General features: G+C 40.7%; 2 protein-coding genes across 6 annotated transcripts; one reads left to right on the top strand and one right to left on the bottom strand.

The window, feature by feature from the left end:
- Nucleotides 1–38,182: 38,182 nt before the first annotated feature.
- Nucleotides 38,183–263,286, bottom strand: FCHSD2 (FCH and double SH3 domains 2). 4 transcript variants are annotated; one of them, XM_073334756.2, is made up of 21 exons: nt 263,014–263,286; nt 259,412–259,509; nt 209,753–209,798; nt 138,653–138,729; nt 137,309–137,453; nt 131,188–131,321; nt 127,209–127,263; nt 126,685–126,813; nt 91,522–91,644; nt 83,935–84,030; nt 82,613–82,684; nt 71,037–71,153; nt 70,039–70,143; nt 53,806–53,967; nt 47,722–47,856; nt 46,952–47,029; nt 46,639–46,816; nt 46,109–46,329; nt 43,170–43,293; nt 42,939–43,021; nt 38,183–40,410 (listed from the first exon to the last, which is right to left on the bottom strand). In XM_073334756.2, the coding sequence occupies exons 1-21, from the start codon at nt 263,032–263,034 to the stop codon at nt 40,330–40,332; spliced, it is 2,280 nt and encodes a 759-aa protein (XP_073190857.1). In that variant the 5' UTR covers nt 263,035–263,286; the 3' UTR covers nt 38,183–40,329. The 4 variants fall into 4 exon arrangements, with proteins under 4 accessions (XP_073190857.1, XP_073190851.1, XP_073190867.1 ...); XM_073334750.2 differs by having other exon boundaries at nt 46,946–47,029; nt 263,014–263,284; XM_073334766.2 differs by lacking the exon at nt 82,613–82,684 and having other exon boundaries at nt 46,946–47,029; nt 263,014–263,281.
- On the top strand, nt 146,993–216,737 carry LOC144930406 (uncharacterized). Of its 2 annotated transcripts, XM_078852072.1 has the most exons (4): nt 147,013–147,076; nt 169,689–169,750; nt 200,984–201,052; nt 216,272–216,737. In XM_078852072.1, the coding sequence occupies exons 1-4, from the start codon at nt 147,025–147,027 to the stop codon at nt 216,392–216,394; spliced, it is 306 nt and encodes a 101-aa protein (XP_078708198.1). In that variant the 5' UTR covers nt 147,013–147,024; the 3' UTR covers nt 216,395–216,737. The 2 variants fall into 2 exon arrangements, 1 of the variants encoding a protein (XP_078708198.1); XR_013635536.1 differs by lacking the exon at nt 169,689–169,750 and having other exon boundaries at nt 146,993–147,076.
- Nucleotides 263,287–274,186: the final 10,900 nt, after the last annotated feature.

The raw sequence follows: 274,186 nt of genomic DNA, 5'->3' as shown, positions 1-274,186 counted from the left end.
GCCAGTGGGGCCAGGGACACTAAAGAGGACAGGGGAACACACAGGAGCTGATGGGGACGGAGTCCAGTACAGGGATAGATATTGCTTGGCAGAATAAGGAAGGCTAATGGGGAGCAGGGGGCAGAGAGGCCTACAACCTCCCTCCCCCTCCACACACACTCTTCTCCCCAAATGCTCCATTCTACAACATCTGAGTTCATGGGGGTCTCGATTCCAGCTCTCACGTCACCATCTCACTTCCACGCTTCGCACTGATTGGCAGCCACAGCGGAGGCACCAGGAACTGCTGGGGCACAGAGACTGAACAACCCTAGAGGAACTTCATAGGGCATGTTGCCAGGCCAGTGTGGGGGGAACCTTGCTCTGTAGATGAGCAGAGAGCATGTCCAGCACTAAATCCACCCAAACTTATGTCTATATGCAGATTAGCTTATTAAAAAGTTTGCATAAAATGTCACCCATAGAGCAGGATGGAACCTGGCTAATGCTTGCTTACCCGCCCATTGCTGCTCGAGCATGCAGGTCTGAGGCAGTAGGTTAGTTCCATACTGGAGATGGTCATGTCACGCAGTGAGTTCTCAAGGGACCCCCTGCCCCATTGGTGGATGCCCAGGGACCCCCCGCCCCCACTGGTAGGCGTGTGCAGTTGGCACAGGTGGGAGCTGCTCACACGCTGTGGAACTGACCCAGGCAGCCTAGGGGGTGGCGGCTGGAATGGGACATGGGGAAGGAGGATTTTGTGCTCTTGCCCAACGAGCCAGTGCCCCAGAAGGCTGAAAGTTCAGAGCCTGGGGAGGTCCAACCCATCTTTGTCCAGGAAGCCCAGGCTCAAGAGTGGGAACGGTGCGGCACACTCCGACAAGCAGAGTTACCAGGAAGTTGCTTTCCCTGCCTCCCCAGAGTGAAGCGAGGACTCCTGAATGGATGCCAGCCCCCAAGGGTGAAGCTCTCAGGTACGGCACCAGCTGTGCATGCTGCCTCCCTAGCACCCATCATTGTGTCTCATCCCACCTCAGTAAGGACCCACACAGCCCCTAGCCACTGCTGAAGCAGCCAGCAGGGGGGACTTGTAGCAATGGTGCGTTCTGTAAGCCAACCCAGCGGGAGATCTGGATCACTCATGCCCAGCGGCAGAGTTAGCTGCATCTTCTCCCCCAATGGCAGGAGGAGAATGTCTCTACTAGATCTTCAGCATTGCAGGGGGACAGTTAAGGGTTCACCTCCCCATCTCTCACCTGATCACAGCTCTCTGTAATGACAGATGCCAGCTTTGTCTAAGGGCAATAATTCTCCTTGTAGGGCTAGCGAGGAATGACACAGTGCCAATGCTACACCCCTGTGGCTGTCCTTGCACCACACAACCACAAGAGGGCATGGCCTGCCTGCTGAATGAGAAGCTGGTTCTTTGTACACAGGCAGAGTCCTGGCCAGGCCAAGCTGTGGATTCCAGCAGCAAAAGGCGGATGGGGGAGGAACCAAGATACTTCCCTGGCGGTGTTTTGGCACCCAGGCTGGCCTGGTGGAGAGCCCACTGCCAGGAAAGTCACAGGCCCTCAGAGGACATGGCAGTGGGTAGCAAGCAAACCACACGTCCCAAGGAAGGTTGAAGTTCTAGGCCTGAACCTGCTCCTGTTGTAGGCAAAGCTGCCACTGACTTCACTGGGGGGTCGGATCAGGCCCCAGTGCTGCTGGCCTCTGCTGCTCGCTCGGAAGTGGGGAAGGAAGCGCTGACCAGTGGAAGGACCGTTAACACAAATCTCACCCTTTCAGTCTGAGGAACCCTCCCCTGGGACAGAAGAACACCATCTTGCTCAGGCTACCAAGAAGCAGAACCGCTGGTTGGCCTTGTGGTTAAAGCACTGAGTTGGGACTCAGGACATCCAGGTTCAATTCCCAGCTCTGCCACTGACTCAGCCAAGTCCTTTCATGCTGCCGTTCCGCATCCATAAAATGGGGCAGATAGTCCTTCTGCTCTCCCTCGCTCAGCACATCCTGTATATTCAGATTATAAGCCCTTGGGGCAGGGGCTGTCCCTTCCTATGTATATGTGCAGCACCCACCTCAAAGAGGCCTTTAGGTGCTGCGAATAATAATTTAGTAGCCATCAAGCCCATTATAAGCCCCAGACACAGTATCTTGTCTGTGAAATGGAAGGATGCGAACAGCTGCCTTAACATACCCCCGCCGGATGCTTCCCCACCAGCATCTGTTACACCAAATCAATAATTTCTCCATTGTTAAGGTTGTAACGTGGGCCCAGTTGTTAATCCTGCTTATCATTTTCAGGAGTTTAAAGAAAAAATGCTACAGTGGAATTTCAGTTGGCAGTAAATTGATTTTAGTGGCATTTAAATATGCATCTTTTATGGTAGGGAGTTGGACCAAAACATCAAATTTTCCAAGCCCTTATTAAAGGCCAGATTCTGATAGCCGTATGGCGTGTAGCACTTTATTCCAGAAGTCGTCTCACTGATTTCAACGGGGCTACGCACAGACAACGGTGCTAACTCACATTAAGGTTACCAAAATCTGGCCCAAAATGATTCAGCTGAAGCATGGGCTGGTTAGAGAAGCCAGTGTTAAGGAAAATCAGAGCCTGTTGCTCAGTGTCTTTAAACACAGTGATACTCGACCATGTATCTGTCACACACAGAATAGGTAAAGCACATATGGTGGCAAGACCAGGTTTGTTCTGTGTTTATACAGCACCTAGCACAGTGGGGTGCTGGTCCATGACTGGGGCTTCTAGCCACTACCGTAATACAGCTAATCAGATTAAGTGGGGAGTTACTGTATTTAGTCTGCAGAAGAGAAGAATGAGGGGGGATTTGATAGCTGCTTTCAACTACCTGAAAGGGGGTTCCAGAGAGAATGGATCTAGACTGTTCTCAGTGGTAGCAGATGACAGAACAAGGAGAAATGGTCTCAAGTTGCAATGGGAGAGGGCTAGGTTGGATATTAGGAAAAACTTCTTCACTAGGAGGGTGGTGAAGCATTGGAATGGGTTACCTAGGGAGGTGGTGGAATCTTCTATGATTCTCCAACAGTGCCCTGTCACTGGCCCCAGTTCAGTAAACGCTTAAACTCATGTTGAAGTCTATCCCTATTCAGGACAATACTTAAGCACATGCTTAACTTTAATAACAGGCCTTAAGCACGTGCTTAGATTTTGTCCTGGGCAGGGATGCTGAGTAATGAGTAATGGTCAGAGAGTGGGGTTGAGTCCTTTGCATCTCAGCTGTAGCGGAGTCTGACACAGCCCCCAAGAACTGAACTGAGACCACCAGCGTATTCCAGTCCCTTCCATTGTCAGATGGCAATAAGCTCACATGACTGTCAGCATCAAGTAGATTTGAATCAGTGGACTGGACTTGAAAGACTTCTTATTAATCCCCACAAGCCATCTAGTCCCCCTGCTGAGAGGCATTTTAACAATGTCTCCTAGCTAGCAGCATTTAGGTCAGTTCAATTCTCTCATGTAATATACTAACATCAGACACACACATTCTATACACCAAGGGGAGGAAGGAATGTGGACCGATCTCATCTGAAGCCAATGTTTGGAACAGATGCAGAGAAAGGCTAATAGGATGATCTGAGGAATAAAAACCTACCTTGTGAGAGGAGACTCAGAGCTTCTTAGCTTGTTTAGCCTATCCAAAAGAAGGCTGAGGGGAGATTGAAATTTATAGATTGCTCTCTATAAATACATCAGAGGCATAAATACCAGGGAGGGAAGAAGAGTTATTTAAGTTAAATGCCAATGTGGACACAAGAAAAAATGGCTATAAACTGGCCATCAACAAGTTTATGCTTGAAATTAGGCAAAGGTTTCTAACCATCAGAGGAGTGAAGTTTTGGAACAGCTTTCCAACAGGAGCAGTGGGGGCAAAAAACCTAACTGGCTTAAAGACTGAGCTTGATCAGTTTATGGAGGAGATGATGTGATGGGACTGCCTACAATGGCATGTGGTCTATTGGCGACTGCCAGTAGCAAAAATCCCCAACAGCCAGAGACAGGACACTAGATGGGGATGGCTCTGAGTTACTACAGAGAATTCTTTCCCAGGTATCTGCCTGGTGGGTCTTGCCCACATGCTCAGGGTCCAACTGATCACCATATGTAGGGTTGGGAAGGAATTTTCCATCAGGTCAGATTGGCCAAGACCCTGGGGTTTTTCTGCCTTCTTCTGCAGCATGGGGCATGGGTCACTTGCAGGTTTAAACTGGGGTAAACGGTGAATTCTCTGTAACTTGACATCTTTAAACCATGATTTGAGGACTTCAGTAACTCAGTCAGAGGTTAGGGGTCTATTACAGGAGTGGGTAAGTGAGATTGTGGCCTGCAAAGTGCAGGGCATCAAACTAGATGATCATGATGGTCCCTTCTGACCTTAAAGTTTATGAGTCTTGACAGGGATGAATTTGGCTCAATATTTGCACAAATGGGGAAAGTCTAACTGAAGTACCAGGCATTTACACTAGTCCCAGTAGACAAATGGAAAACTCTTCCCTATGTTCCCGATAAAGTGGCATAATTTCTGGCAGCCAAAAGCCCATTAACAATAGAACAGAGCTGCTCAGCAAGCATGTGCCGATCTCCCAGTCCTCTCTCTGATTACATGGCTCACAGGATTGACTGGGGATGCAGGGCCTTTTCCCTATAGGTCACTGGCTCAGATCTGGCCAGCTTGAGAGTGAGCAGAAGTTACTCCATGAGCTCCCAGTGTGACGCTTTGGCCAAAAGTGCCCAGGCGCTCCTGGGATGCATAACCAAGGAGTCTCAGGTAGGAGCAGAGAGGCTATCGTACTGCTGGAATACTGTGTCCAATTCTGGTGCCCACATATCAAGACAGATGCTGATAAATTGAAGAGGGACCAGAGGAGAGCCACAAGACTGATTAAAGGGTTAGAAAACGTGCCTTAGAGTGGTAGACTCAGAGAGCTCAAATCTATTTAGTTTAACAAAACGAAGGTTAAAGGGGGACTTGATTACAATCTGTAAGTACCTACATGGGGGACAAATATTTAATAATGGGCTCTTCAATCTAGCAGAGAGAGGTCTAACGTGATCCAGTGGCTGGAAGTTGAAGCTAGACAAATTCAGACTGGAAAGAAGGTGTAAATTTTTACCAGGGAGAGTAATTAACCACTGGAACAATTTACCATGGTGGATGCTGACAATTTTTAAATCACAACTGGGTGTTTTTCTATAAGATCTGTTCCAGGAATTATTTGGGGCAGTTCTCTGGCCTGTGTTACACAGGAGATCAGACCCAGATGATCACAATGGTCCCTTCTGGCCCTGGAATCTACGAACCACTGTGCCATGGCTATTCGGTGAAATAAAGGGGTGTCTCAGGTCAGTGCCTAGCAGACAGGCGTCCACAATCACAATTTGCTTCCTGGTTGGTAGCCTCAGCAGAGAGGCAGGACTGACTGGGGTGTGCCACCCCGGAGGGCAATGTGGAGGAAGCTTGCGGCGCTGCTGCCCATACTGTACCTGTTCCCTGGATAAGTAGGATGTCAGACACCGGGCTGTCAAATCAGCCTCTTTCCCCAGCTCTGCATTGATGGATTGTTCTGTTTTTGACTCTGCTTTCCTCCCTCAGCCAGCCCACCCCAAACGGGAAGCGATATCTGCTGCTCCTTTCCATGGCTGGGATGTGGAACGATTCCATGGCAAATAGTGCAGCTTGGCAAAAATAACCCTTTTCCTAGGAACCTCACAGCAGCATTTCCAGCTTGTGGCAAGGAGCCCGTTCGACTGGGGGACTCGGGAGAGCAGTCAGTTGGGGAAGGGTCCTTACCCCCCACTCCCAGACTAGTTAAACGTTGGAGCGTAATTCTTTGGACTTCGACACTGTTGCAATCAGCTCAGTGGTGGTGATTCCACTGGACTTCAGCACTGCCCACCACAGCTGGGAGCAGGGATGCAGGAACAGCCAGACATTCCCCAGCTCTGGGATGGTGCAGACAGTCCAGATCTGCACCTGGCCAGCCTGCCGCCCTCTCTGCCCAACTTCATGCCTTGCATTCCTTGCCCAGGGAGGCACTGTGCTCTCTCTTCACATGACATGACGTTGTCACGGGTTGGCTCCCTGCTGTACTCGTGTTGGCACAGGCAACCTCCCCTCCCCCGCCCAGGCTGTGCATGCCCCCGAAAGCAGCTCTTGGCATGCTTTGCAATCCAGCTCCTCAGCCCAAGATTCTTCCTCTGCAAATGGTTTGTAGCCAAGACGCACTACACAGGGCAGAGCTTCGTGTAGCCTGGGGCAAAGATCCACAGCACAACCCCTTGAACTCCTCATTGAGAACTCATCTGTTGAGCAAGTCAGTTGTTCAGCCCCTGCAAGGAAGCAACTTTACATGGAGCCCATCAGCCTAAAACAGCTTTATCAGGCAGGGTCATGATTGGTACCATCCAACATTCAGGCAAGGCAGATGAACCGGACCCAGTGGGACACCAGCATCACACCAGGGGGCAGTCTAATCTCACACGCCTTGCTGCACTACTCAGGAGAGCCCGGTTCCAACAGGACAATGCAGGGATTGGCTAACAGAGCTGGAGATGAGGCAGAGAAGTACCCCGCTCTACCTTGCCAGGAGAGACTCATTGTAACCCAGGTTTCAGAGTAACAGCCGTGTTAGTCTGTATTCACAAAAAGAAAAGGAGTACTTGTGGCACCTTAGAGACTAACCAATTTATTTGAGCATAAGCTTTCGTGAGCTACAGCTCACTTTATCGGATGCATACTGTGGAAAGTCCAAAGATCTTTTTATACACACAAACCATGAAAAAATGGATGTTTACCACTACAAAAGGTTTTCTCTCCCCCCACCCCACTCTCCTGCTGGTAATAGCTTATGTAAAGTGATCACTCTCCTTACAATGTGTATGATAATCAAGGTGGGCCATTTCCAGCACAAATCCAGGGTTGAACAAGAATGTCTGGGGGGGGGGAAACAAGGGGAAATAGGTTACCTTGCATAATGACTTAGCCACTCCCAGTCTCTAGTCAAGCCTAAGTTAATTGTATCCAATTTGCAAATGAATTCCAATTCAACAGTCTCTCGCTGGAGTTTGGTTTGGAAGTTTTTCTGTTGTAATATCGCAACTTTCATGTCTGTAATCGCGTGACCAGAGAGATTGAAGTATTCTCCGACTGGTTTATGAATGTTATAGTTCTTGACATCTGATTTGTGTCCATTTACTCTTTTACGTAGAGACTGTCCAGTTTGACCAATGTACATGGCAGAGGGGCATTGCTGGCACATGATGGCATATATCACATTGGTGGATGTGCAGGTGAACGAGCCTCTGATAGTGTGGCTGATGTTATTAGGCCCTGTGATGGTGTCCCCTGAATAGATATGTGGGCACAGTTGGCAACAGGCTTTGTTGCAAGGATAGGTTCCTGGGTTAGTGGTTCTGTTGTGTGGTATGTGGTTGCTGGTGAGTATTTGCTTCAGGTTGGGGGGCTGTCTGTAGGCAAGGACTGGCCTGTCTCCCAAGATTTGTGAGAGTGTTGGGTCATCCTTCAGGATAGGTTGTAGATCCTTAATAATGCGTTGGAGGGGTTTTAGTTGGGGGCTGAAGGTGACGGCTAGTGACATTCTGTTATTTTCTTTGATGGGCCTGTCCTGTAGTAGGTGACTTCTGGGAACTCTTCTGGCTCTATCAATCCGTTTCTTCACTTCCGCAGGTGGGTATTGTAGTTGTAAGAATGCTTGATAGAGATCTTGTAGGTGTTTGTCTCTGTCTGAGGGGTTGGAGCAAATGCGGTTGTATTGCAGAGCTTGGCAGTAGACAATGGATCGTGTGGTGTGGTCAGGGTGAAAGCTGTAGGCATGTAGGTAGGAATAGCGGTCAGTAGGTTTCCGGTATAGGGTGGTGTTTATGTGACCATCGTTTATTAGCACTGTAGTGTCCAGGAAGTGGATCTCTTGTGTGGACTGGACCAGGCTGAGGTTGATGGTGGGATGAAAATTGTTGAAATCATGGTGGAATTCCTCAAGGGCTTCTTTTCCATGGGTCCAGATGATGAAGATGTCATCAATATAGTGCAAGTAGAGTAGGGGCGTTAGAGGACGAGAGCTGAGGAAGCATTATTCTAAGTCAGCCATAAAAATGTTGGCATATTGTGGGGCCATGCGGGTACCCATATCAGTGCCGCTGATTTGAAGGTATACATTGTCCCTAAATGTAAAATAGTTATGGGTAAGGACAAAGTCACAAAGTTCAGCCACCAGGTTAGCCGTGACATTATCGGGGATAGTATTCTTGACGGCTTGTAGTCCATCATTGTGTGGAATGTTGTGTAGAGGGCTTCTACATCCCTAGTGGCCAGGATGGTGTTATCAGGAAGATCACCGATGGATTGTAGTTTCCTCAGGAAGTCAGTGGTGTCTCGAAGGTAGCTGGGAGTGCTGGTAGCGTAGGGCCTGAGGAGGGAGTCTACATAGCCAGACAATCCTGCTGTCAGGGTGCCAATGCCTGAGATGATGGGGCACTCAGGATTTCCAGGTTTATGGATCTTGGGTAGTAGATAGAATATCCCAGGTTGGGGTTCCAGGGGTGTGTCTGTGCGGATTTGATCTTGTGCTTTTTCAGGGAGTTTCTTGAGCAAATGCTGTAGTTTCTTTTGGTAACTCTCAGTGGGATCAGAGGGTAATGGCTTGTAGAAAGTGGTGTTGGAGAGCTGCCGAGCAGCCTCTTGTTCATATTCCAGCCTATTCATGATGACAACAGCACCTCCTTTGTCAGCCTTTTTGATTATGATGTCAGAGTTGTTTCTGAGGCTGTGGATGGCATTGTGTTCCGCACGGCTGAGGTTGTGGGGCAAGTGATGCTGCTTTTCCACAATTTCAGCCTGTGCACGGCGGCGGAAGCACTCTATGTAGAAGTCCAGTCTGCTGTCTCAACCTTCAGGAGGAGTCCACCTAGAATCCTTCTTTTTGTAGTGTTGGTAGGGAGGTCTCTGTGGATTAGTATGTTGTTCAGAGGTGTGTTGGAAATATTCCTTGAGTCGGAGACATCGAAAATAGGATTCTAGGTCACCACAGAACTGTATCAGGTTCATGGGGGTGGAGGGGCAGAAGGAGAGGTCCCGAGATAGGACAGCTGCTTCTGCTGGGCTAGGAGTATAGTTGGATAGGTTAACAATATTGCTGGGTGGGTTGAGGGAACCATTGCTGTGGCCCCTTGTGGCATGTAGTAGTTTAGAAAGTTTAGTGTCCTTTTTCTTTTGTAGAGAAGCAAAGTGTGTGTTGTAAATGGCTTGTCTAGTTTTAGTAAAGTCCAGCCACGAGGAAGTTTGTGTGGAAGGTTGGTTTTTTATGAGAGTATCCATTTTTGAGAGCTCATTCTTTATCTTTCCCTGTTTGCTGTAGAGGATGTTGATCAGGTGGTTCCGCAGTTTCTTTGAGAGCGTGTGGCACAAGCTGTCAGCATAGTCTGTGTGGTATGTAGATTGTAATGGATTTTTTACCTTCAGTCCTTTTGGTACGATGTCACCTTCAGCCCCCAACTAAAACCACTCCAACGCATTATTAAGGATCTACAACCTATCCTGAAGGATGACCCAACACTCTCACAAATCTTGGGAGACAGGCCAGTCCTTGCCTACAGACAGCCCCCCAACCTGAAGCAAATACTCACCAGCAACCACATACCACACAACAGAACCACTAACCCAGGAACCTATCCTTGCAACAAAGCCTGTTGCCAACTGTGCCCACATATCTATTCAGGGGACACCATCACAGGGCCTAATAACATCAGCCACACTATCAGAGGCTCGTTCACCTGCACGCACATCCACCAATGTGATATATGCCATCATGTGCCAGCAATGCCCCTCTGCCATGTACATTGGTCAAACTGGACAGTCTCTACGTAAAAGAGTAAATGGACACAAATCAGATGTCAAGAATTATAACATTCATAAACCAGTCGGAGAACACTTCAATCTCTCTGGTCACGCGATTACAGACATGAAAGTTGCGATATTACAACAGAAAAACTTCAAAACCAGACTCCAGCGAGAGACTGTTGAATTGGAATTCATTTGCAAATTGGATACAATTAACTTAGGCTTGACTAGAGACTGGGAGTGGCTAAGTCATTATGCAAGGTAACCTATTTCCCCTTGATTTTTCCTACCCCACCCCTCCCCAGACATTCTTGTTAAACCCTGGATTTGTGCTAGAAATGGCCCACCTTGATTATCATACACACTGTAAGGAGAGTGATCACTTTAGATAAGCTATTACCAGCAGGAGAGTGGGGTGGGGGGAGAGAAAACCTTTTGTAGTGGTAAACACCCATTTTTTCATGCTTTGTGTGTATAAAAAGATCTTCTGTACTTTCCACAGTATGCATCCGATAAAGTGAGCTGTAGCTCACGAAAGCTTATGCTCAAATAAATTGGTTAGTCTCTAAGGTGCCACAAGTACTCCTTTTCTTATTGTAACACAGTGGCTGGTCAGGTTTTAAGAGAGAAGGTTAAAAAAAAAAGAAAAAAAAAAGGTGTGGCAAAACTTTTTCCAGCCCCCAAAAAGGCTATTTTTGCGAAAGTGGAAGTGTTTTGCGGAAATGTCTTGGTTTCGACAAAAATATTGTAGAGATGGGTGCACGTATGTGCACACCTCTCTAACCCAGTGATCAGGGCACCAGCCCTAATGCAGGTTCAAGTCCCTTTTCTGAATCACGGAGAATAGGGATGCTGTGTAAAGATGTAGGAACAAGAAGAAAAACACTGGATCTCCCATATCCCAGGCTGGCGCCCTCCCCAGCAGGCTACACTCAGAGATTCTCTCTCTCATCTCACAAAAGCGTTGGCAAGGTCCCCTTTTCATTCCCACGTGAAACAAGAAACAAGTGTCCAAACCTCAACATTTTCACAACAGAATTGGGCTCTGGGCCTGCTCTAGTTTTAACCCATCTGGGACTGTGAGGGTGGATGAGGCGCTAGGGGCTGCTGTGGTGAGGGAGGAAAGTACTTCTGGCAGGCAGCCACTGCAGACTAGGGCTGAATTCAGAAATGGACCAGGGAATAACTAAGGCGCTTTAAGAACATGCTGGGGCCCTACTATACAATTTTTAGCAACATTCCTGCATTAAGAAAAAACCTGAAGGATGATGAAACAAGGAACAAAGGTGTTTTGAGCACCTTTGTCCTAGAGCACGTAGGGTCAAATTCACAGCGGGCAGACTTGATTGAAGGTTGTGACAACTTATGCCAGTCTGGCCTATAAAATGTAATCTTGAAAGCTTTGATTCAGTATCGAAAGTTCAGTCTTTCCAATGGGACATTAAGCCAAGGTCCTGAGCTATTTGGGGCCATGGAAGAGCCCAAGATGGTCTTCTCAAGAGTGAGTATATCCGGGTTAAACACCCATATGGATAATTCCATCCCTCCTCCTCACATTCCCAAGTTGCTTTCATCAGACACAGCGTTTTTTCTTCTTGTCCTTAAACCACTGTCTAGCCTTACTAGCATGTTTATAATGGCTTCTATGCTCCGCCCCCGAGGGTGCTGAAATCCATGTACTATTACTTAGCACTTATAAAGCACTTTCCCAAAAGCGCTCTGTAAATATCAGCATTTGTGTGATTTATCCCCATTTTACACACAAAGAAATGGAGAATTTAAGTGATTTCCCTGATGTGAGCTTTGAAGGGGACGAGAACCCGGATCTGAGGGATGCAGACAGCCCTGCTACCCAACAGCTGTGAGAGGATCATATGGCATTATTACGCAGACCCTGTGAAGATAAACACCAGGAAGTACCATCTTGGAAAGCTGGACTCACAGCTTCCCTCATGGCCCCTGACTGGTCCAAGTGCCCTATTTAAGCCCAGGAGTCATTTGTGTGACAATATGGGACCTGCTTCTTGGCTTGCTCTTGGACACCTGACACTGGCTCTGACCCTTGACTCTGACCTTTAGCGCTGTTCCTGGCCTCTGATCGCGACTGCTCTGACCACTAGGCCTGAGCGCCCAAGCCCCAGTCGTGACACCCAAGGCCACAGGAGAAACAGGTGTCAGCATCGGGATTTAGGACCCGGTAGCCTCTGGCTCCCAGCCCTGCCCTCAGATCAGGAGCACATGCTGCCTCTAGTGTATTTCGTAAAGCACTTTGTGAAAGACTCTCTAACAATCAATACACTCTAATGATCATTTTTGCTCTGTGGCCCAGGGTTGCTGCATTTAAATGCAGGAAACTCACTCACCTTGTGAAGATTCTCATGGCCCTGAGGTTTCAGAGCCTCCAAAGAGTTATTTCCGGAGCCTCTAGACAGTCCCGCAGGAGCTGAAATGGAGAAGATGGTTAAAAACCAAAAGGATCAGTGAAGAGCTGGATGGATGCTTGTGCAGCACTTCAGACTTGTAAATCGCTACTTCCCAGCGAAAGCTGCGGCACCGCCTAATGTGTTCATTACAAATGTTTTGCTGTTTCCACTGAGACACCTTCTCTCAGATCTTCGGGGTCCTGAGACAGGAGTAAGAGCACTCAGATACTACAGGGATGGGTTGCAAGACAGATTAGAGGAGAATCAAGAGAGAATATGATCCCCCATTTCTGGACTTGTCATAAAAAGCTTAAATGTTTCCCCGCCCCCGCTCTAGTTTCCCCTAGTGCACAGTACCTCTTGGGAGGTTCTTTAACCACAGAGCATTCGATTTGCCTTTTTTCCCCCTAGCTAGCTGTGCTCTCAGGGGATGTGTGTCTGAGTGCATGATGTGCTTTGACTTTCTAGCTCCCCCGCTCCGGCTGAGGGATGGCTGCCTGGCATGCATAGCACAATGTGGGGTTTTTATGTTTCACTTGTCATTCTTTTCTTCTTTGGGGTTCCCTTCTTCCCCACCCTGCCCCTTTCCTTGCATGGGATTTGTGTCTGCTCTCCCAGGCGGTGTGACGAGGCCCTGCTAACACAGCCAGTGAGAGCACCCCGGATGTCCTTCCTGGGTGGCTGACTGGGCACAGCCTCCGATAATTCTCTGAGGAGGCAGTTTTCCTGCATTGCTTGGTGAGTCACTCTCTCCTGCCTGCGATGTCCTGATTCAGTCGCTTCCATGCTGTGCTCATGCCCAGCCCCAGGGGAGAAAAGCCATCTCTTCCGTCCAGTGTCTTATACTTCAGAACCTCCAGCTCCGCCCGCCTCCACAGGCTAGATCCAAAACCTGGAAAGGAAGCTCCTTTTTCTTGGCCAGTTTGGATACAGCCCCAAAATGGCACAAAGTCTCTCTCAAGCCCACTGATCTTGCCAGATCTCTACCGCTGGTGACTGCGCCTATCCCACAAGAACAAGCCGGGGGAGTGAGATTTCTGCCATTTGGGGCCACAGTCTGGTGAGACAAGCTCATGAGATTGTGGCCCCATCAGATCAGAACCTGCTCCGGGCAATGGGTGAGACCCTGGAACCTGAACTCCGGCTCCCCCCCGCCCAGCGAAATCACGCTCAAATCTGCCATCCTCTGCCCATTTAGCGCTGCTTATTTTTGTACACTTTGCTCCACACTCCAGCTGTTAAGAGGCAGCTTCTTCATCCCCACTCTGATGACAAGTGACTGCAGCTTGAATGCCAGCCACTGTTGCACGTTAGCCCCCACTTATATTCACCCTCATTAGACCCAATCAGACCCTGATTCCCGGGGGTGGCTGGTGTTGCTAGGGGCAGCATGGAAGTCCCCAGGTTCTGATGCTGAATTTGGTGTCATCATCTGGCGCCTCGATTACCGCAGCATCCTTCTCTCTGGCCTAGAGGAATGTGATCCTGTCCCCTCATAGCTGCTGCTGCTGCATTTCCTTCACCCATCGCTTTGCCCCCTCTTTGAGCCCCTCTGCGGGCTCCCCTTTCTCTGTCACATCGAACGTAAGCACCTTGTCTTCCCTTCCAAGGCCCTTCACAGTCAGTCCCCAACCTCCCCCATCAGATGTGGATGCTCACCTCTGATCAGCCCACCTCAACCTCCACTGCCCACTGATTATATTTGCAAACACACACCTTTGTGCTTTTCTCCCCTTCTGCCCCTCATGCTAGGGAGGAACTCCTTCCTGACAGCAACCAGTTTATGCCCTGAAGCATGAAGTTGATTGCCTTTATCTTAGCTTGAATAACTACTCACATTATTGGTCAGAAAGTTTCCCAATCCTGAGTGTCTAATTCCGACCACCTGCACTGGTGAATTATACACACCAATCACATACCAACGTGAGACTGAATTCCCTTTGAAGATTTCTCCAATTAAAAGAGCAAGGTCCAAACAGAGAACACCCATCCAGATCCATGTTTGCAGCTCAAACCTCTCTATTACAGATGGAATCTGAACAGCAAACCCAAAATGGGGGTTACTTCCCTGTAAACGGGGAGTTCTCAAGATGCGTGGTCCCTATCTGTATTCCACATGCGGGGTACGACGGTGCACCATGTGCCTGAATCCAGAGATTCTTAGTGAGCAACAGCACATGTGCGGGCCCATGGACGCTGCTCTCCCCATGCCCTTGGTGTGGAGCACAAGATGTACAGTTCCTCTTCTTACTGCGAATCAGGTCAGGCTTGACAAAGCCCTGGCTGGGATGATTTAGTTGGGGATTGGCCCTGCTTTGAGCAGGGGGTTGGGCTAGATGACCTCAGAGGTCCCCTCCAACCCTGAGATTCTAGGATTCTATGAATCAGATAAGATCCGAAGCAGAGGGGAAGGAGGGCAGGTAGTGGAATACAGAAAGTGATCACACATCTCAATGAACTTCCAGTTACAAGTAAGCAACCTCCATTTCTTCTTCGAGTGCTGGTCCGAGTGTGTGTTCCATGTGTGGGTGACTGACCACCAGTATTCAGACCGGAGGAGGGTGTGAGGATGTAGTCAGTAAAAATGACTGAAGCATGGTAATCCCTATGTATGCAGTGGAGTCCTGAACTAGCAATGTTTTGTGACTGGAGCTCCAGGTAGCTGCTCTGTGTATGTCCAGTACTGAGACCTCCTGGAGAGATGCTGTGGAAACAAGAGATGTGTGTTCTCGTAGAATGGGTCCTTACCCATTCCGGGAGAGGGATACGCACTAATTGGTAGCAAGTGATAATGCAATCAGACATCCCTTTAGAGATTTTCCGAGAAGATATTGCTCATCCTCATGACCTTTCTGCTATCACGACAAATCTTGGTAATTTTCCGATTGGTTTGGTCCTTTGCAGGTAGAATGCCAGGGCTCATCAGGGAATGAAGTCCTGTCTCGTCAGTGGAAGCATGAGGTTGCGGAAAGAGAACCAGTAAATGGATCGGTTGGTTGACGTGGAATTCAGAAATTTCTTAGGGAGCAATTTAGGATGAAGGCGAAGGGAGACCTTTTCCTTGTGAAAGATGGCATTTGGTGAGTTGGCCGTGAGTGCTCCCATCTTGCTCACCTTCCTGGGCAAAGTAATAGCAACTAAAAATATGACCTTCATGGAAAGGTGGGACATAGAGCAGGTGGCTAACGGTTCAAATGGTGGTCTGGTGAGTAGAAGAGTGGTTGGCATCATCAAAGGCAAGTGGTTCTTGACCAAGGCATCAAAAATAGCTCTTAGCAGATGGATAGCACTTGGTGGAGGTCGTGGCAGCAGAGGGGGCTGAAAATTGAGGTCTTTGAAGTCTGTTGCTTGGCTCTGGTGGTAGAATAGTTATGAAGTGGGTGGTCTTGGCCTGTGCACCTGCTCTGGTGTTTCCTCTTTGGGACCGGGGTGTAAATTCCCAGGGAGCGGAGGGTCGATCTCAAGTCTATGTCATGTCCAAGCCAGAACTGGCAGCCGTGTGGGCGTACATCAGGAAAGCCTGGCCAACGCCATCGTCTGGCACGCCACCTCCCCAGCAGGGGCTCCAGTTCTTTGCATTAAGAAAAGGACAGAATACTACACCTTGGCATAGACTATTGGGCCTGAAACCAGGTGACTGTTCGAAACCAGTGTGCCCTGCCCTTAATCTTGGGGGTTACAAGAGCGCGTGTGATTGGTCAGAATTTTCACCAAACTGGTGTGCTTCTAACCTATTGTGCATCAGGGCAGGAGACAAATGGAAGACCGCCTTTTGAACCCGCGATGGGCACTTTGAACATTTGGTAGCACTTGGATAACTGATGTACAGATCTGGTAACTTTGAATTCTGCTCCTTGTGGGACTGCATCTTTGTGTTTCTAGGAGTCTGTTGTTTTGTGATGCCGTGGCCATTTTGTGAGGTCAGAGCTGGGGCAGCACGTGAGATGCACACCTTGCTTTCTCCCGCAGACTTGACTGATGCGTCCCCTAATTAAGCTGATCGTACTTTCAAAATCATAAACTGGGACAATTTCTGTGGTGACATATTTAGGGGTGTGAAATGTTCATACAAGAGCCAAGAGTGCACTGTTTAAAAATTTCCAGTAACTCAGGCTTGGTCCACACCTAAAACACAGGTGCACCTGGCTACGGTGCTCAGAGCTGTGAAAAATTTTGTGCCCTCTGCAATGTAGTTAAGTTGACTGAACCCCATTCTTCTCTCGACCTAGCTACTCCCTTTCAAGGCAGTGGGTTTACTACAGCAATGGAAAAACCCCTTCTGGTGCTGTCGTAAGTGTCTACACTACAACGGTGTAGCTGCAGTGCTGTAGCTGTGCCCTGTATCCCCTGTAGTGTAGACATACCTCAGTGAGTCTATCATGAAAAACTGAACCAGGGTCATTAACACTCACTGCTCTGAGCAAAGGAACAGCTTTGACAGTGGGCTGGTCTACACTTGAAGCGCTACATCGGCGCAGCTGCACCGATGCCGCTTTGCCCCTGTAGTGCGTCTGGTGAAGATGCTCTATGCGGACAGGAGGGAGCTCTCCTGCTGGCATGATAAATCCACCTCCGCGAGAGAAGGGAGTGATGTCGGCAGGAGAAGCTCTCCCATCGACACAGCGCTCTGCATTTCTGCACTTAGGCTGCTGTAACTAACCTTGCTCAGGAGGGTGGCTTATTCACAGCCTTGAGCGACATAAGTTATACCGAAGTAGGCGGTACCAGAGACCTGGCCAGTCTCTCTGCTCGACTTCTCACTCTAGCAGACCAAATGCTCCTGCCTCCACTTGACTGTTCATTCCCCATAGTGTGTGGAACCCTTCTGCCACGTGCAGTCGGCAGCAGCAAGGGCCACGTTCAAGTTTAGGGCTTCCTCTTGACAACGCAGAACAAAACCAGCTGAAGCTCTCACCCAGCAACGGGAAATGTAACACTACCCTGGGTGCCGCTAAGGGGCCACATTACCCCACTCGCAAGCTGTGCATAACAAACGAGAACTTTTACTAAAAAAGGAACGGGAACCAACCACAACCATCTTTAAACGCATGGGAGCATAAGCAAACTCCACCTCCCCCCAGAGCACACTGGGCCGTGTCCTTCGCCTCAGTTTCTCCCCCTGCAGTGTCAAAATCCGACAAACAAGTGGCATTTTAACACACCCCTCCTCTCCTCCCCCTCCATTGCCCCCCACTCACAGCCGCTGCCCTTGGTCAGTGAAGGCCCAGAGTTCAGAGGTGCGTTCGTGTGAGTTCACCTCCCACCTCAGGGCCGGGGAGGGGGAAGGCATCGAACACTGCCTCAGCGGCTGCTTGCACTGCTGCAGCTGGCCCCCAGTGGTCGCTGTTCCCTCTTTCGCGGCCCCGGGCCGTTGCTCCATTGGTCACCTGCCGCCATTGCGCTGCTGTGTCTCTGCAGCCACCTGCGGCTTTGCTGTGGGTGCTGCAAGGCAACCCCTTGAGGTCCCACCACTGACCCAGCGCTCCGTGATTTCAGCAGAACCTCACTGCTAGGGCAGGCTGGGCAGCCTCCTCCGCTGAGACACACGGCAGGTCTAAGGCCTAGCACTGAGTGACGTAGTTACATTGATCTAACCCCCAGGTGCATACAGCACTATATTGGCGGGAGAGCTTCTGGGACATCCTGGAATAATCTGGTAACTCTCCTGGTAAACCCAGGATTTAGAGGCACTTCCCCCCTCAGCTGAAGTAAAAGCTCTTCACAGCTGAAAGTACATGGTTATCTCTTTACATGTGGAAAATCACCCCCACCACTAGGCCCCATGGCCTCCCTTTCAACTAGCGCTTATTTATTACAAGGGCCCTTCCCCTAAACCACTTTTATTGAATTATAAACAAACATTCTGATGATTTATTCCGACTGAAGGGCTGGACGAAGGAAAGTGGGAGAGTGAACTTCCTCGCTCGGGAAAGGGTAGAAGCGCATACTCTTCTGGCCGGCAAATGGGGCAGCTGCCTCAGCTTTATGGGATGAGGAGTTGCTCAAGTCTGCGTGTTTAAGTCAAGTATCAAATGAATTCCAGTTTCACTCATTGCCATTTATTCTGCTTGACTTTTATGACCGGCGCTTGCTTTCCTTTATCTGATTTCCACTGCAGACACTCAGGACTGGTCCAGTGGTTTAATGGATTCTAAGGGGAAGTGTTAATGTACCGAAAAATAGAGTGGAAGTGCGGGAGGACAACCACAGGACTGATAAACGCAGCACAGACCCTCAACTCCTGCGCGGTCGGCTGTTCAAATCCAGCCCAGGAGCTTAGAATGGGGCACCAGGCTGGCAATGCTTAGTCTAAGCCCTGATTCAGCACGTGCTTAAGTCCCATCGCTTAGACGGTTTGCTCTCTGGGGCAGAGACTGTCTTTTTGTTCTGTTTGTACAGCATCTAGCGCCACAGAGTCCTGGTTCATAACTAGGGCTCCGAGATGCTATCAGGGTACAAACAACAGGTGATAACTGAAGTTAATTCTTAAAGTTGAGCATGTGTTTAAGCGCTTTTGTGAATAGAGGCCCTAGGTTCTTAGTAGAAAAATGTCCAAATCAAAAAACCATCACAACTAACAATTTCAGCAGACACACCAAGTAGTGAATGATTTTTCCCAGTGAGTAGCTATGGAAAATACAACCAAGGGTATAGATGCATGAGATTAGAAAGAGTTTTGATTAAATATCTACAGGCATTTCTAGGCCCTCTCTGGAAATGTATACAGGAGAGACAATATCCAGGTGCTAATCAAGACCAGGTAACTGTCATTCAAGTGAAGGGAGTATCAAATGCAAATGCCACTTGTAAAGTCCGAGAGAAGTTGGACTCAGCCTTGAGTTTTATTGTTAGACTTGGAATATTATAGTTTGCTTTTTACTGCAGTTGGAGTTGGAGCAGCTGCTGCAGTTAGGGTTGAATTGCCACTTCTGTTATAAACCCCCTTGGTGAACTGCTGATAAAAACATTGACAAACTTTTGGAAAGTTTCCCCAAACTCCAGTCAGCTGCCTTTAATCTTGGTTTTTTTGAAAGGAGCCCAGCCCTTGGTACATATGCTCTGATTAGGCGTTTTATATACATAATGGATTAACCAATTTGTCAAGCTGGACTGGATTTGCAGAGCTCACTGAGATCTACAGGATGAGCCCTGTTTGAAGGAAATGGATTAATTAATTTTGCGTTTCTGTACATTTTGAAAACACGTAAAACATGGGGTGGAGGATCTGCTGTTCCTTTGCTCTATGGACTCGTAGAACATTGGGGAGATAAAGTCCAGCAGACACAAACAAGCGCTTTCAGAGGCTTGGGACAGTGCTATGCAACGCAAGGAGGTGGTGGTGGATCCCTACAGCTGCTAGACTTAGACTGGGAGCACACAACTCCTCAGTTCTGTCCCCAGCTCAGTCACTGACTATTAGTCTGTGGGTCAGATTCCGCTGTCAGTTATCAATAGGTGCAAGTCCAGGGTAACTCCCTCAGCTTCAATAGAAGCCATTTGCCGCTTAGCACCTCTGAGGTTGGCATTTCAAAGTGGCCTACGGGTGCCCAGCTGCCATGGAATGTCAGTGGGATACAGGCACCTCACTCCCTCTGAAAGTCCCTAGCCAGGCTTCATCTATTCAATGGACTCTCCATTCCCTGCCTATCCCCTAAACCAGGATGCTTCCCGGGCAAGTCACAACCACTCTGGGTCTCATTGTTCCTTTACAAATGGGGATAATCCTTCTGTCCCTTCCAGGGGCTCCCACCCTCTTCCCATCTTGTTCATCTCACAGCTGGTAATCCACGGACTGCCCCCCTCGCTGCTGTGCACAGAGCAGGGAGAAGGGCAGGAGATTCTCAGGGTACATAAGCTGAGAAGACAAGGAAGGACTGGGAGGGAGACTTTGGAGGGAGCTGCAAATTGAACTTACTTTTTAACCCTTTGGTATTGGCACACGTAGAACTCCTGCGTCAGTGCTGACTCACTGGGTCTTTAGCATGATGCCTCTGGAAACACCGATACATTAAGCCTAAGGCTGCGAGTCTGTCACGGAGCTCGCGGAAGTCACGGATTCTGTGATTTTCCGCGACCTGCGTGAAATTCCGCAGCTGCAGCGGCCCGTGTGGCTGACCCAGGGACCGCCCGAACAGTGGCTGGTGTCACTGACCCCGGGGGTCCCCCCAGAGCAGTGGGGGCCCCGGAGGCAGCTAAGATTTAGTCAGGGGTGTTTATGGGCAGGTCACGGGCTGTGAATTTTTGTTTATTGACCGTGACCTGTCCAGGACTTTTACTAAAAATACCCATGACTAAATCTTAGCCTTAAATGAAGGCCAATGCAAGTGCAAGTACAAATACAATTTGATGGCAGTGTATTGACCGTCCCTGCTCCAGAGCGGTCACAGGCTAACTAGGAGAGGGAGACGAAGCACGGTACGGGTAACTGCAATGGGGCGCACTCACATCTCACGAGCACCTCCTGTTGGCTGGGTGCGAACCTGCACTCTCTCTGCTCATGGTGCTTCCTGTCCACTGTTGTCCTCGTCAGGTGGGTCTTCTCTGGCTATGTCACACAGTTAATACGCAGGAAGGAACCCCTTCCACGGTAACACTGGCCAACGAACGGTTGGCCCTCTTTGGGGTCTTCGGCCCCGTCTCTAGGCCTGTTTAAATTCTAGCCCCTTTCTCGGGCTTTTAGTGCTGAGTCTTAGTCCCTCCTTGGAGCTTAGGCCCTTCCCTGGTGGCTGCCCATTACTCAGGGTCCCAGCTACTTGCTGCTTTCTTTAATATTTGCTTCTACTTTCCCTGGGCCACTTCCGACTTAGTCCCACCACCTCCTTGGGTTCTCCGTCTGTTCCTGTCTGAGCAGGGTCTCTCCCAGGCCTTGCCTGGAGCGTTTCTCTGTCTTCCACTTCTCCTTCCCCTTTTTGGTCTCAGCCAACTGCCCTGCTCATCAGACCGTGGAGCGCCTTTTAACTGAGCCAGCTGGACTCTGATTGGCTGCTTCCCTGCAGCCTTTCTAGGCAGGCCTGAAGGACCCACCTTTACTGCTCCTTTTCTGGGACTGGGAGGACCATGAGGCCTCCTGCAGGGGGCCTCAAATAGCCCAGTACTCCCTGGCACAGTAACACAGGCACACAGAGGTTAAGTATCTCTCTAAGGTCTGAGAATCCCATCACCATAGTATCCAGGCACCTCATAGTCTTTAATATACCTACCTTCGCCACAGTGGGGTGGGCAGTGCTGTTATCCCCATTGCACAGACAGGGAACTGAGGCCCAGGGATGAAGTGACTTGCCAAAGATCACACAGGAAGTCTCTGGTGGAGCAGGGACTTGAACCAGGGTTTTGCAAGCCCTAGGTTAGTGCCCTACCCTCTGGACCATCCTTCCTCTGCAGTGTGTCTTTCCCAAGGCCACTCAGTGGCCAAGCCAGGAAACAGACCACAGCATCCCTGACTGCGAGCCCAGTGCCCATCAGGCCGCCCTGCCACTCTCTCTTAATAACCAGGCCACCGAGTTAAGTGCTTAAATGTGACCCAGCCGCCTAACTGTAACCACCCAGTTTTTAAAACCTTCCCCTGTCAGATGTGTGAAAGCTGATGAGCTGCTGGGGATGCAGCACGAAACTGCTCACAAATGGGGTCATTAGACTCAGACACTTTTATTTTGGGTGGTTGTCCCTGTAAACAAGATTTCGCTTCCCAGCTGGGTTTCACTTAAGAAAGGATTTTAAATACACCAGTAAATAATTTAAACAGCTCCTCTCTGAACACAGGAAAGGGAAAAAGAAAGCTCCATGCACTATTTAGCTTGACACTGTTCAGCTGTTTACTCTTTAATGAGCCTACCGCATGTTAACCGCGGGCAATCCCAACAGCTCACGTTCAAACCTTACCGCTTCACCTGTCTTCATACAAAGGCCACAAAATGACACCTTGACAGGCAGTTCAAGGAGAGCAACTGCCTTGGTAACAGCATCTGTAACCACTCAGCTTAAGTGAACGACACAAGGCTAATCAACTTGCAAGCTTCAGGACATAAGCGGATCTTTGCAGGGGTCAGGAAGGAATTGTTTTCACCTATGTACAGTATTTTAGAATTGGTCAGGTGCATTGCCGGTTTCTGCCTTCCTCAGAAGCCTGAATCTGTGGCCACTCAAAAGCCTGGGGGCTCATCTGGCATGGCAGAAGGTAACGTACCAAACAATGGTCCGATCACTTGGGATCTAGAGGCCTGAACCAAGATCAGAGCTCCATCGTGCATACACATAATGCTAAACAGACTAGACAGACAAGGGCAGGAGGGGAAACAGAGACACACAGAGGGGCAAGTGACTGGCTCAAGGTCTCCGAGCGGGTCAGCGGCACAGCCAGGAACAGTGTCCCGACTCCCAGTCCAGATCACGTCACGAGACCTGCTTATGGCAGTCAGCCTGCCTGGCGTGCTCACGCGTGTCTCTCTTTTTCGCAGAAGAGCCTCAACGTGAATTTTTTTCTTTGGCTTTAAAATTTCTGACTTTTTTTGGGCCGTACATTTTACTTTTCAAATTAAAAAGCCCAGTGAAAACACCGAGCTCTGCGGCACGCGAGGCAGGTTCTTAACGATGCGAGGTTAAGCACTGTGGCTGGTGGAAAGGTGCCAGTTCGCTCATTAGCTGGACACCTGGACAAAGAGCCTCTGAAACTGACTGGCAGCCCTAGGATATGGTGACCAGACAGCAAGTGTGAAAAATTGGGACGGGGGTGGGGGGTAATAAGTGCCTATACAAGAAAAAGCCCCCAAAATCGGGACTGTCCCTATAAAATCGGGACATCTGGTCACTCCACCCTAGGATGATCAGGGTCCACCCCTATTGCCGCTTTCCTCCCCCCTAAACCACTAGCTGCCCATCTGCCACTTGATTTCCCTCTGGGAAACTAGCTCTTGAGGGAGGTAATTCTAATGCAACTAGCAAGGTGCAAAATACAGCCAGAAATCCCCGTGCACCATCTTCCCGCTGTGCAGAGCCCTGCAACTCAGAGCTGTCTCTGCTGTATTGCAGTAAGATGATTAAAAGCAATAATTATAGCAGCAAAAATACAGCCCAAGATAATTACACTCCAGGTCCGGGAGCTTCCTGTGCATTTCTTACAAAAGCGCTATGCTGCCTCTGTGACTTACTGCAACCTGGCAAGGAGAAGCAATTTCCTCCTGAGTGTTCCTGATGGCCCCTGCACCTAAACATTGCCCGAGGATGCCCAAGGACAGCCCAGAGAAGCCTGAACTTATCACAAGCCTGAAAGTGTGATGATCTGCAAATGAGAATGTGTGGGCACCTGCCCTGCTCAACAAGGGTGTAAGTGTGTCGGTTTTTGTGTTGCCAATGCCAGCGTTGTGCACATGGGCACCTGCATTCTTGTGTGTGTTCCTAGCAGCGTGTGTCCTCCCCTCCCCCTTCACAGTCTTCTGGTGCCTGCCCCAGTCCTAGCTAAATCAGATGCTCAGAGATTCAACGTTGAAGCCGAAATCCCCTGCAGAGCCGGCATCATTAGAGGACGCTGTCAGGCTGATTGGGACGTCAGGGTTCTGAGCACAGCACGCAGTGCCACACACCGTACGCTTGGCAACATCTCAGCAGGCATCGGAGGAGCGTTAGCCTGGATTTGCAGCCTTAGCTCTGAATCTCCCTGTTCTTGTGGGCTTGGCTTAAGGCATTAATGTTGCTTGATCGTGGCTTTTTTGTGGTTTAATCAGCACACGTGTGGGAAAAATTAGATGGAAAACTGGCCACAACCCCAGGCTCCTGGTGTCCCTAAGCCTCTGGCTTCCAGAAGCTGGGACTGGACAACTGGGGATGGATCACTTGATAATTGCCCTGTACTGTTCACTGGTGTGACCCAGTATGGCCGTTCTTAACCCTGAACGAGCAGCTATAGTTACTGGCCAGCATACTGGCCCAGCGGGGGGGAGGATAGGTCAGTGGTTTGAGCATTGGCCTGCTAAACCTAGGGTTGTGAGCTCAATCCTTGAGGAGGCCATTTAGGGATCTGGGGCAAAAACTGGGGATTGGTCCTGCTTTGAGCAGGGGGTTGGACTAGATGACCTCCTGAGGTCCCTTCCAACCCTGATATTCTAGGATACATGCAGCCCCATATTTCTGAGCAGACCTACGAACAACAGCAGTACAGGTGCTGCTAACGGCTCACAAGTAACCCTACAACAAACTGGTGCATGCTCTGCCCTGCACTCAGAAGCAACCCTACAATAACAAAGCCACGTGCACACAGTGTAGCATTGACTCCTCAATAAACAGCAAGAGGCCAACAGGTGGCAAACATGGTTGCTAATTCAAGCACAGGGTTATTTGACAGACAATATATCAAAGTTCTTAGAAGCTGGCTAGCAGGAGACCCATGAAGTCTGACTCATCAATGGCCAGTGGCCACTTGATCAGAGTTGAGAGAAACAGCCTCAAATTTTTAATCCTGAACTGCAGATTATCCCCCTTTTCAGTCTGAAAAATAACTGCAGAAAGGATGAGCCCTGCACAGTTTACTGTTCCGAGTGGCTGTTTTCTTTCGGAAACAAGCTATTTTGTTTCAGGAAAAACCTTGATTTGCAGAGCTTGTCACCCCCGAAGCACTTATTTCAATCTCACAGCCAGGCAATTCTCTAACTAAAATGTGAAAACTATAATCCTGCATAACTGAAATGCACCAGTCCTCATTTTACCAGATACATGGAAAGCATTTACCCCTCCTGTTTTGAGGGGATTAATACGTTTAGCACCCCAGAATTACTTTCATTGAGCCCTGTCTGGGCTTCATTTAACAATCAATTGTATCCCCAGAACTAGATTAGCCCATTCAGATGATTTCAGAAGAAACTATTGCAATTCTTATCTCCTCTGGATTAACTACCATGAAATCTCCTTTGTTATCTGAAAATAATCAAACTCCCTGTCAGGGCCCGTCTGTAAGAATCTGCACTGACCTTAACAGTGGGCTTCTGTTCCTCTGAGAGCCTGGTGTGAAGCTGGGCTCCTCTCCAGAAACATTAGCTGCGAGGCTTTTAGTTCTTTCTCTGCCTCTGCTGCTGTCTGTCGCAAAGGCTGGGGTTTCGGGTGGTCTCAGAGGAGTGAGGGGTTGCTGATTTAGACATTGCACAGCTCTCTTGCTTTGCAAAGCCAGTGGCAATTCAGGGCCAAGTAGCATGCAGACCTTGAGAGCTGTGTGCAGGATTTACGAAAGAAGAGGTCAGAGTTGTGCCATTTCTGATGGCAGCCATGGGAGCCGCTAGTTTCTAAATGCAACCGCCTCGCTCTCCAAATGAACACCAACAGCACAGTCCCTCTCAAAAGCAGCACTGACTTGGCCTTCAGCATCCCCTGCTTTGTCCCAGGCTCTCCTTCACTGGCTCCACGCGGGCTACATGCTGAAGTCTAAGGGTATGTCTACATTGCACAGTTAACCCAGGCTCTCACCCAGGTTTTAGCCTACCCCCTGGCCCCATCCACAAAGAAAAACCCTCTCACCTGAGTTTGGTGCTTTCAACAACCTGGGCAAAGTGGCCTGGCTGTGGGGGTGGGTTAGAGCTTGGGTCCCGCTTTCACTCAGGCTGATAGCCACCCAATTTGCAGTGAGGACGCAGGCTAAACTACCGCAGTGCTGATAGGCCTTCAAAGCCCAGAAGGACAGACAAGCTCACCCACAATTCACGGGGAAAGAATCAGAGCAGCTCAGCCACGTGCAGCCCAAAGCACATACCCCCAGAAGTCCTTGTGACATACAGGGGAGTGCAGTGTCAGTGAGGACACAGAAACTCAGGTAGGGTTTGCAGTGTAGCTGTTCACACCACAGCTATGTCAGGAGTGAGCTCCACCTCTGTCAAGGTTCCTCCCCCACTCTGAACTCTAGGGTACAGATGTGGGGACCTGCATGGAAAAACCTCCTAAGCTTATCTTTACCAGCTTAGGTCAAAACTTCCCCAAGGTACAAAATATTCCACCCGTCGTCCTTGGATTGGCCGCTACCACCACCAAACTAATACTGGTTACTGGGGAAGAGCTGTTTGGACGCGTCTTTCCCCCCAAAATACTTCCCAAAACCTTGCACCCCACTTCCTGGACAAGGTTTGGTAAAAAGCCTCACCAATTTGCCTAGGTGACTACAGACCCAGACCCTTGGATCTTAAGAACAATGAACAATCCTCCCAACACTTGCACCCCCCCTTTCCTGGGAAATATTGGATAAAAAGCCTCACCAATTTGCATAGGTGACCACAGACCCAAACCCTTGGATCTGAGAACAATGAAAAAGCATTCAGTTTTCTTACAAGAAGACTTTTAATAAAAATAGAAGTAAATAGAAATCAAGAAATCCCCCCTGTAAAATCAGGATGGTAGATATCTTACAGGGTAATTAGATTCAAAAACATAGAGAACCCCTCTAGGCAAAACCTTAAGTTACAAAAAAGATACACAGACAGAAATAGTTATTCTATTCAGCACAATTCTTTTCTCAGCCATTTAAAGAAATCATAATCTAACACATACCTAGCTACATTACTTACTAAAAGTTCTAAGACTCCATTCCTGGTCTATCCCCGGCAGAAAACCAGCATATAGACAGACACACAGACCCTTTTCAGAGGAACAGCCGTGTTAGTCTGTATTCGCAAAAAGAAAAGGAGTACTTGTGGCACCTTAGAGACTAACCAATTTATTTGAGCATGAGCTTTCGTGAGCTACAGCTCACTTCATCAGATGTTTACCGTGGAAACTGCAGCAGACTTTATATACACACAGAAATCATGAAACAATACCTCCTCCCACCCCACTGTCCTGCTGGTAATAGCTTATCTAAAGTGATCAACAGGTGGGACATTTCCAGCACAAATCCAGGTTTTCTCACCCTCCACCCCCCCACACAAATTCACTCTCCTGCTGGTGCTAGCCCATCCAAAGTGACAACTCTTTACATAATCAAGTCGGGCTATTTCCTGCATAGATCAAGGTTTTCTCACATCCCCCCCACCCCCATACACACACAAACTCACTCTCCTGCTGGTAATAGCTCATCTAAACTGACCATTCTCCAGGTTTAAATCCAAGTTAAACCAGAACATCTGGGGGGGGGGGGTAGGAAAAAACAAGAGGAAACAGGCTACCTTGCATAATGACTTAGCCACTCCCAGTCTCTATTTAAGCCTAAATTAATAGTATCCAATTTGCAAATGAATTCCAATTCAGCAGTTTCTCGCTGGAGTCTGGATTTGAAGTTTTTTTGTTTTAAGATAGCGACCTTCATGTCTGTGATTGCGTGACCAGAGAGATTGAAGTGTTCTCCGACTGGTTTATGAATGTTATAATTCTTGGTTTCAGAGGAACAGCCGTGTTAGTCTGTATTCGCAAAAAGAAAAGGAGTACTTGTGGCACCTTAGAGACTAACCAATTTATTTGAGCATGAGCTTTCGTGAGCTACAGCTCACTTCATCAAGTGAGCTGTAGCTCACGAAAGCTCATGCTCAAATAAATTGGTTAGTCTCTAAGGTGCCACAAGTACTCCTTTTCTTTTTGTTATAATTCTTGACATCTGATTTGTGTCCATTTATTCTTTTACGTAGAGACTGTCCAGTTTGACCAATGTACATGGCAGAGGGGCATTGCTGGCACATGATGGCATATATCACATTGGTGGATGTGCAGGTGAACGAGCCTCTGATAGTGTGGCTGATGTTATTAGGCCCTGTGATGGTGTCCCCTGAATAGATATGTGGGCACAATTGGCAACGGGCTTTGTTGCAAGGATAAGTTCCTGGGTTAGTGGTTCTGTTGTGTGGTATGTGGTTGTTGGTGAGTATTTGCTTCAGGTTGCGGGGCTGTCTGTAGGCAAGGACTGGCCTGTCTCCCAAGACTTGTGAGAGTGTTGGGTCATCCTTTAGGATAGGTTGTAGATCCTTAATAATGCGTTGGAGGGGTTTTAGTTGGGGGCTGAAGGTGACGGCTAGTGGCGTTCTGTTATTTTCTTTGTTAGGCCTGTCCTGTAGTAGGTAACTTCTGGGAACTCTTCTGGCTCTATCAATCTGTTTCTTTACTTCTGCAGGTGGGTATTGTAGTTGTAAGAAAGCTTGACAGAGATCTTGTAGGTGTTTGTCTCTGTCTGAGGGGTTGGAGCAAATGCGGTTGTATCGCAGAGCTAGGCTGTAGACGATGGATCGTGTGGTGTGGTCAGGGTGAAAGCTGGAGGCATGCAGGTAGGAATAGCGGTCAGTAGGTTTACGGTATAGGGTGGTGTTTATGTGGCCATTGTTTATTAGCACTGTAGTGTCCAGGAAGTGGATCTCTTGTGTGGACTGGACCAGGCTGAGGTTGGTGGTGGGATGGAAATTGTTGAAATCATGGTGGAATTCCTCAAGGGCTTCTTTTCCATGGGTCCAGATGATGAAGATGTCATCAATATAGCGCAAGTAGAGTAGGGGCTTTAGGGGACGAGAGCTGAGGAAGCGTTGTTCTAAATCAGCCATAAAAATGTTGGCATACTGTGGGGCCATGCGGGTACCCATAGCAGTGCCGCTGATCTGACCCTTTGTTTCTCTCCCTCTTCCCAGCTTTTGAAAGTATCTTGTCTCCTCATTGGTCATTTTGGTCAGGTGCCAACGAGGTTACCTTTAGCTTCTTAACCCTTTACAGGTGAGAGGAGCTTTCCCCTGGCCAGGAGGGATTTCAAAGGGGTTTACCCTTCCCTTTATATTTATGACAACCTCCTTCAGCTAAACCTGAACACTAGCCAGCCCAGCCTGTTAATGAGCTCAGCTGGCTTGGCCAGACTGCCTAATTAGCTGAGGTAGCCACAGATCTGCTTTTAAGCCCATAGCAGTTTGCTGGCTGCTCACAATGCTCATGCCCACAGCTGTGATTGCTCCTGTGTCTGCCTTGTTCCCAGCCAAGCCCCTGCCTTGTTTGTTCCCAACCATATTCCTGTCCTGCTTCAGTCCACTCCAGCCCTGCTTGCTCTGATTTATAGCTTCATTCCTGGTTCCTGACTGTGGCTCTGACCCTTGACTCCAGTTCCTGGCTCCTGCTCCAACCACTAGGCCTGACTGCTCATGCCCAGGTCATGACAGGCTAGGCTGACCCAGCTGCACAGACTCAGGTGCCAAGCATCTGAGTATAGCGAAGACAGACTGTAGAACAAGTCACACGGGAGTGGGAAGGAAATCCACATATGGTCAAATGTAGAATATCATCAACTTTATATAGACAATTAGACATCAATACAAATCCTTTCACTAACCATACTGCACACAAACCCCTTTAGAAGGGGCAACAAGATGAACTAGCGCTGGGTCCACGCCCTTAAACTGTTGACGTAATTGACTTCTGTCAGGCATTTGACTTGGTACCACATGACATTTTGATTAAAAAACTACAACCATGTAAAATTAACATGGCACACATTAAATGGATTAAAAACTGGCTAACTGATAGATCTCAAAATATGATTATAAATGGAGAATAGTCATCAAGCAGGTCTGTTTCCCTTGGGGTCCGCCACAAGATTTGGTTCTTGGCCCTACACTACTCAACATTTTTATCAATGACTTGGAAAAAAACAAAGTCATCACTGATAAAGTTTTCAGATGACACAAAAATTGGGAGAGTGGTAAATAAGGTCACTAATTCAGAGCAGTCTGGGTTGCTTGGTAAACTGGGCACAAGCAAACAATATATGTTTTATTGCAGCTAAATGTACACACATATATCTCGGAACAAAGAATGTAGCCATGCTTATAGGATAGGCATGGGGGACTCTATCCTGGGAAGCAGTGACTGAAAAAGATTAGGGGATTATGGTTAAGGCTACGGTTTTGTCACCGAGGTCATGGAAGTCACAGAATCCGTGACTTCAGCCTTGGCTGCTGGGAGCTGCAGGGTCCTGCCACCTCCCGCAGTAGCCGAGAGCGGAGAGGTACCCTGCAGCCTGAGGCAGCGGGCCCCCAAGCTCTCAGCCACCATAGTCAGTGGGGGTGCCCCACAGCTCCCAGCCACCGCTGCAAGTGGGGGGTGGATCTCCACAGTTTAACACCACCACCACGGCGGCAGGAGGACCCCTGCAGCTTCCCACTGCAGTGGTGGCAGGGGGATAACGGCAGCTCCCTGACGCTGGGGAGGGGACAAGGGACCCTGAAGCTCCCCTCCACTGCTCGTGGCTGGGAGGGACCCTGGAGCACTGAGCCCCAACCAGTGGTGGGGGCCCCAGAGCTCCCAGCTGCCCAGTCCCTTCCCATTTTGTCATGGATATTTTTAGTAAAAGTCAGGGACAGGTCACGGGCTTCCATGAACTTTTCTTTATTGCCAGTGACCTGTCCATGACTTTTAGTAAAAATATCCATGACAAAATGGTAGCCTTAATCATTGAGGATAATCAGCTGAACATGAGCTCCCAGGGAGATGCTGTGGCCAAGATGCTGTGGTTAATGTGATCCTGGGAGGAATAAACGGTAGAATCTTGAGTAGCAGTAAAGAGATTGTTTTACCACTGTATTTGGTGCTTAAGCACCTGCTGCTGGAATAATGCATCCAGTTCTGGTGCCCACAATTCAAGGAGGATGTTGATAAACTGGAGAGGGTTCAGAGAAGAGCCACAAGACAGATGAAAGGGTTAGAGAACATGCCTTATATTGATAGACTCAAAGACCTCTATCAATTTAGCTTAACAAAGAGAAGGTTAAGGGGTGACTTGATCACAGTCTGTAAGTACCTACATGAGGAACACAAATTTAATAATGGGCTCTTCAGTCTATCAGGGAAAGGTCTAACACGATCCAATGGCTGGAAGCTGAAGCTAGACAAATTCGGACTGGAAATAAAGCCTACATTTTTGACGGTGAGGTTAATTAACCATGGGAACAATTTACCAAGGGTCATGTGGATTCTCTATCACTGACTATATTTAAATCAAGATGGGATGTTGTTCTAAGAGAGAAGTTCTAAGAATTGTTTTGGGGGAAGTTCCATAGCCCATGTGATGCAGAAGGTCAGACTAGATCATCACAATGGCCCCTTCTGGCCTGGGAGTCTACGAACTGTTGTAAACTGAGAATGGAGTTGACTAGCACGGTGGCAGGTGTGGTGGTCTCAAAACAGCGCTGGGGATCGCAACCACCTGCCCTTCTGATACTGCTCAACGGAAGGGGGGTTCCAGTTAGATCACCCACAATGTCTGCTTCCTCCGCTCCTGTTCTTGTGAGGCAGAGCCTCTTTGAGGGAAATCCTATCATCAGGCCAACTTCCTCCACTACAGACTTGATCTCCCCTTCTTCAGTTCTGCCCCCTCCCTAGCTGAGCACCTCTCCCTCACCAACTTAACTGAATCTCCTGCCCACAGCCCCAGCTGCCTTTTCTCCACCTTTGACTTGTTTCCCGAACCCTCCCCTCACTTCTCTCTTCACAGGATTGCAACGTTTCTTCCAAGAGAAAACTGACAATAGGACAGAACCTTCCTCTACCCCCCACCGCTCCTTTCCTCCTCCCCTGACACAGAAGCGTCTTGTTTCCTATCCTCTGTCAACCCCACCACTTGTCCCAGTGACTGCATCCCTCCTCCTGATCTCCCTCATGCTCACTTTCACCCCGTCCCTTACTTGGTGTTTTTGTACAGTGCCTAGCACGATGGGATCCTGGTCCAGGACTCAGACTCCCAGACACTGCAGTAATACAAATATTAAAGGCCCGGTATGGGAGAAGTGAGCATCTCTGGTCTAGCCCAGTTATTTGCCTGCAATGTACTGATTTGGGGGATAGGGGGTTGCTCCAGGGATGACCCACTTTGCAGGATTCAGTTGAACACAAAAGGTACCAGCTGTGCCATGGGATTTACAACATCTGCAGCGAGTGTCCCTTCTGCAACTAGAGCTGGAGATTCATTCATCTTTCAGTGAACAAGGGAAAAGAGAGCAGCCGTTACAACAGATGAAACTAATTACCATGAAAACAGAACCATCCTTCATACTGATCATTCTTGTAACTACATTTTTTAAAATGTGCAGTTTTTCTGTAGCACTCCAGGCTGGAATGTAAATAATTTCACACTGGGATAGGGTTTCTCTCTCGGGCTCTTATCTAAACAGCTCTAATTATTTATGGATTTACCCTTGCAACTCCCCTGGGAGATGTTAGCCCCATTTTACAGACAGGGAAGTGAGGCAGACAGAGAGGAAGTTACTTACCTAGCATTGTACTGCAGGTCATTGGCAGAGCTGGAAGTTAAACTCAGGTCTCCTGAGTTGCACCCCAGTGCTTTAACCACAGGGCCATCCTTCCTCTGATCAGTCACATCGATTTGTTTACCTTACAACTTGATGTGTGTCCTGGCTCTGTGATAGCACCGGCCCATTTATTTTGCATTGCCAGTCAGAGCCCTGCAGCAGGACTGGGACCCACAGAACCTGCTGCCATAGAGGCAGGAGGGCTCTGTTGCCTGTTACAATTTAAATAGATACATATATTTATTATTATTCCTTAGCCAGCTACGTTGCTTTTCGAGTCTCACCTGGAGCTTTGAAATATCCAGTTAATCTCCGTATCCCTCTTGCTGTGAATTCTGAACACACAGCACAAGAACAGGCTGCTCTAATGGAAAGGGTAATTTGATGGCCTTAAATACTGGCTCATACTGGGGGGAGACTGGAGCAGATTTCTGGTTCAGTCCTGGGCCTTTCATTCATGCCAGAAGGTTATCATCATCCAGTGGCTTTTCAGGGCTCCTGTGTGCAAAATGAAGTGGCGAGCCAAGTTTAACTACCAACATCCATGGCATGACTAGCACACTCGTTGGCAACCTCAGAACAGAGACCAAGGATTGAATGGGGCAGGCTGAAAGAACTCATCTCTCTTCAGGCCAGGGTACCCACTGCCTTCTGCGGTACCTGCTCTGGGGAGTCACAAGCTTCTCCAACCGCCAGTGCTGTTGAGACGTCTCCCAAACCTCATCTGAGGGAGAGACGTTCCCAAGTACTTCTGAGCTCCCAACCCCCAGGCGAGCTCCAACAGCTGTTTCCCATTCCAGCCCAACCAGTTCTCTTCTCATCTAGGATGCCCACATTCGGCACCACTTTGTTTTCTTTAGACTGAAAAAGGAAACCTTGTTTATCTGCTTTCGCTCTTATAGCGCCTCTTGTTCTTTACCTCACCACCAAATACCGTATCTGCCTTCAGGAGGAAATTCCGGTTTAGATATTCACACAGTAACATTTAGCATGGAGGGTGAAACGATCAGAGCATTCAAAACCTTTTGTTAGGCCTGTCCAGCGCTTGGCCTCTCCTGAGGCTGTCAAGCAAGGGGGCCAAGCGAAGTGATGGTTTCTGGGACTTGGACGCTTGTTCAATAAGCTAGCAAGGAGACAACTTCCTCACCTGTCACTTGTAGGAGATTTAAGAGATGTTGAACAGCTGGAGCTCAACTGAAGCACCCCTGTAAACCAGAGACATCACTGGGGAAAGCTCAGTCCAGTTTCACTTCAGTAAGGTTTCTGGGTCCATTTAAAGACCTCTTCTTTAAAGAAATAAGCTCTGAGGAAGGAGTAGAGAATGGGATAAGAATCTAAATCAATCACGGATCAGCTCACTTCTCTCTTGTTCAGGCCAGGATCTCATTAGATCTCATACACAAAGCCGGGTCAAACTGTAGCACTTAGATGAAAAACCTCCCAGGAAAATCCAGGGTTCTGTATGCAGGAAGTAGTCCTAAGAAATACTCTTTTCCCGGAGACTGAGCCGCCCTGATTTTATGCTCCAAAGTGGCGTTAGGGGTGCTGTGCTGCTAGACATTGCAACACTCATAAGAGAGAAAACCAAGGCTCATACTGCTACCAATCGTTAAGATCCCAGAGTATTTTTGTAAGTGTTATCCCTCTGGGATTTTGACCAAATTTCAATGTGTTCAACGGTAGTATGGGTCCCCCTGCAGCTTCAACTGCAGACAGCATTCTTCACTTTCTGTACTAAACTGATGCTGCTGTCTACTGTCAAACACTCGTGTTCCACCCCAGGAGATAGATTTCAGTGGTGGGCTATTGTACTTGCACAGAGTGACCACTGCCATTTCATTGCCAAGTAGCACTGTGAAAAGAGAGAGGTGGTTGTTCACTGCAGATGCCAGTTGTCTATTCCAATCCAGCCTTGGTAATTGAAGACGGCAGATTTTACTTACCTTACCCGGTTCAGAGCTGGAATCACTGCAGCGCTTTTATCTTCCGGTAAAAATGACCTTCACTTCTGCAATGCAGAGGCTCACTCACTCCCATGAACCTTCAATCACATTTGCAATTCTCAGTCCCCCTGGGTAATGCTTTGAGTATGAAGCTACTTGCAATACTAAGCACGTCAACATTTTTCTAGCTGAATTTGCTTTAGTGGCTTGTTTGTGGCCCTGAATTCAGGTTGGGGATTTTTTTTAAACTCCAATCAATCTTTCTGCAACCTCCTTGCTCATCCCAGACTAAGGACAAAACACCTTCCCTGCCCCTCCCAGTTGAGTGGAGGGGAGCTGATACACAGGGGGCTAGCTGTGGGGCATGGAAGAGCAGAAACACATCTGGCTGGGGGCACAGAAGTGGGGGAAGAGCATGCTTCCTCTGTCTCCACAGTAGTCTTTCTTCAGGAAGCCAGACCTACAGATGGGGAGGGGGGAAGGGGGAAGTCCTGGGACTGACATTCTCCATAGCATCCTTCTCCCCCAGGCTTGCTGGCAACTCACTTAAGACTGAATAAGTCATCATCCTCTTATACAGATTCCTCTTGGTCCTGAGTAAGGGCCTCCATGTGGATAGCCTTGGCCTCCAGCACACCCACTGAGATCTGCAGGCCAATGCTGGGAGTGCCCACAGAGCATCCAGTCCCCAATGCAGGTTACTCACATGCAGAGAAGAGTGAGACCCCTAAGCCAGCCAGAGATCTAAGCTCTGAGGGAGGAGAGAACAGACCCATCTGTCCGGAGTTTTGTTAAGCAACACTTCCATGTTATGAAAACCAAGAATAAACCCCAGCACAATTCAACTCAGCGAGTTATGACGTTGTTTGCTACACAGCAACACCCAGGTCACTTATGGTCAGTAACAATCTCATGTAAGATTAGACCTGTCAGACTCATTGGGTAGAATCCTAGCCTTCCTGAAGCCAATGGGAGTTTTTGCCACTGACTTCAATGAGGCCAGATTTCGCCCTTCATCTTTACTAAATTCCATATTCTGCCTACCTACATTTCCCCAGCAGCATATTCCACAGTTGTTCCTTATTTAACCTGGTTTCGTCTCTTTCCACTCACCACACTGCTTGCTCTTGACTGTGGTGTGCCCTGAAACAGCAGCTGCTTCTCACTTTCATTTCCAAGAGCTAGAAATTCACTCTGTAAAGCACTTTGGGACGAAGAGATCTGTCTGAATGTAAATTAGTTACAAATTAAATGCACTATCAAAAAATTCAGTGCGCAAACAATCCTATTCACAAAGCAAAAGCTCTTGAGAAATATGCCTGTCTTGGGGAGAATGAAAGGAAATGAGGAATAAAGAAGGGAGATTTTATTTAGAAGTTACTGGTTTCAGAGTAACAGCCGTGTTCGTCTGTATTCGCAAAAAGAAAAGGAGGACTTGTGGCACTAAGGTGCCACAAGTCCTCCTTTTCTTTTTTTAGAAGTTACTGTTCATGAAGTCAATTAAAAATAACGTTTTTTTGTATTATGCTAATTCTTATGGTTCCCGGTCATGGCTCAGGGACTCATTGTGCTAGGCACTGTACAAACACAGAACACAAAGAGCTTGCACTCTGAGTAATGAGATGTAAGGTGGCTGCACGCAGATGGTGCCTCACTCTCAAGTTTTTTGTATGCACCATGACAGAGGAGAGCTTTGAGGAGGGACTTGAAGGACAATTATGTGGCTTTGCAGATGTTCAGGGGGAAGCTCTTTCCAGACATGAAGAGGCAGCACAAGACAAAGCATCAAAGTGCTGGTTAAAAATGTAACAAAAGGGGTTATTAAGGCGGGCATCATTGGTGATGCAGAGTCAGGAACTGACAGCTTAATAGCACCCAAGAGATGACAGGCCACGCAAAAGGGCCTTAAAAGTGAAGGTGAGTAGTTTGTGTTCGATACAGTGGGAAAGGGGGAGCCAATGGAGGGATGGAAAGGGAGGGTGACGTGGCCAATGAAATGATCTTTGCAACAGCGTTTTGAATGGATGTTAAGTGGGGCACGATGGGACTTGTCAAGGCCTGAGGAGGGGGAGGCTGCCACAGTTGAAAGGCCTGGATACGAGTGTTAGCTGTGTGGACAGAGAAGAAAGGCCAGATCTTCAATATTTAAACATTTATATTGCAGCAGTGTCTAGGGGCCAACCAGGTCAGAGCTCCATGGCACTAGGTGCTGTGCAATCCCAGCAAATGGCAGTCCGATCGTTGCTGTCAAAGAGCTTTAAAAAGCCAAGAATCAAATCAAAATGTGGTTTTCTTTGTATAATTTAGTTCCCAGTGCAACAAGGGTGCCATCTTTGAGAACAGTTGTACTTAGCAAAGCAAGACACTTGGAATGACTGCTTAATTCCATCAGAAAACATCACCAAGACTACCCGCATCCTGGCTAGCCAGGATGGGCAGGGATGCAAGCCCATGCTCTCAGTGTCCCTAGCCCCTCTGTTTGACAGAAGCTGGGAGTGTACGACAGGGGATGGACAGAGGATGGATCACTTGATGATTGCCTGTTCTGTTCATTCCCTCTGAAGCACCTGGCATTGGCCATTGTCAAAGACAGGACACTGGCCTAAATGGACCATTGGTCTGCCCAGTATGGCTGTTCTTATGGCATAGAGAAATCCAAAAGATGAGGACAGGGCTGTGGTAGAGAGGAATTTATACTGTTCTCACAAACATATACACCATGTCATTCTATTACAGGACAAATGTATTTGACAATAGTTGTAACACTTTCTCTCCTGATAAAGGACACCCAGCGATCATTTTAATAGAATTTTTTTTTACTGACTCACCACTCTTGGTACATTAATACTCTTTCAGAAGCTTGAAAGCAAACATAACATTTCTTAGCAGTTTTGTTCTTCAACACTTGGCAAATTGCTGATTTCTCCCACTATGTGTCTTATGGAATGAGCACCAGCTGAGCAAAGAATTGTTCACCTGCTTATTTATCTAAGGATCAGTGATATCAGTCTAGTTCTGGGAACAATGGCCTAGTTCTGGCAAAGTGCTCCATACCTGATGGGAATGGCGCCAGAATTTGTTAGTTGACAGGTGAACTGAAAGATATATTACTTCCTAAGATCCAGGCCCAATGTTTCACCTACAACAGTAGATGTTATCACTAACGCCCTGGGCTGGAAGGAGCAGCATTCTTTATGCTGCTTTAGGAACTAGCGATGCTATCAGCTGCTGCAGGGGTAAATAACCCAGGTATCAGGGCTTAGCAAGTAAGAATGGGAAGGGACGGGCTGATTTTTAATGGTTTTGGGCCAAGTCTGTCCAGAAGTGTGGCTATGCTATAAGGCCTTGATTAACTAAAGCACTTAAAAGTTACACATGTGCCTAAATCCATCCCTATTCAGCAAAGCACTTAAGCATATTCTTAAATCCCTATGAAGTCATTTAACCTTAAGCTTGTGTGTTCTGCTGAATGGAGATGGATTTAAGCACACATGCAAGTGCTTTGCTGAACCAGGACTTAAATGTCTTGGTAAGAGAGTGACAGATTAAAAATAAACCAAGAAACAAAATAATCCCTTGCATCAGAAGATGTTTCCCATCATATCATCAGTGAAATTCTGCTCTCAGTTACTGGTGTAAATCTGGAGTAAATCTTCTGTATGAGTTTGCCATTTTTGTAACAGAGCTGTGTACCAAGAAACACACATGGGTTTAATTTCACTTTTTTATTATTCAACATTTTATACATAATAAATACAAACTTTTTACAGCCAATATAAAGAAAGCATTTGCACCTATGCTTTCAGTGTATTGACACTGTACATGGTGATGCGTCGAATACATGCCCTGTATGAAGAAGTCATAGTTAAAAAGGAGGCATATTTTTACAACTTTTATTTTTTTTAAATAAAATTAGCAGCTCTTACAGAAAATATTTTAAAATACAACTAAAGATATTTAATATAACACTTTCTGAATTTTGAAAGTCCGGGTATGAAGGACACAGAAAAACTGGCCAAGAAAACTGAACATTAACATTATGGCAATACTTGCTTTTCTTCTGCATCTTGAAGCTTTTAAAATTTTTTGCCAACATTAACATTAATCTTTTAAAAATTTTTTTTTGTAAACTTAAGAATAAGTTTGATAAACACATAAAAAGACCTCAAACAGATCAACAGGACGAGAGATGCAAAAGAATGAAAAACATGGAAAAGAATCTTCAATGGACAGTCACAGATTTCATGACTGACCGATGACATTTTACTTCAAACAGCTCTGCTCTTAGCTAACATCCCACTGGGAGAAGAGATTGGCAAATACTAATGTTTCAGATACCCAGCTTGGGTTGTGATTTACAAGTATGTGCAAAGTTTATGATAAAATGTTGTAAAATGATTTCGTAAATGCAGCCTCAAAAACAAAAAAAAAGCCCTTGTAAGTTAACTTAATGTAGACAATTTACTGGCTTAGGAAAAATAGGAATACACAAAAGTGCATTCATTATAACCCATATAATAGCTCTTAAATGTTTTGTCGATGGTTTTTCACTGAAGTTTTGACCCTCTGGGTATTGCGATTTTCAAAACAGTTTAATTATCATATTTAGAGAAACAACCATTTCCCCCTGGGATGAAGGGTTCCCCTCCTCTCCTTAACCATTTTTATTCATGTTGCAACACAAACCACCCCATTTTTTCTAAAATATCAACAGTTCCTTTCTTAGAGAAACCTGGTGGGAAATTACCCTTGAAGTCCTTGTACTTCCTGTATCTTGTATAAAAGTTCTTAATCTCCTCTACTCCTTTCACCCCTAAAGATGGTTTCTGAAGGACTGGAGTAGGCCATGGATTTCCTGGTTCTCTGGTCTTGGCTAGTCAATGGGCTTTGCAGGGAGAAATACAATGGGACTATCCAAAGTGGACACTAAATAATGCATGTAAGTATTCTGAATGACAAAAACTTCTAATTCTAGCCAGATGTTTTGATGGCAAAGATATACTGATAATGCTGATAATAAAGTACACGGCAATAACTGGGATAAAAGTGACCCATCTACTAAAAAAAAATCTGCTAAGAAAAAAAATGAAGCTCAATTTCCAGATCTAGACAAAACGTCACTTTTCTACTGGTTGGTTTATGCTATAGAACAAGATGTTGCTACTAATTCAGCACCTCCAGATTAGATACGCGATTACTAAATGAAGTGCATAAATATTAATACAAAGACTATTTTGTTCTGTTTTTTAATTATCGAAGAGGTGTGCATTAATGCAATTAATGCCATATGATCTGCAGCACTTTTCCTTATCTGTAAGATTATTTTCCTTTTTTTTCCTTCTTTGTGGGGACGAAAGAGGAGCCAGCCTCTTCTTAAACCTATTCTTTTGTTCCCTTTTTTATTCCATAAAATCTGATTACTATTTAATCAGACACATAATGCTAGCTGAATTGAAAACCTTTAACATGTTCCTACAGCAACAGTAATATACTGTACTAATGCACATGGTATAAGTGTGCTGTGACTAAATTGCATGAATGAGGCTCTCTCCTAGTCCTCCATATAAAAACTGACCATCTGTAGCCAAAAGAGAAACCTGCTCCAACACATTCCTCTGCTCACCGTTTGGCCCATCTTGGTTTGTGCTAAGGGAGGAAGGATGATGTATATAAAAACAAAAAAGGCACAAAATATTCATGACTGAGGGAAGGAATCCACCATGTTACTGCCACCTATAATCCTCCCCACTTCTTGCTCTATGAAAAGTCTTCATCATGCAAAGGTGCCTAAAAAGAAGATTGACCAAACACCACATTTGGCCTTGATTGTAGCACCACCACTTCACTAGTCCAATCACTATACCAGAGTAATTTCCACATCCTCCATCTTCTCCGTCGTCCTGTGATGGTGTGTAGGGGGCGGAGGAGCAGCTCGTACCTGAAATAAGCAACACACACCTGTAACTATCAGAAGACTTATTATGAAGTTTTGTAAGGTGGGTGAGATACTATCTTTTATTGAATCAACTTCTGGGACCAACACGGCTACAACACTATATACGTGAAGTTCCATGGCTTATGTAGACTAAAAACAAACACTGGGCCAGACCCTCAAGCTGGTGTCAACAGGCGTACCTCTATTTAAGTCAATGAGGCTCCACCTATTTACACCAGCTGAGGATCTGGCCCATGCAATGAGGCCATCACTGATATCTGTCCTAGAACTGTTCCAGCTGTCACTGTTTTGATTATAAACTTTTATTATTCAAGAATGATTAACAGCCCCGATACCATAAACATGCAACGGGGAATAGTCACTCTGTACTACAGTGTGGTTCAGAGACAATAAATAAATCCAGTTTGAATAACAAACTTGTAATTCTATTGCAGGGATCAGGTGACACCACAGATCAAAAGAATGGAGCTTGCGTGGATCGTGAGATAACAGAACTTCTTGCTGCAATAAGCAGCTTACTTATATCTAGTCAGTTACTAGTTAAAATATAGATTTTTTTTGTTGTTTAATGAACTTTTGCTTTAACAGTAATTTTTTTAAAAGAAAAAATTGTATCTTTTCATTGATTTCATATTGTGTGTGAGCTTTTAGACTCAACAGACAGCTTATGAAACCATCCAGTTCTTTTAACTCCAACGACATGTCCTTTTGATTCTCTACCACATTAATAAACTTACTACAGCTCTTCTGAGAGCATTATGGTAAACGTTAATGCATTTTATCACATGCTCTCAAAATGGCTTCAATATCATTACCACCATGTGAAACAAGAACTGCAGAGAACACAAAATGGCTTCACAACGCTGGAGAGAAGTGGAAGATTACGACTGGCTGTCAGTAATATACCTCGCTTCAAATTTTGATTAAAAGAAGGGTATTTAAATTTTAATGCTGCTTCAAAACATTTGTTTACTGAGGCATTACACTACAATGCTGTCTCAGGCAGACTGCCAGCAGCAAAGATGCCGTGCATCAAAAGTACAGCCCACTAGTGTGATGCGGAAAATCTACAACATGGAATAGGAAAGACCCAGTAATTTTATCAGTGGGAGTGAGTTGATGTGAAGAAGCTGGTCAGAGAAGATCTGTTTCTTAAATACTGAAGTTCTTAATGAGACAGTGCTATTCTGATCCCGTGTCTCTAGTGGATAATGGCAAACCACTAAACTGTGCAACACATTTGGTTTATGCATATAACCCACTCACTTGGAATTGTGGGTGCTTGTTACCTTTGACAATATGGATTTAGGTACCCAATTTAGAAAATGCTGGCATAAAACCATAGTCAAGAAGCCACAATTCCATATGCTAAAAAGTTAAATTGTACAGAAGGGTGGAAATCCTAAAGACATTATTGTCTGTAACCTCACTGGTCATCAAAAATGCTATGAAAATATGACTGTCTAAACTTAACTGTGGCTTGATTTATAACTTTAAAACCCCCAAATCTCTTGATTTCAAAGTAATCCCAACATATGGATTTTGAATTTTTTAGTTAATAAATTCCCTCCTTCCTCGTTTGGCAAAATCTCTTTGTAGGTAGCACAGACGTCTCAAAACATATTAGATCTTAGTATGAGGAGCTCCTCATCAGAGGACCCATGGGGGGGTTACAAATAAGCTTAACCCTGATGTAAAGGTGCCAACAGGGCCACATGCTGAGACAGACTGCTGGCAAAGAGATTTTTCTGCCAAACACTTTTTGTGGTTTGCAACACAAAATCTCTGAAAAACGTGTACAAAGTACAGGACCGAGCTGCTCCTGCATCTATCCTTTTCAGTCTTTTAATGCTATTATTTATATATTACACTCTTATGCACAGACTCTAGGTTATTACTCGTGGAGAGAGAGTACTGGCTAAGGAAAAATGGAAACAGCCCTCCAGTGCTTGAAGTAGCAGTATAAGATTAACACTAGCATCTATTTTTTTTTATTATTATTATTGTAGATCTGAAAACCTCTGATTTTGGTTTCTATGATTCAAAGTCTAATTATCTAGGTGCACAGCTACTGAGTTTAGGAAGGCAGATATCAACACTCAGATAAGGCAGAAAGTGAATTATTAATAAGATCCAAGGTCATCGTTAAACACATAATGACCCATTGTGTAACTAGGTGCAGCTTTGTTTTATTGTGCTATTTACTTATCTAACTGGCTGTCATACACATCATGTAGCTTTTTGACACGTCTGTGTTCCACTCCACAACATGTGCACAAGCCTTCCTTTGGATATTTTTTTTCTGGGGATAATATGTTTGCATATTTATTAATCTGACAGACAGGATTTATAATAGGATGTGAAGAATATGGTGGCCCAGATTCTCAGCTGGGGTATCAACATAGTTCCACTGGCTTCAATGGCGCTATGCTGATTTGTATCGTCTGAGGATCTGGCCTGCTTTATATAATATTACCACACCGCTAAACCCAGCAACACTTGAAGCTTACAGGTCGCAGTTTGCCATATGAGGCTTCAGGAGCAGGTCGTGGAGGCTGTGAGAATCCAGGAGAATCTGAGCTGAAACTATTTTCTGAAAGAGTGAACAATAAAAACACATTGTGTGTGTTACTGAATGAGCTGAATATTGTGAAAAGAAAATGTTACCACTGCAATCTGAAATGTTAATTAAAACAAACATTTGGATATAACGTTTCTTGTACTAGCAAAAAATCTCTTACCGTTAGTTGATGGTGACCTAGGGAAGTACTGTGAGCCTCTCTTATCAGGACTATGGTAGGGACTAATCGGTGGCTGGTCATACAGCGGCAAGAGTGGAAGGGAATTGTGAGGCTTTGGGGATATCTGTGTTACAGAGAAAAAGAGATGCTGCAGAGATTCATTCTTCAGCAAGTTCAATGAATACACAGGTATATACTCACTAACTGATACACTGGTATCCCAATTGCTTTCATCTAGTGAAAAGTTGTATCTGTCAGATAAAAGTGCTTATCAGCTGTATTTGGGGAGAAGAGAGAGGATATAATACAGTGATAAAAAAAAAAAATCACAGGTGGCCATTCCGAGCAGATTTTTCCTCATTTCCCCAGCAGTTTTAATCTAGACAGGTTTTGTTTGAAGGTTGTTTTAAAAACATATCATCCTACTGAGCACATCTTGCCAAATACACCTCCACAAAATAATGTTCATGATCATGAATTTTATTATTGCTTGACAGCATGTAAGTCATTTAAATGCAGAGAGGAACAAAAAGTAGGAATAATGAAACTCACGCACTTTACTGCAATAAGGCATCAGTAAGAAGTAGAAGTTAGTTTTCTATAGCATTGTAATGGCATCCGATGCTTTACAACAGGTAGCTATGCTAAACCCTATCACACACTGCTTATAATTTGAAAGAACAGTGGGCACATTGCAGTGAACAAACACACTGGCATGTGCCCATTATTGCTGATATGCTTCTCGCAACAGGTGAGGAGGAGGAGGAGGAGGAGGAGGGGGGAGCTTTTTAATATTGGGAGACTGTTCCAAGCACAGGGGCTGGTATGGAGGAAAGCAGGATTTCATTACCCATTTGTCTAGAACGTATTACCGTTGTCTTTTTAATGACTATCACAAGCTAGGAAAAAAATTGCTTGTATAAAACCTGCAACTCCTACCAAATTGCAACACAGCCTGCATTTTGACATGTTTATGTCTGATTCTGCCAAGCTCTTGCATGGCTCCATCTGGAGAAATACGTCGTAGCTGACTCTAAGAGCATCCCTGTGCCAGAAGGCAAGGGGCTCCCAGGTACCTACCAGTGAATTTAGGCTGGATTGACCAACTCAGTATACCCCTACTCACTTATCCTTATAATCTGTATCTAAAAGATGTCATGTAATGTGTCACTGATCATCAATATTCTTGCATTATAGATGTATGGACAACCAAAAAAGGATTATACAGATATGTTGCAACTATGACTAAACTGTGTTTAAACCAGGAATGCCAAGGGGAGTTGATAAAATTTTTTTTCCAGACAAAGGACTATGGTTCTGTCCACTTGAATGTGTCTCCCATGTACATTGAGCAAGGTGTGACCAAAGACAAAGAAAAGCACATTTGTATGCCAGGCAAACAAAACCATCACAAGAGCAAGTGGGGAAAAAGTGATCACCTAATCTCAGCAGGAGAGGGAGACTGCACTCCCAGGAAGCCTTCCTGCCTCTTGAAGCAGGGTCAATGAACTTTTAGAGAAATATTTTTCAAAGGTTTACTGGACTATAAAGAGGGGGCAGAGAACCCCTAAATTATCCTTCATCTGAGCAGACAAGGAAAACCACAGCCTTGGACCCTGTGGTGCTCCTGAGTGAGAGCTAGTCAGCCATTGCTGGAAAAAGAAGATTGGTGAGGAAACTACTTTGAACAAAGACTGTAAAGCTTGTTAAGATAGATCCTAGCCATTAAAAAGCGTATTTTTACTTTTGTTTGTTTATAACCCTTTTGCCCTTTATCCCTTGTACTTGAACTCACTTAAAACAACTTTTTGTTTTACTTTTTATCTAAACAAACCCAGTGTGTTTTGATTGAACTGAAGTGATTGTTAACTCTGGTCAAGATAAACTGCTGTTTCTGTCTCATTAAGTTGGCAGCTCTTTTAAAATGTTCTGTGAATGTACACTCGTATGGGCTGTGCATTGCAGAGAGACATCTCTGAGGAACTCAGGGGCTGGAGTTCACTGGCTGTTACCTGCTAGGCAAGGTTTGGGCTGGGAGAGCCCTGAGGAGTTTGCTGCAAGGCAGACAAGCTGGTGTGTCAGGAGTTGTTGTCTCACTGCATAGCTGCAGCAAAGCTCCCACCTGCTGAGGCTGAGAGAGATAGCATGTGTCTCACAGCTCAGTGTATCCCCAGCAGCTTGTCACAACTTATTTCTCCTGTCAATTTATATGGTCACTTCTCAAAGAGAACCAATAAAAAGCACTAGATAAATTACCCTCTGGTGAAGGCACTGAATTCTGATTTCTAGCAACACTGTTTCTGTAAATAAGAGTGAATTCTTTATTATGATATAAATTGGTTAAATACAACATCAATTAGTGTCTATTTTTAGATCATAATATTGCACTAAGCTGAGGATGTACTTGTTAAAATCCTACAGCTGAATGTTTTGCCCTCTAAAACTTTGTGAAAGTATTGTACCGCTTTAGTTATGAAAGCATTAAAATATGATTGTCTGAGCTGATAAGATTGTTTTTGCCAGGGTCTGTTTGATCTCTCGATCTACTCCACAAATTAATTACAGGAAGGAGATTGAGAATTTCCTCCTTGGTTCATTTCCCTTCTCCTCAACCATCCCTTTATTCTGTGCACAGATCTCTTATGGTTGCCACAATACATCATTTGATGAATATTATATTGGGTCACACAATAAAGGAAAGCAGTTAATTTTTTTTTTTAAGGGAATGGGGAGGAGGGTCCCTGCAGCCCTCTGCCCTTTCCCTTGCTTTTAATCCCACGTCCTTATAGTAGCCACCATCCTCCAACAAGAAAGACACTGGAGCTTGTCAAAGCTCTTCACTAATGGAGAGAAGAGGATACTATACAGAAATGCTTGGGTCCCCTGTGTGGTAATGCAGAACACTAGCAAACCAAGGCCATGCTTCATTTTTCACATACCTGAATATCTCCAGTCCACTGCGTCTCTCCATTTTCTGAGGCTGTAAGTTCTTCCACTAACACAGAGGGGAAAACCCCAACACGACCATTGAATTCCCCCTCCCAGAAGCCATCATCATCCTGGTTCTCCTTGTTCAAGATACGGATGATTGCTCCTTCTGGGAAGGACAGCTCGTCATCCGTCTGGCTCTCATAATCATAAAGTGCTTTTACAAAACAGACTAGATTGGGAGATGAAAGGGATTGTAATCAGAATGAGCTACATTTTTTAAAAATGCACAGTATACATCTTTGCTAAACTGAAAAAGACTTTGTCAACATTAGTCACACTAAAGTAAAACTAATCAGAACCTTCAGAGACATAGCTAGACACATCTGGTAGATTCTAGACATGGACACGGGTACTATGCGAATGGTTGCCCTTGGGTAAGGAGATACCTGCCCCAATCCACGGGCATACCATTCATATAGAGCAAAAGAACATTATCAAGAATAAAACTGACAGGCATGTTTTATTTATTAGTATTTACCGCTGGAGTCTCCATTTAGGCTTCCTGAGACTAGCTCAGCTTCAGCTGAATTATTTGAGGTGTGTGACCGACTATCCAACGCCGCAAGTGATTGCAGCATACTCAACAGACTGTTGGATGTTGGGAACTGCAGATACTTCTCTGGCACATAACCCACTTGGCCTGCTTTATTTCGTGCCTGTAAGTAAAAAAATGTATTAAGTTTTTGCATGCTGCTGTAAAAGACCATAATGAGAAACAAAAACAGATCTTCCAGTCCCCTTTCAAAATGCTATAATGGAAGGAAAATGAGCAAGGAAAATTATACCTTTACCCAGTCTTCCATGTCTCCATCTTCAATCACTTCCAATACCTCATGTTCCTCAATGGTCAGTTCATCTGGCTGAGAAGCCTGGAATGTACAAAAGTCATATACAAATGAAGAATGTTACTTGCCAGGTATGTGCCCGTCACAGAAACCAGAAATTTAAAGGGAAACTGTCATCCTCAGTATTTTTTTACACTAATTTTTTAAAAAAATATAAAGTACGTCCTAGATTTTTCTTTTTTTTTAAAGCCTTTGAAAACATGTTAATAAGGGTTTTTCTATTCTCTTACTGATATTTATAAGTGAGTTTTTCAGTCAAGGAGAGCAAGTCTGTCCAAGACCACTACACCTACTGTGCTCATGCCTATTTAATTCTGTAAAATTTATTACTAAAACGTTTAGTGATTCATTGGTACAAAAGACACTATGTGAAAGACTGCATACATGTGTCTAACATCAAGCATGTGAGTAGGCCCAATGAAGTTAATGGGACTACCTACACACTTAAAGTTAGATGAATCTAAGTACCTTGCTGAACTGGAGCCTAGATGTGGTTAACAACTTTATTAAGCTTGCTAAAAGTTTATTAACTTTTACAGTAATACATTTATAGTATTGCTATGACTTTACTCATTTAATGTGTATTATTACTGGGCTAACTCTTGAGGTCCTTCCTCGGGCAAACTCCCACAGACATCATTATTATAAAGTTTATTATATGTTTCTGTGATAACTCACCTACTGACAAGATACTGAGATTTTAAAAAAATACAAACCTTATATGAATAAACAACTTTGCAGGTCAGTGGATAATTTCGTAGAGTTCCAGAAGGACTGGAACTACTATCATCAAAAACATCCATGCTGTCTTCAAATTCTTCCCCTTCCTCCCTTTCTGCATCAGCATTAAGCTATTAAGAGAAATTAATTTGTAACAGTATTGGATTATAAAAAGAAGATGAAAAAACAATAGTAAAATGAATGGTTTAGGTTCTATAGTAACTCCAACTACTTGAAATTCTAGATTCCAAATCTGCTGGTGACTGAGTAGTGCTACAATTTAAGTTTCTATCTTGGAAAAACACCAAAGGAGAAATGCCACCACTAGAAATCAATATACTTGTTCTCCAAATAATTTCAGGAAAGTAGTAATCTGTTTGAGCAAATATCCGGAAGCAAAGAATGCAAGTTATCAAATAACATTTATGTCGGACTCAACAGCATCTCTTAATTGAAGAGCAGTCACCTGTGTTTTAAACATACACTAAACCTTCACTGTAAGAACACTGGTGGAATGTAGGGCTCAAGCGTTTAGAAAAGAGTACTGATATGTGGAGGTGTTGAGGTAGTGACAAGTCCAAAGTACAGTAGCCATTCTTCAGATTACCATATACAGTTTAATGGAGAAAGAATAATGTACTGAAGAACCACATTGTTAAAAGAACGATGAGCCTATGACCTTAAGGTACAAAATGAAGCTGCACTAAGAATGAAGTGCTAAAACTTAAACAAAACCAGACAAAAACACCAGCTTTCCTTCAAGTGTATTGCTGACAAAGTAATCTCTTCAGTTTTTCAGTACAGTTTATATGAAAAAAGGTCGATGGGGAAGAAGAATTAAAATAAAAAGTATTTATAAAAAGCTAAATAAAGGCAGAAGGGGATAGGCTGGAAAAAATAAAAGTTTCTGTAAACATAGTTTGAGCAGTGATGACACGCACTGTACTTTGGTTTTGTGCCTGGACTAAACACTGGATAAACATTCTACCTCATGAAAAAAAACACCATCTTTCAAAACCAAAGGCAACACTGCTAGATTTTACAATTCTTAACTTTTTATTTATTCTTTTTAATTTGTTTAATTTAGTGAATTTTGTGCTCCCTCATGAAAGCAAGAAGGCAGGCCACACAGCAAAGAGCCAGGTGTAGGGCAGACAGCTACTGTGCAGACTTCCCAAATCAGTTCTGCCAAAACACTTCAGGCCACACCTGCAACATCCTTGCTATTCTAATCTTGGTCATGGCCTGAGCACAATGACATAGGATGTGGTGATTTTGTGATACAGACTGATGTTTTATGGCTTTGCCTGAGAGCAACCAACTCATTTTACCTCAGCCATATTTGAAGCAAGGTAGTGCACGAACTAAATCCACTGTATTAATTATTTTGACCGGATTATAGCTTCATAATTCATATGAATTTAGACTGGTCCTTTCCACTGAAGTCCAGTTTGCATCCATTCTGACTGAATGTTAACAGAGACTGCTGTAACAAAAAGTATTTAATATTCTATCTAGTTAACACATTGGCTTTTTTAATTTGACATTTTGTAGATTAAGGTAAATTCAAGCTCTTCACATTTCCTACAAATGTCACTTGTTAAGCCTGGTCTCCCTCAAAGCAGCCACTGCTGAACCTGCAACGGAGAGCCATATGAAACATCATGGAAAGTAGCATATCATGTTTAGAAATACTTGTTCATAAAACATCTGGTCCTGGTTTTCGAATATAAAGAAGAAAAATACATTTTAATGTTGACAGTGTGACTATTCAAAAATCCCTTGAATAGAATCTATTTGCAAAGTAGAGATCTAGAACACAAATAGGAGGAACAACATTCAAGATACAGAATCCCTAATGATTTGATTTATATAGCTTTTTGTTCTTTAAAAAATCTGCTAATGAATGACAATGTAAACACAGTAAATATGTCAGCAGCAGGAACACCAAAGGCACACAAACTGAACCCAACACAAGAATAAAATCAGATAAAAAAAGTAACAGGGCATCATTTACATGACAGTATGTTAGATAATTTAATTATCTTGTCTCAACTATATACACACATATATTTGGGCAGATTTAGTGCTGGTGACTTAATTACTATCTAGAAGTCTTTTATTTATCCTCAGAACAGACAGAGCTCCATCAGCAGCAGAAAAAGCTTTCACATCAATGCACCTCTATTCTGACTTGGATGAACAACTTCTAGGAGTGAGAGGAGTTGAGATTTCATATCCACTCACTCCTTTGACAACTCTGCTGAAACTGCAAAGGTGTCCATCAGTGGCAACTGTGATGTGGGCACCTCTGGCTTGAGACCATGACTCATTTCACACAGGCTGCTGAAAAACTATCAGATGATAACATGGGCTGAATTTGAACCTAAAAGGTGAAAGATACTATCCCATTACAATCATCCAAGCAATCACAGTTCCATGTTTACAGCTAACCGGACACCTGAAAAGTACACTCATGCTTGTTTGTTTGTTGGTTTTTATTTTCTGGTTTTGTTTTTTTTTAAACTGCACACTAGTTTTGATTATTATCCATCTCAGTGGAGTTGAGAGTCATGAGTGACTACCAAAACTGGGCATCATTCTCTTCCTCTTTCATAGGGTAAATAGACTGTATCATCCCAATTACACTAATACAGAACAGCAGTATCAAACCCATTTTCCAGGTGGCATTAAATCACTAAATTATGACAAAAGATTTAGCTGGCACCTAAGTAGAATAAATTTAGTATTCTATTTAGTATTTAGTATTCTGCCCCCAAACTGTGCATTTCTACATTACACAATACAGACAGCTGGCTATGTGAGGTGACATTGATTCCTTAGGCTTTTTACACTATTGTATCTTTTTAGCAGGTTAAATAAATATTGAGATATCAAGCTGTTTCAGCTATGCTATTTTCTTATTTATAACTTATTAAGAGACAATTCATTGAGAGTTCGGGCGAACAAATTATCTCATCACAAGACCAGACACAAAGAACACAAATTTTGCTCAGCTATGCATGACAAAGCACAGGTAGAAGGTTGAATCCTTAACATTAAAAACTGCCTGCTTCTAGGGAGTGAAGTGAAAGTGCATCTCGTATGAAAAGCAGAGCAGTAAACTTTTATAATTGTAAACAAAGTAATGTCTGTAACAGCTTTAAGAAATACCATCTATGGGCTGTCCTCATCCGGCCTGCCAAGGTCAATACAATCCTTTCTACACAAGGGTGCGTGTATGTGTAAAGGGGGAAAATGGAAATTACATTTTATCCTCCCACGCTGTAGCATGTGCCAGCTTGCAAGGGGCTGGCACTAGCTTTAGATGTGGAGCCAACTGTTTGTGTGTCTGATTGGATAGAGGAAGGGTACTGGGAAGAATCCAGTTTCTGTAACAGGAAGCTGAAGGAGGCGGGGTAGAAGGAGAAGAAAGGGAAAAAATACAGTTAAACATAGCAATGTAGCTATTCTCATCTATTATAGCTTGAAAGGGCCTAAACCAAAACCCGGATGAGAACGCTCCTGTGCCTTGGCAAGTCTAAAACCTGGCACTGAATTTTGTGAGACTCGAGTCTCTAATTGTAACACCATCCCTGGGAATCTCTGCCCCAGAGACAGAGTTGTGAGAACAAGGATTGTAAATAGCCTGTAGTATAAATAACTGTGAATAAAGTTTGGAGTATAAGTCCAATATTTTCTGGAAGACAAAGCACAATGCACAGAGAGTGAATTCAGAAGGCTTCCACTGGATTTCTGCTTCTTGTGCAGAAACTAGGTGGATACAGACACAACGTTCTGAATTTCCAACAAGAGACTCATCTGTGAGGGTTTGCTACCAGAATACTTGACCATTGACAAGAAAACGGTAAAGATACAACAGAGCCAGGAAAAGGTGGTAAGGAGATGGGTGTGTGTAAATGCTGCATCCTGGCGGAGCAGGCCCTGTTTCTTGTGGGCTGCCAGGGAAGGAAAGCCTGTCCTCAAAGGCATGAGGCCATACACTACAAATCCACCCTCCCACCACAAAAAGATTTTGTTTATACTCCAAGTAGTTGTCAAAAACATTAACATAAAGTGTGAATTTAACCATAAATAGCAAAGGCATTTGCCCACTGCAATTAACGCGCGCCCCCTCCCCCATTGAGACCAAGCTTGTAAAAGCCTTTGAACTTTATGTGCTTTGCCATATGCTAAGGGGATATATAAAATCTGACATTCTGTTTGAGGCAAACTAACTAAACTTACAGGAATTTTGTTTTTGCCTGCTTCCAATGAAGAGCAACAGACTGGCTAGTTTTACTGCCAATGGTGACATCTCAGCATTGCATGCCATGTAAGAAAAATAAGATTAAAAGCTCTTTTTGAGTTCTTTCTGTTTTTTTAAATAGGATTTCTTGGTTTAGGCAATTTTTATCAGTGTTTATTTTGAAGCACATTATTCTTTGGGCAGGGTGAGAGGGAAAAGACAATTATTAACTTTTCCTGCTTCTTGAATTAGATCAAAAAATTAATCTCTTCCAAAGTTGAACATCCAAGTAAGTGTTTTATGGCCTACTTTGCCTACTCTGTAAACAACTGTGGACAATAAAAAAATGGAAAGTTTGATGTATATTATAGCTAAGGCTAAGATTTTGTCATGATTATTTTTAGTAAAAGTCATGGACAGGACACGGGCAATAAACAAAAATTCACGGAAGCCATGACCTGTCTGTGAGTTTTGCTGCTACAGCTTCATGGTTTCCCCCAACACCATGGTGGCTGGGAGCTGTGGGATTCCCCCTCTGCCCACGGCGGCTAGGAGCTGCAGGGTGACCGTATTTCCCAAAGAGAAAATGGGACACCCCCAGCTGTTCGCCTGAGGTGTCCCCCTTACCCTTGGGCGAGGCTGTCAGGAGGGCCCCCTCAAGATTCTGTCACCTGTAGCTGGAACCCTGCCAGGGCCCCACTGGCTGTCAGCTCCAGAATCCTGCAGCCCCTGGGGCTGAAGCAGAGAATGTCAAGCAGATGGACATCCTACCAAAAGGACTATTACCAGCAGGAGAGTGGAGTGGGAGGAGGTATTGTTTCATGGTCTCTGTGCATATAATGTCTTCTGCAGTTTCCACGGTATGCATCCAATGAAGTGAGCTGTAGCTCACGAAAGCTTATGCTCAAATAAATTGGTTAGTCTCTAAGGTGCCACAAGTACTCCTTTTCTTTTTGCGAATACGGACTAACACGGCTGTTACTCTGAAAGGAGGTCTCTGGAAGTCATGGATTCTGTGACTTCCATGACCGCCGTGACATAAATGACAGGTTTCAGAGTAACAGCCGTGTTAGTCTGTATTCGCAAAAAGAAAAGGAGGACTTGTGGCACCTTAGAGACTAACCAATTTATTAGAGCATAAGCTTTCGTGAGCTACAGCTCACTTCTTCAGATGCAACTGAAGAAGTGAGCTGTAGCTCACGAAAGCTTATGCTCTAATAAATTGGTTAGTCTCTAAGGTGCCACAAGTCCTCCTTTTCTTTTCGTGACATAAATGTAGCCTTAATTATAGCCTATACAAACCTATTCTTGTATTTTTGGATTGGCCTGATTTAATTGCTTTGTAGCTAAACTATTGACATATGGTAAAATGTTCACAAGCATCTAATGACTTTGGAGCCCAACTCCCGCTTTCAAAAGGGACTTAAAGGCACTTAGGAGTTCAAGTCTTAGTGAAAGTCGGTGGAATTTAAGAGATTAAGTGCCTCAGTCATGTTTGAAAATAGGATTTTGGCTCTTAAATCATTTAGGTGTTTTCTAAATTTTATCAATGCTCCCTTTCATCCAATTATCCCAAAGAGTATCATACACCATTGATTAAACTTGAACACCCATGTGAGATGGGTATAAAACATCCAATAGGGAAATCAAGGTACATAGAAGTTACATTGAAGTTTTCTAGCGTTAGCTGTCAAACAGCTACACTTCCTCAAATTTCTCTCTTCCTGTTTTATCCCGCATTAATTGTGATCTATGTACCAGTGTCCAGGATGCACATTAGCTAAGGTTCAAAGGGAAACAAGAGATCAAGGTTACAAAATGGAGACAGTACCAGGTGTGAAGAGCCATTATTGTTCACCGCAGGAAGGCTTGCCCAGCGTTCATTTTCCAGTTCTTCCATCACTTGATTCATTGCACTCTTCAACCATGTATCAACAGACACCCCTATCTGCTTTAGCAGATCAAGACGAGCCTCTGCTTTGAGTTTAATTATCTGAAAAGACAAACACGGAAAACATTATCCAAATTGTTTCACGTCTAGATTTAATTTCTTCTCATAATTAAAATACACCCTTTTCTAGTCTACCAATTAGACTACACAGGAAGCTTAGAAATCAGTTCCACTTTAGAAACAAGTCCAGTTATTAATTTTTTTGCCCGCAGAGATGCAAAATACCAGCTTATCCAGATTCCACAAAATGGGATTTTCAACATCACGTCGATTCACTTATACAAACTTGCTCTTCGTATATTTTATGGGAAGTTTGTCATCTAAAAAAAAATCAAATTTTCAAACCAAATTTTTACATGCAAGATGTAGAATTACTGGAACTGAAAAATAGGAGAAAAAATATTTCTCTACTTTTTCTGTAAGTTTACTTTATGCATTTAGCAATACTAAATGAATACTAGACAATACTAAATACAGTTCCCTCTGTGCAGACTTTTTGCACTGGAACAGGGGAGAGAAAATGTTTATAAAAATAGGAAAATGTGATTGTAAAAATTGATGGACGAACTCAAACAATGGCAGTACCTGAAACTACTCCCTTTTTTTAACTGACAATTTCAAGTTGACCGCACCCCTTTCATAGTAACAAATTAAAAAGACAAAAAACAACCCCCCTATGGCCCTCCCCCTACAGTTCACTCATATCTAAAACTGGAAGAGTCTGTGGTTTCACCAGTACACCAGGAGAAATAGATAGCTCTCTGAATGAGTGCAGTTATCATGGGATATGGGGTTAAGGAGTTATTACAGCAAAAGCATATACTACTACTTAGCATTTAATGCTGTGGCTCCAAGTGCTTTAGAATTATTACTACTTGTTTACAGAGGTCTAGCGGTTCCACCTGAGATCAGGGCCCCATTGTAAAAAGGTAGGAAGGGAAACTGAGGCACAGAGATGAAGCGACTTGCCAACAGTCACACAGGTCACCTGACTTCCAGGCCAGTATTGTAGCTACCAGACTACCCTGTTTGCATTTCACAGTTGGGGAAGCTGTGAAACAAAGATTATGTGATTTACAAAAGGTTACAGAGTGGTTCAGTGACAGAGGTGGGAGTGGAAACCCATTTAACTATCTTGTAGTTTTTCCTGTATTTCCTTTCACAGCATTGTTAATTCTTAGCATGTTGCGCCTGAAAAAAGCGCTCTCTTTTCTCTCTTGCCTGGGTCTTCCACTGTGGTTCCAGACAATACATTTTGATAACACTGAATGAATCAGGAGGTAACCAGTCAGAAAGGAGAAAGTTTCTATTTCAAATACAATATGTTGGTAAATCACCAGTAATAATGGGAAGGGAAGCAGAGAACAAGAGTTGACGAACCAAAGTGGTCTAATGATTTGTTTCAATCTTCAGTTTACTAAAAATTCTCTGGATAACGATCCATTTTCTCCAGCTCAGTGTTCACTGTTTAGCCTAATTTGAAATGGGAATTGTACACTTTCATAAACAAACAGTCACCCTGTTTAACTGCTGATTCTCTAAAGTAATTCAGTGTACCCAGCTAAAATATTGTTGTGTCACCACTGACAGGAAAACTCCTAAATGACTCATTATGCAATGCTACTTCTATACGGTACAAACCAACTAGGCTGACCTATTGTTCCTTCTTCTTCCTTCCTTCTGTGGTGGAAGCACAGCTGAGTGTACCAAGCATCTGTATTACTCTGTGTTAGAACACTAGCTTACTCTACAAGATAGTAATAATTCTTGGATGTAAAATAATAGGCCTAGTAAGTATTAACAATGTTATGGGGATTTGGAATAATGTATCTTGATTTAGTGTGATGTTGGTCTGGATCCTCAATGATCCTACTTTTAATAAAGAGGATAAATCAGAAAACCTGCAGCATTACTAAGAGAAACTGTAGCTATAACATCTAGAAATCTGACTGAATGGAACTTTATGTTGCCTGGGTGTACATTCTTACCCTGATCAAAAAGAAGCAACAGTGGTAACTATAATTCTGTTTCAAATTACAGGACTATTTAAAAAAAATTCTTACTTTAAACATGAGTGCAGTCATCATGGGATATGGGGTTTTAAGGAGCTACTGGAGCAAAAGTATATACTCTACTACTTATCATTTAACGCTCTTTAAAGTAAAGGTAATTTTTTAACAGCACACAAATATAACAGGGGACCTGGAAGAAATTCTGAAGTTGTGTTCTCCAGAATTCTCCAGAATCTGCCAAGATGCTGTTAGATGCAGATACTGGAGGCTGGGGCAGGAGGAGTTCAGAACACATTTTCCATGGGAAAAGACCAAAGCCACTGAACCACGAAGAGTTTCTATTTCTCAGTTAAGCATGCTTAAAAAGTTAAAGATGGTTATCAGATAGCCATCAGTTGAATGATTAATGTATACTGTGGATATAGTTCTCATATGCAAACTTTACTACTGAGAAAACAGTAAATTAAAGTTGTTAACATGCACCACATGCACCATGTTATTAAACTTCAAAGAATACTGATTTGAATAGAAGAGGAAGGGAAAAGGAGCTCCCCTGACACACTCGAATTGAAGATGGAGCCGCATCTATTATTTTATGTTGTAAAATGGGGTCCTTCCAATTTACCACAGCATTAAGCATCTCTTAAAATGCCGACCAATCACTCACTGAAGCGCTTGTTTGTACTCTTGTTAATATTTAACAAGTTCTATAGCATAAACAACAGTAAAATGAGAGTAAATCTGGAATTCCCAGGACTGCCAGACAGATCTGGTGAATCTTGCAATTTTAAGGAACATGTCATACCTGTGCGTTTCTTTACGATTGCACCCAACGCTGCAAATCTGAGTATTCTAAAGTCTTGGGTGCAGACAGAAGAACTATTGATTTAACTAAAACAATAAATCCCCTTGTGGGGACGCTCTAATTTCAGTCAAAGATGTTTACATCCATGCATCTTAAATTGATTCCTTACCAAATTAGGCTAAATTGAGATAAGAGATTAACTGAAATCAGAGTGTTTGTACAAGAGGGCTGCACAAGCTTAACTAAACTGATGTAGAAACCAGTATACCTTTCTCATGTAAACAAGGTCTAAGACGAACACACTACAACACTTTCTAACCACACCTGACCCCAGGTCCCTACAGACACTGGGGGAAGGTGAGTTCTAGTCCATCAGAAGGGATTCTTTGGAATTCATCCATTCTTCTATTTGGAGCTGCCCATTCACTACCTGGTGCTACTCAAGCCAAACACATTTCTAATGACACCCCACAGTGTTGCCATTTTTCTTAGTTTGTGAGATGTGACAAACCCCTTCTTCAAGTCATTATGTTGCTGAGTTAAGATGGATTCTCACATGCATACAATTTTGGAGCAATTTTACCATACCATAATGCATTGCAACATTGTTGTACCAAATGCTACCACATTTTAATAGGGTATTACAGCATGAAGCCTTTTCCCATGCCCTGAAAAATGACACAAGATATGTTTAGACCATAATTTTTGTTGCAGTTTTAATTTAACTTATTCTCAATTAACTTGAGGTAACTACACAGTTATAAACATTAATCTAGGTACCCCACAAACATTTATGGTTTATACTACGCCTCAGACTATGGTAAACCACAAATGCTTATGTCCTTATGACTGTCTAGGCCAGGGGTTCTCACAACAAATTTTCTGGTGGCCTCAGAGTGTGGCCACCAACTCTGGCTGGTGGCCGTGCTGACAATTTTTCCTAAAATATTTCATTAACTTTAGGAAAAACAAAGAAATATGCACATATACATGTCCAAATCATTGTAATTTATTTATGTAGGGTTTTTTCAGACTCGGTAATAAAAATAATTTACAATTCTTTACTGGACATAAACAGAATAGAAATACAAATAAGGTGCTTCGCATGTTTTTGTCTTTTTCGTTGTTTCTTTTGCTTTTTCCATTGTGCTTTTTTTCCCTAAGACTTGCTAGCTTTTTTTCCCTAAGACTTGTATCACTTTTCACAGTAGACTTACTCAGCCCCAGCAAGCCCTGGGACAAATTAAGCCCTGGATGTGGAGCTGGGCATGGAAGCAGCAGGGCTAGGGACAATGGGGGGCGGGTGGGGGTGGTAGGGATGGTAAGTCTGGGGCCAAAGCCTGAATCAGAATCTGCCACTGTGTGGACGGAGCCCGAAGCCCCATGGCCAAAGCCTGCCTCCCCTACCCGCGGCGAAAGTGGGGAATTCACCAGCTGCCTGCACCCCCAGTGTTTCTGTCTCCAGAGGGGGGCAGGGCCCAACTGCTGCTAGCAGCCCTGGGAGAGAGGCCACTGCTTTGCACCTCCTCCACCCTCTCCCTCCGCCCGCCCCCATCACAGCCCAGGAGACTGTGGCTGCAAAAAAAGGCCCTGGTGGCCATATACGGCCATGGTGGCCGCATTTGAGAAACGCTGGTCTAGGCCAGTATTTACAAACCTATTAGCTAACACAAGTCACACTTTGAGTCCCATGACTGTCCCCAAAGTAGCCTGATCCTATAATAAATGCCAATTGGTAGTCAGCTAATGAGAGGAGTGTACTAAGGTTCTTGCCCAGAATCAAAATCGACAAGTTCAATATCTTGTAGGGAACCCCGGGGTATATGGCAAGGGCACTCACATGCAGAGCAAAACACAACCTTAACCTCCTTTATTAATATAATTAATAGAGACAAGAAAGCTCCAAACCACATAAGCAAAAATTCAAATAATAGAGTATTAGAGAAATCTTAAAGGCTATTCCTTGCATAGCATATGCTCATAGACTTACATACTCACACCCCTTTATTGGAGATCTGGTGGTAAAAGGTGAAGGGACAAAGGACCAGCCCATCTCTGGCATGCCAAATGGGTCCGATGGTCCAGATCCCCAATGTTTGAAGATAGGTGATAAATTATAGCATTAAAATATTGAAAGGCGGAGAACTAGCTCCTTCTTCATGTGGGTTCTTACTTATGTAGGGCCTGGAAATCACCACGAATATTCATACAAACACCCAGTCTCCACCATCCACATCCAAATTCCTCACCCTCATAATATTGGGGTGCCTTTACCTAATAGGATAGCATATTAATCCCTATTTACTCATTACCATATTGCAGAAGCAAATTTGTGATTAGACATCTGCCAACAATCCTAGCCGAAAATACCAAAGTTTAGTACAGGTTCAGTGTCCCTACAGTTGCCTAGTCTCATTTTATGCCAACTTTTCTCTTAAGCAAACTACTCCCAGTCCCCCAAAATCTAGGGTGAACATTAGGCCACTTTATCTATGCTAAAGGTCACAGACCTAAACTTTGCTTATGCTAATGTGCTTAAGCCAATGTTTTACAGGATGAAGAAAAAGCCTGTAAAATAAGGCTAAACTGGCCCTAAGGGCTATACCACAAAGGCTAAGTCTACACTAGAGTTTTTAATGCAAGTTAATTGGAAATCAATTAACTCAAGCTACCCAACAGATTTATGAATGTCTGAACACTCCACAAACTTTTGTTCCAGGACACAAACATCTGTTGCTTTCCCTAGCGTAGACAAACCTAAAGAATACTTGCAGGATTAGGCCTGCTTTACACTTGAAACTTGTACTGGTATGACTATGTTGGTTACAAGTGTGATTTTTTTTTTTTAACCTATACAGTTATATTGGCCCAAGACCTAGTGTGGACGTGTTCATACCAGTATAAAGGTGACTTATCAGTTTAGCTTAGGCCTGTTCTACAAGTAAAATTTAGGTTGAGATAGCTACAGTGCTGGGGAGGGTGGAGGATGAAAAATCCACACCCCTAAGCACCATAGCTATGCCAATCTAATCCCCAGCGTAAATGTAGCTAGGTCAACAGAAGAAGTCACTCACCTGGTTCCTTGAGATGTGTGTCCCCACGTGTGATGCAGTTATGCAGACATAAGCCCCCGTGTAGACACCGCTAGGTCAATGGAAGAATTTTTCCATTGACCGAGCTACTGCCTCTGAGGGAGGTGGCTTTACTACAGCGATGGAAGAACCTCTGTTGCGTTTCTAGTGTAGATATACCCAGTACTGATGGAGAACACTCCTCTGTCGCTGGAGGCTGTGTCTCATCTACGGGATTATGGCAAGATAACTACGTTGCCATAGCTAACACGGTATAGTTGCCACAGTGTAGACATGGCCTTATTTCCCCCTTCTCATACAGGAACAGCTTTTTCAGTAAGTGCATTTGATTTGAAAACTGAGTAAGAAGAAATATATGAAAAGGTAAAGAGAAGTGTTTTACTTCTTGATATGCACACAGTACCACATCTACTAAACCGCTGTTACCTAAGGGGGAGATCAAGATCAACTGTTAAAATAGTGATATAGTAGTTCTCAAACTTCCGCTACCTGCAGGAAACCAGACAGTTCTAGTCATGGAGTAACCATTGATTCTGTACTTTAACATTTCCCTTATGAATCCTCTCCCCAGGAGATGGATGTGGTATACTTCCGCTCTGGGTGAGTGGCCCCAAATGGCACCCTCTATGACAGACACTCATGCTGCTCATGTATTGGGAGTATCTTTTGTTTACCAAGTAGTTATCCATATTTCCTATGACCCTGAACAACCTTTGGGAGGCACCTCAGCTTTAATACCCCAGCATGCTAAACATGAGCATCTGAAACCTGGACATTACCCATATTTCAAAGTTTTAATTAAGCCTCAGTACAGAACATACAAGGACTTTTTTTTTTTTTTTTTTACAAGGACTGTTTAATAGCTCAGAATTAGAATGTTTTTATGCCAGTTTCAAAAGTCGTAAACTGTTCAAGCTGGCTAACAAATAGTGGTCTGCACAATGCCTATTTGTACAACCTATGTCTTCCTGATGAGGAGTTATGAAAATATAATAAAGAAATAAAGTTAAAATTAAGAAAAATAAGACTGAAGATAAAATATTGTTTTATTTATATTTCATGTGCTTCCCATGTTTGTATTGCATGGAAGAAGAAATCCTGTTGTGTATTTACTACTCCTGTGTGAATTAAAGATGAGTATCTGGATCTATAATTTGCAAAAAATGAGGATAAATTCCTGCTTCAAAACTAAAGAAATGAAAAGCAGCAACAATAAGTTTCACAGCTTCCTGTGAATAACCAGCCAAAATAATATATTTCTGAACAGTAATGTAACAATGTGTAGGTAATAAATAATGCAAGAAAAGGGCCTGAAGGAAACCAAGTGTTCATTTGCATCCCCAAAACACCTTAGTGACAAGTCTCTTTAAATAGTTTCTTTTGAAAGAATTAAAAAAAAAAAGCAACTACAGAATTCCAGAAAAGGTGACCTACTGTATGTGCTAAAAATCTGTTACAACTATAGTGTTTGATTAACTGTGAATAAGTTTCAGCCCTGTAAAATCACAAAAGCAAGAGAAAAATAAAGATTTTGCTTTTTGCACTTCATTTTTTGCTATGACAAAAGGAGGAAAGAACAAGATGGAAAAAAAATTTCTTCTCTGAATCGTACTATCCTCCCAGATGACATTTTGCCCCTCTTATGGGCCCTATTTTTCCCTTTTGAAAATACCTGAGTCCCTAGTGGGCTAGAGGGAGATAACTAGCAGCCTCCTGTGGCGTGTCTGCAATTCCAAGTCATTGCACCTTGAAGGAACGTTGTTATAAAATTGTAACACACACTGTTTAATTGAACTGAACTGCCATATTTTATTGCCGGATGCCCATTATTCATAAACAAAAGTTATTGTGTAAACAAAACAAAAAAAAGACATCCTGTGAGTCAGAACCAGGGGCTCTCTTAAAAGGAGGACAAATGGAAAGCCTTCTCTTTTCCTTTCCCAGCTGCAAACTCTAATATGCAGACTTCCCAAACACTTACTAAAACTGTACCTCTTTTAACTCTGCTCCCACAGGAGAAGGGTCCTGCTTTTTTAATCCTGAGAATCTAGTCACACTATAAATATTTTTTATTTTTAAGCAAATATATTTATTATTTACTCCCAGACATAAAAAACCCATTAAGATGAAGTTAAGATTGAGAGTCTATATCAGTAACGTAAGAGTAAAAAGCATTATGGGGTGTAATGTAATTATCTCAAAACCCAGCATATATACCCAGGACATTCAGAGTTCAGGTTACACTTAAAAGAAACTTAAAGACGTTAAGGTAAGGAATGCACAGTTAAGACACCCAAACAACTTTAACTCTGTCCTCTACTGATGTCATGAATCAAGTTTGTGGAACATACTTTGTATTTTTCATACAAAACAAAGAGGTAGAATCCCTGTTTTAAGAGCAAAATTGAACTCAACCATAAGTATGAAGTCACAGCCAGCAACTCCATAATACTGTAGTAGCAGGCCGTAATATTGTAGGTCAAGGCCACACAGTGCTAGCCCTATACAAACAAATAAGAAAAGACAAGTCTCTTCTTGTAAGGCTCTCCATTAAAGTAAACTTCTCTCCTGCCCCCGCCAACTCTGCCACAGATTTCTCCTTTTCATTTCTTACTCACTTAAATTTGGGGGAAGTGAAGGGCCTGCAATTGTGTGCTTTGCAGGGATCATGAAGGCCTGGTGTACAAGCCATATTATGAATTTTCCATACTGTCCCTGAAGTACTGTGTTTTCTGAAGTTATCTTTTGAAAAACTTTAATCTTCCTGTTCATTAGCATTTTATTGGAATATCCAAACAATATCTTAATATAATTACAAAATGCTAAATTTTATATAAACTATTTTCCTTTATTGGTGCAACCACTTGTTTTAGACAGTCATTTATAAAAATATACAGAGTTTGTTAGAGGTTCCAAAACCCTTCTGGTGCACTGCCAGCCTTAGTTACTTTTAAGTCTATGCAGCACAACCATTAGTTAAACTGATGTTTCTCTGGACATTCCTCAACAGAATGATTTCCACAATATGAAAAGCAACAGAGCTTTTCAAAAGGAAAGCTTTAAAAATTGAACAACTGAAAAATGAATGACTACATGGGTGAACTCGCTTCAGTTTCCAATGTAAATAAGAACTCTGATTAACATCTTGAAGCAACATTGGAACCACAATGAAAAACTGGATCTTTCCAAATGAAGAATGCTCTTTTTAAGTTTTATTTGTGACTATTTATAAAGTGAACAGTCCTATTGCAAACGGTATCATAACCAGTTGATTTAACCTATCGTCTTCCATGTCTTCTGTAACATTTTAATTGTGGTGTCAAGCAAGAAAAGGCTGTTTTTCTAAAATTATCAATTTAGAAAGAAATTGAATGTGGCAAACAGGTCACAAAAACTTCTGAATTATTGACATTATATTTACTTTTAACACAGAGGGTTCTCAGAATTATTTCCACATCTATAGCCAATCTGAGGCATTTGTACAGAAAATGGAGACAGTTAAAGGATACTACTTTAAGATTAAAAAACAAAATCAGATGAAGAAATGTGAATCAACTTAGCATTTCAAAAAAATGATGGCTTTGTAGAGAACACAAAACTGGAAATACCATTCCTTCAACAAAAAGAAAAGGAGTACTTGTGGCACCTTAGAGACTAACTAATTTATTTGAGCATAAGCATCGGATGCATCGATGAAGTGAGCTGTAGCTCACGAAACCTTATGCTCAAATAAATTGGTTAGTCTCTAAGGTGCCACAAGTACTCCTTTTCTTTTTGCGAACACAGACTAACACGGCTGTTACTCTGAAACCGTTCCTTCAACAGGAATTCACAGTAAGTTAGCCAGCAGCTCAAGAGGGTTTGGAGAAGATCCATATGCTAAAGGCACAAAAGGTCTTCAAACAATCTGTATTTTTAACACCACAAACTGAAAGTGAACACTGCCAAATTAAAACTATGTATCTGAGAAGCAAGGGTGCAATGAAAACCATGATCCATATTCTAAAGATGAAGGAAAGAACTACACTAAAGGATCCTCCAAAAGTCAAAAATTCTCATGTGCATTACAGGAAAGGAGAATTACACAAAAAGCTATTTTAATAGTTATCTTAGACTAGACTAATCCCAGATGCACTTACAAGAACACAGGAAATTCTGAGATATTCCCTGTAGTCTTGAGATCCTAGAACAGTGATGTTTAAGTTTTGCAGTACCGAGATCCATCCTGGCACATCAATTCACAAAGTATTTTAATCATGAATAAATGAACATTTTGTTTTTAAGGTGGATTTAAGAGTAGCTAGCACTCAAGCACATAGTAAGAAAGCAGACAAACAATTTAACAGTTTTCTCTCCATGCATCTTTAATCTTTTAAGTCTCATCTATCTTCTACCAACTTGAAAACATCCTGCCACGCCTGTAATAAAAAATTCATCTTCAGAAATAAATCAACTTTCAGCTGCGGAATGTCCATTGATGAACAACCTAACTGTATTCTCACTGAGCCACATAAATTCCTCAAGGTCTCCTCCCCTAGTTGGCAAACCTGTCTCTAAATTTGGGTATCAACAAGATATAGTGTCAAATATTTACCAAGGTTTGGAATCACTGTCTACATAGTCTATAAGCATCTTGTTTTTAGCACCTACTTGGAAAAAAAATCATCACTGAAGTTTATCACTGCAAGGTGTCATTGATTCTCAAACACAGTAAATGATTTTTTGCAATATTGTGACCAAGATGAGAGCTGATCAAATACTGCAGATTTATTTATACCTCTTTATAATACCATGATGTAACTTTTGACCATATCATCCTTAAAATAAAATTCTTATTTGTCTAGTTGTACTTAAACTGTTTCCCACTAAGCCAACTCAAAACTCATGAACTGTAGATGTCAAAGTAACTTTGGGCAATATGTTTACTTCACACTATTCTCCTAAGCGTGAGGTTACTTAGCAAAACCATCGACAGAAGCAAGTGATATTTCACAAATTGAATTTTCTGTTGATTTCCTTATTCCACTTAATTCTTTTGGCAGAAGCAACGGGAATTAGATTTTCTCACAATTATTATGAGCTGAGAACACCACCACTTAAATCAGCAGTAAGGTGGAAAGATACAGCAGCAAAAACATGCAAACAATAACAGTCTGATCACTGAAATGTAGATATATGAATTGAGATACAGTAAAATCACAAGTGGCACATAATTAATAAATTTTATCCTGAGATAGTGTAATGCCGACAGACCCCAGTTGTTGGCGGGCGGGGTCGAACCTGTGGCCTCTGGAGCTAAGCATGAGCCTGTACAGCATAAGCTAAAAGCCGCATGAGCTAAAAGCCACATGGCGATTATTAGTTAAGGTTGTAGAGCAGTGGTTCTCAAACTTTTGTACGGGTGACCCCTTTCACATAGCAAGCCTCTGAGTGAGGCCCCCCTAATAAATTAAAAACACTTTTTAATATATTTAACACCATTATAAATGCTGGAAGCAAAGCGGGGTTTTGGGGTGGAGGCTGACAGCTTGTGACTCCCCATGTAATAACCTTGCAACCTCCTGAGGGGTCCCAACCTCCAGTTTGAGAACCCCAGCTGTAGAGCAAACTCATTAATCTCTAACGGTCTTGGTGCCACTAGATGGAATAGAGCACCACACCCAGGAGGTGTGTGGGTTTCAATAGCAGATGCACACCTAGTAAAACAGAATTGTTCCAGTCAGACCTTATAAATATCCATGAACTAAAATAAGGGGAGGGGAATAGTAGTCCCCAATTTACAATTAAAGATGGATTTAAGTGGTGTTTGGCTCTACTAAACTCTTGAACTAATCAAATGAAGAAAACAGCACCATAATGAGCCTTAATCAAATCTAATCTGGTACAAACAGTCTCTTGACAGCTATAGATATTCTAATTATGAGGCAAAATGTAAATGAAAATAGGATTAATTGCTATGGAGTCGCTGTTCTCCTACCAGACCAAAGGTGTCTCAGCACAGATGGGTATTCTCTCTTCCAGGTCAATAGAAATTTCTTTAGTCTTACAACCAGTTATATTATTTGGTGATACCTAACAAAAGGCAATCTAAGTGAGAGGCTCTATATCAGTAGTGGGCAACCTGCAGCCCTCAGACAGTTTGTTTACATTTGCACGGCTGCCCGCAGCTTCCAGTGGTCGCGGTTTGCTGTTCCCAGCCAATGGGAGCTGCAGGAAGTGGCACGGGTCGCAGGGACGTGCTGGCCACTGCTTCCTGCAGCTCCCATTGGCTGGGAATGGTGAACCGCTGCCACTGGGAGCTGTCGGTGGCCATGCAAATGTAAACAAACTGTCTGGCGGGCCGACAGTGCATTACCCTGACCGGCCACATGCAGCCCATGGGCAGCAGGTTGCTCACCACTGCTCTATATTCTGACTGAGACAGAGAGGAGAGTGAGAGAAAGGAGAAATAAATCAAGCAATCTAGCAGAAGAGTCCAGGAGACAGCATCTTATTAAAAAAGAATAGGGAATCTAAGTGAACAGCTTCAGATTTTACCACTTCTTACTTGTTTCTGCAGTACAGATCAGTAGATGTAGTAATGTCAAATGGAGAGGAAAAAATAAGGTAAAGGGATGCAGTCTAGGGAGAAAAGGAAAGCTATTTTAAGGACAACCAGATCCCCTTCAGATTACCTTCATAGCCTGAACTAAAAGCTGTAAAAAGCCCAGAAAGTTTCCTCCATGTTGTCAAAGATGAGCACTTAATACACAAAAAGAAAAGGAGTACTTGTGGCACCTTAGAGATTAACCAATTTATTTGAGCATGAGCTTTCGTGAGCTACCCCGAAAGCTCATGCTCAAATAAATTGGTTAATCTCTAAGGTGCCACAAGTCCTCCTTTTCTTTTTGCGAATACAGACTAACACGGCTGTTACTCTGAAACTTAATATACAGTTGTTTCTGGCATATTTTCCTCCCTTTGTTGAATAAGTGCAAAGAGGCAATATAAACATCTTATTTTCCTAAGTGACAGTATAGGGCAACAGAATTTCAAAGGCACTTAAAAACAAACAAACAAACAAAAAAAAATACTCCTTTTCAGCCATGTATCTCCATTCTCTTCTATTCAAACTAAAACACTTTTGCCTTATATGTGGTTTTCTTTGTCACAATCAAATGGGAAAGCTTTTACCATCACTTAAGTAAAGAGTGGTTTAGACTTTTCTTGCCTGTGAGAGAATTCCTTCAATAGATTTTTACACAGTTCCCCAGAATCTACGCCTTAAGAGTCAAGGCTTGTTTACACAGCAAGCCAGAGCGTGAATCTACAATGCACAAGCTTGCGGAGCAGTAACGTCCCACATAAATACAGGAGGTCAGAGTAAATGATTTAATGGTCCCTTCCGGCCTTAAACACTATGAAAATATGAAACATGGACCCTGCTACAGCACAGCGGAAGTCTCATAGCAAGGCTTAGCATATTATACTTTCAAGTAGAAGTATGCACAGCTGCACACTGGGACTTCTGCTGTGGTGTAGCAGCGTTCACACAGAACATTCCTGGGCAGCAATCATACTCTGACATGCAGTGCAGTAACTTGCCATGTAGCCAAGCCCTAAGTATCAACCATTGTGGACAGAACATCTTGTTCGGTGCGGATGCTCACATCAGGCATGTTCTGATTTTCAAATTGCTATTAGAACTTTGTTCATCTTTAAGCCGAACATAGTAACAAACAAAGGAAGTGTTTTACAGCAACTAAAAAGAGCTGCTGTATATTCGCTAACTAAATGAGAACAATTTGGGGGTGAGTTCTGATTTCCCTGACTTAATCCAGGAGTCTGCCCCAGGGAAAAGGGATGAGTAAATAAATTGAACAAGTTTCTAAAAATATCCTGCACCAATGCGGAAAAACTCCATTAAAGTATTTTTTTTTTAAACCAGTGATAAACCCCAATCTAAATTTTTCGGTCCAGTCTCCACATCTTACTGTGGGAGAAAGTTGCAATTCTCCACATTCTTGTCACTCTAGTTTGGAGACAGTGAAGGGTGTTTTTAATCTATTCCTGTAAGGAAAGGATCCCAAATTTTTATGAAGGTAGCTAATTTGGTCTCTCCTGCAATTTATACACTTTTTAGCTTGACTACTCTCTCTGAGATTGTTGTACTAAATTAGGAGGGGTGGGACTTTCCCCACTTCTAAGCACTGACCAGTCTGACTACAAACAATAGAGCATCAACCAACCTCGTTCTTGTCTAATTAGCAAGCAAAGTCCATTGACTGATAACTACTATCATATTATCATATTAACACCCTCTCCCCTGCCCAGATGCTTCCCTCCCTCTGACTGGAGGGGTGTTAATGGACCATATAACCTTGAAAGGTCCTTTGAAATGTGTGTTAACTATTCATGCTAAACAATGTGTTCCATCTTGTATTTAGCTGTGACACTCCCAGACCTGAAGAAGAGCTCTGTGTAAATTTGGAAGCTTATCAGACCATAAACAGGGAACTCCTATTACTCAAGTTTCTCCTACCTCACATCCCAAATAGTCACATTCCTAATCACAGCATGTACCTTGACTGCCTGGCAGTATAAGAAGCCATTTAAATGAAATAATTATGATTGCTCTACAGCTTTAATTATGCAGCCTACTCAGATGAAAGTCTAACAGATCAGTTTCTGTTGTTGCAAATGGGTTCTTTTGAATCAGTGACTGTCATAAATATAAAGGGAAGGGTAAACCCCTTTGAAATCCCTCCTGGCCAGGGGAAAGCTCCTCTCACCTGTAAAGGGTTAAGAAGCTAAAGGTAACCTCGTTGGCACCTGACCAAAATGACCAATGAGGAGACAAGATACTTTCAAAAGCTGGGAAGAGGGAGAGAAACAAAGGGTCTGTGTGTCTGTCTATATGCTGGTTTTCTGCCGGGGATAGACCAGGAATGGAGTCTTAGAACTTTTAGTAAGTAATCTAGCTAGGCATGTGTTAGATTATGATTTCTTTAAATGGCTGAGAAAAGAATTGTGCTGAATAGAATAACTATTTCTGTCTGTGTATCTTTTTTGTAACTTAAGGTTTTGCCTAGAGGGGTTCTCTATGTTTTTGAATCTAATTACCCTGTAAGATATCCACCATCCTGATTTTACAGGGGGGATTTCTTTATTTCTATTTACTTCTATTTTTATTAAAAGTCTTCTTGTAAGAAAACTGAATGCTTTTTCATTGTTCTCAGATCCAAGGGTTTGGGTCTGTGGTCACCTAGGCAAATTGGTGAGGCTTTTTACCAAACCTTGTCCAGGAAGTGGGGTGCAAGGTTTTGGGAAGTATTTTGGGGGGAAAGACGCGTCCAAACAGCTCTTCCCCAGTAACCAGTATTAGTTTGGTGGTGGTAGCGGCCAATCCAAGGACAACGGGTGGAATATTTTGTACCTTGGGGAAGTTTTGACCTAAGCTGGTAAAGATAAGCGTAGGAGGTTTTTCATGCAGGTCCCCACATCTGTACCCTAGAGTTCAGAGTGGGGGAGGAACCTTGACAGTGACCATACAAGTTCACTTTTAGCAACATAATATTGCCTAGCTAAAAATGAAGGCACTATATTTCCTTTCTTCACAATCTCTTCATTAATCTGGAACGGGTCCCTAACCCCCTATAACTTTTTAAACAGTATCTTTGGGGATCACAAAATGCAGAGAGATACCAGAAAGATTACTTAAGCTGTTTTCCTTCCACCCATCCATCTAAATACTCCTGCATAGTCAGTGCAAGTGGATATATGGTTAGTTGCTACAAAAAGCCCCAAACCTAAAGGCAGATTTATGACTAACATTTTCTGATATTAGTTCCTTCAGGTCTAATGAAAAAGTTTAAATTTCAGGTTGTTTTACCATCTATGTAACTTGAGAGAAGACAGAGGCGGACATTCCTGCCTTCTTGATCAGGCCACAGTGGAAAAAAAAATATAGTAAGTTTAATCATCCATATCGTCAGGAGGATTTTATTTTATTTTTTTATTGCTCATCTAATCTCTTGAGCCTTGCACTAAATTGATGTCATGATTTTAGTGGAATGAAATCAAAGAGAAATGCCATGTTTTAATTTAAAGTTCCCTGCTCCTTTGATGCTAGAAGTCTGGATTTTCACACACAAATTAAGCTGCTATAATATACATGCCACTGCCTAAGGAAGCAAAAACCATGCCAGAATAATTTCTCTCTCACCTCAGCTTTGCGGATACTCTCTCTGGCTTCATCTATTTTCTGTTCCAGTTCTGCTCGGCTTTGTTCAGACACCACAGGTCCATGGCATTCTAACTCCTCAAGCGCCTATCAACAATAATAGAAAGATACATTTGGTACATTCATATGCACTGTCTATAAGATAATATTTGTGACAATTCACGGTACTAATCATATTCAGATGCCAGGGTGATGAATAGTGCTACATTGCAGGATAAAAACTCTGCAGACTGATGCAACCCCATTTAAAAAGCTCAATCTTTTATGGGTAAAATTATCTCTTAGGAAAACTGTATTCTGAAAATGCCCCAAAATCCTAGTAAAGCATCATGATGTTACAACTATGATCTAACATTCAAGTGACAGTTCACACTCTTGTTCTCATTATGATCTTTACACCTGAAGACCATCCCATCAAAACCCACATACTTTACAGTGCTTGTTGAAGGAGTGAGTTAAGAGATAAGTGGTAAGACAAAGTAGGATGGGTGATTTATTTTGTGTTAGTATGGATTGACTGGTTGGGGCAACTTGCATTCTAGATTTGTATGTCTGCAAGAGCACAAAGTGCTTTTGGGTGAGAGGATTAAAAAAGAGCTGAAGAAAATAAAACAATAATAATAATAATCCTCAAAGTAAATTAACAAAATAACTCCCTGATTCTGGGAAGCACTTAAATATTTGCTTAACTTTAAGCATGTGCTTAAACCCCTCTGACTTCAGCGTATGCTTAAGTACTAATGTGAATAGAAGTGCTAGTGTGAACTGAAGCCCCAGTGAAAAAAATAATCACAAAAATTGTCAAGTCAATGCTGCTGGTAGTCCCACTAAGACATGATACAAGGTGTCTGTCCCTCCTGTGCACTTCAACATTAAATTTAAGTTATTAGAATCCATGTAATAGATCTTAATTTAGCATCTCTTCAGCTTGTTTGCATTTTTCTCATGTCACCTGATGCATTTATTTATTTTCAACCTACCCGTTGATTATGGATGATGTTTTTGTGCTCACGTGCCACACGGGTGGCCCATTTCCGGGCTTCCTTGTTTAGGCTGTGCTCCTCCGTTGTCCCAGTTTCAGATTCCAGTTGTCGACTCTGGAACACAAATCAGAAAGTGAGCAGTGTGCTAAGGATTTTGGGGCTGTCTCCATGTATAATACGGTTACTTAGCAACCTGACAACTTTATTTAATTCATAATGCTCAGTTTCTTGTAAATTCCTTGCTTGGTACCTTGTTTGTATGAAATAAGACAACAAACGAAGAGGGAAAAGCACTGTTTTTCATAAGCTTTGTCATGATACTGTGTTGTGGAAAACGGACTATAAAAGCAAATTGAAGTTCAAAAGAATTTACAATTTACTATTTTGAAGAGAAGTCATCTTTACCATGGAGACAATGCCAGACGGAGATTTTTTTTTTTTTTAAATGAAAGATATTCTTGAAGTAGAACACTGAAGTATTATTCATCACCGCACAACATCATGGAGCTGAATAAGAATAAATGCCCCCAAAGTAAACTGCTATCCTTAGTTTCCCAGATACATATGCATTTTAGGCAGTATTTAAAAACAGGCATTTCATATGATGTGATGGATCATTTAGGCTTTGTTCAAAAAATGGCATTTAAAAAAAATTTATATTTTTTTTAAAAAAAGCAAATTGGAAAATCAAATTACAATTTCATATGGATTTTAAAGAGTTAACAAAATATTGTACACACATTTACCTGGGACCAAAAAGTTATCCTTCCACCAGTACTATACATGCCAAGTTTCAGACGAAGGATTCTACACCAGAGATATTTGTTGATGATACTGTGCTACCATTATGTCAACTCATACCTGCTCCAGTAAATGAGAAAGTAAATCTCTCCCCCCCACCCCAAAAAGTGTCAGATAAAGTGAAATCAGAAGTCAAGAATCTGAAAGTTTCCCAGTTTTGTACTGAATCGATCCTGTTCAATCTGGATATAGGAGACAAGTTGTTCCATATTTACCTATCATCTCTGTCTCCCATTTTAAATTTTTTTTTGCATAACTGGCATAGCAAATAATTCAATGAATTTAGGTATAAATCAATACATTTAGGACAAAAAGGACTTAGTTTTACCACCTACCCAGTCCCTATCCTTTCCAGAAAGTATATCTTGTGATATTCCTTAACTATTTATCCAGTTCTGGACAAATTTGCTCTTGCTATACTGAATAGTGGTAACCCTATAGAGATCATTCCTTTCTGATTCAATCTCAATCCTCCCCCTCCCTCCAAAAAACAGGAATTAGAGATGGAACAAACATGCTTAGGTCATCTTGTTCACCTCCACTGTCAGTGCAGAACTGTCCCTCACAGTACTCTCTCTAGTGCTTTCTTGGATGACTATGCCTCAGTCCAATGGATCTCACTACCAGAAAATTTTTCTTGATCAGTCTAATATTTTTGTTTAATTTCAATCCATAACTCATTCTATGCCTAGTACCATAGGAAAACATTCTCTCTTCATTAGTGTAACCTTATACACCATTTAGTTTTGTACACCCTTAGACACAAACTAGAAGAAGATAGCTGTTGCCTCAAAGGCCATGTGAAAATAGTAGCAGTAGTGTGTTTTATCAAGAGATTTCAATAAAAAAAAGAAAGCTGTGTGGTACACAAGAAGGGAGGAGTTTCAGACTTAAGGGGCGGCTTCGAACTAGGTACAAAAACAAGTGTGAAGAAGAAACAAGAAGCAAACAAGCAAGGCTTTGAGGAGGGCAGACTGGGAGAAGAGGGAGATTAGGAGAAAATCAGAGCAGAAAGACAAGGAATGAGTTGATCAGTTCTTTTAGGGAATATATGAAAAGTGTGAAATTGATGCAGAGTTTGACATGAGTGTGTGTGGATTTAATAGTATGAGTGTCATGATTTGTGTGGCAGGAAAGGAAGAAGATTTTAGTGGCAACACTGAGGTGAAAAAGGAGAAAGATTTTTCACCTTTAGATTATAAGGCCTTCAAGGGAGAGACCCTCTAAGTGATTTGCACAGACATTCATACAATGTCATGTACACTGTGATACAATACAATTATTACTAGTAATTTTAAGAAAGGTAAATGTAATGCATCACTCCTGGATGGGTCACTTGTGGTGAGGATTGAATCTTCGACCTCTGGATCTAAAAGCATGAGCCATCCACAATCAGTAGTTCTCTTAACACAAAGCCAGAGGCAAAATCAAACCTTTATATAGTTCAGCCACTAGAAGGGGACAGAGAGCCACACTGTTACAGAGCAGTAAGAGCAACAGGATTTGAAGAACCAAGCTTTGGAGGACATGAAAGATGAGGAGGGAAATAATTTACATAAGACTGAACTTGAAAGCCTGTGTGGTAGAAGGATAGAGCTTGTCTACAACAAGAAAAGAGAGAGGAAAAGGTGGATTTTTTTCCAGGTTCATTATCATGCAGTTGCCTTCTGCATGTATTTTTAATTTCTGTAGGTACCTCTGAATGATTTCTCTCAGTGTTTACAACACACCCCAATTTATTATCCATCTCAAAATATGCCCCTAGATGATGTCCTTATCACCTATTGCAAACAGATTATTGCATAGGTCCTGTGAATCTACTCCAGGTGCTTACAAAGCATAATAAAAGTGGCACACCACTTCATTTTTCCCATGCTTTCTTAATTAAACCTTTCTTGTTATAACTTTCCTTCCATAGCTCAGAGTTCACAGCCAGTAAGGTATCATCAAGAACCATGTCTGACTTTGCCTTCCTTGTTACCCATAGAAATCATCTCTGTAACAAATTACCAAAGTTCCACCGATTGGCTCCCTATAGTCCTGGTTCCCTTGCATATCTAGTTTAGATAAAATATATCTTCTCCATTTCAATTGCTTGATAACATTTTGCATTATCTTAAGTGTGTTTTTATTTTTTTATTACAGTATTTGAATAGAAAATATAAAAGCAAATTTAGATGCTGGCCCTCTGAGTATGGACTGTTAGTGGATTGTGATGGTTATACCAGTTGGTTATTTATTACACAGTATTGTTTCCAAAGAGCCCTCATCCTGACTTGAAGAACTGAAGAATACCAACATAAAAATAGTTAATTAAAAACAGAGCTTTATTTTAAAAAATCATGCAGGTCACATTTCTCAAAAAGCATTTTAACTGGATCAGTACCTTCCATCCTGAAATTAGAGGGAATATTTATATAAAATTAATTTTTTCACTGATAAATGATAACTAGATATTGTACAAGTTAATTTATACTCAGCATTTATATAATTCTTTATTATTAAATATTTATACCACAGCATCACTCAATCAAGTGCTGTGCTGCATGAACAAATACAAAGACACATTGCTTCCTTAGAAGAGCTCGCTAAGAAGAAAATTTACAATCTCATTTACACTGTCAAAAACATTTACAAACATTAACTTTCAAATCCTTTTTACCACATAAGTCTTCAACTTAGATCCCAGTCCTGCAAATACTTAGGCATGTGCTCTATTGCAGTGGTTCTCAATAAGGTGTACAGGTACCCCTGGGGGTACACACAGGTCTTCCCAGGGGTACATCAACTCATCTAGATATTTGCCTAGTTTTACAACAGGCTACATAAATAGCACTAGCAAACTAAACCTTCATACAGGTAAAATGAGAAAGTCAGCAATCTTTCAGTAATAATGTGGCTGTGACACTTTTGTACTTTTAGGTCTGATTTTGTAAGCAAGTAGTTTATAAGTGAGGTGAACCTTGGGGATACACAAGACAAATCTAACTCCTGAAAGGGGTACAGTAGTCTGGAAAGGTTGAGAACCACTGATCTAATATATCAAATATAAGCTACCTGTCTTCACTTTCAAGACCCTTCATGACGTATCTCCACCCTACCTATCTTTCATACAGTATCGAAAATTTGCCTCCCGCATCTGATGGTGGCAGACTATATTAGCCTCTATCCCTTGCTCATTAAATTCACTAACAAGTACCTTTATGCTTTCTCCCATGCTGCCCTTCACACTTGAGGAGACAACCATAAAAAGCTAACTCATTATTCTCCTTCAAATCCCTCCTTAAAACTCTCCTTTGCCACAAAGCCTACAAAAACACACTTGACAATAGTCAGGCTACTGGTGTGCGGGGGTTACTGCCTATCAGGTGACCAATACTGTCTCATTGTTTTCTGTACTCCCGTAGGTCTGTCTATATCGATCGGTTTTCTTTGGTCTTATATTTAGGTTGGAAGCTCTTTGGGGGCAGGGACTGTTTTTGTTCTGTGTTTGTACAGCGCCTAGCACAATGTGGTCCTAGTCCACGACAGGGGTTCCTAGGCATCATGATAATACAAATAACATTTAATTAAGGTGCTTAATTTTAAACATGGGAGCAATCCCACAGATTTCCAGTTACTTCACTGGGACCACTCACAAGCGCCAAGTGTTTAGGATTGGGGTCTTCATTTGTTGCAAGGTATCTGACTTGATTTAATCTCTTTCAAAAAGGAAAACTAAACTGCTTCTACTGGCTAGAGAGCAAAGAAAGGGCCCAACAAGCTGAGCTAAATACAGATGAACTTTCTGCTTTAGTCTCTCAGCTTGGAGTACAGTGAAAGCAGTGTCAAGTGCTAAAACTCAGTCTTTTAAAGCAAGCAAACAAAATACCTTGTCATCTAAAGAACATGAAGTCACTGACTCGTTGCAAAGTTGAGAGACTAACAATTATATGCTGATTCTCAAAAAAAATTACTGTATTTAGTTTGTAGTTATGTCTCCAACTTTTGTCCAAAAGGCTATTACAGGTGCAGGATTTGTCTTACAGAGGCAAGTATGCAGCTTGTATATACTCGTACATGCAATTATGCTGGATTCAGACTGCACACTTGTAGTTTTGGCAGTAAAAAATGTTGACTCCCTTGAACCTAATAAAAGCTCAAAGTATTTTTCTAGCCTATAACAAAAAATAACTGTTTGACAAAGAATAGAAAGAAGTAAACATATACTACATGCAAACCACTAACACAAAGCACACCTAAAAATCTCAGCCAGTACTTTTTAAAAGTTCAAAATACTATGCTACCATGCCAATGGCATATTGCAAGACCCACCTTATGATCAAACCCTTTTCTGGGATATGCATGACTTAAGTTTCATCTAAATAGTAGTACTCAAGAAAAGCATCAGACAAATTTGGTGTCTGTTTTGTTATTATATAGAAGAACTCATTTAATTTTAGTTATTAAGAATCAGCTGGGACTGTCCTTGCACTTCAGAAAGATGGCTTTTTTTATTGTGAACAGGAGCGGCACCAACCTCTTCCCAGTGTGGGAGCCGAGATGAGCAAGACAGAAAATTGGGGAGGCTGTGCCCCCCTTTGCCACAAGGCCTGGCCCCCCTCCGAGGCAAGATCAGAGGCTGCAAGCCAGAGCCAGGCAGCGTGGGGTGTTGGCTGCTCACAGCCGATAAGCACTGCCCAGGTGTGGGCACCCAGCTCCGGTTGAACCCTCAGGGAGCAGCGACTGCAGGGGGTGGGGCCCAGAAGCCCAGGCCGGAGTAGGTCAATACAGGCCGCAGTGGGGAGCCCTGGACCTTCCACCTGCTGTGGGTGGCAGAGTCCCAGTAGGTGGGGACATGGGCTGGGGACTGTTCTTGGGCCCCCCACCTGGCTTACTTCTCTGCTGCTGCTGGAGTTGGGTGCCCAGCCAGGAGCCGCCGCTCTCTTGGCTCTGCCTTCAGAGCTGGGTGGCCGGAGAGCAGCAGCTGCTGCGGAGTGGCTGAGGCAAATTTTGGGGTGGCTATAGCCCTTGGAAGCCCCCAGCACTGAGCAAATCAAAACAAGACATATAGTTTAACATTAAACAATTCCAAGGACATTATTTTGTTCTGATCAAGAGCTTCAAAGAGGACCCTGACCTGTTGCTATTGGGTTAACTGAAACATAATACATACTTTAAGTCAAAAGTAAAAACAACTCAAAGCAGGGCTTAGTTTAGTCACTATTGTTCATTTAACTGCATGATTCTGCTATTTTAATTTATCACAATAAGTTCTGAACATTTTTAACCTACAATCCCTATTTTTTACTTTAATGTTAATAATTTATTGCCTTTTTGTTCAAAGCCTTTTTGGTTCACCTTGTTAATAAATAAAGAGCATGTGTCTATTTCCAAAACTGCTTTCACCTAATTTTTTCTATCACCTCACTACTGCTAATCTCAGAACTCCCTATAAAATAAGAAGCAGGGTTATACTGGCAAGTGAGAGAGTAAAAAAAGGAAAAGTCCGTATGGAAGATTAGCGCATGGCGTCTATATGAAGGGCCCATATGGTGAGGGGTGTGGTTTTTGTTTTTTTTAATTGCACATATTTTGAGGCACCTTATGTCCAGTAGTGTGCTGCTTCTTACCTTCCCTAGTTCAATTCTTTCTTCTGTCAAGGAAGAGAAGCATGGGTGAAAAATGCAATGAAGCAAGATTATCCCAGCAACACCGGAGGATCAGCTTGAGTTCTCTATACATACCAATTACCATTATGGTGTGTGAAAGGCTAGGGGAACACCCCATCAAACATAAGGCAACACAAAGTCGTCAATTAAAAATAAAAGACCCCATTTTCATCAGAGAGAGGCTGATTCAAGGATGTATGCATGGAGAAAGGGGTTCCAGGCTTTCCAATGTCATCTGGGCCTCTGGACAATCTTGGGAAAATAACAATCCATCATAAATTGTTGGCTAAAGGTAAATTCTCGACACTAAAATATTTTACTATTGGCAAATAAAGCTCCATTTTATTTGTCCATTGAGACTAGGCGTAATGGAAATAGTCTTTATTTGAATCACTTTTCATATGGAAGAAGTAATTGTAAAGACATTCTGTACTGTTGAAATTAACAATTCATTGAGTAAGTTCCTTTAGGGAGTTGAATATTTATTTATTGTGCATTTGGATTGCAATGTGATATCCATTTTTTGGGATCACAGTTTCACTTCAGATAACTTCTATAGCAATGAATTTTCTCTTTAATACACTAAACACACACAGGGGTTGTCAAAGCAGCCGAGGCCAGGCATTTTAGGATGGAGTTATGGACAAGCTATTGCTTTGCCGCTCTATGCCTCCATGTTTGTTTTAGGAAAAGAAAGGGTGGAATCTCAAATTGCTTTGTCTTTATGGAGCATGTTAGAAATAGTTCTCAAATACTGTCTAGAGTTTCAGTTTCTGGAACTCCTAATTTCTCTGCCATCATGGATAGCACTGTCAGATGTTGGTGATCAATAGCACTACTAGACCTCAATAGCGATTTGAGCTCCTCTCTTTATTGTTCCTTACTTACAGATTTAAATCACTTCATTAGTTCAGATGACTGGATTTGAAATACTTCTGAACTCTAATTTTTGGTGTTGAATTTTGAATCTTTGATTTATTTTTCATTGTTTATTTAAAAAATATTCATACCCGCTCACTCAAATTCATTTGAAGGAACTACAAGAAAATTTAATTTTCTGGTACAGTATAGAGTGAAATTTGCACAGAGACTCACAATTCCTCACTTTGTGCAGACAGCCAACTATCCTAGCAGCTGCATTTCGCTCTAGCTATTCCCATATACAACACATTATCTTATAAGAAGAAATACAGAAGAATGGCTATTTATCAAGTATCCACAATGAAGAGGGGGATCTTCTGAATTAGTCTTCGCACAGATACCGACTCTACGGTCATCTATTCTGGTAGTGACTGAAAACATCAGTAGACAGAAGATCTGTGTAACTGGTCTCTTTGTCTTAATATTACTTTAACAACTTACACTTGTTTTTAACCAATTGTTCAGAATCAGACACGGACAAAGTTTATTGAATTCAATAAATGCTGCTATCAGCATGGTCATTAGATTCCACAAAAATGTATGTAGTTAGACATTTTAATTTCCCCATATGCATAGTAAGGCAGGAGCCATGTTAAAACTCAGCCACAGCTCACAGAGCAGATGACTGAGTTTGTAACTCTCCATAATTTTCTTCACAACTGACCTTTTAATAAACTTCAAATATGATTACCATATCACAAGCCCCAGACTGTAAACCTGCCCCTAAGGAGGGTCACTCAAACAAAAGAACCTTCAGTGACATCAGCCACACACAGGATATGTCAAATTACATGGATAATTTTACAGCTTTACAAAGCCCCCACTTAGGCAAGGCACCAGGATTTATTACCAACACCTATCGAACTGAATGGTTGTACTTCTCAGCAGCAATTCATAACACCTGAAGTGGTAACATTTAACCATATCAACGTTTGCTTAATTTCCAGTAAAGCTACATCTAAAAAAATCTAATTATTTTATACCATTTTAAAATGTAGGACAGTTTTTTTTAAGACCTTTTCAGGTAGAAAATTAGGGCCTCATTTTGCAGACTGTGCAGAAGTAGTCTAACTGGACTTGGAGCTAGGACTGCACATCACTGGGTCCTCCTTCTTTCTTCACTGACTCACTAAGGTGCCTTAAGTGTAAGTCCATTTAATTTAATTTACGCCCACTTTAAGGTCCTTTTCTATTGCCAGAGTGGTGTAAAGAGGCCCTTAGTGGAAATGAGAATCAGGCCCATATATTTTTATAACGAGAAAATGTTTCTAGTCTGAGTTGGAACAAAAGTGGACAAACTCACCTGCACATTCAAGAAAATAGTGAAATTATTATCCCTGCTCCCGAATACAATTTAGGACATCAGGTCTTAAAAGTTATAATCTTCAGCATGGTCCTTAAGGAACTAAACTGCGGAACACCCACTAATGTTACTGGAACATTCAAAGTTTACTTCCTGCACTACACCTATGCCGAAAATGTACTAACATCAAAATGTATATTTAAGTGCGTCTTATAAATTAAATACTTTTTCAAAAAATTAAACTTGGTTAAGTTAATAAATGTTAATGCCAACTAGCATTAGCTTAACCTGGCTGAGAGAAAGACAACAATCCTAATACTGTAACAGGAGACAACTGTCATTACAAAGGCAGTGAGTAGAAAAACAGGAAGGAGAATTGCTTCAAAAGTTTAGTGTCAGCTCCTTGTTGCCATTATTCTCGGTTTTTTGGAGATGCTTTTCATTATTTGTTGCAATTTCTCACACGATAACATGTAGTTCAAGGACGGGGATCCTTTTCCAACAGGAAGTACAAAAAAAGCAGGCTAATTTTCTTTAATATTTTGCCATGTTCTTAAAGATATGCTTATCTAAGTATTGTGGGGATGGACAATATGTATTCTGTACAATGAACTTTGTTGACTTCTGATTAGAAGTTCACTTTGTCCTCTAAACAGACGTCCTGATGATTAAACTCTCCATTATGTTAGCTGTAACACTCTTCATCTAGATCCACTGCACAGGTTAACTGAATTCCTTTTCTTCTGGAGGAAAAAAGTGTCCCCCAAAATGCATTTATTTTTGCTACACATTCTGAAAGGCCTTGTGCATCTGTAAATTTCCCTCTTGAAAGGAGCAAAAACTAGAGCTGGTTAAGATATTTTCTGACCAAAAAAACAAACAAACAAACAAACAAAAAAATCAATTCATCAAAACTGAAATTTCTGATATTGTTGAAACACTCCATTTCAAAATTTTTGAAACAAACAAGTTCTGGTTTTTGGGTCAAAACAACTGTTTAGAAATTTAAGTTAATTTATAGAAAAATGTAAAAAAGTCAAAATCAAAATGAAATGTTTTGAAATTAACAAAACAAACATTTCAAATGACCTAATTAGAATTTTGTTTGCAGAATTTTGGTTCACAAAAATTGTGAAGATGTTTACTTTTTACCCTGATTCAGTATGGCAAAATTTTCTGAAGTATTGAAAATTCTCATGGGTCAGGAAAACAGTTCCCCACCTATCTCTACTAAGAACCTCCCATGGCTACTGTCAATGACTGTGTGTTGAGAGAGAGAGAATTATCAGCTCCTTCCTTTCAGAGACTTAAGGCACTAGCTTTGCTGCACTCTTAGCTCCTGAGAGCTTTGGACAACTCAGAGACTGTATGACAATTCTTTATATTCCACCGTACTGGGAAGCTCAACAGACAAGCCAAGCATTCATATTTAAAACCAGAAAATAATTCATCTAATAGCAGCGCCTAAAAACCCCAAACAGAAGGGGACCAGAGCACCGCTGTGTCAGGAACTTACTCTGCAAGGAAGCTCAAAACTGTCCTTTGGAAAAATAGTATTTTAGCTAAGAATGGCAGATCACTCTGCAGTATATTTTCTTAACCTTTTAGAATGAAAATAATCATGCCTATCCCATTAAAACTAAAAAGCAACAAGCCCACTGTATCTCAGAAAATCTTCCACGCAAAATGGCAGGAAATAAGTGGCAAAAAATGCACAATAGTTATAAATCCTTCAGTCTTAATTATAATTTGACTTACTAGAAAATGTACCACTTCTGACTGAAATTCAGAAGCAAAAATCTTGAGTGAAAACTTAAAATGTAAAAAGATTGTCCCCACTTTCACACAGTTCTAGTCACCACTCTTGAGATTAAGTGAGAAGTATTTGACAGTCAAGACATAAAGCTTTTTATGATTTTCTTGGGGAAATAGAGAATTTCAGAAACAGCTAAAACTCCAGGGAAAGGGCGTGCAAGGGGGAAAAAAAAAAGAGAGTAATCCTGAATTTGGGTATGGTCAGGCAAGTGAAAGACAAACAGTCTATGAAATACTGAGGCATGACGTTTTACATCCTTGGCTTTGAACACTCTGGCACTGCTTTTTCTAGAAAGTTCTTGAAGCTCAGATCACCAGAGATGCATATTCAACAAGGCAGAACACACAGTGACACCTCAAAGAAGAATCTTATTTGTAATGTTGGGGACTTTATGAAACTAAATTAAGATTCTATTTCAGATGTGGGTAGTTCTCTAGAAAAAGGGGAGAATTTATGTGGTTTGGGGCGGGGGGGGCTGGTTATCAGCACATGCTAGTGGCTCCCTTGTATGTTATGAATCTCAGTCTAATTTTACGTTGACAGAGAGAGTTACAGGTATTTTTCTCAAATGATCAGTTGGAAGTTACATTCTTTTATTTAGTACATGCCTGGGTTTCCTACACCCTGATATCACACATGAAAGCAAGGAACTGATACGTATCTACTTAAAAAAATATTGTTGAAGACCCCTTGTCTTGTATGTATTACAAATATCTTTAGTTATATTAAAAGATGAAATGCTGAGATAAGCCTCTCTATGCATGTCAGAGAAGTGACAATTACACACTTCACTGTATCTCCTCAAGTTGTGAAATTTTAATTACAAATGATGTGCAAAAGCACAAATACTTCAGAACGCAAGAAGCTGTAAGTGAGAAACTGATCCATACAATTAACATAACATGAAACAAGAAAATGGTAATTTAACTATTAGTTTTCAAAATGGAGCAAGTGAGTTATGTCCTTATATATTATGCATTCAGTTGCTACTTATGCATGACAGCGAATTTAGCACTCACATTAGCATGCACACCAGTAATACCACAAATGCCAAACACTGATGACAAATACTACCATATACCTCTGCTATAGTCATTCTCATAGCACTGACAGGTGAAGGCTCAATATCCACCAGCTGAACTGCATTAAAACTCTGAATGACAAAGATTGCACAAGGACAAAAACACAGAGCATACAATTAGAATTACAATGCACACACAAGTGAGGAAATTCAGCACATGGTACTATGAACAATCTAGCACTTTATGTAAACAATTTGCTCTATGGAGAAGTTAGAATTGCTTATCATTTTGGGGAGAGAGATAGCTCAGTGGTTTGAGCATTGGCCTGCTAAACCCAGGGTTGTGAGTTCAATCCTTGAAAGGGGGCATTTGGTATCTGGGGCAAAAATTGGGGATTGGTCCTGCTTTGAGCAGGGGGTTGGACTAGATGACCTCCTGAGGTCCCTTCCAACCCTGGTATTCTATGATTTGTTAAGATGGAAAGCCAAAGGATAACATTTTAATTTCAAAGGCGATTTTGTTATAGCTATTAGTGTTTATTTCTGGCAAAGTCACTCATACAGTCCATAACATATCCATTAACACAGTTTCTGCATTTAAACATTCAATGTGAGGGCCAGGCCTTTTTTCCCCAAGCAGGATTTACTAAGTATGAACCAAGGAATTAAAAAGCTGTATAAGGTTCTCTCTTTTTAAACCTAAACTTAGTTCAAAATAGTACTTATACCTAACTCTAGGAGAATGAAAAATCAACATAGACAATTTCTATTTTAAAAAAAACTTTCAGGAACTTATCTATTATACTGTGATTTACTCAACTATAATTTCACTAGTGATTTTTCTGCTTTAAAAGTGGAATATGTTAAAAGCCTGCATGTATTTAGAAACCATTTTGGAATACATGTCAACTGTATCCTATTTATTTAAACCAAAAAGCGTATATATTTCTCCAGTAAACTGAAGGGAATAGGGCATTTTATTTGGCAAATCATTAAATTGTCTATTTGTAACCCTACCTTTATGGATGTTCGGAGAACCTCACCAGAATATAACAGAGTTTAATAGGTTTAGCAAAAACTGTTAGCTCAAAACAGAAATCCAGGATGTTAGTCACGCAGGCAGGAGGCAAAAATAGTGCAGTTCTTTTGCAGGTGACAATACTGGCATCTTTTCGGAGCTTTATTGTAATTACACACCTATTGTAAGCAAAGTTGGTGAAATCAGGTCAGTGACCTCTCTACCTATTCCAGGAATACTAGCTGTGTTAGTGAACACTGACAGATTAGCAAACAAGGCTACTTTTTTACCAGTTTACCCCCAAAAAACCTTGTTAAGAACAGAACTGGAATAACTGAATCATAGAATTTATGAATGCCCTTACGGTGTCGCTGTCACTAGGCTGGAACTGGAAGGGTTGTGGTCTGTGAAATACAGAGTTCTCCTGTAAAAACAGTTGAAGATTGTAATCCCGTACCACCTGAAAAGAGAACAAATTCCAGTTTAGACTAATTTTTTATTTTGTAGAATTGGGACATATATTTAGTGTTGCAAGGATAAAATTAACACACTGTACTTCAAATAGGGCCCAATTCTTCAGCTGCTCCATGCATGGAACTCCCATTGGTTTCAACGGGAATTGTGCCCAGGAACAAGCGGCAGAATCAAGGCCTAAGGCAATGACCATATGAATGATTGCTCACAAGGGCTCTGTGGGGTGCTATCCAGTGAAGGACTGACTTCTAAATAAATATCTAACCTTGTTTTTAGATAAGTACCAGAGATTATCCAATGGAAAATATCACTGCAAAAGGAAAAGTGGGGAACAAAGCAAAGAGACAAATATATAACATTTCAGTTACACAAACACTTGACCATTTTATGGACAATTCTCCAAATACAATTCATATTTTAACAAATTGAAATGCTGCCATATTTTTCCATAAACAGTCAAACTTTGATTAACCATAGGATCCCTAGAAACCATTTGATAAACCATTTGAAAAATGAAGCTTTAATTGAGTTCTTTATAACTGAATATATATTATAGATGGAAAAATTTTCAGATAAAACGTGCATATCTTTTACACCATTAATAGTGTGACAATTAAAAACTGCTTTGGCTACACTTAAAGACATATCACTAACCCGTAATTTCCAAAACATTAAACAAAGTATTTACATATCACAGTCAGTGTGCATTCAGACAAATACTTAACAGTTTGATTTTAAAAAATGTTACTTGCTGAACTGCGATTTTAGTACTTTAACTGGTGGAAATAATGTTTACCACATTTATGTGTAACTATATGGCCAAATATACATTACTAAGGTTGACAATTTAAATGCAGATTTCTATCTGGGGATTCAAAATATGTTTACACAGTTAATACTCATTTGGCCACACTGCAAAAGAGAGAGGATTTTGGATGATAGTTTATGCTGCTAAGTAGGATGTATTCCATAATATATTAAAACTCAGAAATTTATGTCGCTGAAAGGTTGAGTGGTTAAAAAATTAACTAAGTCAAGAAAGGTAAGTAAAAGTATTCCTTATTAACAATAACTCACTCACATTTGATAATAAGGTACACATTTACTGCAACTGTGTAAATACTAATCTCAAATATACCCTATGTAAAGTGCAGATGACAAATTCAATTTGTGACCCCTACGTTTCCTGAGAAAAGTGTTTAATAAGTTTTTGCATTTCATTTTCCTGGTTTTTTAACATGAGATTAAGACACTAAAATGTATTTATTTCACTTTGTACTGTTGAAAATATAGGGATCTTTGCACTGACACTAAAACCTAATGTGTCCAGACAGGGAAATAGAGAAAAATTAAAAGGACTATTATACTACAATGTATTTACAATGCTCCAAAGTTCCATAAAAAAGTATTTCATCTCTACATTTAGAGGAAATTTCATATTACATGATTGGAAAAGTGATTTTTATATTTCTTATAACTCAAATATTTCAATTTCTTTTCCAGATTAGTCTGAGACTAGTCCTTAAAGAGAATTTACTCATCTAGAAATTTTCCATTTCTGTAATTTTTGAATGACCCAACTATAAAAAAGTTTTTATAATTTTTCATGCTTGGATAACTAAACCAGCCAAATAGACATTCCTTAAACTAACTAAAATATTAACTTTTAGCCTGAGACCAAAGGAAGATTTTTTTCAGAAATGTATTATCAGCCAAACAAAGGATAAAAAGGGAAGCCCGTGTTGTTCCATAGTTAGATCATTCTATATTAGAAGGCTACAGTGCAACATTAAGATATGGTCTAGTGAATGCTTCTGTTTTCTGAACCATCCTTTTTCTAAATTTTTGATTTTGTGGTGATTATATTCTCAGTCTCAAAGTTACATGAAAGAGAAAACATTAATGAAATTTCCTTACTTAAAAAAGGAAAGGAAAGAATTAAAGTGACAAGAGTTCTCAACCCAACCTTCCCTAGTGACAAGGGCTCAATCTACCTCTTCTCCTGTGGCCAAACCCTTTCCCAACGGAAGTCTTCTTCTAGCTCCAAAAACCTTCCCCAATCCTTATTTCCTACAGGAGCCAAGTGCACTAGTACATGTCAGTGCGCATATTTGAATATGAGAGTAAGTCACATGTACATACACGTGTACATTTTAACATCTGAATGTGTGATCAGATTACATAATTAAATACATTCAGTTTAACCTGAACACATTAAAACAGGGGTGGCCAACCTGAGCCTCAGAAGGAGCCAGAATTTACCAATGTACATTGCCAAAGAGCCACAGTAATATGTTAGCAGCCCCCCATCAGCTTCCCTCCCCACTCCCAGCGCCTCCGCCCACCGGCAGCCCCGCCAATCAATGCCTCCCCCTCCCTCCCTGCACCTCCCGATCAGCTGTTTCATGGCATGCAGGAGGCTCGGAGGGGGAGGAGTGAGGGCATGGCAGGCTCAGGGGAGGGGGAGGGGGAGGGAAGGGGTGGAGTCGGGGCAGGGCCTGTGGCAGAGCCAGGGGTTGAGCAGTGAGCACCTGCTGGTGCATTGGAAAGTTGGCGCCTGTAGCTCCAGCCCCGGAGTCGATGCCTATACAAAGAGCCGCATATTAACTTCTGAAGAGCCGCACATGGCTCCAGAGCCACAGGTTGGCCACCCCTGCATTAAAACATATGTATGTTCTAGATTTCTCGGTCCTGAAAGGAGCTGAGAGTTTTAGTTAGGGCTTCTATAGCTGAGAGGTGTTGGTAGTTTTGAAACTGGAGAACGAATAATTTGCAGTTCGGGGGGATGGGGGGGTTTGAGTATTCGTCATTGGGGTGAGGTCATTTACATGGCATGTGATATTGTGATCACATAATCAGACTAACGGTATTTATCATTAGCTTGCACATTTAAATATAACGTACTGGGTATCTTGAATTCAGAGATTCAACAGGCACTGGATCCTTTAAAGCACAGGCTTTCCAGAAGATGGCAGAAGATCCAGCCAAAAGGCTGCCAAGGCCCACTGGCCCCTTCTGATATATTCCTAAGGTGGTGAGGGATGGGGAGGCAGAGTACTAACCTTTCACTCTCACCTTTCAGATGGTATCAGAAAGAGCCAAGTCCGGCATGTGATGGGGTACCCTAAAGGGGTTAATGGAAGCCAGATGGGCCAATTACCAATCAAGCAGCAAATGAGGGAGATATAGGCTAGGTGAAGAGCCTGGATTAGAGGGAAGCTCACCTGACAGAAGTGAGCTGGGTTAGTATAAACCCAAGATGCTGGCAGCAGCAAGGGCTGCTGGCAGGAAGTTGGTGGTCACCCTCTGTTAATAGAGAGGGAAGGAGAAAACCCACAGAAGAGTAGGACTCTGCCCTCTTTCTGGGCCAGGCCCTCATAGTGGCATACCCTGAAGAGATCATGGTGGAGAAGAGAGCCTGTGGAATGCAGGGTAGGAAGCAGCAAGGTCAGGGACTGAACAGCGGAACTGACTGGAAGGGGCACTGTCAGGACAGTGAACTGGAAGACTGCCTGAGTAACTGTGGGAGTGACAGACACTTTGAAGGACTAAACCCCAGAAAGGGGGAGGGGGGAATGCTGAGTGACCTGGCTGGAGGGCCGAGTGATGAAGAGGACACTGCAGTTCTTGGAGTGAGAGGGGGCCGCAGGCTGACAGGGAGATAGCGTGCAACCGCAGGAACGGGTGTCAGCCTTGCAGAGCTAATCCGCAGAACAAGCAGGAGGATGCACCATCTCTGTGATGAGTGGAGCACCCTGTGACAGGCAGAAAGTCTCCCAGTCACTTAATTCAGATTTAATGCACTCTACATATGCACTTGTTCTGAATTTATCATCTAGTAAATGCACATTCAAAAAAAAAAAAAAAGGCAGTGTCTACGAAGGATTAAGGGGAAGTGAGGACAACTGGTCCATCTTTATACCATTCTTGATAGAGGCTTGGAGACTGACCATACCACACATACTGAGCATACCATTTTCAAACATCGTAACTATTTAAAACCAACATTTTTTGATTTTAGCAAAGTATTCCTTACTGAGGACATCATAAATTCTACACTGGAAATTTTGCGACAAAGCTGCTTTTCAAGTTAATTCAATGTAGAAAACAACTTGTACTCTACCCTTGTATAACTCAAAAGTGGATCACTTTTTCCAAAGAAAAAATTCACCTCAACAAGACCATACAGGAGAGAGTTCCTCTCAAAAGGATGATTATTTAGTTACGAATGACAGAAGACGACTACATAACTATATTACTATTACTGTCTTGTTACAGTAGATTGTATGTCCAGCAAATAAACACTTCTGGGGCATTATGTACAGTGTATCTGGCAATTTTTCTGAAAATAAAGAGACTGCTTTAAGCAGCACATTTTCAGGATTCAGCAGCAACACTTCAAAATGAACCTGTATTTTTAAATTCAGAAATTAACTGGATTCCTCACTAATGCAAATCCTTCAGATGCAGTAAATTACAATTCAGTATATTATTTTCTCTGGTCCACCTCCTAAAAGCCAAATGGTTAGAATATGTTAGCTTAACCCGACAGTATGAAATACCAATTACATAATGCAGTTACTGGTGTACATTATAAAACTGACACTGCAATCTGGGTTGGTGTAGCTTCTCAGTAGAACTAGATCTCAGAAATTCAGCAGTTCAGAAACAACTAATGGGATTTTACCAAAGTGTTCTAAAGAAAATTAACCTTTAGAATGAGTTGAAGTTTGGAAAATTTAAGTCCAAAAAGTAAAACTCTTGAGTAAGAACAGGCATTTAAAAAGCAAGTTGAATTATAGGTTATGCAGGTCTTTTCAAACTAGCATGAATAAAACCTCTGTACCAAAACACATCACAGCACCATGAACTATGTATAAGCTCCATTCTATAGAAAAACAATTTAGCCGGAAAGGTGTAACTAATAAATTTTAGAAAACCTCTACAAATGACTTAAGGTATCTTTTCCATGTGTATGTTTAAGGTCTGGTATTTAGAAAATTACCAAGAAGGAAGGATGGAAGGCTAGGAATCTCTTCTTTTTCATCGTATCTAGAATGGTGATTGTCACAAGATATGGAATCCTAAAGTTTCTACTGCTCCAGGATTGAATTGCAGTTTTAGGTGGAGGAGGAATTAAACTTTTTTTAAGCAGATTTTGCTTTTTGTTTTAAAAAATGGAAGCTGTTTAAAGCTGCTCAAAGGTCTAGAATGTTAGTAGTAGTTCCAGCAAAGATGGATTAGTGGGCAAAGGGCAGGTGAGGCAGTCAAAGTACACAATAAATGGTTAAGGTCTTGACTACTTAAGAGGTGAGGGCAGGCTACTTTTATTTATTTTGATGTATAGAAATGCTAAAAATGGTGCACTTTCATATGCTCTAGGTCTGGGGTTCCTAAACTGGGGGTTGCAAGGTTCTTACATGGGGGGTCATGAGCTGTCAGCCTCCACCCCAAACCCTGTTTTGCCTCCAGCATTTATAATGGTGTTAAATATATAAAAAAGCATTTTAATTGATTGGGGGGGGGGGCGGGAATGGGGGGCACACTCAGAGAGGCTTGCTATGTGAAAGAGGTCACCAGTAAAAAAGTTTGAGAATCACTGCTCTAGGTGCTCTTGAAATATTTTAAAAATACATCCCATTGCTTTTGGTTAAATGCCCTCAGCTCTGGAATTCACATCTTCGGTCTGTTTGAGTCCTGCCAGGACCCCCATAAAACACACTGAAGGGCAGAGAAGAGAAGAGGATGGGGAGCAGATATACTTCAGTGAGTTTGGAGGGTTTTTTTTAACTGTCATTCTGACCTGCTGAGTTTTTATATCAGCAGAATTTTAATAACTGATACAGGCCTTTAGTATTGGATAGGTTCTTGTACAAATGTAAAGAACAAACGTATCGCATTTTCACACCAGCACATACACACACAAAAAGCAGTAATGTAATACAATCTTTCTGTTTAAGCATAAAGAAAAGGAAGAGAGAAAAGAATGAGTTAACCCCAACATAAAGAACTAGATAGCAGCTGTAGAAGTTATTTTCAGACATGACTGCTGTGGTTACTCTTTTGTTGCTTCTCCAGGTGTTGTGATAGCTTGGAGAGGCTGAAAAAAGAACTACTTATTCCAGATACAATGCAGAAAATGGTTACTGTACAAAATAAAATGTATCCACAGACTTCTGGTTGAGTAGAAGCTTGCTGGCACAAGCTCTCTCTCTAGCTAAATTCCATAAAAAATACAAGAAAGGTATTTTCTATGCAAGCGACCTTTAGAAATGACAGTTTAGACAGTCAATTCAGAGAAAAAAAAGCAAAGCATTGCACCCTGCATTCTGATTATGAAGCATTTACTAAAATACTGTAAAAATGAATTAATATGCACAAACTCTATAAACACGTGGCCACTATAAACTATTATACTAATTTTGGAGAGCATCAACAACAGGTCAACTATAATGTCTTTAAGCAACACTATGATACATACAAAAGCAAATTATTAAAGTAAACTCCTTTGTCTGCAGAAGGCTAAATGGTATTTTCATCTTCTACCCTGAAATTGCCAAATAAACTCAAAACTGGCTAGAATATAGCAGTACATTTTTAATCTGTCCATTATACTCTACAGCTAATAAAAAGTGAGTTCACTGCTCCAAAACGACTATAACAAAATGAATGGGGAATGATTTTAAAGAAATATGTAGTTTGATTTCTATCTGAGTCAACATTCAGAGGTGCATAAATAATATGCTCTGTTCCTGTATGAGTGATAATGGCTCATACAAGGAATATTACAATTAAACCATAATACCTGAGGTCTAGTTGGCTTGCGTTTTATTGGACATCTTTAATAGTACTCAGGATTTGCAGGAAAGGAGGTTATGCAAGTTGACATGCCACAAAATGAATTTGTAAATGACCCAGCCCTATTTCTGATTTTGGTTACTTGGGGCAAAGAAACAAAGATGTGAATTACAAGATTCTAATCCGTTTTCTATATTGGCCAATTTCAAATCCAAAAAAGAATCAGATGTTATGGTGTTTTGTTTTTTAAATTGATAGTCAGTGACTAAAAAAATGATCCAAGCAGTTTCATACGGCTATTGTTTCACAAATGACTAATTCTGCTACAAAACCTTCATGTAGAGTGAAGTGCAGTTTCTCTTTCTAGGTGTGTAGTGTGAACATAATTGGACACTTCCCAATTGCTGCTGCAGATCCTACAGAATCTGTAGAATGCAAATTCACTCAAGAGAATGCAGTACTTTTGCAGCAACAGGGAAATTTCCCAGAAATCTTCCATGAAGTTTTGTCAAATTGAATGCAATACAGGGATGAACAGAAATATAATACACCTTAAGAATTTCATATATTTGTCAATATATTTTGGGAATGAATCTCTAGTGCCCAAAAGATAAGACCAATAACTTACTTTATGTTTTAACTATTCAGCTATAAAGGATAATTCAGTTAAAAGGCTTACCCTGCTGGAAGTTTCCAATAAAAATTGGAATGTATTCTGTACAGCTTGGCATGTCTCTAGCTCTGTCCTGCTGAATGCCATTAAATAATCCTTAAGGTGATCATATACATTCCCATCAAGAGCCTGTATAAAGAGGGGAAGAAGTAGAAAATAAAAATAATTAAAAAGTATGTAGGATAATTTGCTTTATATTCATTTTTTAGATTTATAATCCAAATTCTTTAAACACAATAATCAGAATGGCCTGGAAGGGTGAACATCTTTCACTAGCCATAGTAGCAAAGTCATTGTCTTAATTCCACTAGATGGCACCACAGAGCACTATAACAAGTGTATTTCAATAAATATGTTTTCCATCCAGTTATGTAATGTATCCATAGCAGAATGCTGAGGTCAGGTTTGGATAAATGATTTTGCTTAGAGATATGTTCTCAATGAGAAGTAAGTGACCTTGCAAGTAAAAGGACATGTAGCTTCTACTGCAGAGGATGTACTTTATCGTGAAGCATTCTAAATGCTGTCATGGAGCGATTAATAAATAAAGAAGTCCTAATCTGAAATACAGATAATATTGACTACAGCAAGAACTACCAGGTGTCCATTATTTATTTTTATATATATATATATACACACACACACACACAACCTATCCATGCACACAAATATCAGCTGCACAAAAGCACTGCCTATCATTCATGTTGCAAACTATTATTAATTACATTAAAGCACACCTCAATGGCCATATTGTGTTAACTGCTGTAAAAATTACACTGTAAAACCTAATCCACACAAAGTTGTGCCAGTTTAATTTAACATACGTTGGCAAATTGATTTAAATCACTGCAACTGTGTGTGTACAGACATTCTTATAGCATCTTAAAACTGGTGTATATTCTTTAAGCCGATATAAATGTGTATGCCCACACACAAAGTTGCATCGGTTTAACTAAAAAGAAAAGGAGTACTTGTGGCACCTTAGAGAATAACCAATTTATTTGAGCATAAGCTTTCGTGAGCTACAGCTCACTTCATGCATCCGATGAAGTGAGCTGTAGCTCACGAAAGCTTATGCTCAAATAAATTGGTTAGTCTCTAAGGTGCCACAAGTACTCCTTTTCCTTTTGCGAATACAGACTAACACGGCTGCTACTCTAAAACCGGTTTAACTAAATCAGTCTAGAAAAATAGTGCCTGTTTTCAGATTTTTTTGAAAACAGTTTTCTATTAGTGTGGTTAGCGCAAGTATTTGGTTGCATGTGCTTCAACCTCGTCAAAAGCCTGCTTGCTTGACATTCAAGATGTCCTCCACCTCTGGTGTAATTTGCTGTAAAATGAGGTGTTCTAGGACCTTGAGACACACAGAAAGCAGTGATATTGGGAGGTAGCTTGATGCCTGGTTTGGGTCTTTATCAGGTTTTGCGAGGCCGATGACTTTTGACAAACTACATTTTTGGCAGTCTTCTTTCACTGGTGGCCCTTGTGAAGAATTGAGCCAGCCAAGAATGGGTGTGTGGGCCAAGATGTTTCAGGAACTCTGGAAGAATGTTGTCACAGCCAGTAGCGGTGCCAGACTTGATGTTATATAGCACTCTGTCCAGCTCTGGAATTGTGAAAGGTTCCGGGCAAGCTCTGGATTTGTGCTGCCTACAGAAGACCCTCTACTCGATCTGGACTTGACTCTTCACTTCTTTTTCAAGGGGTGTCTTTCCCATGCGAAGCAGGAGACTGTCTACTTGGTTAGCACTCACAGATAATCAGCTTGACCTCACTGCAGCATATGATACTGTGTGGCACATGGGTCCACTTGTTAAAATATTAACAGTCCTCCCACGACGGATTACTGATGCCATCGAACTGCTCCTCCAAGACAGATGGTTCAGGGTGCATGTGGGTCAACAAACAAGGTGGAAAAGTGGGAAAAACAGATGAACGGGTTACCCCAGTGGGTCTGTTCTAGCGCCAGTCTTGTTCAATCTCTACATCAATGACCTGCCACCAACCTAGTCACGGAAGTTCATCTATGCAGATGACATCTGCTGCAGGCTACAGGCTCTGACTTTCTCTGAGCTAGAGAACACCCTGAGTGATGACGCTGCAAAGCTGGCTGACTAATGCAAGACATGGTGCCTTCAGCTTAGTACCAGCAAAACAGTCTCTAGCACATTCCACCGCCACCAGGCCAAAGCTAAGAGGGAATTAAATATCATAATGAATGGCCAGAGGCTGAAGCACGAAGCATACCCAGTTTACTTAAGCGTGACCATTGACTGAACACTGACATACAAAAGCCACCTGAACAAGACAGCAGCAAAGGTCAAGACATGCAACAACCTTCTCAGCAAACTGGCAAGTTCTTCATGGGGAGTGGATGCTCCAACCCTAAGGACTTCAGCTCTTGCCATCTTGCATTCAATAGCAGAGTACTGTGCACCATTATGGAGTTGGCCAGCATACGCCAAACATGTTGACTGCAACTTAACTCAACAACGTGCATCATCACAGGAACTCTCCGACCGACTCATGTTCCATGGCTTCCACTTCTGAGCCACCTTGCTCTCTCTTACACCAGGAGGCAGCTTGCAGCTGGCAAGCTTCTTGAGAGGATATGGGCCAACCCAAGCTTGCCCTTGTTCAACAACCATTTTATCCCCCCAGCCACACGTTTTTCTTCACAACACCCACTGTGATCAAGGCTGCCACACCAGGATGTGACAATTAGTTTCAGACAATAGTTAAACTGGCACAACTTTGTGTGTGGACAAACTTGGGTCTAAGAGTCAGTCCCTGCCTGAAAGAACTCGCCATCTAATTTAAGACAATTAATGAAGGGAGGACAAGGGGAACAGGAACGTACGGCTATGCAGAGTAGCTATGCGCACAATAATTACAACCTTTTTTCACAAAACTTTCTAAACCGTTCACCATTTGGACTGAATTTTCTATGCTTCCAGTCACTTGTTAGTTATGGAAAACTAGAAAAAAAAGCTTTCCCTGTTGTAAAAAAATTCTCACTTAAAAAACTTCCACACAGATACAGCAAAAATAGGTGAACTTACAAACTTGACATGGAGCCTACTCTCAATGAAGACTAGTTTGGAGAAAACAATAAAAATAAAGTTACAGTAGTGTCTGGAAAACTCACTTCTAATCTTAGTAACATTTACTAAGATTTTAGTATAATGATTTGCCCAAGGCAGAGGAAGCCCATGTCAAATTCCAGATATCCAGTCTCATGATCAAACTATTGAATGAGATTTCCTTTTCAAAAATATCATATTGATATTTTAATACCTATATATAAGGATTCCTATATATTTATTTTAAAACAGCAGGGACTGTTATGCTTGAATACTGCAATTCAAATCTGGCTAGATATTTATAAAAATGACTACTTTACAGCTTCAGGAGGAAGATGAAAACCAACACGGCAGTAATTGCATAATCACGGTGTTCGTCCCCCTTTCTGTATCTCAGCAGGCTATTATCATATTAAAACCACATTAAATATTGTGTACCAAATGAGGATACCCATGTAAAAAGACATCAGGTGATTCTTCCCACTTAATCTTTGACATCATCAGGGCTCAAGACAATACCAAGTTATAGAATGCAGAATTAAGTTTTCCAAGAACACTAGCAATGTTTAATATAAAATCTGTTCCATTAAGATAAACTGCCATCTTAAAGATGAGAAAATTTAAACCCTATTAAATATCACTGAATCAGACAATTTAAAAACTGCTTAACTAAATTCTATATATTTTTTAATTTAACAGATGTTTAAACAGGTTTGAAAAATAGAATGTTTTGAATATTCTGTTTTTGAATAGACTTTAGAATATTTGATTCTAAATGGCTTCCTAATAAAGAGGATAAGAATTTTCTTAGTTCTAATTTACTTCATGAATTTGTCAATATCATAGCTTCCTTTTAATTCTTCTTTCTCTCTAGTTAGAAGTTGTAGTGAGTGGTTTGAATAATTTTATATTACGTTATACATTTCCCCAAAGATTTAAGTGGAACTGAACTTCAGATATTTTAAGTATATTTGGATGTTTGCCTGCTGTAGCCATTCAAAAATGTAACAGGAGAAATGACATATCATGTGCTGAATATCTCTCATGTTCATTTAAGTAATTATTTATTTAGTGGTCTCTTTTACTGTAGTAGTCATAGGCCTCAATTATATTAGATATGAAAACTAGTATTTAAGTATTAAATCACGAACCAGAAACATTTTAAGAGTATTAGCATTCCTAGAAAGCTCAGAAAAGTGTATCCTGATTTTTTACTCTCTCTTTCCCCCTAAAATTCCAAGGGACAAATAGAAAGTTTGAGCCAGGCATAGTGTGAACAGGTGCAATACTTGGCTTCCCAGACAGTTCTGCCAGTCCATTTCAATCCTTACTTGAAACATTCCTGCTATTCTAATTATGATCTTATCTTGAGCAGAGATTGCTGAAAATGTGTGTGGTTTTGTAATATGAACAAGCTTCCGCTGATGAAAATTTAGGTGTATTAACCTAATGGACCATATTAGCTTCCCCACCAAGTAAATAACATTTGCAACACATGCCTGCAAGCTTGCATAGTGCCCATTGACACTAGACTGGTTTACAGTGTTGAGCCCTTTAATGAACACAGAATATAGCTTTTCTTTTTTAAAAGAAAAATCTTTATTTTTTCTTTTAATACAGGGTAACTATATGACAATACCTATTGTCGGGATTAATGGTATGATTCATGGATAGAATGCTAGTTTAAATTTATAATTGCTTATTTTTGGCTGTTGGTGTCACATACGCCATACTACTCAGCAACTTATTTGTGCTTTTTTTTTTTTTTCCTGTTACAAAGTTCAGGAAACAATATAATTGATGTTGGTAGCTAGAATTTCCTTACATGGGTGGAGGTAATGTAACAAAATTAGACCTGACCTTGACCTGCCTTATCCATTCATTTTTGGAATGTAGTTTAAGGAAAAGTTTTAAATGAACTAAACAAAATGAATTGTGTTTGTACGTTATCTATTACCTCAGTGGTATTACATTATGCTGGTATAGCAGGTTTTCCTGTTTAATAATAAAGAAACTATAAAGGTACTTTCATATAACAGATGCCCAAGTCTTTCTTCTTTAGGTACAGTGTATCAAAAATTACCAAAGCTAGGTTCTTACACCACCCTCCCGCTCAGATCAGCACACCATATGTATATGTGTATGATCCGCTGTTTGTATCCGAACTAAATTGTAATTCATCGGAATACAAGGACTGTGCCTTTTTTTATTAATTATTTTTATTAGTGTAGCACCTAAATACCCCATATGAGATTAGGCCCTACATTGCTACGCACTGTACAAAGACTTAGTTGGAGAAAGTCCTGCCCCGACAAGTTTACAGGAAAAACAGATAAAACAAGAAAAAGTGGAAGGAGAAACAGGCACAGAGGGAGAAGTGGCTTGCTAAATGTCACACAGCAGGTTAATGAAAACGACAAGAACAGAACCCAGGTTTCTTGACTCAGTCGCATGCACTATTCACTGGGCCATGCTGTTTTTCTTTATGTTTCTTTGAGTACAAGCACACTGTTGGCACTTGATAAATAACAACTCACCTCCTATGTTGTGCCACAAACTTACAAATATTATTTTCATCATTTTCTGTCTAAATTTCTCAAGTTAAAACTATCCTAAACCTTTACTTTCCTAACAGTTTTAAAAAGGTCAAGCCCCTTTAAACTGCACAGTGCACAAGCGGGACAAAAGTTTCTCAGTGTTTGGCTCAAAACAAAATAAACCTTTACCCCATTAAATATATGACATAATTTTGATCATGCAAATATTCTGGCGGATGTTGTAGTTTTCAATAATCAAAGGAATTTTCAACATAATGTCTTTGGGAATTGTGACCCAGTTTTAGATATCTGGGAGTTTCAGATAACCAAGGGTAAACTGGTTTCAGAGTAGCAGCCGTGTTAGTCTGTATTCGCAAAAAGAAAAGGAGTACTTGTGGCACCTTAGAGACTAACCAATTTATTTGAGCATAAGCTTTCGTAAGCTACAGCTCACTTCATCGGATGCATAAAGTGGAAAATACAGTGAGGAGATTTATATACACACAGACCATGAAAAAATACACATTGTAAGGAGAGTGATCACTTAAGATGAGCTATTACCAGCAGGAGAGTGGGGTGGGGGGAGAGAAAACCTTTTGAAGTGATAATCAAGGTGGGCCATTTCCAGCACATTTCCAGGAGGAACATCTGAGGAACAGTGGGGGAGGGGGGGAGGAATAAACAAGGGGAAATAGTTTTACTTTGTATAATGACTCTGCCATGTACATTGGTCAAACTGGACAGTCTCTACGTAAAAGAATAAATGGACACAAATCAGATGTCAAGGATTATAACACTCATAAACCAGTCGGAGAATACTTCAATCTCTCTGATCACTCCATTTCTGATCTAAAAGTGACTATTCTTCAACAAAAAAACTTCGAAAACAGACTCCAACGAGAGACTGCTGAATTGGAATTAATTTGCAAATTTGATACAATTAACTTAGGCTTGAATAGAAACTGGGAGTGGTTGAGTCATTATACAAAGTAAAACTATTTCCCCTTGTTTATTCCTCCGCCCCCGCACTGTTCCTCAGAGGTTCTTGTTAACTCCTGGAAATGTGCTGGAAATGGCCAACCTTGGTTATCACTTCAAAAGGTTTTCTCTCCTCCCACCCCACTCTCCTGCTGGTAATAGCTCATCTTAAGTGATTACCGTACACATTGTAAGGAGAGTGAACATCCATTTTTGCATAGTCTGTGTGTATATAAATCTCCTCACTGTATTTTCCACTTTATGCATCCGATGAAGTGAGCTGTAACTCACGAAACCTTAAGCTCAAATAAATTGGTTAGTCTCTAAGATGCCACAAGTACTCCTTTTCTTTTTGCAAGGTTAAACTGTATTGCAAGAAGCACAGAAGTCTGTGATCAGCAAAACGTAAGATGATGAGAATTAATTATACATATAGTAAGAGCTAGAACTGCTCAGATTAATATGCACATTGATTAAGGCACCAGTTAATTTTAGCACCACACTTCAGCTCCTTTTGTGAGAAGTCTAATATAAAAAAGGCAAATCCTGTTTTGTATTTTTTATATTTATCCTAGGAATGCTAATGGGTCACAGTTTGTTAACGGTTCTTGGTGCTGGTGGCTAGTTTGTACTGTATCTGATATTGAGAATTTGTCAAAATTTTATCACCTAACGATTAAGAAAAATAAGGATGATCAAGTCGTCATTAAAAAAATCCCCTAACTCACTCACCAGTAATGAATTCAACACAACTCAATGGGGTTGGCTGACATTAGCAGTATACTGATTAGCACTACATGAGAACGTTAGCCAAAGACAACAAGAAAGAAAGGAAGGAAGGTCAGGAAAACCCATCCTTTTTAGTTAACAGTTGCATTCCACAATTTTCTTTTCTCCAAATATTGGCCCAACTCTTTCAAAAACTGCTTTAGTTGTTTATTCCATGGACTAACTTTTCTTTATATAGACAAAGAGCCATTTCTTCTCATAACATGACCAGTAATGCAGTATTCCCAAAGTGTTCAGCTTTATATAAAATAATACAGAAAGTCATGTGTTTTATCCTCCTTTCCCTGATACTCCTTTACCTTTTAATGTTTATGCTATTCATTGGACTTATTCCATTTTAATGTATGTTTTCTAGTCTTATTAATTGTGCATTTCTGTAAACTGAACTGTAGAATCCACTCACTACCATGAACTTCTAGTCTGTACAAGTAATTCTTCATTTTTTTATACAAAGGAAGGCATGTAACAATAGAATTTGGCTCTGCAAAAATTGGAAGTATGGCAATAAAGTTAACACAATTATTCTTTGATTCTCATTGCAATCCATTCATTTTCCTCCATCCTAAACCACTTTCCCTCACAACAGCTCTCTTCTCCCTCAATAACAAAACCAACATTTATCCACTCTAAAGGTAACTTCCCGATGGCTTCAGTTTACTATGGTATTTAAGGTTTTCCTAAAGTCAAATGAACATTATTTGTCTTATCTGAACTTTTTCAGAGCCTCAGAGTAGTCATAAATTTCTATTTATGACTATCCTTATATAAAATATTAACTTAGGTATAAATAAGGAATAATTCAATTAAAGTTAATGGAGTTACACTGGTATAAGAGTGGAGACTCAGGCCTTCTAGGTTCAGTTTCTTAAGAGCCTCTCTTGAATATATGGGTCATCTTAGCTTCTTTAGAGTACATCAGTACACCTGTTGTTTCCGAAGAGGACACTGTGTACTGGCAGTTCTCGGGTCTATTTTACCACTTCCTTCATAATTTTGGAATAAACCTGATGGACCAGGACTTTTGTCAGTTTTCAGACTTTTAAAAAATAAATTATTCTGGTATATAAATCACAGAAGTGTAGGGCTAGAAAGAACATCAAAAGGTCATCTAGTCCATCCTCGCGTGCTGAGGGAGGATTAAGTATATCTAGACCACCTTGACAGGTGTTTGTCTAACCTTCTCTTAAAAAGCTTCAAGAACATGGATTCCACAACTTCCCATGAAGCCTATTCCAGTGCTTAACTATCCTTATAGTTAGAAAGTTTTTTCCTAATAAATCTCCCCTGCTTCACACTAAGCTGACTACTTCTTGTCCTACCTTCAGTGGACATGAAGAACAATTGATCACTGTCCTCTTTCGAACAGCACTTAACTGATTCTTATACCATGCCCATCACTATAGTATCTGAGCTGCCTTCTGGTAGTGCATTAAGTGATGTGGCTAACATTTGTCATTTGTAGTTTGTTCTCTCATTCTCTCTGCTGAATGCAAATTGTGCATGCAGTGAGTGCTCTGTTTTGGTAAATTTTTTGTTGTTGGGTTTTTTTATGTACATGCTGCCATATGTTTATACTAGAGAAGGCAGGTTAAAGAAGTGCGTCTTGCACTGAGAGTGGAAGGTGGTTATGTCCATGATAATCAGAGCCACAAAGATTTTGTGGGGCCTGGGAAAAAATCTGAAACGGAGGCCCCCCAGCCCATCAAAAAAACCCCAACCCACACCAAAAAACAGGTGCAATAACAGAAGGGAGGCCACAGGGGAATGGTGGGGGATTTGGAGAGTGAGTGCACCCTACAGTCATCCCACAGTGATGGCTCCTGTGCCGCGGAGCTGGCTCCAACTCCTCACCTGAGTATTGCGACCTGGCACACCTACCTCACTCAAATTTGGCCTGGCCTGGCCATTCCTCATCATGACAAAGGATAGCTGGGCAAAACCCAAATGGCACTATGACCCGTCCACCAGGGTCACACTGCCACTAGGTTTGGGAGCCCTCTGAAACAGGGGGCCTGAGACAAAACTGTCCCTCCCCATCTTCTCTCCCCCATGACTGATAAGTCCGCAGTTCCTATGAGAGCTCATTCTACAGTCTCACACCAGCCCCAAGAAAGCCATTTCCCACATAGATGAACTTTCTCCTTTATTGTAGAGGACCATTATGTTAGAAGAGTGGAGCTGTCAACCATAATTTTCATTCAGGAGCTTCAGGTGGTCTTTTAGATATCCTGGGCCCAAGACATTGGTGCCTTGAAGATAAGGACCAAAACCTTGAATTTCACTCAATAGTTTATGAAAAGCCCCCCCCCCAACGATACGTCATACTTATCAATTATATGTTTTTTTATTTTCCTGTTTTCTTTTCTTTACCCCTATACATATTTCATTTGTTAACAGAAGGAACCCAAATACTGGTCACTGTAGGTTTACAATCTATTTTATTTACTCTTAGAGGATTTGTAAACATGCTCCCTTAATCTGTCTAGTTTGGGTATAAAGGATTTAAGTTGCAATATTTTTTTAAAAAAATACAAATTATTTAAATTCCCGTCAGTGGGGTTTCTTCTAAATTGTACATAGTATCTTTTTAAGATTTAAGCATACTAACGATATATAAACATACTAACCATATATAACTATGTTTCAAAGTGTCCCACAGATTTGACAGTTACCAATCTGATTCAAATCGCACAGGGCCTTTTCAAAATAATAAATTCATGCTAAATAACAGATAGTTAACAGAATTAAGTGGGTATAGTTAATGTGCACAACTCAGCTTTTTAAAAAAATCTGTTATAAAACTATGCTAGTTTTACTAAAATTGAGGAGTACTATGGGGGAAAAAATCAATTTAACACTATTTTTAGCTACTTCTGCAGTTCACACAAATGATCAATACGCCCGTTAAAGGAAAATCGTTTGAGCCCCATGGTACTGCAATCACTGTAGTAGCTGAATAATGAGGAAAAAACAATATAGCTGCATGCCAAGGTATAGCAGCTGCACTGCAGCATTAAAGATTAAACTCTATTTCCCAAATATCACTTGAGACTTCGGCATGTCAATGATAACTTATTCTTTTTTTATTAATGGGGGAGTAATGCTAATGAGGTACATATGCAATCCCTCCGAGCACCATTGGGAGAGTGGACAGAAAGACATTTTACAATGTACCACTCGGTCTTTGTGGTCAAAAAAATTGGGAAAGGTTTGTCCCCTTTTAGATATATGGAGTTCAGAGATTGCTATAAAGGAACCTTCATGAAAGCAGTTTGCCTTCATGAGGTCACTTCAAAATGGGTTTGCCTTATCAAGTTTCCATAAACTTGATTAGTAAAATTTGCCCCCCCACAACTTTTCGCCTTTTGTCATGCTCTTACCATCTGTGAACTTAAGATACTGTGGTGATGTGTGGCAGTACGAGTTTCTTGATATATAGCAAACACACTTCAGCATGTTTTCATTGATAACTGTGGGGCAGGGAAAAATAGGAGCGGTGGGTAGATGGGTGGATCAACCAGTTAATTTAATAGAATTCTTAGTTGATGTGAACAAATTAATGTTTAGCAAGAATAAAAAAAATACTTATGGTTAGAAACTTCTAAATATATTTTGCTCTGATGACCACATTTCATGAGTTAAACTACATTCAAGTGAGCTCACTGTTATTTATATCTTGAGTTAGCCAATTTGACTGGAGAAAAGGAGAGGATGTTATCCACATGCCTATCTGATAAGGCTGGATCAACTTAAATCTATAAAGCTATACTGGTTATGAGGGAATAATGTTTAAATACTGGACAGCATAGAAATTATTTGTATTATAGTAGTGCCTGGAGGCCTCGAAAGAGACTGGGGCACCATTGTGCTAGGAAACATATAAACATGCAGCACGTGACAGTCCCTGCCCCAAAATGTTTACAATCTACACAGACAAGACAGAAATCATGGGAAGAGAAACATATGCACAGAGAAGTGATGTGACTTTTCAAAGGCCACAGAGGTGGTCAGTCAGTGAGAGAGAGCTGGGATTAGAACCCAGGTATCCTGACTCCCGCTGTAATGTCTTATCCGTTGGGAATCTGTTACAACTTTTTGGGTGCCTGTAGCAGTACCTCTTTGCTAACAAACACATACCCACATTCACTGTATTAACTTTTATTTCTCAGGTCTATTTTTTTTTTAGATTGCTAAACACATGATTGCTCTACCTCTCCAGAGAGTAAGGAACCTGATACATGGAATACTCATTTCAAAGACCACAAAATTTTTAATACACATGGACACCCACACAAACATACACAAAAGGTGCACCAGGGTCATCTTCTTGTTATCTATTGAATACCCAGCTCCACTGTTTTAGGAAGGAGAATAAGGGATGAGGTTCCACTGATATTTTTTCTAAAATCATAACCTGATTAACATTCAAAATTTAGTTATTCCAAAAGCACATACTGATTAATTTGTTACACATTATGCTTAATCCTAAAGATATAGGTTTGACATAACTACAATCCCTCTCTTAATGGAGGACATGAGAGAAAGTAAAGGGAAAAGTCAGGTGGATAGGGAAATCAGAAGTAGAAATGAGCTGGGTGAGGAGTGGGATGTCTGCACACTAAGTCAAATGTTGTTAGTAGAGAAATTCAAATACTGACAAAACTTTTCATCAACATTTTGAATTTAGATTAAAAAGACTTTTTGAAAATCTCATATTGTTTTCTGACCAGCTCTAAATCTCATTTAAAAGTGATTCCCCATATACTCTGAAGATAATTTTCTTAAGAATAAATCTGAATGTCCATGGATCCCAGTATTCAGACTAGTATCCTCACCTCATGATTTTATCTTTCAAACACATTTAACTGCAACAGTATTTTCTCCCAATTTTTTTTAGCTGTGGAATTTACCAGAACCTGGGCAGGTGTGTTCCTGTACCATTTGAGCACAGCTAGATTAGAATCCGTAAACTGCAGACTCTTAAAATCATGGAGCTAAGTAAAATTTGTTCAGAATTTTAAAATGTATTAATTTCAGTTTGGAAACCAACACTACTTTATGGACAGTTTAGCAATTAATTCTGAGTTTAAATAATTATGTAAAACACTGTGCAATGTTCTCAGTCAATCTGACTACCTTCTGTTCCACTGAGGTGTAGTAATTGGACATTCTACATCTACAGAATCTGAGAAGGAATACTTGTTTTCCTTCCTGAAAATGGGATTCCCCCTACCCATAAAATTTGTCTAGCAGCGATGACAATTTGAACAGATGTGCATTTCTTCTGTATGAAGACTGGTAGGCAAGTGGATAAATCATACCGCAGAATATTTTCCTGCCAGAAGGCTCTTTTCAGCCAGCTTTCCAAACAATTATCTCAGCAATTTGTAAATACTAAAAGCTGATGATTCCTTTCTGTGGATCAGTTCCAGTGGTGGAGACCAGTTGCATTCAGCTCCCCTCATAAGAGACCACAATAACAATCAGAGTATCAGGGTTGTAAGAGATCTCAGGAGGCCATCAAGTCCAACCCCCTGCCCAAAGCAGGACCAATCCCCAACTAAATCATCCCAGCCAGGGCTTTGTCAAGCCTGACCTTAAAAACCTCTAAGGAAGGAGATTCCCCCAGCTCCCTAGGTAACCCATTCCAGTGCTTCACCACACTCCTAGTGAAAAAGTTTTTCCTAATATCCAACCTAAACCTCCCCCACTGCAACTTGAGACCATCACTTCTCGTTCTGTCATCTGCTACCACTGAGAACAGTCTACATCCATCCTTTTTGGAACCCCCTTTCAGGTAGTTGAAAGCAGCTATCAAATCCCCTGTCATTCTTCTCTTCTGCAGCCTAAACAATCCCAGTTCCCTCAGCCTCTCCTCATAAATCACGTGCTCCAGACCCCTAATCCTTTTTGTTGCCCTTCGCTGGGCTCTTTCCAGTTTTTCCACATCCTTATTGTGGTGTGGGGCCCAAAACTGGACACAGTACTCCAGATGAGGCCTCACCAATGTCGAATAGAGGGAAATGATCACATCCCTCGATCTGCTGGCAATGCTCCTACTTATACAACCCAAAATGCCGTTAGCCTTCTTGGCAACAAAGGCACACTGTTGACTCATATCCAGCTTCTCGTCCACTGTAACCCCTAAGTCCTTTTCTGCAGAACTACTGCCTAGCCGCTCGGTCCCTAGTCTGTAGCGGTGCATGGGATTCTTCTGTCCAAAGTGCAGGACTCTACACTTGTCCTTGTTGAACCTCATCAGATTTCTTTTGGGCCAATCCTCTCATTTGTCTAGGGCCCTCTGTATCCTATCCCTACCTTTGAGTGTATCTACCACTCCTCCCAGTTTAGTGTCAACTGCAAACTTGCTGAGGGTGCAATCCACACCATCCTCCATATCATTAATGAAGATACTGAACAAAACCAACCCCAGGACTGACCCTTGGGGCACTCCGCTTGCTACCAGCTGTCAACTAGACATGGGGCCATTGATCACTACCCATTGAGCCTGACAATCTAGCTGGATTTCTATCCACCTTATAGTCCATTCATCCAGCCCATACTTCTTTAACTTGCTGGCAAGAATACTGTGGGACACCATGTCAAAAGCTTTGCTGAAGTCAAGGAACAACACGTCCACTGCTTTCCTCTCATCCACAGTCAGTTATCTCATCATAGAAGGCAATTAGATTAGTCAGGCACGACTTGCCCTTGGTGAATCCATGCTGACTGTTCCTGATCACTTTCCTCTCCTAGACGTGCTTCAGAATTAATTCCTTGAGGACCTGCTCCATGATTTTTCCAGGGACTGAGGTGAGGATGACTGGCCTGTAGTTCCCCGAATCCATGCTGACTGTTCCTGATCACTTTCCTCTCCTAGACGTGCTTCAGAATTAATTCCTTGAGGACCTGCTCCATGATTTTTCCAGGGACTGAGGTGAGGATGACTGGCCTGTAGTTCCCCGGATCCTCCTCTTTCCCTTTTTTACATGTCTTCCTTCAGACTCTGGACTCTACAGCCTTCTTTCCCCACAGATCTTGAACTGCTCAGTGACTTCCAAAGAGGAAGCTATACCTTATGTCATGCGTTAACTCTCAAATTTGAACAGCCAGCCATTTGAGCAACAAAGGCTGACTGGTAGGCATCTACGTTAGCGGATCTTATGGAAATTAATATAAGGTAAGAAATTCTGCTTTTTAAGGACCAATTTCCATCAGTACAGATTAAATGGGATTTGAATAGCAGAATCCCAAATGACAGGGTGGCAAAGCAAATGACTACACCCTAACAAATTCATCCACCCCAACCAGGGGAATAAACACTAGACCACCTCTGATGGGAACCTGCCAAGCCATCCTCAAATAGGAAGTCAATAACTTTGATGAAGGGAAAGTACAAAATAGTGTAAGAATCCAGGGACCCCTCTGAAGCTTCTTGTCTCACAGGGGTTTGGGATACCACTCTTCTGCTTTCCCCCCAAATCTTTCTTGAGTCTTTAAAACTGGGCTAGAAATTTCAAGAGCTTTTATAAGATTTCTAATCCTTCTCACTCTGGTCTCACTAAAATTGTGTAAATGTCGAGCCATTAAGAAAAAAACAGTACACTACAAGCCATTTTTACTTTAGCACTTCTTAAGTTATAACCATGGTTTATATCCAGTGTGATGCTCTACATAGTGTATTCTTACTGTTACTTTGTCCATACCGTAATATTGCCCATTTGCCTTTCTGGATCTTATCTCCCGCCTATTGTGCCTCTCCAGCTTTCTTCCTAATTTCAAGCCCCTAGGAAATGTTTTCCCCTGCTGTCCAAATGGAAGTCACAATTAATCTTTACAGTCCCCTTTCTTCAGACAACAAATGATTCATGAAACCCAATCTTTGTCCACCTCCTCAGCTATTAGTTTATTTCCTTGGTCCTTGGAAATGGCAGAAACTCTAGAAAGATTATTCTACAATCCTATTCAAATTCTCTACCAAGGTCTCTGGAGTCATATACATTCTAAAAGGAGTACTTGCGGCACCTTAAAGACTAACAAATTTATTTGAGCATAAATAAACAATAAATAAACAAACAGCTGTAGCTCACAAAAGCTCATGCTCAAATATATTTGTTAGTCTCTAAGGTGCCACAAGAACTCCTTTTCTTTTTGCGAATACAGACTAACACGGTTGCTACTCTGAAACCATATAAATTCTAGTAAGTTGATTGCTGTGCCATTCGTACCAAATGTGGACAATGTTTTCTCCTGCAGTCATAAATACTAGTCAGCCACTATAGTACCTCGAGATTTCATTCCTGTTATATACCAAACATTCTCCTGCTGCTTGTGGAACATTTGGTCTACACTCCTTCACCCTGAGTCAGCCAAACAGCTATATGAAGATTATAGGTATCAATCCCACTATGGCTTGTGTGCTAAGCAACCACTGAATGAGCAAATTTCATCCCAGTTCTCATACAAAGAAATTCTACTAACTACCATTAAAGTGTATAAATTACTAGAATTTCATCAATAAATTTTAAAAGGACAAGGCAATAATTTCTGATTATTCCTTTAGTGTGAAATCCACCAGTACCACTTAAGTAACACTGAAGTAGTGGTGCATAGACTTTGTACAGGCTCTCTGCACAGAAAATTTAATTGTGAATGAATAGCCGCAAGTTCTAATTGCTGGTCAACCATTAACAGTTAAATCAAAGATATCAAAATAACATCCAAAGCCAAGATGCCAAGGAAACAATAAGGATATTTCAATATAGTTTCTTTTTTCTGTCACTTGTTTTCAGCAATGGATTTAAAATTCAACAAAAAAAAAATGAGTGTTGCAAAATGAAAAGCTGAATAATCTTTTTTGGATGTCTGTTTCCATGACTTCTAATCCAGGAATGTTGAATGTTTCCAGTTAAAACTTTCAGATTCAGCCCCACCTGCCTCCCAAGTGGAGCACACCCAGGTGTTTCCTGCAGTTGGATATTTCTTTGTATTAGCTACAGCTCCACTCCAAGAAGCACAGGCTAACTGTGGGCAGAGCAAAGCATTCTGGTAACTGCTCTTAACGCATTTCAGTGTGATTTTAAAGAAGCTGGTAAATTCCTATTTTCAACTCAGAATGGGCTCTTTCAACATGTTTCACAGGCACACATTTCAAATTCTGCCTCTTCTTCCTCCAATTTTTTTTTTTTAAGATCTGTCCTTTCCATCAATCCCGAAAGCTAAAATTCTCATTCAGTCTCCTGTCTTGATTATTGTAACCACCTCCTCCCTGACTTCCTCAATTCTTGCATTGCTTTCTCCATATAAGCTACTACAGTGAGGAACATCCTCCTAGTCAGTCATTTTGACCACATCACTTCTGCAGTTTCCACAGTATGCATCTGATGAAGTGAGCTGTAGCTCACGAAAGCTTATGCTCAAATAAATTGGTTAGTCTCTAAGGTGCCACAAGTACTCCTTTTCTTTTTGCGAATACAGACTAACACGGCTGTTACTCTGAAACTTCCCCAATAGTTTCCCATCCTTTATTGTATCAAGTTCAAGATTCATGCCCTGCTTAACTTTAGTCTATTCTACCTATTCACCTTTGCCTCCCCGCCCCCAACGTCACTCTTGTGCATTTGCTTGAATTATGAAAATTGAGAACTTGGTAGCCATGCAGACAAGGTGCTGTGTAAACTTCCATGCACAGCTCTGCTTATTCATTGCAGTCCTGTTATTCCAGCTAATGAACAGAAGTGCAGAGTGCATGGCTGCATTTTGTAATGTACACAAATATCTACTAGGCACTAAGATGAGACTAAGCTTTTACATGTCTGCACTGTGGCTTTGGTTAAAAGTCAGAGGTGAAAGGACAATATAATCACCCACTCCGGCCCAGTCCAAAACAGAGCAGTTTCAACAGACTCAGTCATACAGTATGTCTCATGTCATTAACTCATCTAGTGATCATAGTGACTGGCACATTATTTAAGTAACACTAACAAAAGTCTTCTAAATTATCTAAATTTAGATCATACAGAATGGAACATTCATTAACAGCACAAGAGGCATTCTAGAGGCTAAATTACTAGAAAGAACAACTATTAAAATATCAAAATTAATATAAAATGTTAAGTTTTGAAAGCAGCTGCAAAAAGCTGTTTGTGAAGTAACTTCCCTCCACTTGCACACCCAGGCTGTTAATGGAACAAACTAGCAAATTTTGAAATATATAAGTAATATGCACTGTGGGACTGCAGCTCTCTCCAAAAAACTACAAAAATACCATTTAATTTTCCTGTAGGTGCTTTCACAGAGAACCATAGGACAAGGCTTACATGAAATGAAATAAGAATGACTAACAGTCATTACATTTCTTCAGAATATAGGATGATTCTATGAATTAGTCTACATGAGCACTACCCTTTCTTTAAAGACCCAAATCTACCGTGATACCCACAAAAAACTGTCAACTTACAATGGCTTAAGTAATGGCCAAGTTTGGGATGGTGGATATTTAAACTAGAAATGGACTGCATGTTATTTCACCTCTCTTCCTTCTTTTATTTCTCATTAGTCTTGTTAGATTGTGAGCAACTTGAGACAGGTACGGTGTCTCACTATCTATCTGGACAGTGGCTAAGCTTGTGGGTGCTATCGTAATACAAATAAATAATAGGGCTGTCAAGTGATTAAAAATTAATCTCAATTAATCGTGCGATTAATTGTGTTGTTAAACAATAATGGAATACCATTTATTTAAATATTTTTGGGTGTTTTCTACATTTTCAAATACATTGATTTCAATTACAAGACAGCTCACTTTCTATTTATTTTGATTACAAATATTTGCATTGTAAAAAAGCAAAAGAAATAGTATTTTTTAAGTTACCTCATACAAGTTGTCATAAAAATAAAGGGAAGGGTAAACCCCTTTGAAATCCTCCCTGGCCAGGGGAAAGCTCCTCTCACCTGTAAAGGGTTAAGAAGCTAAAGGTAACTTCGTTGGCACCTGACCAAAATGACCAATGAGGAGACAAGATACTTTCAAAAGCTGGGAGGAGGGAGAGAAACAAAGGGTCTGTGTGTCTGTCTATAGTCTGTCTTTGTCGGGGATAGACCAGGAATGGAGTCTTAGAACTTTTAGTAAGTAATCTAGCTAGGTATGTGTTAGATTATGATTTCTTTAAATGGCTGAGAAAAGAATTGTGCTGAATAGAATAACTATTTCTGTCTGTGTATCTTTTTTGTAACTTAAGGTTTTGCCCAGAGGGGTTCTCTATGTTTTTGAATCTAATTACCCTGTAAGATATCTACCATCCTGATTTTATAGGGGGGATTTCTTTATTTCTATTTACTTCTATTTTTATTAAAAGTCTTCTTGTAAGAAAACGGAATGCTTTTTCATTGTTCTCAGATCCAAGGGTTTGGGTCTGTGGTCACCTATGCAAATTGGTGAGGCTTTTTATCCAACATTTCCCAGGAAAGGGGGGGTGCAAGTGTTGGGAGGATTGTTCATTGTTCTTAAGATCCAAGGGTCTGGGTCTGTAGTCACCTACAAAATGGTGAGGCTTTTTACCAAACCTTGTCCAGGAAGTGGGGTGCAAGGTTTTGGGAAGTATTTTTGGGGGAAGGACGCGTCCAAACAGCTCTTCCCCAGTAACCAGTATTAGTTTGGTGGTGGTAGCGGCCAGTCCAAGGACAACGGGTGGAATATTTTGTACCTTGGGGAAGTTTTGACCTAAGCTGGTAAAGATAAGCTTAGGAGGTTTTTCATGCAGGTCCCCACATCTGTACCCTAGAGTTCAGAGTGGGGGAGGAACCTTGACACAAGTACTGTAGTGCAATCTCTATCATGAAAGTTGAACTTACAAATGTAGAATTATATACAAAAAAATAACTGCATTGAAAAATAAAACTATGTAAAACTTTAGAACCTAGAAGTCCACTCACTCCTACTTCAGCCAATCGTTCAGACAACCAGATTTGGTTACAGTTTACAGGAGATAATGCTGCTCCCTTCTTATTTACAGTGTCACCTGAAAGTGAGAACAGGTGTTCACATGGCACTGTTGTAGCAGGCGTTGCAAGATATTTACGTGCCAGATGCGCTAAAGATTCATGTGTCTGTTCATCTTCAACCACCATTCCAGAGGACATGTGTCCATGCTGATGACGGGTTCTGCTCGATAATGATCCAAAGCAGAGTGGACCGATGCATGTTCATTTTAATCATCTGAGTCAGATGCCAGCAACAGAAGCTTGATTTTCCTTTTTGGTGGTTTGGGTTCTATAGTTTCCGTATCTGAGTGCTGCTCTTTTAAGTCTTCTGAAAGCATGCTCTACACCTCATCCCTGTCAGATTTTGGACAGCACTTCTGATTCTTAAACCTTAGGTCGACTGCTGTAGCTATTTTTAGAAATCTCACATTGGTACCTTCTTTGCATTCTGTCAAATCTGCAGCAAAAGTGTTCTTAAAACGAACATGTGCTGGGTCATCATCCGAGATTGCTTTGACATGAAATATATGGGAGAATGCAGGTAAAACAGAGCAGGAGACATACAATTCTCCCCCAAGGAGTTCAGTCAAAAATGTAATTACGCCATTATTTTTTTTAACGAGCGTCATCAGCATGGAAGCATGTCCTCTGGAATGGTGGCTGAAGCATGAAGGGGTATTCGAATGTTTAGCATCTCTGACACGTAAATACCTTGCAACTCTGGCTACAAAAGTGCCATGCGAACGCCTGTTCTCACTTTCAGGTGACAATGTAAACAAGAAGTGGGCAGCATTATCTCCTGCAAATTTTAACCAAACTTATTCGTCTGAGAAATTGGCTGAAGTAGGACTGAGTGGGCTTGTAGGCTCTAAAGTTTTACATAGTTTTATTTTTTAATGCAGTTTTTTTTAACGTAATTCTACATTTGTAAGTTCAACTTTCATGATAAAGAGATTGCACTACATTACGTGTATTAGGTGAATTGAAAAATACTATTTCTTTTGTTTTTTACAGTGCAAATATTTGTAATAAAAAATGAATATAAAGTGAGCACTTTATGCTTTGTATTCTGTCTTGTAATTGAAATCAATATATTTGAAAATGCAGAAAACATCCAAATATTTAATAAATTTCAATTGGTATTCTATTGTTCAACAGTGCGATTAATCATGATAAATTTTTTAAATCATGATTAATGTTTTTAGAGTTAATCGACTGAGTTACCTGCAATTAATTGATGGCCCTAATTATAATTAAAGCTGTTCAGAAAAACTTTGATTGGACCATTTCCCATTGGCAAATGGAGTTCCATCGACACTGTAAAATTGCAAAAACTGCATAGATTTCACTAAATTTTGTTGAGGAGAAAAATGGAAAAAAGGTTCCAACAATGTTGAAATGGCCCATTACAACATTACTGGAAACATTTGGTTTTTCAGTTTAAAGCTCCTTTTCATTTTGAAATTTTATTTTGTATTCTATTATATTTTACATTTGTTTGCAATATTGTAGTAACCATGTTAGTCCCATGATATGAGAGAGACAATGTGAGTGAGGTAATAAGAACTCTGTGTAAGCTCAAAAGCTTGTCTCTTTCATCAACAGAAGTTGACTCAATAAAAGACATTTCACCCACCTTTAAAAAGTCAAAAATCAAAATGAAATGTTTCTATTTAGTTCAATCCAAAATGAAAAATTTTTAGGAATTTTTTTTTTCTGGAATTTTTTAAATTTTTCAGTTTTCGTTCCAATTTGGAATGAAGCCAAATTTTGAAATTTCAAAATCCTTTGTGAAATGGAATTTCCACCCCCTGCACAGCTCTAGTTAAAATGCTTAAGTACCCAGACTAATCTAGCGACAGCTGCTCTAGGCATTACTATTTATATGGTTTAGTTTCAATTACTCTAGTTCCCTAGAACTTCGGTCATCAGGGCCTGTGAATGGGGGCCTTGTCCCCACAGACCAGGGATTATCTTGATCATTAGTGAGTCACCCAGCTGATCAATCAGAATTGAAGGGTTTCCCAATCAATCATCTTCAGATAAAATAAGGATGGATGCCCTGTCAGTCTGAAGAGGAAAAGCTAAGATTGAAGATTCCCTCAGTCTTCTCAGAGGGACATCAATGACAGAGTTCACAGAGCAAGTAAGGAGAAATTATGGGAGCGGGAAAAAGATGTAGTGAACAGTGGGGAAGGGGTGTTCAGCTGCACAGCCACTCATTTCTCTGTATCTGTGTGCAATGGAATAGGGTACATTAACATGCTGAGGAGGAGACTAACTGACACTGGCTAACTTCAACTTTTCAACTGCCCCCTCCAATCCAATCAATATAGCAATCTTGTGTAACTCATTAATTTTGATATTCTCCTTAATTTACATCTCACTGCTCCAAATTTTACAACGTTAAATGCACTGCAGATTTTTGCACTGAACCAAGTAACTACCTTGTCAAATGGAGAAAGGTGGACATTTTGGTAGAGCTCGGTAGAGGATACTCAGGTCTTGGCACTCAGGAAGGCATGGGAGCTGGTTTTGCTGTCTGACACTGCACTGGCAGCCAAATAATTTCTGTGTGTAACTCAAGGCTTTAGCCAAAATCTATAAAGCCCCTAGACGGTCTTTCAGGTCCCTTCTACGATTGCTAACACCAGTTCAGCTCCACTGCTGCTAGCAAAGTCTCGAGTCCGAGAGTAGATTAAATGGCAGTTGCTGATACTGTTTTAAACACTGACAGTTAGAACTGCTGTGAACAGGGTTAGATGACACAGTGCTGAATATTCAGGACTCCCAAAGTTGCTAACGGTGATGGAGGCAAACTGGTGTTCGCATTGGTGGGAAATTTTTGAAAAACGTGTTTAGTGCAGACAGCCACAGAAGCTGCCTCTTCCCTTGTGGTCCATCCTCGCATCTTTAGTTAATGTAGTTGATCCAGTTTCAGAGAAGTGAGGGGTAGGCAGGAGACCTACCTACGCTGTATGGAATTTTGCCTTTTCAAACTAAAGCAATGGCACCCAAACACACTGGAGATAAAAGAGAAGTAAAAATATGACGTTAAAGGAAAATTATGTACAACTGGTTTCTTATTTAAGTCTGCAACATCACAAGAAACTTAATCAAGCACAAGACAGCCAGTCTAAACAATTTTACTTCCTCATACCAAAAATAAGCAAGAAAGTACAGAGTAAATAGGGAAGGCATGTAACAGGTGACTGATACACAGAAAATCCCCATAAATGAAACCACAATGTCAAAGAATATCAAGTATTCTGTCTATTGAAACTATCCCGCTTTCCCCCAATTCATCCAAAAGCCAATACCATAATATTTAGCACACTATGGAGGCTCTGACTAGAGGGAAAAAGTGCTTTAGTTAGTCATGCAACCTAGTGAGGTTTGTCAGGCTGTGAAAGGAATTTTTTTTTTTTTTAATAATGAAAGGTGCACAAATATCTTTAAATAGTCCCTTGCTATTAAACAAAGCACAAGGTTTTCATTCTGATATACATGCTCAAAAAATCACAAAGAACAAGTTAGAGCAGTCGGGCTATGTTACGGACCACCTGACCAAGATGGTGACAATGACTGTGAAATGATCAGGGAGAATAGAGAGGCTACAAACGTAAAAAACGCAATAACAACGGAAAACGTCAACTGTCCTCATACTTACTGGATATGTGTCACCTCAGAAAGGGATGCAGAGATAAAATTTCTAGATACCATAGATGACTATTTCTTGGATCAGCTAATCCTGGAACCCACAATGGGACAGGCAATTCTTGATTCAGTCCTAGTAAAGCACAGGGTCTGGTCCAAGAGGTGAATAGAGCTGAACAGCTCAGTAATAGCAAACATAACATAACTACATTTCACATCCATATGGAGGGAAAAACACATAAATACCACCAGAGCAGCATTTAATTTTAAAAAGGAGAACTAGTTAAATGAAAAGGAACAGTCACAAGGATGAAATGCCTGCAAGCTGCATGGAGACTATTTAAAAACACCATAATAGAGGCTCAAGCTAAATGTATACCCCAAATGAAAAAAAACCAAAACAGCACTATGGCTAAGCACCAGCTTAAAAGAGGCAGTTAGAGGCAAAAAGGAATCCTTTAAAAACCGGAAGTCAAATCTTACTGAGGAAGATAGAAGGAGCATAAACTCCGACAAGTATAAAAATATAATAAGGTAGGCCACAGAAGAATTTGAAGAGCAACTACCTAAGGACACAAAAACAAATAGCAATTTTTTTTAAGCACATCAGAAACAGGAAGCCTGCCAAATAGTCAGCAGGTTCACTGGATGATTGGGGTGCTAACGTAGCATTCAAGGAAGTCAAGGCTGTTATGGAGAAGCTAAATGAATTCTTTGCATTGTTCTCCACTGAAGAAGATATGGGGGAGATCCCCACACCCAAGCCATTCTTTTTAGGTGATAAATTTGAGCAACTGTCCTGGGCGGAGTTGTCAATAGAGGAAGTGTTGGAATAAACTGATAAACTAAACAGGAGTAAGTCACCAGGACCAGATGGCATTCATCCAAGAGTTCTGAAGGAACTCAGATATGAAACTGCATAACTACTAACAATGGTATGTTACCGATTGCTTAAATCGCCCTCAGTACCAGATGACTGGATGATAGCTAACATAACGCCAATTTTTAAAAATGCCTAACTTCGCTACCAGGCAAACAGGTTGAAACTATAGTAAAGAACAGAATTATCAGGCACATAGATAAACACAATATGTTGGGGGAAGAAACAACATGGCTTTTGGAAAGGGAAATCATGCCTCACAAATCTATTAGAATTCTTCAATGGAGTCAACAAGCATGTGGACAAGGGTGATCCAGTCAATATAGCAGAACACCTTTGAGAAGGTCCCTCACCAAAGCTTTTAAGCAAAGTTAGCAATCATGGGATAAGAGGGAAGATCCTCTCGTGGTCTGTAACTAGTTAAAACATTGGAAACAAAGGGTAGGAATAAATGGTCAGTTTTCGCAATGGAGAGAGTGGGTTATCCAAGGATCTGTGCTTTTCAATATATTCATAAATGATCTGGAAAAGGGACTGAACAGTGAGGTGGCAAAGTTTGCAGATGATACAAAATTACTCAAGATAGTTAAGTTCAAAGCTGACTGCGAAGAGTTACAAAGGGATCTCACTAAATTGGGTGACTGGGCAATGAAATGGGAGATAAAATTGGATCTTGTAAGTGTAAAGTAATGCACATTGGAAACAATAATCCCACCTATACATACAAAAGATAGATCTTGGAATCATCTTGGAGAGTTATCTGAAAACATCTGTTCAATGTGCAGCCGCAGTCAAAAAAGCAAATAATGTTAGGAACCATTAGGGAAAAAGAGAGATAAAACAGGAAATAGCAAAATGCTACTATATAAAAATCCATATAGTACCTTGAACCCACCCCTTGAACACTGCATGCAATTTTAGTCACCCCATCTCAAAAAAGATATATTAGAATTGGAAAAGATGCAGAGAAGGAAAACAAAAATGATTACTAATACAGAACAGCTTCCATAAGAGGAGAAATGTTATTTACCCCTTCACATAACACAAGAAACAGTGGTCTCTCAATGAAATTAATAGGCAGCAGGTTTAAAACAAACATAAGGAAATACTTCCTCATGCAATGCACACTCATCCTGTGGAACTCGTTGGCAGGGGATGTTGTGAAGGTCTCAAGTATAACTGGGTTCAAAAAAAGAATGAGATAAATTCATGGAGGATAGGTCCATCAATGGCTATTAGCTAAGACGGTCAGGGACACAACCCCAGGCTCCTGGTGTCCCTAAATCACCAACTGCCAGAAGCTGGGACTGGATGACTGGTGATACATCGCTCAAAAGTGTCCTTTTCTGTTCATTCCCTCTGATGCATCTGGCACGGTCCACTGTTGGTAGACAGGATACTGGCCTATATGGACCACTGGTTTGACTCAATATGGCTGTTCTTATATTCTGTAATATGACTCATGACTCTATTGTAGATCTATTCCCAATCTTGTTTCCAATATGCTTTTGCACTTTTAAGGCAGTTCTTATTTAAAGACCTTACTTTAAAACAGAAGCATTCAAAAGCCATCTTCTGTGAATGAGGCACACATTCTGAGCAATTTTTTTTAAAAGAGTAAAATAGCTTACAAGGGTATTCACTTCTTCAGGTCTGGGAAAGATACACAAGGTGGAACAGATTGTTTCATGTAGGTAGTTAACGCATATTCTAAGGGACCATTCAAAGTGGAATGGCCCATTAACACCTCTGTGGTCATAGATCAAAAGGGTGCAGGGCTAGTGGGTTACAGACTGTTGTAATAAGCCATAATTCTAGTATCTCTGTTCAGTCCATGATTTTAGTGTCTAGCAGAGTTATGAATTTAAGCTCCCAGGCTCATCTTTTGATAGTGTTGTGCAGGTTTCCTTTGAGGATGAGGACTGAAAGGTCAGATGGCTTTGTGAAATGTTCACCACAGGTGATAGGATGCATCCGATGAAGTGAGCTGTAGCTCACGAAAGCTCATGCTCAAATAAATTGGTTAGTCTCTAAGGTGCCACAAGTACTCCTTTTCTTTTCACAGGTGATAGGGTGTTTTTATCTTATCTTTTTCCTGTGAGTGTCCATTTGAGAGCATAGTGATTGGTTTCACGTATGTAGTTGTTATTGGGACATTTAGTGCAATGGATGAGGTATACCTCATGTTGTGATATGCATGTCTAGGAACCATGAATCTTGAAAGGTGTGTTGTGCGGGGTGTTGATCACTGTAGCAGTGGAGATACACTACAGGTTTTGCAAAAAGAAAAGGAGTACTTGTGGCACCTTAGAGACTAACTGGCAGGATCTGGTGATGCTTTGAGTTGATGTGTCCTAGTCAGTGGGGAGCTTGTGTCTGATGATAAGCTTGGAAAGGCTGGAGTGTTGTTTGAAGGCTGTAAGTGGGGGTTCAGGAAAGATTTATATCAGGGTAGGATCCTGTTGTGTGGTATGCACCCCCCCGTCCTCTTTTCGGGAGGGTTGGAGTTGTGATACCACCATGACTACAGTCTACCAGACTATCCCTAGTCTGGAAGCAGCATGGCTCAGTGGCCGGAGTCAAGATAGCTGCCCTTGGATGCAGGGCAATGATGCCTAATGGCCAGAGTCAATATAGATACCCTTTTGTTCGGGGCCGCATGGCCTAGCGGCCAGAGTCTATACAACTGCCCTTGGAGTCAGGGCTGTACAGCCCAATGGCCCAAGTCAGTATGGCTGCTCTGGGGATCAGGGCTCTGTGGCCTAATGACTAGAGTCAATCCAACTGCCCTTGGGCTCAGGACTGTTTGGCCCAATGACCAGAGTCAGTACAACTGCCCTTGATGTCAAGGCTGTGCAGCCAAAGGGCCAGAATAAGGGGCCGCCACCCAGAGTGGTGGGGATGGGGCAGGGGGACATGGACCCTCCCTGTGGTGAGTGTGGTCACCACCCAGCCAGCGGGGAACCTACCACAACATGCTGACTCTCCTCAGGTGGGAGATACCACTGACCCTGCCTCTCTGGGACACTTCCTACCGTGTGTCCTAAAGCTGGGGTCTGTTAGTCATCGGGGTGCAGAGCTCCTCAGCGAAGGTAGCTGGCTGGGATCCCGACTCCAGTCGGCCGGCCACAGGCAACAGGTCTGCGGTCTGGGCCTTGCAATCTCTGGTTCCTGCACTCAGAGGCTGAGGCAGCTCTGGGCTGGAGTCTCCACCAAGTGTCCTTCCTCCTCAGCAGTCAGTCTAGAATGAGTTGGTCTGCTCCCTTTTATACTGAGGCAGCAGTTGGAGCATGCCCAGCACAGTGTGAGGGGCAGGACTTCCACTGTCCATAACGTGAGATTAACCCTATCTTGTCTAGTGCGGGGTATGCACACCCCGTCACAGATCCCCATCGAGTATGTTTGATGATAACCCGTTTGTTAGTCCATCCAAAACATAGGAAAAAAAAGTTTAAAAGGGGTAAGAAGGAGAAATTTAGGCAGAAATTTATAAGCTCTAAGAGTTCTACAAACAGTGAGTTATAAATAATTTACCATGTCTCTGATTTTTAAGTTATATTGGAATATTTCCTGTTTTTCTGTAGAGATCAAATCTTCACACTTGCTGAAAGATTGTGGTGGATGTGATGTTTGTTAAGAATTTCACAGCCAATTTTTTGCCCGAAGCAATCAATGTAATGATCAAGAACGTGGTTTTTCCACTCTGTGGGGTCCAGTCAGATGATTTTTTTTCTTATAATTGTCAGCTGGGGTGTAGTAATTGTGAGTAGTGTTGTCATTATGAAAGAATTCTTTGACGTGGAGTCAGTGGAAGAATTTTTCTAGTTCTACACGTTAGCATTGTATCAGGTTTGGTGGTGGGGCCTGAGAGAGTACAAACAATTCAGCTCCAGCGAGGGGTAGTCTAGATAAACCGATGATGTTCAAATGTTGTGTGGTGTCCATGTGGTGGGTGCTGGTGCCCTGGTTTCTCCCGGAAGCGGTGTTCTGTGGTTTTCCTTTCTTCTCACATCCTGGAGGAATGCACCAGAGCTGAAAAAGCACCCACGTGAAATATAAGGTGCAATGTCAGCTAGGACAAAACACAGCATAGGGAGGGATGGTGTTGCCCCTGGACCTTTGGGTCTGACATAGAAAAATGTGGAAGGACCAAAATCTCTTCTTAATGATATCTATATGCTACACATCTTACTCACCAGTATTGAAGTATAACGGGGAAAACAGGCCAGAAGACAGCAATGAAGCATAAAAAATTACAAATAGGATACTGAAAAAAGATTCAAGCAAGAAGGACTTAGAAGCACTCTGATGTTTCTTCATAACCATAAGGAGAACAGTTTTAGGGGGTGTATTTCCAGCACTCTGCATACTGTCTTAAATATGCAAGGCCCATTAAATGTTAGTGAGAGCTGTGACTCCAGTCCATGATGCAAGGTAACAAAAGATTACCCCTTTGTGACTTGCAATACGAAGAAAATGCGCACTACAATGAAAATATGTACAGTGTGACAAAGTTCCTCCTCTACTTTGGTGGGTCCTGCGCTTATTGGCGGATTTTCTCGCCTCAGAGATTCACAGTAGCCCTCAGTTTGGCCACTTTCGTGGCTCAAATCTGCCGTTCACTCAGATAACCTCATCACTGGCCAGCATGGGGCAAAGGAAGGAGAACAATCCTCACAGTCTCTGTTGGTCCACCTAGCCAGGGACCTTCCCCTTTGGTGGGACCCACAGTCCAAGTCAACTCCTCCTGTATCCCCAAGAGGGAGTTGGGGGAACCCAGGCCTGCCCTCTACTCCGGGTTCCAGCCCAGGACCCTGTGGATCACAGCTGTCTATAGCGTTTTGTGTAACACTTGTGTGACAGCTACAACTCCCTGGGCTACTTCCCCATGGCCTCCTCCCAACACCTTCTGTATCCTCACCACAGGACCGTCCTCCTGATGCCAGATAGCATTTGTACTCCTCAGTCCTCCAGCAGTGCGCCCTCTCACTCAGCTCCTTGCGTGCACCTCACTAACTGGAGTGTGAGTCTTTTTAAACCAGGTGTCCTGATGGGCCTTAATTAATTCTAGCAGCTTCCCAATTGGCTACAGGTGTCCTAATTAGCCTGCCTGCCTTAATTAGTTCTAGAAAGTTCCAGAGTGTTCTGGAATAGTCCCTGTTATTTTACCCAGGAAAAAGGGACCTGCTTAACCTGGAACTAATGTATCTACCTTCGACCACTCTTTTGTAGCCATCTGACCTGACCCTGTCACAACAGCCAACGTTTAATAACTATCTACTTTAATAAGGATCTTAACCGAAGACTTACTGACTTGTCCACTGACTCTCAAGAAGTTTTATATAAACTGTGTTTTGAAAAAAAACTATTCTTATTAGGGATAATCTTGTGGTTAGGCACAGGACTAGGAGACATGACATCTTCATTCTGTTCATAGTTGTCAGAAACTTGTGTGACTGCATGAACTCACTTAACCACTCCATGTCTCTGTTTCCCTGTACCTCACAGGAGTGATGGGAGACATCGTGCGAATGAACATTTTTATTTAGTTTACGCCAACTGCCACAGCAACGTTTATTTCAGAATTTTTCACAGCAACAGGTAGCAGTCAGTTCACCTTTAACAGTAAAAGGCGTATCCCTCTCTTGCCGTTGCTTATTTTTGAATGAGCAAACAATGGATTCATTGCTTAATCAGCAATGTGTGCAGATTAGCCTGGTAATCTCAGAATCATAGAAGATTAGGGTTGGAAGAGACTTCAGGAGGTCGTCTAATCCAATCCCCTGCTCAAAGCAGGACCAACACCAACTAAAGCATCCCAGCCAGGGCTTTGTCAAGCTGGGCCTTAAAAACCTCTAAGGATGGAGATTCCACCACCTCCCTAGGAAACCCATTCCAATGCTTCACCACACTCCCAGTGAAATAGTGTTTCCTAATATCCAACCTAGACCTCCTCCACTGCAACTTGAGACCATTACACCTCATTCTGTCATCTGCCACCACTGAGAACAGCCGAGCTCCAGCCTCTTTGGAACCCCCCTTCAGGTAGTTGAAGGCTGCTATCAAATCCCCCCTCACTCTTCTCTTCTGCAGACTAAATAACCTCAGTTCCCTCAGCCTCTCCTCATAAGTCATGTGCTCCAGCCCCCTTAATCATTTTTGTTGCCCTCGGCTGGACTCTCTCCAATTTGTCCACATCCCTTCTGCAGTGGGGGACCAAAACTGGATGCAGTACTCCAGGTATGGCCTTACCAGTGCTGAATAGAGGGGAATAACCACTTCCCTCGATCTGCTGGCAGTGCTACTACTAATACAGTCCAATATGTTGTTGGCCTTCTTGGCAACAAGGGCACATTGCTGACTCATATCCAGCTTCTTGTCCACTGTAATCCCCAAGTCCTTTTCTGCAGAACTGCTGCTTAGCCAGCCGGTCCCCAGCCTGTAGCGGTACCTGGGATTCTTCCTTCTTAAGTGCAGGACTCTGTACTTGTCCCTGTTGAACCTCATCAGATTTGTCTAGGTCACTTGGACCCTATCCCTACCCTCCAGTGTATCTACCTATCTCCCCAGCTTAGTGTTATCTGTGAATTTGCTGAAGGTGCAATTAATCCCATCATCCAATTCATTAATAAAGATGTTGAACAAAACCGGCCCCAGGACCAACCCCTGGGGCACTCCGCTTGATACAGGCTGCCAACTAGACATCAAGCCGTTGACCCTGACAATCTATCCAGCTTATAGTCCATTCATCCAATCCTCATTTCTTTAATTTCCTGGCAAGAATACTGTGGGAGACTGTATCAAAAGCTTTGCTAAAATCTTGTTAACCAGTGGTAAAAAGACAGATAAGATTTTATACAAAACGATTCCCTGGAAAAGAAATTAATCTTAAAAGTGAAATGGAATTTATAAAAAAAAAATATACATTTTTTGTCTTCCATTTAAACAAATTGGAATTGTGTTCACTCTAATAATATAGAGCGGTGGTTCTCAACCAGCGGTCCGGGACCCCCTGGGGAGCCATGAGCAGGTTTCAGGGGGGCCTCTAAGCATGACCAGCATTAGATTTGCTGGGACCCAGGGCAGAAAGCCGAAGCCCCACTGCATGGGGCTGAAGGCTGGGGCCCTGAGCCCCGTCAGCTCAGGCTGAAACCAAAGCCTGAGCAACTTAGCTTTGCAGTGGGCCCTGTGGCGGCCCACTGTCTTTTCTTTGGTGTACAACTGATTCTAACGTTGAAGAAGGAGGATTAAATTTCTTGTTCACTATCTATTGAAAGCTACTAGTTATACCACCACCCCATCCCCATCTCTGCCACTACATGTAACATTAGCCTGATATTTCTACTTAAATGATAAGCCCTTAATATTGGCATTTAATTTTTTTCATCAAATTTCATTATTAATACCCAGTGAGATGAATGAGATACTTTGCAGGCTGTTGGCAGACTCAGGTACACATTACTGTCATCAGTTGACATTCAGTTCACACTTTTAAGGGCCAGAGGCTAATTTTTTTTTAAAAAAAAATATTAAACATTAGATTCTAGAGCATAACCACCTAGCTTTTTTAAAAACACTTGTAATTTTGTAGCAATTAAAAAGAAAATATTCAGTGATTCAGAGTCATACATATAAATGTTCCCATTCTCTCTTTTCATTTGTGACATCTACTTTCCTCTTGTCTTTAAATGTGTAAACTCTTCATGGCAGGTAGTACTGTATGTGTTTCAATATCTTTGTACAATGGCTAGTACATAAGCTCCTCAATCCTTACTGGTGCTTCTAACACAAAGAAGAAACAAGCATAATTACACACGGTGCTTTCACTAACAATCATTTGTATACCTTTGTAGCAAGCTTAAGCTAAAAATGTATTTATTTTATGAAATTTGTGTGTCAAATTGTATGTGCATCTAGAGATCTCTGACAGGTACATTACATACATTGAAAGACTAAATATAAAAACATGCATTTAAAAACATTTAAAATTACATCTTGAGCTGCCATATTCAGAATGGTATGACTTAATTATTGACATTCTCAGTAGACAAAACTATGCATGGTAATTCAAAATAAATATAAATGAATGGAATAAATGTAAATAAATAGCAAAGATAACTGGCCATTTATTTTACAGCTCTACCGACTAACATATGAAACTGATTTCATAAAAAAAACAAGAACAAAACAGCAAGCTTTCAAAGCAGCACGATAAAGCTTCAGAAACTGCAAGGTCACTGCAATGGGAGTTGCACAGAGTTCTACAGTAACGACTATAAAAACTGTGAGTCAGCAGCCGTCAGCACTGAGGACAACAGATTGGATGTATTCCAGCCAAGCACATCAAATGAGTGCACTGTGAAATAGATAAGTAGACCACTGTCCCAACACTAAAAATACACAGTGCAAATTCTTATTCTGGAAACAATAAACTGATTAAAGCTAAAAACACACAAAAAGCCAGTATCACACACCAAAAGAACTGCAGTTTTTGAAACATTTGCAAATAAGCTACAAGCTTTACATTCTTACATAGAAATAACGTATAATGAACAAACATTTTCAAGCCATTTTTCATTTGTAAAGTGTATCCATTTGGTTAAAACATTGGAAATTTATACCATTTTAGAATAATATAAATAGAAAATGTGTAAACATCAGATAGAGTAGGCACAGGACGGCTATTAGCCAAATCCAAAGACAAATTCCAAAGCAACAAACATTAAACCAAATATGAACTATTTTTATACCTGAATACTGCTTTTTAAAAATATCTCTGCTAGAAAAAGAGCATATAAGACCCTTTGCATTTAAAAAAACTCACAATAGAATGAGGATGGCCAACTAGTGAGTTTTCCCCACTCTTAGAAGCCCTACTTTAAAAAAGAAACAATAGATGGCTCAGTTAAGTGTTTTGAATTTTTGTGCGATTTTTTTTTTAAATCTAAAGATTAAACTTTCCCCAAATAAACAAAGTGTACAAAAATGCCATTTGTTAAATTCATACAGACAATATACTAGTAGTTGAAGCATACAAAATAGAACATGGATAATATTTTAGATTACATAGGATTAGTAATGATTCATGTTATTTTGTGTCATCAGGTCAGTTCTCAAATCTGGATGTACTTGGTGTGCCTGTTGGAGACTGCTGATATTTGTGACATAGCCCACAGGTGTATTTACTCTGGTAGCTTTTCCTGGATGTCTAATAGACAATATGTATTTAATTTCCACTTGAGACAACAAAGGTCTAATCATTAATGTTTTCGTAAAAGATAAATACCTGCCAATATTTTTTATTACTGTCATATCCAAGAGGTACCCTTTTAAAAGCAAACTATGAACATTACGTCCCATAGCAATGGAGATTGGAAACTTAGCTAGGAAAGGAAAAAAATTATAGAGATTCATAGATTGAGGCCAGAAGGGACCATTGTGATAATCTAGTCTGATCTCTTGTGTAACACAGGCCATAGAACTTCCCCAAAATAATTGCTCGAGCATATCTCTAACCTCTGAGGATTGGACAAAAAGCGACGGGCTTAAATTGCAGCAAAGGCGGTTTAGGTTGGACATTAGGAAAAACTTCCTAACTGTCAGAGTGGTTAAGCACTGGAATAAATTGCCTAGGGAGGTTGTGGAATCTCTGTCATTGCAGATTTTTAAGAGCAGGTTGGACAAACACCTGTGAGGAATGGTCTAGATAATACTGAGTCCTGTCCTGAGTGCAGGGGACTGGACTACATGACCTCTCGAGGTCCCTTCCATTTCTATGATTCTATGATCTTTTAAAAAAATCCGATCTTGATTTAAAAATCATCAGTGATGTAGAATACACCATGTGCCCCTTATTTCCAGATATAACACATTTCCAGATGTGTTATACTTTTCTCTGCTGGACTGAAGAGTCCATTATTAAATATTTGTTCCCCATGTAGATACTTACAGACTGTAAACAATTCATCCCTTAATATTATCTTTGTTAAACTAAATAGATTGAGCTCTTTGAGTCTATCACTATAAGGCATACTTTCTAATCTTTTAATCATTCTTACTTCTCTGCTCTGAATCCTTTCAATTTATCAACATCCTTCTTGAATTTGTGGATACCAGAACTGGACACAGTATTCCAGAACTAGTCGCAACAGTGTCAAACAGAGACTCTGTTTATGCATCCCAGGATTGCATTAGCTTGTTTGGCCACAGAGTCACACTGACAGCTAGTATTTAGTTGATAATCCATCACCACCCCCAAATCTTTGTTTCAGAGTCACTGCTTCCCAGAATAGAAGCCCCTATTCTATAAGTATAGTCTATATTCTTTGTTCCTAGATATATACCAAGCGATCCAGGATGCTCTGAATCAGTAACCTGTCCTCTTCATTATTTACCACTTTCCCAATTTTTATCAGTGATGATTTTGTTTTCTTCCATTCACTGATAACACTGGAAACACACCCGATCAATAATGATTTTCCATTTTCTCTTACATTTTGAGACCTGTCAGCTAGCCAGTTTTTAATCAATTTTATGTGTGCTTTGTTAATTTTATATAGTTGTAGTTTATTAATAAAAATATCATTTAGTACCAAGTCAAATGCCTGACAGAAGTTTAAGAATATTACAACAACACTATTACCTTTATCAACCAAATTTATAATCTTATCAGAGAGGTATCAATTTAGTTTGACAGGATCTATTTTCCATAAAGCCATGTTGATTGGCATTAATTATATTACCCTCATTTAATTCTTTGTTAATTGAGTTCCGTATCAGCCACTCCATTATCTTGCCAGGGATTAATATCAGACTGACAGGCCTATAATTACCAGGTTATCCTGTTTACCCTTTTTAAATACTGGCACAACACTAGATTTCTTCCAGTCTTCTGGAACGTATGCAGTACTCCGCAACTTTTTGAAAATTAACCATCATTCAGCAAACTCCTCTGCCAGCTCTTTTAAAACTCTTGGATGCAAGTTATCTGGACCTGATGATTTAAAATGTCTAACTCTAGTAGCTTCTGTTTAACAGTCTCCAGAGAGACTAGTGGAATGGAAAGGGCGTTACCAAATTCTCTTATTTTGGGGTTGATGGTGATCAGGAACATAGAGGAGGGTTAATATTGTGACCTACCCTGGTATATTTGGATAAAAGTACATGGATGTCAACATATGTATTTCATGAAAACAATATTTGTATCTCATGAATCCTCATCCCCACCCCGATAATGAAAATCAAACTACATTAGCTCCCTTACCTTCATAATGTTCACTAAGTCCGTCTGATAGTAGCGATCCTGGTGTGCATTAGCAGCTGCTAAAGTGAGAAGGTAGTCATTCCTTGCATGGGTAGCCTTTGAATTACACTCGGACCGTCGTGCTTTTAACTATATTTTAAAAAAAGGAAATCAAAATATAAGGCAGCTGATTTTGTACTTTTATACTATGAACAAAGCATTAAAATATATATGGCTTTAGATGGGTTGTTATATTTGTTGCTACTTTGAAGAATATTTCTATTATTTGTACATATACTTTATACAATTTTTATTAGGCAAAATTCCAGCACAAATTTGTGAATGGCTGAACAGATCCATCATGTGCTTGTACTTGATTATGGGGAAACATTCTGTACCAACTGGTCAGTCGTTTTAAAGACAGTATGCCTGATAAAACATGAGGCCTTTCTAGATTTCAAGATAACATTAGTTATGTGTCCCATGAAAGTGACATAATGCTTTACTATAGTTTTAGTGAGTAGATAATTTATTTTTAAACTCACCTTTACACTTGCCTTCTGTAAGCTTATCCTTGACTGAAAAAGACTAAGCTTGGACCTGTATTAAAAGTCAATAGAATAGATTAATATCAGAAGTTGTCTCTGGGATAGATAGGGACATAAATAGGCTATCTGATAAGGGGGAGGTTTCCTTTGGGGTTAAATAAATGCAGTAAAATAATTCAATAGCAATTTTTTAGGCTAAACATTTTATTTTTATATTCAAGAGTAAAAATTAAGGGTTTTAGGAAGTGGTTACACACATTGAACAAGCTCATTTGCATAATCAGCTATCTTCACTGCATATTCTGAAATGTTTTGCTCAGTCTTACACTAATTTTCAAACAATGATTAAATACAACACGGCAGAAAGCTCTGGTTGCAACAGGAACTCTCAAAGTTCTTTTGTTGTTTGTTGCTTATTGGCTATTTGAAAGTCTTCCATTTGATAGCCAGGGTTGCAAACTTGAGCTACTTGCCTTCTAATGGGGTAGCAATGTAAAATCACCAGCAATCAATTCAGGTAAGGTTGAGTGAGGTCTGCCCACAAAGAATTTTTTAAAAGCAGATGTTAGACTAATTTTGAAACTTTGATCAGAGGGTAGGAATCAGTTTGTTTGTTTTTTCCAGGTTAATCATTTAAAAAAATGCCAGAACCCATACAAGCATCTTAAGAACATCAGGCTTATTTGCAATGAGGTATGAAGGAAAACTTAACTAAAATCATGAACACTTGAATTCTGAAACATTATTCTGTTTATACTACAGGGAGAAAAAAAATTGTGAAACAGACACTATGAACTAATGCTTTAAATCAGATGATAGCTAAGCTTTCTGAAAACATATTAACCCTGAAGAGGTCAAAACAACCAGTGTTCTCAGAAATAAAACATTATCCAATAACTGTAAATTTTACCTTGTGTTTTATCTCACTTTATGAGCAACAAGCATCCATAAATACCACCCAAGAAGATGGCATTTGAAATGGAGTAAATAACAACAGCCCTAAATAACTGTTGTACACAAAGAGAACATTACACATTCTTTTTGGGTAGGACTGGAGCATCCTTCCATGGACAAAATTATTCCTGGTTAAAATAACTTTGTTCAATTTTTTAAAAAGCTTTCTAAAATTTCATACGTAAAACTGATAAAACACCAACTTTAGCTACATTTGATTCTGATGATATGATATATAACCATACCATCCCTATGGATAAATACCTCCACTACTCTCATTTAACTTCAGTACAGTTTTCCCACTAAGTCTATATTAGAAACTGGGTCTACATTAGAAACTTTAGCTGGGATAGTAATGATGGCTAGAATTTTTTTAATTATGTTACAATATTGGCAAAAGCCCTAGAGTATATAAGGTTGTGTCAGCATAAGAGGGCTTTTGCTTTAAAGTAAAACAGGATAAGCTATACTGGCAAAAGCACTTTTTTCAAGGTAAGTGTTGTGTATACTAGGAGGGTTTGCAGATATAGCTATATTAGTTTATACCTGGCCTAAGTCTATTCTAAAGAAGCTGGCAACTACTGTGATGCAATGTTACCACAAAAAGCCAATGGGCATATATTGACTGTTTGGTGTGTCAGGTGGAGGACAGAAGAGTAAGAAAAAGGATTCCTCAATGACTGGTAGCTTCTATACTTGTTTTAAGAAGACCTCCATCCCCAAGACACAATAGCTGTTCTATTCTGAGCTGCCAATCGAGGCCACGTAGACCCCTCCCACCCCGAGCAGGCCTGCCGATGGGGGGGGGGGGGGGCAAAGGGCGCAATTGCCTAAGGGTCCAGGCAATTTAAAAGGGGCCAGGAGCCCCGGGCGGGCCGCAGGGCTCCTAGGCGTGTGAGGGGGGTTCCCGGCAGCAGTGAAGGCAGCCAGGCGGGCATGTGGCAGCCCTGGCCATGCCGGAAGATCGTGCTCAGCAGCTCAGGTGCAGCAGCTTGCTGGGCACCAGCCAGCACAGGTGCAGCACTGCCCAAATGTCAGAAGGACCTTTCTAGGGGGCCCATTGACTGTTCTGTCCTGGGCAGAACCATCCCTAGGGCACGGAGAATCGAGGTAACCGCTCCAGGCCTCATGCTTTGGGGGCCTCCGTCAGCCAGTTGCGATTGGTCAGCACGGTTGGTCCCAGAAGTGACGAATTCGTCACTTCCACCCCAGGCCCCACGTCCCCTGAGGGAAGGCCCTGGGGCGTGGAATTGCTGTCGGCGGGCCTGCCCCCAAGTAGGGGGCAGGAGAAGGAAAGCTCTACAAAGAGTGTTGGGCTCCCTATTGAAAGAGCATGTAATTGGCCTCCAGGATCCAGGGAGATCTGATTGAGACCTGCCCATTCAATTTGAATGTCCTCTGCTTCCACAGCAACTTCAGGGCCCCTGGAGCTCCTTCCAGCTCTCTGGCAACATGGCTGTAGCCTGGCTTCCTCCACCCACCCTGGTCTCTGGAATCCCTCTCAAGGGCAACTCTACATTAAGGAGAGATTTCTGTGAAAAAATTAAGATTGCCTCAGGCTTCATTAAAGCCCTGTTGGGCTTCCCACAAACATAAGAATCCTTGGATTCATGGAGGGCTCTCTAACTATGCCCTTTTACTGCCCACAATTTGAAAGTGATTAATAGTTGGTACTGTTATTCTTATTTCTGGTACTGTTACTCTTATTTTTATTTTTTTAAATTAATGTGTTGCAAAAGGTATCCACATTAGTTAGCACCATCTCTGAACTCCCAGGTGAATTAGATTGTCCCAAGCTGTGTTTTTTTCTGTAAGATTTATAAATGGAGAAGGATACAATCCCTTACTTGTGGTAAATAAAATATTTTACCTTTTTCCTGCTTTTTCTAAGATTTACACTTGATTTTTAGTTGACTAATTGCATAAAGCTGTTTATAACATTCATTACAACATTTAGTTGTTTATAACATTCATCCAAATTTAGCTTTCCAAAACCCTCAAACCACCAATATTTTGGATAACTTTCTAGTTCCAATTAGAAAACAAAATGTGCACACGAAAGCTGAAAACTTATGTCAGTAAATTCTAGTATAAAAAGGATATCTAGAATTTGATAGTGTTTATGTTATACTCCCAGCCTTCATAAAATGCTCATTTAAGAAACTGGAAGAAAACAGCACTGTATACACAAGGCCAACTATTTGTACAAATCTAATGCAAATTGGATTTTATCTGCCTGCAGAAGCAGGCCTTCTGCATACCATATGATAGTCTGTCATTTTAATCTTTACAATACCAATGTGAGACTGGGCCAAATTCCCCTAGCTCAACCTCTGATCTTTTGAGGAAGTGGGTGGATAGCGTATGATATTCCCACCTCCTCCAGCCAGTTGTATGTCACCACCTCCAGAACTTTTCAGTTCCTGAATTGTGTGGAAAGAGCTCCCCGAAGAACATTTTTTTCTAAATAACTTTTTCTTAAAAATGAAAAATAATAAAAGAAAATACTTCAAACTTTAAGGAGAAGTGAGTGGGCATCCTTTTACATTACCTTATAAAAAATGCATAACAGGTAATTACTTTCTTTTTAAAGATGCCATGTACACAACTTTGCCATTCTTGGCGAACAAGTTTGAGGGATGTTTAAAAAAAAAAAAGTGATAAAATTGCAACAGGCAGTGAAAAATACAGGCCAAAGCCCAAAATGGAAACATGCAAGTTATGTGTTTTAGTGAAAGGAAGGGTAAGATTACCTCCACAGGACAAGAGGTATTCAAAAGCTACAGCCTCAAAGATATAACCTCATGAAAGCAAAACAACACTTCCCGAACAATACTCAACTGTGAAGCAAGATGCATGCTTGATCAAAAGGATGTATGAAAGCAAAGTAAGGCAAACCTCAACACAAGCTTATTCAGAGCTAGTATCCTGCTCTTACAACAAAACTGAGTGTAATGATTAAGACAAATACGATATTTACACACACATAATTAATTATAGAGTTGCTATTATAAGTACATACTTGGCCTCAATATCGGCTTTTTCCCGCACTGCATGAGCCATCTGTTCAGTCTCAAAGTACTTCTTCTTGCTCTTAGCTAAATCTTTTACTGTCTCTTGTAATTCAGCCTGGATCTTTGTCAACTGGTCTACACACTGCAAAACAGAATACAACAAACAAGCTTATAATAGAATTAATATCATTGTACTATTATTGTTCAATAAATCTTGCACAGATCCATATGCTCTATAAGTTCTTCTAGGTTAACTATAGATTCAGTCCACCTTTTAAAATAAACCAAACCAAAGAACCAACATCTTTTTATCTCAATTGCTCTTTAAAAAAAATCAGCAACTATTTAACTCACAATGTTTAAAATATGCAGTGTTGTTGTAGCCACATTGGTCCCAGGATACTAGAGAGACAAGGTGGGTGAGGTAATATCTTTTATTCGACCAACGTCTGTTGGTGAGAGTGACAAGTTTTCAAGCTCACACAGAGCTCAAAAGCTTATCTCTGAAAACCTAAAGAAGAGCTCTGTATAAGGGCGAAAGCTTGTCTCTCTCACCAACAGAAGTTAGTCCAATAAAAGACATTACATACCTCACCCACCTTGTCTCTCTGTTTAAAATATTATACTTACAAGATTTGAAAGCTCTTAATGGGGAAAGTAGTTGCAGTAACCTAGATGCAGTATGGAAATGCCAAAGGTACTTCAGCCAGAAGGGATATGGAAAATTACTTCGAGACTAATGACTTCAAGCAAATAAGCATCACTACACTTGTACTTCTGTAGCTTAAGCGATCCTCTATCATTTCTAACATTGAGGATAAGCACCAAAGGTAGCACTAAGAACTGTAAATTAATGCAACTATTCTATTCCATCTTAATTTTTAAAAGGTCACAAAGGCATTTCATACTCCTACTATACATTCTTGTTCCCAACTCAACCGACATTCATTTAAAACCATGCACTGCAGTATAGAAAATATTTTTACAACAAAAGCCATTACAGAATACGTGATGGGTGCAAGTATCAGTCTACTTGACAGAACACAGTGAAATAACTTGCTTTCAAAAAGTTAGCAAAAAAAATCATACTAGTAGAATACCTGCAAACTTTGAGAATCTCTTTCCTTTTCCCCCAAAACTGAAAGCAGAGAAAAAAATATACTCTCTTTGAATCCAAGAAAGAAATACAATGGATTAATTCTGAATTGTTAAATACTATTTTAAATGTGGTTGTTTTTTTTCTGTTCCAAGCTGCATGTTAAGAGCTTTCCAATATGTAGGGTTAAATCAGAAATTAGAGTCAAGCACAAAGGCAATTTTCTTTATACCTCAAGCTTAAAATTCATAGCTTTTCATGGAGAGGTGAAATAAAAAGTTCATCTGTTTGCATGGATAAAATATAAGAATATAATCAGCATTGATAATGTACATTTTAATCTGACAGAAAACAGTGTGTGGAAAACAGCACGAATAGCAATGAAATTGTTCAATGGGAGAAAACACATACTGCCCCAGAAATAACTTAGAAGACATCAATGCCCAGAATTATATCCTGCTTCATAACATAATAAATCCATGTTTTTATTTTTGTTTAAACTACCTGTTCAACTTCGAGTACGCAAGATTTGCACACAAATATTACAGTATGTGGGTTCAAGTCCACTGATATCTCAGAGTCTTTTCACTGGTTTCAACAGACTTTGGATCAGACCCTATATGAACAACCCTATTATAGTAAAGCATTATGCATCTTCTCATTTATATGCAAACATTCTGACTTGTCCTTTGAATGCAGAAAAACCTGTTAGAACATTAATATCTGAATTAAAGTTTTGATGCCACAGTAGGACAATCTTAAAAATGTATTTTTCTAAGACTCATTATTGCATTCAAATGCTTTCTACATTTCCTTTGTCACTATACTAATTACCAACAGACTGTTTTCTAAACCCATGTTCTTTCCTTTATAATCAGCCTTTATAATCATCTTACTTTAGTTACATATTGTTAAAGGCAGAACAGTCAACCATTTAAAAAAACAAAATCTATTGCCTGTCACCTGTAACAGTTACTTGTTACAGCTTTCAAGATCTGCAGTTATTAAATGTTAAAATGTCACGTATCCTAGTATAAAGTTTCGTCAAATTATACCACCCTCCTCTCAGTACTGGCAGTTTTTAAACTCAACTTCCTTTCTGGTTGAAATCTGCACTGAATATGGGTGTAAGGAAAAAGTTCTATCAGTTCAAGAGAAAATATCCAACAGCAACAAAAATCCCAGGATATGTACAATTCTCTCTTCAAAATCTGCGGAGAATTCAAGTGCCTAGCAAGGGATTTTTAATTTATCCCTTCTTAACAGAAACCTGTTCTCCCACTAATAACCTGAGATTTCCTTCTGGCTAGCGGAAATGAAAATCTAGTCTGTTCAGATTAAAATTATCACCTCAAATGAGCAGACCAATGAAGTACAGGACTTAATATAAGATTGATAGAATTTATGGAGAGCGCTGAGGGCGGACACCCCGGTATGATGAAAGGGAGGAGGAGGAACTTTTGTAGGTGGCTGGCTGGCACAACGTCTGAATGATTATTTTAGACTACTGGGATTTTATTGCAATAACGATTAGGGTTAAGGTGACTAGACCCTTACATAGGCAGTTTTTCTTTAAAATATTTAAATCAAAATGCAAATATGTAAGACTTGACCATGTTTATACCTATATAGATACATATAAAAATAAAATGAAGTAGAATGTGTAAGGGGCCTTTATTGCTGAAGAGTAAAAACTCCACAGGAGAAAGAACTCCAAAAGCATTTGTTTGGTTTGGGTGTGGTTTTTTTGGGGGGCGGGGAGGCAGGGAGTTGTATACTTTTAAAAAATTGTTTGATTTTAATATGTATTTGAACTTTACTGCCCAGAAATCCTAGAGAAAATCTTTGAAGAGTAATGAAAAATGACTTTATCTAAGTTAAAATCTGACACTGTAATATTATGTAATCTCAGAGGAACTGAAAAACAAAAAGGCAAAGGTACTTAATCAGCATCTCAAACTGCCTCTTCTGGAGGTTTAATGAAGCCAATGTAACTAACTGTATCCTCACTAGATACAATATGATTTCCTCTAGTTACAGACTAATTCAAACATGCAAAAACTGTGTTTACATTTGGGAAGAGATGTGCGTTTTTGTTTCATTTTCTCTGTATCAATGATTTTTACCTCTGCCTATATGTCTTTGAGACTCCTGCATCTAACCTTCTAACTATTAAACTTTACAAACTTTTATTTGAAGTTGCCTGCAGTTGCCCTAATTTAGCATGATCAGGACCCAGAAAAAGCTGAGGTGAAGTTTCTTGTTGAGGGCCCCATTATCAAGGAGGTAGAAGCTTGGGGGAAAATATGTGGTAGACAAGACAGCATCTCAAGTGTCACTGTTTCAAGTTGAAGTTTACTTTGATGCCTTCCAGTATGGTATCAGAAGTGCTTTACCTGCTCCAGGTCTGAAATTCACTAGGTTTTTTAACCAGGACAGAAGTCAGAAATATCATAAGAACAACTGTGTGTTTAACTCTGTTTGGAAATCCAAGAAAACAATTGGCTCCCAGCAAATTATGCTGTACTTTACTCTCACTTGCACTGTTTAAAACATTAATTTTGTTACGAAAATATTTAATTATGCTCCATAGTAGATGATTATTCTGAGCGATACAAAAAGTACAATGATCCCAGGCTAGCTCAGACTGGAAGGTCTGCATCGTTCCTCCAAGGACTTGTCCCACTAATTCAGAAGTGGTGAATAAATTCCAGAGGGAGCGAGAAGAACAGTTATCATGGCTTAAGGACGAATGGTGAGGAAGAAGTGATAGAGAAAGGGAACTCTTAAAAATACTACTACAAACTTTTAAAATAAAAGAAAGACCTCCTTTCCTACCTCTGCCATTGATTCATAAACTCCCTGAACTTCCAGTATTTAAGGAAGCAGTAGCAGGAGCCATTTACCAAACTAATTAAAACATGAGAAATTACCATAATATTTGTTGGAAAACTCCACAGAAAAATACACACATGCAATGAGAGAGTTTGAGCTCCAGAAAAATCAGTGTCTTACATAGTGGGTGGACCACTATGAGAGGCTGAGGGAGCTGGGATTGTTTAGCCTGCAGAAGAGAAGAATGAGGGGGGATTTGATAGCTGCTTTCAACTACCTGAAAGGGGGTTCCAAAGAGGATGGCTCTAGACTGTTCTCAATGGTAGCAGATGACAGAACGAGGAGTAATGGTCTCAAGTTGCAGTGGGGGAGGTTTAGATTGGATATTAGGAAAAACTTTTTCACTAAGAGGGTGGTGAAACACTGGAATGCGTTACCTAGGGAGGTGGTAGAATCTCCTTCCTTAGAGGTTTTTAAGGTCAGGCTTGACAAAGCCCTGGCTGGGATGATTTAACTGGGAATTGGTCCTGCTTTGAGCAGGGGGTTGGACTAGATGACCTTCTGGGGTCCCTTCCAACCCTGATATTCTATGATTCTATGATTCTATGACCACTACAATAATCTCTCAAAGAATTGGCAACTGAGCTTATGATGAGACATACATAAGTTTATACCCTGCACATCTGAAAAGTTACAACATGGGATGTCAACTCATTTCAGCTAAGAACACTACAACTCTCACGTCTTTAATGGAGAGAGAAAGGTACAGGCTCTGAAGTACTCCAAATTAAACATGACAAACACCATATGATCAAACTCTGGGTACAATGTAAATAAAGAATTTACCTGTAGTCCCCACTAAATGAGCAACATTCTTGTTAAATGGCAGACTAAACATTTTGAACCACAAGCAGTTTTTTGGACAGTTGCTGTATGTGTTCAAACAGCACACCCTCCACTTGACCTCCTGCTCCCCCCCCCAGCCTTTGGCCTATCTTATATAGAGTGCATCCGCAGGTAACATTTTTGGTAACTTCTAGACACAAATTCCTCATTCCTATGCTGATATTTATACTCTGTGCTCCCTCTTTAAAACTTCATTTTAGCAGTCCTCAAATTACAACTACGCTCATCCCAAACGTCACTGAGATCCATAATTAACTTCTCTTCATAATACACAGCTCATTAGAACATGAAAACTATGCAGCTTACATAACCAAGAAGCCCTGTATTTAAAAAGACATTCTATAAAAGCTGATTCCACATAAGGTTTGATTAAAAATATACTGAATACTGAACTGTTCTCACTGCACATGTTAAGGTGTAGATCACTTTAAAATAACTAGCTGAAAGCCTGTGCATTGCCTGGGTGTAATTTGTAACGTCCTGTGTGTAAAAAAGACAAAAATGGTTGATAACATAAAAACTGGATGGTAACAGACTGTGAAACCCAGCGATGATTGAACCTGGTGATATTCTAAACAAAAAAGAGCTTGCAACCATGCTTGTAGCTGTTTCCATCACATCACTCTTACTTTACAGACATTTTAGGCTTCAGAGTGACACAGTGACATTCCTGGAATCTCATTATATCGGTGTAGTAGGTAATAAAACATTTTAAAATGAAAGTCAACTTACTTTCTCTCTTAACTGTAAGAATTTTTCGGTACAGATTAATGCATGAGACTGCCTCTTGTACCAACTTTTACAGGATGTGACCGAGTCTTCTCCACTTCCACAACATCTTTAGGGGCAGCATGCGCCACTCCCCCGGGTTTAAAATGCACTGCAGCTTAAAGTCAGAGCCTATTCTACTGAAAACGCATCTGGGAAAAGTCAACGCCACTTCCAAAGCAAGGCTACTTTTTCTATTTTTGTGTCACCACTGGATCAATTCAGTCTGATTGCCAAAGCATGAAATTAGATTTGCAAAGGAGTTTTTGACCCTCTTTAATTGACCCTCAAGTCCATTAAAAAAACTTCAGTCTGGAATATTTAGTTCATTATTATGAACAAGTGGTTCAATACACACTCATGGTTTAACTTCTACAAAGGAATGCAGCTGAACAGGCAGAAACAGGAATACAGATTCTTTAGAAATATTTCTACTGCTCTACAATCCCTACTAGTCCTGAACAACACACGTGTTAAAGCAACAACTCCCAACAAAGAAAAAAAAAAAAAAAGAGAGAAAATACCTTTTTTAACTGTTGTTCCTTAAAGCACTTGACTGTCCTGGCAGGTTCAGAAATTAGGTTTTTGTAGTTTTCACAGATAGTGAGCCGGGATTGGGCCACCTGCATTGTGCCTTCTAGAAATGATTTCCAAACTGGATACATGCTCCTACAAACAAACACACATTAAAAGATGGTGAGAAAGGGAAAAAGGGAGACAGGAATATTTTACTTTTACTGCTACTAATCATTTATAAAACACTGTTAATGTATGGACTGCTTTACAGAGTTGGACACTCTTAGCGGCTGGCTTGCCCTCGCAGGGAACCTTTGCTGCTTCCTGCAGCACATGCGGGTTGAGGCCTGTATTCTCTCAGCGCCAGGGGGAGCTTGAGAAGGCATCAGTGCCACCAGAAGTGTATGTCCCCTACTGCTCCTGGGAGTCAGTGGCGGATCCTTTAAGGGGCTAAGGGCCCCAACTGGGGAGGCACATCCACATGGCTCCAGAGTGGCAGGGTAGCCCGAACCAGGCCCCCATGGCCTTTCTTGCCCAGTGCCGGGCAGCCATGCTTCTTCCTTTTTCTTCTGGGCATTGGTGATGGGGAGCGATGCTGGACGGAGCCCAGTGACGGGGTTGTGCTGTGCACTGAGAGCGAGGTACTAGGCAAGTCTTGGTAGGACGGCTCGGAAGTCAGATGAAGGGCAGCCTCCATGAGGAGAGCCTGCAAACGAATATCCTGCTCCTTCTAAGTCCTGGGTCAAAAATGTTTACAAATATGACACTTGTTCTTCACATGTGATTCCCACAAGCACTTGGGGCAGCCGCTGTGGGGGGTCACTTACAGGCATAGGCCTGTTACAGTTCGCACAGGGCTTAAACCCCGGACCCAGGGCATGCCCCACCTGGGATGAAGTCCCCACTGGGACTCTAACTTCTGACTCTTAAAAACTACTTAACACTAACTACCATAAACAACTATTTACAAAGCCCTAGGCTTGAAGTCAGAAGAGACGAAACCGCTAGCCACCGCTAGCCCTTGCTATGCAAGGAAAGGCACTCTGACTAACCATCACAGGCGGAAAGAAAGAACTGAGAGCACGTAGGGCCAGGAGTGCCTGATATAGCAATGCATGAGCACAGCACTCAAGAGGGCACCACAGCTGGCCCTATTGATACCGCTAAGGCAAAATTCTCTGACGACCGCGCACGTGGGCACGTGCACACCTACAATGGAATCGACATGAGCAAGCACTCTAAGAACATTAATTTCAGTTACAGAAGAAAGGGTTCTTCATTGTTATGTACAATAATTACACAAATTAGCAATGTAAGTACAGCTATTTAAAAAGACCCAATTGTTAAATTACCTATAGTCACTTCGCTCATCTGTTTTTATTCCAGGCCAATCCTTCTTTAAGTATTGGCTAGCCAACTTCTGAATGCCCTATAAAAAATAAATAAAAAGACTGTTAAAAACGGGTAAGAAAATGTACTATAAAAAGGAGTTTCACTACAGTAATCTCATACACAAATAAAAAACATCTGACATTTTAACAAACAACCCAGTAATCTATCATTTTAATAAACTAATGTAATGCAAAACGATTCCTCTTTCCCCATATATCTTCTTATATTTTTGCTTTGTATTGAGGTATGTTGATTCACTTTATTTGGTTTTATGGTAATGTTATTAGCTTTGTTTTATATATACGATCCTAATCACTCTGTAGACAAACAAGAATTCATTAGAATATTCAACATGGAGAATGTGTGCGACCAAAATAAGTAGCATGAAATAGATATAAATTCAGATGTTATGGATTAATAAAAAATATCTACTGTAATTATACAGGTATAAGTTATCCTAATACAATAACAAATTTCTTATAGAAAATATAATAAAAAATACACTACAACAAATATGTAACTAACAACCATCAGCTTAAAATCGGATGCTGGAAACAAATTTCTTTAACTGAGTTCAGACCTGCAAGACACTGAATGCCCTCAACTCTCATTGAAGGTAACGGAAGTTGAGGGAGCTCAATTCCTGACAGGATCAGGCCCTAATTTTCAGTATCAATTTAGATGCCTATAAACTGGAGTTTGAAACATACAGTTTACTTTTATTTATTTATGCTGTTTACTTTCTGGAACGCTCATCTTGGACATTGCACATCAATGACATCAGTTTCATGTTCAAGTTCTCAGTGCAGTTACGTTTGGTTTGCAAACACCGAAGGGGAACCTCTGGTGTAAAAAATAATCACTTCCCTTATAATTTAAAACATACGGAATCATTTATATAGGTCTTATTGCATTTTTTTAAAATCCAATCTAATTTTTGGACCAAATTTGATTCACAGTATCCCTTTAAAAAGAAAAGGAGTACTTGTGGCACCTTAGAGACTAACCAATTTATTTGAGCATAAGCTTTTGTGAGCTACAGCATCCAATGAAGTGAGCTGTAGCTCACGAAAGCTTATGCTCAAATAAACTGGTTAGTCTCTAAGGTGCCACAAGTACTCCTTTTCTTTTTGCAAATACAGACTAACACGGCTGTTACTCAGTATCCCTTTAAATGCAGAAGTGGTCAACAGATTGGGGGAAAGCAGCTAGAGAGAAGGTTTTCTTTCCAAGATTTCCATCCCTCAGCTTCTGAACCTGCTCAACAGAATGTATTGACTTTTTACTTGATTGATTTCATGAGATGAGTGCCAGAGGAAGAATAAAGTGGCAAACAGGATACATGCCAACTCTGTTAGGATGTACAGACAATGGGTTTAATGAAACTTGTGTCAAAACTTCCTGTGGCAGCTGACATCCAGCATGATAAAGGCCAAATTACTGAATGAATGTTAAAGATAAGAGCACAGTTAGCTGAAAATTTATCAGCTACTTAAGGCAATTCGTGCATACGTTAAATGCAACAAATAATTATTTTGGATGCATAGGTAAAACAGAGCATAATTTGGCTTGCAGATATTCTGTTGCTGGTGATGCATGAGATAGAAACAAACGTGAAGGTCAGAGAGCAGCATGAGGTTGTTGGGCTGGTGATTTATTTCTGAACTGAGCACACATGACATGGAAATCAGTGAGGCAATATGAATGTAAAGCTTCCACAGTTTTGAGCATGGTTGTCAAACAATTAAAAATATCAATCAAGATTAATCACGAGATTCAAAAAATTAATTGCAATTAATCACAGTTTTAATTGCACTGTTAAACAACAAGATACCAGTTTAAATTAATTATAATTATTTTTGGATGTTTTTCTACATTTTCAAATATATTTATTTCAATTACAATGTGGAATACAAACTGTAAAATGCTCACTTCATATTATTATTTTTGATTACAAATATTTTCTCTGTAAAAAAAGAAAAACTACAAGTCGAAGCATGAAGGGGCATACGGATGTTTAGAGTATCTGGTATATAAATACCTTGCACCGCTGGCTACAACAGTACTATGCAAACACCTCTTCTCACTTTCAGGTGACATTCTAAATAAGTAGTGGGAAGCATTAGCCCCCATAAATGTAAACAAACTAGTTTGTCTTAGCGATTGACTGAACAAGATTTAGCATTGAATGTACTTGTAGGCTCTTAAGTTTTACACTGTTTTGTTTTTAGTGCAATAATATAAAAAAATGTAATTCTACATTTGTAAGTTACACTTTCATGATAAAGAGATTGCACTACAGTACTTGTATGAGTTGAATTAAACAATACCATTTCTTTTATTTACCTTTTTACAGTGCAAATATTTGTAATAAAAATAATACAAAGTGGGCACTGTACATTTTGTATTCTGTGTTGTAACTGACATAAATACATTTGGAAAACATAGAACATCCAAAAATATTTATAATTATTTTAAATTAGGATTTTATTATTAACAGTGCAATTAAAACTGCAATTCATTCCAATTAATTTTTATAATCAAATTCATTTGTTTTTAGTTAATTGCTTGAGTTAACTGCAATTAATTGACAGCCCTGTTTTTGAGTCATTTTTCAGTAGAGCCACGCTTAAACAATATGACCGCTGCAATCTTTACGCAAGTGGGTCTTTGTGGGGCTAGCTGGAAGAAAAGGGTTCCCTGACAGCAGGTGGGGAAGAGGAATATTTATAGGGATGGACAGGAAGTGGTTTGGACCAGGTCAAGACAAGGTCATTGCATTTGCCCTTCCTGCTGACTAGAAATGGGGCAAGTATTTATATTCTATGCAGCCACAAAGGGGCCCGCTTTACCTCGATAAGGCTGGCTGTTGGCAAAATAGGATATCAAGTCAGTTTTTCTATTACTGCCAATGCATCCTTCCAATTTTAGCCTATTGGGTTTCTGTTTTGAGAGCCAGTTTTATTTCGATAAGTCACTTCCACTGTGATTATCCATCTCCAGCTCATTATTTGAAAAATTCAGTACACTACAGAAATGGGCAGTGGTGCAGGAGTCTGGTTTACACCAGGCGATACACTATTTGGATGACTTTTTGTTTGCAGGCAGGGGTACCGATGAAAAAACACAGGGGCCCTATACCAAGCTGACCTATAGCAGGATTGAGTTAGAGATGGGGTTGGTATATCTAGACTCCTCCAGAATAAGCTGGGGAACTTCTGGGATTGATTATCAAGACTAGAGCAACAAAGGAGGTTACACTGCAGGAGCTACAAACTGTTGCTGGGCATCTTAACTTTGTATTATGAGTGGATGTTCAATGGAGGGCATTTTGCACCAGTCCGTCAGGTGCAACTGTGGGAACAGCAAAGTCCAGCCATTTTATAAGGGTTAACGAAGATATAAAGGCAGATTTGGGGGGAGAGGAACAGTTTCTTGATCAGTTTAATGGAATGTCTTTTTGAAGTGAGAAATGGATGATAGAGGCAGATTTAAAGGTTCATTCAGATGCATCAGGAGGAATAGGTTTTGCAATATTTTGCAAAGACAGGTGTGCCCAGAAATGGCCCTCAGATTGATTACAAAGAGGTAAAGTGAAGAATACAACATTCCTGGAATTTTTTTCTCATTTTGGCAGCATATCTATTTGGGGAATGGATTTTTCAAACAGAGTATAGATTTGGAGTGGTAACAGAGTTGGTATGTTACAATCACAAGTAGAATTGTAGAAGAAATGCTTTGGAACAGAAAAAAGATGCCCTCCTATTCAAGTGACTCCCCTAATACTGAAAAAGAAAAAAAAAAAAGGCAGCCGTTGTCCTATTATGTACTTTCAGAAACACAACAGTTACCTTACGTGGATTCTAAAGTGCTTTCTGCCATTGATCAATGGTTATGTCTCAGGTGCTAATGGACAACTTGCTCTCTTCCAGTGACTCTGCTGAAAAGCAGTGGTTCTATGCCTCGAGAGCCATCACTTGTATGTGAACTGTTCTTGTAAGGCTGACGGCAGAGATTTGTACATCATGTTTTTTATTGTGCCCAATCCTTGTTGTTCAACTTATTTGCCAGTGATGTAAAATTATGTTTATTAACAAAATAAGTACTCAGCCAGTAATTTAAGTCTTTAGCATCTTTCAGCTCTTGAATAATAAAGATCTTGGGATCCCCTTGAAAGTAATTGTTTACATTTGTGTTTAAGATCATCTGATTTCTTCCCAATATTCTTTTTTTTGGGGGTGAGAATACCAAAATAAATGTCTGAAACGTCTTCTTTTCCTCCTATGTTACCCAGTTTATTCTAATTGGTTTATTTCTTTAATATGGCAAAGTCTGGTTAATGTCCAGCCTTTTGTTTTTATGGCAAATGGTTTCCAATTATTTTTCTGTCTCCTTATGTGGCCAGTCTTAGCCTCTCTGTGGAGCATTTAGATATTCTTTAGATAGTTCTATATAATTCCTTAGATAATATAAGGGGACGTGGAAAGTCAAATAGTGGTGACTGCACTGGAAACTTATTCCGATATAGATTAAACATCAGTTTGCCTTTCTATTTTGTAGATATTCTAATGTTGTTTTCTTTAAGTAGAAGGAATTTTGCACTGAGCTCTTAACCCGTAATATGCCGACTAGTACAGGCATTACCCTGGGTAACTTCACACGGTTAATCCACATTGTTCATACTGCCCTCTGGCTAATAGATGGCAATTTTTTCAAGCTCTGTACTTCATAAAGTCTTAAAATTTCTCCCAAAGGGAAGATTGGCATATTTATGATGTGAAGAATTGAAAAATGATACTATCTCCATTTTACAGAGGGTGAAACCAAGACACAAAGAGGATAAGTGTCTTGCTAGAGGGAGCCAGTATTGAAAACGTAAATGGGATATCCTAGCTTCGAAATCTAGGCTTAGACAATTTTATGTTTGTCATTAAAAAAAAAAAAAAAAAGAGTTTGCTTTCCTGGAAGTTGAAAGTTGAAAGTCACCAGGCACTGCACATTTGAATCTTCAACATGTTGCAAGCAGAGGTTACTCCTGGTTTTTGTTGTGCTCCACTATATATTGACACTATTACAATGTTTTTACTCCCCCATATTAGAAATTGTAATCCTTGCTCATGAAACCAATGCGTTTTGTTAAGGCTTTTATGAATAAATGGAACTGACTCAAATTTTATAGTTAAAGCCATCTAAAATCTACTGAAGATCTGATTCAAATACTATGATAATACTACCCTGGTAGAAATGGACTGTATTCCAGTCATAATCACTGTGGGACAGCAGATTAATTTATGGATTCAGTAAACTTGGATTTTGTTAGCTAAACCTCTTCGGTCTGTGAAGCCTTCTTCATGAAAGGCAGCAGTCACTTTTTTCTGAATAGCTTTATTGTTCTTTATATGAGGATTGGGAAGTTCAGTCTTGTAAATTTAGACTTTTATAAAATTGTATCTTTGTAAAACCTGCTTTGATATTTCTAAGATTGTAACAAGAATTATGGTTTTCATGTTGTGTGTTTGTATAATACCTGCACAGTGTTGTGGCAATCCTAATAGGGCTTCTCGATACTTTGATTACATAAATATGAAATAATATTTCAGACACTATTGGCTTTGGTCAGTAGAATTATGAACATGACCTAATGATTTAAGTTAGGCTCTGATCAAAGTTAATTGAGTCAATGGGGTCATTGAGTTCAACAGGCTTTAGGTCCTTAGATTGTAAACTCTTGTAGAGAATCTCTATTTGTTCAGTGAAGAGCCATCCATCTCTATGAAACTATATAAAAATGATAAATAATTAACCTTTTGATACATCATTTACAAGTCAGACAATTCTATAGACTTCAGTTATGACGTCTCTTAATGGTTTTTCCTGCATTTAAACATTAGAATCTCAACTTCTTGAATTAAGAGAAGAGCGCAGTGTGATCTGTGAGCAAGCGCTGAGCACACTCCTAAGCAGCATACTAAGTCTAACTGGGCCAAAGGTTAAACAATCAGTAGGTTTCCCAGCTTGAGCTGAACAGTGGTATTCTTTGTTTTGGTGATCTTTTGAGAGGCAAAACAGCAAGTGTCATTGAGAACAGAACAAGGAGGATCTTGCGCTATTTACTGAATGTGTTCTTTTGAATAGGAATGTGAATTTACTGTACTACTTTAGCTGAAAATAGTACATTTGCTTCCGGCAATTACCTTTTTTAATGAAATGTTCAAAAAGGTATATTATGTCACATTTATTTGAACTGCTAGTTTATAATTTTTTGTAAAAGAATTATGGATTGAGCTGACATTGTCCATCCACATCAAAAGAAAGTCAGGAGTATCATGAAAAGGATAATTGGAAAGAGATGGGAAAAGGGTCAGGAAACAGCATGGAATGCTATTTTAGTTCAATAATCTCTAGCACCCAGTGATTCAGTAATCTTTCCCAAGCACTGGTCCTGAACCAGTAACTGTAAAGAAAATAATCCTGTCTCTAAGACGTATGCATGCTAGTCAGTTTAGTTAGTCCTTAAGAGCAATGTCAGTCAAAGGACTTACTTGCAAAATATGTGACCTTAAACTACTTTGGAATCATGTGGCACCATTCTATTTATCAAACACTGTACCTTAGGGCACATACTATTTTTAATCTTGAGCTCTCCTATGGCAGAAACAAGGCTACTCCCAGTGCAACTCACTTTAGTAAACACTAGAAAAGTTTGAAAGAAAGCTGTTCTTCTCAAAGACTACAATTAAGAGCTTTCAGGTAGAAGCATCACTAGAAACAGGCAATCTATTCTGCAGTGAAGTCACTAATATTTTTACTAAATTAAATCCTTGTTATCAGGCCTGGTCATTGCTTAGATAGTTGACTAAAAAGATTCTTTACAAAAATTGGGTCAGTTAGATGTTGGAAAATGCATCTGTCAATAAATGTAAATATAAAGCAGAGTAAAACTAACTCAGTTTCCATAATCACAGAAACAGAGTGCCAGTAAAGGAAGGCTCCAAAACTAAATTCTACTATTAACTATTTAAGACTGAAAAACACATGTGGCCAATTCCAAGGTTAGTGAAATAAATAAGAGGGAAAAAAACATATAAAAACCAAAAACATAAGGGGACTACAACTAGCTGTCAAAGCTTGCAGATGTAATAGACACTACAAAGAAAAAAAATCTAGTCAGAGCAGTTGCCAGAAAGGATTCTATATATGAATTAAGAGGGAAAAAATTAAAGGCAGGGAAGCATATGAACATTTTTTACCTATATTTTAAATAGCCATCTTTTATCAGTTTTCAAGATGATATATAAGGAACTTAGAAAAATTTGTGCAGGAAGAAGAGAAATTATTAACATTACTAATTAAAGAGCCCATACTACAGAGATGACAATAATACCAGAAAAAACTAAACATGCTCTATTATCAAATTTGTCTTAAAATACACCAGACTTTTAAAAGCTACAGACAAAAACTGAAAATCTGCAATGAATATAGAAATGCACTAGAAGGAAAAACGAGGAAACTACTGTCTAGTCAGTCTGATGTCTAACCTAAGCAAAATATTCACGACATTTACTTGTGAAAGAGTAGATATATTAACATTTAAAGAATGGTGTATGAGAGTCCAATACCACATTGTCTATGAAAAATCAGCCAAAACAAGTCAAACAGTCTTCTTGGAAGCAATTTCTAATTCAGCAAATACAACAGATTTAGTACAGTGGACAGCAACAAAACATTCAGTATAGTGTGGCGCAAACTAAATGAATTGGTTAATTAACAATGTTGGCTGACAAAGAAAGAACTGATAGTATTAACTGTTAAGAACTTCAAGAGGGATCAGTGAGTTTAAAAATAGGTTAGATAACATTAATGAGAATGATGCAGGGAATATACCCGAAAAATACAAGATGCAAACTGAATGACAGATGTGGACTTTTGGCTCTCAGAGACAGTGATGGGTCAGGTAACCATCAAAATGGCCTATGGTACTAAATACCTTACGTTTCTAGAATCCTTTATACAGCGTATTGCACTTTCCACAAACAATTAAATAAGTCATTAAATCCCAAGAACACACACAAGTGCAAACAAACTGATGTTTGCCTGCATGTACTGACCTAATGTGGAAACTACTTTCTTTCTTGCTAGGCAGGCATTATCTAACACTAACCATAGTCTAATTAGTTTACATACACCATAATGACATCAAGGTCCATAGCCACACATGAAGGGTGGCTTGCCAAATGGTGCAGTACAGTTAAGTTTTAACAGCCTAGGTCAAAGGGTAGGATCAAGTTGTTCTTGCTTATCATCAGAAAAGAATGGGAGATAGGCTTAGTAAATGCTAAGTAAGCTGCCGTGTGGAAGGATTTGGCTCGAGATGTGTCATGGGGGTATGCTTCTTCATTTTCTACTTCTCATCATAATACTAAAGAAATATATGGTTGACTAAACTAATTATGCTTCTGTTAAGAGGGTGTGTATAAATTGTTATATTTTTAAATTACAATGTACTTTGAACATTTTTGTGAATCAATATACTTCTTAATTATGAGGGACTTTGAACATATTTGTTCACTTTAAAATTTAGCCACTGTAACATATGTATCACTGAAAAAAGGAGGGGAGTTTGAACATAATTAGGAGTTAACTTAAAGTGATAGTGTGTAGGAATGTTGGCACTAGGCTTATTGTGTAAAATTTTTAAAAGGGACAATGTGACTGTCAATGATGTAAGTCAGTTTTTGAAAACTGAACCTACCATTCTTCAAGGGCATTACGGGGGGTCGGGTATCCTTAAATTATGACCCTCTAAGCTTACTTATTTGACTTGTTGCGTTTGCTTAACTATTTTTATTTAAATATAAATCAAAAGTCTCAAGACAATAAAGATTGATTTAAAAGGACTTCTCTGGAATCTCAGGACATGAGGATTATTCCATTATTTAGTGAGCATTTTGCATGGGAAATATCAAACACTAAAAAAAAAGCACAACTATTTTATAAAGGCATTATTACAGCAAATGTGAGAGAATCTTAAATGTCATGATAGGTATTGGAATTATGTCAAGTCTCCAAATGTGAGGTACTCCACAAAATATTTATGGAAGCCTGTTCTTCCAAAAGTTAGCAATATAGTAATTCTTGAATCTGAATGTAATAGTCTAAAAGAGGTACAGTGTTCTGTAGAATGGTCTAAACTATTTTATATCAGTAGAAATAATGGCTGGAAGCAATGCAATTTTCTCGTTCTTCATAAATTGTGTTAGAATAAATATTTTCCACTTCATTTTATATTGCAAAAAAAAAATATTGAACTTGTTGCATTCTGTAAAGATCAGCTGCTAGTTAATTCTGGAGGTGGCTTGCTATTATTCACCTTTTGGCCTCTTCACAACTGAACAGGCAGGTATTTTACATCTTGTGAACCTTTAACTAAGTAGTTCCCACAGAATTACAAATCGTTTATGTAGCCTCATGTTTTATGTGGTCTAGGCCTTAATTTCTTTCCATTCTAAAATGGCTGGCAAACAAGTTTTGCATATGCTGCCATCATGGAGAGGCTGTCGAATTGGTTAATACATTTAAGTTTAATATTTAGAGGTTATTTTATCAGTTGCAATACGTTTTCTGCTAAGTAATCAACTTCAGAACTTCTCTATTTTTAGAACTAGAATCAAATTAAGACTCGAGCAGGTTGAAATGTTTTGGACTAATACTTTATTTAAAAAAAAAATGCAGTCTTGGGTTGACAAACTATTTGCAAATTTGATACGAATTTGCCAATAGTTTCAGTCAAAAAAAAATGGGCAGTGGGTTCGGAGAGGGCACTACATTCACGAAGGACTTACGCACCATTAGGCACTGTTTACAATACAAACAGAGGAATCCTTATACCCACTAGCTTAGTGGTTAGGGCACTCACCTGTGATGCGAGACCCCCAGGTTCAAATCCCCACTCTAGAGCACAGACTTGAACCTAGGTCTTCCTATCTCCCATTTGAGTGTTCTAACCATCAGGCTATCTCAGGCTACATCTACACTTAAAGCCACAGTAGCACTTCAGTGTAGACACTCACTGCAGAGACAGAAAGGAAAGCAGAGGCAGTAGCTAGGTCGAATGGGGGTTAGGGCTACGTAGCGGTGTCTCTCCGGGGCAAGGATTTTGCAGTGTAGACCAGCTCTCATTCTCTCTCGCTGGCCCAATGACTATTCAAGTATTTTATATAAAGTGGAACAGCTCTTGCAGGAGCGATTGAGGGACACGCCTCAGAATACCCTACAGTGGTCAGGGCACTCACCTGGGAGGAGGAGACATGGGTTCAAGTCCCTGCTCCAAAATCACCACAACCAATTCTGTGAATCTGGCCCTTTGCTTTCATTAAAGAAGTTTTAATTACCCAAAATTGAAATGACACTTTTGTTGACCCAAAACAAAGTTTTTATACTATCTTGATTTGTTGAATTGTTTGTTTTTTTTTAAATCAGTTTTGGTTAAACCCAAACAGAATTTTTATTCTTCACATCCAGCATTCCAAAAAAATCCCAATTATTCACACAGACCTAATTAAGACATCCATGCTCAACAATATATTTTCTTTCCTTTGACTTTGTCATTTATTATTACATTCAGACAAAAACACCTGTCAGGGATGGTCTAGGTATACTTAATCTTGTGTCAGGATGAGGGAACGGATTGGATGATCTTTTGAGGTCCCTTCCAGCCCTACATTTCTATGATTCTGCGATTCTCAATCAAGATGAAACATGTAACCAACCAAAATGTAATGTAAAGGGCTAGCAAGACATTGTTTAAGGTGGTTTATAAGATTACAGCATAGCTGGATCAGATACTTTGACTTTTAAAATCCAAGTACAGCTGCCGTTTCTGAATGCAAAATGACATGTCTTCAATCAGTTTTACTGTTCTCCACATGGAAGTATTAAGAGGCTATTCAAAACTTGTATTTAACTTTTTTCTCGTCTTTCTTAATAGTTGATTCTAAAAGGTCCTTTCTTTTCTCAACTATATCTTTATGCACCGAACTTCCAAAAGATCTTACTTTGAACACGGTTGAAAGAAGTTAGATCCTATACCATAAATTCTTTCACACAAAATTATTAAAAAGTAATTCTTCTCATTCTTAAGTGATTGCTTCTCCAATTATATGTGCTGACCCAATTGTTCTCCATCTCTAGTTACTATTAAATAAAGCACATATTTTCATCAGTACCTCATAAAACATGTAATAAAATGAGACGAATTCATCTGCATACAGAGTTCTCTAGTCTAGCGAACGTTATCACTATGACAGTTCCATCACAGTGCCATATTAAACCAACATATCACAAAGTAGCCTAAGAGAGGTGGCATGCTATATGAGTTATAATACAGAGTTTTGTCTATGTAAGCTACAACTTTAGCAGAAAACAGAAATAGTGCAAATAAAACATCCTCTGGGTCAAACTGCTGTGTAGCTCGCTGCAGAAAAGGATACCCTGTTAAGACCAAGCTAAAATGTTTAAATACAATACAGATGTTGATGAGAACACTTAAGTACTTTATACAATAAATTTAAATTATCATGTGGGAGGCATAAGACCAAATCTATCAAATGTAATAGTTGAAATGACAGTCATTTCCAAGTTTTGTTCAATGACCTCCCCCGGCCGGGACAGGCTTATTTTCTTCAGACTAACACAATGCTTCCAGAGGCTGAAAGATTCTCTGTTTATTCCCAAGCCAACTTTTTGCATATTTAAATAAATAAAATAACTGTACTTTACTAATACAGTCTGGTTCAACCATTAAGTTTAAAAGTTATTAGTTCAGTAGTTTCATTTTCTATTTTTATGACATGAACATATACATACTAAAACTAGCATTACACGAATCATGAAAATTTGTTAGACCAAGTACAATATCTATTTACACACTTTTATGTGTATGTGATAATGATGATTCTGTTTGGCCAGACATTGGTCAGGATTGCCCAGTAGCATTAGGAAGGAGACACTGAGCGCATGGGTGCGCACATGTGGAACTTCTAGGTGCCCTCCCTCCTTGTGGGGAATTTTCCTGGCCTCTGCACTACCCCGGTGAGGTGGGCTACAGAAAGGATATGAGTCCTCGCTCCCACTTCCTTTATCCAGAGGCCTCCCTGCCCTTGAGGACTCCCCTTCCACTCTCCTGCCTGTGTGCATAGCATCATAGAAGATTAGGGTTGGAAGAGACCACAGGAGGTCATCTAGTCCAATCCCCTGCTCAAAGTAGGACCAACACCAACTAAATCATCCCAGCCAAGACTTTGTCAAGCCGTGCCTTAAAACCCTCTAAGGATGGAGATTTCACCAGCTCCCTAGGTAACCCATTCCAGTGCTTCACCACCCTCCCAGTGAAATAGTGTTTCCTAATAGCCAACCTAGACTTCCCAATTGCAACGTGAGACCATTGCTTCTTGTTCTGTCATCTGAAGGGGTGAGACGAATCTGCAGGCCAATTCCATTGGCAAAAGAGCTGGGAGAAGCCGGAAGAGCTGGGAGAAGCCACTTGCCTCATTTTTTGATGCCTTTGTACCTGAGTCATAGCCTGCAGCAGTTTACCTGTTCCTCCACAGGGTTGGAGCCCCTTAAACGGCAACATCTCTTATTTTTTGCCTTCTCTTTGCTAGTACATTTTGTCCTCATAAAGGGGGATTGGAGTGCTCCCTTTCATTCATTCCAAAAAACAAGCAGACAGAACAGAGGAGTCCTGCTGTGTCAGGCAGCATAGAGGCTCCCTATATTTACAGTACTTTAAACACCTTCTGGGAAGTTTTTCTGACAAAGTGGGATTAGTGTAAGCACTAACATGACAGGAGAAATCCAACAGAGGGCACCAAAACTCTTCATGATTCTGATTGGCCAGCTTCTGCCCACGGATCTGCAAATCCTTAAGACAGACCTATCTGTAGTGTACCTTTGTCTGGGAATGCAGAAAAAAAATGTACTTATCCTGGGCGAGCAAAATTTACAAAGATATTCCAAGCAAGAATGGAATTTAATTGAAATAGCACCAATTCCACCTTTCCCACAGTTTCACACCCCAATCTCTACCACACACTTCACAGCAATATACATCTAATTACCATGAACAATTTTGATGTTTGAAATTAACATTTTTTAACTATGACAGCAATTTGTTTGACATTCCAGTTGAGTTGGTACTAAAATTTAACATATTTTGAAGAACCTGTAACCCAATGATCTGCTAACCAACATAAGGGGTAAATCACTGTCACACAAATTACTACAACCAAGACTCAACATTTCTGTTCATTTCATGAAACAGTCTATTCTGATCTAATATTTCAGTTCCAATTAATTAAATGTCTGTTTGATTGGTCTTACAATAAAACCACTGACCATTCTCAAAACAGGTGGAACTGTATCATGGAATGGATCAACGGTCAAATTAGTGCAACTGTACCTTTTGTGATTTCCTGTCCAGATTGAGGAGAATCATTGGAGACTCTACCAGTTCAGCCAGACTTGGCAGGAGATGATACTCCAGGGGTTGCAGAAACCAACTGGTGCAGTTAACACTCATAAAAGACCTGGCAGGATGTTGTTCAGGTGTTTCAAGTTCTAAATGTTCCAATCAATATTTTGTTTTGTAATGATTTTTCTCCTTATGTACACAAGTCCAGAGACCCACAGAACTGATGTGTTGTAATAAGTTCAAACCCATTTTAAGTCCATTAAAACCATACGTCCTCCTTAAGATCCCTTTTAATAGCTGCACAGGCCATGGTTAGGAGAAATAATACGAACACCACTGACGATACTGTAAAAGGTTTGTACTGAAAAGATCACTAGCGAACGTAACAGTCAAATCACCTTCTAAATCATTTAAAAATCTGTCAAGGATATTTACATTACTGATGCCAGTATTCAACTAGGCAGGTCAAAGGGTTCTTTGGCTCTGAAGTTTATTTCCTGTTTTTTAAAATCAGCGGAGGTGCTTTTAGAGTCTGGATTCTCCGTAATTCCTGTAGCCAGATCCTTACTACAGGGGATCGCACCTCCTCAAATTAGCCACTCTAATATTAGCTCAGGTTGCAAGAAGGAGGTTGAAAGTAAGGTGTATCTTTGGAATGAAGCTATTTATTTTGTACTTTTAAAAATAAGTTGTTTTAAGTGAAGGGTAGTCCTTCAACACTCCTCCCCCATAGAACCCATGGTTACATATATCTGCAGTTTCCACGGTAAACATCTGATGAAGTGAGCTGTAGCTCACGAAAGCTCATGCTCAAATAAATTGGTTAGTCTCTAAGGTGCCACAAGTACTCCTTTTCTTTTTGCGAATACAGACTAACACGGCTGTTCCTCTGAAACCTGGAAATATATCATGCAGTAATCCTTTGGAGAAGACATCTCACACCTCCACCAAAAATCCCCAAACATTCTTTTAACTTCCCTCCAAATAGTTACCAGATTTCTCAGTCTTGTAAGTCCTTCCATCACAAACAGTATGAGTGGACAGGTTAACAGTGTATACCATAAACTTAAATATTTGAACTATGTAAAAGTTTAAGTAAGGGTTGAACAACTTGCAAATCTCCTTTTACAACATCTGTAGTCAAAGAAACCCTAGGGTCTTCTCTTAACAATGAAAACCCACTCTGTTTCTCTCAGAGATTACCCGAATAACAGGCAGGGCTGTTACTCTGAAACCTGCAGATGTATTGGAGCTTGTGTTTGCATCAAGTACCAATGGTAATGAGCTCTACACCCCAGGATACAGCCACTCTTAGGTGCCAAAACATTCACTGAGAAAAAATCTGTTTGAAAATATTTTTCTTCTAAAGTTGCAAAGTCAGCTAAACTCATGTGAGCTGCCAAGAGAATCTAGGTTCAGTTTAGTCAGTCTTTAGTCACATAAATACATTTCTTCTTATATTGTTAAAAAAATAAACTTACAATAAGCATATCTCAAATAAAATTACCACACAGTAATTACACTGGTAAAAACAGCTTAAAGAGGAAGAAAGTTTGTGTTCAAATTTTCACAATGCAAAATTATTTAGCCTCCTTTGCAACAAACTTACAAATCTGATCATAGGAAGTCTATGCATATTCACATACGAAACTACATTCAAAGACTCAGGGTTGTGACAAACTGAGAAAAGCAAGGAAATGCACATTTACAAGGGATGTGTACCATATGTTCTCTAACACCCCAGCACAATAGGGTACATAAAGGAAGCTGTTTAAAAGTGGTGCCCTTACTGGATAGGTATTGGAAGACATATGGTACATTTCCCCACAGTATATTTCCTTGCCCTTCTCTGGTTGTGTCACAACCTTAACAGCCTTGTAGTGTAGCTTGTGCGTGAACTTTTTCTCACATTGTTCAAAAATAAAACCCAACCAAATCTTTCAGAATTCTTTGCATTGAGACTAGATTGGCTTTGAAAGAGAAAGCGGAGCAATTAAACCAAAGCAGGCTTTGAAATGTTTCAACAGTTTTTTGGTTAAATCTTCCAAAAAGATTCTCTTACTATTTCTGCTTTCAAAAACTAACACTGTTCTCACACAGCAGAAAAAACAAATTTCCCAATCTACTTTCAAATTGGGTCAAAAGAAAAAAATAGCGATTTAGCTGGTTCTGAAATAGTTCAACAAAATATTTACATCCTTTCAAGAGAACACTTGTCAAGTTTCAGAATTAGTTTCTTGTTGTTAAACCAACATTATGCATCCGATGAAGTGAGCTGTAGCTCACGAAAGCTTATGCTCAAATAAATTGGTTAGTCTCTAAGGTGCCACAAGTACTCCTTTTCTTTTTGCAAATACAGACTAACACGGCTGTTACTCTGAAACCAACATTAACCTTTGTCTTTTAAAATTTATGAATAACCAAATACAATGTATATATTTTTTTCATTTTCCAAACATTCAGTTTATTCATGACTGAATGGAATGACAAGAAACCTCACAAAATTTCAATAGGGAAATCTGAGGTCATGGTTAAAAAGTAAAATAATTTGAAAGCCACTACTTGTAGCATGTATGATGCTTTATTTTAAATTAAAGAAGAATTTTTAGCAAAGAACCAAAACCAGCTACTTGAAAACAGATTCATATTTCACAGTTATTATTCTTGTATCGCTATAGAAGATAACCACTTCTCAGATGTTTCAGTGAAATAAACAGTCTTAAAAGTAATGGCAGTATAAAAACAACAATTATTTCTCCTCCCCCCTCCTGCTCCAACATCCAAGTTATTCCAACTAAACATGCTTTCACTTTTCTCTGCTCTAGCACAGTCCTTACCGTCTTTCTGGCTAAGGAGGGATCAACATGGCTCCTGAAATCAACTAAGAGTGGGAATGAAGGGGAAATTGCTAGATGCAAGAACTCCCCCTTCCCCTTAAGGAGAAGTGTTTCTCACCTCTACCACAATCCCAGGGAGATAAGCTAGTTTTGAGCATTAGCACATTTCACTGCAATTATATTACCATTAAAAAAAGGTGGTGGGAGAAAGGACATCAAGAGATTTTACATTTAAAAAAAAAAAGTATTCCTGGCTATCCTCTACAGCACATGGTTTCTACACCCACAAAAACATCATTTGGCGCTACGCCTATAGTACAGCTCTGGCTACCCCCGCCCTAACCCAACCCACTCCCACAAGGAGAGCATTCCAGGCAGGAAGGTTTAAACTAAACTGTGAAATCCAGAACCATGTACAGCTAAACACTAAGGTCCAAACTATACTATGAAAATTTCCCTCCACTTACTATCTCTCCCACCCTACGTCTCATGTCAACAGAACTAACTGACCAGGAGGCTAAACTGAGCTCTTTTCCAAACTCCACCAGTGCGGTGACCATTTTAGGGAATAACAAAGTTTAACAATTTGAAATTGGTCACTCCTTCACTTGATGGTGCCTGGCACGCACCAAGTTCGTCATTTTACTGGTAAACAGGACTGCTCAATTCTACCTACAAAACAGAGAAATCAGCCATTATCAGCTTTTGACCCATTCTGCATTTGGCTTAAACTTTACTTAAAACTTTTAAGATTAGGCAATAATTACATGTAACTGCAGCATCTCGGACTATAGCATGTTCCATTATTTTGTCAAAGGTACAATGTTCATTAATGTTGAGCTTTTTCTTCCACTATTTTTGTATGCATTACCAACTTCCAGAAGTAGGTAATATTCCTAAATGGGAAAGATAAATGCTAAAGATATGGTGAATCTGCAGCGTTAAGGAGTACAGCATATACCTATTAGCGCCAGCTACTGCTGTTTATCCCCTCACAGTAATCTGGTGCAGATGAGTTTAGGGAACCACAAACAACTAACTCCCTTCCCATCACAAATATGTATATCCACTGTGTGGCAAAGGCTGTGATAAGGTTTTACACATCTGCCCAAAAAGTATGGTCAGTATAACCAACTGGTCCATCAAAGTGCTAACAAACAATGGACTTCTTAGCCACTTCTTTACCCATAATTAAGACATTTTCACTGATACTCCTATGCCATGATCAATTCAGAGAACATTACCTTTCACTAAACCATTCTACTAAGACTGTATGGTGACTTCATCAATCCATATACCAAATATGTCAATGGAAGTGACCCGTAGTCTTGTATTTGCACTTTAATACTTTCAAAAGACACAATGCAACGCAAATGAAATATTCTGCACATTAAAATCCAAATTATACCACAGCATTACTCATATACAATACCACTAAACATGGACTCAATCAATCAAAGAGAAAAGGAAGTCTAAAGTGAGATTTAAAAAGAAGCATTTATACCCTATCTCACAACGGGCAAGGGAAAAGTAGGTACTTCAGGATATAATTGCAAGCAGCACAATTCAAAGACTCATTCACAAATATGGAAAGTCCCAGGAAGGAGAGAGAGGGAGGATAAGGTTGAAGATGATGATTAGAGAGTAGATGGAATTAAAATAAGAAAAGGTGAAGTTAGTCCATGAATAGTTCTGAAAACCAGGAAGCCATACAAAGGTGTATGGGATAGGTAGGCTTAGAAGGATTACATTTTCATCAGTAAATGTTGGGAAACGTTGCTTTCACCATACACACACAAACCAATGAAAAAATGTTTCCCTCAATAACTGAAATTTACAGATAGGAAAAGTAAGGAAAATGCTTCTTGAGAACTTGAAGTTTGATTTAAGGATGTTTACTTTGTATCTTGTGATCTGTGATGTTGACAATTAGTGTTTTAATTGCTGTAAAGCTTTAACTTTTTGAATCCGAACTTCTACTGTCATTAAATAATTACTAAAAAAGAAAAGGAGTACTTGTGGCACCTTAGAGACTAACCAATTTATTTGAGCATAAGCTTTCGTGAGCTACAGCTCACTTCATCGGATGCATACCGTGGAAACTGCAGCAGACTTTATATATACACAGAGAATATGAAACAATACAATAAATAATTACTGTCGGACTCCCTTTTTGGCAGACCCTCCTCCCTGTAACTTCCCACAACTGTGAAAACTGAAAATGATAAAAACTGAAAAAATGCTTAAAAACAAACACGGATATCTATCAAAATTATAAAAAATAAAAACTGAACTCTGCGAAGACTAAGGCAAAGGACGATGGAGGAAATAATGTTCTGGTTCTGGAGAAAACAGTCTATATACAGAATTCTGAGTCAGCTGAAAATTAGACAGATTTAAGATAATAAAATTTGCACTGTTGGGGTCATTCATTTTCAATTGTTATAATAATAGAAGTATCTTCTAAATTTGAATTCACATAACAGTACCTACTCATTAAAGGGCAAAGGAAACATACAAAAGTTAACTAATTTTCAAATATTTTTCTCGACATTGTCAATGATAATATTTCATACAAGTTATTCACCACATTTTGTTACCTGTAACTTTTGTATGTAATAATTATATAAAGAATAACTGATTAAAAAGCCAACGTAAAAAATCCCTCTAATTTATTCTATTGTGAAGGAAGTTAAAAATTATGGACTGGTATTGTGCATGAAGAGTTCTGGATTCTATTTCCAATTCTGACACACACTGTGCATCTTTGGGTAAGTCATAATCTCTCTCTCTCTGCCTCACTTTCTCCACCTGAAAAAATGGGTGTAAAATTTACATAACTTGCATGGGGAGCTGAGATTTAATATTTGTAAAGCAATTTATGATTCATGGCCAAAAGCACGTCATAAATGTCACATGCTTATAAGCACAATTGCTCACACTATTGAAACTCTCAATATCTAGGCACAAAGGACATGAGAAATAAACCACAACATCACTGCTTTTTTCAGTCTAGGTAAAAATTTTAAAGTAGAATTTTGAGATTTTTTTTCATGATGTATCAAAGGAAAGTTACTATAAATATAAAATAAGAACTAATGAGTGCAGAAGTCAACTAAAAGGAAAGCAATTAAGAACTGTCCCTGCCAAGTAATATTTTTTTCAAAAATATGATGTATTCATTTTTTCTTAATCATGGATAATGTCTTCACAATATTAAGTAATGTAATCCTAAAAGACATGAGTAAATTTATATTTATTTGCAACATAATCTTGCCATTTATTATTTTTTATTGTATCTGGGTCTGTATGCTCAATTACTCTTCACCAATGGAAAGTTAATTTCTAAACTAAATGTGGGCTTCATAGAAAGATCTGAAAGATTACATGAAAACCTTTTCAGTCAGAATGCTTACATCAACTGTGAAGACAGCAACCTATGAATTAAGTAGCTTGTCTAATTGCCCCATGATGGCATCCAAAGATTCTAGCTTCCCCACCCTCATACACCAAGATGCAATTCCAGTTGGCTGCACTTTGAACACAGGCCATTATTCACAAGAGTCCGCCCTAATGTTAAAATGAGGTACCGAAGGTCAGGCTCCTAATAATAAAACAAAGACCAAGGTTCCCACACTCACATAAATTCCTAAATCTAGAGGCCACATCAGCAAATGCACATCGAAAAACCTAGGAAACTTCATCAATAAGTAATGGAGGAAACAATCAATCAAATCAATATTGAACTTTCAGATTCTATATCCCCCAGATTCTAAGCCTGAATATGATCAGAATGAACCGTTCCACCCACTTTGATTTGAACCACATTTCTAACTCAGAAATCTAATCTAAAAAAATGGAATTTCAGTCTACTGTCAGAGCATAATAGCACATGTAAAAATCAATTTCCAATCATTCCGGAGGGGACAGAAAAAGTGTTCAAAAGCACAGGCTAAAAATCCATATATGCTTGATGATTAATAAGTATAATTTTCAGTTCAGAAATCACTACTTTACCACTTTTTAAAAAAGAACCTAACCCTCCCTTGCTGCAGGTTAAGACCATTACTTCTTGTCTTACCTTCAATGGACATGGAGAACAACTGCTCACTGTCCTCCTCATAACAGCACTTAGATTTGAAGACTTATCAGATCCTCCTTTAGACTTCTTTTCGCAAAACTAAACATGCCCAATTTTTTTTTTAACCTTTCCTCATAAGTCAGGTTTTCTAAACCTCTTATTTTTATTGCTCTTCTCTGGACTCTCTCCAATTTATCCACATCTTTCTTATCATGTGGTGCCCAGAACTGGAGACAGTACTCCAGCTGTGGCCTCACCAGTGCTGAGCAGAGCAGGACAATTACCTCCCAATTGTTTTACATACAACATTCCTGTTAATACATCCCAGAAATATATTAGCCTTTGTAGCAACCGCAACACATTGCTGGTTTATATTCAATATGTTTATATTCACTATAATCCCCAGATCCTTTTCAGCAGTTTTACCACCTAGCCAGTTACTCCCCATTTTGTAGTTGTACATTTGATTTTTTATTCTTAAGTATAGATTTTGCATTTGTCTTTACTGCATTTCATCTTGTTGATTTCACAACAATTCTCCAATTTGTCAGGGTCCTTTTGAATTCTATTCCTGTCCTCCGAAGTGCTTGCAACCCCTCCCAATTTAGTGTTATCTGCAAATTTTATAAGTATACCCTTTCCTCCATAATCCAAATAAGTAATGAAAATATTGAATAGTATCAGACCCAGGACAGAGCCCCACAGGACCTCACTAGATACATCCTCCCAGGCTGACACTGATAACTTCTCTGAGTACAGTCTTCAACCAGCTTTGCACTCCACCTTACTATAATTTCATCTAGAATGCTTTTTTGTAGTTTGCTTATGGAATGTCATGTGGGTCTGTGTCAAAAGCCTTACTAAAATCATGATGTATCACGGCTAGAGCTTCCCTACTATTCACAGTATCCCTGTCAAAGAAAAAATCATTAACTTAAAGAAACCAACAGATGTTTGGAAAGGTTAATAATTTTTCAAAATGGACACATCAAGGCCTTGTACTTCCCCTCTTGTTAACTAATGGTAGTTCTCAATTCCCTACATTCTTCCAGATGTGTTTCATGGTTTGAATTCTCTGGAGAACACCAAACCCCACAGGACAGTTGTGTTCCTGCTTAATAGTATTTTTTTTTACTTTAGTTCTGAATTAATCTTTCATTATAGCAACATTTAATTTAAAAATTTTACTTTCTTTCCTGTATAAAATAGGTTTTCAAAGAGGAAAGCAAGTAAAAATTATTTTTTTATATATACACACACACACACACACACACACACACACACACACACACACAAAACTAATTTTCTCCTTACCACTACTACTGATCTACAAAAAGATTTAAGGAATGCATCAGCCAGTCTCCTAATGCAACTTTCACAATAAAAATCCACAATCATCCAACTGTATTGCACTGTATGAGCAAGATATACTAATATTTGTATACACAGAACTGCAACATTCATCTTAAATCTATTTTACACCAGATTGTCAGATAACTAAAAAAAGACTAAGGTTCCCAGACCTGACGAAGAGCTCAGTGTAAGCTCAAAAGCTTGTCCGTCTCACCAACAGAAGTTGGTCCAATAAAAGATATTACCTCATCCACCTCGTGTTTCTAATATCCTGGGACCAACATGGCTATAACAACACTGCATAAAGGAAGAACTATAAGGCCTGGTCTACACTTGGGGAGAGGAATTGATCTAAGTTACACAACTTCAGCTATGTGAATAATGTAGCTGAAGTCGACGTACTTAGATCGACTCACCGCGGTGTCTTCACTACAGTGAGTCTACTGCTGCCGCTCCCCCGTCGACTCTGCCTGCGCCTCTCGCCGAGCTGAAGTACAGGAGTCGACGGGAGAGTGCTCGGGGGTTGATTTATCACATCTAGACTAGACATGATAAATTGATACCCGCTGGATCAATCGCTGCCCACCTATCCTGCGGGTAGTGTAGACATACCCTAAGGAAGCCACTCAGTCCCATCACCACAAGTAGTCATAAGTGTATAGCAGTAATTGAATACCATTCTGTTGAAACACAATACAAAAAAGTGAAATGTGAATCAAGTCTAAACTACTTAAATGTAACTTTAATTGATGCAGAAGGAAGTGATTCCTCTCTCTCCTCTACCCTCACCAAAAAAAAAAAAGTAATCATAAATGTCAAGTCAAGGGTTCGGAGCCTTTGCCTCCAGAGAACACAGAGGAGGATTACAGGTTCATAAATGAAAGTTCAAGGAAAGCCTGTAGCACAGTGATTCTTGATTTCACACCATGCCATTATATTCCCTGGAAGCAATTCTGTTATCCACAGCTGTTATTGAGAAGAACTGAGAAAACAAGGTTGTTGTTTTTTTCTGAGTGCATTTCTATTTTAACCAAATATTTTCAATGTTGCTGATTTTACTGTTTTTAAATATAGAAAGAAAATAATGAAAGACCACTTATAAGATATGATAATTATTAAGAACAACTGGCAAAAAAAGGATGTAAATACCAAAGGTATATTTAGGGAAATCTTACCATGAAGGCCTGCCTGCATTCCTGTTACAGAAAAAAGGAAATGAAGCTCAGAGGATTTTTTGCCTTAAACGTGAAATTCACGGAATAGTCTACACTGTGTATATCTTTCACTAGAGAATGTTAATACAAAATGGTAAATACAGTAACTAGACAACAGTTCCGTCCTCCATTTAAATCTAATATAACCTGGCTGGCTACCAGCTACATCAAATCTCAATGAAATAGTGTACCTTTAATTTTTCCACTGAAACTTGAAAATATTTTGTCACTGTTCTGATTTAATAGAGAATACAGAACAGTAATAGCAACACTATATGCACTCTCCAAAGAAATGTGTGAAGCACATAGGATTAACTTTTGTTGTTAAGCAACTTTCTTCAGTAACCTTTGTTACCCTCCTCTACTTCCTTTGCTAAGAACTCAATTGTTTAATTAATTGTTTTACATAGGTGAAATGGACCATTAGAAAACATTAGACAACACTTAATTAATAATTTATACGGGGAGAATGCAAATCATTTTGAGGTTTGGGTTTTTATTCCCACACCCCTAATTAATATTCATGAGGATAATTTCACAAAGGCAGTTATAAAACTATGTCAGAGGGGGCCTGAAAATATAGTTATGGTAGCACAGAAGGAGGAAATTCTTTTTCGCCTTGAAAGGGGGATTTAAACCCAATACAAACATTTACTGAATGATGGGTTTTATAATATTTTAATCAAGTTATTCATTACACAGAAATAACACTGTGGAAAACCAGATAATGTTACACAAAGGCTAAGTTCATTTGTTCTGGACAGGTGGCCAGTCTGCATCTCTGTGCCGGCAGCCAAAGCCCGCCCACAATAGCACTAAAGACGATTATGCAAATGATCGCTATTCCCTGCTATTTTCCCAGGAATGGGAGAAGGCTCCGTGTGGAAGAAGCAATTGTTTCCTAGTCATGTGGAAAAACAAACCAAGCAGATTTCCCCCTGCCCAAAGGGGAGAAACAAGAGAGGGAATGTGCACAGGAGATAACTATATACACTCACACACTTACTTACCAGTCCAGTCTTCTGCTGCTGTGCTACATTTCAAACATTTATCATCAGAGAAGGAATCATAAGAGAAGTGATGCTTGGTATTTCCATATAGGAGTGCTAATACTAGAGGTCAAAGGGAGTGTTCCGACCCCAGGAAATGCATTGTTCATGCATAACTATTAACCCTTTTCCCCTTGGATTCCACTGAGGAACAAAACAGAACAATGTAAAGATTGTAACCCCCCTCCCTTCCTATGTTGTACAACACTAAAATGTGAAAACTGTGTCTGTGTGACATTTTCTTGTATTGTGTGTAACGTACAACATTAAACCTATGTAAAATATGCACCTAAACAGCTCGAATGGTCCTTATGCATCATATAAAATGCTTGACTTGAATGAAATACTTTCTACTTCACACAAATGTCAATCATTCACCTACACATAAGGGGAAAGTATTTACCTATCACTCTGCTGATTATGGGAAGATTTTCTCTCACAGGATTAATCGGGATGCAACTTTATACAAAAAGATGCAATTAAAACAGCAGAGCGCAGCTTTATTAATTTTAAATAGACTAATGAGAGGGACTACCTCCCTCCCTCCCACAAGCCACCAGGCATTAAGTAGACCCAATGTGGAGATAAACTGGCCATAAGCCATAGCAAATGACAGTCTGCCCCCTTCAGCATAACCCTCTTTAAATGAAGACCATTCAGCCCAGCTACTGAACACCCCCCAACTCCTCAGGGGAAATAAGGGTACAGAAAAGGGATGCCTCAGTCTGGGTGAGACTTACAACCTTCCTACACTTCACAGGCTAATGGGAGCTATGCCAACTGCCTCCGGCAGAAGTTTACCCCAGAAACTGGCCCACAAATCTCTCACTTGCACTGGATGCATGCCCCAAGTTGCAAAGGTAGTTACTCCATTTATTAGCCCTTTGTAAATTTTCTTCCTTCTTTTTTCAATTGCTATCCCTTATCCTAACCAAAGAGGCCTGTGAGATGTCATTAAGGTGAAAAAAAAAAAACAGATACCTTGTCAATTTTGCCCAGAGGCAAAAAAACCAACCCCTCCTCACCTCAAAAAAAGCAATCTAATCAGATTCACAGCAAGCCTGGAAACCCATCTCTGACAACTAAAACAACCTGCAAGGCAGGAGTAGGCAGCAATTGAGCACTCAGATGGTACCTCAGGTCAAATGGAGCCAATCTGCTCCCTCGCCTCCTGCAAATCAGCCAGTAGGTGGTGACAACATGCAGAAATTCCCAAGTCAACAGATAAATCCTGCATGTCTTCTGGGCTGGAAGGAGGCATCCAGATGGTGGAGGACATACCCCCTCAATACAGACAAGGGGCTGAAATTGGGCATCCCTCTCCCAGGCACATCAAGTACCTTACTCCCTCAGAAATCATTTAATAAGTACCTTAATCACCACACCAAAGTATTATATGAGTACATCCAAACTGTAATCTTTTCTTGCATAGTGAAATAATTCCATGTACCTCTAACTAGACAAATATCATTAGCGACAAAGCATAAGACTAAACAGAGTCACAGAGTTTAAGGCCAGAAGGGACCACTAGATATCTAATCTGACCACCTATATACCACAGGCCTCCACCACCACCCAGCATCCTCACACCAAACCCAACAACTGAAATTAAACGAAAGAATTACTGCCATCAGGAGACTAGACTATTCTATGCCACAAGGAGAGAATAGGAGGGACAAAGATGCACCAAGGCCTCTGCTTTGGCAGAAAAATTATTAAGTGAGATATAGCCAGATAATCCTGGCAAGTGACCTGCACTCACATGCTGCAGAAGAAGACAAAAACAACTGTCAAGGTTCCTCCCCCACTCTGAACTCTAGGGTACAGATGTGGGGACCTGCATGAAAAACCTCCTAAGCTTATCTTTACCAGCTTAGGTCAAAACTTCCCCAAGGTACAAAATATTCCACCCGTCGTCCTTGGATTGGCCGCTACCACCACCAAACTAATACTGGTTACTGGGGAAGAGCTGTTTGGACGCATCTTTCCCCCCAAAATACTTCCCAAAACCTTGCACCCCACTTCCTGGACAAGGTTTGGTAAAAAGCCTCACCAATTTGCCTAGGTGACTACAGACCCAGACCCTTGGATCTTAAGAACAATGAACAATCCTCCCAACACTTGCACGCCCCCTTTCCTGGGAAATATTGGATAAAAAGCCTCACCAATTTGCATAGGTGACCACAGACCCAAACCCTTGGATCTCAGAACAATGAAAAAGCATTCAGTTTCTTACAAGAAGACTTCTAATAAAAATAGAAGTAAATAGAAATAAAGAAATCCCCCCTGTAAAATCAGGATGGTAGATATCTTACAGGGTAATTAGATTAAAAAACATAGAGAACCCCTCTAGGCAAAACCTTAAGTTACAAAAAAGATACACAGACAGAAATAGAATCATAGAATATCAGGGTTGGAAGGGACCCCAGAAGGTCATCTAGTCCAACCCCCTGCTCGAAGCAGGACCAATTCCCAGTTAAATCATCCCAGCCAGGGCTTTGTCAAGCCTGACCTTAAAAACCTCTAACGAAGGAGATTCTACCACCTCCCTAGGTAACGCATTCCAATGTTCTAAATAGTTATTCTATTCAGCACAATTCTTTTCTCAGCCATTTAAAGAAATCATAATCTAACACATAACTAGCTAGATTACTTACTAAAAGTTCTAAGACTCCATTCCTGGTCTATCCCCGGCAGAAAACCAGCATATAGACAGACACACAGACCCTTTGTTTCTCTCCCTCCTCCCAGCTTTTGAAAGTATCTTGTCTCCTCATTGGTCATTTTGGTCAGGTGCCAGCGAGGTTACCTTTAGCTTCTTAACCCTTTACAGGTGAGAGGAGCTTTCCCCTGGCCAGGAGGGATTTCAAAGGGGTTTACCCTTCCCTTTATATTTATGACAACAACCTAAAGATTATTCAATCTGTCCTGGGGGCAAATTCTTTCCCAAACCCACCTACGACAATCAGTTAGACCCTGAACATGTGAGCAAGAACCAGTCAGCCCAACACCTGAGAAAAGGAATACTTAGTCCTGCCTCAGATCACTGCCCACCCCCATCCCCATTCATACTTCAGAGGATGGAGATTCCCCCCCCCATTCCCCTACCCCCCAAAAAACCCAGAATACATTTTGGGGACATCACTTTCTGACCCCTGCAGGTGGCCAGCTGAAGCCTTGAAGCATGAGCTTTAAAGAACACAAGACAAAAACAGAAGTGAGCCCCAGGTCTGCTAAACCCTGCCCTTTACCATGATAAGCCAGCCCCATCATATAGTCACACTCAAATTTGTCCAGGTCTCTCTCTCAACACTAATTAAGTTGTTTGCCCCCACAACTCCCACTGGGACACAGATCCAGAATCTCACTCCTTTGGTGGTCAGAAGCCTTCTTCTAATTTCCAGCCTAAATTTGTTCATACCTAGTTTATATTCATTTGTTCTTGTACCGATACTGTCCTTTAGCTTAAATAGTTCTTCACCTCCCTGGTTTACCTTTTCTTAACCCCCACCTCCCATGTATTTTTAAGGAGCAATCACATCCTCAGCCTTCATGGTGCAAGGCTAAACAACCCAAGCTCTTCCAGTTTCCTCTCATAAAATAGGTCCTCAATTCCCATGATCACCCTGGAAGTTTCTTTGCACCTGTTCCAGTTTGAATTAATCTTTCTTGAACACAGATGGCCAGAATTGTATACAGTATTCCAAATGAGGTCTTATCAGCACCTTGCGTAACAGCATTAATATGTCTCTCTCTCTCTACTGGAAATGCCTCACCTGATACATCCTAGGATTGCATTTGCCTTTTTCATAGCCGCATCACATTGGTGGCTCATAGTTAAGGCTACATTTTAGTCCTGGGTATTTTTAGTAAACGTCATGGACAGGTCATGGGCAGTAAACAAAAGTTCACGGCCCATGACCCTGACTAAATTGGAGGGGGGGGGGGCGGTGACGGGTGGCCCAGGGTTGATGGAGATGCTCGGGGAGGGGCAGCCCAGGAGTGCCGTGGGTGCTCGGGGAAGGGAGGGAGGGCGGGCAGCAGGTGCTGTGCGGGGGACAGCCTGGGACTGCCACTGGTGCTGGGGAGGGGGTAGGGGGAGAGAGAGGCAGCCCGGGACCACCGCAGGTGCTGGGGGGAGTGGAGGGAAGGCAGCACATGGCCCCAAACACCTGCTGGTGCTGGGGGGGGGTTGGCAGGGCTGGCAGGCTACCTACCAGGCTCCATGCCTCCCTGGAAGCAGCGACATCTCTCAGCTCGTAGGCGGAGGAGCGGCCAGGCAGTTCTGCGTGCTACCTGCACCCCGAGTGCCAGCTCTGCAGCTCCCACTGGCCAGGAACCGCATATCTATGTATCTAAGACAGTTTCTTAAAGATCAATAATTATGTTATTTTAGTTCATTGACTGTGCCAATGACGGATGGCTGATATTTCCATTATGAGTTTGTTTTAAATCAAGGTATATTCTTTAAAGTCATCAGAGGCTTCTTCCCTCACAAAACTGCCTCCAGAGTAAAACCTTGCCAATTAGAATATGGCTATCATATGAATACAATTTATTTGTTGATGTAGAAAATACTAAATTAGCCCATTCTGTATTCACCACCCTGCCACCCAGGGAGAATTTGACCCCCCTCACACATACTGAAGAACTGAGACATATTTATACCACCCCAAAATAAAATAAAATAAAAAAATCCAAGGTCTTTCTGACTGATGAAAACTAATGTAGAAAATCGTCTACTGTTTTCAGAGAAGTGAAACTGCCATCTTTCCTGAAAAATGCACTCATCTTCCTAATGTCAAAAAGCTGACGCACAGTGCAGAAGACATTTTCAGCTAGCACTTGATTTTGAAACTCACATTGCTAGGCAAAATCACTGAGAAAATAGTGATAACCAACGTTAAAGAACATATCTGCTAACATCATGGATGTTACAACCAGGCTTCAGATCAGGTCAGAACATGGAGGAAGTACTGGGAAATCAGCACCTAGTTGAAGAACAGGTACCTCAAGCTAAAACCAATCATAAACAAGAAAATGATGATTGGAACTGGAACGTGCTCCAGAACTTTGTTCTGCCCTTCCATCAAAGGCACCTCCATCCCCAGGTACCCGACCCACTTTCTCAAAGTGGTGTGAAGCTTCAGGATCCTGTTGGACTCAATCCTAAGACAAGATAAGCAGATAGTATGAGAACTGAAAAAAGCTACTTCCCACTGGGGAATTCACCCCTTCCACCTACATAAAGGTTTGGCCACAATGGTCAAGGTGTTTTAGCACTTCCAGGTTATTTTACTGAAATCTGCTGTATTTGACATCTCCCTATTTAATTTATTTATATTACATTTTAATATGAATAATATAATTTTGTGATCTGACAAGTTATGAAAGGATAATCAAAACTAGATCAACTATGTTTTTTTATTTTAAAAGGGCAGGTTTGGTAAATTAAGGGAATTAGAGAAATCAAGAGATATCATCTGAACTGAAGAGCTCAAGGAGGAGGCTTGGAATTTCTTCAAATCAGTTGTAAAAAACTACCTGGACATTAGCATTCCACGCAAGGTGGAAACACTTGTAGGGAAAGGCTCTTGACTCAGACGGATGAATAACCACCTCCAAAATTGTATTAGCAGTAAACAGAGAGTCTATAGGGCATGGAAAAAGGGATTGATCACGGGGCGGGAGGGGAGCCACATCTTGGAGGTTAGAAAATGTAGGAATAAAGTGTTGAGAATTTCTAAAAGTCAAGATGAATTAGCTCCTGCCAAGGAAATTAAAATAAATAAGAAGAGGTGTTTTAGCTATATAAATAAGTAGAGAATAGGGAAGTATGCAGTTGGGCTGCTATACAGTGTGGATGAGAAGGAGATTAAAGATAATCTACATATAGTGCCAAAACTATATGAATACTTTGCCTCAATTTTCAATAAGTATGATAATATTGAACATGTGCACGATGGCAGGACACCTGATGGAAATGTGTATAGAAATAGAAATTACCACACCCGAGGTGGAAGAAAAGCCTAAAGCTCAAATGAGGGGGACCAGGTAATATCGATCCTAGAATATTGAAAGAACTAGCACATGAGTTTGCCAGTCTGGTACCAGGGATTTTTATTAAATCTGTGTATTCCAGGATAGTCCCAAATGACTGGAGAATAGCTAATGTTGTGCGTATATTTAAGAAAGTGATCCAGGCAGCTACAAACCTGTTAGCCTGACTTCAGTTGTATGCAATGCTTTAGAAAAAATTGTGAAGGAAAGAATAATTAAATTCAGGGAGGGAAATGATAAAGGGGTTGTAACGCCACATGGATTTACCAAAGGAGATAATTCCAGACTCACTTGATTTCCTTCTATGAGAAAATAACTGATTCTTTACAATGTTAGAACAGCCATACTGGGTCAGACCAAAGGTCCATCCAGCCCAGTATCCTGTCTTCCCACAGTGGACAATGTCAGATGCCCCAGAGGGAATGAATAGAACAGGTAATCCATCAAGTGATCCATTCCCTGTCGCTCATTCCTAGCTTCTGGCAAACCGAGGCCAGGGACACCATCCCTGCCCATCCCGGCTAACAGCCATTGATGGACCTATCCTCCATGAATTTACCTAGTTCTTTTTTGAACCCTGTTATAGTCTTGGCCTTCACAACATCCTCTGGCAAAGAGTTCCACAGGTTGACTGTGCATCGTGTGAAGTAATACTTCCTTTTGTTTGTTTTAAACCTGCTGCCTATTAATTTCATTTGGTGACTCCTAGTTCTTGTGTTATGAGGAGGAGTAAATAACACTTCCTTGTTTACTTTCTCCACACCAATCATGATTTTATAGACCTCTATTATATCCCCCCTTAGTTGTCTCTTTTCCAAGCTGAAAAGTCCCAGTCTTGTTAACCTCTCCTCATACAGAAGCTGTTCCATCTCCCTAATAATTTTTGTTGCCCTTTTCTGAACCTTTTCCAATTCTAATTTTTTTTTTAAAGATGGGATGACCACATCTGCACACAGCATTCAAAACGTAGATGTACAATGGATTTATATAGAGGTAATATGATATTTTCTGTCTTATTAGGGCTGTAAGGTGATTTAAAAAATTAATCACAATTAATCGCACAAGTAATAATGCTGTTAAACAATAATAGAATACCATTTACTTAAATATTTTTTAATCTTTTCTACATTTTTAAATATACTGATTTCAATTAAAACAAAGAATACAAAGGGTACAGCTCTCACTTTATTTTTATTAAAAATAATTGCACTTAAAAAACAAAAGAAATAGTATTTCAATTCACCAAATACAAAGTACTGTAGTGCAATCTCTATCATGAAAGTTGAACTTACAAATGTAGAATTATGTGCAAAAAATAACTGCACTCAAAAATAAAAGTGTAAAACTTTAGAGACTATAAGACCACTCAGTCCTACTTCTTGTTCAGCCAATTGCTCAGACAAATATGTTTATTTACATTTGCGGGAGATAATACTGCCCACTTCTTGTTTACATCACCTGAAAGTAGAACAGACGTTCGCATGGATCTGTTATAACTGGCTATATTCACCTCTTGGACCAGACCCTGTGCTCCACTTAGGACTAAATCAAGAATTGCCTCTCCTCTTATCGGTTCCAGTCATTTAAGCACATATACAAACAGGGTTAAAAAAGTAACATTTCCAAATTTTAATCAACGTATTTATGTAACATTTTGCTCTTCCACATGAACTGCCCAGAAAAATGTATTAGTATAGGATCTCTACTTCCCTGGATTCTGAAGGCAGAAAAGCATCTGATGGTGGTGACAATGGGGTTGTGGGAGAGGTTACACTTCAAAAATTACTTTCATGCAGCCTGGCTGAGATGTTTTTGATACATAAATGAGTGCTTCTACATGTACAGTGGAACATTTTTGGTGAAGTTGCTGAGCTTCCACATACATAGATTTCAGGGATCTATGACCACTGGTACCTCATGACCAACTGGGACATTTACTAAGACTTAGCAGATTTCATTGTAGTGTCATGAAGATTATACTGAAAAGGACCATATGTGATATTTTGCTTAATGTATTGTACATACTAAAAGAACTGAGCTCCCTTATTGGTATCTTCACTCATGTTCTCCATCTCTTCTTGCCCTCTTCTAGGTACCTTATTACTTTAGCCAAGCCCCAAATTCTCCCGTTTATATTCTGATTTATCAGACTATTACTACATACTGAGCTCTCCTCAGCTGGAAGTTCTACTGAATCCTACTGCATAAAATAGCAACAGCAGTTGTAAGTTCCAGACATACTGTCTCATCTCAGTGAAAAGCAGTGCCAAAAAGCAGAAGAGCTCACAAAATGCTTTCTTCACAAAGGTTGTTTCAAGCAAACTGCCTTCTTCTAGACATTTCCCTCTAAATCATGCTCTTTACTCAAAGTTAGCAGACAGGCGGAAACAAAACTATGCCCAATCCAAAGAAGAGATTGGACTGAAAATACATTTTCTATGAGCCACCTGGAAAAGCCAATATTAGGAAAGGATATTTTATCTTCTGAAGTCTCTTTAAATTTCAAATCAGTTGGTCATCTTTCCTTGTCTGTTCTCTCTCATACATATATTATATATAATATGCATACATAAAAGACTAATAAAAATGTATTGTACATTTGTAGTTGTGCAAAAATCCCTACAGTTCATTTAGTGTATAATTAATGTACTCTTGTAAACTCTTCTTGTTCCATTCTAGCTCCCTGCCCCAATACTTTCATTCTAATATATAGATTATGGCCTTATTCTTTATCATTCTAAGGCTCAAGATACCAGTACATTTCTGGTTTACATTTTTGGACAAGTAACAGGATAATTTATCAGTTCACATCTGAATGTCTGTTAGTTACTGGTTTCAGAATAGCAACCGTGTTAGTCTGTATTCGCAAAAAGAAAATGAGTACTAGTGGCACCTTAGAGACTAACCAATTTATTTGAGCATAAGCTTTCGTGAGCTACAGCTCTAATAAATTGGTTAGTCTCTAAGGTGCCACTAGTATTCATTTTCTTTTTGTTAGTTACTGGTAACTCAGCTATTCATTCCTAAAATATTTTTGCTGCTCATATATTACTTGTAACAATGTAGAGAAATTATGTTAGCTATAAGCCAATGGGAGAAAGAAAAAAAAAGAAATTCATTGTAAATAATCTTGTCTTGAAAGACAGACATTGGAATGTGCCAAATCAAATTAATCCCAGACACAAAGATCTGAATAAAGCTTTCAAACTGAGATATATCAGGGAAATTACAGAGATCACTTAGAGAAATAAAACTAACTTAATTTGGTACTGCATCTTACACACTGGCCAATGTGTGGCTAAAATTTTAAGTTTCTGCAAAGTAAAATGCTGTTCACATGAATGCCCAAAGCCAGAAAGAAAAAAATACTGTATATACATGACTGAAAAATGCAGATTAGCTTTCTAAAGCTTTGTTTTACACTAACACATCAAGAATAAATTTCTCCTAAGAAAAGGCAACAGATATATTTTTAAAAAAATTCTGAAACAGAATCAGAACCAAAATGAACTACGCTCATTAATATCAGCATGGCTCGATAACAGATTTTAAAATAACCAATTATTTCCTCTACAAGAAGTTTCAAATCTGTAGTCAGGTCTCATCCTCTCCACTCAAATCTTTCTTTACTCACATTTTTCATTTTGACTCCTACTTTGTTAAATACATTGTGTTTTTCTGAACATAATGGAACAAATTCATCCCAGTGTGTAAATTAATTAACCTCAGTTGATTTCACACTATTATAAAATATGTATATAGTGTTTTCCAAACATAGAACAAGACATGTTCCCTGCTCAGAAGCACCTACTATTTAAATCAGGGTGAATAAAAATTGGTGAGTTAAAAAATTAAAAACTGATTTTATTTAAATTTGATTTTTTTATTTAAATTAAATACATTTTTAACCTAAAAATGAATTTATTTGGAATTATGACAACCTATATTAAGGCCTAAACTTACTATAATTATTACAATCATTTAAATTAAAAATATATATTCCAGCAGTACATATTTACTGCTGAAGTTTAAAGAAAGCCAAACCACGGAACTGGTGGAAGTGACTAGCTTAAGCACCTGTATCCAGAGTTTCCTGAAGTACTAAACCAGCTTTTGACAGCAGTTGCAGAGAATATTTTCTTCATTTCAATTTAATGAGTTCAATTCAACAGCTAATTTGTTAAAAGTTGAAAAACCAACTGGGAGTTGAAAAAGCAGAAAAGCTTATTTTTTTCTTCTAATCTACAAAAAATGAAGTGTCAGAGGATAGGATCTACCAGTTCTAACATTTTGAAGGACAAGGTGAGCAGAAACAATCAGTTCAGTTTACTAACTACAGATAACACGTCTTTCGTTTAAACAATCAGTTTTAAATGCAAAACATGTTTTGGTAAACTTACCTTTTCTTCTTATGTATCCAGTATACTTAAAGTGATTTAATAAATAAAAACAATACTAAAAATGCTGTTTCTGCTTTAATTAATTAATTTCCAATTTCTATTCAAATGCAACTTGACACAAACTTCAAGTAAAAAAATTAATCATCTAGTAAATAAAAATGCATCATTCACCATTTTCTAACATCATATAAAAAGGTAAAAGTTAAGAATCTGGATAAATGTATTTTACGCTTTGTAAGTACTTAAATGTATATAGATATAGTCTATCCTCCTGGTTAGCAAAAAGAAGTACCAAAATTAGAGTAAAGGTAATATTTAGCTCTAACTGCACATTTGAATATCTAACAGCCAATGAGAATCAACCTTTCTTTATGAAAATAACTAAAAAGTATAAATGCAAAACAAGATTAAAATTATTAAAATCAAGGTTTCCTGCTTGCTGATTTAAATCAATCCACCTTGATTTAAATAAAACAGACAAACGTAAGTAAGACCCAGGATGACAACTCATGAGATGGAAAGTGTGGAGACTGAGAAGAAAAGACTACTTAAAGAGGAGACTGTGTATGCCAGGAACAGGGAGTAGCACGATGGAAGGTAAAAAGCAGAGAGCGATAACGTGAGACACAGAATACATCTACACAGCATTTTGGCGTGAGCCTCCCCGCCCACACTGACAGACTCAGGATAGCGGAACTCGTGCTAGTGCTCTAAAAAAAGCTGTACAGACAGTGCTTTGAAGTTGCGGCTCAGGCTCTAAAATTCACTCCCACTCCCTAGGCTTCAGAGTGCAGTTTTAGAGCACTAGTGTGAGCCCTGCTAACCCAAGAATGTCAACCCAGGCCAGGAGGCTAGCTCCAAAATGCTGTGTAGATATACTCTCAGCGTGCAGGAAGATGAGAAGACTGTGAAGAAGCTAGGAAAAGTGGATAGTAGAGAGAAGTGAATATAAAGCAGATGAGGGCAAGATTATATAAAGCTTTGCAAGTGAGGAGGAGCTTGATTATTATGCTATAAAGGAGAGAAAGACAATAGGATTCAATGGAGGGGGGATAATGCAGTTGAAGAAGGGAAAGATGACATCAGGAAGAAGCATTGTGTAAGGAATAGTGGCAGATGTTTCCCATACCGTGTTACCCAGATCTAGAAGTGTCTCACTGATGGGTAACATCACACTGGAAGGTGTTACTGACTGCAAGATATCCAGCAGTTTATGCTGCAGACCCTTGACCTCTTCAAGAGGAATCTGAAGAGGGTGAGCTATCCTCTTAATGAGGACTTGAAACTGTCTGAAGTTGTCAGCTATGAAAGGTGGTGGAGGCATGACCACGTCATGTGGCAACAAAGATGAGATGGGAGTTTCAGGGGTGACCTTTTCATCCACCCTAGCCTCCTGTTCTTCAAATTGTCCTGTGTGGGGCTGGTTGGGGAGGGGGAGGTTGCATAACCCTGATTTCCCAAAGAGACAGTACCGATGGTCTTGCAAACTGCTGTCAATAAGCCACCCAGGGGTCCCAGAATGGCCACTATGGTATATATGGAAGTGGAGGTGGCATGCAGGATTGATTCCACCACCCTCGGTGACCAGTACAATACTGCCTGTGACTAGCTGGAAAGGGATTCCTGACGGGCTATGCTGGGACCCTGACCAAAATAGAGGAGACTGATTGAAAGTCCCCTTCATCCTCCTCCACATCATAGAATCATAGAATATCAAGGTTGGAAGGGACCTCAGGAGGTCATCTAGTCCAACCCCCTGCTCAAACCAGGACCAATCCCCATCATCTCATGGAGAGGCACCCATTGAAAACGGTGGAGAGTCCTGCGGTGCCAGAGGACAGTAGCCCAGAGACCGGGGCCTCAATACCAATAAAGCACTCAGTACCCATAAGAAACATGGAGTCTGATTCATCCAATACCAAAAGGTCCTTAAGAGTATTGGAATTCCTGTGGTACTAAAGGGATCCAGTACTGATGTGGCAGCCGAGGCCACGGTTGCTGAAGCTGATGGTACCAATGATGAACACACTGCAGTTGAAGATGGACTGCTGGGCCAGATGCATTGGTGCCCTATGCTTACTCTCCTTGCCGGTAGAGGTTACTGGGACCCTTTCAGAGCTCTCTCTCTTCTTCTTGGAGCTCCAGGGCTTCATGGCCTGCCCAGTACCAGTGGTGAAGTCCGTGGCCTCAATGGTATCCTCAGAGACAGCAGATTAACTGGGAACCTAGTGCTTTTTGGAGCTGGCTCTTTGCAGTGAGTCAACACTCCTCTTTTGGGGAGTCTTCCCAGAAGCCCCCAAAGTCTTCCCTTCCTTAGGGGAAGCTTGCCACAAGAGGCAAGAAGAGGCACTGGATTCGTCCAGGAACAAATGTACAGGGTGGGTGGTCTCCTGACCTGGTTATGGTCACAGGGAGTGTTCCATCGGAAATAATCTTAGTTTGATCTTCTTCCCTGCCCTAGACTTGAGGACCAAGCAGAAGTTACATTTCTAGGAGATGAGTGACTCCCACAAGCAAGAGACATGTTTAGAGTGTCCATGGCTTGCAGGAATAGCCTCTTGGCAGGAGGGAAAGTGTTTGAAGCCTGGTGAGCCAGACATGCCCTGCCAGGTAAACAAGTTTCCTAGAGGAAAAAAGAAGCAGAGAACAAACAATCCCCTCAATACCTATGCAAACCACTACTAACTATACTACCAACTATTAAGTTGCTACCAGACTAAGTAGCTTAGCACTAAGGAAAAACAGAAAGGTCGAGGCACGCTCAAGGCGGACATGTTATGGTTCTGTCTCAGGCCGAGGTGATTGAGAAGGAATATGGGGGAGGGATAGCTCAGTGGTTTGAACACTGGCCTGCTAAACCCAGGGTTGTGAGTTTAATCCTTGAAGGGGCCATTTAGGGATCTGGGGTAAAAACTGGGGATTGGTCCTGCTTTGAGCAGGGGGTTGGACTAGATGATCTCCTGAGGTCCCTTCCAACCCTGATATTCTTTGAATCAAGGTGCGAGTACTAACCTTGGGGTGAGTGCGCTTGTTTGGCTGTTTGCGTTTCTCTCTCTTTCGAGTTATTTCAGTTACTGAGTGAGTTGGGATTGTGTGTCTGGGGACTGTTTGAGCCTTTGTTCCCTGGATCATCCACAATTAGCCTTGTAATCACCCTCCCCCTGTGTGATTAATGAAGGGGTAGGGCTGACCTAGGAGAGAAGGCCTTAAAAGCCAGAGGCTAAGCTGCCGAGGAGAGCTAGCGAACAGAGGACGGTAAACACGGGAGTCTGAGAGGGAGCTGTAATATAATCTTTATGGTTAGGAAGGGCCGCATTGCCAGTGCCAGCGCTGCCCCCGTCTTCTCCTCCTGCCCCTGTATCCAGACAGACAACCTAACCACGCATGCCTCTACCCAGATCCTGGCGTGGACCTGCAGAGAAAGCCAGGCTGGGGGGACCATCCAGTGTGAAAGGTGCCTGCTGGTGGAATCTCTCAGGAAGCAGGTGAGAGAGCTACAGGAAGAAGGGGCTAAACTGAGGCGCATCTATGCCCACGATGAATTCCACGAGAGTATTCATGTGGAGACATCCAAACAGAGGAAGCTATCCAGCTACAGAAGATTCCTGTCACACCATGGGGGAGGAGGATATGGCTCTGTCACAGGGAGGACACTGGCAGCTGGTTACTTCTGGCAGCAGGCAATGGTCCATCCCTACTCCCAACCCACTCACCACAGTAATGGAAAACTGATATACTGCCCTAGCAACAACCTATGAGGAATCACCCCCAGAGGAGGAGGAGAAGCCATGCACCCCCAAGGCCAGGAGGATTGCAGCCACCACTCCCAGGAGGAAACGTAGGATAGTGGTGGTTGGTGACTCTCTTCTATTGGGACGGAGGCACCCATCTGTCACCCTGACATGACATCCCGGGAGGTATGCTGCCCTGCAGGGGCTCATATTCAAGACACTACAGAGGGATTGTTGAGGATCATCCAGTCCTCTGAATACTACCCCATGCTACTCATCCATGTGGGCACTAATGATACTGCAAGGTATGACCCTCAGCAGATCAGAAGTGACTACAGGGCTCTGGGAGTATAGGTGAAGGAGTTCGGAGCGCAGGTGGTGTTCTCTTCGATCCTTCCAGTCCAGGGTAGGGGCCTAGCCAGAGACAGATGCATCCTGGAGGTGAATGCCTGGCTGAAAAATTGGTGTTGCCAGGAGGACTTTGGCTTCCTTGACCATGGGATGCTGTTCCAGGAAGGACTGCTAAGCAGAGATGGGGTTTACCTATTGAGGAAGTGGAAGAGCTGTGCGGGTTCGGTCACAGAGACCCCCTTGAGGCTGTCACCTGATGTGCTGGAATTACCTCTGAGCCCATTTTCCATTGCTAGCTTGGGTCTCCAGAACCCTGCCTTGTTGAGCCAGACACACTAGTCTGCTGCAACATAGACCCAGGTCTAGTCCACGCTCCCAAAGCTGCAGACTTTAACCAAAAACTGCTCAGCAAGTCACTTATCTCCAGCACCCAGACACCCAGCTCCCAATGGGATCCAGACCCCAAATAAATCTATTTTACTCTGAATAAAGCTTATACAGGGTAAACTCAAATTGTCCACCCTCTATAACACTGATAGAGAGATATGCACAGCTGTTTGCTCCCCCAGGTATTAATCAATCACTTACTCTGCCCTCTGTCTTGGAGTTGCTCCCGGGAGCCTCCTGCTTGCTGTGCGGGGGGAGGGGGGAAGAAGGGGCTAATGTCAGGGTGTCCCCCTCCCCTCGCTCCTGTACCCCACTTACCCCTTCTCCATATGGAACAGCGGGGAGTCATGACAGGACTCAGGATAGCCACAGCTGCTGTCACTTCCTGATCGACTTAAAAAAGCAGTGTACTTAGAATGGGGTCAGCATACTTAAAGGGGAAATGCGCATCTCCCTCTCTCTCACACAGGGTGTGTGTCTCTGTCTGCCATGCTGCCTCCGTTTGTGCTGTCTTGCAGAGTGTGAGGCTACATTAACAACGTGTTAACCCTTGAGGGCTCAGCCGAATGCTAGTTCATCATTTAGCAATAAGGCATTCCCTGGGAAATATCTCACCCTCTTCCACCCTCTGACTTCACCACCTCAACCAAGCTTCACAATCATCATTGCTGTGTACAGTTTTAAATTGTTTGTTTAAAACTTATACTGTGTGTGTGTGTGTATATATATATATAAAATATAGTTTTTTGTCTGGTGAAAAAAATTTCCCTGGAACCTAACCCCCCATTTACATTAATTCTTATGGGGAAATTGGATTAGCTTAACATCGTTTCACTTAAAGTTGCATTTTTCAGGAGCATAATTACAACATTAAGCGAGGAGTTACTGTAGGGGACTGGACTAGATGACCTCTCAAGGGCCCTTCCAGTTCTATGCAGAGGGCAGTTTGCCCACACACCCCTACATAGCCTGTGTGTCTGACACAAGGAGGCTTAGAGCACATGCGCAAGCCAAATGGTCACTGCTAGTTGAAAATCTCCAATCAATAGCTTCAGAGGTACATGCGCACCTGAAGTGGAGCACCCACTGGGACACTAACCAAAGAAGAAGGGAAGTTAGGACTGATATCAGAACCCGGTGCACACTAACAGATAAGGGTAAAAAGTGTGGATCAGAAGTCATTAAATGAAATGCTCAAGGTAGGGCAGAATCAAGAGAACAGAGTCATACAAGCTAAAGGAAGAGAGAAACCAGAGTGATCAGCTGTGTAAAAGGTACTAGACAGATCAAGTAATATGAAGATAAGGGAGTGACCTAGCAGGTCATCACTGATGACTTTGGGGAGCCCAATTTTTTTTTTTGGGGGGGGGGAATGTTTTTAAGAAACTCAACTGCTTTATGAGAATTCAGAAGTAATTAAATGTTGCAAAGAAGGTAGTTTGGATATACAGAATAAGTCAGGGGTGGACAACCTGAGCCTGAGAAGGAGCCAGAATTTACCAATATACATTGCCAAAGAGCCACAGTAATATGACAGTAGCCCCTCATAAGCTCCCCCCCTGCGGCCAGCACCTCCCGCCCACCAGCAGCCCTGCTGATCAGCACCTCCCCCCCCCAGATCAGCTGTTTCATGGCATGCAGGAGGCTCAGAGGGGGAGTAGGAGGAGCAAGGGCATGGCAGGCTCAGGGGAGGGGACGGGAAGGGGTGGAGTGGGGGCAGGGCCTGTGGCAGAGCCAGGGGTTGAGCCGTGAGCACCCCCGAGCACATTGGAAAGTTGGCGCCTGTAGCTCCAGCCCCAGAGTCGGTGCCTGTACAAGGAGCCGCATATTAACTACTAAAGAGCCACATATGGCTCCAGAGCCACAGGTTGGCCACCCCTCGAATAAGTCAACAGGACTCAAATGGTTTCTTCTCCTGTGCTTTTAAGGAAATTCTTTACACAGATTTTGACATTTCTTTGTACCACACGGATATAATGTTCTCTGGTTATGTGGCCTATCTCGCAAGATAAAGATTTATTCTTTGAATATTATAGGATTGTAACTCCTTCTCAAATTACGAAAAGTACTTACAACAGGTAACTTTTATACAGCACCACCAGAGACAGATATTTGACCTGGGTTTTCCAAGACTTACACATTCAGGAAAAAATTGCATTGCCTGGAATCTGAAATGCAGCAAGGACAACCGTTTTCATTACTAGTTTTCGCCATCCATCTTCTCTCCTCACTGTCCCATTTCTGGGCACCTTGCCAACTGGCATTTAATTAAAATTAACTCCGCTTTTGATTCTTCCTCAGTAACTCAGTTACCAACTACATTGCCACTTATGCAGTGAAAGGAACTTAATAAGATAAGCTATTCTCTATTGCATTTGCAGAATTGGCGGTGGTGTAGTTTTGATGGAAGAGCCAGCCCTAGCACAGTCTAGTTTCCTAAAAGACCTAGAGATGAAATTTGTAAACTTGGGGCAGAAAGGGAGCATGGGGAAGCAATGGTATATGTTGTGTCCAATGACACCGCAGAAATGCAATTACATTTATTTGTTACAATTTAGGATTTAACATTTGGCAATGAAATAAACTCATAACTTCTTGCAAAGGTTTCCTTAAGCAGAGTTGCTGTCTTTCCAAAGAAAACACAAAACTAATCAAATCCTAGCACTGAAGTTTAACATCTGAAGATGAAAATATTTATCATTAAGATTGATTTAAACTGAATACGCTCTGGGCCCAAAGAATACCAATCAAACATATGAAATATAAAGCAGTACATAAATGAGGTCAGAATTCTTACTTGTATAATGAACGACAAAGTGCCTGACTGAGCAAAGCACTAGCTTGTCACCTCCGGGCCAAATTTGGCCCAGAAAATGTCATTGAAACTAAAACTATAATCAGAGGTTGATGATTAAACACATGCTGTGAAATCCTGGCCTCACTGAAGTGAGTAGCAAAACTCCTGACTCTGCTGGGGCCAGAATTTCATCCTTGGTCTACCAGACAATTCATAAAAATATTCATTTGGCAATTTTTCAATATAGGACCAGGACAAAGGTTATTGAGAACAGTGAAAGCTCTAATCAAGGAAATCCTAAATTAAGGATGAGTGTCAGAGAGTCTTGGACATAGATGCAAATCTGTGACTGGGGGAGTTAGGATGAAGAGTTCATATCCTGTCCTATATCTGTATCCAGAGACAGTATACAGATATAGTTTCCATCTCAAGTATTTTTTATTAGCTTATCACTAATATTTTAACAATTTTCTTTTGATATGAACATGGTTTTCCCTATTCAGCAGCAGTATGTTTTTGGCATCTCAGCTGTTTTCAGTTTTTTGCCTCGTGGAGATGTATCAATGTGCAGATCTGCCTTTGAAAATGCAACTGCTACTGCTAGTAGTGCTATTAAAAAAAGGATCAAGCTTGTACTTCTGGGAAAAAGTATGACTTTGAATAGGACTTTTGTAGACCTGACAAATATAGGGGAATCCTGTGATTTTTGGCAGTTTGTTTTGGGGTGGAACAAAGCAAAAGCAAACCTCCCACCCTCCCCTAACAAACAATAAACCGCTCACCCTTGCAATGAGAACTGAAAATTGAGCTGATTTTTCTTCTACAATGATTTGTTTAGAAGATTTTTAATAATTAAATTTATACCTCTATGGACCATCCTAGAAGAAAAAATTGTTCAAATAAAAAAGGATAACAATATTTTCATACAGCAGTTACTGCAGATAACAAGCAGCACATAAAAGTAGGCAGCCTTTTTAAAGTTGAACTGTCACAACCCAGACAGAATAAATCTCTCTACCAACTTCAGTAAACCACCAGTCAGAAAGCGGAGTGAAAGTGCAGATTTTTCTGTAGTTCTGTGGGTAAGAACATAGGACTTGACAAACTAGATCAGACCAGCACTTTGTCCAATCTAGTATGTCTCTAACATTGGCCGTCATTAGATGCTTCAGAGGAAGGTATGAGAATCCATGTGATGGACAGTTATGGAATAAATTGTCTATAAGGGAAGTTTCTTGCTTACCACGGGCAATTAATTTTTCATAAAGGTTTTTGTTCTTATATATTGTATTTTTTATCCTATTGTACCTGGATGTTTCCATGGTCCACAAATATTCAGGCTTTTAAAAATCCTGTTAAATTCTTGTACTCAATGATATTTTGTTATGGTGAGTCTTATGGATTAATTATGTACTTACCAAAAAAGTGCTTCCTTTTCTGTTATAAGTTCACTGTATTTCAGTTTTTTAGGGTATTCCTTGTTCTTGTATTATGAGAGATGGTAAATGGTAAACCAGAAGTTCCTATCTCTACACCATTTATTATTTTTGTGTACTTCTATTACACCCCCTTCTATAAATCTTTTTAAACAGTCCTAATTTTTTCAGCCTCATCTCAAATTTTGTTGAAACTTAAGGATTCTGAAAAAGATTGGCTAGGAGTTACTTCTCTTTACAGAAACTGCTACTTTGTCCCCATCATATCATGCTCATCTAGGCATTTAGTAACTCTTTAACTATCTTTTCACGCATTTTGTACTGAAGCAAGACACATTGCTTTGTAGGTTCCTAAGGTCACAGCAAGCACCTTTTAAAAAAAGATACGTACAACATATGCTACCTTCCAGCGCCACAGTATAGTACAGTCTTAGATTTTAATGAGTACTTATCTTTCGTTAACAGCTCTGCCACTTTATTCATAAGTTTTTACAGAACTCTTGGTTGAATTCCATCCAGTTCTAGTGACTTGTCGCTGTTTCATTTATCAGTTTGTTCCAGCTTCTTTTTTGACACCTCAGTCTCTGTCAGTAGTATCCAAACTTTATTCTGTGGTGAAGACTGAGGCAAAGAAATCATTTAATCATGTGTGTATTTAGTAGACCTATGGATTATCTCACAGGCTTCCTGCTTCTGATTCAATTAAAGAATTTCATAATTATTTTTGTCTTTTAGCTAGTTGCTCTTCACAATTCTTCTTAACTTTCTAAATTTCCACCTAACAGTTCCTTTTTACAGGCTGCAGTGGGGCTATTTTTTCTGCATTTTGAAGGATACCCGTTTTGCTTGAAAAACCTCTTGCACAGCATTTTGCTATTTGTCCAAAGTGTGTACGTTTTCCTTTGCTTTTCTGTTTCCTTTTTTGTTTGGCTTCATCATAGCTTCTCTAGCTTAATTATTAGGTATGTATGAGTAAGCCTCCACATTTAGTTTAAAAGATTGTAATTTTCTCACTTTTGACATTATGGGGTCTTTTTCACTATTTAAATAATTTTCATTAAAATCATCCTTTGAAAAAAAATTTGGCCTTGAACCATGCAGGGTTTACTCTGAAAGAGAAAAAATTTTTCCACAAAGTTTGAGAAGAATTGATCACTTTTTTTGGTGTACTGATCATTCAAAAAATACCCCAATTTGAAATTGTATCTTGTTTGTATCCCTCAAGCTGAAAAAGTTTAACCTCTTCAGATTTTTCATGTAGTTAGACATCCTTCAAAATTCATTCATAGGCTGTCAGGGGTGGCCAAAATTACTGGCCCTCCAAGCCACATGAGACAATCTTCAGACGTTTGAGAGCTGGAGCACACCTGCCCTCAGGGCTTCAGCCCCACTCCTGCTGAAGCCCCGAAGCCTGGCAGGTGCACCCCACAGGGCTGAAGCCCTGATCTCCTACTCTACTTGGGCTCTACTCAAGCCAAATTGCCTGCGGAGCTTACAGAACAACAAAACCATTAGACACAGGTTCTTCTGTGCTGCTGCATTTACTTGACAGGATTTAGCAACTAGACTGAATATTCACTGAGTGTGGTATATTCTGGCTAGTGTGTGTGGGGTGGGGAGAGTTGAAACCTGAGTGGCAGGCAAACAGGCCCTTCTTTATTTAGACTCCTCAAAATAGTTAAAAAAAAAATCTTACAAGGAGAAAAATAATTTAGCCAACATTTACACAAAAAATTGATAGCCTAAAATATCTTCTATCTGATTGAGATGGGAACAACTGGCAGCTAAAATACCTTCTACAATACTAAGTGGAGTCGCCCTTTAAGAAGTCCCCAGTCAGGGCCGGCTCTAGGTTTTTTGCCGCCCCAAGCAAGCCCCCCCCCCCCCTTTTTTTGGCCTTTACATGTGTTTGCACTTTGCAATTTTGGGGGGGGGGGGTTGTTGGTTTTTTTTGACTGTTTAAAATTGTCTTAAAAATGAACACAGAGAATTTGTAGTTAGTGAAATAAAACAATTTCCTACTAGCGTACTCATTTAATTTTAACAAAATCATAATTACAAACAATTCTGGTTCAACTAGACACTGTAATGAAAAACGTTAGTGTCTTCTGGTGCACCCAGTTTCTCATAAATTAAAAGAATTTATATGAACTGAATTTTTCTGGTTTTTATACTTGTGTAAGTCTTTTAATAATTCAGTGAAATCTAAATTTTTTGCAATGGTACTTTCAATTGAAATTAATGCGAGTCCTGACAAACGATTTTGAGACACGGTGGACCTCAAATAATTTTTTAGTAATTTCAGTTTTGAGAAACTGCACTCACCAGAAGCCACTGATACTGGTAATGTTAAAAGAATGAGTAATGCTATAGCAGTGTTTGGAGTGAAAAAATAATTTCCTGCTATAAATTCTAATACTTTTAGAGGAGAAGTTTTAGGACTTATTAGCTCAGATAAAGCTATTAATTCATCATACAATTCTACTCCATCAGTGTCAGCAGTGTTATCAGTACTGAGTGCTAAATGTAGGTCTTGGCAGTGCTTCATGAGGTCTTCTTTGGAAAACTGATTTTTAATATTTCCAATATTGTATAAAAATTCAAAAGAGCTTTCTCCTTATCGACTTTTTAAAAATACTTATTTGAAGTACGAGATAGTTTTTCTAATTCTTTTTGCCGTTTCTCTCTTTGTTGTCGGAAGGCAGCACCGGAAAGTCGTTTTCGTCCCAGCATTTTAGCCCTAAAACCACTAGTGACAAGGAAATTGGCGTGAATGATGCTGATAGGGCGGCACAGTACACACAAGTAATCGTGATTCCTTTTTTAATTAATCAATACCATTAACATTTACACATTTAGGTACATTCACATGATGAGTGACCGTGTCACAACGTGACGCGATATTTTTCACGTCACGCTGCTATCGCACTACTGGAGATTTTTTTGATCTTCATGTTTTTTGTTTTTTTCCCTGTACATTGGTGGATTTTCAAAAAAAAAAGGGGGGCGGGGAATGGCTGGAATGCTGCCCCTGGAAATGTGCAGCCCCAAGCATGTGCTTGCTTTGCTGGTGCCTAGAGCTGGTCCTGTCCCCAGGATAGACTCAGAAGGAATGACTGCTGCCATCATAAGGGGACGAAACAGAGAAAGGACTTTGGGAGCACAAAAGTCTTGCAGCCATTCTCTTCCCTCTCAGGAATACCACTTGGGCTAGAGCCCTCCAAAGAGTTTCCATGGGGAAGTGGCCCTTTAAGAAAGCTCTAGAATGTCCAGGTAGGAAATATTCAGTAGCACTTTTCCAGCCTCAGGAGAACCAATGATATTAGCAGTTCCAGACTCTCAGCTGTTTTGTGGGGTTGCAGGATTGATGGTTGGGTGAGCAAGGTGTGGGAGAGAAGGGGTAACAGGGTTGCTAAGTAATGACTTGGCCCCAGTGGTATTTTCACAGCCCTGGATACCAGTGGCATCATGAAGTGCATGATTGATCAATGGACTTTCTGCTCCCTTCAAACTGACACCTGAAAGGACATATCCATGCCTCTCATCAACATAAATCAGAGAGAACCCTAGTAGTGGACCTGCTTGTCTCTCAGTTCGATCTACAACAAACACCCCAGAGGCAGGAGTGTTTCTGTAGATGAAGGGGGCCCAATCAGCTGATAGAGCTGTGGGATGGATATTTTTAAAAGATCTAATAATTCTAGGTAGAGGGTAGCTGGGGACAGGCTAGAGAGTAGGCAGTGGAATGCATTAACATTAGGATAATAGCAAGTGAGCCCAGGGTCACTCTTTCACAATTTTGGTGGGAAGGGACTGTTAATGGGGCACAGGTAGACATGATTTGATAGCAATTTTTTAATATTGTTCCAAAAGTTTACAGTATTCAGAACCATTAAGTTGTGCATTTTATTCTTTGTAATCTATTGCTGTTGCTCTCCGACACCTCCCCCCCACCCTCACTGTCCATTTATCCATTTCTATAGTGCATCACACAATTGGGTCCCAATCCTGATTAGTGCCTTTGGTTTCTATTGTAATTAAATGACTTATAGTGCTATTAATGTTTCTATATTTTCCTCTGCCTGCCTGCCTGCCGGAAACAGAGACTCAAACCCATTGTGAGGGCTGGAATAGGAATACAACTAAAACATGCTCACAGCAACTGTATGCAATGGGTCCTTTGTCCAGCTGGCACTGTGCGGGCTGGGAACTCCATAAGGGCTCCCTCTAAAATTCGTGGCAGAAGGGGAAGGACGGGAAGGTTCACATGAATGAGGCAAGGTGGAACAGGAAGTGGCCAGACCCGGTGTGGGGGACGCTACCCTTCCAGATGACCCACGGAGAGGAGGTATTTATTTCTCAGGCAGTTCTGGAGAAGCCATCCGCAACTGGGCTGTTCACACCCACCCTCCTACCCATGGAACCGGAGTAGAACTGGGTTTCTTCATGATCCACACTGTGGGCATTATGCTAATCACCCTTTTTCCTTTAGGCTGGGAATTTTTCCCCTCACCCCCAGATTGGCCATAGTGGAATGAGTGTTTTTGCCTTCCTCACAGTGCATGAGGGACCCAGTGAGGTGGGAAGGGAGGTTAGGTTTAAATGTTGCAACTTAATAAATAAATAAAAAATGTAGCCCATGTCCAGCACAAATACTTGCTATGGAATGAACACAGTGATCAGATAAAATGGACTGGAAGAGGATTTAGAGGAAAGCATCCCTTAAGAAAGCCGCGGATGGGATTCAGGGCTCCTATTGTCTGGTACATCAGGGAGCTGAGCCCCTTTCCTTTTCATTCAGCCCCTTTACCCTAGTCTGAGGAGAGGGCAGTGGGGTCCCAGCACTGGGCTGACTGGGACCAGGCTGGAAAGGGAGAGGGGCTGGCAGCAGTTCCCCCTCAAATAGATGGAAATGGTTAAGGAAAGAATGTCAACCTGCACTGTACAATTTATTCTCTTGTACACTGAGATATTTTAGCTGAAGAAAGTTGTGGCCTAATTAAACTATATCTGTTGCCTCATGGCTTTCTTCTGACATGGCCTGACAATTTCCTATTACTGTGGGGCGTATAAAGCAATCTCCAAATAGGAACACAGCTAGTCAGAATGAACAACTCTTTTTAAGAACACTTGTCACTACAAACTGCTGTAAAAAATTGAATTAATGACTTTAAACCTTTCATGGCTGAAAGCTTTGCAGCAAAGCCTAGGAATGTGTTACATTAAGGTAGGGTGATGCCAGGCATGGAAACCCACAGAACAAAATTAATGCTCTGATGCCCAGCAGTGAATTCTGGAGCACTGATGGAGTGCAGGTCCCATACTGAGTAGCAGTCTCTGCTTATTAAAAAGAACCACTTTTCCTTTCAGCAATTCTGACTTTTCTGTCTGTGGAAAAAAATCTTAGCAGCACTAGAGAGCGCCTAACACTCTGCTCCAATGCAAAAATCTTATCTGGAAGTATTTATATATCATATCTTTAGAAGAGATATCTAAACAAGATTCTTTGACAGAGAATTGTGAAAAATGACTACAAACACAAAATTTTCATTAAAATATGCCCTCCTGTTATGCAACAAGTTTAAAAGGTAGCAATTGTCTGATTCTACTGAGTCATACAGTGGGTTGCAGCGTTCATGGTTATTTTCTTTTCAAAAGCTTCCATACAAAGCTATACATTTTACCTGAACATATGCAATCTTCAGAATCTAAATCTAGATGGCTTTAAACCTAATTCATTAATAAATCAGCAAAACATACTATCTATGCCTTCTTTAGTAAAACTGCTATGTAATCTCATATTTTCTCAGATTTCTAATTCTAGAAAGCTAGTTTCAAAGCAACATCAACTGATTTTTTCTTACCTCTAGAAGTTATGTCAACATTTCAACAACCTTTTACAAGAGCCAATACTCAAATACATTTACATCGATCCTTTGCAGGTTCCAGCCACACACACAACTTATCAATCACGTGGTCCTTCATTTAATCTTTAAATTCCTCTTCTGAGCTATTTGAAATATATGTAGCAAAGAATGGAACACTATACACCACTGGAATGTCTTTTATGAATTTGAAAGGGATTTCTTAAAAATAGCATTTTGAAGAGTTGACATATTTGCCTATTAGCAATGTAAAATGCCATATTGGATCAGACTGGGTCCATTTCTTCCTTTATTAGAAAATTACCAAAGAAACATACTCTGTGCTAAAAAAAAATAAAATTTATAATAGTAGCTGTTTGGTGAGACATGTATTTGTCAGAGAGTCAGAACTGCAAAGCACAATAGAAAATATATGTACAAAGCCAAAAAAGATAATTAAAAAAAAAAAGAAATATCAGATCTTGACTTTACTTATGAAAACTGTAGACTTACGTGAATAACCAACAGAAGAAACATTTGCTATACTTGTAAGGCAAAGCCTTTTTAACTCCCCCCCTCCCCCCTTCACATAACACTGGCTCCTGTCACTACAGAATCCTTTTAGTCTATACCCTTTTAAAAAACATATTATGGAACAGTTTGCTCTAAATAATACAGTAACAAAGATATTACAGACATTTGTTATTCTTACTCATAAGACACATCGGTGACAGGTACATATTAGAAAAATGAAACATATTCTAGAGATTGCAGTCAGACTTTAAGAAACCTTTGGGGTGGGAATGATTTCAAGAATCATACAGTTTGGAGCATGTAGAAGCTGAGCATGGATAGGTCCTAGATCTTTATCATCAGGAAGAATCTGGAGTAGAAACCAGAGGTTCTCCCTTTAGATGGGACCTTATTATTGATAAAAGGGAAAGGAGATGCTATTCAGTCTATAAATCCTGGTCTTTTCACATTAGCTTGAGGGGAAGTAGACAACGGAAAGTTAAGAAGGGTGGATCTTGAAAATGTTTGAGGCTTTGTCTGAGAAACTCCATTAGAAGTGTTATTAGCTGAAGTTGAGAAGTAGTTCTTGAATCTTCCTCCGAGGGAAAGATGGACATAATAAAGCAGACCGTCACAAAGTCTTGTGGAGCAGATTTCCCAGCTCATGTTGAGAAAGCATTTCCTGGTTTTGGTGCACTGAAAGAGGTGGAAAACTGGAAAGATTTGGTACAGCTGGAAGTTACGGTGAAATGACTTGAAGCTCCTAGAGCGTCTCTTGCCAAAAATTGGTTGGGTATATTATTCACATCACAGGAATCCTTAGAGCTATTTCTAAGGCCTTGCTGAAGAGTTTTACCTCATCAAAGGACTTTTGAAATAGTTTGCTTCTGGAAGTGGTGTCTATATCTAGAACCACATTTTGTTTTCCAAACAAGAGGAGAGGTCTAACACAGTATCTAGTGATACTACAGGAATCATCGGACAGAAAGCAAATATTTTGATAAGAGTTCAGTTGTGTTTTAGTCTCCCTCTTTTGATCTCTATGGAATCTCTTTCTAAGAAAGCAAAGGATAAGCAAGTAACAATGCTCTTCAAGCTGACACTGTGCACATCATTTAACAGCACACAAAGCAACAGAAAAAAATATCAAGCCACTTATGGGAACTTTTCATGATCTTTGGTCCACAAATCTTTTCAGGAACCCTCCTGTCCCTCTATACTGCTATCCCAATCTTTTGTTTCTGACTAAGATGAAGGAAGGACAAGTCAGTCTTTGGGGCACAAGAGAACTTTGCTGCAAGGGGATCTGCACAAGAATAAGGCTGGGTCAGCAGTGGGGAATTTGCAACTCTCTCAAGTCTCTCTCCAAAGAGAAAACAGGCTCAGAGAGGAAGTGAAAGATAATATTGGGTTAGGAATCCTGAAGTGGAGGAACCCTAGCATGGTCAAGGCAGGATAAGAGAAGCCAAGCATCCTTTTTGTTTTATGTACATACCCCTCTTTGGAGGGCTTTATTTGGCTCAGCTCTTAAAGGGGCAGGACACTATTTTGGATTCATTAGTTTTCTGTAACAACCACCATCACCTGAAGAGCTTTGTCCAACTTTACGTTTTATCTCCCATCCTCCACATGCCAATCACCATGGTATCTAAGTGCCTTCCAAAATTACAAAAGCGCACACTAAAGGAATTACACTCTTTTTTCCTAAGAAGAAAGATAGCCATTTTGTTTTCTCCTTAACCAGCTATGACTTCTACAAGTACACTGCAACAACTCTGCCCCCACCTACACTAAGAGGAGGGCATTCATTTAAATAATATGGTGTAAAAATACTCCATACATTTTCAACTGAAAGCTATAATGCCTATCTTTCAGGACACATTATTGAAACAGAAGAAAAATAATCTGGTAAGGAAATGCAATCTTCTCATGAGCACATTTGGAAAAAAAGGCCTGGAAGAAAAAGGGGAAATTTAGTTCACATCCCACTGGAAATACATCATGGGTATCCAAGTATTTCATAAGTTTCTTATATCTCAGAAGAACATGAACATCTATTTTCCTGTAATTCAGTCCTTTACACTTTGAGAAAGTAAATGAAAACTTTGAATTGTGTTACTAATAGTTATGTTTGCACACAATCAAAGAACTGCTCAGCTTCTTTCAAAATCCCCAGACTTTAACTTCTTCCCATTCAATTAGTTTTTTTGCGATCAATATAAAAAATGGTTTCATTCCTGTCAAAAATCTGTCCCCCACCTAATGATACCATAAATTGGAAAAGGCACTGTGTTATGAATGCTGCTAGTAAAAAAATTTGTATAAGGATATCTGTCAAACTTGAAAGGAGAGAGAGAGTCTGTTGAACACAAACTATTAACTTACCAAAATCGTAAGTATGTGAATTCACATAAATTACATTTTACATATAAATTAAAATACAACTCATGACCTGTGTAAATGTTTGGTACCTGAGTACTTATGCTAGATTTAACTCCTGTGAAATAGTGCTACTCACAGCCAGGTCACTGAGTAACTACCAACTGATACAAAAGCATGTTTGCCTATGTAACAAAAGTGCACAGTTATTTTTTTATCTTAAAATATATGGAGTTTTCCCTAACAAATATATTACATATTTAATTTGTATAAATTATAGTACAGTCACATGCCAAATTGTTATAGACTGTTAGGGAACACCTAAAAGTTAGCTCTGAATTTTCAAGTATACTAGGCACCCTAATACTATTGTGATTGGCAAGGTATAAAAATATCTACATAGAGTTGCACATGGAAGACAAGATCAGTACGTAAAGAGATGATCTTCAAAATTCTAAGAGAAAAACCTCTATTAAACCTGAAAATATTTTTTAAAATGAAAGGACTCTGAACTAAGTAGATCATCACTAATTCACGCTGACTAGCAGCTCCACTGACAAATGTAGAATTTTGCAAACTAAAGAGTGAACAAATAAAAATAGCAAAGAATCTATACCACAAAATGTATTTGTTCACATAGGCTTCAATTAATCGAAGAACAACTTCAGGCACATCCTTAAGTCTATCCCTATTTTTCAAAGCCCTTAAAGCACATGCTTAACAGCTTCGTAGAATCTAGACTTAATGTACCTTTCATTAAAGTAGATAATACTTCTAGTACAACTAGAAAATGGCCAGTAGTAGTATATTAAGTTTTTGTAATGAGTCCTCACTGAAGCATTCTAGATTTTTGTTTAGAAGTGTTTTTGTCAATCTTGTAGTAATCCCTCCACAATATTTTGACATACCTCTGGGCTAAGGAAGAAAAGGATTTAAAACATTAATGCCCTAATTATTGTAAGGCAGTCCCAGCCCTTAATATACATGAGCTTGTTCTCCTATCTGTCTGTTTTATCCACTTGTCATCCCTTGTCTTATACTTACATTGTAAGCTCTTTGGGGCATGGACTATTTTTTCATTACATATGCATACAATGCCTCGCACCATAGGCCCTGGATCCTTATTCAGTGGCCTCTAGGGTTTACTACAGTTCAAACAAAAACAAAGAACAACGGGTTTTTAATCTGGTCTGGGCCAGCCAGCGTATAGAAGGGCCTAAACAGTGTTAGCATTGTATTTTAAAAACCATATTCTAGACTAAAACCTGGGCTAGAACATGATTTGCATCACCATTCCATGGTCTCTCTTAGTAGGGACTGCTAGTCATGATAAACTGTGCAGCTAGCTGTCCACTATAAACCAATAAACTTACTTTTCCTTGTGACCAAACAAGATTTGAACCCAGATCTTCAGAGATCAGTAGCTAATGTTAACCCACTTCATGAACTAGCCCTCAGAGGTTGTATTGCTAAGATTTTTCTTCTTCTTTGGCCATAACTCATTATTTTTCCAACATGTAGCAAATGAAATTGACCCAGTTGCCTCGCTGCCAACACATGAATCTGAAAAACAGTGAAAACTGGTATAACATTGCCAGTTTTCACAATGCCACAGATTACAGAAGCTCTCTGTAGCAGAGCAGCAGAATTGTCCATCTGTAGATTTAGAAAGGCATTAGTTTAACCTTCATTTGTATTTTGAAGATTATTTTCACAAAAACAAGGGCTACAAACTAACTTATTTTCTTAAATGAAAGCTTAGATTTTGCAGGCTTGGACAGTGGTATTTTTCTTTTTTACTTGCCCTAGAAAGTGGGTGCAGAGATTTTTTTTAAACTCTGTTCACAGAGGTACTCTGTGTGCTCTGGCACTAAGCAACATTCAAGTGAGCGAAAGGGTTATATAGCCTCATTTTCATAAAAGCATACCAAAAGGAACTATACACACTGTATATTACAGATGACATTTTTATATTATACTGGGTAAGAAACATACTAGCATTTCATGTATATATTTACCAGTGTAGTGACCTGTACAAAGAGCATCTGAGGTCCTATAGAAACACTTCTCTGTTGATAGCAAATATTTCTCAGACGAGTAGCACATCTTTTATTACTTTGCAGCTGGCATTTGGACTGGTTTACTCAACTGGCTTGACTATCCTTACATTTCCTCCCTCTGGCTTTCTCTTGGGAGAGGAGGGCCAAACTGGCTGATAAAAGGCCTTTTATCTGTATGAAACTAAACAAGTCAACTACTGTATATTTAGAGTCTTATACTGAATAATCATTTACAGTACATTTGACAAACATTCTCTGTTTATTTTAGCTCTCACTTTTAAGAGTGAAAAATGTTTAAAAACAGTAAAGAACACATTTATTGTACCCTTTAAAATAATCCTCAGTCTACAACAAATGGTGCTATTAGCCAAGCGGTCTTATTGTGCCCAGTTTTGCTTACATCCACCTAAGAACTTGCTAGTGCCAGTTATAAAATCATGCTCACAGAGTTAGGGATAGTTTCAGATTGAAGCTGATAAAATCTCTCTCAAGCAAAAAATTTAAAATAACTTTTTATGAAGTATATACTGAACATAATGTAAATTAACTATTTTTGCAGAGGGTTCAATGAGCCCTACAGTGCCTGTTTACTTCCTAATTGCTAATGCCAAGCAGTGCAAAGCTTTGGCGGGGACTGACTGTTGGTATGCCTCAATGAGTATAAAAACAAATTATAGTATTTGAATTTTTCCTTCAGAAATATTAATACCTCTAAAACACCACTAACTAAAAATGTAGAGAAGTAAATACATTTTTTAGGCATAGTCCAAAAGCATTTTAGTCTGCTGCACAGAATGAAGACTCTCTTAGGGCTTGTCTACATGGCATCACAGTATGAACTAGACTGTGTGAACTGTAGAATCCTCTAACATGTTGCACTCTAACTGCCCTATGTAGACCTTGCTGGCACAAACTAAAAGGTACCTAGTGGCCTTTAATATAGCGCTGTTTGAAACATGATTACATCCATGTGAACTAGGTACCTTCTAGTTCACACCAGCAAGCTCTACATGGGGCAGTTAGTATGCAACACAGAGCACTCTACAATTTAAACCAGTCTAGTTCACAGGGAAGAGCCACGTAGCCAAGCCCTAAGTTCTTTCAAGTGCTACGGACAGAAGAAAAGAATAAAGAGAAGTTACACAACCTCTCTCATTCATTCCACCTGATGTTTGCAAAGTATTTGCATTGGGGTGTACCAACATTGTTTACTGACACTAGAAACCTAATGATAGCTTTCTTTTCCTATGGTGGGGAAACTGGCTTAGTTTACTAAGAAAGCAACTCACTGCTTTTCAAACAGCTTTTCGAAGAAAATGGCACAACTTTCAATTAAGACAGAGGGGTTTACTTAAAAGAGAAATGACCAACTGAACTTCAAGATAAGCTTCTTTCACTCTGACAGGTTAACAGTGCAGCTATGTATATCTTTGTTCTTTCAGGCAAAATGAATTTTCAACTAATTAATTTCATTTTGATTACCCCTCAAGAGTGAGTCTGAAGTAACTTGGTGACTTCACTTTTCTAAATGTTCACCTTTTAATTCATTATAGAAGGTACTACTCATTATAGAAAAGAAATAGGATTTGTGGGAAGAAACAGGACTTGGGGTGGAATATGAAAGACTGTGATATTTATGATGGTTACAGAATGAACATGGGGATGTTAATTTACTTTACAAGAGGGAGTGCAAACACACACACCACAAAACAGACAAGAGCTTTTCACTTTCTTTGGGTGTAATATGGTGTGTGTGCAAGAGGGAGGAGTGGCTGGGATCAAACAGTGTAATGAGGGATCCATCTGATACAGAACTGAAGGCAATTGGTTTGTTACTTTCACTTTTCCACAAACAGTATAATAAGAGCTGTGTAAACATGTACAGTACAAAGAATTTTCTGGTCAAATTGAGGGTGGGAACAGGAAATGCATGAGGTCAGAGGTTGTCTCCGTTACCAAATTCACTAGCAGTAAAGAAAAATGCATTCCTACAGCATCCGCTAGTTGGAGTTCGTCTATTCCAAACAAGTTATACTGATGCTCCAAATGTGGAAAGAGAAAACACTAGAATAAATTGCTGAGAATAAACGTCAGTCTGCCTTCAGAGCTTTTAGCTTTGTAATAATCAATCATGTTAACGATGCTACTGCCTAAGGAACCACCAAAAATGGGATCTCATTGTGCTAGGCACTGTACAAACACATAGTAGCGCAGAGTCCCTGTCCCCAAGAGCTTACAATGTAAACAGTCAAGACAGACACAGAGTCGGGGAAAGAAGTATAACAGAAACAGAGTGAACTATGTGATGGCAGCAAATGTCATATTAGTTCCATGATGGGGGGCGGAGGGGAGAAGCAGGTTAAGTTAGGAGGAGATAAGCTAAATGGAAAAAAAATGAAGGGAGAGAGGACACTGAAGTGAAGAAGTCTTAGGTGGCAGGACAAGGGGAAAAATGGTAAGAGTGACAGGTGTGGAGGAGTGAAGCTAAGGGGAAGAGACTGAGAAAGGGGGAAAGAGAGTGTAAGAGCAAACAGCCACTCAGCATGGGAGAGATAAAGTCCAGTCAAAACTGTGGAAAGTTCTCAATGTCCAAAGGTGCCTGCTATGGCTGCTTCTGAAACTGATGTGTGGGCAGGGAAGCACCACTTGGGTTATAGTGCCCCAGAGTGTGGGCGATCTTAGTTTTCTGTGAAGGATCCTGGCTCTTTTAATGTAAGCTCTGTCTTAATCATCAATCTTAAACATATGCTAGAAGATTCCATCTTGCAAACCAATCAAGATAGCATAGGGCAGGGAGGGCCAACCTGAGCCTGAGAAGGAGCCAGAATTTTCCAATGTACATTGCCAAAGAGCCACAGTAATACATCAGCACACCCTGCCCACCGGCAGCCCCTCCGATCAGTGCCTCCCCCACCGTCCCCGCACCTCCCAATCAGCTGTTTTGTGGCATGCAGGAGGCTCTGGGGGGGGAGGGGAAGGAGGAGCAAGGGCATGGCAGGCTCAGGGGAGGGGCTGGGAAGGAGTGGGGGCAGGGCCTGTGGCAGAACCAGGGGTTGAGCTGTGAGCACCCCCCGGCACACTGGAAAGTTGGCGTCTGTAGCTCCAGCCCTGGAGTCGGTGCCTATACAAGGAGCCGCATATTAACTTCTGAAGAGCCGCATGTGGCTCTGGGGACACAGGTTGGCCATGCCTGGCATAGGGATACATTACAGCTGTTACTAGATTTGAGACAGAAGAAATGGATATACAATATTTTGGGTTAGGTGAAAGTCAGTATTTACTTCTGCATAACACTGTCCCTTTTATGGAAAGCGTGAGCCAACACAGGCCTACTCCAGGTTCTGATCCTTTAAGGACCAGCATTCTAGTAGGAGTCCCCAGAGGTCATGTGACTGTAGGCTGCTGAGACACACACTGGTAAGGCATGTCAGGTAATAATAAGGAGCAGCCTTCCCCTTACAGAGTCAAGACCAGATCTAGTGGCATTGCCACATCAGGAGAGCCGGGGAAACACACAGTTCAGGAGGGGCTGTGGAAAAGGTTCAAAGAGAAGATATATAGAAGAACCCCAGCGAGAGATGAAAAACATGAAGGAAAAGGCCTGCAGGAACACTTTCCTGGTGTGGGCTGAACGACTGGTGTTGGCATTTGTCCCTATTTAGCGGCCCCAAGCCAAGACTTTCAGAGAAGGCAAGAATCTCCCCATGCTTCTCCATCTTCCCAAATCAAGGCAGAAATCAGGACAGATACGCCCATAGGAATCTGAAGAATAAGCAAAAAGGAATAGTTTCAAAGAGCAAGATGTTTAGGATGGAAGTATAGCACCTAAGTTTACCAAAATTCCAAGCAGAAGCTGTTTTGTGAGAGCACTAATTGGAAAGAAAAATGACTAAGGAAGGCTAAAGAAATTTTGCTTGCATCATTTCAGTATAAAATGTAGTTTCTTTATGGTTTTGTTTTTTGTACAAATACTGTAGTTCTAAGTTTACATATCACTTTATAAGGAATTTAAATGTTTTCACAAAAAATAGAAGCTGACAGTATGCCTCTGTTCTTATGGAAATATTGCTTTAAGTTAAATAATTCCACAAAAACTGTAGTGGATAGTATGGTGTTTTGTATTTAAAAAGGTGACCTCCTTAAAGGATTTTTTTTTTAAATGGCCAAATACTTAAATGTTATACATTTTAAAATTTGGTGTAACAGTGCAAAAGGGCCCCTCTTCATGCAGACCAGATATTTGATTTAATTTTGTATTTTTTAAAAAAATTCATCTCTATAGCTAAGAGGAAGAGGTGATCTGTTAAAGGAGATGTCCATTTCACATAACACCAGCAAATGATTCTTGAATTACCAATACTTTGACATTTTAATATACACTAAAATATTTCTTGATGCAGTCTTCTTCACAGAGTATAAATATGATATGGACATGTCTGCATAAGAATACTGTTTAGATTGCCACATATAGAACTGTAATCTTTTTGTTATGTGCATAGTTTATCTTAAATTTAAACAAATTACATATACAGAGGTCTAAAGATCCTGTTTCTAAAGATCTTTTGGGGGAAACATGCACTAAGCAGCTGAACTGTGACAAGTGCAGAATGGTATCAATCCTACTATACTATCTGATTTGTCAAATTTGTCTGTACAACTTATTCTAAAATTCACAATAGCACTCTTAACCATTTATGAAATGAGGCAGATCATGTCTTTGCAGTGCTCATGGACACATTCTCCATGATTTGCTGGAAAGAATGAAGTGAATAACCACTAAGGTCCTAGAGTTTGTTTTCTTGAACTTCTTAGTGTTGCATATGGTGGTTGAATATAACAGACTATAGGATGAAGGTAGTATCAAGCAAGTGTTTTTTCTGCAGCCAGTGGAGTTTTGTTGATGGACTATGAAGTTGTATAATGCAACAGATCAGACCAATCAATAAGCATAATTTACACAGCAACGTAATGACCTGGAAGTAGTTTGTAGGCCCTTCATCAAAATGCTGTCAAACTAAGAAGTTTGCAAAAAGCAACCCCTGAGCAGATCTAACATGGTCCTCATATGTACAGATTTTTAAGAAAACTCACCTAAACCAACATTAACGATTTTTCTCAGGTACTGGTTGATACCTAGCCATTTTCTCCAAAACTCATTACAAAAAAAAAAAATTTCTTTGATTTTTTCCTAACCTAGATTCATTAAAAGCATTCTGCATAGACTTCCACTTCATGGATAATCTGAGCTTCACAGAGAAGTACTCTTTCACCATGCATAATCTCAATGTAAAATACTACCTGTTAGTGATAATTTAAAGATATGTATTAAGTGACAATATAAAGCAAATGAAACAATACATATAACTTAGTGTCTTTTATAGAAATGGTATAACACACATATAACCCAGGACCTGGTTTTGAAGGAGCTGACTGAAAAATACTGACCTCCTGACAGAATTGCCTCTATGAAATCTTTATTAATCATTTCTTTTTTTTGTAAAGAAATATGCAAATCCTACATGAAACTTTCTACAATCAGCTGTGATCTATTTCATAAGTCAGAGAATCATTTGATTTTTCCAGATACTTATGCACAACTTTTAATTAGCATGATGTTGTTTCCACCATTCACAATGTGGAAACAAAAACAATGTCCTAAAACTATGGGGATTCTAAAATTAACCTCAAGTTTAGAATAGGCCAAACGAAAAACTGCTTTAAGAGCTCAATTATTGGGTGTTGGAGGCAATTTTGAGTAATTAAATGCTGAAATGTGATTGTTTTCATGCCAGTGACATATGCAATTCACTGTCAGAGTAAGTCTCTCTGTCCTACAACAGTCCAATTCCTTACCTTACTTTACATCTGTTCAGAAGTTAAAACTTAAAGTGCCTTTTTTTTCAGAGCAATCTCACTGATGTGGTTTCAGTAAATATTCTATAAAACTACTACAGCAAGGGAACTTGATTTTCAATGTTCGTTTATTTGGGTTGTTTTGTATTGGTTTTTATTCCCTAACTAAAATATTAAGAAAATACACTGTTTTCAAAAAAATCTAAGATTATGCATAACACATGCTTTAGAACACAGTAATTCTGGATAACTGTAAAAGTTAACAGGGTGAAAATTTGATCCAACTTTATTAATCTGTCTGGAAAACATTGAGTATTTATCACTTCTCAAACAAATCATTCAAAATTGTTTTTTAATTGAAAAAAAAACTACTAGTGACCAGCAGCCCAGCCTTCGCAAAAGACACCACTAATAAAAAATCCTGTGTATGGTAACTAATAGATAACCTCTGCCTTATGGCATTTCTCACTCAGTACTGGGAGGGCCTTTTCAATGAACTCTCCTTGTGCTTTGGAGGGCGTGGGGCGGCACGGCTGCAGGTCCAGACATTCGGCACTAGCAGATGAGTTGGAGATGGTCTTGAGAGAGTTCTATACAGCTTATCTTCAGCACCACAGCATAGGCACGAGTGTCTGAGCACCAGTTAGAAGTCACATTAGGTCTCTGAGGTGAGGCACTGACCCCAAAGTCCAGAGCTCTGGTCAGCTTTGGAGAAGGGGAGGGGTGTCAAGAACTATTTTGGTATCAACTGAGCCCATCCAGAGCAAGAGTCAAAAGCTGGACAGAGAGCAGAAACTTGGAACTCTCCAGTGCTCAGGGAGTCTAACCAGGAAAGTAGTCCCGGAGGACTTCAGCATCCCTGATTTTGGATTCAGAGCCTTTTCAGATCCTGTCTTTTCCCACAGAAAGTAACAGTGATGCTTGAGTCAGTTTATGGAACTCAGAGAGGTGGAGGGTTTTGATGCCAACAAAGGCCATTCTGACTATGCACAAAAGCCCCAGCCTGAACCCATGGTCTGCTGATTTTGCCCATAGGGCAAGAAAGCGTGGAACCTAAGTTGAGACTTTCGGTGTAAAAGCCCAACAGATGTTACTTCTGTCCAAAGTGAGAAACAAACTTCTCCTAAGCAAAAGAGGCATCATATACCAGCAAACTGACTAGGGAAATATCAATGACCAGGAGGTGGACCATTTAAAATTTTCATTAAGTTCCACCGTGGGTAACTGTGGCATTGACCTGGGAAAAGTGTGGGCAAAAATGGGTAATTTAACCTCATCTGTGCTACACTGACACTAAAACTATTGAAAAATTATTTGAAACAATATATAAAACTACTCATAAGACAAAGGTAAAACTGTCTAAAAGTTACACAGATAACTCTAATGCTCACAGACTATAGTGGCCAGAAAGAAAGGAAGACAGTTAGGGCTTGCAACTCTTCCACATAGCCTGGAACCAAAACATCTGGTGGCGTGAGGTGGTGCTCATGCAAGGCTCACTGGGCATGGCTTTCCAGAACACCATGGTGCCGGTGCCTTGAACCCCATGAGTGAGATTACACACAAAGTCCCCAGAAAAAGAAGTGTTTCACTAAAACAATACATTTAAAATTTGTTTCGGTTTAAAAAAAATAGACAAGAGCAGATCAGCCTTTGTAGAAGACCCCATAAATAAAAACCTATGTATACATGCAACAAAGCACTTTCAGGAACAAATGTCACTTTTAAGCTTCCAAGAGTTTATTATAAAAAGTAAAAAAAAAAAAAAAAACAAAAAAACCCAAACATTTTAAAAGGCAAGGAATATATTTTACAATATTTCTAATATGCTATGGTCAAGGGTTTCTCTCAGAGCCCAGCACTGCAATTCTTATACAGGCAAGCCTCCAATTTACTTGAGTGAGAGGCTTGCCGGCATAGATTGCAGGATCATAGCCAAATTTCTTCACAACCTACAAGCATGGTAGACACTACAATTTGCATATGAATGCTCACTATTATCAAGTAAATTGCTAGCATCGCTTATAGAGAGAAGTAAAAAAAAAATCTTAATTCCTTAAAAAAGGAAGCACACGTCGGAGTCTTAATGACAGGCCATTTCCCCCACATTTTAAAATAGTGTGATATGCATGCATTTTAAAAATTATCTTCCCACTCAAATAAACTGAGCATTTAATAGACATACAAATAAAAACAAAGCAGGCATAGCTAAATTATGCTGGAACAGCCTAATGATGAATTTTCAACTGTGGTACATCCAACTCCATAATAAAATTATTTCTTTAGAGAACAAAAATAGGTAACGTTACTGAAATGCATCAGTTAACATCAGGGCTATTGGCCAATGGATCCATGTCTACTTCTTGTTTGTCCCCAGGAAGAGATCCGCCCTTCTACTCTGCAGTCTTTTCCTCCTCTTTTTACAGCCACAGTAATCTTTTGTATCCTTCTCCAGGAGGAACATTTTGCCAGGACTACATGGAATGAACTAAGAGAGAAAAAGTTGCTTGTAAACACTTTCAAGGCAAGTACCTCCAATTATTTTACTGACACCCCAGCGGTTAGCTAACCGCTAAGTCCGGGGCCAGACTTGATTTCACCCTATTAATTAATTAGTCCTGAACAGCTGTCATAAGGCATGTCTTCTCTAAGATACGGTTGTTTTATCTGTGCAGAAAGTCTGCATCAGTGAAGTTACTCCTGTGTTCAGCACTGAACTGATGACATTTATAACGCCTTTTTTAAAGTGACAATCTATACTGGGCTATGTAATTTTTTACAATTCCAGATACATTCATATTCATTTTTGCAGTGTCTTCTGTCCCATTGCAGTTATCTTTATTACAATGCACCTAAGACTTAAAAAAGACAGTTAAACTACCTAAATGCTGTAAGTTATCTCAGGTTTTAGAACTTGTACATTACTCCTGCAAATGAGGGCTTTAGGATTTTTTAAGCAGATTGTTCATAATCTTTTAAGTTATCCTTTGCCTGTTTCTTTCTGGTATTACACTGTGGGCACTGTACTAATATGTGCCTATACAGGGCTTTTTATCTGTATATCTGAAAGCATTTTACAAAACAAGGTAAGAATTCCCATTTAACAGATGAAACAGAGGTTAAATTACATGCCCAAGGTCTGTCTTGTGGTTAAGGAAATGTACTCGAAAGATCCAAGATCCACACTCAGCTCCACCACAGACATCCTACCTCTGTCCAAAATCATTCAGGTTTCTCTGTGACTGCATTCCCTATCTGCAAAACAGAGATAATACTTCCCTACCTAACAGGGGTGTTCTGAGGTATTCAGATACTATGGTGAAGAGCACCAAAGGACATTTTAAATTCAAGTCACACAAGTTAGGGAGACAGTGGGGCACACAATTCCTGATTCCTAACACCTGCCCAAAGAATTTACAATCCAATTCAAAAACAGTCAACCTGAAATCCACATTAAAAGTGCAACTGGGTTTTACTCCTAGAAATACTTCTTCCTTGTCCAAGACTGATAGATGTATAAATGGAAACTTCCTTTTTGAGCTCAATTACTGGAAACTTTCTTTGGTTTTTAGATCCAGAAACTAGGCAACATAGCAAAAATCAAATAAGTATTTGGATGCAAAAGAATGAAAGGTATACAGATATGCATGTACACACAAAACTGCACAATGTTACTGGGGCAACTAATAAATTACTTTCAAGGGAAAATATTTATGTATTTGAATGTAATAAGTTTCAGAGTAACAGCCGTGTTAGTCTGTATTCGCAAAAAGAAAAGGAGTACTTGTGGCACCTTAGAGACTAACCAATTTATTTGAGCATGAGCTTCGATGAAGTGAGCTGTAGCTCACGAAAGCTCATGCTCAAATAAATTGGTTAGTCTCTAAGGTGCCACAAGTACTCCTTTTCAATGTAATAAGTGTAATGTAATCTCGCTAGCTGCAGCTCCAAGCCAAATCGCACCTGGAGCTGTAGCTAGCGAGAGATGTCAAGAGTAACAAGAAGGGTTTCTTCAGGTATGTTGGCAACAAGAAGAAAGCCAAGGAAAGTGTGGGCCCCTTAATGAATGAGGGAGGCAACCTAGTGACAGAGGATGTGGAAAAAGCTAATGTACTCAATGCTTTTTTTGCCTCTGTCTTCACTAACAAGGTCAGCTCCCAGACTGCTGCGCTGGGCATCACAAAATGGGGAAGAGATGGCCAGCCCTCTGTGGAGAAAGAGGTGGTTAGGCACTATTTAGAAAAGCTGGACGTGCACAAGTCCATGGGGCCGGACGAGTTGCATCTGAGAGTGCTAAAGGAATTGGCGGCTGTGATTGCAGAGCCATTGGCCATTATCTTTGAAAACTCATGGCGAATGGGGGAAGTCCCGGATGAATGGAAAAAGGCTAATGTAGTGCCAATCTTTAAAAAAGGGAAGAAGGAGGATCCTGGGAACTACAGGCCAGTCAGCCTCACCTCAGTCCCCGGAAAAATCATGGAGCAGGTCCTCAAAGAATCAATCCTGAAGCACTTACATGAGAGGAAAGTGATCAGGAACAGTCAGCATGGATTCACCAAGGGAAGGTCATGCCTGACTAATCTAATCGCCTTCTATGATGAGATTACTGGTTCTGTGGATGAAGGGAAAGCAGTGGATGTATTGTTTCTTGACTTTAGCAAAGCTTTTGACACGGTCTCCCACACTATTCTTGTCAGCAAGTTAAAGAAGTATGGGCTGGATGAATGCACTATAAGGTGGGTAGAAAGTTGGCTAGATTGTCGGGCTCAACGGGTAATGATCAATGGCTCCATGTCTAGTTGGCAGCCGGTGTCAAGTGGAGTGCCCCAGGGGTCGGTCCTGGGGTTGGTTTTGTTCAATATCGTCATCAATGATCTGGAGGATGGCGTGGATTGCATTCTCAGCAAATTTGCGGATGATACTAAATTGGGAGGAGTGGTAGATACGCTGGAGGGCAGGGATAGGATACAGAGGGACCTAGACAAATTGGAGGATTGGGCCAAAAGAAATCTGATGAGCTTCAATAAGGATAAGTGCAGGGTCCTGCACTTAGGACGGAAGAACCCAATGCACAGCTACAGACTAGGGACCGAATGGCTAGGCAGCAGTTCTGCGGAAAAGGACTTAGGGGTGACAGTGGACGAGAAGCTGGATATGAGTCAGCAGTGTGCCCTTGTTGCCAAGAAGGCCAATGGCATTTTGGGATGTATAAGTAGGGGCATAGCGAGCAGATCGAGGGACGTGATCGTCCCCCTCTATTCGACATTGGTGAGGCCTCATCTGGAGTACTGTGTCCAGTTTTGGGCCCCACACTACAAGAAGGATGTGGATAAATTGGAGAGAGTCCAGCAAAGGGCAACAAAAATGATTAGGGGTCTGGAACACATGACTTATGAGGAGAGGCTGAGGGAACTGGGATTGTTTAGTCTGCAGAGGAGAAGAATGAGGGGGGATTTGATAGCTGCTTTCAACTACCTGAGAGGTGGTTCCAGAGAGGATGGTTCTAGACTATTCTCAGTGATAGAAGAGGACAGGACAAGGAGTAATGGTCTCAAGTTGCAGTGGGGGAGGTTTAGGTTGGATATTAGGAAAAACTTTTTCACTAGGAGGGTGGTGAAACACTGGAATGCGTTACCTAGGAAGGTGGTAGAATCTCCTTCCTTAGAAGTTTTTAAGGTCAGGCTTGACAAAGCCCTGGCTGGGATGATTTAATTGGGGATTGGTCCTGCTTTGAGCAGGGGGTTGGACTAGATGACCTCCTGATGTCCCTTCCAATGCTGATGTTCTATGATTCTAAGTGGTTTTAAAGTTTTTTATTTGTACGTTTTTAAAGTTAAACACACTAGTTTTGCTCTAAATTCCATCTTCCCTCCCATCACTTCTATTCCTCTGCCCCACATTGCACATGTGTCTCTGGCACTTGGTCCTTCACTCTTCCCCCTGCACACACTTCTCTACCTTTTGTTCCTCCTCCCCTCTGTCCATACAATCCAATTACATACTTCTCTTCCTCTTGTGGCTATGACGACCAACCACCTGGGTCCTCCTCTCCCTCTGGTATCCTGGAAAGGCTGTCTAGCTGCCTGGTTCTCTGTTCTGGGCATTCCTCTCCAAGTGGCACCTGCTGGTTTATCTTCTACTGACAGCTCCCATTGGCATTCACAACACCAGTCTCACTGGTGGCTGCAGTCTCTGAGGGATGTTCACTTATATGTACAAACAGGCCACAGTGGAGACAAGCTAAACTGTGTCCTCCTCTTCTTTGCTTCCAGATGCTTTTAGAGGTATCAAAGTGTTTCCAAGGAGGACCAGCCAACACCATATGACCTGCTAGCGCTCTGCAGACCACAGTTTGGGAACAACTTTTAGACAGTATTCATGTTGCCTCCTAAACATTAATTTGGTCTTACGACACTCAGGCAGAAAAATTCATAAAAATACATTACATTTAATTAAGATCCTCAATTACAAGCGCCTCCCACATTTGAAAATGCTGGTGTAGACCTTCATGGTATGGTACTTCCTCACCTTTCTTCCATGCTTGTAATAGTTAATAATGCTGACGGTTAAAGTATTATAACTGGCATCTTAATTAGCACTCATTTAAATGGTGTGGTTTGCAGCTCAAGCTATTATTTCAGGCTCTCTGCAAACTCAGGCAGATATCATTGAACTGGTTACACTAAGGTCACATTCTGAAGGTTTACTATGCAATTATAATGGCTAAAGATTAATTAAAAATAAGCAGATATTCTGAATAACAAATGAGGTCTGTTTGTGCAGGGTCATATGCCACAATCTCTGGGAAAAGCTGTGCTATGGAGTTATAAATTGTAAATAATAATGAAAAGTACAGTAGAGACGCAACTATGATCTCAACAAGGTAAAATATTTTTTCTTTCAGATGCTCAGAGGAATTAGTAAAGTAGATGTTCTATGGATAGTATCCAAAGTAACTTCTCACAAAATTGCACTTCCATTCAGTGAAACGGTATTTGAATAACTTTGTACAATGCAGCCAGCACACTAGTCATGACTATTAGCCAGCACAGCAGGATTTCACTGTAGGGGAGTTTGCAACATTGTTGCTTCCAAACAATATCATTAGATATCTCTTTAGCAGAATGGATTTGTGTAAACACTTCCAGTTCTGACCATTAGGGTAAACTTTTAAATGTATATGTTTTTGTTTAGCAGAGTACTGCACTATTTAATGCTGCAAAGTTGTAGTGACAGGGCTGACTGAGCATACAGGCATTACCATAATACAAATAAAATTCTAAGAGTCCCAATAAAGGGTCCACTGAGCTAGGCATCATTCAGACAAGTAATTAAGGCATTCCCTGCTCTATAGCGCTTAGATTCAAATGTGTTTCTCAAATGCATGTTTTTTTGTTTTTCCTAGAGTTAATTAAGTATTTTAGGAAAAATGGTCAGAACGGCCATCAGCAAGATTTGGTGGCCACACTCTGAGGCCACCAAAACATTTCTCGTGAGACCCCCTAGCAAAAAGGCAGGTATAACACGTAAACAAAAGGAGTAAGAATATTAGAAAATCAAGTTTTATGCTATTTCTATGCAGATATGTAGCATAATTTACTACACCCGCAAAAACTGCTCACCACTGCAGGACACTATGGTCTAGCCAGGTTCCATCCTGATATAAAGCTGTATTGTGCAGAAACATGGCACACAAGTACAGTATATCAGCATACAGAGTTTTTCAAAATAATACAAAAATGGTCTTTTTAACAAGACGATGGGAGGAGTGTGAATATTGTTTTTAAAGTTTTGCCTACTCTTTCCTATAGACTAGCTCGGCAAATAAGTCAAAGTTTAATCTTGCATTAGTCAGTCCCCTAAAGTGTCAAAAGGCATTTGGATATTTGTACTAGATTATTTGCAAGAAATACATTAAAACAGCTTAGGGTTTTGTCTACACACCAAGTTTCTGTGGGCAAGCCAGGGCATGAATCTACAGCGCGCCAGCATGGCCATACAGTAACGCGCCATGTGGACACTGCTATGGCACAGTAAGCACTGCACTCCAGGGCTTTCAACGCACCATAGTAGTGTCCACATGGCATGTTACTGTGCAGTGAGCTACTGCAATGTTGATTCATATCCTGGCTTGCTGCACAGTATCTCACCTTGTAGACAAGCCCTTCCAAGTTTTACTTAAAAAATAAAACTACTGAGAATTCTCAGCTTCTTTTATAAAACTTTGTTTTAAAGACAAATGTCACATTATAATTAATGGGAGAGCGTTTATATTTAGTTCAATGACAATTTGTATTGTTGGGAAACATTGTCAGAAAATTTCACACAGAAGAGAAATCTTTTTAAAGCTCTAAATGTCAATTATCCAGTGTTTTCAGGCAATACACCTATCACCAAACCAAGGATGCAATCCTGCAAACTTTTATTCATATGATTAGGCAGTCACTAAACCAATAATGCCAGCTGCATTGCTGGAAATTTGCATTTTTTACTAAAAAGTCTGAAAACCTCAGGTGTTATAGCTCCAGAACTCTGAGAATGCAATTGTTCATTTTCCTAAGTTCATTAAGATTTTACCCCATATAGAATGAATGCTAAAAATGTTCATGAGTACAAAAACACATAACTCACCATTGTGTTTAGATAATGCAGAGAAATATATTAAGATCTGAGCTCAGACTCCCGGCATCTCTTAGACACAAATGCCTAGATATTTACAGATGTTTAGGCATTGCTGCACTCAGCATCGCAATTGATTTAGGAGTCTATGACATTCCAGGGTGCAATCCTGACCAGTGAAGTCGTGCATCACCCCTATCCTGCAACTTTGGGTCCCCCACAATGCTTTGCTGCTGTAGGTCCCACCTGGGCTGCTCACAAACATCCAAACAGCATGCAGGTCACACCTTGAGTGTGTGTATATAGCTACAGCCCTGGTCCAGCAACTCTGACCCCAGCAGCCTGTCAGCAAACACCAGCCACGCTTTGGCTTTCAGTAGCGTTTGGTTACTACTTGCAGGGTGACGCCAAACACACTCCCAGTCCTGAACTTCTCCCCAAAACATGTGTTCTACACTGTCCAGCCCTCTCCTGGACAGTCCAAATATATTAAGTCAGTTGTCCCTCTGAGGTGATCAATATCTTAAATTGAGTTACCCAAACAATTTACAACACTGGATTAGTTTTAATTAAAGAATAAAACAAGTTTATTCAACTACAAAGACACAGGTTTTAAGTGAGTACAAGGCATTAAAGTCAGAAATGGTTACAAGAGAAATAAACATAAAATGCTTTATAAAACTTAAACTAAACTTGGTTCAAGGTGACATTCTTACCCCACAGGTTCCCAGCAACACTGCTGACCAAATTTCAGGTCAGGATCTGCTCCTGAATTCCATAGGCTGATTCTTTTGTTGTCTTAGGTGAAGGAGAGAGAAATGGAGAGGGAGAGAGAACTTGCCCCTCACTTTTACAGTTCAGTCACCCTTTAAAAGGTATTTTCCTGAGGGTTATCCCTAGATAAAGTTCCTTCCAGCTGTGAGGGAGACATGGGGTCTCATCATGAAAGAGGTTTCATGCTATTGTTTACTAAAATGCAGATTTATCTTGTCTCCCTCTTACTGTTTCAAGTACCCTGTTTACTACTTATATGTAAACTGAGGTACACACACATTCCTTTGTTTAAGACCTGCTTGACCAGTCCTGACTAATCAGGGCTACATGGGTTTGAACACGTGCTTCCAACACTATTAATGTGGAATTCATAACTTTACATCTAATGTTACTACACACATTTCATCATGATTCACCAGTGAGTTATTACTTTTCAAATGATGCCTCACAAGACATATTTTTCACAAAGATGATTACGACATAAGGTCTGAATACAGGGGTGCATTCCCTCACAGAGTTTAAATCTCGTTTTTGACTGTCAGTGGAATTTAGACTCCTAAATAACTAAATCCCTTTTGAAAAGGAGACTTAAGCTTTAAAATAGCTTAAAAACCTGGGCCTAGAGCATTAGTTAAAAATGCCAAGCCTTAAAACAAAATATATTGATCCTACTATTCAAAAGTTGTTACTTTAGTGTAACTGCCAAAGTGATCAATGACACACTAATGTAAAGCCTAATGTATCAATGAATACTCATATAGCATCAGAGTCATCTATTGACTTTTGATAAAATCCAGAGCTATTGCATTAGTTTTCAGTTTGTGGATATGCACACAGGTATTGTTGGAATATATAGCAAAAGACTGACCTAAATACAACGTTTATGAAATAAAAAAGGCTTCATTTCCATTTAGTTCAGGATGAGACTATATGTGCAGGGTTTCACCATGAGTAAAATTTGTATGGTAGAATTTTAAAGTCTTGAAAAATTAGCCTCTCCTATTATTACAAAAGTCACTCTACATAGAAATATAGCAAGTTCTCCTGTTCAATGTTTCTTTATTCTTAAGATTTATAACATTTTAAAGAGGCCAACCTAGGCTCTAAGAACTTTTGCCATAAATTAAGAAGTCACAAATTAAACCAGCAGATGCTCCTTGTCCCCAAACCAGAAGGAATCTGACAAAAGGGAGAATCAAAATCCATTAAATCAATACCCATCCCACACCTTACCACGCCTCTTCTTCACCAAAAGCCTGGGTAAATAGATGGGCCTTGCAGAATGCTCTGAAGCTCACTAGGTTTGGTCTGTTTCTGACCAAGGGAAGCACGGTCTTAACAAGGCTATATTTAATGCAAGTATGCAAAGATGCTATTGCAATGATGATGCGACAATGATTTTTCCTCCGTTTCCTCTAACCAATTTGATTCCACTAATTACATAGCTGCCACTCCTACCCCGGAAAACAGTTGAAAAAAGTGGCTGTGGACCATTTCCAAGACCAACAATTCCTCCCTAGATCTTTCCCAAGTCAGGCTTCAGAGCAGGATACAGAATAGAGATTGGCTTCGGAGTGGTAGCCATGTTAGTCTGTATCAGCAAAAACAAGGAGGACTCCTTGTTGTTTTTGCAGAAGAGAGACTGTTCAGCACAGCCAGGGATATCTGATCCAAATTATAAAGAGAGATATTTTGTATTTCTTGATGCACACAAGACAGCCAATGTAAAATGCAAAATAATGTTGTGGGAGATTTCCTAATCAGTTAATGTATCCTTACATACAGAGAACAATGGCTTAGACAATAAAGGCAAATTTATCCTAGGACTTACCTGTGCATACTCTCTCTCAATTGCAGCTTTCTTCTGACTGAATGTCCTACAAAAAACAGGGGGGGAAGTCCATTAACACACACAACCATATACTATAAATGCAATAATTAAAAAGGAGTTTTATATAACTTCAGTTCAAATGCACCATCAGGCAGCCTTTACAGCCAACAGAAGAGCAAAAGAAGAGCTGAACTGTTTGACAATTGTATATTAACTGCCTAACAACCACTTGCATGTGGCCACCATAGATTAAGAGCTCCTTCCCTCAAGCTCCATTTACTTCATTAAAGTCTCTTCAGCTTTACATTGGTTTATCAGAGAACAAAATTTGGCCTTCAGGCATCTAAACTTTTTTTTTGGGAAGTCATCTCTCCCTGACTGCATCTGAACATACCAGGCTAATTGTTCCAGATGCAGGACTCATCTCACTTTCATGCACCATCTTCACTCAGGAATGCCCTGATTTAGCAATCGGTGTAGCTACATCAGCGTGGACCCAGTTAGCTCAATTGGTTTAAACCCCTATATCACTTTCTATACTAAGTTTCAGAGTAAAAGCCGTGTTAGTCTGTATTCGCAAAAAGAAAAGGAGGACTTGTGGCACCTTAGAGACTATTTGAGCATAAGCTTTCGTGAGCTACAGCTCACTTCCGATGAAGTGAGCTGTAGCTCACGAAAGCTTATGCTCAAATAAATTGGTTAGTCTCTAAGGTGCCACAAGTCCTCCTTTTCTTTCTATACTAAGGGATCAGTAGTGGTACAGCTACACCAATTGCTTGCCACAGACTATTGAACTAAGGCCAGCACTCAGTGTAAGTGAATGCCAAGTATTATTGATTTTAGAGATGGGCAAAACAACAGAAGGACAAGAGAAGAATCAGTATATTTCATTTCCCATGGTTTACACCAAGGCTTTGTGGGCCAAATTCTGCTCTTTGGGCATCAGTATAAATCTGGAGTAATTACAAATGCTTCAAATGAGTCATGCCAAGTTTATAACAATATATCAGCAGAATTTGGCACTGTGACTTTACTCAATCATGTTCTGGCAAAAATGGGATTCGCAAAGCTTTCAATATACTTTTGCATTACAAGGTCCAAGTCTGAAGCAATCTTGCTGTAGAATAAAAACAGATTATGCTACCCCCTTTCCCTCTAAATACAGTAGGTCTCTGTACTTTGTAGCACTAGGAGAACCAAACTACAGCAGCACAAAGAAAAGGAAGAATGGTTGAACCATAGCTAACCCTCCTCAGATTTAGAACTGTCTAGGCGTACCAAGACTCCTAGTAGTGCTCTGATAGTTTAAGTCATTTTCTTTTTACGCTCAAGCAACCAAGCAATAGGATTTTCCTTGGTCTGCATTTCCACATTTTTCTACTAAGATTAATAATGCACTATGCACAAAACATATGACTTTAATTCTATTTAAACAGATTGAACAATTAATTATGGGGACAAGCTAGAAGTTAATGTAAATACAGCAGACGCCCGTTTGCTGCAACACCTTATAAGAGCAACAGCCTCTTACGAACAACATTTCCCCTGGGAACACTTTCCCTACTGTAAGTTATCGACACTCCCAATAACAGCAAAGCCGCTTAGGAGCAACACAGCAGAAGAGCACAGATATGTTTCTACTAATAATCATCTACTGTATCCTGTAATAAGATCCTATAAAGTTGAAATTAGAATGTCAAAACAGAATAAGCACCAATGGTGCCTTCTATTCCTGCCAGTAGAACACACTGTTAGAGGTTCCATATTTCAAATAAGATGTAAAACAGAGGTCCTGGCCAATTGTAGTCATTAAAGAACCCATGTAACTCTTTTCAAGAGTAAGGTTTATATTAGCTCTGCGGGCTTGGCCACATTCCAACTCTGAGGAAGTGAGCTGTAGCTCACGAAAGCTTATGCTCTAATAAATTGGTTAGTCTCTAAGGTGCCACAAGTCCTCCTTTTCTTTTTGCGAATACAGACTAACACGGCTGTTACTCTGAAACATTCCAACTCTGGTTATCACATCCGGTCTACCTAAATTTCTCTGGCAGTTTCAGCTGCGTATAAGTGACTCCATTTTAGAACTAAGTGAAATCATCCCTGCATATTGTTGTTTAGGATCCTTCTGGAAGAAAGATGCTACATAGTACATTAAGGTATTGTTATAGGTAACATTGGACCAACATACTTTAGTAGTTTTCTTATCAAAGCCCAAGCTTCCATCTATGATAACAAGCATATCGAAAAATTAGGGCTGTCGATTAATCACAGTTAACTCATGCAATTAACTCAAAAAAATTAATTGTGATTAAAAGAATTAATTGCACTGTTAAACAATAGAATACCAATTTAAATTTATTAAATATTTGTGGCTGTTTTTCTACATTTTCAAATATATTGATTTCAATTACTACAGAGAATACAAAGTATACAGTGCTCACCTTATATTATTTGTATTACAAATATTTGCACTATAAAAATGATAAAAGAAATTGTATTTTTCAATTCACCTCAGACACATACTGTAGCGCAATTTCTATCGTGAAAGTGTAACTTACCAATTTAGATTTTTTTTGTTCCATAACTGCACTCAAAAACAAAACAATGTAAAACTTTAGACCCTACAAGTCTACTCAGTTCTACTTCTTGTTCAGCCAATCGCTAAGAGAAACAGGTTTGTTTAGATTTACAGGACATAATGTTCCCCACTTCTTATTTACATCTCCAGAAAGTTAGAACAGGTGTTTCCAAGGTATTTATGTGCCAGATATGCTAAACATTCATATGCCCCTTCATGCTTCGGCCACCATTCCAGAGGACATGCTTCCAGGCTGATGATGTTTGTTAAAAAAATAATGCATTAATTAAATTTGTGACTGAACTTCTTGGGGGAGAATTATACGTCTTCTGTTCTGTTTTACCCACATTCTGCCATAGATTTCATGTGATAGCAGCCTCAGATGACCCAGCACATGTTCATTTTAAGAACACTTTCACTGCAGATTTGACAAAAAGCAAAGAAGGTACCAATGTGAGATTTCTAAAAATAGCTACAGCACTCCACCCAAGATTTAAGAATCTGAAGTGCCGTCCAAAATCTCAGAGGAACGAGATGTGGAGCATGCTTTCAGAAGTCTTAAAAGAGCAACACTCCAATGCAGAAACACAGAACCTGAACCACCAAAAAAGAAAATGAACCTTCTGCTGATGGCATCTGACTCAGATGATGAAAATGAACGTGTTGGTCCGCTTGGCTTTGGATCATTATCAAGCAGAACCCATCATCAGCATGGATGTATGTTCTCTGGAATGGTGGTTGAAGCATGAAGGGACATATAAATCTTTAGTGAATCTGGTAAATATCTTGTGATGCCAGCTACAACAGTGCCATGCAAATGCCTGTTCTCACTTTCAGGTGACATTGTAAACAAGAAGCGGGCAGCATTATCTCCTCCAAATTGTAACCTAACTTGTTTGTCTGAGTGATTGTCTGAACCAGAAGTAGGACTGAGTGGACTTGTAGGTGCTAAAGTTTTACATTGTTTTATTTTTGAATGCACGGGTTTTTCTGTACATAATTCTACATTTTTAAGTTCAACTTTCATGATAAAGAAATTGCACTACAGTACTTGTATTAGGTGAACTAAAAATACTATTTATTTTGTTTTTTACTGTGCAAATATTTGCAATCAAAAATAAATATAAAGTGAGCAACCGTACACTTTGTATTCTGTGTTGTAACTGAAATCAATACGTTTGAAAATGTGGAAAACATCCAAAAATATTCATATAAATGGTATTCTATTTCTGTTTAACAGCGCAATTAATCGCAATTAATATTTTAATCGATTGATGGCCCTATTAAAAATGCAATATTCTTCCAAAATGACTTATGTTTCTTCAACAAGTGCGACTGACTTCAATAACGCTGTTACAGGAACTGCTGAAATCTATAAACATTTAAGAGGTAGTGGGAAACAAGTTACTGTTTTTAAGCCTTCAAAAATAAAGAGTGTAAGCTTCAAAATCAAGAGCAAAAATATGCCATTACTAGTTTCTACTCAGGCAGCCTCATTTGAAAATTTACAGTCTGATCTAGATGTAAAAAAGAGTATATGCACTATCGTTCATTCTAAACTGAAACCAACTGTTGTGGAATTTAGTACAAAAGTAATTTAGTATTTTTGGACTGAATGAGTTGTACACTGATAGAAACACTGAAGTTTGTTTTCAAATGAAATGGTTGTAATCCCACCATTCTATTATTCTAAAATATTTAATTCACTTTAGTATAAACAGATTTTAGACCATCAGAGTTAAATTTACAGAGTGATTCAATTTTTGAGTTTCAGTAGAGTTAGTGGGAAAAGAGTAAGTATCTGAGATTGTTCTTTAAAGATGGCGTTCTCAAATTTTTCGAGAGCAAAGAAACTTCTGCTAGGAAACAAAGCAGACTGACTGACAAAGTATTTGATGTCCTCCTACCTTGACAAACCTGACAATTTCCATGTATACACTTGTATAAGGTCAAGGGTTATGTCAACATTGTGAGAAAAATCTTGAAAGAAAACAAGCTAGTTCCCTGAAAAAAGATATATGTATTGTGTAGTTTTTAAAAAATGGGCATGCATTTACAATTACTATTTTTATGTATAGGGCTATACAGAGGTTTTTGTGGGGCCCGGGGTAAAATCTGAAATTGAAGTACTTCACTCCCTCTCCTTCCTACAACCTTCCAAAAAATTTAACCCTGAGAGGAGGCTGGGGAGGGCATGTGCTGGAGCACAAGCCTGCACTGCACTCGCCCCACGTGGCAGAGCCACCTGGTTTTGGATCAGCAGCCCCTCAACTGTGACAGCAGGGCTGCTGGGCCAAATTTCAATGCAACCCAGCAAGTGGGGGTCCTCTCAAATGGAGGCCCAGAGCAAACTGTCCCTTTCCCCCTGCCCTGTTTATGCATTTATCAAGTAATTGTTACAAAGGAAAGAAAGTAGGTTAGAGTTGAGAGCATATTTTAAAATTTTTCTTTCAATTACTTACTTCTAGATAAAAAGAAAAGGAGTACTTGTGGCACCTTAGAGACTAACCAATTTATTTGAGCATAAGTGATTCCTATCTTCAACAGATTTAGCAAGTAGCAAGCATACACATGAATACGTATTTCAGGATGAGGCACTACATTTGTCAGAAATAAGCCTAGTATAAATTAATACATTCAAAATTCCTGAACATAAAATAACAGGATTATTAGCACACCTGAATTCAGTAGATACATGGGAGCTATGTATCATAGAGTTGTGAACACTTGCAATTTTATTGCAAGTTTGATATTTGCCTCAACTGATGGAATGATGTTATTGTGTAAATCTCTCAGCTTTCATTTTTAAAAAAAGAAGTTTCAAGCCTTCATGGTTACGAAGAAAAGTATGAAACCTGCCTTTTGGTTTTTGAAGCTTTCAAATTAAATAAAAGAACCCAACATTTATTCTTTTATAATTCCTATGATTTTTAAATTAGTCTGATACTTTTTTGAGATCTGACTCATGCTTTTGAATGCTCGGGATCAGCAATACTTGGAGAGTTGAAACAATCCTTCCTGCATTTTATTTTAGTCTATTTAACTTAACTTTAGTAACTGCCTCCTGTATTCATTTTCAGATCAAAATGATATTACTAACTATCATTACGAGAATGAAAAAGTGAAATATTCTATCATGAATCTAATGTATTGACAACAATTAAGTAACAGTGAATGTTTGACAGCAGTGACTGTAGCACTGGCACCTAAAATCCACCTAAAAAAATCAGTCTATTACAGTAATAATTAAAACAAATGAACTACCACTTAAACATTACGAGCCCTGAGATTATTCTTCCCCCACAACCAAAGCCTGCAGCATTGCAAAGTTAACACAGGTATAGAGCTGTGCACACTCTCCAATGGATACATAAAGAGCCTCTACACTTCCACCAAAAAACTGAGTGATTTGTATATGTGACCGAGTACTTGGGAAAACAACAGGGGAGAGGGAAATTACTGCTGTCCTCCCCACCCGCCCTCCAAAATGTACTACTTTCCTTCTAGGTTCCACCTTTCACACACCTATCCTTATAAACTTCTCACGCTCCTACTGACATTTTTAATTTACTTATTTATAAAGCTAAAAAACACAGTACAAGAACATCTGAGAATGAGGGAGAGTTGGTTTTTATTCTATTCTACATTACCTGTATTTTGCCTCCCTGATAACATTTAAACCACCTCCTCAATATTAAAACAAACATCTATCTTTTTTCTTTTGATTTTTTTTTTTAAACAATGGAATCCACCTCAAGGGTAATAAAGCTACAACAACAACTATACTCTCCTCTTGCAATACTACTAGACCTATGGTTTTATTTACCACATTTGAGTACCACCTGCCCATTGAAAGTCAAGTTCCAGAAATGTGACGACAGCTAATTTAAAGTAATGGCTGCTATGCTGTATTAAGATTTATTTTAACATTTTTGTTACAGATCAGACGAAGAGAATTAAGCAAGGAGCTAGATCAGTGGAGAATGTTGTGTCAAGAAGTCTCTCCAGAACCCTTGCTTCCCAACAAGAAAGATGGAATGAAAACATTCAAAAGGTGGCTCTAGAATTATATTGTTGCACCAGCATTACCAAAGTATCAGTCAAGCCAGTGAACCTCCTCTAGTGCTACAGTCTAATACATTACATTTTTAAGGTTCTAGATCCACAGTAAGCATGGAATTGTTCACATTTTAGAATTATGAGGCTGTATCATAACAGACATTTAAGGAATACTGTAATTGACAATGTCACCTGATCACATAATAAATGAGGATGTGTTTCTTTCACAAACGGATTGCAGAGTGAAAAAAGCTGAAGTAGTTATACAATAAGTGCTAATCTCAACTACATTGGTCATGTTTCATGACGGAAGTTCAAATATGTCTAAGCACGTCTACTAACTGTTAATTTATCTGAATGCAGAAAAAATAAACGTACATAGTAAATATGTGGTCAAGCTCATTCACATATAATTCTCTGTTAAAATACATAGAGACAAATTTAAACCTGCTGTAAGTGACCGAATCTCCCATGGAAGTCTTGGACAAATTCAGAAGTGAGCTAAGCAATGGCGTAAGCTACATGTGGAAGTTAAGGCCTGTGAAAGCAGGATCAGGGCCTATGCTGGTAAAAAAAAGAAGCATCTAAACTAGAAAAGTAGTAGAACTTTCACTAAAAATTAGCATTCGGTGAATGTGCTAAACAAATACAGCTTAATTCACATCTACACTACAGAGCCTTAGCCAGTATAAAGAAAAGGAATAACTTGTGGCGCCTTAGAGACTAACGAATTTATTAGAGCATAAGCTTTCGTGAGCTACAGCTCACTTCATCGGATGCATGCAGTGGAAAATATAGTGGGGAGATTTTATATGCACAGAGAACATGAAACAATGGGTGTTACCATACAGACTGTAACAAGAGTGATCAGGAAAGGTGAGCTATTACCATGGGGGGGGGGGGGGAACGGACAGACACGGACCTTTTGTAGTGATAATCAAGGTGGGCCATTTCCAGCACTCTACAAGAACAGTAGAAGGGGAAATAAACAAGGGGAAATAGTTTTACTTTGCATAATGACACATCCACTCCCAGTCTTTATTCAAGCCTAAGTTAACTGTATCCAGTTTGCAAATTAATTCCAATTAAGCAGTCTCTCGTTGGAGTCTGTTTTGAGCCCCCTAGAGTAGATGCAGCATAAGCAGGCAGAAGCCAACATGCCATCAGCATACGTGCATCTACACTAGCGTTTTTGCCAGCACATCCGTATCGGCTAGGGGGTGTGATTTTTTTTTCCCCCACACCCTTAGCTGACACAGCTACATAAGCAAAACTTTATAGTGTAGACCAGGCCTTGCAACACTGACAAGATGGAAAGGGTTAGCGGTTACATCAAGTAAAGCAACTAACAGGAGGATACAAGTGAGGAGAGAGACCCGCTCTTTCCATTCCCTCACCAGGTAGATTATACTCAGTTTGCAGAGTTATTCCTTTTCTGGCCAGTTTACCACCTCACGTGAAACTTGCTCATTTATGCTATGCCTACATCCCCTCTTGAAAGAATGCAAAAGCCATGCTATAACAGAGTTGCTAAGTAAATCACAGGTATAACAAGATTTTAAGGTTGTTTATTAAACCAATTTATGAATTTGCTGGCTTTAAAGTGTTTAATATTTTGTTTCTTTTTAAGTAACAAAATGTTCTACTAAAATCAAGTTTGGAAGTTACATATATACAAATTGCTAAATATTAAACAGAATATTCCTTCAAATGTATATAAACTAAAGTATTTTAAAATTAACGTAAAGAGAGAATTTCCAGAGTCACATATTAAAAAACAACCAAATGATAAAATATCTCCAATACAATAGGCAACAAAATAACCTGGTCCTTCTGGTCTTGTTTCTGTAGTTTGTGGTTTCCTGCAGAGTATTGTGAGAACCTGCTTTATCTACAGAACTCAGGGAAAATATTTTTTGTGTAGAACAGTATAAATTCCTGCAGTTTATACTATTTTTTCAGCAATTACTGAACATGATACAACTTGTGTTGTGCAATTATGCAAGCACTAGAAGGGCAACGTGTAATTTTATTAACACTGATTTTTTAGACACAAGTGTATTAAGCATTTCACAAAACACACCTGGCATTATTGGATGTTATCTGAGACACCCCACAAATGCTGGAAATAGCAAGAAACAGCACATGCAGCAGGCCAAGCACTGAAGCAGTTGGAGCTCACCAGAGCATCAGGGCATGGAGCAGCAGTACTTCCAACACTATCATCTGATGGGGGGAAAAGAAAAATATCTTCCCCTGGATCCAAGGGATAGATGGGTAGACAGAGCATGATCCACCACTGCTCAGATTACCCATAAGGTCTTTTTTCCCCTCTCTGTTTCCTGGGGTTCTTGCCTCCCCAGTTTGACATTGTCCTGCATTGTAGTAGAGGCAAAAGAATGAGGCCAATGTCATTTTCACTCTCCTAAACCACAGCCCACAACAGTCAATTAAAAGACTCCCATTGATTTGCATGGGTATTGGATTGGACCCCTATCTGAGGAAGGATTATGCAGCAGGAACATTTCGGTCAGAATTATTTTTCACAACTGGTGGGAGGTAGAGGAAAAACAAAGCAGAGATAGGTACACAGGGAGAGAAGAGTTTTTAAAAAAGTAATGTCAGGGAAGCTGGAGACTGGACTTGAACTATTAAAACTATTCAGACACGACTCTTTTGGTGTTGTTCGGCAGATTATGAAAGTTAGCTGAAATTAAACTTGGCGCATCTACTTGCGCATCCTATTTTCAGTACCTCTCAGTCTCAAATTCACAAATGATCCCTGCTGCTACTTATTTTGAAATGTAAAGCAAGGGTAACTGAAATTCAATACAGTATTGGTCTGGTGTAGGGTTTTAGAAGGTTACTGCAAGAAAACAATGCAAAAACTAACAAACAGACCAGTCCCTAACAAACATTTCGAAAGGAACCAGCTGAGCAACCATGTCCAGAAAAATTACAGGGAAGTAGCATTACAGCAGCAGCAACCTTATGTCACATTTCCTCTTATTTTAATCTTGCAGAACTAAATTTATGGGAACAGGCACAAGATCCATTTGCCCACTGTGACCATAATACTGATCAAGAATAAGTATTTGTGCATCAAAAAAACTCATCTGGGACAAACATATAAGCATAATTTTGCAAGGATTCTCTAGTCTTATGCCACTAGAAAATAGGCATTTACATTTAGTGTGGCTACACTTCAAGTTTCCCATTGTTTCATTACCGATCCGTCCAACTCCACATTAAATAAGCTATTATTAAAAATATGTATTCAATTTACAGACATTAATTTAATGTTTCTGTATGGTTTTATGTGTAATTATTGGCACAAGGACAGAAAAGGATAGTGTATGTTACAAATGTCGTCAATAGGGCTTGAAAAAACCACTTGCATTCTCCCTGCCAGCAAGCAGGAGTAGGGGGGAAAAAAGAACTTCCCCTGTTCAGCATGCAGGCTGAGGAACACAGGGGTGTAGTAACAGACCCTTTCTCCTTGCAGCAGCCTGAAGATTCTGGAGGAGGGCTAATGGAGCAGAGATCCTTCCCCCATTCAACAACTAGGATGCTCCCAAGGGCAGAAAGTTCCTCTTTTCCAGAAGCTACAGATAGATGAAGCTTCAAAATTACTAGACACCTAATAACCAGAAGATATGAAAGATGGAGCCCCCAAATAGGGTACAGGACAGCGCCCTGGAAGAAATTCCAACATTCTCCAATCACACCAACTCGAAGTCATGAGGGGCCTGGGTTTTTAACAGAGTACAACCCACTGGCTAGTTGGATTACTCCTCTGATTACATGTCTGGCAAATTTTTCAAAACCTGGTTATACACACAACATAAAGGGAAATGAAAGATACATACGAAAGCCAGAATGTCCTCACCAAGTTGTACCTTAGACTAAAACACTAATGCTCTTTCAAAAACAACAGCGTAAGAAGCATGGCCCAATATCTAAACAAATACTTTGCCTCAGTCTTTAATAAGACTAAAGAGGATCTTAGGGATAATGGTAGCATGATAAATGGGAATGAGGATATGGAGGTAGACATCACCATATCTGAGGTAGAAGCGAAACTCAAACAGCTTAATGGGGCTAAATCGGGGGGCCCAGATAATCTTCATCCAAGAATATTAAAAGAATTGGCACAAGAAATTGCAAGCCCATTAGCAAGAATTTTTAATGAATCTGTAAATTCAGGGGTTGTACCATATGATTGGAGAATTGCTAACATAGTTCCTATTTTTAAGAAAGGGAAAAAAAGTGATCCAAGTAATTATAGGCCTGTTAGTTTGACATCTGTAGTATGCAAGGTCTTGGAAAAAATTTTGAAGGAGAAGGTAGTTAAGGACATTGAAGTCAATGGTAAATGGGACAAAATACAACATGGTTTTACAAAAGGTAGATCGTGCCAAACCAACCTGATTTCCTTCTTTGAGAGAGTAACAGATTTTTTAGATAAAGGAAACGCAGTGGATCTAATTTATTTAGATTTTAGTAAGGCGTTTGATACTGTGCCACATGGGGAATTATTAGTTAAATTGGATAAGATGGGCATCAATAGGAAAATTGAAAGGTGGATAGGGAATTGGTTAAAGGGGAGACTACAACGGGTCCTACTGAAAGGTGAACTGTCAAGTTGGAGGGAGGTTACCAGTGGAGTTCCTCAAGGATCAGTTTTGGGACCAATCTTATTTAATCTTTTTATTACTGACCTGGGCACAAAAAGTGGGAGTGTGCTAATAAAGTTTGCAGATGATACAAAGCTGGGAGGTATTGCTAATTTAGAGAAGGACAGGGATACCCTACAGGAGGATCTGGATGACCTTGTAAACTGGAGTAATAGGAATAGGATGAAATTTAATAGTGAGAAGTGTAAGGTCATGCATTTAGGGATTAATAACAAGAATTTTAGTTATAAGCTAGGGACGCATCAACTAGAAGTAACGGAGGAGGAAAAGGACCTTGGAGTATTGGTTGATCATAGGTTGACTATGAGCTGCCAATGTGATATGGCTGTGAAAAAAGCTAATGTCGTCTTGGGATGCATCAGGAGAGGTATTTCCAGTAGGGATAAGGAGGTTTTAGTACCGTTATATAAGGCACTGGTGAGACCTCACCTGGAATACTGTGTGCAGTTCTGGTCTCCCATGTTTAAGAAGGATGAATTCAAACTGGAACAGGTACAGAGAAGGGCTACTAGGATGATCCGAGGAATGGAAAACTTGTCTTATGAAAGGAGACTCAGGGAGCTTGGCTTGTTTAGCCTAACTAAAAGAAGGTTGAGGGGAGATATGATTGCTCTCTATAAATATATCAGAGGGATAAATACCAGAGAGGGAGAGGAATTATTTAAACTCAATACCAATGTGGACACAAGAACAAATGGATATAAACTGGCCACTAGGAAATTTAGATTAGAAATTAGACGAAGGTTTCTAACCATCAGAGGAGTGAAGTTTTGGAATAGCCTTCCGAGGGAAGTAGTGGGGGCAAAAGATCTATCTTGCTTTAAGATTAAACTCGATAAGTTTATGGAGGAGATGGTATGATGGGATAACATGGTTTTGGTAATTAAATATTCATGGTAAATAGGCCCAATGGCCTGTGATGGGTTTTTAGATGGGGTAAGATCCAAGTTACCCGGGAAAGAATTTTCTGTAGTATCTGGCTGATGAATCTTGCCCATATGCTCAGGGTTTAGCTGATCGCCATATTTGGGGTCGGGAAGGAATTTTCCTCCAGGGCAGATTGGAAGGCCCTGGAGGTTTTTCGCCTTCCTCTGTAGCATGGGGCACGGGTCACTTGCTGGAGGATTCTCTGCTCCTTGAGGTCTTCAAACTACAATTTGAGGACTTCAATAGCACAGATATAGGTGTGAGGTCTTTTTTAGGAGTGGTGGGTGAAATTCTGTGGCCTGCATTGTGCAGGAGGTCAGACTAGATGATCATAATGGTCCCTTCTGACCTAAATATCTATGAATCTATGAATCTATGAACTTTAGATGTCACAAGGGATCAGAACTCAGTTTCATTCATCACACTGTATCTTAGCTTAATCATAGAATCATAGGATTGGTACAGACCTCAAGAAATCATCTAATCCAGTCCCCTGCACTGAGGGTAGGACTAAGTATTATCTAGATCATCCTTGACAGGTGTTTGTCTAACCTGCTCTTAAAAATCTCCAATGATGGAGATTTCATAACCTCCCTAGGCAATTTATTCCAGTGCTTAACCACCCTGACAGTTAGGAAGATTTTCCTAATGTCCAACCTAAACTGCCCTTGCTGCAATTTAAGCCCATTGCTTTTTGTCCTTTCCTCAGAGGTTAAGGAGAGCAATTTTTCTCCCTCCTCCTTGTAATAACCTTTTTATGTACTTGAAAACTGGTATGCCCCCCCTCAATCTTCTCCAGACAAAATAAACCCAATTTTTTCCAATCTTCCCTCATAGGTCATATTTTCTAGACCTTTAATCATTTTTGTTAGTTAATCTTCACTGGACTTTCTCCAATTTGTCCACATCTTTCCTAAAACATGGTGCCCACAACTGGACACAATACTCCAGTTGAGGCCTAATCAGTGTGGAGTAGAGAGGAAGAATTACTTCTTGTGTCTTGCTTACAACACTCCTGCTAATACATCACAGAATGATGTTTGCTGTTTTTTGCAACAGTGTTACACTGTTGACTCATATTTAGCTTGTGATCCACTACGACCCCCAGATCCCTTTCCGCAGTACTCCTTCCTAGGCAGTCATTTCCCATTTTGTGTGTGTGCGCAACTGATTGGTCCTTCCTAAGTGGAGTACTTTGCATGTGTCTCTACTGAATTTCATCCTATTTACTTCAGACCATTTCTCCAGTTTGTTCAGATCATTTTGAATTTTAATTCTATCCTCCAAAGCACTTGCAACCCCTCCCAGCTTGGTATCATCTGCAAACTTTATAAGTGTACTCTCTACCCCATTACTAAAACACTGATGAAGATATTGAACAGAACCAGACTGTACCTGAACCAGAACAGAACTGAACCCTGCGGGACCCCACTTGATGTACCCTTCCAGCTTGACTGTGAACCACTGATAACCAGTCTCTGGAAACAGTTTTCCAACCAGTTATTCACCCACCTTTTAGTAGCTCCATCTTGGTTGTATTTCCCTAGCTTGTTTATGAGAAGGTCATGCGAGAGACAAGGAGGACTTAAGAGTCAAGGAGGCACCTTGGAGACTAACAAATTTATTTGAGCATAAGCTTTTGGGAGCTACAGCTCATTTCATCGGATGCTGTAGCTCACGAAAGCTTATGCTCAAATAAATGTTAGTCTCTAAGGTGCCACAAGTCCTCCTTTTCTTTTTGCGGATACAGACTAACACGGCTGCTACTCTGAAACCTGTCATCATGTGAGAGACAGTATCAAAAGCCTTACTAGAGTCGAGATGAGGCACTGATTCAACAACAGGGGGGGGGGGGGGGAAAGAGTGCCACATACTGAATTATCGTGAATTGAAATATTTGAGGCATTAGGACAATAAAAATATAGAACTCTGTACAGAGTATTGTGTTTAATGACTCCAGAGGTCTTTTCCAGCTCCATCATCTGATTCCATAAAAGTGTTTCACTGTAGTACATTGTTACTCTACAACCATATTTGCTTAAGAGAAGAAATAATTGCCAACTTTCATTGCAAGAAACACATTTGTTATTCAGTATTACCTACCGTATAATTATATGCTAAGTTTAAGGGACACCATCAGCATTAAAACCACCTCTGTCTCAAGATTCTGTACCTACTATTCTTATAAGTAACATCTAAGATTACAATTGTTGAAAGATGCTCAAGAAAAAATTGTTTATTGCTTTGCACATTTGACGCACTGTGTGCATAGTTTCACAGTTTGGTTTTTTTGATGGTCAGTTAAGCTTCCTGTCTCACACATTAGCAGGAGGACACTGCCCATGCACTTTTGAGGGAAGCTCACATGCACGCTCATCCTCAGTCCTGTGAGAAGATGTATACCACTAGTAGTTACAGCAAAACAAACTAAGGCCTGGTCTACACTATGAGTTTATGTTGGATTTAGCAGTGTTAAATCAAATTAACCCTGCACGCGTCCACACAACGAAGCCATTTTTTCCCCAACATAAAGGGCTCTTAAAACCGATTTCTGTACTCCTCCCCAACGAGGAGATTAGTGCTGAAATCAACATTGCTGTAATATAGCTATCTTTAAATATACATTGTAATTTAAGCACAGCTTTACATTATAACATGCAGTACAGCCTTATCAAAACTTTAACGCACAGTTATAGTTTTTTTGTCTTCTTAATTGCAAAAAGCTTAACTGTTGCTACTTTTAAACTTTCATGATTCTTTTCCATTTTTAAAAGAAAAATAGGATATTTTTTAATTGCAATATTTTAAATACCTTTCCTGGGGATTTTGACATCACGTATACCTTTAAAATATCAGTTTGTATTTAAATTCTTTAAATGGGTCTTGAAAAATCCACTTTTCTCTAACAAGAGGATGCTTGTTCTGCCAGATGAGAAGATGTATATATCAATTTCTGAAGAATTTAAGCCTTCTTTAGAAAACAAATTTCTGCCTCTTGGATCCAAAGACAACCTTCCAAACATGAAGAAATGCAGTGCTGGTTCCCAAGTCTGCATTCAGCTTCCGTGCCTTTGCTGTTGCTCAGTTTCCTCAAGCCTCAGCAGTATGAAGTTAAGACAAGTCAGTTTCCACTCATTGGTGGGCCAACCCATTCATCTTTTGTGTTTAATACTCTGGGCAAGCACCAAAATATGCCTGGCACATTTTTCAAGCCCTGCTTTTAACACACGTACTGTTTGTACTATCTCCCATATAATTACATATGATGATCTTATGACCATTAATATAAATTAGCTAGCTGTTTTGACAGTATAAAAGTTATTACAGATTGATTATTTAGACCACATATCTTGATATTTTTGGAAGACTTTCCTCTTCTATAGGTACAATAAAATATTGCAAAATATACCAATATTTTCATAAAGCATTGTCCCCCACACTGTAGAAGGTCATGACTTTTTTCCTTTTTTTAAACAGACAAAACTTACAAACCCCTTTCTGGATCCTGGCACTGCAACAGTGACATTTTATGTTCAATATTAATATCACAAGAGAAAATCTTGCTACCTCTTGTCTACGCATTTGTGTAACATGATAGCATTTACATGACTCTTACAATCTGCTTTAGACCTGAAAAGGCAATACTGCAATTAAAAGCTTCTAACGTGTTTCCCCTTCCTTCAGCTAAACGCTGCTGCTGTAGGACAGTTTTGCTAAACTTTGCTATGTGCTTTCCTGTAATTAGCTACTGGACATTCAATTAAGATGAAGCATTTTAACTCAAAGATAATCCACTGTGACAAAGTTCCTCCTCTAACTTGGTGGGTCTTGCACTTATTGGTGGATTGGCTCACCTCGGAGATTCACGGCAGCCCTCAGTTTGGCCGTTTTCGTGAACCCACAGTCCAGGTCAACTCCTCCTGTTTCTGATCAGGAGTTGAGAGGTTTGGGGGGGGGGACGGAGGGGGAACCCAGGCCCGCCCTCTACTCCGGGTTCCAGCCCAGAGCCCTGTGGAATGCAGCTGTTTAGAGTGCCTCCTGGAATAGCTCCACGACAGCTACAACTCTCTGGGCTACTTCCCCATGGCCTCCTCCCAACACCCTCTTTATCCTCACCATAGGACCTTCCTCCTGGTATCTGATAATGCTTGTACTCCTCAGTTCTCCAGCAGTATGCGTTCTCAGCTCCTAGTCCCCCTTGCTCCCAGCTCAATCACATGCACACCACAAACTGAAGTGAGCTCCTTTTTTAAACCCAGGTGTCCTGATTAGCCTGCCTTAATTGATTCTAGCAGCTTCTTGATTGGCTGCAGGTGTTCTAATCAGCCTGTCTGCCTTAATTGTTTCCAGGAAGTTCCTGATTGTTCTGGAACCTTCCCTGTTACATTACCCAGGGAAAAGGGACCTACTTAACCTGGGGCAAATATATCTGCCTTCTATCACTCTCCTGTAGCCATCTGGCCCAACCCTGTCACACCACCTAATTAAAAGAAAGTTGACCTGTTGAGTGGAGAGTGTGACGGAACAAGTTCCTACCATGTGGCAACAAACTTGTTCATTCTACTCTGTTCCTAGGTTAAATCAGATCTTCAGTTATGTAGCAAAGGTATTCTCTACATCTTAGAGCCCAGGTTTGTAGATGTATGTTTATGTGAAAACTACTACACAACACCCTCTAGCCCTGCTTGCTGGCCACCTGAGGCAGCTTGCCTTACCACTATCACTCACACTAAAGACCACCTGAACCTGATACCAGGTGAAGTCTATGTTATGATTTCATGACAAAAATCTTCTCAAGTTCCTGGCATTTCTCCTAGGATATGAAATGGACCACACTGGAAGCCTTTTCCCACAACTCTACCTGAACATAGCCATGAGGTTTGATAGTTCCATAACTCAGAGGGTATCAGATACAGGAGGATATAAAGTTCACCAAATTCTATTCTAATAGCGTGGCTTTGGATTCTGGGGGACAGTACCATGAGTGCAGTCAGTCTTCTCTTGGGCCATGGCAGCCTTAACCACCAGACTCACATGGTAAGGGTGGGAGATGTAGCTGGTGGCATCCTCAAGAACCTTGTGTTTCTTTTCTATTTTCTTCAGGACAGCTATTTAAGAAATCTTCCATGTTTTTTCATCATTCTGTCCAAAATAGGGTGCCAAGACCTTACTGGACATTTGCTCTATAGTGGCCCTCGCAGATTCCTGGACCTGCTGAAATTCAAAACTAGTTGTATTGGACATCTTTGCAAGAAAATGGGAAATGGCAGGATCATCTGCTAAGAAGGCGTTGCCCTAATGCTCTTCTGCAGCTGATAAGTATTTCGTACTGGGAGAGCGTCAGCTCAAATAGCAGCTCTCATCACCCCATTCTCTTCCTGGCCCCATTCAAATGGATGGAAAGATTCAGATGATTTTGTGAAGGAGTGTGGGAATATTGGAAAAATGTCATTACGCATCAGCTCTGGCATCGGATATTTGTGTCATCATGTATCAGCTGGGTTCTGCCAAAGAAATCCTTTTTAATAGGTGACTACAAGAAGGGTTTCTAAATGGGAATTGAACGATTAATTATATGCATAGGCTCCAAAGAAATTAAAACTCCTGGAGAAGTCAGAAACAAGCCTGAACATGACCTTGAGCCATGCTCTCAAGAGACTCATTAGGTATAGCTATGTCTAGAACCAGTGAATAACCTTACTGATCATTGCCACACTCTTCTCAGACAAAGACTTTGTTGTTCTGAACTGGACGCAGAGGTAATTAAGCCACAGAGGGTTAACACTCTAAGGGGGAATAAGTGGCAACTGTCTTAGAAGAAGCCAAAACTTCTCAATTGCTTCACTATGAAATATGACCGTCAATGAATAGGGTTTTAGAGAGACAAGGTGGGTGAGGTAATATCTTTTATTGGACCAATTTCCGTTGGTGAGAGCAAAGCTTTCGAGCTTACACAGAGCTCTTCTGTGTAAGCTCGAAAGCTTGTCTCTCTCACCAACAGAAGTTAATCCAATAAAAGATATTACCTCACCCACCTTGTCTCTCAAATATCCTGGATCACAATAGCTACAACACTGTATACAATGAACAGGGTTACAGCTTGAAACAATTTCATCACTTTTTTCAGACGGAAACTCTCATTAATCCAAGACATTTTTCTGGTTAAGAGGTGGAAGGGACTCAGAGCATCAGTGACACCAATTGCTTCTCTCCCCTCCTCCAGGCCATAGTAGTGGCCCAATGAACTGACTAAAAGCAGCACAAAACCAATCATTAAAAATGCCTGGTGCAAGAAAAATGGGCAAAAGACTGTGCTTTTGAATTGTCTGATGAAACAAACCTTAATTTTATGGCAGAATAAATTCTGGGAACCAAAAGCACTAGTTCTATTTACACAAAAAAGTTACTAAAAAGAAAGTAAAGTACATTTAGGACCTTGCTTCAGCCACAAAATCCAAAGTCATCCTTAGTCAAGACAGTCATCTATAGATCTTCAGCTCACAAGGGTGATACAAAATGACTCTCTGTTCTGATGCCCTGTGATACCTGTGTGTATCAGATGTTACATCTAGCCACCCAATGAATTTAAGGCAGTTTCACTCCAATTCTGAGTTTCATGGATTTTGGAGGTTTTCGAACACTTCATTCTTATGTGCAAGAATTACATTTCTTACTAAAAAGCTTATACTTTTTTTAAAAAGTCTAAATCACTTCCCCACTGGTGTAGTAGTTTAACTGAAATATTTACAGCATATGCGAAACTAATTAAAAATTCTCTAAGAACTGATATTTTCGTCCAGATAACACTTATGGGTCACTTGGAGCTGCTGCTATATAAATACTTAGGTGCTCTAACACCTGGTTATTTCTAAATGCAGAGCATAAAAGTCCATCCAATAAAAAATACTGTAAGATTTAAATGGGAAAATATTAGTGCATACATAGTAAACAAAAGCACAAATGCACAAATTCACAAAGTGCAATTTAAAATGAATTCCTTTTGAGGTTACAGCAGCAGAAAAATGCATCCAAATTCAGTAGCTTCCCTTTCCTGGATAGTCCTTTCACAAAAGTGATTAAAGCAATTGTCTTTGAAATTTCATTTTAAATATGCTTCCGAGTTAAGGCTTTGTCAATTGATCTGTTCTAATCCACGCTACCCTTAATACATACTATTTTCAGAAGATATAAGATCTCTTTACTATAGCTGCATGAACAGTGCTCCTTTAATTAACAATACATGTGAACACAAAGGAAAAAAATATTCCAGACAAAATTAAACAGCAAGCATTGTACTCCTTGTAAATCACATTTACTATATAGTTAGGGATTAGAATGAGTTGCCATTAGCAACAGAGCTAAAAAATCAATTCTGTTCCTGTGTATCTAGAATTCTCTTAACGCCAAAAGTAGTAAATCCTTGCTGCAATTCCAGTTTCAGTCACACAGACGTCAGTGTCCAGAACACGATTAGAGGGACATCATACCTAGACACAATACAACCCTAAAACAACAGGCCAACAGCATTTCCTATTCAGAGAGGGGGAAAAAAGCTAACAAAGCTGCTGGGGGGAAACAAAAGCGATTCACATCAGTCCCCCTCTTTGCTCTATACAACTGCTACAGTATTAGACGTTTACCAAAAACACCAAGACTTGGTTTTCCTGATTAGGGCCATTTTAAGTAAGCTGAATCAGGTTTGTCTGTTAATACACAAATCATTAACTAAGAAATAAGAAAATGATCCAACTTCAACAAATTCAAATATAATTTTTAGATCTTACACAAAACTGATCCTCCTCATTGTCAAGGTTTGGGAGATAGAAGACTGGTAACCATAATAATCTTACTTATGAAAATGCTGACGCAGAAATTCAAAGGATTTTGTCTCAGAACAGTATCACTTTACTTAATTGCTCCCTGCAGAACTCAAACCAAAGTTCTTCATTAACAGAGTTTACTTATACCCTGGATCTGTATAGTATTTAGTGGCGGGTAGCAATATTAGAATTCTTACCTGGTTAATTTGTCACATGTTTTAGGAATACTGGAAGTGCCACCCGGACTTTATCATGTAGATAATGGGTTTTATTTTCTTCCATTGCCCACTTTTGGTGCAGCATCCACAGATTCATTACAATGGGTACATCAGCCTGCAGTTTGGGAGCAGAACTAGACCTGTCCATCACTGGCAGCAGAGGAGTGCTCCGCCACCTGACCTTCCCTCAAGCTGAGAATTTCCACAGCCACGACAGTTCAAATCTAATTCCTAAATTATATTATGTTTAATATTCTTTGAGGAAAAATGCAACTTCTCCTACTGCAGAGCATGGGAAATTCCACCTAATATCGAACCCAAACACTTGGGAATCAAATTCCAGCTCTATTCTAGATGATCCATTTGTCTCTAGGATGGGCCAGGTTTATGGCCCTACTACTCGAAGAAAGGAAATTTTCAGATAAGCAGAGATACATTTTACTATTCTTTGTGCTAAGGTCCATAGTTCCGTTACAATGGGACTTTCATACAAGCACGCCTCCAGAACAGGAAGATGATCATCCTTTAAAATGGGCCTCCAAAATGAAGTAGATTATCTTGTTCATCTTCCTCTGGACACTAAGGCATAGAGAAGAGTTCTGCTCATAATAGGAAATGGGATTGGCTAAGACTGGATAACCTATATGCAGAATTTGGTGAACCTAGGTATTCACAGATTCTAAGGCCAGAAGGGATGACTGGTCATCTAATCTCACCTCCTACATAACATGGGCATAGAACTTCTACAAAGTAACTCCTGTTTGAACTAGAACATCTTTTAGAAAAAGATCTAAACTTGATTTTAAAATAGCCAGTGATGGAGAATCCACCACAACCTTTGGTACAAAGGTATGCCTTAGTTCTAGTCTGAATTTGTCTAGCTTCAACTTCCAGCCATTGTATCTTGTTATACCTTTCTCTGCTAGATTAGCCCATCATGATCAAATATTTGTTCCCCATCTAGGTACTTACCGACTGATCAAGTCATAATCTTCTCTTTAAGCTAAATAGATTGAGCTCCTTGAGTCTAACGCTATAAGGCATGTCTTCTGATCTTTTCATAATTCTTGCAGTTCTTCTCTGAACCCTCGCCGATATATCAACATCCTTCTTGAATTGTGGACACCAGTTCCAAACACAGAGACCTGTGCCAATGGAGGCTGAGATTCCTAGGGGATACCCAGAATTACTACACCGGTACACATGCACAACAGGCTTAATAACAACTGGACTTTTGGGAGTGGTCATGGTGCTGTGCGAAAGCTGGGGGTTGGCTCTCTGCTGCTCATCAGTACCAGCTGTGCCAAGTCTGGAATCTCCAGGAACCATGGGACAGGGAGACCAAGCAGGTCTCTAGCAGCCACAAATGCCTCTGGGGCTGATAGTACCATGAACTGACTGGTACGCTTGTCTGCTCTGCTGCAAGATGGCATTTCCCATGCTGGAGTTAGCAGAGCCTGCGAGGGTACCGAAGCTGCTGTGGGTGGCTGCTGAGGCACCGGAAAGGGAGAGTGGCCTGACACAGGTCTCGCTCTATCCAGATCCCCTTGCCCGCTTCCTTTCAGCACTGGGAATGACTCTTCTTTCTTCTGGTGCTTACGGTGCTGCTTCTTAGGCACTATGGAGAAGGACTGGCGCCAGGACTCTCTTGGTGCCGAGTCCAAGCATGGCTCTGACACTGGTCTTAGGGCTGCCTCCATGAGAAGGATCTTCAATCTCACCTTCCAGCCTTCCTTGGTGCGGGGTCTGAAATCCTTAAAGATCTGGCAACCGTCTTTCCAATGAGCTTCCCCTAAGCCCTTGAGACAGCTCAAGTGTGGGTTGCTCAAGGGTATCAACTTGCCACAGGAAGTGCAGGGCTTGAAGCCTGGTGACCAAGGCATACCCTGGCACTGGGGAGCAGACAAGCCTCTCCAACCAAGTGCGGAGGGGTTCAAAACTCACTAACTACTATTAACAAACTAAGTAAACTACAATAACTATATACACGAGAAAGAAAGAAAAAACACTGGGAGAAATTACCTTAGCAATGAGGGAAGTTCCATCAACTGTCATGAGTGGTAAGAAGGAACTGAAGGGGTGTGGGGTTAGCAGGGCCTTTATACCGACACTATGAGCACGCAGCACCAGAGGGCGTTGGAGCCAACCCGACGGATAACACTAAGGGAAAAAATCCAGCAACTGTGCTCCAGGTGCACACAGACCTACTTTGGAATGGACATGTGCAAGCACTCAAAGAATATAAATGTATACATCTAGGAAAAATGAACGTAAGCCATATTTACAGGCTGGGGAACTCTATCATGGGAAGCAGTGACTGAAAAAGATTTGGGGGTTGTGGTGAATAATCATCGGAACATGAGCTGTCAGAGTGACACTGTGGCCAAAAGAGCTAATGAAATCCTGGGATGCATAAACAGGGGAATCTTGAGTAGGAGTAGAGAGGTTATTTTACCTCTGTATTTGGCACTAGTGTGACTGCTGCTAGAATAGTGTGTCCAGTTCTGGTACCCACAATTCAAAAACAATGTTGATAAACGGGAGAGGGTTCAGAGAAGAGTCAGGAGAATGATTAAAGGACTAGAAAACATGCTTTATAGCTAGGGCCCTACCAAATTCATGGCCATGGAAAACACGTATCAGACAGTGAAATCTCGTTGTCCCCTGTGAAAACTGGTCTTTTGTGTGCCTTTACTCTATACTATACAGTCTTTGCCCCAGATCCCAAATGGCCCCCTCAAAGATTGAACCCACAACCCTGGGTTTAGCAGGCCAATGCTCAAACCACTGAGCTATCCCTCCCCCACACTTGCCAGTGAGTGCAGGCCCGGCCCTGCTGCACTCCTCAGGGGCTGGGGTGGGGAAGGGGCAGGGCGGGGGCAGGGCAGGGTCTTTGGGGAAGGGGTGGAGTGGGGGCAGGGCTGGCGCGGAGTAGGGGCAGAAAGAGGCGGGGGTGGGGCAGGGCAGGAAGAGCGGGGAAGAGGCGGAGGCTGGAGCAGCACATAGCTGCGCAGGTTTCCTGGTGCTCTATGCAGCTGCATACTTTGCGTATGGGTAAGGACGGCCCTGACTGCCATCCTTACTTCTGTGCTGCTGGTGGTGGCAGCTCTGCCTTGAGAGCTGGGCTCCGGGCCAGCAGCAGCCACTCTCTAGCTGCCCAACTCTAAAGGCAGCTCTGCCTGCAGCAGCACAGAAGGGTAACAGTACTGCAACCCTCCCCTACAATAACCTTGCAACCACCCACCCCCACAACAACTTTCTGTGTCAGGAACCCTACAATTACAATACCGTGAAATTTCAGATTTAAAAAGCTGAAATCATGAAATTTACAATTTTTTAAATCCTATGACCGTGAAATTGACTAAAATGGACCGTGAATTTGGTAGGGCCCTACTTATAGCGATAGGTTCATGGAGCTCAATCAACTTAACAATTAGCTTAACAAAGAGAAGATTAAGGGGTGATTTGAATACAGTCTATAAATACATACATGGGGAACAAATATTTAATAATGGGTTCGTCAGTCTAGCAGAGAAAGGTATAACATGATCCAATGTCTGAAACTTTAAGATAGGCAAATTCAGACTGGAAAGAAAGTGTACACTTTTTACAGTCAGAATAATTAACCACTGGAACAATTTACCAAGGGTCGTGGTGGACTCTCCGTCACTGACAATTTTTAAATCAAGATTGGATGATGTTCTAAAAGATCTGCTCTAGGAATTACTTGGGGGTAAACTCTGTGGCCTGTGCTATACAGGAGGTCAGATTATATGTTCAAGTGGTCTCTTCTGGCCTTAGAATTTACCAGTCTGTGATTCTGAAAGCTGATTCAGTAGGTCACTGCATGGCTATAGTCGCTTGTAGAATCAGAGTCTTAATTAGATCTGCTGGGTATGCACATTTATTAGTTTTTATCCAAAGACTTACATTTTCTACTTGTCAATTTTCAAATGATGACCACTTTGTTAAATAAATTTTTATTTTGTTCATACCAAGAAAAGACACTAAACCTTAGCGAGGACCATTGCTATACTGAGTTTCAGTATCAGCTATTTTTGTTCTAACAATCCATAGAAACATTTCCCCTGCCACAATTTACAAAAACTAAAAGGTGCCTAGGTGAAGCTCAGGACACCCTGACATAACTGAATTTCATTAAAACATTTTATTTTTATCTATTTTATACACCCCACCACTGTGAAAATCTAGTCTGACCTCGTGTATAGCACAGGCCATAGAACTCACCCCAAAATAATTCCTAAAGCAGCTCTTTTAGAACAACATCCCATTCCCGTTGAACTCAGTTGCAGTTGTACCATTCAGCATTTCTGTAATGCAGAACCAAGGGTAACAAGAAGTTTTCCATCAACGTGCAAAGGAGTGCAGACACTGACCCTACCATGTGCCACCCACAAGGCCACCCCAGAGATTCAGGGATTCATAGGATTGAGTCAAATCTGGAAACTTCACTACATGATGCCTGGTGCAACACCACCACCTGTGGTCACTCTGGCCAGTGCAATGGTCCTTAGTAGACTATGTAACAGACTGTAAACCCACTGGAGCAGGGACCATCTTTTTGTTCTGTGTTCAAAGGGTCCTGGTCCATGATTAAGGATTCTAGGCACTAAGGTAATACAAATAACACCACCAAATCCCTTAAGGAAAGAGCAATTGCAGGGAAAGTCCTGCTAAGCCCTTACTGCCCTGGGATGGAGCATGCTCAGTCACACTGTGGAAACAGTGCATGTGCAGTCTGGTCACCACATAAGAGCTGTGGGGAGGGAGCATGCTCAATGCAAACAGAATCTTCCAAGAACTTAGCTAAAACTCTAACAAATCTCCACTGAGCATTTGAGAAGTGAGATTCTTCAGAGGCTTATAGTTTGGGCAGATTTCCACACAGACAGCAAAAGGCATATCCCAGACTCATAAGCAACACCCCTGCCTCTGCCAAATTTTAAGTCCCTCCTCCACAGAACAGAGGCACAAATGCTTCTCAAGAAAACAGTTGTAAAAAAATTACACACACACATTTTTAAACAAGGGCTAAACAATGTATTTTACCCTGACCTCGCTCTTGGAAATGGCTGAACCATTTTCGTTGAAACTTGCCCAAAAAATTCAGCCCCAGGCAGAAACCCAACATGGAGATTTTCAGCCTTAATAGCTTAAATCTGGCGGGTATAAGCAACTGAAAACAAGATCTTATAATACAGAAGTGTTGGTCAACCTTAACCATTGGCACTGAAGTGCTTCTACTGTACCCTTTGGCTAAGCAGCCCGAAAACAAGAAGTGCAAACTAAAGAATTAATCATTAAGCAAAAAGGATGATGTATACGAATTAGTATCTTGTACCGTACAAGTCTATTACACGTAGAGTATGAGATTTGAAACACCTGAAACCTGTTTTCCGCTCTTGAAGGTCATGATATCTTTAGGCTCCTCACTCCCGCTCCAAATACGTACATGAGTTTTGTTAGCAAACACAAGTTAGTTTTTATTCAGAGTGCTATAAGAGATTGTAGAAATTAAAATATTTTCCCCATCTTTTATCCACTGCTGTGATGGTAAAGTGAGATAAGATAATTAACACTGAAACTGAAGAAAGGAATTTTTTCACAAGTGACTAGATGAAGAAACTTTAGTGCACATACACACAGAAGCATAAGAATTTTTTCGACACCAACATGATGTCTATCAATGAAAGTTAATCAACAAGTGGCCAAGAAAGGAATGTTTTTCTTAATATAAAGAAATATGTAATTTCTCTGTGGAGAAAAGAATGGAGAAACAAGCTGCAGAAAAAGTGCTGCAGGTATCCTACTCCTGGAATGCAGCGATTCAAAGTGTACAGAAGCCGGCAGATTTCACCAATTAGTGTGAGAAACAGAAGGCTTAAAAAGTGTCATTCTGGTTTTATAGAAAGGAAAAAAGTACATACAACTGTATTTTGATTTTTAAAAGCTGTGAAACTGGGCATTAATTGATACAATGTACTACATATATGTTTAACTGTGCAAATTAACTGCTTAAGTGGGTAATCTTAAGTGTGAAGTAGTGCTGCAATGTGTCATATGATTATGTTTACCATGCTCTTCTGAGGCTAATTCCAAGGTCATAGAAATCACCTTTTCCTAACATGAAATATATACCGGCCATTGTCTGGGAAGAACTAATAGTACTGATAACTATTTTAGTAACTAGTACTAAAAATTCCAACAAGATTAATCACACACCAATAAAAAAATAGTATTTCTTTAAAACGGAGTTCCTTCTGGGCCAAGATTATTATAAACGTAGGTAGCAAAACGTTTGCTGCATTCCCTCCCTAACCTCTGTTCACTGCCTATTATTGTGATAGAAATTATTGCAGAGATGGCGAGAAACTTGTGAAACAGCCTATGAAACTGATAAAAATACTTGTTTATGTGAATGCATGTGGGGAAAAAAGAAGATATAAACTGACTTACACTAAGAATTTGTATTACTTAATACATTAATTATAAGGATTGCACATGAGGGGAAAAAAATCAGGACTATAACCTTGATTAGTTTGACTACATACTCACTAAGAACTACAGTACAGTACAGTTGTACAGTACAGATGAATTGAAAATTAATGTCAACTAGCAAAACAGAACCATTGACATATTCTTCGGTAGGGACACACTAAGTTTGGCATTAGTGAAGAACTATTGGTTTCTGCTTGAAATACTTACGTTTGCTATTTGTATGTTCACAGCTATGGTTGAAAACTATAGACTGGGTCAAAACCTGAACTCTAATTTAGTAACTTCATAATTTCTACATAACTAAGACAATATGTTGCTCAATTCTCCGATTTACTTTAGTGGATCTATCCCATGCAAGGGGAGAAACAGCTTTAAAATTGCTAAATAATAAGTAACCAATCTTCACTGTCTTGATTCAGAAATTAACCTCTGAACAATACAGTCGATATTCAATAAGCTGTGTTAATAATCAATTTTTAAAAGATACAGGCTATTTTTATTCAAAAAGGGATTGCTTAAAGGTTTTAGTTAATGTTTGGTCTAGCTTAGGAGAAAACCAGATTTAAAATAAAAGACTCCTGCAGTGTTAAAAAAGTCTAATAACTTTTTTGTGGAAGCCTGCAAAAAATAGTGTTTTTGTTTCCTCTGCTGACTAAAAGGCAGCTATTAATAATTTTTTCCCTAGAACTCTGAAGATATCGGACAATACACATCATATACCCACTAGTATGTTCCAGGCTTTTTTCTTTAGTAGGTATTGCTTTAAAAGGATTCTCACAAGCTAGAGAGACTAACTGCTATTTAAAAATAAATTGATTAGTCTCTAAGGTGCCACAAGTACTCCTTTTCTTTTTGCGAATACAGACTAACACGGCTGTTATTCTGAAACCTGCTATTTAAGTGTATGCTTAAAACATACACAACAACTAGATAGGTAAGTGCTATCTAAGTGTATGCTTTTAACACATTAATTATATTAAGAAAAACATTTTCTTCATGTATATCAAAACAAACAACAGTTACACCGTTTCTATTTTGGACAGACGCAGTAAACCCAAGAAACATCTTTACATAATTCTGACTTCATCTAGTTGCTTGCATTTCAGTTTTATTTCATCAACTCTACAAGCATCGACTTTTCAAATTTCTTATAAAATGACATGGTTTGTTGGCTCCAGCGTAGCCCACAGCATGTCACTGTGACTAAGCAATTTGTTACACCTTCTCAAAGCTTCAGAGGAATCTCAGATAAGATTGGAAAAATAATTACATTTTCAGAGAAGTACTAAATATTTTGCTACAGTTTGCTTATCTAGATAGACTACTGAAATCTATTCTGCTTGCATATATGCATATTTTTCTGTTATCCCCATCACATCCACATTTGAAAAAGGAAACAATTTTGTTAGCTGAATTATTTTGTATTTGCCTCTCTGGATTTCCACAGGTTACTTTGCAAAGGCAAAGTGTAGAAAGCTCACCTCTAGTATGCTCATCAGCTGTTGTTGTAAGGGGAGAAAGGGGATGAGACATGATCTAGATACAAACCCTCCACAACCTAGGGCTCTAGTAATCTCAAAGAAATTCTCTGCAACCAAGTACTGAAAAAATTGCATTTACCCATTGCTGCACACACGCACAGACACACACACCCCTGTATCCTCCAAAGAGCAGGTCCTCCCTACTCAGTTGCACTTTGCATGAATATTCTGCTTGAATACTGAACATCCAAAAACGTAGTCTATATTTCTGTCATCAGCAGTGCACCAAGGGATAATAATGAAAGGAAAGAGAAATGATTTTTTGTAGTCTCCTGCCTCAAAGTACTTAAACTGGCTTGGTATTGTCATTAATGCTATGTAAATGAGTTTGAAAATTCACAATAAGACTCCAAGTGGAAGTGGAGATGGAGAGTGGCAGGTCCAGAAATCAACTAAAATCAGCCTTATTAATGAATGATTTGGAAGTTTTATTTTTTCCAATACCACAAAGATACAGACTAACAAAAGAAAAAAAAAAAAACTACGCCAGTTCAATAAGCTTTGGTAGTAGAACTGTGAGAGTCACTATGGTTCACATCAATCATCACAAATCTCACACTCTGGGATGTCACTGAGCCAATGCTCTCAGACTAATTGGGAGGGGTGCAGACTACACTGCTCTGCATGAAATACACCTTAGTGGTTAGCTGTAAAATAGCATTGTAGCCCAGATCATAATCTACCTCCCTCAACTTCATGCAGCAAAGGTAATTGCTAGAGTTGCCGATTAATCACAGTTAACTCATGCAATTAACTCAAAAAAATTAATCACAATTAATCACAGTTTTAATCACACTGTTAAACAACAGAATACCAATTGAAATTAAATATTTTGAAAGTTTTTCTACATTCTCAGATATATTGATTTCAGTTACAACACAGAATACAAAATGTACAGTACTCACTTTATAGTATTTGTATTACAAATATTTGCACTGTAAAAATTATAAACAAAAGAAATAGTATTTTTCAATTCATCTCATACAAGAATCAGTGCAATCTCTATCACGAAAGTGCAACTTAAAAATGTACTTTTTTTCCCATTTTTTAAACATAACAGCCATCAAAAACAAAACAATATAAAACTTTAGGACCTACAAGTCCACTCAGTTCTACTTCTTGTTCAGCCAATCGCTAAGAGAAACAAGTCAGTTTACACTTACGGGAGATAATGCCGCCCACTACTATGTCACCTGAAAATGAGAACAGATGTTCACGTGGCACTTTTGTAGCTCGCATTGCAAGATATTTACGTGCCAGATACGCTAAACATTCGTATGTCCCTTCATGCTTCAGCCACCATTCCAGAGAACATGCTTCCAAGCTGAGGACGCTAGTTAAAAAAATAATGCATTAATTAAATTTGTGACTGAACTCCTTGGGAGAGAATTGTATGTCTTCTGCTTTGTGTTCTACCCGCACTCTGCCATATATTTCATTTTATAGCAGTCTCAGATGATGATGACCCAGCATGTCGTTTTAAGAACACTTTCACTGCACATTTGACAAAACTCTAAGACGTACAGTGCGAGATTTCTAAAGATAGCTACGGCACTCGACTCAAGATTTAGGAATCTGAAGCGCCTTCCAAAATCTGATCAGGATGAGATGTGGAGCATGCTTTCAGAAGTCTTAAAAAAGCAACACTCCGATGCGGAAACTTCAGAATCCAAATTACCAAAAAAGAAAATCAACCTTCTGCTGGTGGAATCTGACTCAGATGATGAAAATGAACATGTGTCAGTCCGCACTGCTTTGGATCATTATCAAGCAGAACCCGTCATCAACATGGACGCATGTCCTCTGGAATGGTGGCTGAAGCATGAAGGTACATATGAATCTTTAGCACATCTGACACTTAGATATCTTGTGATGCCAGTTACAACAGTGCCATGCAAATGCCTGTTCTCACTTTCAGGTGACATTGTAAACAAGAAGCGGGCAGCATTATCTCCTGCAAATTGTAACCAAACTTGTTTGCCTGAGCAATTCTCTGAACAAGAAGTAGGACTGAGTGGACCTGTAGGCTCTAAAGTTTTACATAGTTTTATTTTTGAATGCAGTTATTTTTTGTACATAATTCTACATTTGTAAGTTCAACTTTCATGATAAAGAGATTGCACTACTGTACTTGTATTAGGTAAACTGAAAAATACTCTTATTTTTACACTGCAAATATTTATAATAAATAAATATAAAGTGAGCACTGTATACTTTGTATTCTGTCTTGTAATTGAATCAATATATTTGAAAATGTGGAAAACATCCAAAAATATTTAAATAAATGGTATTTTATTTAATGGTATAAAAATTAATGGTACTGTTTAACAGCGTGATTAATCACATGATTAATCGCGATTAATTTTTTTAATCGCTTGACAGCCCTAGTAATTGCTATATATTGCTGTCTTTCAGGAAAAGAAGTTGACATTAAGGTTAGGTGACCCAGGGAAGGTACTATTGAAGCATATTTAATGCCTATTCTAGCTACTAGTATAGTAGATTGAGTAATCTTGCCATTTGTAAACTGGATTATATTTCAATGCAACAATAGCACTGACGTATTTCAAGTAGTTATGATTAATCACATAAAAACCAAATGGGTCCAGAACTTCTGACTTGTGCTTACTAAGTTCTTATTACTTATATTGAATGTGTCTTTTTTGACTATACCTTTCCCAATTATATTTTACTTCTTTATTTAAATAAATGATTGAAAGTCACATTTGAAAATTGTGTAACCACTTAACAATTAACTGAAAGTAACATGACTGCTTCCCTCTCCTTTACGTATACACACATGCTGTTACACAGTTCGTGCAGAAAACTTAGAAAGTTTACCCTACAAACCATTGGACACAGTGAAATGAAGTGCCACAAGAGTGCTACATAACAAATAGAGGAGGAAAGGCCAGGAAAAGCAAAGGAAACCACTGTTATAAGATCGCTGCATACATTTGTTTTAGATAACCTTTTCCAATCACATACAAACTCATCCATACAAAAGGCAATCTGTTAAGTAGTAAACAAATTAAAACTATATAATGGCTGTAAACCAGTCTTCTAAAACCTTGTTTCACTAATGAAAACACACCTAAAAAAAGCAAAAGCAATTTAGAGGTCAGCAATCCGGAAATGGTCTGGGTATACAGCAATAGGGCCAGAAAAACTGCAGATTGAGCAAGCGATGCAATACCAATATATTTCAAAAACGTAACTGTTCTGAGTTCATAGTTCAGTTTGGGGGAAAGAAAGGAAAATCTAAAAGATTACCCAGCACGAAGGAGGTGTTTTGCAGGGTGGCAAGGAGGGGAAGCTAAGCGTGAAGTGAAGTTCAGAAAACTGTTCCTGCTTCTTGCAGAATTATTAAACAATTAGATAAAACAAAAGTATACATTATGAGATGAAGTATAATTAGATAAAAGGAAAGTATACAGCAAAAGACCTTAACTCACACAGCAACAGCTCCCAGTTCAGCTATAAAAGCAGTCACCCGCTCATTCACAACCACTTTGCTTGTATCATAAGCCAATTTACACCTTGGCATTTAGTGTAGGTAGGCAACAATTGAATTTAGTTACCACAATCCCTGTGCCAACAGTTTTGCATCTTTCCTCGAGTAGCCGCTATAATCCAGAAATCTTGTGTCGTCCCCCGTCCCCCCCCCGCCATTCTCTTTTAGGAAAAAATGGAAGATAGAGAGAACCTTACATCAGCACTAATACACGTAAATCAAAAACACAGTAAAAACCTCAACTCTACAACCTACATCTCAATTACTTCACCATAAGGAAAGACACACTATTTTAATTATTTTAGTACGGTATCAGAAACTTTAATATTCTAGTGTCATTTTTAGCCTGTTTAGTCAAACTGAACCCCTCACCTCAATTTCTAGCAGATCCTCAACTCAAGCCCAATGAACACCTCGTTTACACTTGTTTTTCATTCATTTGTTTTTAAGCAATTTAATTAATGCCCAAATTTGCCAAACATTGCTAGGAAGCTCTCAGACAGCATTCATTAATTCACAAATTCTTACACTCAAAGACCAGTAAAAACATACTTTTCAACTGAGATCACCATGAAGTATTTGCTCTCAAAGGAAATTCTTTATTTTGATATGCACAGAGAGTATACCAGACCCAATAAACAACAAATTTATGTTTGGTATTATATGTATTTAAACATGCTCCCAAGTGCGAAAACATTTTATTCACTATCCTTGAATGACTTGCATCTGGCATTTGAGCTAGAAATGAGCTATATATAATGGCTCTACCACCATAAATCTTCCTCAGTCTTCTGCATGGCCAAACTATTCTCATAAAATTAGACACTGATGCCTTTTTTCTCCCACATTAAAAGGATTCTTGCTGCACAGAGTGAAGGAGGATAGAGACTTTGTGTGAACAACTCGCTGTAGAATGTGGAGACTGGACCTAGATACATTCTCAGAGGCACCGAGAGAAGGAATACTCAGGATAAAAGATTTTAAAAGATCCTTACGTGGTTACTAGCAATCCCTTAAGAGTATTAAAACTGGAAAAACTTTAAAATCTAACTTTTAAGCTACTATGTCTAATTTTCACAGTTCAGTCAGCATGTACAAGAAGAGACTGGACTCTTTAGTGAGTTATGCACTAATAAAGGTGTAAAATTTGGTTTACAAATATTGCAAGTGAACATTCCTTTTTCATTTTTTTAAAATTAATAAAAACTTTTCTAACATTCAGTTTGGTAATTTTGTACTAAACTTTTAAAACCTACATTGATTGTTTAAACTTCTTGGCAGTTGTCCTTTTAAGAGCTACCACAATCAGACATGCATTGCCAAGTATATTTGCAATACATGCAGCTACCTAGCTAGGATAATTTTGCAAGTCATTCAAGTCATTGCTGAGAGCTGATCAAGTTTTGCTGTTTTGTTTTACAGTTCATTTTTCATACATTTCAGAATATAAATGTGAAATGCAAAGTCCCTTTCACGTTACCAAGAATGACAAGAAGAGGACAAGCCATGGAAAACTGGACATACTTATGTACTTAACACAAGTTAAAAAAACTATATTTTATATGAAGGGCTGTCAATCACAGTTAACTCAATTGTGATTTAAAAAATTAATCACGATTAATCACAGTTTTACTTGGACTGTTAAACAATAGAATACAGTACCAATTTAAATTTACTAAATATTTTGGATGTTTTTCTACAAAACTTTAGAGCCTACAAATCCACTCAGCCCTACTTCTTGTTTAGCCAATTGCTAAGACAAACATGTCTGTTTACATTTACAAGAGATGCTGCTGCCCACTTCTTATTTACAATGTCACCAGAAAGTGAGAACAGGCGTTCATATGAGGCTTTTGTAGCCAGCATTGAAGCTATTTATTTAGGTGCTAGATATGCTAAACCTATGCCCCTTCTTGCTTCGGCCACCATTCCAGAGAAAATGCTTCAAAGCTGATGACATTCATTAAAAAAAAAAAATGTGTTAATTAAATTTGTGACTGAACTCCTTGGGAGAGAATTGTACGTCTCCAGCTCTGTTTTACCTGCATTCTGCCATATATTTCATGTTACAGCAGTCTCAGATAATGTCCCAGCACATGTTGTTCATTTTAAGAACACTTTTGCTGCAGATTTGACAGAATGCAAAGAAGGTACCAATGTGAGATTTCTAAAGATAGCTACAGCACTCAACCCAAGGTTTAGGAATCTGAAGTGCCTTCCAAAATCTGATCGGGATGAGATGTGGAGCATGCTTTCAGAAGTCTTAAAAGAGCAACACTCCGATGCGGAAACTACAGAACCCGAACCACCAAAAAAGAAATCAACTTTCTGCTGGTGGCATCTGACTTGGATGATGAAAATGAATATGCGTCGGTCCGCACTGCTTTGGATTCAGAGTAACAGCCGTGTTAGTCTGTATTCGCAAAAAGAAAAGGAGTACTTGTGGCACCTTAGAGACTAATCAATTTATTTGAGCATAAGCTTTCGTGAGCTACAGCTCACTTCATTGGATGCATCACTGAAAAGCTTATGCTCACGAAAGCTTATGCTCAAATAAATTGGTTAGTCTCTAAGGTGCCACAAGTCCTCCTTTTCTTCTTACTGCTTTGGATTGTTATCGAGCAGAACCCACCATCAGCGTGGACACATGCCCGCTGGAATGGTGGATGAAGCATGAAGGGACATACGAATCTTTAGCACATCTGGCATCTAAATATCTTGCGACGCTGGCTGCAACAGTGTCATGCAAACACTTGTTCTCACTTTCAGGTGACATTGTGAACAAGAAGCAGATAGCATTATCTCCTGAAAATGTAAACAAATTTGTTTGTCTGAACGTTTGGCTGAACAAGAAATAGGACTGAGTGGACCTGTAGGCTCTAAAGTTTTACATTGTTTTATTTTTGAATGCAGTTATTTTTGTACATAATTCTACATTTGTAAATTCAACTTTCATGATAAAGAACCTGCACTACAGTACTTGTATGAGGTGAACTGAAAAATACTATTTTGTTTTATAGTGCAAATATTTGTAATCAAAAATAAATATAAAGTGAGCACTGTGCACTTTGTATTGTGTTGTAATTGAAATCAAAATATTTGAAAATATGGAAAACTTCCAAAAATATTTAAATAAACGGTATCCTATTATTTTTTAATTGACAGCCCTAATATCTATGTATGTATCAGACACCTACCAGACAGAAAACTAAACCCACCAGCCATAAAAGAGGATTTGAGTGGAGGGTCCCTTAGGAATAGCAAAAGCAACACTGACCAGAATTAATATAATTCAGTGGCGAAGTGGGAAAAGCAGGAGCAGTAGAGGCAGCAAACTAGGTTCGTCTGCTGGCTCAAGAAAACAGCCCAACATTAGGAGAACCTTCTGAATATAAACCAAAGACAGACAGAATTTTTCCTCCCATGAAGAAGCCATACATTCTGCAGGATTTGATGTAGGTCCCCTTATTCACCAGGACGAGCTTCCCATTCATCAGCATTGAGAAGGCATGTAGATTTTTCAAGCCCTGACTAGAGACAAGGACAAACGCATTTTCTCTTTTGACTCCAAAGCTGGACTTGAACCCAGGCCAGGAATCCAAATTTTAAAAGAAAGACTGGCATAGCAACACACTGCACCATCAAGTGCCTGCATTAACCTACGTCAACCTAAAATCCACCCGCATTTCTTGAAACTACTGAATACATACTGGTCCTGTCTACATTGATCATTTAACTATTTTCAGCATCACTTCAGATACTCCAGCTACTGTCACACATTTTACAGATAAACTTCCTGGTGCAGAGAAGTCTTTCTTCTCTAACCCTGTAGCATAATCTACACTACGGAATTTGTACAAAAAAATTCCCACTGTTTCTAATGTTGGCAGCTCTCAAACTCCAGCAGCCGTTTTCAGCACCATGTCAATTAGACTTGCTCTGACCAGGGTAGACACATTGTTTAAAAACAGTTACATTAAGTCTCCTAAGCAACAGCGGGAATTGTTTAGAAAATTTCCTTAATGTAGACAAAGTGCAAAGAGCTGAGAGCACTGCCAGCTTAGGATACAAAAACTGGAAAACAAACAGAATCTCTACCAAAACAGGAAATCAAACCAGCCTTCATTCATTCCCTTAATAAACGTGTGTGCAATTCCAGATTAAGCCCATAATAAGGATAGTGAAAAGGAAGGGTGGTGAACACCTTCAACTCCCAATGAAACAAGTGGGAGCTGAGGATATTCTGTACTTCGAAAGACTGCTTGCATCTTACAGGATCAAGTCCTTTAATGGGTGGTGGGAAAAGGAAGTACATTTCTCTGCATTGTATCATTATTTGTACTATGTATCCTAATTCATGTAACTGGCACCCAAACCATATTAAATGCTTCAAAGCAGCTTTTACAAAACAAAAAAATAAATATGCTCACTTGAGGGCACTTCACATTATTATTGTGGATACTGTAACAGTGAAGGCTCTGCACAACTTCACTGGATGAAGAACGAACAAGTCAAGGAGTACTTGTGGCACCTTAGAGACTAACAAATTTATTTGAGCATAAACTTTCGTGAGCTACAGCTCACTTCATCGGATACAGACTAACAGGGCCGCTACTCTGAAAACTAAGTCAGAGCTCCAGAAAGCTAGTAAAATAATATCTTAGGAAAAAAGGAGAATTTGTCTTACTCCTTTACTCCTATAAAGGTTAAGCCCCAAAGAGAATCAATGACTTAAGGAATGGAGAATAATTTTTTATAAGAGAAGTAATTTCTAGTCAAGACTGTAAATGTAACCAATAGCAAAACATTATCAGTCTTTAGTAGTCTGAGTCATTTTCAGTCATTGCTCAACACAACAGCAGACGAAAAGTGTCTTGCTCACTCGCTACTAATGGAAAAATATTGAGCTTTCCTGCAAGCTGTTAGGGAAATAAATGTCATTAACCTAACCCCATTTACACTGTGTAGTAGATTTAAATAAAGCTTTCTTATAAAAAACAAAGTTCAAGTCCAAATGGAAGAATAAATACATTTTATTTTTTTCCTCCTATAAACATAACTGTATTTTACTATTGTTTCCACTTCAGATCACAAAAAAAAAATGCACTCCAGAATTAACTAGAACTTTGTCAGTTAGTCAAAGTTATAATGATACCTACCGGTATTAAAGCAGGCAATCCATTACTGCTTTATACTAGGTTAGAACACGAATTTTAAAAGAACTGTCGCTCATATCACTGTGCCAAGATTGGCTTGAATGACTACACTGTTGCTATGTTTATATTGAAATTTTTTTTTCCAGGCTGCAAACCTAGATTTCCATGCCTGGTAGGCAAAATTATTTCAGTGTATTCCAGTCCTTCAAACAGTTCCAGTGCAAACATCACCAGGTTTTAATTCCTTCAAGAATGTATGTTATTAAATGACTGCCTAATTATAGATAACATACCTAGACCACAAATTCTGCAGCACTTTAGGCAGAAGAATATTCAGAAGCAATAACACTGCCTTCTAAGAAAGTGTTTTCATGTTAGAACACCAAATGAACGATGCTGCACTTACTGAATGATTTTAAGTAGGCACTGCTTGAAAAATATCAACGCATACTCATCACTAGCGAAAAGGAATCTCTCTCGTGAGGAAAGAAATGCCATCAACAGCTAAAGACTCTAAACTTCCAGATTAAATCTTCTCGCCTCATGGTGAGCTACAAGCAAAATGAAGCAACACACTCTTCCTGAGTCTGCAGTTAGGGAGCTCCACCTGTTGCTCACTTCCCCAAGCAGCAAGATAGTAAAAACTGATACTATTTGGAACCTCTGGGAACAGTGAAATGAACATGAATCTTGTCAATTTCACTCTGCTGATGCTTAGAAACATCTATGAGAAGCAGAGGCAAGCAACAAAGCTATTCACTGGAGATGACAACCCTGGAGATGGAATAAAGTAGTCCAGATACAGCCTCCCTGCTGCAGCACTCAGGAATTTTGAGGAGCAGTAGAGTAGCAAAGACAACTCCACCTCCTTGCCAGGAGCCTCTGGACAGCAGAGTGTCTGTGTCTGTGTAAAGAACTGCCTCTCCTTTCCAGGAGTCATTCCAGGAATCAAGTATCAGGGGGTAGCCGTGGTACTCTGTATCCACAAAAACAACAAGGAGTCTGGTGGCACCTTAAAGGCTAACAGATTTATTTGGGCATGAGCTTTTGTGGGTAAAAAACCCAGTTCTTCAGATGCATTGAGTGAAAATTACAGATGCAGGCATTATTATACTGACACATGAAGAGAAGGGAGTTACCTCACAGGTGGAGAACCAGTGTTGACAGGGCCAATTCAATCAGGGTGGATGTAGTCCGCTCCCAGTAATTGTGAGGAGGTGTCAATTCCAGGAGAGGGAAAGTTGCTTTTGTAGTGAGCCAGCCACTCCCAGTCCCTATTCAAGCCCAAATTAATGATATTAAATTTGTAAATGAATTTTAGTTCTGCGGTTTCTCTTTGAAGAAGCTATTACCAGCAGGAGAGTGAGTTTGTGTGTGTATGGGGGTGGGGGGGTGAGAAAACCTGGATTTGTGCTGGAAATGGCCCAGGTTGATTATCATGCACATTGTAGGGAGAGTGGTCACTGTGGATGAGCTATTACCAGCAGGATAGTGAGTTTGTGTGTGTGTTTTTTTGGAGGGGGGTGAGGGAACCTGGATTTGTGCAGGAAATGGCCCACCTTGATTATCATGCACATTGTGTAGAGAGTTGTCACTTTGGATGGGCTATTACCAGCAGGAGAGTGAGTTTGTGTGTGGGGGGGTGGAGGGTGAGAAAACCTGGATTTGTGCTGGAAATGGCCCAACTTGATGATCACTTTAGATAAGCTATTACCAGCAGGACAGTGGGGTGGGAGGTGGTATTGTTTCATGATCTCTGTGTGTATATAAAGTCTGCTGCAGTTTCCACGATATGCATCCAATGAAGTGAGCTGTAGCTCACGAAAGCTCATGCTCAAATAAATTGGTTAGTCTCAAGTTAGTGCCACAAGTACTCCTTTTCTTTTTGTGAATACAGACTAACACGGCTGTTACTCTGAAACCTCTTTGAAGTCTGTTTCTGAAGTTTTTTTGTTCAAGTATGACTACTTTTAAATCTGTTATAGAATGTCCAGGAAGATTGAAGTGTTCTCCTTTAGGAGTTGATGATACATTCCTTAAGAATGTATCAATTCCTAAAAGCCAGAGACTAAAGCAAAAAATGGAGCCTCAAACAGGATTCGGGAACGAGATCCTAGTGGGAATCCCAGCATCATCCATCTTCTCAACAACTGGGGACTGGTAGATATAGGACTTCTCACCACAGAATCATAGAATATCAGGGTTATAAGGGACCTCAGGAGGTATCTAGCCCAACCCCCTGCTCAAAGCAGGACCAATCCCCAAATAAATCATCCCAGCCAGGGCTTTGTCAAGCCTGACCTTAAAAACCTCTAAGGGTGGAGATTCCACCACCTCCCTAGGTAACCCATTCCATTCCAGTGCTTCACCATCCTCCTAGTGAAAAAGTTCTTCCTAATATCCAACCTAAACCTCCCCCACTGCAACTTGAGACCATTACTCCTTGCTCTGTCATCTAATACCATTAAAAACAGTGTAGATCTATCCTCTTTGGAACCTCCTTTCAGGTAGCTGAAAGCAGCTATCAAATCCCCCCTCATTCTTCTCTTCTGCAGATTAAATAATCCCAGTTCCCTGAGCCTCTCCTCGTAAATCATGTGCTCCAGCCCCCTAATCATTGGTGTTGCCCTCCGTTGGACATTTTCCAATTTTTCCACATCCTTCTTGTAAATTGGGGCCCAAAACTGGACACCACACTCCAGATGAGGCCTCACCAATGCCAAATAGAGGGGAATGAACACGTCCCTCAATCTGCTGGCATGCTCCTACTTATACAGCCCAAAATGCCGTTAGCCTTCTTGGCAACAAGGGCACATTGTTGACTCATATCCAGTTTCTTGTCCACTGTAACCCCTAGGTCCTTTTCTGCAGAACTGCTGCTTAGCCATTCGGTCCCTAGTCTGTAGCGGTGCATGGGATTCTTCCGTCCTAAGTGCAGGACTCTGCACTTGTCCTTGTTGAACCTCATCAGATTTCTTTTGGCCCAATCCTCTCATCACTATGTTGCCTCTGGATAGTGGGCCGCACAGCACTTCCTTCTGTTTAGAAGGTTTAGCCATCTTGCAGCTTTTTCAAGGCCTGTTTTTCTCAGCTTCTGTTTTGCAACACAGTATGTTATAGAATGATTGGATTTTCCTAACATCAGAATATTTTAGATGATCTGAGTTGTAACTGCTGTATTAGATACTCTATGTTTAAAATATACATGAAGCTGCAATTAGTACTTTGTTTCTACTTCAGTAGGTTTAACTCTCAGCCCCAGTTGCCAAAAACCTTATCACACAGCTACCAACAATCCGAGAGATTACAGAAGTGTAGCTGAGTTCCCTGGAGAGTGTAAAGTGAAATCACAGTAAAAGGTTATATGCAACTTCATTAAGCAGAACACAATTCAATACATAAAATGCCATGTTAATATCAGTGGTAACCAGACATCTACAGATATAACTATGCATTCATAAATGCAAATTTATCTTCTTGAGATCTGTAATGTTCAGTCATACTTAGTACTGTCACTACAGGGGAGCATCACCACCATATGACTGCAGCTACTCCCTTTCCTTGTACCCAGCCCCCAACCAGAAAACCCGCAATCAATTCCTTCTCTAGAACTAGCATGACATATGCGGTCATCACATTGTTCATTCTGCTATTTGCTATATCCCTTCCCCCCCAGCCTGCATCTGTTTTATCTATTTAGATTGTAAGCTCTTTGGCGGAGGGAGTGTCTGCTCCAATTGTACAGTGTCTGGCAAAATGGAACCCCATTTCGAGTTGGCCTTTAGGCACTAGCATAATAAACATGATTAATAATAATATCCACTTCTCTTTCCGGCCCCCAGAATCTCCTCTCCCACACCCTGTGCTACCCTCCTCTACCTCTCTGCCCCAAAGTACCCTTCCCTTTCCCCTTCAAGAATTCCTCTCTTCCCCTCCATGAGGAAGACTACCAGCCTTTACTTCAGCTGTTCCCCAGTTGCGCATCTCAGTGGAGCACAAGTGGAAGAAAGTCCATTGAGGAGTTGAAAGAGCAACATGTAGTAGTAAATGCAGCATCCTACATGGGAGAACAGAGCTCAAGAGGGCAGGGAATGCTCAAAAGAGGAGCCTCTTGGCCAGGAAGGGTTGAGCAAGCAGACACAAAGACCTTGTCTCCATAGGAAGGTGGTTGCTAACACTGTTAAAATGCTAATGTAGCCTGCAGCCTTAACACATATTAGCTGGTTGAGGTAAACCTTTGGAGGGGAGTAGACATCAAGAACAGTGAACTCGAGTGTGCGATACCAGAACTGGATTGATGGCAGAAAAATGCAAGGTCAAGATTTGATGAACTGGGGGAAAAGGACACAAATGAAACACAGATAGAACTGTGTCATGCAGAAATCATAAGTGGAGAATGGATTTTCAGTATGGAGGGCAAGTGTGACGAACTACAGAATGGATTTTGGAGAAAGGGAGGAACCCAGAACACACTGTGTGAGGGGGAAAAGGTGAAAGAACATGGAAAGAAAGAACACCATGGGAGTGATGAATAGAAATGGACTAAAGAGTGGTGGACTAAACTAAGTAAGCAAGGGAAGACTAAAGAAGAGAAGTTAGGGTGGAAAGACTTCAAGAACAGAGGAAGGAAGACAAAAGAGATGGAGGAAGAGGCGAACGTTTTCATATATTATACTTGAGTACATTTCTGGGAAATTCTCATACGCAAACTAGGGAAATGTGGTCTAGCTGAAATTATTATAAGGTAGATGCAAAACTGATTGAAAGACCATAGTCAAAGAGTAGTTATCTATGATTCGCTGTCAAAGTGGGGATACATAAGTAGCGGGGTCCTGCAGGCATCTGTCCTTGGTCCAGTACTATCAACTAAATGGAGAGTATGCTTATAAACATTGCAGAGGACACCAAGTTGGGATGGACTGCAAACACGTTGGAGGACAGGATCAGAATTCAAAACGACCTTGACAAATTGGAGAATTGGTCTGAAATCAACAAGATTAAATTCAACAAAGACAAGTGCAAAGTATGATACATATGAAGGAATAATCAAATGCACAACCACAACATGGGCAATAACTTGATTACGCAGCAATTACTGCTGAAAAGGATCTGTGGGTTATAATGGATCACAAATTGAATATGAGTCAACAATGTTATGTAGTTGCATAAAAGGTTACTATTATGAGGTTTATTAACAGGAGTGTGATATGTAAGACATGGAAGGTAACTGTCCCACTCTATTCAGCACTGGTAAGGCCTCAGGTGGGGTACTGTGTCCGGTTCTGAGCACTACACTTGAGGAAACATGTTGATAAACCAGAGGGAGCCCAGGAGAGCAACAAAAATGGTAAAAGGTTTAGAAAACCTAATTTATGAGGAAACGTTTAAAAAACTGGGCATGTTTAGTCACAGAAAAGAAGACTGATGAGGAACCTAATAACAGTCTTCAAATATGTTAAGGGCTGTTATAAAGAAGACAGAGATCAATTGTTCTCTATATCCACAGAAGGTAGGACAAGAAGTAATATGGTTAATCTGCAGCAAGGGAGATTTAGGATACATATTAGGAAAAACTAATTTTAAGGACAGTTAACTACTGGAATAGGCTTCCAAAGAGATTGTGGAATTCCTGTCATTGGAGGTTTATAAGAACAGGTTAGACTAATACCGGTCAGAGATGGTCTAGGTATATTTGGTCCTGCATCAGTGTGAGGAGCTGGACTAGGTGGTCCCTTCCACTCTGACATTTCTATGATTCTATGTAACACACAAGTGCATTTAGGGCCCTGTGGTTTTGGTGAATCCTATATGCTGGTAATTAACAGAACATAATATCTTATTCCCAGTGGCAACTGGCAAGTTATTCTAGGAAATAATTTATAATATAGCCTTACTATTTATTTAGAACAGATTCTAGTGGCAGGGGGCTACAACTGCTTTCTCCATGTACAGCCAGGCTGGAGGGCGAGAGTGTTGGGGGTGCTAGCCATTGTATCACTTGGCTCAAGACTGAGGAAATACAGTCAAGCCCAAAGTCACCTGACTTCATAGGCAGTTGCATTTTTAAAAGGATAACCTGGGATTGTTGCCCATACCCCACAAGAAAGTTTTAAAAATGTTAATTCTGGGGCAGGGGAAAACAGAAGCCAGGAAATATAAACTTGCAAGGAATTAAGGACAAATAGAATTCTCTGGAGGACATTTATCTTTAATATATTAACTCTGCCCCGAAGGATAGAGGAAGGGCCTGCCATCTATGTAAATCCAAAGCCATCTGTGTGATAAAACGATTAATTTTTACTTTTTTATATATTTCTAGGAAAGAAGACTCCCAACTACCCGATTTACACTTGCTGCCAGCAAAAGGTAATTCTAAGAAGGAGACATTATACACCCTTCAAGAGATACTGAGAGCCTCCGACCTTTGCAAATTAATTTTGTATGCTGAGATTTTCCCAAAGAATTTAATAGTTTGTAATACATTGGAGATTGCCTGAAGGGGGTTGATGATATATAGAATTATGAAAACATATTTTAATTTCTTAGGATACTGTTTTTAGACCCTGGATTCATGGTATACTCTAATTCAGTGGTCCTCAAAGCCAGTCAGCCCCTTGTTCAAGGAAAGCCCCTGCCGGGCCAGACCGGTTTGTTTACCTGCCGTGTCTGCAGGTTCGGCCGATCGCAGCTCCCACTGGCCGCGGTTTACTGTTCCAGGCCAATGGGGGCTGCGGGAAGGGTGGCCAGCATGTCTCTTGGCCCGTGCTGCTTCCCGCATCTGCGAACAGCAGCCAGTGGGAACCGTGATCAGCCAAACCTATGGATGCAGCATGGTGCCGGATGCACCCCGGCCCGGCAGAGGCTTTCCCTGAACAAGTGGCAAACCGGCTTTGAGAACCACTGCTTTAATTTGTACTGCCGATAGCAATAAGGAAAAAAATCAAACAGATGGTGTGGACAGGGGAAAGCCCTGTCTCATACCATGGTAAAGACTGAAAGAGGGGAGATGTAGTTATTGGGTACAACATGGGAGCTAGGATTGGAGTACAAAAGTCTAATCCAAGACACAAAAAATGGACAAAATCTGATTTTTTTGTAGAATGAGGAACAAATTACTTCCAATTAACTCTGATGCAGGTTTTTTCCTGCATTCAGTGACAAAATAGTCAATAGTTTCAAGGGGCTTTGGTAGTAGGATGACATACTGATAAACCAATGAGTATTGTCTGACCCATGTCTCTTTTGTATAAAACCCACCTGGTCCAGATGTATTGTGCTCATTATTTTTTCTAATCACCCAGCTGGGATTTTAGACAATACTTCAATATCAAAGTTGATTAAGGATATTGGTTGATAGCTAGCACGTTCTGGGGCATCTGTCAGGCTTAAGAATGACTGAGATCGGGGCTTCATTCACTAAAGAGCACAGAGTGCCTCCATCAAAAGCCTCAGCCATTCTGGGAGTCAGGGTGTCTTTGAACCAGACGTAAAATTCAGCGGGAAAACCATACTGCAGCTGTCCTGGGTCTGACCCAATTTCATGTCACCTAGGGCAGCCATAATTTTCACAGGTATGTAACAGGGAAGCAATTCCTTTTATGTTCCCAGAAACACATGTAAGGAAATTAGCCACAGGTACTCACGGGGGGGAAGTAACCCAAAATGCATCTTATGTCATGCCACCGAGACCCTGGGGGTATAACTAGGGTGAGGAGTTCAGGATGAAGGGTATTCTCGGAAATTCAAAGGAGTTTAGGTGGAGAGGAGGGGGAAGAGAAAACAGAGTGGCAAGAGGGTAAGTGCCAAATGCACAAGGAGTTGAGAAAAAAGAAAAGGAGTACTTGTGGCACCTTAGAGACTAACCAATTTATTTGAGCATAAGCTTTCGTGAGCTACAGCTCACTTCATTGCATGCATGAAGTGAGCTGTAGCTCACAAAAACTTATGCTCAAATAAATTGGTTAGTCTCTAAGGTGCCACAAGTACTCCTTTTCTTTTTGCGAATACAGACTAACACGGCTGTTACTCTGAAAGGAGTTGAGAGGAGATACAACAGGTCGGCTGTAAAAAAAGGAAGATGTGAGACAGCCACGCTCTCAAGTCAGAGTGGGAGAAAAAAAAATCAGGTCGGGGGGGCAGCTCAAATGAACGTATCCTCTTTGCATCCTACTTTGCATCCATGTTGAATGCAAAATAAATGATTATTCCCCAACCCCTCTCCATTACAAAAGCAGGGGGGGGGGAGGGAGAAAGAAGGGTGAACATCTTGAGCACATTTTAAAAAGGGTTTGGGGCTAAAATACACATATCTTTGCATCAAAGGTTAGGATCATACAAGACAGATACTACTGAAGAATCTGCTGGAAAAAAATCAGAGGGATTTGAGTCTGAGCATCTGATGGTTCCTCCTTACTTTACATATAGGGAAGATGGCACATATAGGGATGCAGAGCTGAGGTGGGTGTTTCTCCTTTACTGCTGGTGACAACAGCCTGGCAACAACTGCTGAATAGCAAAGGTAAATCCCAAGGCAACATATGGTTAATGTGTTTTATTATATAGAGGCCATGCACTTTGCTGCTTCTCAGTTTGGAGAAGCTAATGAGCTGGCCACCCTGCCCGACCTTAAAAATAACCGGAAAGGCTATAAAATTAGGTCACGCCTTTCTCCTTCGCCAGCTTCCTTGCCCATAGTAAACAGGGCTTTTTTTTTTTTTTTTTTAACTACATCCCAGCTGCAGTGGGGAAAAAAATCTTTATTTTGTGCCCATTCCAGCTCACTTTCCTTTTTCTCAGGCTCTTTTAAAGATGGATTCTTTCACACTGTATTTTAGGAATTTTAATATAAATGCCCTGCGTTTGGTGGCTAGGAAGCAGAGGGCACTCACTCTGTCCTACTCTCTGTTGGGATGTAAGGAAAGATCCCAAGTAAGGTTTTAGACAAAAATTCTACTAGACTTCCCTCTTCTTCCCCATCTTCAGGGAACCCAGCCACTCTCAAATTATTTCTTCTGGACCAGCTCTCCAAATCATTCACTCTATCTTGTAGATTTTGGATCAGACTTTGTTGCTTGTCTATTAGAGACACGAGGTGGGCTTTTAGTGGACCAACTTCCATTGGTGAAAGAGAAGCTTTTGAGCTACACAGAGCTATTCTACAGGTCTGGGAAAGGTCGTCAAAGTGTCACCTGAATACAAAGTGTAACAGATTGTTTAGCATAAGTAGTTAACGCATATTGCAAGACCCCATTCAAGGTGCTGATCTACAATGATCCTAACAGAGCCCTCCCTGATCCTGGAGGATAGCTCCTGCAAACTGACCTGTTGTGCTGCAGCTGTGGCTTTAATTTCAGAAATATCCTCTGATATTTTTTGAAGCATAACCTGTTCTTCTGATACCTGCTTTAGCATTTTATAGATCTGATACAGGCCTATCAGGGTCTCCACTGTGAGTGGTGCCATGCTGCACTGTACAAGGCTGTCAGAGAGCCTCTGCTTCTCTGCAATTTGTGGGGAGTCCCAGGAGGAAGGGGGGTTCAAAATGAGATCCATCTGCTACTAAGATGTTAAAAGCAGGATGAACCACCCAGAGGCAAAAACTCTGCCTTACTTTAGCAGATGTTAGCAGATTTTAGTGGAGCTAAGCAGCAGTTCCAGGTTTAGGCAGCCATCTTCCCCTGCTGCATCTGCCCAGTCCACACACATTTGTTTTGAAATGTTTTAAAGTCTTTTAGACAGGAACTTTTATTTAGCATTTTAAACTGTTGTGGAGAAAGTCCCCTTGACCTCACATCCTTTGCCCACCAGTTCACATTGCCTTTGCCTCCCCATTTCTATTTGACTAACTACAGGACTGTTTGTATACCTTTAATAGGCTTGGAAGGATTAGGTTTTATTGGTGTCAATTTCACCATACACACACATAAACCAAGGAAAAAATATTTCCATCCATAACAGAAAAGTACAGATAGGCAAAGAAAGAAAAAAATGCTGCTTTAGAACTTGGAGTTTAAAGATACTTTTGTATATTTTGACATGAGATGTTGACAATTTGTGTTTTAACCATTATAAAGCTTTAACTTTTTGAATCTTAATGTCTACTGTCATTAAATAGTCTGACTTTGCCCCATAATTTCCTTCAATTGTGAAAATGCAAATCAAATCATTTTAAATGGTTTAAAACAAACACTGGTGATATCTGTCCAAATTATTTAAAAAATGAATTCTCCAAGCCTAGCCATAACAAAAGAATTGCATAGTTTGCACTTGCTATTGAAGTTCTGTAGTTTCAATTACTATTTTTAATGACATCCATCTCCAAATGAGAAATTACATATACATGGCATGAGCTGCAGAAAAGGCATAGTCCCTATAAAATCACACTCAACTAACTGCCTTATATTTGAAAAGTGACACAAACACAAGAATTACTTCTACTCTTGGAAAGCTGGTCATTTTAATGCTCAAGAAACACAAAACCAGAAGAGAGGATGATGCTACAAATGAATGTTCTGAGGAAGAGGTCAAAAATAAGGGAAAAGGTTAAAAGTTGCTAGATTTAAGGAGTGCCTGAAGCACAAAATAAGAGTCAGCAACAAATTTTACACCTTGACTTGCCAGAGCTCAAGGGCCAACTCCAAACCCTGACATTTGATAGAAGGACAGTGACAAATTCATGAAGGAGATACACGGATAACCTTCACAAAAGCTAGGCATCAGTCACTGTGCATTATTCACCATGCTTAAAATTCATCTCAAACATACACCATCCCTGCTATTCTAATACCAGCTCTTCTTCTGCAAAGACTGCAAAAGCTGTGTGGTAGTAATGTTAGTCAGTCAAATGCCATTAAAAGACTATGCTGAATCAAATGCACAAAGTTTTTTACCATCAAATCTAATCAAAAATTGAACCCAGACCCCAATAAGTGAAAGGACCGAGTACTAACTTGCTGTTTAAAAACCTGCTGTGTTTGTTTTCACACATGCATTCCAATAAGGCACTGTACTGTCAACTGAAACTCCAGTTTAGAAGACAACACAGAATCCACATATTCATACTATAGGAAAGACACCTATTTAAGTCTTACATAGACAGAAAATTAGTCAAGGGTCAGAATGGCAGGTGTACCCCCTTTAGGAGCTTCATTTCCATTCTTGCATGCAAACTGTAAGAGTAAAGAACGGAAAAAATTGTTTTAAAATGTTTTTCTTTTTAATACTATTGTACCTAAGTGGTAAAGAGCGTTCTTTTGAAAAAACAGATTTTTACAGATAAAATGTGTAATACATAGCATATGATGGAAAGGCTCTACTATGTCTACTCAGTGACCAGACTCTTAATACAGATTCTTAATTTGTAACACTAACATTTTAAAAATTATATTAATTCAAGAAAACATTTTTGCTCTCCTGTAACTTTTCTGTGACCAGAGACAATAAGATTTTTATGCCATGTTTCAGCAGAAAACAAGTATAAATGCTTAAACTATAAACCCCTGAAAATAAGGGTCTAGAAAGGAAATGCTGACAGCAGTGTTACCAGGTGCAGATATAATAAAATTAAGTTTCTATCTAAGGAAAAAAATCCTCACATACCAATCTGCTACTCATTAACCAGTATTTACTTTCCAAATAATGTATAGCTACTACTTGTAAAATAACAGATGTGGTGATCCTTCCCGTACAGAAGCTTGTTTCACTACCCATGAAAGAGAGCAGGGTTCAGACAAAGATGGAAAGTGCATACATTTCTGAATCTGACAAGTTTTATTGACATGGGATGTAAGGAGACAGACTGAAACTGTAAGAACTTCACTGTATTCTAATCTCTTGTGAAGTTAAAACTTTGAGCTGGCACTTCACTTGCTCTCTACTGATAAGCAATCTTACTGGATTTTCAGTTACTGAGTGAAGCACAAGGTGCCAAAAAGAAGGAAAGCAATAGGTGTATTGATGACATTTGACTATTTCACAGCATGCCCATTGTAGAAACTGACAGTTTCTAAACAGGGTTAGTGATTCATTCGCCACATAATTCCAGGTGCCCATTAGTCCTGCTTTGATCATAACATACATAAATGATAAAGACAAACATTCACATTATTTAAATATAAATAATGAAACTACCATATGAAACACGCAGAACTTTTCTATTGATTTCAATGTGCAAGGTTATGTAACAAAAGTGCTTTATAAGTACTAGTGCAAATATTTTTACTCATATTTTCTGCACAAAAAAATAAATTCATGTAGTGAATGCTCTTTAAAACTTCCTATGGCTAACTATAAATCATCACTACCTTTATGAAAGTATTTATAAAAAATGTATTTAACACTAGAGACATCACTTGAACTGTGAGTCTATCCCAAAGAAAAATAGTGCTGAACAGACCAATACTTTCTGGATTTCTTCATGACACATTTGTACACTTGCCCCATTGAAGAGAAGAAAAAATGATTTGCGCTGTGTTAGTCCCCGTTATAATTCCCAGCTGTGTCAAAACTTTAACAGCCTAAAAGCAGGAAATCCAAGAGGAAATTCCATCGTCAGTTCCTGGAGTTTTGTAACCCAATGTTCTTCCAAAAGGAGATCTTACAGGAATTTGGTAGCATTTGCTGTAACCTTACCTCATATCTTCAAGTAGATCACATTCTCCCTGATGCTTGGCCTGAAGTTTTGTCATCTGCTCAATTTGAATGTTTTTTAGCTCTTGTGTAACTTTTACCTACAAAAAAGACAGATCATATATTTTATGTAGGGTCCAGCTGTCATTTCAGTGGTGAAAAATATTTGATTTCCTTCATCTAACTTTATAATCTAACTGTCCATCAGAATGTGCAAATTAAACATTTTCAGTATGTGTAAACCTGTTTTGCTTGGTTAACATAACCCTAGCATCTACTTAACCAAAGACTGATTTTACTATATATTGTTTGGATCTAACCCTGCAGTGTCTGCATTTCATACATCAAGCACCTCAGAGCTGTGTCTTGCTTGTTGACAACAAATATGCATGTTTTCTTCTTCCAAACCTCTGAGGATAAACCTGTCTACAACAAAAGAGGTTCAGCTTGAAACAAATAAAGGAGTTGGGGGAAGAAATAACCTGCTGCAGATTTAACACTTAATAAAAACAATTTACACATTTATGAAACGTGCATTGATTAAACACTCCTACAATGGTTTCATGAACATGCCTTTAAACGCAGTCATGTGGTTGCCAGTATATCAGATCAAAAGTCTCCCTCCTTAACAGTATGACTTCAGAAAGGTTGTGCCTTTTTTTATCACTATAATATACCTGCTTTATGTTTTGAATCTTATGGCATTAAGATTTCAACAGCCTGGGTACCAGAGTGATAGCTGATAGCATGGCAGTGGGTGGGGGAGGGATTGTTGTGATAAACATTAACCCCAGAAAAGGACTGACTTGGCCACAGAAACATGGGGTTTTTAAAACAAGAGATCTCGATCAATCAACGTGTTAAATGCCAAGATGCATCTATGTAGCAGCCTAAAAAAGAAACAGCATCCACGCATCTAAAAATCTGATGCATGCATGAAGGGGGAAATAAATAACAGTTTCTGCTATGGGGGAGGGGAAGAGAGAAAGACAGGGACGAGGTGAAGGAAAGGATCTGCCACAAACCTCCCCTTTCTCTCAAAGCAAAACAACCCTCCAGATCTCATCTGCTAGCAACAGCTTCCCCCTCAACACCAAAAATAATCCCCCAGCAACAAGAACCCCCAATCCTAGCACTACAGCAAGATAAGTTTCACACCTCAGCTCCTTTCAAGATACAACAAAACATACAAACCCTATGCTCTGATTAAGCAGAAAAGGGGTTTACGTTTTTTTAAAACAATACAAATGTTGAAACCTACATAGTGAAAATAAAATTGCATGTAAAAAATACAAGAGGCAAAGCATAAAGCACACATGCAATATAAATGAAATGCCAAATGACAAACAGCAGCCTTTTGTTTACACAACACAGACACCCCCACCCAATAACCCTCACCCACGCAACTCCCTCCACACAGGCACCCACAAACCATTTCCTACATACACAATTAACTCTATCCCACTCCATATGCTAACCCCCATAATCTCTTCTACTCACAGAATAACCCTCTCAACCCCAATCTATATAACTCCAACCCTCCACACCAACATAATCATCATATCAGTCCCACTGTAAACTATTCCAACCCCAATCTCCCACATCAATCCAATGAACCTCCTCTCCATACAACCATCAAAACACAACTCCCCCACTTCAACAACCCTCATCTACACAATCCAGCCATACTCTATCACCTCAGGTTTCAGAGTAGCAGCCGTGTTAGTCTGTATCCGCAAAAAGAAAAGGAGGACTTGTGGCACCTTACAGACTAACAGATTTATTTGAGCATAAGCTTTCGTGAGCTACAGCTCACTTCAGTACCTCAGCAGAGACCATTCCCTAACCCTAGCCCCTTTTTCACCCCAATACAGACAATTCCAAATCCCCCATACTCCAACATACATCCACACAACCAGCAAGGTGAATTAAGCTCTCAATCCTATTTGATACACCTCCAGCCCGATACAAGCCAAGCCCTACCCAAACCCCCCAATACAGATAAAAACATACCCTCACATACCCCACCCTCTACACACAAACAACCCCCAACTCCTCACTCCCAATACACCCGAGCCCCCAGCGCCCCACCCCAATACAGCCTGTGGCACCCGGCACCTCCACACCAACCCCCCACATCCCAATACACCAACCTGTGTACAGCTAATGCCCCTACCCCAATACACCCAGCACCCCACATGCTCACAGTGTAGCCCCCCAAACCTAATACAGCCAATGCCACCAGTACTGCCAGTGCCACCCCACACCCAGATGATCCCCAATCCACCCAGCCCCAACCAACCAGTACAGCCAGTACCCGGTCCCTGAACCCCAGTGCCAGCCCCACCCCCACTATACCCCAATCCACCCAGCCCCAACCCCCCAGTGCAGCCAGTACCCGGTCCCTGAACCCCAGTGCCAGCCCCACCCCCACTATACCCCAATCCACCCAGCCCCAACCCCCCAGTACAGCCAGTCCCCCGGTCCCTGAACCCCAGTGCCAGCCCCACCCCCACTATACCCCAATCCACCCAGCCCCAACCCCCCCCCGTACAGCCAGTACCCCGGTCCCTGAACCCCAGTGCCAGCCCCACCCCCACTATACCCCAATCCACCCAGCCCCAACCCTCCAGTACAGCCAGGACCCCGGTCCCTGAACCCCAGTGCCAGCCCCACCCCCACTATACCCCAATCCACCCAGCCCCAACCCTCCAGTACAGCCAGGACCCCGGTCCCTGAACCCCAGTGCCAGCCCCACCCCCACTATACCCCAATCCACCCAGCCCCAACCCTCCAGTACAGCCAGGACCCCGGTCCCTGAACCCCAGTGCCACCCCCACCCCACCCCGATCCCCAATCCACCCAGCCCCAACCCCCCCGCACAGCCAGTACCCCGGTCCCTGAACCCCAGTGCCAGCCCCACCCCCACTATACCCCAATCCACCCAGCCCCAACCCCCCCCCGTACAGCCAGTACCCCGGTCCCTGAACCCCAGTGCCAGCCCCACCCCCACTATACCCCAATCCACCCAGCCCCAACCCTCCAGTACAGCCAGGACCCCGGTCCCTGAACCCCAGTGCCAGCCCCACCCCCACTATACCCCAATCCACCCAGCCCCAACCCTCCAGTACAGCCAGGACCCCGGTCCCTGAACCCCAGTGCCACCCCCACCCCACCCCGATCCCCAATCCACCCAGCCCCAACCCCCCCGCACAGCCAGTACCCCAGTCCCTGAACCCCAGTGCCAGCCCCACCCCCACTATACCCCAATCCACCCAGCCCCAACCCTCCAGTACAGCCAGGACCCCGGTCCCTGAACCCCAGTGCCAGCCCCACCCCCACTATACCCCAATCCACCCAGCCCCAACCCCCCCGCACAGCCAGTACCCCAGTCCCTGAACCCCAGTGCCAGCCCCACAATGCCCTGATCCTCAATCCACCCAACCTCCCCCCGCACAGCCAGGACCCCGGTCCCTGAACCCCGGTGCCACCCCCACCCCGATCCACCCAGCCCCAACCCCCCCGCACAGCCAGTCCCCCGGTCCCTGAACCCCGGTGCCAGCCCCCCCATGCAGCCCGCCCCAGCGGCTCCCCGCGGCTCCCACCTTCCTCGGCGGGGGCTGCATGGCGCTGCCGTCGCTCTCCGCATCAATCCCCGCTCAGCAGCGGGACGCGGCCCCCGCAGCGCGGGGAGGAGCCGGCGCCGGGATGGGAGGCGCGGGGGCGGGGGCGGGGGCGAGCGCAGCGCGCGCGGCTCCCGGCGGGGACGGGCGGGGGCGGCTCCCTCACGCGGACTCCATGGCCCGGCGGCGAGGCACCGAGCGGCTCTGGGAGGCGGCGGCGGCGGCGGCGGCGAGTCCCGGCCCGGGGGAGGGGGAGCGGGGAAGGCGGGGACGGCCGGCCCCCAGCCCCCGGCCGCGGGGAGGGTGGGAAGGCGGCTCCGCAGCGCCCCGCCGCGGCCGCCGGCGGGGGGGGGGGAAGCGCTCCCTGGAGGCCAGTGGGGAAATGGCGCCGCGGCGCGGCCGAGACCCCGCCGGACGGCCCCCGCCCCGCCTCCGGCAGCCCCAGGCAACGGTCCGCCCAGCCGGGTAGACGTGGGGGCAAAACCATAGAGAGCGGGGCGGGACGGGACGGACGCCTCCCCGCCAGGCGGGGGCGGGGCTCGGCTCGGCGGCTAGCGCGCGAGAGGCCGCGGCCGGCTGGGGGCGCGCGTGCGCGCGCGCGCGCGGGCCGCGCGGCCCTCGCTCGCGCCCCTCCCGGTGCCTCTGTGCCGCGAGCGCCCTGGGCTGGGGCTGCACGTGCGGCTGGCGCGCGGGGCAGGGGGAGCTGCAGACGCAGCAGCGGTGGCCCGGGCCCCCACCTGAGCGGAGGAGCTGGCGGCGTAGCAGCGCTCCTGGGAGCGGGGCAGGCGAGCTGTAGCTACCGGGGTGTCCGAGGAAGCGGCCGCCCTAGTGATGGGATAGCTGTTTACTCAGCCGGTGCGAAGGGCCAGGGCGGGGGACAGGCAGCAGGCACGGAGAGAGCTGCACTGGTTGCTCTCTCCCAGGTCAGCAAGTTGCGCTGCCGTTTGTCCGCTGGCGGTGAGCAGGGTTGCCCCGAAGGCAGTGCGCTCAGCTACGCGAACGGAAAGATCATCCCTGGTCCAGGGAGCTTTCGGGCTAAAGCGAGGCGCCCAGAATGTGGGATGCAGTGGGAAACCAAACCTCAATTGGGAAAGGTGTTTGTTTTTTTTTGTTTTGTTCTGTTTTAATGTTGTGGCTCGTTGTAAACTCACTCGTAGGCCAGGGCCTGAGGGACAAAGTGTGTTTCTGGCGGGAGGCCTGGTGGCTTGTCCGGTGGGGATGGGAAGGGCATTCTGCGCAAAAAGAAAAGGAGTACTTGTGGCACCTTAGAGACGAACCAATTTATTTAGTCTCTAAGGTGCCGCGAGTACTCCTTTTCTTTTTGCGAATACTGACTAACACGGCTGCTCCTCTGAATTCTGCGCAAAGACAGCAGTGTGGGAAAAGGCTGTGCAGAGATGAGAGCAGCAGGCGAGTGAGGTATTGGCACTGGTTTCCATGGGAGGGCTCGATGGGGGCGATCCAAGGTCTAAGATATAAGCAGGAGTAGAGTTGTGAAAGGGTTTTAAGGCAAAGATGTGTTTACACTTATGGTGCCCTAAAGGGGATTCAACAGTGGGATCTGAAGAGGGGAGTCCTGATTAGATAGTTGTGTAAATGAGAAGTAGTCACTAATTCTATAAGGGGCTTGGAAGTAGGGAGGCTTTCTTACTAAATCCCTCTCAGATCTTCACCTGTCTCTGTTGTGTGTTTTCGCTAGCAGGTGTCCCTGACTTTGGCAGCCCTTAGGTGGAAACAGCACATTGCTGCGATCACTTACTGGTCTTTCAGGGTGACTGGGAGAATTACCTCCTGAACAGCAGCAGGACTAATGAATTACAGTGTTCTGCGCTCAATCCTTCCTAGCGCTCCTGGCAACAGCTTCATTCAGACTGATTGGAAGGCTCCCAGTTTATTTCACTCACAGCCTCCAGCTGCCATGGAACCTTTGCCAAGGTTCCTCTGTGTCCCAGTTTGCCTCTGGTACTTGCATTGAGGTACCTGAGCTGTACCCGTTCTGTGCATGAACCAAGGTTTTCACTCTCCAAGGCTATTAATCCTGACCTTTTTGTCAATATGCAAATTATGGCACAGTTAATTTAAAAGTGCTGTGTGATTCTTTACAATGAAAGTTTCTGTATAAACAGGGCTTCAAAACATTGGCAGAGTTAGGTATAAACATGAGGTAAGGAGGCTCCCATCAGGAAGGTAGATGGTGCTGATCCTGCCCTCTGCTTGAGGGCTCCATCTTCTGCTGGAATGGATAAGGAGCTCTATACTTCCCAGGTCAGCCTTAAAACATCTGGATTGTTGGGGTTATCTTTGCTATTCTTCCACCCTCTTGAGTATTGTGGTCTCTGCTACTTTAGTGTTTTTGGATTATCTTTCCCACAGAAAAGCCCCTCAGGCACTGTTCAGACCTTTCCCAAGCATCAACAGTGTGAAATTGTCATGAGCTGTGTCGGTTCTCCCGCTGTAGTTCTGAACAGCAGATGTGAACATGAGTTTTATTCATTTTACTCTGCTGCTGCCTTTCACAGGCACCATCCTGCAAGGTGCTGAGTGCCTTCAACTCCCAGGTTAATCAGAACCAGGGCCAAAGGGTGGCATATTTCTCTGCTCCTTCCAACATGGGCTCTGACTTGTTGACAGTGTTAGCTCTTCTTGCTCCCTAGGTGCCATGGAGACAACACCTGAGGGGAAATGACAGCCAGGTTGGTTAGTTTGTGGTTGTGTAAAAGTTTACTTTGGACATCAGTTTTGTCATTAAATAGATATTTTCCCTCTGATTTAGTTAAGATCACCCATACAACCTTAACTTGGCCATTTTCTGATTTTTGAGTGCTTTTCTTTGCAACCTTGATGATTTCGTACATTTTGGAGTATGGCGTTGCAGCTTAATAGCTGTTACTTAAATTTGAATCAAGTACTTTACAAAATATTGAATGATGGGCACTTTTCAATGAAATACTCGTGCCATCGATTATTACATAAGTTTCAAAGTGGGAGGATCTGATAATACTGACATAAGTTGGCAGTAAACATACCATGAATGCACTTGGATTGCTGGGCCTGACTTCATTTATCATATTAGATCCGATGACGTGAAGAGCCCAGTGGGATGTAGGAAATATCCATGTGCATTTCATGAAAAACTTGCCTTGAATCATGTTCACTAATGCTTAACTTCACCAGTGCTCTTATCAGTCTACGGAATTCTTTGCCTCACTGTTCCCACACTGTTAAGTTTTATTTCTATTTCAGGTTTGTTGATTGTTTATGAAGTGGGCTATTCCTACTCAAAGTTGACATCTTTATAACTTCTAATAAACAAATACCCTAGCGGATCCTGATACTTAAATAGAAGTAATGTGTCCTTATTTCCACCTGAATTATTAGTGATTATATTTATTTAGTATTGTCGTTAGGTAAGGGAATTAGCTTTCCCTAGGAGACCTTTAGTAAAGGATTTCTAAACTACAGTGCACCAGTTTGTAGTGTTAATGTTGTGATTGAACACTGCATCTCACTGTAGTTAAACTGTCTGCAGTGTGTAATCCTACTGACCTCTAATGGCTATATAAACAGTTTTGTATCAGGATAACTAGCATTTCCTTCTTCAGAGATTTAGATAGGTCAGATTATAATCTCCTGCTCTATTGGGGAGTTTCTCATTAGGGGCCATAGCATCACCTATAGTAGAGAAGAGGCAGGGAGGGCTCTTTTGTAATGACTATAAAAGATACTATTTTTTGCGACTGCTGGACATAGTACGTGTGGTTCTTGCCCTCTAGCTCCTAAATCGAAATGCAGCTTATGTTGCCTAAAATCATCTCTCAGCCCTGGCCTTCATGATCACCCACAGAAGGGGTTGCAAACTACTATATAGACAAATGTGGTTCTGTTTCATGGGGTGGTAGAGGCATTAGTTCAAGGAAGCACTGCCTTCCATTTGCTTTAGAGCTAAGATCATAGAATATCAGGGTTGGAAGGGACCTCAGGAGGTCATCTAGTCCAACTCCTTCTCAAAGCAGGACCAATCCCCAGTTTTTGCCCCAGATCCCTAAATGGCCCCCTCAAGGATTAAACTCTCAATCCTGGGTTTAGCAGGCCAATGCTCAAACCACTGAGCTATCCCTCCCCCCTGCAGTGGTGCCAGCTGTTGTAGCAGTCAGAGAAGCTTGGGGGCAGGTAGAGCTGTGACTTTACAGATCTATTGGCCAAAATTTCTTCTTCCTTACACAGGGAGGGGTTACTGCAGTATTATCCACAGTCTCAACAGATTCCTGTCCCCTCTACTCTTGCAGAACTCACCGGAGCATAGTCATAATTATACCATGCACACTTCACAGGATTTGCTCCATGAACTATAGCCTATGCCATACAAAAATGACTTAGCAAGACTCTCAACCAGAATACTCCAGCCCTCTTTGTTTGTGAATTTGGCTCTTCTCTCTCTGATACCAAGCTTGTTTTCAGGAAAAATGATGGCAAAGTATTTGGTTATTCACTACACAGCCAAATGCTGCTCCTAGAGACACTTGCAGCCAGCAGTCATGTGCTGTGATCATCAGATCTCAGACTAAGCAGGAATGGGCAAAATCAGCACTAGGTTGGGAGATCTCCAAGGAAAACTCTGGTGCTGCAAGAAGTGGGGTAGTCTCTCAGTGTTTGGGCTGTTGAATCAGTGCCCCCATCAGAATGTTAGGAGACACTGATTGCTGTTGTGTGATTGAGATGTGACATCAAGGTTCCAGCCATCTGTGTCATTAGTGATTCTGTGGCACTTTTCATGAGGAGTGGTATTAATCTTGGTGTCTTGCATAATTCTGATTTAGGGGATTATATCCTGCCTCCATAAAACAAATTTCCTCCTATTTTTTTGTACTAGGTCTGACGTTCTTGACTTGTTCTAAACACCTGAATACCAATGCTGTGCTCTGATATGTCTTTACCTTGTTCAGTCCTGGAAGTGGAAGCAATTTCTGGATGTATGCTAGGCAGTGTATAGGTTGTAAAGTGCTTTGGTGTGACAAGTGTCAAGTTTAATCACTATTTAATAAATGGCTGTTGCACCACTCACATATAGTGCTCCTGGAGGAATTCTGCACCACTGCGTACACACACATTTCATGAGCCGTACATATTTTTAATTTTTTTTTTTTTTTTTGCAAAAAATAGCTTCTGCTGAAACGTTGCTGAGGTTCTGCCTTTTGCCCACCAGAGGGCACTGTGGCAGTAGAACAGAGCAGCCGTTCCTGCCCAGCCCCAGCTACGATAGGGAAGAGAAAAAGCCTGCAGTGCCTTCTTCACAGCGCCTCTCGGGCCAGGCTGTTTATGAGAAGCACACTGGATCTTTTTCAAGGAAAAAGGCAATACGCCGCATTTATTGAAAATAGAGCAGTTAGCATATGCATTCAATTACACAACACATACACACACAAGTCCTGCAAATGGTCTTTAGAGTTACCAGTCTGTTGTAGCTCGAGTGAATCTAATGGCCAGTTCGACTGAGCCCTAGTGAGGAGCTGGGGGGCTCTGTCAGTTGCGATCCGATGCTCCAAGGCTTTGCAGGACTGAACCCAGAGTTTCATGGCAAAACACCCTGTCTTTAGAGTTGTAAATTCCCTTTTAGTCCATGCATTTTGCAATGTCATCCTGTAATCATTAGCCCTTAAGTGGTGTTAATTTTGAGGTTCTCTGCTGTTATCATTTGCTGGTTATTGTCGGGCTTCCCATCATTATCTCTTATTTCTTGTCTCACCTTTAATGGTGCCTGCCTCACCTCTGAGGTCATCAGTGCTGGTAACATGTTTAACATCAGATACAATGGATGTTTTCTGATTGTCTCCTGGTGTTTCCAAGTTTCTCACTTTTTCTTGACCATCTGGACAGTTGTGATGGCTTTCACACTCATCCTTAACCATGCACACATCCTTTCCTCACACTAAACAATTTTACAGAAAATAACATTTTGGAAATGATTATATGGTTCCTAAAGGGATTACAAAAGAACCTTACACAACTTAGTTTGCAATGCATAAAAGAAGGAAGACCTTTTAGCAAATACTGTAATGAAATCTTATCTTAAAACAAAAGGTGACCCATAATCAGCCATAAGGACTATTCTGGTCTATTCCTGCCTTGAAATCAAAAAGGGTGGCTGGCAGGATGAAATCAAATCATACGTTAATACATACTACATTATTATAACCGTCAATCATTATAACCTCTAATACAAATGTAAAATCCTTCTACAAGGTCAGGAGACAGGGCTATGGGGAGATAGACAGCATGGGGCTGCTGGGGGGTCAGATAGGCTCATAAGGGCTAGTGTGGGAGGACAGACTGAGGCAGGGACTGAATGGGAGTGGAGGCTCAGGGCCATGGAGGGAAGGGAGGTGCTGGGCGACATGGGCAGAAGGGGAGAGGGTGCAGAGTTATGTGTGGGGAAAAGGGTATGGCTGAATGGGGGCACAGACACATGGGAACAGGGAGTGCAGGGACACATGGAGATGAGGGGAGGGGGCTGGCTGAGGAGGTGCAGGGACACATGGGGATAGGGATGGCTGAGTGGGGAAACAGAGACACATGGGGACAGGGGAAGGGGGTGCATGGCCACATTGGGATGCGGGGAGTGGGTGTCAGTGGGGGTGGAGGGACATATGTGGACAGAGGGTGCAACGACACATAAGGGTGCAGGGACACATGGGGTTAGGAGCACATGTACCTGACTGAATGGGAGAGGCTAGGGGTCAGCCAGGGTCTGCATAGGGGATGCTCCCTAATAATTCCTCTCCACCCCCCCCAAAAAACCCTGTTCCATACTTTTCCCATCCATACCCAACAACCCTTCAAGTTCATACTTAGGGTCCTTCCCAGCAATTACTTCCCTCTCCCTCAGCTCCTTCATTATCCCTGACTACCCCAAGCCTTTGCATTGCTTCTGAGGGGTGTGAGAAATACGGTTCTGTACTGTAGTTTAAATTAGAGTTCTGTATTAATATGTCTAGTAAGGAATCTCTTTGTCAAAAAAACATTTCCTAAATCTTTTTTATTGTCTGTATTGTAACAGACATACTTGCAGAGAGGTATTTTTAAATAAATTACCAAAATAATTGAATCTGGTGCGATTATATTGTGTTATTTTGACAAATAAAATATGCAGAATTTTAAAATATTGTGTGTAAGATTTTTAATTATTTGCAGAATTTTTAATTTTTTGGCACAGAATTCCCCCAGGAGTAATGTAGTATGGAAATTAAAATCAGGAAGAGAAAACTACAAGAACCATTTAGAGAAGGCAAAATTATTATTCAGTTTGGATTTTAAAACAGCAACTGGCCTGGCCAACTGGGCCCTTGTCTGCATTAGAAAAGTTAGTACCTACATTACAGCAACTACTAGAATCAGTGCAGCTGTACTACTGTAACATTGCAAGGACTAGTGTAGAGAGGGTCCAGGACACTTACCCCATTCTCAAGAGCAGTTTTTCATGTCACAAGTATAAAACCATCTGCACCCTATCTATGCTAGTATTTTAGCACTGATACATCTACTACAACTTTGGGGTGATAGAGGTACTTACTTTTCAAGTATAGATGTAGACTTTAAGAGAATCCCATCAAAGGAGCAGGAGAGATGTTAGAGAGCTATCTGGTGAAACTGTAAAGGAAATAATGGGTAATGTTAGCAGGACATCTCCTGGCCCCTGATGCAAAAGGTCACTGAGCCAAGTACAGTTGCAGGATTTTTAGAAGGGCCATGTGTGACATTCTGTACCTCATGGGAACACTCTACACCCCCATATTCATTCTTATAATGATTTGTTGTGGTACCTAATGCAAAGTTTGTCATGTCGGGTGTCATTGGAAGGCTCATGATGTACTGAGCATTGTTGTTATGGTGATGTTATAGTAATTGTTGTTACAGTAATGTTATAGTAATGTTATAGGTTGTAATTTCATGTATATAGTTATGAGGCTGAAAATGTGTCGTCTTGGCTTAAAATAAGCCCAGGCAAAAACTGTAAGAGCAGAGGGGCAGTTCACACCTCATCAAGGCATGTATGTGACAAGCCCAGCCTCAAAGGAACAAAGGACACTGGCTTAGGCAACAACAAAGGATCTGTTGGATTCTCAAGTGAGTCACCCCCCCTTCCTTTGGTCAATTTGGGACTGCGATGAGGTAATGCTCACCTGACTCTGAAGGGTGGGGGGGGGGCAAAGCCAAGAGGGAAGAAAGAACATGATAAAAGGGAGAGACATTTGCCATGCTCTTCCTCTCTCTTCCACCTTCATCTAGAGACATTACCACCAAGTGACAAAAGTGCTGATCAAAGGGGAGTGCCTGGCAGAAGGGCAACCAGCCAGCGTGTGGTGGAAACATCTAAGTTTGTAAGGGCATTGAAAGTATTAAGATCAGCTTGGAATGCATTTTGCTTTTATTTCATTTGACCAAATCTGACTTGTTATACTTTGATTTATAATCACTTAAAAATCTATCTTTATAGTTAATAAATTTGTTTGTTCTACCTGAAGCAGGGCATTTGGTTTGAAGCGTGTCAGAGACTCCCCTTGGGATAACAAGCCTGATAGATATCAATTTCTTTGTTAAATTGACGAACTCATATAAACTTGCAGCGTCCAGTGGGCATAACTGGACACTGCAGGATGGAGGTTCCTAGGGTTGTGTCTGGAACTGGAGATACTGGCTAGTGTCATTCGGTTGAACAATCCAAGGAGCACATTACATGCCAGAGGCTGTGCATGAACAGCCCAGGAGTAGGCATTCTCACAGCAGAGCAGGGTAAGGCTGGCTCCCAGAGTCAAGGATTGGAGTGACCTAGCAGATCACCGGTCCGCATAACACCAAAGGGGAACGTCACACCATGTAATATGTGACACATACTAACCTTTGTAGTTATGCCAGCTAAGGTAAGGGGTTATCAACACGATCAGCTGTTGGGACATGAAGAAATCTACCTTCCCTACATACATGCACACCCCATTACTGTATTCCTCAATGGCTACGTTCATGAAGGTATTTTCCATCTTTTTCTGAAACATTGGTGAGTGTCAGTGCCCCAATCGTGATCTGATGGCCCATAATCCAATCAAGTATGTTAAATCCTATTACTGATGACTTCCAACGTGTGGGAGAGGTGAGAAATACCTTACATAGGGATTACCCCAAAAAACAAAACCCACATTCTTGTACATGACTGCTTCATCCAGGGGACATAGCCTCTGATTAAAATGGAATCAGCCCTACTATCACCTTTTTGTGCCAGGGCCTCTCTCAGACAGCCACCTTATTTCTTTAGTGCGTGAAATCATCCAATAGAGGAACTAGTTTGGGGGTTTTGAAGGATTCACATGAAAGAAATCCAAGTAGAGAAAATGAACATCCTTGTTGCTGCTTGTCCTGTAGTTCTTTCCACCTTGTATTTTACGATGATTCTCCTAATGTGTAGTGCAACTTATGTACCGTATCTATTGGCCTATGGTCTGGTCTCAAGGTTCCCAAGCTGTAGCCCCAGGACTGCTTTTGGGCCATCGAACACTTCCTGATGGCCTATGGAGAGCGGACTGGTCACATGTTGACTCTCCTTGTTTCTAGCTCTGGGGAACAAGACAGGTGCAACGGGAACATGAAGAACCAAAATATGATCCTGCTTTTTCCCTCAAAAGGAGGGCAAAGTAATTATTGCAATAAAGATAGCTACAGACAACAAATACTTCCCTACTATCTTTCCATGTAAGTAGTTGCTTTAATTACCCTCAGTACGTTATGTGATCCCAAAGGAGAGGGGAGCTGCCCATGAGCCAAATTTTCTATTTAGATAAGATTCATCCCATGAAAGAGTTGCGGAACTCTTGATCTAATCTATTTCCCATATTCAGAGAAGGCTAGGTCTCTACATAAGAGATCTGGAGTGAAAACAGTGATGATCAGTACCTCAACCTCTACATGTCAGTAATGGAGCCCATTACCCAACAGGGACTGATCTTTATGACCAAACAAGCTTGGATCTCGTGTATTTTTTTCCAGCTAGTAGGAAGCAGTTCATGCTGAAATATCTCAAAGTGTTTATATACACATTATATATGTATATCTTTACAGGAATTGCTTTAACCATCAATAAGCCACAGCCACTTCTGGAACGGAAAGTGGCAACTGTTAAATAATTCACAGCAATGCAAAACCTGTAGGTCAGGAAGTGTACAGAAGATGTAGCCAAAATATTATTGCTACAGCTGTAGACTTTCTGCCAGTCTTTAAAATATTTTGTGCTGCAACAATTAAAGATAATACAGTAGGACCAACTGAATGCTCAGTAACCGTTTGCTACGTTGAATGCAGCAAGTACATCAGCTTCAAGATACAGCACTGATTTCTTTTTTTCACACAGCTTATTGCTACATGAGACTCATGGTTTAAAAGCTGATTGCAAAGCACTGTGCAAGAGACAAGAATGCTCTGTTTCCCCTGCTCAAGTTATTTCTCATTCTGAACTGCTTTAAATAGCAATCCTCAAGATGGGAGCAAGTTCTGTTGGCTACGTTATTTTTATGATTAGGGTGGCAGTTTACCAAAATGGCTTACACTACCACAATCCCCCTGCCCCCCAAAATCTAGACACTAGTGAAGAACATTTGTACATATCAGTGCAGCTAAGGTATTTTTTTATCTGCCATCTATGACATTAGGTGACCTTTAAAGATTCTCCCCCTCGTTTTCAAATTTCCATTGACTTCCATGGAGCTATGCTGGTTTGCTCCAACTGAGGGTCTGGCCATGACTCCTCCCTGCTTCAGTTCCCTGTCTGTAAAATAGGGCTCATATTTCCTTTCTCCCACCCTTTTCTGACTAGTCTAAGTAGACTGTAGACTCCTTGAGGCTGGAGCTGGCTCCCACAATGTGTATGTATATCCCTCAGCACCATGAGGCCTAATCGCAGTTGAGGCCTTACAAACAATAATCAAGAAATAAGAAAAGAATGTTCTGGTGTAGGATAAGAAAAGGTGTTCTGGTAAACCATTCATCGCCTTAGGAGCAGTCGGCAGGATGGTGCCCAGGCTGTAGAATCATAGACTTTAAGGTCAGAAGGGACCATTATGATTGTCTAGTCTGACCTCCTGCACAATGCAGGCCACAGAATCTCACCCTCCCA

This window comes from Lepidochelys kempii, chromosome 1, assembly GCF_965140285.1.
Source record: "Lepidochelys kempii isolate rLepKem1 chromosome 1, rLepKem1.hap1, whole genome shotgun sequence".
In the NCBI taxonomy this organism is placed as follows: Eukaryota; Metazoa; Chordata; order Testudines; family Cheloniidae; genus Lepidochelys; species Lepidochelys kempii.
Note: the sequence above shows the minus strand (reverse complement) of the source record. Positions and strands in the feature narration are given on the sequence as shown.

Excerpts from the sequence above, each read along its gene's own strand:
- FCHSD2 (XM_073334750.2), bottom strand. The coding sequence starts at position 263,034 with ATGCAGCCCCCGCCGAGGAAG. Across the intron at positions 46,817-46,945 it reads ACATGGAAGACTGGGTAAAG|GCACGAAATAAAGCAGGCCA; the intron begins GTATAATTTTCC and ends TTTTACTTACAG. Across the intron at positions 43,294-46,108 it reads AGTGGACTGGAGATATTCAG|ATATCCCCAAAGCCTCACAA; the intron begins GTATGTGAAAAA and ends TCTGTAACACAG.
- LOC144930406 (XM_078852072.1), top strand. The coding sequence starts at position 147,025 with ATGCTAAGTAAGCTGCCGTGTGGAAGGATTTGGCTCGAGATGTGTCAT. Across the intron at positions 147,077-169,688 it reads GCTCGAGATGTGTCATGGGG|ATGGGATGACCACATCTGCA; the intron begins GTATGCTTCTTC and ends TTTTTTTTAAAG. Across the intron at positions 169,751-200,983 it reads TACAATGGATTTATATAGAG|GAGGAACATTTTGCCAGGAC; the intron begins GTAATATGATAT and ends ATCCTTCTCCAG.